The sequence below is a fragment of the Sebastes fasciatus genome, chromosome 7 (assembly GCF_043250625.1).
Source record: "Sebastes fasciatus isolate fSebFas1 chromosome 7, fSebFas1.pri, whole genome shotgun sequence".
Classification (NCBI taxonomy): Eukaryota; Metazoa; Chordata; class Actinopteri; order Perciformes; family Sebastidae; genus Sebastes; species Sebastes fasciatus.
Genome location: NC_133801.1, coordinates 8,264,758 through 8,536,379, shown reverse-complemented (window position 1 = coordinate 8,536,379; position 271,622 = coordinate 8,264,758). Strand labels below are relative to the sequence as shown.

Below are 271,622 nucleotides of genomic sequence, written 5' to 3'. Positions count from 1 at the left end.
CGACATGTGCAGCAATCTGTGAAGGAAAATCTTCATATTAACTCTGGAAATAAAGTCACTACCATATTAGCTGAAATGACACTGCTTGTTGTTTGGAGATGTGAGGAGCAGCTCCATCTGGTAAAACAACAGACATGAAAACAACCAACGTGTGTTCAGATTAATATTTGAATTCTCTCTGTTGGTTGTGAACGTTTGTCCCGCTGCATGTGACAGACTACATTCCCTGTTCAGCACAGAAGAAGAACCAGCAGAGAGCAAAGAGATGCTCCCACAACACAACTCTGCTTCCTGTTTGAATAAAAGCCACAACAACCTGTGACCTAGAGCTAACACCTGGCGCGCACACACACAAAGTCTAACATGCATTATTTGTCTCTTGCACCTGCTATTGTAAAAAAAAACAACAACACAAACTCATCACTAGTACCATGTCAAAAACACACATCACCGTCATTGAGTATACCAAACCCTCATTGAAAGTTTATTCAATGTTAACGTTGTGTCCTGGTTCGAGCACCTAAGAGTTAAAAGCAAGACAAAGCTTCCCAAAGTAGTCAAACTGGGCAGTACAATTACAGGCCGTAAACAGAGCCTCACTGTCCGATCACCATGGCAAAGCAGTCCAACGCTTAAGTGGCAAGATCTTAGATGACCACAGCCATCCCGTAAATCACCACTGTCAGCTACTGCCCTCAGGGCAAAGGTACAGAGTTCCCTGTGAAAAGAAAAACATCTATTACATTTTTTTTTACAGTTTCTCTCATGAGCCTCGACTCATTTTTTTAAACAGTCTTTCTCTAAACAGTAAGTGCAATAGTCACAACTGTTTTATGGGACATCACAACTCTATTGCATGTCTTCAAAAGGTCCTAACTCACCCAAAACACTTCATTCATGCTTCAAAACCTCATTATTGTGTCAGTAAACTGGCCACCAAAATTAAAAGTTGTTTTGTCACCGTGTGAGCCAGACTGGTCAAAATGTTTAGGTGTTTTCTCACCACGGCACTCAACCCTGGAAATGTTTCTAATATAAAAAATCTGTTCTACTTTTTTGTACACTGACGACTTACTCTACTATACAAGAGTGTCTGTTTTGTCCAGCTGAATGTTTATCGCACAGCTTTTTACATTCCCATTTCAACAAAGATTACTAGGAAAAGTCAATACTGTAGTAGCTACACAGAAAAAGGATATGCACATTTGTATGTATACAGTAAATGTATTCATGTAGCAATGTGTTACATGTAATATAAATAGAAAATTATCTTTTGATCTTTCATGTAAAGTCATAATACAGTGAACCATCCATCCATGGCCAAAAAACAACAACCCTGCAACAATTAAAAAAACCTGCAGTAGTTCAGTTCAAACACAACAAATCATACCTCCTCGACATAGATATTTATGAATATACATGCATGTCTAACAGATTTTGATAATTGAATGGATCATTTTTGCAAGTGACGGCTCAGACGATGAAAGATTGTTTAGAAGTTGTGAAGAGGAAAACAGTTTCACTGAGAATTAACTCATCAGTTTTGATCAGCAAGACGTGCGCAAGTGGTTATTGTACTTTTGTACTTGTGCCAAAACACGTGCTATTCAATTGAATGAATGAGAAATTCAACAAATGAATTGTTTAAAGATTTGAACTCATTGTTTTGAGCCAAAGCAAACAAGAAAACTGTAATCTGTTTGTGAAGCCAGCCTGCTACCTCAGTGTGCAGCATGTTTTAATCTAACCTTGATTCAGTCCTCACCATGCACGCTCCTTTTAATGTAGCTTCTATTGGTGTATTGTGCTTCTATGTAAATGTGTTGTAATGTGTCCTGTCTGAATGTAATATGTTAACAGCAGTTTTTCAACCAAAGACAAGTTTCTGTAAGCAAAAGCAGACAAAGTATCTTCTATTTCTATTCTGACTAATAAAGTCCTCCATGTTTTCCAGCTTATAAAGCACCTTACAGCACCCCCTGGTGGGCGCCAACACAAACCACAGCATTTACTTCATAACAATTTCAATATTATCTTTATTAGACGTCCTCTTTTATACACATATACATATGCATACAAATATACATATTACATGTCCATATACAAATACAAACTCCATAAATATGCACCATCTTATTTGGATATTATTGGTCAAAATCTCACGTACAGTAGAGTATCTTTCTGGTGTTAGCATAGAACAGGTAATGCATTCCAGTAATGCAACAGGGAGGAGGACATCATGAGCATGTGGTTACAGGAGGAGATCATGTCATCGAACATAGAGAATATGAGCATTTATATGTAGAGTTCAGACTTTGCATTGTTGAGACGACACATCAGGGGTGTATATAGACCAGAGCACTTGATTCAGAGAGACAGAAACATCCACAGTTTTGTTTTTTGTGAACAAGGAATTCAAGTTCATGGATGAACTTGAGGAACGGAGTGTGTTGATACTGTAATGTAGACATCCTCGTCATCCTGGTCCAGCTTTGAAGGTGACTGATGATTGGTTGAATGGCAGTTGCTCTGGGTTTGCACCGTTGGAAGTAGTTATGCATGCATGTAACAGTGTTTGTGCGTAACTTTGAGGTCAGTCAGAGCCAGATCTCCTCGCTGCTTGTGCTGTTCACCTTATAGATGTAGCCCACCATCGGATATCTGGCAAAACCTGGGAACCATCGCATTCAAAGGGAAGACAGAAAAAGTAAAACACTCGCTGCTGTTCCTCCACACGGAATATGAAGTATAAATAATGAAACAATGCAACCGTATCGGAGAGAGCATTTGCCTGACCTCTGGCGGCGTAGGCTACAGACAGATCTTCCTCCTCCTCTTCCTTCTTCTCTCCCACACTGTTCTGCAGGGCGGCCTCTCGGGCTACGAGGAGTGATGCAAGAAGGACGGAGGACACAGCGGAATACAAGAGAGATGTTGACTATGGATGTGCAGGGAGAGTTTTTGGGAAATACACTCCAAGGGGAGACACCCCAGGTGAATAGGGTAACATTTTGAATTAATAGATATCACCATGAAACTACCACCAGTTGATTATTTACATTAAGGCAATTAGTTTTCTAAAATTTGACTTTTAAATATGCAAATGAGGCATTATATGCATATATTTACAGAACAGAAATCTGAACATTGGACAAAACCAGGTTCAAAATTATTGTTTCATTTTGTTGACATATTAGATTCAAAGGTTTTTACACAGGGAATATTTGATATCTCTCCATATATCTGAAAATACTGTCAACAGCCATTAAAAAAAAATCCACTTTTGCCATGTTTTTAGGAAACATCTAATCCCCCAGTAGGGGGAGCATCTTCCCCCATGACCCGGGGTTACAAGATTTTGCATTTAGTATTAACAAAGCTGTTATGTTATGATTTAATTACCCTATAAATGTGTTTACTTGAGCATACTTCTTGTGTACATATTATATTGACTCAAATTATATGAATATACATTGTTCTTAAAGGACCAGTGTGTAAAGTATGAATGTTTAGGGGGATCTATTGGCAGAAATGTAATATAATATTAATAAGTATGTTTTCTTTAGTGTATAATCACCTGATAATAAGAGTTGCTGTGTTTTCGTTACCTTAGAATGAGCTGTTTATATCTACGTAGGGAGCGGGTCCTCTTCATGGATGCCATGTGTCTACAGTAGCCCAGAACGGCTTGGGCCGGAGTCAATAACGTCTCTCCGGACGCCGCCGCTCTCTATTTCTTGCTTCACCAGTCACTTCCCACGTATACACACACACTCTAAGCCTTGGCTCTGCTCCAGATGCCCTACACTACTCTTACAACAACAGGCTCTAGAGAGGGCCATTCGTGTTTTCGTGTCGGCCACCGTAGCTCTCCAACACGCTTGGCACACGGGAGAAGCTTCAGTTGGCTGAAATCTGCAACCTCACCGCTAGATATTGGCAGATCCTACACACTGTTCCTTTAAGGGGGTGTCTTACCCCAGTTTACCCCCATATGCAGACACTGAATTTCTCTTAGCATGTACTGTACTCGGCCAATGTCTGCCCTCCCTTACTGCACAGCTCTACACATCTGTACGGGTGTATGAGATGAGGGTGCTTCATAAATTGGTACCTTTTCTCAGAGTGTTGAGGTCGTTGAGCTGCATGTTGGACGGCACAGACATGTTGTCTCTGGGGATGTAGGTCTTATCAGCTTTCTCTGTCTTTAGATTGGCTGAGTCGCTGTAAAGGAAATTTACAGAGGAGAGATATCCAACTTGGATTAGACTTGCTATTGGTCAGCAGGATGGACATCAAATATTCATAAGAGCACAAAAACGCTTTCCTCAGTGTTTTGCTTCCAATCCACTAATGATGCTGAGATGGAAATTATCTGATAAGATGAACTTAAAATTTCACCCAACAGGTTCAGACCTGCACTTATTTCACCTTTTTCTTCTTGGAAGCAAGTCAAAATATGGCAGACAACATATCCGGTAACAAGACAATAACAGCTGACGTATAATGGAAGCTTTAGCCCACCTCAGGGATAAAGAGATACAGTCTCTAACATATCTATCTACTGTATTTCTATCCATCTTGTTGACTTGCTCTCCATTCTGATTCATACAAATATCCACTGACAGAAGTCTGATTACTTTATTTACCTTTTCTTGGTCATCAGAATCTCCACTGGCTCGTCTGAAACACAATACAAGGAGATATATTATCCTGCTGACTGAGTGTTATACAGTATATACTACAATGCTACAGTCACACATTTTCCAGCTGAGTTGCTCACCACACGCACAAACACACTTTAGTCTCACCAAAGGACTTGGTCTTGTTTTTTTGCATGAGGCAGAGGACTATCAGACTGAGGATGAGGAGGGCCATGAAGGCCATGGCTCCACCAGTCACTATTCCCAGCATGGGCACCTCCACACGAGACTGCAGGAACTCTGGAGAGAGAAGGAGAGGCAGAGAGTTAAAGGAATAGTTTGGCACTTTGGGAACTTTTCGCTTATCTCACGGACAGTTAGATGAGAACATTGATGTCGCTCTGTATGGTGCATATGAAGCTAGCCGGGACACCGTCACTGACCTGCCAGCGTGAGGTTGCTCTGCACCGTTCCCACACTGTTGCTGACGTTCATCGAGATGTTCCCTGATAGGCTCCCCAGCGTGACCTTCAGCGTGTGATTGGTCAACCAGGGGTGGCTCCGCTTGTCCAGGATGAGGAAGTCGGAAGTGTTAGCCACCTGCTGGCCTGACTGGTCCACGAAGGTGATGGTGGCAGGCGGGTTGGACCGTACCAAGGCGAAGAGGACCAGGGAGAGACCGGGGTGTGAGGTTTCACTGTAGTGGGCGTTCAGCTTGAGGATCTCTGGCTGAACTGGGAGGAGAGGAACGACTTTATTCACGGTACCAACAGGAAATAGCTCTTACAATCCTGAAATATGTCACACAGACTCACACTGGACGTTGAGTTTGACCGTGGCATTGTAGCTCTCTCCCGTCCTGGGGTTCGACGCGACACACACCAGCTCCCGGTCCCACTTCCTGGCCCGCAGGGAGAAGGTGCTGTTGTGATTGGGCCCCGGTCTGATGACCTCAAGGTCTTTCAAATGTCCATGTTTGGGCGGCGGCTCTCTCTGCTGCTCACCGTTCAGGTACCACGTCAGCAAGGGAGAAGCGCGGGGATCCCAGCCGTCTGATTGGCAGTTGAACCAGTGTGTAATGTTCTCCTGCAGCGTCACGGCCGCTCGGTGCCGTCCGTCAATTTTGGGAGCGGGCTCAGTTGCACCTGTGATTAGAGGATTAGTGTTGATGTGGATATAATTGAGAGGCGAGGCGCCATGGGAACTTATTTCGGAAAAATATGAACGGAAGTCAACGGCAAGAGACAAATATTTTTTTGATCCCGTTGGAATTGGACCAAGAATCACACATATGATGTTTGTCAATTTAAAAGATAATTTTGCAAGTCAAGAAAGTCACAATTTTTTATAAAACTGTTGAAGTCTGTGAAAATACATAATTAGAAAGAACACACACACACAAAAGTTACGTAAGAGACGTCTCTCTCTCTGAAGCTACGATTCCCGTGTGTTTCAAAAACATATTTGTCTCTCGCTGTTGACTGCAGTTCACATTTTTTCTGAAACGAGGTCCCATGAGGTCCACCGGAAGGGGCTGGACTTCACCTCTCTATACACTGACTATGGATGAGTACCTCATATAACCCCACTTCAAAACACTCAAACTATCCCTTTAAGATGAATGCTGTGCAATAACCTTGAGGTCATTTTTGGTTAAATTCCATCAAGCAAGAGGAACAGGTGACGTAGGTTACAGGTGCAGTGTGCCTTTCTTACCTGCCCAGGATAAGGCCAGTGTGTGAAGGAACACGACGGCAGAGCCCGACGCCCACCTTCTCAGACACGCACACTCCATACTGGCCCAACGGAGCAGCGCACACGCATACACATCTACCTGCTTTGAGGAGAAATGACATGTCCATAATGAGGTTCAATGGGTTATCCTGAGGGGGGAGCACCAGCAGAAATCTCAGAGACGGATATCTCAAAGGATAAAACTCTACATGGCTCAGTTCCACTGGGTGTACATGAGGATTTTTGGTTTGTGATTCTGGTGAATTCACCCTTTAAAAGACACACAGATTCATGTTGACTGAGACTGAGATGCGAGACAAAAACACAGCAACACAAGACATGCCTCACTTTTCGATAATTCACTGCCTGGTTAGCTCTGATTTTGCAGACTTACTGTACCCCGTCACTACAATACAAAAACACTCACAGGCCGGCTCGGATCGAAGGTGATTGTGCACATACACACAGTGAGTGCGGGGAATGAGTAATGCATAGTGCTTGCTTTCAATCTGGGTCATGTGATATGTGTGAGCACCTCGGACGAAAAGCAGGAACTGAGCCGTCAAGGAAAACACTCATAAATCCCACACATACGGAGACGATCAAGAACATTCTTGCACGCATGATAGAAGGTGTTAGAGCTCTTTGGGTGAGGATGCTGGGGGTTGCACTGACAAAACAAGGGGGCTATACATTACACTGTGGGTCTCCACTTTGTAAGGCTGCATGCAGGCATTTCAATGCAGATGTGTGCACTGAAATGCAGAAAGAAAGCCGTCTACAACACACACACACAGAGACACAGTATTACCTCAGCCCTTTCTGCAGACGCTGTTGTGATTCAGCCTGCTGGAGCTCCATGGCAGCGGAGGTGTAGAGGAGGGAGAGTGAAGGATGGTGATAACAGCGGAGAGGATGAGAGGCAGCCCTCCCTGACTCAGTTGCTTTCCCATCTGCGTAGACTCACACACACACACACACACACACACACACACTCTGCAGGGTACAGCAGCTCCAGTAGCAGCGTTTACTAGCTGGCTGACGCAGGCAGTCAGGAGGAGAGAGTGGGAAGGGAGGAGGGGATGAGAGAGGGAGAGAAGGAAGGCAGGGAGAAAGGGAAAGCAGCAGAGGATGCAGAGAGAGAGAGAGGAGAGTGGGCACAGAGTCGTGAGGGACAAAAGAGAGCCGATGTGGGAGAGGATACACAGGCTAGAAGACAAGAGTGTGCAAAACATCAATCTTTAACGATCCACTACATGGACTTGTGGTGGATGAAGGAGAGTAAACTGTCAGCTCAGAGGGGATAAACCGATCTCTTCCTGTCACCAGGCATGTTAAAGTAACCCTTGATACACAAACATGGCTCACAGTGTCTGAGCTCAATTACTTCAGACTGAAGAGCCTCTGCAGTGCAGCTCTGCAGACCTGAGCAGCGGCATGCAGAGCACTGCAGCCAAAAAAGGCAGACAAAAGAAACAAGCTCATGTAATAATATGTCCCGTGCTAATGTCAAAATTCAAGCTTAAATCACTCTCCAGGATATACTGTCACTTTTAGTTGAAAACTCTGTCCTGAAGTGCCTTGAAAACAAGCAAAAAAGCGATGTCTGGCAAATACTGTATTTCCTTGTTCCTGTTACTTCAATCAACTGTGGAACAAGGTCAGCAGAAGGTTAGGCTTCATGACTGATGACACAAGTTCAGACACTTTGAACCCATCCCTACATGTAAACAGATACTGGTAACATACTGCTGACAGGACTGGTTGATGATAGACACAAACAGGTAACTCCTGCTGCATTTAAGCAAAGAAAACCCACTCACCTTTCAGAGACACAATGGATGAAACTCCTGCAAAGAATGTGCAAACACTGAGGAGCAAAGCGTCCACGCAAACATTCAGGTTTAAAGGACAATTTTTCAGCCACTGGTTTCCTTTTACTTCTGTACTGCTATAAACACCAAGCTGCGGTGATGGGAAATGGGGAAATTATTTGCTTCTCCAAAGATTTAGCAGTCTATCAATTTTCCATCAGATGGAGGAATAAAAACATTCATCATCACATCGCAACTACAGCTGGACGATAAATCGTCCAGGCAGATATCAGCTTATTGCAGATATACTGATATCAGCATATTAGCCGATAAGTAATAGGAAGTTGCAGTACAAAAATGCCAAAGTTGGTTTGCGGTAATTCAGTATCTGTGTGGTCCAATACCTATATACTGCTATACTATTTCAGAAAAGATTTAGTATTTTCCAATATCACAATATGTCAAATGCAATATGCCTAAAATACCAGAATGTTCCACTACATCCGGTCGCATTTTTTAGTCTGCAAACCAGCACACTTTTCTGGCTATTCTGACCCACAATCCTCTGCGCAGCAGAAATATGAGCAAGAGGATCAAAGTTCAAGATGCAATGTTATGATAAAGAGGTTTGTCTCAAGTGTATGAATACTGCATGCAACAGTGCGTTCTTTGTAAGGGCAGCTGCAGTACGTATTAAAAGTAAAAAGAAAAAGGTATGCGATTTGGAACGTAACCGACATTAAGTGTAACCGTGACCATAAGATAGTTCGTCCACTAGAGAGCACTGTCAAATGTTCCACTTGTTTAAATAAACAAATATCAGGGATCTGTATCAGGATTGTTTATGTAATGCGCTGTATATAAATCATTTTCCCCATTAATATATTTATGGTATTGTGTCTATTTGAGTGTTAATTTTGCAAATCAATGTGCACTGACAACTACATCATCACGAAGTGACAAGTTGAGTAATCGATTAGTCAATCGACAGAAACCGTTTTGTTCATTAATCATTTTTCAAGCAAAAATCATTTCCCGGTTCCCGCTTCTCAACTGGGAGGATTTGCTGCATTTCTTTGTCTTATAAGATAGTAAACCGAGTATCTTTGGGTATTCGACAGTTGGAAAAAAACTAGCTCTTTGAAGATGCCTCCTTGGGCTATGGGAAATCATTTTTGTTTGAATTTTCAAACATTTTATAGAGCAAACAATGAATCATTATGATAATTGTGATAGCCTAACATGAACTAATTCAATGGCTTCCTGGAAGGAGGGAAAAACTGGTGTAAAATGTTAAAATCGAACATGACTTGTAGGCTAAACGTGGCATTATCCTTTAATATTGTGACGGTCTAATTATTTTGAAACTGGACTATAAGCGCTTACAATGCTCCATCATGACTCCTGCAGCAGGTAACACAAAGACACACAAGTCATGACCTTTTTAAATTATTTCTTTATTTATATATATTTATTTATTCATCTCAGTTTGGTTGATATTCTTTTTTTAATCATTGTTGTTGCACTTTAGTATTTTTGTACTCAACAGAAATGAACATAAAAACAAAAAAAAGGACAAAATGAACCGATAGAAAACAAAATGAACCTAAGAAACAGGAGTAGAGCAGAGCTGGCGCGCCGAGCAGGGAGGCTGGGATGGAGAGGGAAAAGACGGAGGGGAGGGGTGGAAGAGTTAAGATAGAAAGAAAAAGGAGAAGGGTCAGTTTGATCAAGCGGAAGACAATGTGTGTGCAGCGTTACCTCTCAGTCATCTGCAGTGCTTTCCATTAACTCCAGCTGTCCCTTCCTGTGTGCCTCTGCTCTTTCCCTCAACACAGATCTGAAACAACAGCTCTGGTCACAATGTGAGACAACGTGGAGCCTCTGGTCTTAATTTTAGAGTTTCTATCCTGCCGTGGGGACGAGAGACATGCAATGTCTTCCATTCCAGACGTTTCCTCTCCCAACACCCGCCATCCTTTCTCTTCCAGATCTCACCTTTGGCTTGGTGTAAACAATGAAAGAAAACAGGAGGGCAGATCTGAAAGAGGAACGAATGAGAGCTGGAGGGAGATGGAATGAAAACAAGCTTCTTCTGCCCATCGAGAGACATTGACTCAGTTCGGGAAGAAATTAGGGCTTTCAAAGTCAAAGTTAACACGACAATAACGCGTTAACGCAAATTTGTTTTAAAGCCACTAAATTCTTAAACGCATTAATGCAACTTTTGATTTTTAGGTTGTACTGGGCTCAGTTTTAAAGTTAAAGTGAACCAACCATGTCATACTAGCTTTTCGTGAAGGAGGCTAAAATTACGCTCCAAACTTGCACTAAATTTTGGCGAGGAAAAACTGGCATGGCCATTTTCAAAGGGGTCCCTTGACCTCTGACCTCAACATATGTGAATGAAAATGGGTTCTATGGGTACCCACGAGTCTCTCCTTTACAGACATGCCCACTCTATGATAATAACATGCAGTTTTGGGGCACGTCATAGTCAAGTCAGCACGCTGACAGCTGTTGTTGCCTGTTGGGCTGCAGTTTGCCATGTTATGATTTGAGCATATTTTTATGCTAAATGCAGTACCTGTGAGGGTTTCTGGACAATATTTGTCATTGTTTTGTGTTAATTAATTTCCAATAATAAATATATACATACATTTGCATAAAGCAAGCATATTTGTCCACTTATATGTTGATAAGAGTATTAAATACTTGACGAATCTCCCTTTAAGGTACATTTTGAACAGATAAAAAATGTGCAATTAAATATTGTAATCGATTGACAGCCCTAGATCCTAATCCATCCTTCTTCCCTGTTAACTCCTCTCATTTTAGGGATTATGATTTACCGCTGAAGCTAATCCACTGTTCTCCGAAGGAGAGCAAATGTTGGTAAACAGGAAGTGACACGGTGCGAATGGAGAGCAAAGGCGCTGCATGACATCATCTCCAGCTTTCATGATGTATATATAGCATATTAAAAGTCAACCGTGCAGCCAGGTATTGTGAAATCTGGCCAGTATGAATACATACAAGTGGAGCTTTATTCTTTTGCACCACAGTCTCTTGCTGGCCCGGGGGTATTGTATATGGGAGGATAAATAGAGGTCAAACAATAAAATAAAATTTAAAAAAACAAAGGGAGGTTCAATCTTCTGCTGTGGTCCCCAGTGTGCTGTAGCCTCCATCTGGCTGTGCTTGACTCAGCTTAGGGCACAGGCCTTGGTAGATATGTTTAAGGTGGGCACACCCTGCCCGCCGCTCTGGCCACAACCTTGTATTCCTCTGCTGTGAAAGTCCAATTCAAGCCGCTCCTTCCTACGGTCACCTCCTGAAATGTTTCCCTTTTATGGTTTGGAGGTGTGTCCAGGTGTATCCAACCACAACTAGGTCCATTAACTGTTCATGAAACGCCTCCTGCGATCTTCCCGTCCAGGCTTGAGAGGGGCAAAGCGAGGCCGAAACCAAAAAAGAGGGTAGACAGGGGTCGAGTAATAGTAGTTTCCTCCTTGGTCGCCACAGTAACAAGGTTAGCCTGGGAGGAAGGGGCCGCAAGGGTCCGTAAGGCGGCGTCCGATCAGAAGCCGATAAAAGATGGTGGGAGGATCACAGCAGAAAGAGAAGTGGGTTTGTCCGTCTCCACACTTGGGATGTTCAGGATGATATGTCAGCTATATTACAAGTTATTCCCTTGTTTTTTTTTATTTTGTTGTGTCTTTTTGTTTTTTAGAGCGTGAAGTCTCTGTAGCACCCGAACCAACCCGGACAAAGACCAAAGCCTGACCCTGTATAGCCTGCCACAACTACCCCATTAACAGAAAACAGGCCCAACATCAACAAGAATGACAGTCACAACAACATCGATTGAAATGATAACACAAAATAATTACTCTCCTCTTATTCAAGTGTCTCGATATAATAATAATATTAAAACAAATAAGAACAATCTTTTTTTCACGACACAGAAAGAGCACTGTCTCTCTTCTCTCTGTCCTCTTTTGGCTAGAAATCTCAAGATTCATAAAACAAAAAAAAACAAAAAAAGACATCCAAAAGTACAAATGATAAACAATACCGATATAAAAAAAAGCCTCCCCAACAACATCTAAAAACAAAAAAAAGGTGACAAAAAAGAAAGGATTTGATACAGAAATTGCAATAGCTTTCTATACATGGCATCACTGTACAAGGAAAGGAGCTGGTAAAACTACCCACAATGCAATACACTGTCACTGACATGGGAAAGGAGGAAGGAGCAAAGAGCTAATCCGAGGTGGGGGGAAGTTGGAGGAGGGGAGGGCGGGTTTGAAAAGCGGGTAACAGCATGACAGAGAGCGAGGAACTGCGAGGAGGAAACAGACAGAGAGAGGATAGCTTGAACCGAAAGTGCAGAATTACTTAAGTAATCAAAGAACAATGTTGTCTTCCTTGCAACACAGAACTGTTTTCCTTTAATAATAATAATAATATTCATTATAATAAAACCTCTTTTACGGAAAACAGTAACAACAATAAGAGTAACAATATTGACCATAATGTCTACATGGACATTAGCCGTAAAATTAAAAAAAAAAAAAAAAGGAAAATGAATGCTAGAACAAGAAAAAAAACAATGAGAGAGCTGGTTTGTCCTGTGCGATGTCACTGAGCTCCATCTTTGGAGAGAGCGGTTTTGTTGGAGCCTGACCCAAAACACCCGCCGCCCCGGCCGAAAAAAGGGGCCGCCGCCGCTGAGATTTCAGCCCGCTCCGGAATGATCTGCTGCAGGGGGACAGCAGGAGGGAGAGGGGTGGGGGAGGAGATGGAGGAGCAGACTGAACCTCGTAGACACCTTTCCCCTCCGCTCACCTCTTCTTCTCAGTCATGCACACACACACTCACTCACACCTAATGTGAATACTTTGGGTTTGTGGCAGCAGTGTGTATGTTTCTTTGTGTTATTGGACTCTTGCGACTATGACTGTATCAATGCGTTGGCCAATGAGGCACATAATGAAGTATGCCAACAGTTAACAGAAGACGAAGGGTGAAAGGGTTGAGGGGTGGGGTCGGGGGGGAATTAGGTCAGGGCAGCAGGTGAGGGGGGTCGAGTCGAAAGAGGGAGGAGTGGAACCCCAATCTACCCACGATGAGGGAGGTGAAAAGAGGAGACAACCGGCGGCGATGAATGCTGGATGTCTGTGCAGAAAAATGCTGGCACTTTGACCTTTGATTCCCGAGGCCCCGCCTGTGACCCCCACCCCTCTAATGTCTACACCCACCCACACTCCCCCTCTCTTTGCGCAGACTGCCCTCCCAAAGGGATAGTTGGAGACAGACAGATGGACGTAGAGCGCCCCCGTTTGGGCAGAGAACGGTGGTTTGGCGTGATGCTGCTCAACTCAAGTCAACACAACTCAGGATGGCTGATATGGACCGCTGTACACAGGATACTAAAGGGAGACAGAAGGAAAGAGCAAACAGTTCATATTTGGATCGCTATAAGCAGATGATTATTATCTAACTGACATCATTTTAGACCAAAGACTAAATGGAAAACAAAAACATTTACTATTATTTCACTGCAGGGTGTCTTTAAAGTGCACAGTATGAACAAGGATGTTTGCTAATCTGGATTGGACTGGACTATCCACCTTTAAAAGGGCCGCTCCACCGGCTTTACACCTGAATATCCGTTTACTTGTCAGAGGGAGTATTACTCTGCCTTTGAAAACAGCTTTCCAATGTTGGGGTAAAAACATGGAAATAAACCAGGCAGGGAGCGTCTAATGAAAAACGTAGTTGAGTTGCATAGTGGAAAATGCAGGATCAGGACCTTGACCCGTATCGGAGACTAATGTTCAGGAGCAACTTAGTCAAGTTCCTTTCAAAAACTACATCCCGAGGACAAAGAAACATTTAAAAATCATCAACTGGTTTAGTAAAAAGCTCCAAAATTTCACTCATGGTAAAGTCAATCATAAAGACTATGATAACACGATGAAAACACGATCTATCGGGCAGCATTAATAATAATAATAATAATAAATTCGACTTGTATAGCGCTTTTCAAGAGAGTACTAGTGCGTACCTGTGCTAGACCCCAGCCTGCTCCATGCTGTACTGCAGGTCGGGGGGCTTGTAGCTGAGGAGCATGTCACTGGTGCAGGAGGAGGGGTAGCAGGCTGCCGCATGGTGCTCCCCTTCCACATCACACTCTGCGTGAGGAAACACAAACATCTTTGACTGATATGGACAAAGAAAAAACCCCGCCCAATGTTTCAGGTGTATCTTAAAGTAGATGAATGCATTTTCTCCTACTGACCCGACTCTTCCCGCTGGTGCAGCTGCTGGCTTCCTGTCAGTGACGTCTGGCTGAGAATGTCCGACATGCGAGCGGAGCTTAATGCCTTCCCGGCCAACAGGCTCATCCCCGACATGGGCTCTGCCTGATCCTGGACAAGAGAGTGAACAACCGTTTTAGACACAGAAAAAAAACACTACTGATACTTAATGAGCAGCTTCTAGCAGCTACAATGAGTTTGTTTGGATGATTGAGTATGCGCCCAAAAAAACATCTAAATGAATATGACCTCTAGACTCATTCAGTCATGCATTGCTTTCTGCCTTCAGCTGTCATCCTACTAAACAGGCTCTCTCCAGCAAGATGAGCTGATGCATCATACTCTCCAATACAAACCCAGCCAATATTAACATGCCATACAAATGTGAGATTGTTCCTGCCATCCCTTTTGCACAGTATCACAGTGATAGTACATTTAAAATCACAGTTACATTAGTGAATGCTGCAGGCTTAACTACAGCTAATACCAAAATGTGATTGATCAGTTTCACTCACATAGGCATCGTCACAGGTCTGGATGGTGTGGTGGCGCTGTAGCTGTCCACGGGACCTATAGGCGTCACCCTGGGGACCTCGTGAATAGCCCACACCATTATGATCGGGCACCTCCATGGCCTGCCCTTGGGGCCTGCATTCCGCATGCTCAGATTCTGACGGAAAAGATGTCGACAATGAATATAGTGTGTTCGAATTTTTCCAAGAAAAGTAATAAACTCTGTTGACTCTGATGCTAATATTAATGTGAGATAAGAGATCTTTTAAAGTGTAACTTCACCCCCAGGTCTGAGTCTGAGTCCACCCACTGCATAAATTTGAAAAAAGTGGGCAAGGGGCTGAGCGATGAAACCACGCCTACTTCCGTATGACGAAAGCCTCAACAAATATGACACCGCTCGCTACAGTAGCTTAGAAAATAGAGTGCTGCAGGAATGAGTCTTAAAACCCTAAAATGAGTTAGCATTTTAGCACGATGATTCCTTTGTCTGGAAGTCAATGGCTTCTGTCTAGTTTGATAAATGATTAATCAGTTTGAGTAATTTTTTAAGAAAAAAAAAGTCTGAATTCTGATCTCAGCTTCTTAAATGTGAATATTTTCTGGTTTCTTTACTCCTCTTTGAAAGTAAACTGAATATCTTTGAGTTGTGGACAAAACAAGACATTTAAGGACGTCATCTTGAGCTTTGGGAAACACTGATTCAACCATTTCCTGGCATTTTATAGACCAAACAACTAATCGATTAATCGAGTAAATAATCAACAGATTAATCAACGATAAAATAATCATTAGTTGCAGCCCTAGAGCTTTATAACAGCTACGTAAACAGGTCTTACCTCTAGTTGCTGGAGCATTCCTTATGAAGCCACCATGCCTGTGTGTAGGGGAGTTATAGGGCGGGGTGCCTCCTCGGGGAGGCCCGAGGCAGTCATGACCTTCTCCTGCCTTGGCCAGCAGGCCCTCGTGTGGGTGGTGGTAGCCAGTCGGCGCCTCATCCTCCTCCATGCTCTCCGAGTGAGGTAAGCTGGGGCAAGTTGCCTGGGCCGGATGCTGCTGCTGCTGCGGTTGGACATCCGGGGGTCGAATCTGGAGGAGGTGGTGGTAGTGTTGGCCTCCGGCGGCACCCTGCGGCGCCGGCGGCTCCAAGTTCTCACCCTGGCTCAGCTGGCGAAGAAGCAGCATCTCTCCATACTCTTGGGGCGCACCACTGGGTTGTGCTGGGGTTGCTGGGCCCGGCCGGGGGCTCTGCCTCTTCAACAAGGCAGCCAGGTCTTGAACCGGCAGCCTGGGGTCGGTGTGGCCTGTTAAAGAGTGGCGGGGGGACAGGAGGCCCTGCAGGGTGGGAGTGACGTGCTGCTGTGGGCGGTAGTCCAAAGGAGTTGGGGAGAGCAGGGCCTGCTGTAGTGTAGAGGGGGTGCCGTAGCTGCTGGTCCCGACAGCCCCGCTCTGGTAATCCTCCAGGCCGGGGACTATGAGGGAGGTTCCTTGCAGGTAGTGGCTGTAGGCGGCGCCCCGGGCGGCGGCGTCGCCAGAGAAGAGGTGGGGATTGAACTGAGTCTGGTCATAGGCCGATGTGAAGCGGCCAAGGCTGCGACTGGATAAAAGGAAGGGAATGCAGACGATAATTAGCTGCCTGTTGTCACATCAACATGCTCCCAATCCTCTTCAAACACTGCAAATAGTGATGTATTTGCTTTTAGCTTTCAAGAAGGCCTTCATTAAATCACCACACAGACAGCCTAGCAAACACTCAAGTCCAGGTTCCAGTATTCACTGAGAGACATAAAAACATTTCCTAAGGATAAGTATGTATTTGAAGATTGATACACTTTCTCTCAGTGAAGGCCGTCCTGGTTACAGCTGGGGACAGTTTATGGGGTCACAGGATGACTGATCTCCTACATTAACTGTTCTTCTACATACTGTAAACTTCCAAAACACTCACATCCAATCACTCACCCAGCTACACTGAGGTGGAGAATTTGTTGAGGATGTCGTCTCAGCAAAGTCGACGGGGGATTTACATACATTTTCAATACTGGTAACAAATAATGTCCTCAAAGTCTGCCCTCTCACACATAAACATCTCTGGCCTGAGCAACAGTATTATTACCGTCTAAAGTTTCAAAATACAATTTGTAGAAAATCATGGCAGAAATGTAAAAAGACAAACAAAAACAGTGAGAAACATACAACGATAAATACAACAAATAGCATGAAGGTGTCCGTTCAGAGGTGAGGTCATGGAGTAAAAATAAAAATAAAAAACAGAAGAAGACAGAAAGCGGTCGACGTGGTGACAGGATGGGTGGAGTCACCTGTGCATCTCGGCGTTGTCTGCGCTCAGCTGCTTCCCGAGGACTCTGTGCCCTGGCGTGGACAAAAAGCCGCCCTGTCTCTGTGCTACACCTCCCAGCTCCAGGTCTTGAACCTGAATGGTCACCTGTACAGTCAATGTTAATTGTCATTATTATACAATAGATGTAACCATCAGCAGAGAGAAGATGTGATTGGCTCTCTGCAATCACCTGCTGTTGTTGAGGTACACCCTGTGCCAGTGGGACGGTGGGGCGAGCAGATGCTGCTTGTTGGTTGTTTGGTAGAGGGACTCGAGGAAGGCCTGTGGGAGGCGGGCTGCCACTCTGGCCCTGATACAGCGCTGGAGCACCGTGCTGGTACTGCACTTGTGACGGACCTCCTAGCAGAGGAGAGGAGAGGAGTCGTGAGAGCAAAATCTCCAAACTTACTGAAAGCTGGCATCATCATACACGTTTTCTTTTACCCACCAAAATCCCTCTGGCAATGAGAGTGAGCTTTTACAAGGAGGGGACAATTACAATTTCCCAAACAGAAAGTTCAACCTAGGGCTGCACAATTATGACCACTATTATTATGTCACCTATTAATAAAATCTGTCAGAAGATTATGATCAGAGGAAGATGGATCCATCCATTTCTAGCCTCCACATCTACATCAGTTACAAGGTAAAGAAGCATTCTAAACACTCTAGCAATAGTGTTACTAACCATGCCCTTGCATTATGCCTGCAGAGCCGGGCGGAGGGCTCTGGTCGGGCTGTCTGAAGAGGTGGTTGCTGGGATGTGTTGGCGGAGGGCTGGAGGGCTGGATACGCAACCTGAGGGAGGACGGGACAGAGTAGGAGAGGAGAAGAGAGAGATACAACCATGATGTAACACTTCAGTCGATAGCACTGCACCACAGTATCAAGTTCGTTGTTCACCGTTCAATAGCTGATGAGTAATACGTGTGCGTGTGTGTGTGTGTGTGTGCGTGCGTGCGTGTGTTTACCTCTGGAGCTGGTGGGTTAGGTGACTGGGCTGGCTCTCTCCATGGCCTAAAGACAGACCCTGCAGGTAAAGAGAAAATTAAATGTGACTCAAAGCTTCAATGTAACATGATTTGCTACGTGATTATGACCATGTGAGGCATGAAATGGTGTAAGTAATAAGGAGTGTGCGTGTCCCAAAAAAAAGGAATCAAGCTGAGGAGACAAATGAGGCCACAGTGCCGGATATCCAAGCCTCCGGTAAACCAAATCAATAGCACTTCCTGTGAAGCTTACATCTACGCTTTAAAGATAACGGCGTAGTTCAATATAATGCATGCATAATGTAAAAGTTGCCATAAGCTTTCACAATGCAATGCAAGTATGATCACAATGCTTTGCAAGGTCAAGTAACATAGCTGTAAATGTTGCAAACGTCACGGTGCCGTCTGTAACCGCTGTTCCCAAAGAGTGTCGTTTTGGCTGGTAATGACATCTTTATTCGTCAGCTTCAAATACCTGGATTTGCTGGTGGCCGATGTGTTGCTCTTGCTGGTAGAGGATATGCTGTTGCTGGGTGTGCTCCAGGAATCGCTCATCCTGCTGGGCAGCGTACATTTTCTGGAGCTGCTCACACTCCTGTTGGAAAGAGACACGGTCCCCAAATATGAAATTTCCATGTCAACAAGGGAAGTAATTTCAACGAAGGGTTAATGTGTTGGGTTTAGAAAAGTAGCCAAAAAAGTGATCCAACAATGGCTGCAATTTAGTTTTTCTGAGCTCACCAGGGAATTCTGATTTATAAATAACAGAAGAGTCTTTTCAACCACAGGAACTTTCCCCTGGAACTAGGAACCTTTTGAGGAACTCACTGTGTTTTGACTGCAGGGACCAGGGTCTAAATTAAGATCAGGGGGCATTTTCTGGGGATGTTTAACCTCCGAAAAAGGCCCTTGTTGGCAGGGGGGAATATGCTCTGAAAGTACAGGAACTTTCGCTGGGGAGTTTGCAGGGATGACTGTCTCTGATTGCTAAAACACACAGCAGCCCCGGACTAAAATTACCGGGAACTTCTTGGTAGAAACGTGGCTAAAACCGTGTCTTGCCAGAGTAAAAAATTATCAACAGTAATTTATCAATTCATCAACAGCAATTTGCAATATGTAACATTGGTACACTATAGCGTATTACTCCAGTAATACAACAGTATTTGTATATCTCAGCACTAACCATCATATCTGCAACAGTTTCAATGCAAATTCTGCTTTGTGATCAATTAATTCATGGTGTTTAGTGTTCAGAGGCAACACTTTCATCTACTTTACATCTCCCAGTGGAAGTTTAACACCGTGTGTCATCTGGCTGACTGTTATCCTAACGCTAGTTGAATGGCGTGAACACAGGTGCACTCCTACAATTAAGCTAATGCTTTGTTTAATGATACTAATCACATTTAGTTAGTAAAACTAACTGTGCTAAAAAATGCTAAAGGCATATTTTTTTCACAGAATGCACGTCCAAACCAATTTCCTGCTACATGCGAGTGAGATGTGAAAACCTAATGTCAACATGCATGACGTACTCTGAGGTCATATAATCGTCCCTCCACTGTAAAGTCTGCACACTGTTAGCAGTAGAAATTTCAATAAACATTTGATCTCATAAGGGGTCGTTTCCCTGCGTTAACCGCTCCTCTACCCATTTTAACTCCCTTAACGCTTGAGAGCGACGATAATCCCAGCACGTCAGTGCACGCCTAAAATGAAGCACCCACTGTGAACATGATGATTATCCTCCCTACCTACGCCTCCTACTGGGTGAGGTAATCCCATTGCAGTGTCACTGCGAATGATGTGATGTCTTGAGAAGCAGCTTGAGGTTTTCTCAGGTGAAAGACTCATTTAAACTCACTTTAGGAAACGCTGTATGCTGTGCGTCAAGATTACAGTAAGTCTAAACTGCGTCAGTGTTTAATAAGATTGGTTCAGCTAGTTTACACTTTGGACATCGCTTGATTACCAACAGCCAAAAAAAGGCAGGATAAAGATTAGTGAAGGGGAAACTATTTCATCTCCGTCATGTTCTGTTAGCACTTTCACTTCCATTTTTTGTCAAGATCCCCAGACTAATTGAAGGTAAAAACAAACACCATGGGAAAAACAGAACATCCTCTTCTGTGACCATTGCCTTATGGCCCTGTTTCACCTCACACTTTGTTAACTGCTGCTCTAATCTAAGCATATCATCACCATTTCGCTTACAGGATAAGACCTTATCCCTGATGCTAGGACCTTAGAGGATACTGAAGGCCTGATCTGAATTCCAGGGCTGTGGTCTAATAGTCTTTTTTACTTAGGAAGGTTCCTAACTGAGTGAAATGACTTGGAAGTATTAAGTGGCAGCCATGATAAGAGCTGGTCGAATTCTCTAAATGCTAAGGAAAGGTGCTTCAAAGCTTCCTTTATTATCTCCATTAGCATAGGGAACACTAGACTATTCTTTATGAAAGGAGATAATGTCGTCCCACAATTCCTTGAGGCAGCAACATTTAAAGCGACGCACCACTGCCGTCAATAACATCCGCTGACGCTGTTTAATTGTACATTACGGATACATTGAAAACATCCTTCTTCAGAGCGTGAAAAGGCTCCGTGCCGTATTTTGTCCTCCTTGATATTGAAATCTGGGATGTGCTACCCTATTAGATTTTTATGCTTATTGGACTTTGGATCTAGCACTCTACCGTGAATCCCATTGTTGAAGCGCAACCTCCTTTACCAAAACATAGGGTGTTATTTATTTAACAATTCGACCACAGCCCAGGAGCAGACACAGTTAGTGAAAGATGAATAACGGCACTAGGCTTACTCAGAGCAACACTGCAGTTCTTTTTTTAAATACTGCAACCAGAAATTAGCTGACGAAAAAATATTTTAAAACCATGATCATCAACTTCTTACACTTCTTCCTAACTGGACGCGATGCGAACGAGCGAACTTCAGACAATTTTTCAAATCATTCGCTAGGTTGCTCTGTGTTAGGAAGAGGTGTTACTGTAGCTTGGCTGTGTCTGTTTTGCACTGAAATGGTAGACGAGACCAGAGGAGGGAGCATGAGGGGGCAGAATGCAACAGTCAGCCAATGAGACCCTAGTGAGTGACTGCTCTTACACCGCCTGCTGCATCACTGAATTTACCGCCGCTCAAAAAAGCAGATCTGCTGTGCCAGGGAACTTATTCCCAAGAGAGTCAAAATTGCATCAGACTAGCTGCTATGATATCACTATTTCTGCACTTTTTTGCCTTGAGGGCCAAATGTGTTTGGAAGCACTGAGCAGTCCTCCTTCTATGAGCAGTTGAAAAGGCAAAGTGGAGTAAGACCAGAGGGGAATTTCAGTCATCTCAGCACCTGAAGTAGTAATTGTTGAGTCGCTGGTATGGATCAATAACCCTATCAACTATCCACAGAAATGTTTCCTTATTTCCTCCTACAGATCCTGAGAATAAATAACTCAATGCATCTTTTCATAAAGCTAAACTAGCAAGAAAAACAAGCAGATGATACTCCTGGATATTGAGCAGGGTGATGTACCTGTTTGAGTTGCTTAATGAGGCTGCTGTTCTCTAGATGAGCCTTGAAGGCCTGGATGGTGGCGGCGCCGTCTGAGAACCGTCTGACGGGTGAGAAGCGCTCCATGGGGAGATGAAGGGTATTACAGTCCTTATAGCTGGATCTGAGGAAAGGGGACCACAGGGAGCAGACACAAACATGTGTGTACACACACATACACACACATACATACACACACATACATACAACATAACAGATAACACACACACACACACACACACACACACACACATTCAGTCAGACAGACACAGAAACAGACACATGAGAAGCTTGAGCTTTTCAAAGCTGCACAAAATATTACAAGTTACAATATCTGACTGTGATATATTGAGTGTAAAAAACATTAGGACCCCCAAATTCACAAAACTGATATGTCAAATGAATCCATCCAGCTATCTTTTAGGGCGCTTTCACAAGCAAACATTTAGTCCATTATAATTGAACTCTGGTGCGGTTCGTTTGGGCAGTTCTCAATGCAGTAATCGTACCCCGGTGAGGACCAAAGCAACCGGACCGAGACCGCTTGTGAGAGGTGGTCTCGGATCAAAACGCAGGCTGCCTGTGCGGCCATTTGTTGAGATAGACACAGGTAAACGACAAGTTAACATGAGTGGGAGAGGACTGACTTGGACTTCTGCAGAAGTCCGATGTTTGCTTTACATCTGGGCCAAAGAGAACATACAGAATATGCTAAATAAAGTCCACAAATATAGTGACGTTTATAAAGTAAATTGAGGTAAACTGGAGAAGGGATTCATGCGCACAGTAGATGAGTGCTGAGTTAAAGTGAAAACACTTTGACAGCAATATTTCAAAGTCTGCAATTCCCTCCCCTTCGCTTCTTCGTACACGCCCCTCAGCAAATTACTGTTTTTTATTTGGTCCGCTTAGATTTGTGCACTGTGAAACCGAATCAGGCTAAATAGAAAACAAACCAAAAGTATAAATTTCACTCTGATTTGGACGAGCCAAACGGACTTGTGAAAGTGCCCTAAAATGATTTCATCCATCCTGTCGATCATGATAGAGGAGGAAAGAGGTTATGGAGGAAATTTAACTGTGCAAAATTGTCTACAAGTCAAGTGTTTGTTTGTTACATCACTTTTAATCCCTTGACACATTGTCTCAGAGGTCACTGCACCTTATTAACAGCTGAAGTCAATGAGACTTTCAGGATAATAAATGCCACAGTTGATCATCAGTTAAAAAGGTAAGTTAAATTATATACATACCATTGTTAACGGAAGTTCTTCTAAGGGCAACACTGCGAATATAGGACATTATAGGAGGATTTTCTTCTACAAATAAGCTCCTTCCTAAGTACTGCACTAAGAAACATCTGCCATCAAAGGTAAATTGAGGAGATAAACTACTACTACTGTCATTGCATAGTAAAGAACACAAACAACTACTATGCATACAGATGGCCAGCAGATCACAGCATCTGCATGCCAAAAAGAATTCCATAAACAAAGATACAGCCTGTAGCTTTACACATCGATCGTAGCTCAACAGAGCATTTCCCTATATCAAGCCACATTTTAGACAAACGGTTCTGCCTACCACTACATCCAAATACAAAGGTACACCTAAGATATCAAAGGACTTTCTAAACTGAGTTGGAGGAAGATGATGCTTAAAGGCCCAGACACACCAAAACCGACAGAACAAGCTGCGACAAAATCCACCTGACGTCGCCCGTGTCTTGGCCAAAAGGTTGCACTCAAACACTCCGACTATGACGTACGCTCTGCGCCTGTGAGATGAAACAACTCTCCATACCAGCAGGCGCCGGTAGTTTGTATTCGTCAATCATAAAGAGAAACTGGAAGGAATGCGGATACACAAGCCGTTGTCATGATACGTACATGAAACAAAGCGGTGTTTACCGACCATGTTCACACCACTCTCACTCAACACTGCCCTTGTGATTCTACTCGCTTGCTTGCTTTCCTCACGTCCATTTCTCAAAGTGATTTCTCTCACCGACGAGCTCCGCCGCCGATTCAACATACTAAATCGGCCTGAAAAAAATCAAACACGGGCAGACTAGAGCCAACAGTGCTTGACACACCACAAAAGCTAGGGTGACATACGCTCACCAAAAGCCCCAAACTGGCCGGCCGGCTTGGTGTGTCAGGGCCTTAAGGGGGACAACAGCTAGAAATGGACACAACACCAAAAAACACGAAATTTAACCGCTACTGGAGGGAAAATACAGAGTTACTGATGCTAAATGTGAGCCGGTCACATACCTGCTCTTTCCATGTTTACGGGGGGAAAAAAGTTATTTAGAATCGTGGTTTACAGGTGATGTGGAGATACAGTATGTCTGTCATGTGCCACACCCTCCACCTCAAACACCACTATTGACAACAACATCCTTCTTCTTTAGAAGGTGCACAACCTTCATCTGGTGAGAGTACATCCTCACCAATGTGTGTGTGAGATCAGCTGTGTGTGCAAGTGAGTGTGTGTGAGAGAGAGAAAAAGACAGAGTTAGGCTTAATATGCCCCTCATTTAATGTGTGTGTGTATGTGTGTATGTGTGTGTGTGTGTGTGTGTGTGTGTGTGTGTGTGTCTGTGCAGCTCGGAGCGGGTGTTTCCCCTCACCGATTGTGTGTGTCGAGGGCCCAGCCCCCCCTCTGGCGGGGGCCCTGGGACCGCTGTGACTCTGCCGAGGGCTCGCCATGCGATGTGCTCGTGAGCGCGTGCGTCGTGTGCCGCTTGGAGCGGTTCGCCAGGTACCTGGGCCGCAGGGAGGGGGGAGGACGGGGGTGAGGGTGGGAGACAGGAAGCAGCGCTGGTCAGCTCTCTGTCCTCATTGGCTAATGGAGACGGGGGGAAAGGCCCGCCCCTTCCCACCTCTGCCAATGGGTGCCATCATTCATATCATCTTAGCCAATCAGAAAAACATCAGATAAAATTACATAGATGGATGTTATAGCTTATGGGTATCCCACAACCCCCCAGCTTCCAATTTAAGGATTGGACTGGATGCCATTTTTTTAGATCATTGGTTTTGCAAGCTTCAGAGTTAGCAAAGCTGTGTGAGAAAGAGTGAGGAAAGTCCGGAGGACAATTTGGCACTTAACAGAAATGAAAGAGATAAAGAAGCTCTTGGCCAAAGAGTTTGAAAGATAGGAGGGCTGGATTTGGTGGCAGATTCAGTTTGGAACTGTGGCAGAAGGCACTTGCGCGATGGAGAAAGGAGGAGAGATGGGTGTAAGCACCACAGCAGAGTGGCCACCTCCCATGGGAAAAAGCAGAGCAGCCTAGAGGCACTCACTCCCAGCAACCCAGGACACCAGCGAAGTCTACAGGAGGTGCTGTCTGAGGAGGACCAGCTGGGAAACCCGAACCTGGACTTCTGAATCCAACATCACAACTCCATACACCAAATCTGTGCCTGTCCATCAACTGGCCTGATTTCAGCTTCTTCTATGTTAAAGCTCTTATTTTGGACAATTTTACTGACTTCTTGCATTAGTACATCTATTAACCTCCTCTGTGTTGTTCTAGTGTTTGTTGCCCAGTTTTGTTTTTTGTATTCAAAAAGTTATTCTGTTTACAGGATATAGCACATCTCTCCTACTCTAAACTTTGCTGACAAGAAACATAATAGAGTGCTACAGGAATGAGTCCTAAAACCCGGAAATGAGCTGGCAGTTTAGCACTTACGGTTCCCTCGTCTTGAAGTCAATGGGTTTCTTTAAATGGGTTTTAGTTAGATGCCTGAAATAAGGTCTGCGGTTAACACAAGCTGAAGACATTTTGACGTTTTATTCTACAATATAAAATACGTCAGTAAATATCCCACTTGTGAACTGAATGACTTAAAAAAGGCGGTTGTTAACAAGTGGCTAAATGAGACTACTAAACGTCATCACGCCGACTCGTCCGCCTTTACAGCCTCGTTGCTTATACTCACGTTCATGCGACCGTAGATTGTTTATAGTCTAACGTTTTTGTTAAGTGGTGTTCATTTGTGGAAATTATCTTACAGAATAAAACGTTTAAGTATCATAAACGTTTGTTTGCCACAGAGATTATTTCCTACATCAAAATCAAAATCATGAAACAAAATCCCATTAGCTTTTTGTCGAGGGAACCTGTGCGATTCTAACTTCCGGGTTGGCCTACAAAAAATGCGTCATCCCTGCACCACTCTATGTCCTGCATGTCACTAGCCTGATGTATTTTAGGCCAGTAAACTGTTTGTTTACATAGAAGGCAGTGATGCAAACCTGTATTTACTACAACTAGTAAATTATTCTTAATGATGAGAGATAAAACCTCAAGAGAATAAATGTAAACTAATAATACAAACTGTTTATAAAATTACTATTAAGCTTCATACAGAACCCACCGACCTGTTGTCACAGGTTACGGGCCCTCCAGAGTATCCAGTTTAGACAGCACCCCTGTACAGTATACCCCTTCACCAAAAGCCGTCATGGAGGGTTACCTCTGTACTGCCTCTTGGTCTGGCTCTCCATCTGAACCCTCCTCATCCACCGGAGCTACCGCAGGGATAGGGTGCTGAGAGAGGCAAAGAGTTTACCAGTCAACACTCCTACACGTCATACGAGGGGAGAATATAGAAATTGCACACATATAGAAATCCAGATCCTCACCGGGCTGGCGACAAGCGGCGAGGGCCCCCGGGGCCTCTTGAGGAGTTGAGCGTGTAGTTGAATGTTGGCCCCGCCGTCGGAAGCTCTTCGGCCAAGAGGCCCCATGCCGTTGAGCAGCTGCAGGGTAGGCGGCTGCAGCAACGACTGCTCCTGTAGGATCAGCAGACACACAGGAAGTCAGATTGGATGGAAAAAATCAATAAAGCTGATATTTAGACCCCCCACATGCATGTTTCTGCAAATAACTGATGACTTCCAGAAGCCTTCTGATGCAAACTGAAAGACCCCTCGTCTAATCCAACCCAGCTGACTGTACCTTGTACTCCAGCTGCTGTGTGGGCTGCAAGATCTGCGTGGGCATGAGAGTGTGCATTTGGCCCATATTGGGGGCCAGTGTGGGGAAGGGGGGCTGGGGCACTGCACCACGAGGGAAACCTGGAGGCAGTTTCTGGAGGTCCTCCTGCATCTCCGTCCTGTGGTGGGAGAAGAGACAACGACATGAAGGAGTCAATGGCTGCGTTAATGTGCTAGAAACTGGCTCATATACTACTTTTATATGGGATAGATTATTTAAATGCATTCTTAAATAACCCACACTTCACCATCCCTGCCCAGTGGATTATTTAATAGGCTAAAACGAGCTAGCAACTATTACTTTACATTGCATTAAAACTTGACTCAACTAGGGATGTCACAATACCAGATATTTAGTAGTCGATACCAATAACAGTGAAATCCCACTATTCTCTAGAAACTTCAATAAATACAGTTGTTAGAAGGAAATGTTTTTCACAGCATTATAAAATAGATTTTAAAGAGGGAATTATGACCTGTTTAACTTCCTAACGCTAGCTCGAAACAGCTTATAATACATTATTAAAACTAATAATGTCAGGCTTCTGTGGAAAGCAACCAGAGTTGGTGATTGTTGGAACAGTGGAAAGATATATTTTGTTTCTGTCGAGTTTGAATGAAGTGCGATTTACAATGATCAGCAATGTAAAATGACTAAGTCTGGTGGCTTTGAGGAGAGCATATTAATTATATGTTTTGTACGTTAATAAATTATAATAACTGTCCAAAAACCTGTTGATTTTAGTTACTGAATTTTCCATTTCAGAGATGTAAGTTTCGGGCAAGTGGCTGAAAAAGCTTAATGTCAGACCTTTATCGCTACTTGTGATACTGTAGCAATAACTGAAACATAACTGATAGTAGACTGGAGAGTTGAGTTTTACCTTTGGTCTGGTACTCCCACAGTGTGCCGCCTCATTGAAAGGTAGCGAGCCATGGCCTCGGGAGATGGTTCCTCCCCTTCGTCACTGTCCAGTGCCATGTTGCCATCCGGCTAAACAATAAATACACACACATATTTGGTCATTAGTAATGGTAGTGTGTGTTGCATGCTTGAGTGGCAATGTATCCAGAGATACTGTATATATGTTAAATGTGTTTAAATTCTAATATACATGCTTTAAAGTTCAGGTCTTCTATTAAAATCCCTGCTGCATTGCAGTAATCTGACGCATTCTTGTGTTTCACAGCATTTGTGAGTCAGCTTTGAGGCTGTGTGTGTTCTGTTTGAGTGTGTGTGCATGTATGTGTGATTATGTGTGTCTGATGGATCCTGGGTTACACTCACAGTAGTAAACTGTAGTAGCTAACCATAAAATACTGGACAGCCAGTTTATACAAACATGCAAATCATCAAAAATATAAATGTTTGTTGACTAAATGGTGCATCAATTCCATGCAAGGTTAAAGGACAACAATTTTTAACTGTTTAAGTTAGAAGCCGTTAGGGTTAGTTCCGTGGTTGGGATTTCAACAACGTGAACAAAGGTTGTGCCTGGTCTTAGCTTGTTTATCGTGCACACTCACTGCTGGCTACACACTGCCAGGGTGATGCAACCACATGGACGTTGACTCACCTCAACAATCTGGTTCTCTGGGTTGATGAGCTGGACATGAGGAACGGTCATGCTTACGGGATTACCCTGCGGATCCGTCTGCTGGGCACATACATGCACACACACAAACACGCACACACAGGTTGCGTGAGGATTGTACTAATTTTCTGGCAATCTTATTAGTGCAGTGGGTTTGGCTGATGTGGGTTAAAGCAATCAACTCTACTCAGTGGACAAAAACAGTGACTACTGTAAGTTAGACTGATGAAAACAGTCAAATCCAACAAAACCACTCTTCTTCAAACTCTCGCAATCAACTACTACTTTTATGACAATGAAGAAGCTCTTTATATAATGACATCATATCCACATAGAATTGATTTATACATATAATCATCGTATAGAAAGACACACATAGGGTTAATAAGATAACTGTAGGTTGTGTTAAGATCAAGTTGTGGCTCTAGAAACCTTGTTTACAACTATAAAAACTTGGCTTAGAAAACTTGACACATACAGGCTACAAATCTACCATCATATCATGCCAACAACAGTGGACAATGAGCTACCTGTACAGCGTTAAGGGGATAGCTAATGGAGCGCGGTGTGGGCGGGGCAACACGCAGGGTCTTGTGTTTCTTGAGGCGGTCAGCCAGCAAACTGTAGATGGCACTGTAGTGATCGTATGCATCTGTTTGTAGAGACTAGAGAGGAAAAGGAAGGATAAACATACGTTGCTGAGATATCTTTCAACTAGGGCTGTGTAGGAGCAGTACCTGCAGCTTGGTCCACGGTTCGGTGCACACAGAATACACAGTATGTAAATTGATGCACGACATGCGCAACCAAATTTCACAAGTGCAAGTACTACCCAGAAACTTTTAGCCGTAACAACATGTGCCGAGGTAAGCACAACAAGCTGATTGGCTTTCGAGTCAGTCACACTCTGGCGAGCGTAAATGAAACGTCGGAAATGGAAGACCAGCCTGTGGGTTCCCAGTCAGCTACAACAACAACATCGGAGAGAGAGTTGTGTGTAAGACAAGGACAGTGGTTTGTCTTTGCCACTTGCACAACTGTCTGTTCAAAATAAATGAAAAGAAATGGGTCCTTATGCATCTGGGGTTTTTCTTCCTGTTGTACTGAGCTCACACCGAACCGTGTCTCCTAAACCGGGGTATGAACCGAACCGTGACTTCTGTGTACCGTTACACTCCACACACTTATAACAAAAAGCAGAGCAGAAAATTTAAATATATCAGTGTAAGTCAACTACGCATTTGTGTCCAACCTGAAGTGTGCGTTCTCGATCCAGGCCCATCTCACACATGGCTATCAGCACCTGCTCGTTGATGAGCTCCAGCTCTCTCTCCGTCTTCACCTGCTCGCACTCCGCTATCAACTGAAAGGGAGAAAAGAGGTCATAGGTCAAACTTACATAGCCTTTACTCTCACAGTTAAGACATAGTCCGCCACATAACAGAAAATATAATATTTTGTTAATGTTACATATACAGTAGCCACCATCATCTTTGCAACAATGGCACACATTCAAACAGGACACTTAAGTTAGGGCTGCAACTAATGATTAGTTTCTCTATTAATCGATATGTTGTTTGGTTTATAAAATGTCAGAAAATGTTGAAAACGGTGGATCAGTGTTTTCGAAAGCTCAAGATGACGTCCTCAAATGTCTTGTTTTGTCAACAACTCAAAGATATTCAGTTTACTGTCATAGAGGAGTAAAGAAACCTGAAAATATTCACATTTAAGAAGCTGGAATCAGAGAATTTTTACTTTTTGGTATCTTAAAAAATTACTCAAACCGATTATCAAAATAGTTGGGGATTAATTTAGTAGTTGACAACTAATTGATTAATTGTTGCAGCTCTAACTTAAATCAGCAAACTCTACTAATAGTTGCAAAGAGAAGTACAATACACAACATGTTAGGAACACATTCACACTAATCCAAGGTGGAGAATTAGGCAAAAATTATTTTGTTTTAGGTAAATGATCATTACAGGACCCTGCATTCAGTGAAGACATCGACTGCTACTTCTAGAGGGGTCTCACCCTGTCGAATTCTGGATCTGGATCTCCTAGTCTCATCCACTTGTTCTTACAGATCTGTTCCATGCTCAACCGTCTGCTGGGCTCCAGTATTAACATGTGTCTGATCAAGTACTCACAGTCTGCAATAACACACAAACATACATGAGATCACACAACTCGTAACACAGTAGAAATTAAAGCAACTTGAATGTTTGGAAAATGTGCAGAATTACCAACAATAGTTTTTAGTAGCTTTTTTTTTTACCAGCCAGTTTGTATTATTCATATAGAAAGTTACTTTTCCACTTTTTCTAAAATGTGGTACTTCTGTTTTATGTTCAGGAAGTCCATTTATGTGGATCAATACTGAAAACATGCTGTACCTACTCTGCAGTTCTTTTGACATTTCAAAAGGTGGTTTGAAGTGATACCCCACTCAAAATCTTAAATTAAATACTCACTCCTTGTAGGCCTCAATTGTGTTTGTTAAATGTTGTTTTGTGGCAGAAATAAGTATCTCAAAATCCAATTCTCAACACACTCCGCTTTATATCAGTTTACTCAATGTGCCACAGGAGTGGTTTCAATTAACATTTTATACTTTTTTCCAACGTGAAAACTTGGCACAATTTGAGTCAAATGTAACCGACATAAATTCAAGCTGACCAAAGCCGCTGTTAAAGGTACCATGTGGATTTTTTTTTATCACTGGGGGCGCTATAGAGCGATGGTTTTGTGAGTGGGTCCTCGTTTTGTTTGTATCATGCACAAGGACGCACATCGCAGGGTTCGATGCAGCGCTTATTACTAATTACTTAACTTATGTCGGACGCCCTGTTTCTGTTTATTCCTGTCGCACACTTTGAAAGCCCCACAATGGACGAGTGACGGCTGATTTGTGAAGTTGAAATAAGGAGTCATCACTATCCCTGCATTATGCACACACACGAGAGGGCCAATTTACATCCTGCCATCTGAGTCACACTATTCCCCTGATCAACAGTTGGTGGCTGTAACGCACCAACTAACATAGTAATGCACTAACAAAGGCAGTGACGAAGAAGAAGACTGCCAGCAAGCAAACATGGATATAAATACTGTACGATAGATTGCACACACAAAAAAAAAAAAGGTTTAAAAATGTTTTGCAAGGAAGGAAAAATGCTCTCAAAGCATTTATTGTATCTCTTGTAAGTATCTTGTATCTTGGACCTCAAGGATAACACAGTGTGTTTTGGTGAGAAACACTGAAAACTTTCGTTTGTTTACAAGAAACCTCCACAGGGCACCTTTAACAGCCACCTCTCAAGCCAACAGTGGTAAGTGCTTGATACTAAAGAAATTGATTTTTGGTGAAGTACTGCTCCGGGATTCGCTTGGCCCTAAAGCTAAAGACATCTTGCACTGATTAAGGATTGGTCTGGAGGAGGATGTAAGGAGACATGGGAGAGAGTAAGAGCTGACTGGAGTCCTACCTGTGGACATGAAGAAGGGGATGCGGAACTTGCCACTGAGGACACGTGCCCGCAAATTTTGTAGAGTGCTGCCGTCGAAAGGCAGGGCGCCGCACACCAACACATATAACACCACACCTAAGCTCTGTAGAGAGAAAAGACAGCGGGAAACAAACCATGAGTACATCATTTTTAAATAGGACAACAAACAAATCCTTTATAATTATTAACAAATCCAGAGTGCTATAGACTATTGAAGAAATTAGGTACTATATTTTAAGACAAAAAACTTTCAGGTAAGGCTGGGCGATATGGCTTATAAATAATATCTCGAAATTTTTAGGCTATATCGCGATATACAATATATATCTCAATGTTTTCTTATTTTTTCTAAAGTAACATAACTGTTTGATTTGACCGTTTTTGATCTGAAAGTCGATGAGTCGAATCATCGTCAGTGAGCCCTCAGTCGACTTGAAATTCTTGAAGTTGAGCTGTCGTTTTAAGAGGCTAGAGCTCAAGAACTTTGTGCTCTGATAAATAACGTTGTGCTCTTGTAAACAAATTCATCATAAACACATTGGTTGTATAGATACGAATGGTGATGACACAGCAAAAAAGTCATACCCAAGCATGGTAAACGAGACAGGGTCCACGTTTCAACACAAGGGTGGTGGTTTGCCAAAATGACATTACTAGCGTGATCGTTCTAGCAAACTAATCTGAACATTGAGATGATATACTGTCATTTTGAAGTCAGATTGGTATCCTTATTAAGTTTGACTAATTATTCACACAATCGAAATTCAAATTTTCTCCGAAATACAGTTTGAAGGCGGTAGATTTTTAAATTAAGATTAATTTTATTTATTATTTAATATTTATTAATTTTGTTTTATTTCATTATTTATATTGACAGTCTGACTGACTTATTGAAATTAAGTGGGATTGCCTTTTACATTCACGGGAAAATCACTTATTTTGAAGTCAGTTCTTGGTCGCTTTTATTTTGAGGTCAGTTCGAACACGCTTTTACTGTAATGCCTAGTATATACACGTACCGCAAAACAGCGTGAGGGCTAGTTTGAGCATCTTTTTCAAAGAAGAGGCTGGTATCTTACATCAACTCTTCCGATCTAAACACGTATAAACTCGCTTTGGCCCTTCCCTTCTTTCGCTCTCTCCAGGCTCATTCCCGGTTCCCTCCAGATACAAAAACACACGCCCCATACACACATCTATGCTCATACGCCACACACACTCGCCCAGGAGAGTGCGCCTGTGACTGGGAGAGAGCCACAGAGGAAGCAAAACGCCAAAGCGAGTCTCATGCCGGCGGCTAAAAAAAATTACGTAACAAATTATATTTGTCCTTGATGTTCGCGATAGTCATTTACTACAACCCATTTAGAACAAGCCGCAATACACTGAGTATATTAATGAATATATCGCCCACAGATTCATTCAGGGTTTTTTTTTTTGTCTTCAAGCCAGTTAGCTACATCATGTGCTGCAGCCTAACAGGGCCTTGTGCATACCTAAAAGTCTACTCACCCATATATCTACTTTAGGTCCATCATACTCCTTGCCCTCAAAGAGTTCTGGTGCGGCGTAGGGAGGGCTGCCACACCATGTCTTCAACAGCTGTCCTCGAGAAAACAGGTTACTGAAGCCAAAATCTAACAGGGTGAGAGGAGAGGTTTATTCAATCTTATCACTTTACCTGACAGAGTAAATTCAATCAACCCAAGAAAATGCTCCAAAAGCACATGTTGACACTTGCCTACGCCCACTCACCAAGACACCTTCTAAATTAAGTTTCCCACCTTTACATTCTTAAGTGCAAACACACACACACACACACACCTGCGATTTTGATGTTGAGATTGTGGTCCAGCAGCAGATTCTCAGCCTTCAGGTCTCTGTGGACGATGTTGCGGCAGTGACAGAAATGGACTGCTGCCACAATCTGTTTGAACTTCTTCCTGGCGTCCTTTTCCGCCATACGCCCGTGAGCCACCAGGTGGTCTGCACACACACACAAAATGTACGGTTCAGAGATTTATGGTACTCAGTTGTGATTATGCAAGTGAAGACCATGATTCTGTTCTGATTTAGTCTAATAAATAACAACATTAAACCATCAAGGAGAAATGCAAAAGGGTTTGGGACATAGGAGACTTGACATGACTCGACAAATAAGTGGCATAAAAGGAAGTGAATAAATAAAATATGAAATCAAGAAATGTTTGTTAAAAAAAAAAAAAAAAAGCAATACAAGAATGAACATGCAGTGCAAACAAACCAATCATGATGGACAAAAATTTACAAAAAAAACCCCTCTCATAACCAAATTTTTGATTCGATATAGATTTTTACTTATTTTGAATACCAGGGGCCGGTTGTACAGAGCACCTTAAGTCTTCTCCTTAAGTATGATACTGAAAGCTGACGCTCTCCTTAGCTGAGGAACTTACTTAAGGGTGTATAAAAGGTTTCCTTAGTTAAGGAAACACGTTAAGGCTTTTTCGGGCCGGCTCTTGCCCTAAATGGCGGCATTTTGAGGCAAATGTCTTCACGCATTACGTACAGCCGGGCACTGTGAGCAATGAAGCTTCCAGTCAAATCTATAGTGTAAAATCAATTGCTCATTGTTAAGCGTATCCATGGGGTTCTCGGGATGCGTTCGTTTTCTTCATTCATTGCTACAAACTCTGCCATGTTGCAACTAAGAGAAAGAGCTAAGGTCTTTTGTGCAACAGTTTAAGGAATTCCTTAAGTATAAGGGCAAGATAAAGAAAAAAAACATATATACTTAAGTGAACATGTTAAGGAAACCTTAAGGAGAAGACTTAAGGAAAATCTTAACTTGAGGTGCTTTGAGCAACTGGTCCCAGTCTTGGTTGAAAATTAAACATAAACACAAACTGTAAAGCAGAGGAAGAGGGGATGAGGAAGACACTTTACTTCAAGGTAATAGTGGGTAACTCCCTTACCGAATATCTCTCCGCCGCTAGCGTACTCTGTTACCAGATAGATTATCCGCTCCGTCTCCATCACCTAAAGACATAAACACATAACAATCAGGACCTACAGACCCTCTGACAGGCCGACATCTAGTGATGGGCGGTTCACCCGTTACACAACAGAATGAGTAAGCAGTGTTTGGCAGGAAGATTTAAATAGAACAAAACCTGGCATTTACTCAGTGTAGTGTTCAATGTATGCATGTGTGAAGTTTTCAACATTACTTGTTGCGGCAAAGAGATTAGATTAACTGCCGGGAGGCCGTTTTAGACAAGATGCTGTAAAAGTTGGCTTGAAACCGGTTGGTTGGGTGTTACAATCCCCATACAGCTGGAGAAGTTTGGGTGACTCTCTCTTTTCTCTACTTCTACCACTGAGTCTCGCCAGAGCTAAGTTCTTAGGCAAAAGACTGTGGTTGTACTGGGCAGCCCCCCAGATGTATAACCATGAATGTGAAAAAGAACTGTCAACTTTCCCTGGATAAAAATAGAATCTAGGGGTGGGGGAAAATAATCAATACAGTATAGTATCACGATATTGTGTGTGGCAATATTGTTTCAATACACATACGTCAAGTATCGGTCTTTTATTATATAAATTATTAACCTCTTAAAAATCCGCCGGCCGCTATTCTGTCTTTCAGAGGCTGTAGCGAGCTCAGTCATTAAAGCTAAAGTGAAGATACTGGTATCATATGAAACTAGAAAAACCTAAGGAATCGATTGGTGTGGTATCATGACCAACCATGTCATGTTAGCTTGTCGGGAAGAACGCTAAATAATGCTGTAAAGTTGCGTTAAATGTGGCGAGGAAAAACTGGCATGGCCATTTTCAAAGGGGTCCCTTGACCTCTGACCTCAAGATATGTGAATGAAAACTCTGAGATGAACAGAGTGAAAACTGCATCTTGTTAGATAAAACAGATGTTGACAAACTGCATAATTTTCTGTTGAAAAAAGGTAATAAATCGCAATATATCTTATTGCAATACTCAGCATATCGCAAAATGTTTAAAATCGCATTAAGATTGTATCGTGACTAATGGATGGTTCAAACTACGCGATATTAGCCCGATTATAGCCCAATGCGGCCGCCGTAGGGTGTCGGCTCAGATCAGGAATGACAACGAGTGTCGTGCGCGTCAATCGATCGTTTTATCTAGCCTAGTGTGTCACAGTAGACATCAAACGACGCTGCGTCCCGACAGAAAGTCTAGCATGTTTGATTTTTTTTTCACAGCTGTGACTTGCAGGTATGCACTGCTGTAAACAATAGCGAAGCGAAAGAGAAAAGATGTTGGTGCTGCGAGGTGGAATTTCTGAAATGGAGGAAAGATTTGTGGAATTATGGCAACAACACCCCAGCCTTTTCAATGTTTCCTCAAGGGACTACCACACGACAGAGAGAAAAAAAAAAAAAATGGCGTGAAAGAGCAGAGGCACTTCAGCGACCCGGTACTGCCATTAGCATCAAGCTTCCTCCCTGATGACATCATGTGCGTGTGTAATCTGAACCAGGCATTAAGTATCGTGATAACATGGTACTGTGGAGCCTCTGGTGATTCCCACCCCTAATAGAAACAGCATTTTTTTACCACTTACATTTTATAAATTAATACTACCAACCATATCCCTGCAATTTAACATCTTGGTACAGTTAACCCCTAAATACATGGCAGGTAACATCAGATCCTTCTAAACCAAAACATCTTCTATTTGTCCCTTCCCTATTGGTCCATGGGTCTCAGGTATAAGATGTGAGCAGAGTGTGTTATCTGTCGGTGGGTGAGTGCGAATGTGTATACCTGGTAGAGGCGGATGATGTGGGGGTGCTTCAGCAACTTCATGATTTGCACCTCTCTGAAAATCTTTTTCAGGTTCTCTTCGTCCAGCTGGGTCTTATCCACTATTTTTATAGCCACCTGGAGACAGAGAGACAACAAAGGGATAGAGGGAGAGATAAGGATGAAGGATGAGAGGGGGTGAAGAGAGAGGGCGAGATTGAGGAGGAAACAGTGAGGGAAGGAGGAAGTATGGAAGACAGAAAAAGACAGAAACAGAGGAGACAAAACAAGAAAGAATTTATCTTAAATGATGCTTTTGTTTACCAGCTCTTGAATGTTCAAAATACAGACAATACATTCACATTAATGGTATTTAGCTGACACTTAAATTGCAGGCAACAATCCCAGAGCACGGTCCCAGTGCCCTTGCAATTTTGCTATGATGACACAATAATTATAGAAGAGCAAAGCGCCAGGGGAGGGTGTGAGTCACACAGAGTCAATTTAACATGACCTGGCACCGCTAATCCATTAACAAACACATATAAACACAAATAAGTATCTGCCACCGACTGAGTTAAAAACACAAGATGCTATGAGGAGATATCTCAAGATGATAAATAGCCAAACTGCGTGTTGTCAAACACAATGCTTTCCCTGGCTACCAGTTTGTTTGGGTAACCTGACCTGAGCCGTGACCTTCGACTGCGAGCACGACTCTTGCATAACGGCTGAGCCTTTGACAATAGCTCCGGCAGCGTGGACGGTGATGGTGTGTGGCAGGAGCTTTGCGCTGCCACTTAGGAATGGGCAGATGACTTTAATGACTTAATCAAGCGAAGCTGATGGGGCTTCCCCAAAACACAGCTTCTTGGAAAAATAGATGAGCGAGTACAGTCCGAGTGCGTGTGAAAAAATGAAAAGCATGCGTCCTGCATTAACACACACACACACACACAGACAGCACTTCATCCGTTAAATTCAGTGCCATCCTGAGCTCTCCCTTTCCTGATAACAGACGTGAAGAAGGCCATCTGAAGCCCGACAAGGGTGACTTCCTGTTGCAGACAGGAAGGGGAAGTGAGGGAGAGCGAAGAGAGGGCTCCTGGGAGAGGACATCTAACAGTGGCATTAATCCAGATCAGTGTGTAGCTTCCCTTCAAGGGCATTGGACAATTGTGGAAACGTGTATTGGTAGTCTTCCCTACTGTGTTTTCCAAACTTTATTTGATTGTTCAAATAGGAATTTTTTTGTGGATGAGCTCTTAATTTAAAAATATAGTGATGCATCCTGTAGGTTTCTTTATACTTAAAATAGTGGAGTGTCCATTATTTTGTTTTTCACACAATAACACAAACTAACAGATCGATGCAGCGGTAGAACAGCGACTCCTGTGTTCTACGAGGTAAAATGACAGTTAGTGTTAATGGAGTCTGGTCTGGTAGCTTTGAAGGCAGCAATATAACGGCTTCAGTACCCCGTTGCAAAGGGCTGTCTAATGGCGAGGTAAAGCAGTGCATACACTTAAAATTATATACTGTAGATTTTTATAGGTGGGTAAAATATATTTTTCTGCTGCTCCCATCACAGTCGCTTTACCCCGCCGTCAAACAGCCCTTTCCGAACTGAAGCCACTCTCTTCAAAGCCACCAGACTCCATTCACAAAAGCAGTAATTTTACCTCGCAGAATGCGGGAGTATACATACAACTTCAAAAAATCCAAACTAACCATTTCAGTTATTTCCAAACTTAGCATAGATAAGTTTGACTGAGCTAGTGCTAGCGTTCACATTATTCATAACCTTAATGATTACCGACGTAACGTTATTCACTGCTGAGTGGGCGTTTCCATTTGAAAAGAACGAAACAGAACGCAGATGGACCCGCCCTTTAAAGAAGCGTATAGCCCACCTAATGCAATTACACTTGTATGTTTTTTGTATTGGCAAAGTGCTGCTTAAAATCTTAAAAACACAAGTCAGCAAAACCAGAGATAAATTAAGTATTATTTAAACAACTCTTGCCATGTATGTGTCTGTTTGGAAAGCGTGTCTATGTGGTATTTTAAGCTCTAGAAATCTATTCTTGGCATTGGCAGTCATCCAGTTTTGTTGATGTAATCGTTCCCCTCTGCATCTTCTGGAGGGTAACAACAGGATATCTGGATCACACACACACACGTCCACACTCAGACGTATGGCAACATCTTGACGACACATGCTCATTTTAAGGACAGCGAGTCCTTCTGAAAATGGGGGAAAAGAGCTACAACCACAATTGTACAGAAGCTTAGTGGAACCTTGTGGCAGGGAGATTGTTCAATGGCTAGATGACGAGATAGACGTCACTGTGGGGTTGAAAACATTTCAAGTCTTAAATATTGGTCACTCAACTGCTGTGTTTCTATCAAAAGGACATTGTTTAAGATTTGCATCCCTCTTAAGAACTGACAACTTTGTCATGCTAACAAGCATAAACCTAGCGAGACGAGTGGTGATGCTAAGGGGTAAGCCGTACTCTGCAAACAACCATGTGACCAGTGTACCTCTCAAAGGTTGGGTTTCCAGCTTTAGCTTTAGTAAATATGTTGTGACTGAGAGCTTGTGCTTCAGCAGCCTCGGGGTGTTCAGTGTGCTTTGCACTAGCTTCCATGACTCTGGAATTTTCCATCAAAAGATCTGGTTGTACACACACACACACACACACACACACACACACACACACACACACACACACACACACACACACACACACACACACACACACACACTCATGAGAGGCCGGCTGCTAAGAGATGAAGTGTCACATAGCCCCTCCGATCACAAGACAGTGACCTCAACACAGCACCATCCCAGAGCAGCTGGTGCCCCGCGGAGGAGTCTGGACCATTTACTGTACATTACACAGCGCGCATACCGATTCTAGCGTCACAGTACACGAACAAATAACAGCAGCTGATTGCAACAAATCAACCGTTTAAAATATAATATCCATCTTAAACAAAACATTCAGGAATGTAATGGGAAATCAAAATGGTGAACAACAATCCACTAATGCTTCCTTTAAGGTTTGCATATTTGCTGGCGGTGTCACGACAGACTACATCTGAAGAAAACAGGGCGCATTTTTATTTTCTTGCTCTTTTTTTCCCCAAATTACTGCAGTTTCGACTCGGCTAACTCTAGCTTCCAACCGTCAGCTGTCTAAGCGCGGCATGTCTTTTTCCTCACACATCCACACCTGATTTGGACAGATTGGACAATTTGCCTCTACTCCACTCAACTTGTAAAAACTGAAAACATTAACTCCTTCTTTCCTGACATTGCAACACGCTGTTCTGATTAATTACTGCCATGCAAACGTACAATGTGATCAATCAATTATTGTCATCTGCTGAGCTGAATCGGGCAGATCCTGATACGTCTTGTCTCATTATCGACATAGCCACTAGATGAGAGTTTGAACAATTGAGCCACTCATTAAATATGTGGCCTTTGCTGTGTCATGTAGCGCCTCTGTGCATTTTCCTTATTATATTTGAGAAGAATCTAACAATTGCTTTTGACATTAGCGGTAGCACTCTTTATTTGAAGTGGCACACTTCCAATACACACTGTACACTCCGAGAAACCTGAAATCTGCTAATACAACATAAAATACATGCAAATTGCAGTATTTGGCCTATAGCTCTAAACATTTTTCATTGGATGGATCTTTACACATATCACAAGGTTTCAGGTGATTGCCAGCGTTAACACAAGTATACAACAACAACAACAATGCACCTGCCGTATAGAGGTTAGTAAGACTGGGATTACTGGGAGCTTGTTAGGAGCTTATACACAAGCTAATGACACAGCAACACACAAAGAGGGGGCAAATGTCCTCCTGTATAAACCTATACAGTAGGTGGACACAAGAAAGCCTTGGCTGGCCGAGGTGGACAGTGCTCTATCAACACACTACCATGTTACTACCACAACACATTTAGTACTGTCCACAGCAACATGTATCGTGGGACAAAATTTAATCGAGCTACACACCTGCCTTCAGGCAGACGTGTTGGTGACAGGGAAATTTCTTTTTCACTGGTTAGCACCAACACTGTGTAAAAAATACCAGCATTTTCAGCACGGTGATGTTTTGGGAAAACAACACACTGACTTATTAAATGTGTACTATTACAACTCAGATAAGGACATGACCGATGCCATGATGCTCATTTCCGAGAAACTGTTTACATAGTGAAGTCCCGAGTGGCTTTTTCAAATCACGACTGCACGTAGGCCATTTCTCAAGCACATAACAGTCCATGACTCTTGAGAATGTTAAGCTAATGTTAGTACATCTGCTAAAATAACTGTATTACGGTACAGTTCAAATTCACATGACAGCAAAGTTCCAATACATTTCTGACTGACTGGTTAAACAGGCCATAAAGAAAAAGCGTCAAAGTCTCTATTTTGAATTAATATTTATTTAGACTACCCCAACTGATAAACAGGATGGACAAATTATTAAAAGCACCTCTCTGTATAATGCAATACAATTCAACAGTACCGCAGGTACCGTCAGGGCTCGAGACTAACCGTGTCCCGTCATCTCAGGGACGATGGAAAATGTGTTTGGGACGCCGTAAACTCACTATCAACATGTCCAGGGGACACACCCTGTTTTTCCCCTGATAATGCTACATAACATTGTGAACAACAAATCTGTGTTGAAATCGGCAAGACGGCAGCTCAGTAACGTTAGCTGTTAGCTCTGTGCAGAACTGTGCTGCTTACCGGCTGCCAACATTAACTAGCTTTCGTCCTGCAGATTTCAACACGGGAGGTGCCACTGCTACATTATGATGCATTCAGGTTCTATACAGTAAAAATGAGTATTGGGCAAAGGTACATTCTAACGTTATCATGGTGTGGTCCAATGTAATCTTGTAAAATGTAGTTTTTGGCGAGAAACTTGAATAAATTCAGTGGTTTGAAGGAGATGTTTTCACAGCAATATAAAATAGATAATAGAGAGGGAATTATGACCTGTTTAACTTCCTCAAAAAACACAGAATGCAAACGGTGATAAAGGAGTGTCTGTTGAAGTACATGGGATTTATGGTTTTACTTTTGTTTTTCACCGTGGTATTAAATTGGGTACCGAGAATCATGGAATTTCACTGGTATCGGTATCGACTACACAAGGGGCTGTTCTATTAAACTACATTAGGTATAGCTACATATGCCCAATAAACCGCCAACTCAATGTAAACTAAAATCAAAATATCAGAAAAAGGACATTGACAAAATAATTGACGATGAAAAAATTACAGTTCTGGTTGATGTCTTTTTCCTCCCGATATTCTCTGGTGAAAAATATGTGTTGTGACGCCCTGATTCTTGTTGCGTGCATTGTTTTTCCTAGGTCGTTTATACTATTTATGCAAAATATATAAAGAATTAAAAAATGTGAACACAGAAGCTGTAAGGTCTAACATTTATACAGCATTAAAAGTTACATAAGATTTTATACATGATGTTCACATAGCCTTTCAGCATTCTTTAGGTATCTCCGATGTTCTTTTTAAAAACATCTATCCATGACTCAGCTATAATGAGGCTAATCCTACACAGAGAATTGGGTCTATGGTGTAACGTCTACAGTGAGAAGCCGGGGCATCTTGCATGCTCATCTGTGTTCACACACACACACGTATGAGGTTAACCTTCATCAACAGGTGACACAGATTACAACACCTGTTATGCTCAGGCTTAACCCATATCAGCATGGAGTTAGGAGTTCAACTTACACGTACGTACACACACACCTGTTCAGGTTGAAAACATAGGATCATCTGTAAACCTAGTCTTTACAATAGCTAACTAGAACACTGCTTGTTATGACGCTAAAATTGCAGCTTCTGTGTTTGTATAAAGTCACAAAGACATCACACAGTGTCGTACAAACAAGACAAAGCTCCGGCAGCTCAGCACTATGACTGTATTATGCGCGTGCAACACACACAGATGAAAGCGTACAGGCAGTATGAGTCAGCACAATGCTTTTGAGAGAGGCTGTGTGTTGTGCACTTGGAAGAGTTTATGTGTGGAAATGACTCAGTTGAGTGTGTCAGGCTGAAAGTACAAGACTGGGGACACACTACAGTGTGGAAACACTGGACATCGCACATTAATCTGCCATTTGCAGGTTTTTTTTTCTCTTCTTGCATAGCAGAGCCCACACTTTATGGCGAGGAAATTGTGAGGGAAGAGTGAAGACCTGAGCATAACCAGTATTTGCCAACTACTTACACTGTGCCATCAGACAACCAGGACTTAATTTCCATTTTATTGACAAAGCAAACCAACAAATACAATATGGTATTATAGATTACGAGCACTGTATATTTTTTAAATGTACATTTTTTAATTTTTCTATGACAATTACGGGGCAGAAGCAGGTATTGGAATTATAAAACCCCCAAAACTGCAGTAGCTGCATGACACACCATCCCCCTAACCTGGTTGACTCTGCACATTTCCATCTCGACAGTGATTGTTGATTGGGACTTACAAAGAAGAATCCAGCAGTTCCAGTTTGGCACTGGCACTGGCTTTACTTATCTATGTTCATTTAGAGCAATGAACATAGATAAGGATTGGTAAATATTCATACTCTTCTTTAAGAAATTCTGCTAGGTCTGAATGATTGAAAAAATATGTAATTGTGATAATTTTTTACTGATATAATTTGCGATATTAGAGGGAATGATAATTTTTACATCATTATTCTAATTTTCATTGAAAAACATTAAAATGATTATGGTGTGATTTTTCTAGGTTGTTGGAATATGATGTGTGGGCCGGGACATCTCTGCAGCAAGACAATATCTAATTTTTAAAAAATGGTATTTTGACACATATTTTGCACATAGCAAATATTGTGCCTCCTGCGATTTGAAAATTGCAATAGGCCATATTGCGACGACTAATTGTGCAGCCTCAAATGCTACAAAGACATGCCTTTGTATTGGTATCAAAGTCAGGATTCTGAAATCTTGACCACCTAAAGTAGGAATTGAGGAAGACCTGACATTTTATTTCATGCTACCTGCTACATGCTTCCTTTTTGTAAAATAATTAGTGAACTGTTTGTCATAACTTGTTTTATTCGTGAATGAATATAATAATGAAAGGTTATCTAAAAGTTTTCTGAATCTGGTCATTTGAGTTACAGAATGTGATTTTACAGGGGAACCACCACTGTCAGAAGAACTAATACGCATTCATACGAAGGCTGTGATATGTGTAAATAAAGAATAAAATAATTATTCAACTAGCAAGTTTTGTCTTTAAGCTTTAGTGGGGTTATCTACAGTAATCATAATTAGGGCTGTCCTCGACCAAATAAATTCTGAGTCAACTGACACTCATACGATTTTGTCGACTAATTGATTAAGATCGACAGATCTGTGAAAGTGAGTTTCTTCACCAAAAAATAAAATAAAAAAATAAAAAAATAACATAAGTACCAAATCTTGTATTTACCAGAGATGTGCGCATGATTTTCTTGGAATTAAGTCATTTAGCATGAAAAAAAGCATAAAAAATGACTAATCGACTAATGAAATCTTAGTCGACTAAAACCAAAACGACCAATTAGTCGACTTATCGATTAAGCGGGGGCAGCCCTAATAATAATGGTCCAAAATCATGTCAGATTATATAGTTTTAAGTCAAAAACCTGGCAAATGGCAAGTCAGTTCCATTTACAATTGGTGGTTGGGGGCTGGAACCTCCATCATTGCTATGGAAACCAGTAAGACTTCAATGGAGCGACCTTTCTCCAACTAGGAGCCTTGGCAACGCACAGTCGCCTCTGACAACAAGCAGCGCTGTGGATGATGATGATGGCACAGAGTTGTGATTTTTAAGTGACACAGTGTGTGCTGCCACAGTTACAGGAGGTGGGGGGGGGGTCACATGCACACAAACTGCGAGAAAACGTAGAAAACATGAGGTGAGGAACAGGATCATACTGATGACGCGTACACTGTCCTCCCTCATGTCACATGTAACAGAGACACACAGTCTGGGCTGTGTTCTTCTCTTTCTGGCTGCGCATTTACACGACTGAGAACGCAGCTGAAGATGACTACAGGGCAGGAAGATAAGTCAAGCAGAAACACAGCCTTTGTCACATTATTCACCCAAATGAAATCACATTTGAGTGTGCGTATGTGTGTTTCTGAGAAACAGAGAGGGGATGCTGTATGTTAGAGAGCTGTGTGTGTGAGCGTGACTGAGTGAAATTGTTACACAGAACATTAGGTCTGTTACCTAACGCTTGCCTTCCTGCCTGCCCTCTCTTCCTCCTGCTCATCCTTCTCCTGCCTAAAAAACGCACGAGAGGAAGACGGGAAAAAGGAGGAAAGAAGAGCGGCTTCCCCACAGACAGACAGACGGGTCAGGACATGCCGCACAGTGCCATCTTTTACCGATCTCGCTCACCTTGCTGTGGGCACAACAACACAGACGGGTTTTTAAAGTGTGTTTTTGCTTGATCCTTACTAGTCGGGTCATACAAGGGCACTGGCCATACCTCCATTGTCGAGCTATTACGCACAAGTACGCACACACGCAAACATACAATGGCGCTTTCAGTGGGCTTATCAAACATGACAAACACTCGCAAGGAAAAGATTGTGTTAAAATATCCACTCAAATATGAAACGTTGCTGGCATACAGGTACATTACTGACAACAAAAAAACTGCATGATTTGTGGCTGACAATTACATTAACATCCTGATAATCATGTTATTGATTTAGTCTAATATGACAGAAGAATGGCACCAAATATCTGGTTATTGCTTAAGATTAGGGGTCATAGACATGGCGCGTTTTTTACGCCCTCAAATCCGTGGTTTTCAGTGTAGTCACTCAATCCGTGTGCGACGCCATCACAATGCGCAAGCGTTCTCAAGCGCTTATTTTTCAGGGCGCAACGGCTGCTTCCCGATATGAACACAGTTCAACTTTTGAAACGCTGCAGCACACACCGCATGTCATGACACGAGGAATAACCAATCACAGAAAATATTCACAATTAAGAAGCTGGAATCAGAGAATTTTGGCTTTTTTATTTGAATTACTCAAACCGATTAATCAATTAGTTGGCTATTAATTTAATAGTCGACATCTAGTTGATTAATCGTTGCAGCTCATCATCACTGAATATTAGCACTGACCATTTAGCTAGAGGCCAGCCATGACCAAATAGGTTCTTTATACCTGACTAGTAACAATTTCTAAAATCTTCAGAGGCAGATTATTGATGAAACATTTAATTGACTTAAATCAATACATTTTGCTTTAATACATTTTTGCTCTTAATAAATTCCATTCAATGGCCGATAGTGGCCTTGAGAGGGTATGCCATCGGTTATGGAATGTGGCCAGGATGTGAAATATCATCTCAAGTAAAGTGCATTGAAACACAAGGCGACTACAGGCCTGATTAATAGCCTATGAAATTGCGGTGTGGGGCGATCAGCTGCACGACCTCGGTCAACAGGAAACTAATTCTTTCAACAGCTTGGCTATCTTTGTGTGACACCCAAGAAGCAACGTGTGTGTGTATACACTGAACATTTCTTTACAAGGGTCTGTGTAGGTCCTACATCACCTTTCAACATATTTCATAAAATGTGAGCATGTTTTCAAGGACATTTTATCATGAAGTTGTGCTGGAAACTCAGTAGACATCAATCAATATAATCTTAAAATTTTCATGTGCTGACATTTTACACACTGCTTGGCGGCAACAAAAATGACAGCTTCCCGTAAGTTGAGCTAAACTACTACCTCATTTTTGCAAAATCAAAAGTGAAAATCGGAAAGAACAAATTGGCTGATAGTGCTGCTGCAATAATTGAAAAAACATATAGCAAAAATAGCAAAAATAGCAAAAACAATGATGGTTTGGTGGTCATTCTTAGTCACTAACACGCGAACGATTTTGTCGACTAACTGATTAGTTGATTTAATCGACAGAACTGAGTTTCTCCACAAAGAATCACACAAAAGCACCACTTTAAATTGTGTTTACCAGAGATGTGCTCATAAGTTTTTTGGAAATAAGTCATTCAGCATGAAAAAAAGCATACAAAATTATTAATCGAATAAAGAAATCTTAGTCGACTAAAACCAAAACAACCGATTAGTCGACTAATACAAAAAGAGGGGGCAGCCCTAATAATAATGGTCCAAAATGATGTCAAATTGCATAGTTTTAAGTCAAAAACCTGGCAAATGGCAAGTCAGTTCCATTCACAATTGGTTGTTGGGGGCTGTAACCTCCATCATCTAGAGCTACACCGAAAACATGTGTCTATAGTTCATAGTGTAATTCAGAGCTAATAGAGAACTTGTGTCCCTTGTTGAAAGGTCATGACCAGCAATAAAGTTTATGGAGAGAGTGAACACTGATATCAACCTTTATCAAGACGGCAGCAAAGTGTGGCCCAACTGCCGCTAGCATAGCGTTTGTGTGAGTGTATCAAAACTCCTTTTTTGACTTCCACTTCACTAGTTGGCTTTTGTCTAGAGGAGATGAACTTTCACTATTACAACATCCAGGTGCACCACACTATTGCTGTCTGCCATAGAAGGTTTGTGTTGTGTGACTGCCTTTGTGTTAGCAAGTATACACCAACAACCTCCATTCCACAAGAATTTGCAAAATACACAATCGAAATGGTGGTGCGTATTGGGGGAAATAAAGTTTAAACAAATGCCTGTTGAATGTTTTAGGTTTAATAAAAACAACAGAGAGCAAATGAGGCATAGAAAGGGACCATCCCTTTCCCTTCTGAACTACCAAGTATAAATAACCAGGTCGGCTTCTGTGTGACTGCACTGCAGGATATCATCCAGCTCCATCCAACAACTGAGAGAGTTGTTAGGCTATTTTTGACTAGTCAGCATTTCTCATTGGATCGTTATAAAACCTAGGCCATAAAACAAGCCTCCAAAGCACATCTGATGACTGATCATCATATCCATATTCATGATGTCCACAGGCATGTAAATCTACACTCCTATTCTTCAGATATTCATGAGCAACTGGGGGTGCCGAAACCCCGGTGCTGGTTGGCGAAAATCATGAGCTGACTGGTTCGTCTGTGACCGCCATCAACAGACGACAAACAAGGCCTCTCTTTCATTCTGTCAGTCCGTGGTCCCCTGTCATTTTGTCCTCTGCCTGTCTCTCACACTCAGTCAGACAGCCAGACACACATCCAGGCAAGCATAAACAGACACAAGGAGTAAAGCTTCATAACCAGCTCATCAATCTCTCACTCCAACGTTGCTACTGTCTTTGTATTGCTCTCATAACAGATTGAACACACTGCTCCCACACCTACTAGTCTGGAAATTACATTATAGTCATATCAACACATTTAGAGTCCTTCAAGAAACGTCTCCTGCAGCATTGAAAAACACTACAAGGCACTCACTGACCTGAGTTTATTTTGGCCTCATGACACTAAATGGAAGGTTCTCTGGGCTATGTGGCGCAAAGCACCCAAATGACTCGTGTCTGCCAGTCTGTGTGTATGTCAACAAGGGCATAGAGGTAAAGCTGCACACTCAGCCGCCTTGACACACCTTTAGTTGTGCCATTAGAATTAAAGGCTCTTCATCAGGCGAAAAAAAATTAAATTGCAGGAGTTGTCTGTAAGGGGCTGCACGGTAGTGCAGTGGTTAGCACTGGCGCCTCACAGCTAGAGGGTTGCAGGTTCAAATCTGGCTTGGGGCCCTTCTGTGTGGAGTTTGCATGTTCGCCCCGTGTTAGTGTGGGTTTTCTCCGGGTACTCCGGTTTCCTCCCACAGTCCAAAGACATGCAGGTTAGGTTAATTGTTGACTCTAAATTGCCCGGTGTGAATGTGAGTGTGAATGGTTGTCTGTCTCTATGTGTCAGCCCTGTGATGGACTGGCGACCTGTCCAGGGTGTACCCCGCCTTCGCCCAATGTCGGCTGGGATCGGCTCCAGCCCCCCCGCGACCCCTAACGGGATAAGCGGTTGCAGATGGATGGAGTTGTCTGTAAGAGTAGGCTTCAGCTACCGCTATTTGTTGTGACTGTTCAACCAAGCATCCATTATAAGGGATGTGCATACAATGGTCATATCTTCAGAGAAAGGCTTCTTGTGTCATCATTACGGGTGTAACGATTCATCTACTACATTGATGTATCCATTTATATTCCTACGATCCAACTACATCGATAGTTGTCCTTCACAGGGGACGTATATCGATCTAAAATCGATTTGCAAGGTAAATAATCTATTGCATCGATACTAAGAATTGGCACCTTGTATTTAAGCACGACAAATGTTATATGGATGTATTTTTTAGCATTTTTAATAGCAAAGAACTGTTAAACATTACTCCGGTTCACTCTCCCTGTGTATGATGTCATCGACATGCGCCAGCAGCGCCAATCTCAGAAAGACAACAACAAAACAAAGCATGGCTGACGGCGAGGAAGAGTTAGACGAACGAGAGATTTTTCATTTGAGGTCCAGCGTAGGGAAACATTTTGGCTTTTGCAAAGAGATGTCCTTGATAAATCGCTCACTGTTCGCAAAATATACAAAGGCCAGATAAAATACAGCGGCAAAGCGACCAATCTTTCCATGCACCTACTGAGACGCCATGCACTTCATTTGTTGTTAAATACCATTTATATTGAAAATGAGAACAGAAGCAGGTGGTTAAACAACTGTTCATTTAACTTGAATAGAAGTTCATTTTATTTTTTGTTAAATATTGCACTTAGAAGAAAAACTTCTGACCTGCACTGTCCAGTATCCAGCTATTTATTTCACAGTCACACTGATTGAATTTTTGGCAACAAAAAAAAAGATACTGTTATCGATTTCAAGTCATTGAATATAATCGTATCGCTCTAGATAAGCCAAATATCATCCTTGAATCTTATCGAAACCATGGAAAGTGATCGTTACACCCCTAGTCACCATACTGCACATATGGTCTGGATGGAAATCAATGCATCTCTCAGCAGAAATCTTACTGATGCAGCTGTTGTCAAATGCACCAACTGGGGGCTCTCTGATTAGTTATTTGTTTTTGGCCAGCCATGAAGACATAGCCAACATATCTGGAGTGACAACAAACTGCTCACAGGCAAATAAAGCCGTGTGAAACATTGAGGCACCCGATTCAATTAGGTCAGCAGAAAAAGAAAAACCCTACTTGGAATATTTCCCTTCCACTTGTGATGACCCCAAAATTTCCCCTACCTACAATAAAACAGACCCTTTAGCTAAAAAGCCTGGGTAAAATGTTATGTGTCATGGCTGACAATGACGCCCACTCTATGCATTAACATTTATGTACACTGGTGGCAGTTTTGAAACCACTAATGTCAATGTTATCATAAAAAGTCATCATAAAAAGTCATCTTAGCTATCAACTGGGACATCTAAATACCACACAAAATAGTGCACAAAGCTGAAATAGTTTCCACGAATTAGTTCAGTTAGTCAAGTCAAGTCAAATGTATTTCTATAGCACATTTAAAACCACATGAGCTGACCAAAGTGCTTTACAGACATAGGCAGAATAAAAAAAGGTCAACAGAGCAGACAACAAAATCTCACACATCCACAGACAGAGACAGAAGATAAAATCCAAGAGTAAGAGACTGTTATAATGAGCATTATAAAAGGCCAATTAGTCATCAGTTACACAATATGGTTGTATTATAAAGACTCTTTCCAAAGTGTCAAACTAGCTTAAATTAAAGAAGCTACACTCTGTGTCTGCTTTAGTTGGCTTCAGACAGTTTTGAGTGGTTGAATTTCACAAAGAGTTATAATACTTGGACAACCTCCGCCTATCAACTTTGGAAGTTTGTTGTTAAATTAAAAGGCTCATAGTGGCTTACAATGATGCAATGAGGTTGTTGTTGGGTTCCCAGATGGCATAATGCCAGTCAACTGTTTGTGTCCTCTGGTTTTCCTACATGTGAGGCACTTTTAAGACATTTGATGTATAATTTTATTTGTCATTTGGATGAGTCAGAGAACAGCATCAGAGGCTTTAACCAGCCCGAGCAAGAGCTGCACTAGTCGGTACTCATCCAGGCTCAGAAAACACTGGCGAGATAGCCTATACATATGAATTGAATGATGAACTTCTGTGGTCTTATCTTGTATGTTTTTCTTTTCTTTTATTGCTATGGACCCTCCTGTGTGTCTGAAATAAAGTTGGAATTGATATCCAGCCAGCAGGAAACTTTTAACCTTGTGTTGTTGGCAGATATCCGCATCTAGCCAAAGCTAGCTAATTAGCTAGTAAGCTAAGCTTGTCTCCTTTCTCATCTTCGTCAGTACCCTTCTCTCCGTCCTCTGCCTCACATTAACCTCAGGCCTTTCTATCTGTCTTTAAAAATACACGACTAGCTAATATTAAAGAAGCTACAGTCTGTGTCTGCTATAGTTTGCTTCAGACAGTTTTGAGTTACGTTGAATTTCACAAAGAGTTATAATACTTGGACAACCTACGCCTATCAACTTTGGAAGTTTGTTATTATTATTTAAAAGATATCCAGCCAGCAGGGTAAACTTTTAACCTTGTGTTGTTGGCACGTGTTTCTAAATAATAATGAATGTGCTGCTAAAGACGTGTAAATCCAGAGGACAGATGGTCATTTTGTAATGGGTTATGTATGAATAACTGTGATGTGTTTTGTGTTTTTGTCTGATGTGTCCTACTTGTCTGTATGTCTATGGTAACAGTATGTCTATTTTATGTGTACTTTTTCTCAAACTGACCTGCCCATGGATGCAAAATGAATTTCAGTGCAAACCGACAATAAAGTTGTATCGTATCGTCTTATAAAAGATATCCGCATCTAGCCGAGGCTAGCTAACGTTACTAACAGTGTCTTCATCTTTCTCATCTTCGTCAGTACCCTTCTCCTCCGTCCTCTGCTTCACATTAACCTCAGGCCTTTTATATTGGTCTTTAAAAACACATGAATAGCTAATATGTGTGAAATCAGATGTATGTTATGTGTGTTTGTATCAAGTAGTTAAGAGGTGATGCCTCTCAGTGTTGAACAGACACCCTCAAACAACCGAGCAGCATGGTACAAGAGTTTATCCACTACTTTAAAGTCAAAACTGCTTCACCAAATGAAAATCTGCTCAAAGATTGTAGGTCAACCCCTAGAGAAATTATATGAATCAGCCTATCATAATAACATCTTAAGGCTGGCTAAAACACCATCGTCTCTGACCCCCAACAACGTTTTGAACAGTGAATATCAATTATTACCATCAAATCGGAGATAAAGGGTTCCACGATTTAATAAGGTTAGACTGAAGCACTCTTTTGTACACCAGTCAATCCTAAAAACTAAATATGGAGCCTAATCCCACATCAAATGTACATTGAAGGGCCCTGAATATCATCTTCTGTGATTGTAATGTTTAAATGTACTCTATGTAATGTATGTAAATTTCTCAGTAGTAGAGGTCAATTTTCGATAAGATTTAGGGAAACCAAATTATGGAGTAGCTGTTCACATCGATCAAAAAACTGTTCATCTGTCAAAAGTTTCAAAAGTCGCTTAAAGGGTAATTTAATTGCTGTTTTGTAATTGCTTTTCCCCATGTTGTCCATGTATCTGTTTTTATGTTTTTTATTTATTTTTTCCCACTCACAATGTTGTTTCATAAGAAAAATGCTCAGGAACCAAGCCAACTTTCCTGCACTTTATTAATGAATTCAAAGAATAAAGCACTATTTTACCTAATGTTAAAAACAAAAAAAGCTATTAAGACCTTTACGTAATAAATAGTCTGACAATTGTCTCTAGGTGGAGGCTTCAGATAAGCCCAGTGTTTTTTTTTGCCTCTTCCTGCACTGTATATTATTCATTTATTTGTTGTTATGTTGTATAGTCTTAAATTGTGCAAAACAAATAAACAAACAATTCTTGGCTGAGTGTAGGGACTTTTGAAGCAGCATAATTTTGAGAAATACAAATTTAAAAACATTATAAAAGAACGGTTAACTGAGTAAATAAAACGTTTAAAAATCAAAAATAGATGTTTAGGGCTTTATTTTAGATGTCTGCTAACATTTTTCTATGGTAGAGGGGACTTACATGACCTCTCTATTTTTTTATATATATATATATATATATATATATATCTTGTCCTAATTGTTTGTTATCACTATTATGTAGTCATATTATTTCTTTATATTAATCATGTCTCTAGGTGGAGGCTTCAGATAAGCCCAGTGGGTTTTTTGCCTCTTCCTGCACTTTATATTATTAATTTATTTTTTGTTATGTTGTATAGTCTTAAATTGTGCAAAATAAATAAATAAAAATATATTATATATATCTTGTTCTAATTGTTTGTTATCACTATTATGTAGTCATATTATTTCTTTATATTAATCTTGTCTCTAGGTGGAGGCTTCAGATAAGCCCAGTGAGGTGTTTTGCTTCTTCCTGCACTTTATATTATTCATGTATTTTTTTGTTACGTTGTATAGTCTTAAATTGTGCAAAATAAACAGATAAATACAGTATGATCGTATCGTAGCAGCAGCGGCGGTGGTGTCACCACAGCGAGGCTGCTGGCCGCTGAGAGTCTCCAGAGCCTGAAGGCCTCAGCGTCATCCACCGACTATAATGGTCGTAAAAGGGCTTGAAATAAAACAATGTCAGCTTGTAATTGTTCACCTGTAATGCTCCGACATGCCTGGTCTTACCTTTGCTTTGGTAATGACGTGCGTGGCTAGTTTAACAACCGCGAAATTCCCCTTGCCGATGGTCCGCTCGATCTCGTAGTGGCCCACTCGGGCTGGAGGGGGCCTGGTGGCCGAAGAAGAAGAAGGAGAAGGAGAAGAAGAAGAAGTGATGTTGTGTGTGGCCGTGCTGGTCCGACTGATCCCAGCAGACTGTGGCGGCGGCTGGGCTCGGTTCTGCGGGCCCATGCCTCCTGCGTGGGTCGGTCGTGCGGCAGAAGAGTGCGTAATCCCGGCCGCAGCGGACCCAGCAGCAGCAGCAGCACCTCCGCTTGACACGGCCGCCATCTTCTCTCAGCCTCTCTCTCTCTCTGCGGGAACAACAAGCAGCAGCAGCAGCAGAAGCTTGCGCAGCGCGGCGCAGCGCGTCAACTGGCACGCCCACCGCCCCGTCTGCGTCACTTTACGTGGTGGAAAAAACGCTTCCTCCGCAGCGCCCTCTTTAGGTTGTAACCATGGCGACGGGCGAGCGTAACAAATGACTTCATCATCACCGCTTGAAACGTATTGTGGTTGCCAAGGCGACGAAAAAGAAGTGCGCATTATCATCACCCTGGTTCCCCATGATTCAGTGGTTTTCTTTTTTGCAAAAAACTGCTGCACTGTCTGTGATCAGACGAGTTCGTGAGGTTCTTAAAGGTGTATATAATGCTCTAATATTGCAATGACACATTCAAATCATCGAGTTGAGGAAAACAAAGGAATATATAAAGGGATGGTCACACTTAAAGCGATTCTACCATGCAAATCATGACCACCGTGCACACCCTGCTATTATGAGGCAAAGCTGAATATTTCTAATGGATGAAATGCTATTTTTAATATACATATATATGTATATATATATATTTATATATATATACATATATATTATGAGGCAAAAAGCTGAATATTTCTAAGGGATGAAATGCTATTTTTAATATACATATATATGTATATATATATATACATATATATATATTATGAGGCAAAGCTGAATATTTCTGAATAAGCTGAATATTTCTAATGGATGAAATGCTATTTTTAATATACATATATATACATATGTATATATATACATATTATGAGGCAAAGCCGAATATTTCTGAATAAGCTGAATTTTCTAATGGATGAAATGCTATTTTTAGTATACATATATACATATATGTTCTGTTTTCAAAACCTTCATCCCACTTCTACCGCCGATTCACTGGATAGGTAAATATCACTATATATGTGTGCTGAAAAACCTCTGGGGGTTGACTTAGGGACCATCAATAAATTAGGCTACTGTTTAAATGACACAATACAAAATAAATGTCCAGGCTTACTTGCCCATATTACTGTAAAATATGATTTTTTAAAAATACTAAATTTGTCTCACATTGACTTATTTTGATTTAGTTTAATTCCTTTATTTTACATTCATATTTTTAATAGAAAATAATGGCATATAACTTGAATAGAAGGATATGTAGTACAATTTTGTACTACAATTTTGATATGTAGGGACAAAACAATTGTTCTCTTTTTTTTATTCTATTCTATTCTATTCTATTCTATTCTATTCTATTCTATTCTATTCTATAGCCCACTCACCAGGTTGTAGACAGCGCCACTCCATGGTAGAGAGGTGTTCTTGCATCCTGTTACTCAAAACTGGATTACCAACTGAGCAAAACAGGCAGTAGCTGCCCTGAGTCCCTGCACCCCAAAGCTCCAGAAAGAATCAGGTTCACTATATGTGAATTGGTTTGAGGTAATTTGATTAGCTTTGGTATAAGCACTGTTTAATCAGCTAAATTGTGTCCTTAACAGGCAGGCCCTGTTGGCATTACCTAAGGCCCTGGTTTGTAGATGTGTCAAAGTATATGTTGAGGAAACATGGGTCATATTTTTAAATCAATTTGACCCATTGACACACAAGACCTGGAGTGAGGAACTGCTTGAAGTAACAAGCAGCATAGGAATACTTGTTGGTTTCTGTGATTCTAAGCAAAATATAATATAGCTGCCAGTTGTTGTCTGATGTGTGTTCTCTGAAGACTAACTGGAGGCAACAGGGTATACACAACACACACACAAAAATATTTCACCTGCTGCAAGAGACCTCCACAGTCACCGCATCCTTTTCCTTGTTAAGAGGAAACAAAGTGCCAGGGAATTCATTATTATGACATTTAAAAAAAATAAAATAAAAAAATAAAATTTTGTGAAGGGATTGTGCAAGAATCTTTTTTTACATTCAATAAAAAAAATTTAAAAAATACATAGGATGAGGAAAAAATATACATTATAAATCAAGGAGCACAGATTATTAAGTAACATTAGTCAATACTTTTATATGTTTCAAATATTTTATTTTTTTATTGTTGTTGCTTTTCTATTTTCCAGCTTTACTAAAGAATTGTAATCGAGGTTAATATCCATTAGTAATGAGGTAAAATTTGGTTTTCTAGTAGTCCATTTCATCTCATGTATATGGAATTTGCCAAACATTATAAACAGTTGGATTAAAAAGCTAAAAAATTTTGTCCTCTGAGATATTTTCAAAATAAATTAAAATATTACTACCATAAAGCATGACCATTTACCTTTCTTTATAGATAGAAAGTTTCACAATCCAAAATATTTTGGACTACGCACAATGGAGAAATAAGTGAAAAATGTTCCCTTTGTTTAGAAAACACAAGAATAATTAATGTTCAGTTAAACCATTTCCAGAACATGCTTTACAGGACGTATTCTATGTTAAAAAAACAAAAAAAGAATACAAAACAAAAATAATTACATTTACAATTCATAATGCCAGAGTTTGAGTTATATGCATCATAATATGTTAATTTAATAACGTAAAGGTTTTAATTCATTAATGAAGAGCAGGAAAATTGGCTTAGTTCCGGACCATTTTTTCTTATGAATATGGAATTTCAAAAGAAAATGATAAATAATTGTATGATATATAACATGTCATTTTCAATCGTAATATAGAGTATTTGTAACTTTTAGAAATGAAATCCTGAAATGCTTGAAATCGGCTGATGTTGTCTTTTGGCCCTCTGACTGGTTTCAGAATGAATTAAAGGGACAGTTCACCCCAAAATCAAAAATACACATTTTCCATCTTACCTTGTAGTGCTATTTATCACTGTCTGAAAAATGTCTGGACACAAAAGTCTGAAAAATGTCTGAAAAGTCTGAAAAATATATAAGAAAAAAAAAGTCTGAAAAATGTCTGGACACAAAAGTCTGAAAAATGTCTGAAAAGTCTGAAAAATATATAAGAAAAAAAAGTCTGAAAAATGTCTGGACACAAATGTCTGAAAAATGTCTGAAAAGTCTGAAAAATATATAAAAAAAAAAAAGTCTGAAAAATATTCGAAAAAAAAAAGTCTTAAAAATATTCGAAAAAAAAAGTCTGAAAAATGTCTGGACACAAAAGTCTGAAAAATGTCTGAAAAATATTCGAAAAAAAAAGTCTGAAAAATATTCGGAGAAAAAAATCTGAAAAATATTCGGGAAAAAAAGTCTGAAAAATATTCGGAGAAAAAAGTCTGAAAAATATTCGAAAAAAACCAAATCTGAAATAAAAGTCTTAAAAATATTCGAGAAAAAAAAGTCTGAAAAAAAAGTCTGAAAAATGTCTGGACACAAAAGTCTGAAAAATGTCTGAAAAATATATATAAAAAAAAAAGTCTGAAAAATATTCGAAAAAAAACAAGTCTGAAAGAAAAGTCTGAAAAATATTCGAAAAAAAAAAGTCTGAAATATATTTGGAGAAAAAAGTCTGAAAAATATTCGGAGAAAAAAATCTGAAAAATATTCGGAAAAAAAAGTCGGAAAAATATTCGAAAAAAAAGTCTGAAAAATGTCCAGAAGCAGAAGTCCGAAAAATGTCTGAAAAGTCTGAAAAATATATAAGAAAAAAAAAGTCTGAAAAATGTCTGGACACAAAAGTCTGAAAAATGTCTGAAAAGTCTGAAAAATATATATAAAAAAAAAAGTCTGAAAAATATTCGGAGAAAAAAATCTGAAAAATATTCGAAAAAAAAAGTCTGAAAAATATTCGGAAAAAAAAGTCTGAAAAATATTCGAAAAAAAACAAGTCTGAAAAATATTTGGAAAAAAAAGTCTGAAAAATGTCTGGACACAAAAGTCTGAAAAATGTCTGAAAAGTCTGAAAAATATATATAAAAAAAAAAATCTGAAAAATATTCGGAAAAAAAAGTCTGAAAAATATTCGGAGAAAAAAGTCTGAAAAATATTCGAAAAAAACCAAATCTGAAATAAAAGTCTTAAAAATATTCGAGAAAAAAAAGTCTGAAAAAAAAGTCTGAAAAATATTTGGAGAAAAAAGTCGGAAAAATATTCGGAAAAAAAAGTCTGAAAAAAAAGTCTGAAAAATATTCGGAGAAAAACATCTGAAAAATATTCGGAAAAAAAAGTCGGAAAAATATTCGAAAAAAAAGTCTGAAAAATGTCCAGAAGCAGAAGTCCGAAAAATGTCTGAAAAGTCTGAAAAATATATAAGAAAAAAAAAGTCTGAAAAATGTCTGGACACAAAAGTCTGAAAAATGTCTGAAAAGTCTGAAAAATATATAAGAAAAAAAAGTCTGAAAAATGTCTGGACACAAATGTCTGAAAAATGTCTGAAAAGTCTGAAAAATATATTAAAAAAAAAAAGTCTGAAAAATATTCGAAAAAAAAAAGTCTTAAAAATATTTGAAAAAAAAAGTCTGAAAAATGTCTGGACACAAAAGTCTGAAAAATGTCTGAAAAGTCTGAAAAATATATTTTAAAAAAAAGTCTGAAAAATGTCTGGACACAACGTCCTCACACGTACGTGACTGTGAGCGAGCATCTGTCAAGACAGTCAGGCGACGCACATCAGCTAAAACCACAATATCACTCTATATTTCACCTGCTTGGCAGTAATGTTAACTGATCAGACGAAGGTCTCTCCATGAATCACTGCTGATCCTAGTGTTGGCTTTTCCTGCCTCAGCTTCCCGACCGCGTTTCTCAGAGCTACTAACTCCTCTGCAGTGTGTAGTGTGCGCGCATCAATGTGAGAGTGGAGCGAAATAGCGATGACGAGCGCGGCGTGTGAGTGAAGGCAGGCAGGCAGAGGAGCAGAGGAGCAGAGTACAGCAGAGACTCCGGCCCTGGAGACCAAAGCTATGGTCTCCACCGTGTCCTCTGACCGCAGCCAACACTGTTTAACAGACGGGCTTCACTAGATATAACTTTGCAGTTTTGGTGCTTCCGTGTAGTTTGTGTTGGAGTCTGAGTCTGAACGTAGCCACACATACGAGCACGTATGGGACACCGACCTGGGTGATTTATACGTGTAAGAAGTTACAAACAGTCCCTTTAAGCCTGCTTTATAATAAAAATAAAAAAACATGAAAATCTCACTTTTTTTTATAATATGGGACCTTTAAGTTTGTTATTGATACAGTAATTGATTGACAATAACCTGATATTTTACGGTGGAATTTCAATCATTCATTCATTCATTCTCACTATGCAACATCATTTTACACTTGTGCAATTTTGTTAATAGTCTGTTTATTGTCAATACTGTATATACTGCTCCTATTTTTATACTTCCTTCTATTTAAATGGTTCATATTGTGTTACACTTTGTTTAGCTCTTTTTTACTGTGTTAGCTGATGCATCTTGTTTTTTGCACTATCCCCTTTGCTGCTGTACACTGCAAATTTCCCCACTGTATAACTTAATATCTTATCTTATCTTATCTTATCTTATCTCATAATACAGTGAAAAAAATAGATGGGAAATACTCTCTTTTTCAAGTCCACAGAAATCACACTTATAATCAATATCCAGCTTGAATCTTTCCAACACAGGTTTTACTGGATGAATTCTATGCAATATCTTGAAAGACACTTCCATAACCCTCCTGTTACCTTCAAATGTACTAACATCTTTTATCCTTGGGGTCAATTTGACCCCAGCAATTTAAACCTCCAGAAAATGATTATAATTAAAATTGTTACCCAAGTTTATGTGTCAGGTACTTTATGTTTGTTTGTTGGCTACCTAAATAGCCCTTTAAATAAAATCAATGTCATAAAATCATATTTTGCCGCCCCCAAAGCGTGGGGAAATATCAAAGTTCTCGCAAGAATGATGTTTCCCCTCCCCCATGTCGTGTGAACTATCAGTGGTTCTCGCACTACTACAGTTATGGTTACGTTAGGTTAGGGCCCTAAAGCTTTTTGAAGATTATAAAGTTGCATGTTATAGTGACCTCAATATCATCCAAAACAAATGTGTGTAAAATGTTGATATTTCTTATATGTTTTATACAGCTAAAACAGCCTGGGGTCAAATTGACCCCAAAGAACACCGATGCGTACAGCATGTGTACAGGACATTGAAAACATATCATCATTTTAATTTTATGTTTACCCAGTTGTCCCCATTAAATTAGGAAAAGTCATTAAATATGAAGCAAAAGAAATGATGTAGAGACGTTAAACATTGAATGGGGTCAAATTGACCCCAAAGATAATAGGAGGGTTAAGTTTGAAATTGATACAGTATTTATCACAAATTTTTCCAAGCTTTTCTCCCACTGTATTATCCTCAAATAAATGAGGGACCTGTACTGACCTTTCTGGGCATAGACATGACGTCATGACGTCGCACGCAGTGTGTTTACTGTCTGCGCGTGGAGGGAGGGGGGCGCTAATGTCACAGATTTTTCACTGTAAACAATCTCTTCTTCACCTCCTCCTCCTCCGGGACGAGAAATACTGGGGCCGCGAATACACACCGTGACATCGCTCACACTGGACTAGACTTGAGAAAACACTTCATTTTATCATCTTGACACAATCTGCGACGCTTTGAACACGAATATCCGTTATCAAAACAAGATGCTAACCAACGGTGCTAACCTTAGCACCGCAAGCTAACAGCGCTCAGGTGAAGAGGAATTGAGGATCGCTGTCATCTTGTTGTCCTGAATCGTGTGTGTGTGTGTTGTTGGACAGCTTTTAGGTAGTTACAGGTGTCAATAGGACAAGGAACAGTTAATCTAGCTCTGAGTAATAGTTGAATGGGGTGGAGTTGTCTTTAATATTGCCACGGAGGCTGTAACAACGTTAGCTCCAGTTTGGGAAGACGGTGTCAGACAAGATGGTGTTGAGAAGTTGCTGGAAGTCTCGACATAAAAACAGCTCTCCTTGTTGGATCCGACCCGGATCTGCAGCCCTGCTGGTCCTGTTCTGTGTGACCCAGTTCTTCTGCGGCAGTGTTGCGGAGTCAAAGAGTGTGGTCCAGAAAGACGCAGAGTTTGATGTCACCTATAATGACTCAGTTACAAGTGAGAACCAGACCATCTATGCTTTCAATCACACTGTCTCCAGGAATAAGGTGAGTTGTACATTGTCAGACTGTTTTTCTTTCACTTTTGTTTATTTGTTTATTTGTTTTGCAAAATGTAAGAGCATACAACATAATAAAAAAATTAATGAATGGGTAATATACAGTGCAGGAAGAGGCAAAAAAACAACCCACTGGGCTTATCTGAAGCCTCCACCTAGAGACAAGATTAATAATATATATGAAATATGAGATGAAGTTTATTGTTTATTTATTTTGCACAATTTAAGACTATACAACATAACAAAAAATAAATAAATGGATAATATAAACTGCAGGAAGAGGCAAAAAAACACACTGGGCTTATCTGAAGCCTCCACCTAGAGACAAGATTAATATAAAGAAATAATATGACTACATAATAGTGATAATAAACAATTAGGACAAGATATATATAATAACAACAATAACAATACAGTGAATATATGAAAAAAGACAAATTAATGTGTGTGTGTGTTGCGTGGACGTATCAAAATTGAAGAAACACTGAAATGTGTCCTATATGTCTCCAGTCAGTGTAGTAATCATTTCTGGTATTGAGTTTGAGTCACTGGGTCACATTATATGCCATTATTTTCTATTAAAAATATTTATGTAAAATAAAGGAATTAAACTAAATCAAAATAAGTCTATGTGAGACAAATTTTGTATTTTTTTAAATCATATTTCACACTAATATGGGCAAGTAAGCCTGGAAAAATGTTGTTCCCCCAGAGACAAGATTAATATAAAGAAATAATATGAATACATAATAGTGATAACAAACAATTAGGACAAGATATATATAATAACAACAATAACGATATAGTAAATATATAAAAAAAAGACAAGTGTTTGTGAGGAGGATATTGATTTTAAATATCTATAATGACTTCTGGGCAATCGTAACCAAACAACATTGTGAGTGGGAAAAAATAAAAAACATAAAAACAGATACATGGACAACATGGGGAAAAGCAATTACAAGACAGCAATTAAATGACCCTTTAAGCGACTTTTGAAACATTTGACAGAAGAACAGTTTATTGATAGATGTGAAAAGCTACTCCATAAATTTGGTTCCCCTAAACCTTATCGAAAACTGACCTCTACTAGTGAGGAATCTAGGAGGATGAAGATCTAGAGATCGACAGGTTGAGTAAGAATGGACCTGAGAATTTGTTTTAAAATAGGTCTTGAACTGCTCACGAATATTCCCACCAGAAAGTATCTTATAAATAAAAACACATATTTGAGAAATATTGATATCATAAATAGTAAGAATGTGGAGTTTCTGAAATAGAGGAGCAGAGGAGATGTGTGACTCTGATCGAGTTGCAATCCTCACAAAACGTTTTTGGAGAACTAAAATTTTATGAAGGTTTGAAGGAAAAGTACTCGCCCAAACTATATTACAATATGAAAGATAGGGATAAATTAGACTATAATAAAGAGTATTTTTTTACACTTAATATGTAATATTGAGTGTTTTATGATCTTTTCTTTCTTTCTTTCTGTGGGTGCCAGTCGGAGGGAGTGCGTGTGACTGTGGATGTGTTGTCACAGGGGTTTGAGAGTCCCATCCTGTTTGTGGTCAGACAGAAGCAAGCCGTGCTGTCTTTTCAAATCCCTCTCATTTTAAGAGGCCTGTGAGTATCCACACTTTATGTACACTATTTGCATATTAGACTCATCTAGAAGCATGAAAAAAATTAGCTGATAACAAACCAAACTCCCATAGACTGTCTTTTGTTCGTTCATTCTTTTAAACCCACCATTATTTATCTTTTTTAAACTTTTTATTTATTGACTCACTCAGGCCAAACACATACTCTGTTCTCCAATATACACAATATTTTCGTCATACAGTATCAGTGAGTAAGCCTGAGAACATCCCATAACATAGTCATAGATCCAAAAGCGATATTTTTTATGAGGGGAAAAAAAAGGAGAAGATGAATAAATAAGAGGAAGAAAAGAAAGAAAAAATGTAGAGAATCTCCGTAGAGAATTAGAAAGAAAAGGTAACACGTTAGCCGTAGGTACAGATTAAGCTGTATGTCATGACATTTTGTCACAATGTCTGAACTGACCAAAGTCTCCCGTCTCTATACTCAGTTTCTATACGAGGCCTTTATGTATGTTCTTGTAACTAACTGTACACATGCAGATGGTACAGAAAGTAATAATCCAAGGTTCCTCTGAGGGAGTGTCTGGCTGTTGCTGCTGTTTTTCCCCGACAGTAGATAGTAGTTATGACCTCATGTCTTGCGATTAAGCTAATGTTCTTGTTCGGTGTAGAGAGCTGCGTGTGTACTTAATAAGAGAAGGAAGATCTGTAAATGCTAGCTGAGATCTGAGATCCAGTGTCAGGATTATTCCAGGAGGTGCTGCATTTTAGGAATGTCTCTTTTTTGGAGATGTAATAGTTGTATGTGAACATTTGCTAGAGTAGCAGTCATTATTTATCTTTGATGGAGTAATCACTAAGGCCAGTTGTTGATGTACGTTGTGGGGAGGAAACAACAAAATCTACAGCCTGTGATACGCTCTGGATTAAGTCTGCCCCCTCTTAGTCGATTAGTCAATTTATCTGTAGTTTTGGTCTCAGTTGACTAAGATTTTTTTAGTCGATGAGTCATTTTTATGCTTTTTTCCTGCTAAATGACTTATTTCCAAGAAAAGTATGAGCACATCTCTGGTAAATGCAAGATTTAAAGTTGATTTTTATGTGGAGAAACTCAGTTTTACGGTTGTTTGGCAACCATGGTAATTAGGGTTAGGACCTGATTTAGGAAAAAAGCCATTACAGATGAACAGCTCCTAAATCAATGTTTCTATCCTAACTAAACTTAAGATAGGAAGTTTCTGTAATATGGCCCCTGTCAATTAAATCAACTAATCGTATGAGTATTAGTCGACTAAGACTTTCTTTGGTCTACTACAGCTCTACTCTGGATTTATGTCAGTGTTTATAGGTCGCACGCCTTTTGTAACTTGACTTAATCAGGTGGGGTTTCATAACAGGTCAGAAGTTCAGCTGTTTATTAGCGATTGGCTAACAGCCCATCTGTGATATGATCTGTGTCTCCCACACTCCAAGGTCCTCTCTGTGGTTGTGTAACATCCGAATTACCTCGCCCAAGGTTTTCTTGCCCGTGCAGTTTCGTGGTCAGCCATGTTTTAGCAGATCAATGAACCTTGGACTTTCACTTCCTCCTCTGAGATGCATCAGTGCTGATCTGAGGAGCTCAGTTTACTGTAAATGAGCTGAAGAAGGAGGTTACTTCTGTTTCATGTAGCTTCTGTCACATGCTCTCCTTAAAAGAATACACTTCACTTTTAATGTAGTAAACTCCTATTTAGGGTTGACCCCCTAATGCTTAAAATTTTCGACCGCCATAGTAATCGACCTCCAAATCAGTATTCGAATGCCTAATGTTTTGTTTTGAAGCCCAAAAAATAGTATTCGGACCAGGCCTACTTCTACTATTATATTAAAGAATCGAATATGATCATTTCCCTCATCATTACGTAACAAATCCATCTTTTTGCTTAGATTTTTCTTACTACAATCATCCATCGTGTCTCATCTATTCTGTGCAACGGAAAAGAGCTTTAACTTAATAAAAACAAAGGAAAATGTAGTTAATTGTGAAACTCTGTGTGTCTGTCTCCAGCTACCAGAGGAAGTACCCTTACAATCATGTGGGCCGGACTTTGTGCCAGCCTCCGACCCGGGCCGCCTCGGAGACGCAGTACTTCTTCGTGGACGTGTCTACCCTGTCCACCCAGGGTACAAACTACCAGCTCCGGGTCAGCCGCGTTGAAAGCTTCACCCTACAGTGAGTGACATGTGATGTGATCACACAAATAGTTGCCTGAATTCTCAGCTTAATGCATTTGCCATCAGGCTGCAGTGACCAACTATGAAGTATGTCTGACATGTTTTATTCATCTTTGATTACAGTACGGACAAGAAATTCAGTTTCACCGCGTCGCCATCCCAACCTCAGGTATTAAAGCTCGATACCTAAGCTTTGTGTGCTACTTTACAACAAAGAACTTTAGTTAGAGACAGTAGGTAGCGGACCGGATGTGAGTGGGGTTGGAGGACACACATGACGAGAAACATGAGAGAAGTTGAGGAAAGTACAAGAAACAATGGAGGGAATTTCACATTTTACACAATTATTCATCCATGACATTTTGTTCTCCCTTTTGCCTGACAAGTTCTGCTTTTCAACACATAAAAAAAGGGAACAAACTTGTTTTCCTTTTTCCATCAGGTTCTCCATCATTGTTGTCACCCAGTACTTCAGTTTTATCTACTTTTCTGTCATCACGTTGTGTTTTTTGTTGTGGAAGTTGTCACCGCTTCCTACAAGCAGTATACTAGATAGTAGCGGTGGGGACTCGAGTCACAAATTGAATGACTTTAGACTCAAACAAAGATCCTTTATTTGTTTGGGAAGAGGATTTACTTGTGGGGGAAGAAACTGAACTGAACTGAACAAACTATCTTCTTTCTATTTTTTGTTGTTTATTGTTGAAAAACCCAGAAAAAAGTTTTTTTTTTTTTTTTATTGAAATCTGGACTCTTTATTTTAGGTATTATTGGGACTGGCATTTGATTATCTTACACTTAATTCCCAAGATCCACTTAGTTTGAATCAATCCAATAGCATCCAATCAAGTTGCAGTGAAAACCATGAAGAACTAATGTTACGTTACTGAGTGCCAGTTGCTCTGTTGTTAAAATGGCATTACATTTGGTGAAGAGTGCATTATGACTTGTTTAGGACTTGAAACTCAAAGTTTAGGACTTGGGACTTGATTTGGGACTTGAGTGCAAAAAGACTTACTTGGGGACTAGCAAAGCAATGAATTAGTCCTACGTCTGCTAGATAGCGAAGAAAGACAGGAAACAGAAACATGGGTTGATCTTGTCTGAATCTGTGTTTTCTTATCCTAATCCCACTAATTACTCCCTTTCCTGAATCCTTATATTTTTTCCCTCATCTTTCTCTCAGTACTTCAAGTATGACTTCCCGGACGGGGTGGACACTGTGATCGTCAAGGTCAACTCAGACATGACCTTTCCCTGCTCCGTTATGTCCATCCAGGACATCCAGGTACTTCCCCTCCCCCTCCCCCTCCTCTCAAACCAGACAGCTGCTGTCCTCAAGTGGCGTGGCTTCGTGCTCAGCATGCAGTAACACCATTGGGCCACATGAGGGCTTGATGGAGTTCATTGCAACTGTGCAAACATTGTCAATTCTAGGATGGTGGTTCTGAGGATTTTATTCCTTTTTACTCTTTATTTTTTTCATCACTGTGTTCTTTTTGATGCGATCCTGTTCATCTCTTATTCCCTCTTGCCTTAAATATTTGAATGCCTCATGTTTCTCATTTATTTTTTTCTTCCTGCCTCTCTCTTTCTTTTCAGTGCCCTGTCTATGACCTTGACAACAACGTGGCCTTCATTGGGATGTACCAGACTATGACCAAAAAAGGAGCGATCACTGTGCAGGTATTGTCTGACACACGGTCACGTACATGATGCAAACCTTTGTGACAAAGCATACAATATAGGCTTCACAGCAGACATTTTGACTTGTCATAGTAGGAAAAGCACAAGTGTTACTAATAACACTAACAATGGCTCTGTAAATGGGGACCCGCAAGTTTGGGGAAACTCTCACGAGATGGTTAAGGTTAGGCATTGATCTGTGATAGTTACGGTTAGGATAGGTCGTCAGGCAGCGAGTCTCGCGAGAGTTTTTGCAAGTTTTTGCAGATCTCAGATTAGATTTCGCAATTTGCGGGTTACCTTCTAGACACGACCATTTAAGTGTCCCAGTGAGAGTGAGCAGACTAGAACTTTTTGTAGGTTATGTTATACTTATACTGATATTAGTGTCTTGATTATAATTACTATTTTACATTTTTACTATTTTTATTTTATTATGTATTATTTATTAATTATGTTACTATTCTTTTAATTAGTTATCATTATAACTATTGTTTTATTATTTAATAATATTTATTTATTTGTAATATGTAGGTATATGGACAATAAATAAATACAGAATTATTTATTTGTATTCCTTTTTTTAATTATGTATTATTTATTTTCTTATTTTTCACTGTTCTTTTGTTTTTTGACATTATGCTTGTTTATATATATATATAATTTATTTTCCTTTTCTAAATTATGTATTTATTTTATTATTTTATTATTTTTGAAGAGTGTTTTTCTTGTGTCTTTTGACATTATGTTTGTTTATATGTTTATATGGAAAAGAATCATGGTAATACTGTACTATGTTTTGCTATCTTGGAAAAATGATGCTTCACAATAAAAAAAACAAAGCAGCTAAATGGAAATTCAGCCATCATTAATTTAATTATTTACAGCCGTGCTTTTCCTACTGGGACATGTCAAAATGTCCCTTTCTGTCATTTAGAGAAAAGATTTCCCCAGCAACAGTTTCTATGTGGTGGTCGTGGTAAAAACAGAGGACGAGGCGTGCGGCGGTCCGCTGCGCTTCTACCCGCTCCGTCCTGATGAGCTCATCGACGCCGGCAACCGCAGCAAAGTCATTGATGTGATCGTCACCCCTGCTATCAAATGTAAGTCACATGTCTATACATATGAACTGTTCTAATCCACATGGATTTATTGTACACCATAGAGCTCCTTCTAAATTGGAGTAAAAGGCATTCTTAAAATGTCTACAGTTAAAAAAAACTAACATACCTCTTAAAGTATCGTCTGGTTTGTGATTGCGTCATTGCAGTAGAAGCTTCTTTGGGGTATGTCAGCAAAATATACCATGCAACTGTGGGAAAACAAGCAGAGCAACATTTTGATTAAAGCCAGGGCTCCCAAAAGTAATGATAAAAGTTAAAGTTGGAGAAATAAATAATGCATAACTAAAAGTTTTGCTTGTATCTAAGGTTCATGCTGCATATTATTTATGTAAGCTGTTGGTAATGATGCTATATAATTTCATTATGCAGTGCAGACAAGGTCACACAGTATTAGCATGTGAATAGGCTTACAGTGTCTCTCTGTCTTCACACTCCACAGCGGAGGTTTATGTGATGGGCATGATGTTCTGTCTGGGCATCTTCCTCTCCTTCTATCTGCTCACCTTGCTCATGGCCTGTCTGGAGAACAAGCGGTAAGTAAACAACAGTTACTAACAGCATCATCCACTTCATACACATACAGGCTTGTTTCACTGCTGAGATGTTTTGCATCTGTGAATCTGAAAAGTTGAACCCCTTGTAGTGACGCACATATCTTCCTCTGTATCTCCCCTGTAGCCACAGACAATCCCCATTACAGCAGAGACAGTTTTATTAACCTTAATTGGGTTTTGTTTGGTTAAATGTTGGTTAAACTTTCATTTCTTTGATCCCAGTTCAGCCCAGGGGTGTAGATTCATGCAGCTGCACTACAAGAAGAACACTATACAGACTACAAATGATTTTAATTTGCGTGTTTCTGCAGATTGAAGAAGAGCGACGTGTTTCCGATTCCTGCTGACATGTCGCCTGCTGAGACAGGTAACCCAGCAACTAGCTAATGATGGACTGCCCCATTAGGGGCTCGTTAGAGGGTGTGTGGAGCGTACCAAGTCCTGAACCTGTACTGTAGAGTAGATGCCTTACTCAATGTTAAACTCCACTTAACATGCAGTACAATAATAATTTAACTCTTAAGCTTTTTTATGTAGAATTTAACATGTCTGTGTGTCTTTCCCTCTCTCCCTCATGCTAATGTGTGGTTCAGCCTCTCTGCTCGGGAAGAATGGAGACGGTATAACGACACTGTTACTCCTACCTTTGCACTAATTTCACTCTCACCCTGTGTTACTGGTCTGCAGATGCTCTGCTCTGCTTGCATTAGCTCACATGCTATTACTCTCTTGCCATATAAACAGCGTTCATAGAGGGGACGAGGAAGAGATGTGATTGACTTTAGTGCTTAATGGACTGTGCATTAACATAAACACGGCACTGTTCCAAGACTTAAAGAGGATCTATTATGCTTTTGTGCTTTTCCCCTTTCCTTTAGTGTGTTATACAGTTTTTTGTGCATGTAAAAGGTCTGCAAAGTTACAAAGCCCAACGTCCTGAAGTCCCGCCTTTTCTTCCGTAACGTGGTGATGTCACCAAGTAACATTTTTCTGTAATGGCTAGTTTGGCATGCCCTCAAACAAAGCTAGTTAGAGCGGAGCTGGAGCAGAGTCCAAAGAGTTTGGTTCGGTTGACCAATCACAGCAGAGTGGGCAAGCTGACCAATCAGTGCAGACTGGGCTTTTCGGCAGGGCGGAGCAGGAGCTCAAATAGAGCGTTTCAGACAGAGAGGTGCTGCAGCACAGCCGGTATAAGAAAAAAAAAAAGCATTTTTTGAACATTAAAGCATGTAAACATGTTCTAGTAGAAATCCAAAATACAAGTATGCACCTGAAAATAAGCATAGTAGGTCCTCTTTAAGCTTTTATGGCTTACGTCACAGAGATACACATGACTCACCTGGGTCATTAGGTACAGCTAAACACAAAGCACCGCTACCATCCTGTTATCTGGCCTGTATTTGTCACAGTGATAGCCTTCTATTTCTCCTCACAGCTATACTTTCTGTTGGCTGAAGAAACACAGAGAGTATAGTCAACAATCTTAATGACACAATAGACAAACAAAAGCATAAAATAGAAGTTGTTCATAAAGAAATACTGGAGCTAATCATTGAGATAAATGTGGTTCTTCAGTTCGAGACTACCTCTCAGTGTGTATCTGTCTGTTCTCTGCAGGGTGATGCTGACATGATTTGATTTTAAAACCGCAGGACGCGTACCGTTTTTTCAAACAGTTCACTCTCACTGCAGCAGTCACCTCTCTTCAATAACAACCAGCCTCTGCTGCACCATCCTGAACTCACATTTCTCACTAAAACTGTTTATTCAAATGTGTTTTTGAGCCTGAAAAAAAGCCTGGATCCCTGCATGTGTTGTTGCCTTCCTTCACCCCTCTGTGTTCATGTACTAACAGTTCAGCTGCAGTGGTGCTTTAGTGTGCAGCGTAAGATACTAATAGGGATGGGACGATATAGGATTTTATCACGGATCACAATTAAAAAACACAAAAAGTTGATCGTGGTGAATTTCCATTATCGGGATAATCATGAATATTGTCACGAGTGACTTGAAAAAGCTGTCTAGCTCTCTATCATGGTAGAGAAGTGAAAATTAATTTAAAAAATATCATGTAAGACAGCTCAGACTCACACAATGTTGCTGTTTTTTTTATTTATTTATCCTTTATTTATGCAGGGGGACCTTATGATTTATGATTACCTTTTTTAAGATTGTTTGTTTTTCACTAAAAAAAGTATAACATTTTTTTTTTCTTAACAAAGCGTAAGGTAAAGTGTTTCCAGTATGCTTTAGTGCCATTTTAAGAGTTTTAAGCATATTTTGATGATTACCGGGATCGTGAATCTCAATTACTTTAGGCAGGATAATCGTGATATGAGATTTTCATATCGTCCCATGCTTATAGATACTAACGAGTGTTGGTTGTAGTGGTGCTCGTCTCTGTATGTGCATTTTGTTAGTCATTTGGGGGTTTTAAATTGTGTGTGTGTGTGTGTGTGTCTCCACAGGCAAAACTCCAGCCTCACCATATGAATACGGCTCCTTTGGTGAGTTTTGGACGCTTCTGGTTCTGGTCGTGTCTTTGTTTGTGTGGAGATCGAGATAAACAACTCTTTGTTTTTTTTCTCCAGCTGACAACGGCAGCACGCTCAGCTCAGAGGCCGTCACTGACAGCGCCACTTCAACTGACAACAACTATGGATACATGGGTATGGACACAAACACACTCCACTGGTTCACCTCTGTCATGTTGCAGTATGTTTCCACAGGCCGGCCTGCAGTTCACTTCCTGCGAGCAGCTCTGTTTCCCTCACTGGTTTCCTGTGTGTCTTTTCTGTTCATCAGGACAGGAGCCTTTCAAACGTCGCCCAATCCTCAATCACCTTCACCAGATAGCCATCCGCATTGGTGACACACTGCCGCAAAAATTGGTTGAATCAGAGTTAAACCAAACCAATCAGCACTGTGTGAATCATTCATCAATGAGACTTAGACCATCTTTACACCTGGCATTAACCTGGCGTCACACCTAGCGTCTCGTATCCAGATTGTACATTTACACCTGGTATTAATGTGTGTCTCCAGTGTCCACATTGAGATCCGATTGCTCTGTCCAGCTCAAACAACCGATCCGATCACAACCTGTCCTCAGTGCGTTTTGGGCGCATTTACACCTGTACTTTCATGTGGTCGAGCACTATCCGATCACCTTAAACACATTTTAATGCCAGGTGTAAAGGGGGTATGAGATGTTGATGCCAGGAAGTGGTCAGAGTCTAATTCTAATCTGATTAAATTGAAATGAACAGCAACAATACTGATAGTCCGAAAATCAACAATCATTTTAATATTTCTGCTTAATACGTTTGGAAATTGCAAATACATTTGAAAAGGTGTGATGTGTTTGAACACCTTTTTATCATTGGAAAAAAAAATCCTTTAAATCCAGACGTCCGTCTAATTGACCAGATTGTCCAAACCAATGAATTGAAAAGCTCTTTTCTTTATTCTGCCGTGACCTCCTCCCTCCTCTCTCTCTCCTCCCTCCTCCCTCCTCTCTCCTCTCTCCTCTCTCCATCAGATCGATCGTTGGACAGCGTCGGGCGAAGCAGGCATGAGTCTCTGAGCTCTGTGGAGGAGGACGACTACGACACGTTGGACGACATCAACTCAGACAAAAACATCGTCCGCACCAAAGTACGCCTCGTGTCTCCGTCTCAACACACAGTCACAGTCACGATGTTTAAATGTCACCTCTCCTCGTTGTTTTTCCATCTTAGTTGATGACAAGTAATAATGTCTTTTCCTTATTACAGAAATATCTATGTGTGTCTGACCTGTCCCGCAAAGACAAGAGGATCCTCAGCAAAAAATACCAAATCTACTTCTGGTGAGGACGCCGGTTAGACAAAGAAAAACACGTAAAATCAACTACAACGATTCAATAACAAAAACTTCTCTATCATCCTAATTAATGGTGATCTTCTCTCCAGGAACATCGCTACCATCGCTGTGTTCTACGCGCTGCCAGTCGTCCAGCTGGTCATCACCTATCAGACGGTACGCTGACGAGACATAAAACTGTGATATATATAAGATATGATAACAACATGGATGTTAAACTGACTCTCTGCTCTTCAGGTGGTGAATGTTACAGGAAACCAGGACATCTGCTATTACAACTTCCTGTGTGCCCACCCTCTGGGAGATCTGAGGTTAGCACGTGTCTAAATGTATTATTATTACAACTGCAGTATGGTTACTAGATTATATACCTGTGTTTACAGTGTTGTCACACGCTGTTTGTCACACACAGTGCGTTCAACAACATCCTCAGTAACCTCGGTTACGTGCTGCTGGGACTCCTCTTCCTCCTTATCATCCTCAAAAGAGACATCGTCCACAGTCGAGCCCTGTTCCGCAACGACCTCAACGCGCATGTAAGACACACAGACGGATAAATTAGCTCACGATGTCACCCAGCAGAGATGGTTTCTCTATTCCTACAGTAAATAATGACTGTTAGTGTTTGAAAACTTAGCGTCAGCATGTTGCTGTTTAGACACTCTTCTCTTTGCTCTTTTAACATCTTGGTGAACCACAGCCTCACGTTATTGCTTTAATAAGTCAGAAATAGGACGTATTGAAGGGAGGATACTGTCACACCCAGAGACATTTGGAATATAGAGTCAAATTGAACTTCATTGTTTAATTATTCATTCATTTTTCCTCTCTCCGACCATACAGGAGTGTGGTATCCCAAAGCACTTTGGTCTGTATTATGCGATGGGAACAGCTCTGATGATGGAGGGCTTGCTCAGCGCCTGCTACCACGTCTGTCCAAACTACACCAACTTCCAGTTTGGTAAGTCTGCTGCTTGTGTTCGTACCAGGACGGCATGTGTCCTCCTTAATGTTCAGAATCACTAGCTTGACTATATGATGTAAAATGTGCACCCTCCACACAGCTTTATGTTGTTTCTTTGAACCTGTTTGGTTGCCCAGTAAGTACGGTTCATTTGGGCTGGTGTTAAAGCGGTCAATCAAACCCTGGTCTTGACCAGACAACCGCTTCAGAGTGGATTCTGGTGCGGTCCATTTGTGGTGTGAAAGCAAACGAACAAACCAATATGTGATTTTAGCATGATTTCAAAAGCTAAACTACCAATAAATCCATCTGCTGATTGTGAAATCAGTTCAGGAAGCGATTTTATAACGTCAGCACATGTATTTTCCCTGGTCAAAAGCCGTTAAAACTGCTGTGCTTGTATCCGACTCCGTGTACTTTGTCAGTTCATTAACTCCATTAAAAAGTGAGTGACAGCGATCCCACAGTGATACGCCTCATGCGAGTGTCCGTGCATTCTCTGACGTTCACGGCAGTCATCTGGGAGCGTGCAAAGGGGCTTTAGTGCAGTCCTGTCTCTACCATCATAACATGCAGCCAATTAGCAGTCTAATAATACTAATAATGCTTATAATCAGTTATTAATCAAAGAACAGAAATATATGCATCAGATTTCCCCACGTGGATCCTGATGATGCAGGATGACAACGGCTAAAACAATCCAATCAACGAGTTATAACGTCATGTTTACTTCAGTGTGAACAGGAACCGGACCAGGACTAAAATTCAACAATGTATAATTTTGTTCTCCTCGGTCCGGACCAAATGAACCCAACTAGAGTTGTGAAAGCACCCTGAGATGATGAACAACACTGTTTAATACAGTGGGATTAGAGGTTTGACAGCTTTATCCTCTATATTGTTGATGTTTTGATGATTAAGCGGTAGCACTTTGAAGCAAAGTGGAAGGAACTGGGTTCAGTTTCCTGTCTTGTGTAGCCACATTTACTCTGTTCTGGCTGTTCAGGCTGGTATGCAGAGCTCCCTCTAGTGATGAAATCTATCTTTCTTTGCAGACACCTCCTTCATGTACATGATTGCTGGACTGTGCATGTTGAAGTTGTATCAGAAGAGACACCCAGATATCAACGCAAGTGCTTACACCGCCTACGCCTGCCTGGCCGGCGTCATCTTCTTCTCTGTGCTGGGAGTGGTACGTAAACACACACATACAATCAGACAACAAGGAAGACGAGGCCTGGGTGATGGGTGGGGATGTCTAACACATACGCAAAAACACATTTCCTAAAGCCTGTGACGGTGTGTTTGCAGGTATTTGGGAAAGGAAACATGGTCTTCTGGATCGTTTTCTCCGTGATCCACATTCTGGCCACTATGCTGCTCAGCACACAGCTCTACTACATGGGCCGATGGAGGCTAGGTATGATCAGAACTCCTCTCTCACAAAGTGCATGCATCTCTTTATAGAAATCATATGATCACTTTTACAGAAAATTATCTATTTAGCTAAAAACTTACAGAAGAAATGTGTGCTGTAATGCTGCGTAGCAACGCAATTAAACTGCAAACTTTACAGTCAGAATACTATTTGCTATGTTTTACTGTATAATAATAACTGCTAATAGGAATAAGGCCATTTTAAAGTGTCAACCTTGCCATTAACTGTGTGGGTGCTGTGGATTTGAACCTCTAGTGGACTAGTGTTTGACTGCAGTTAATATTTGTCTGCATATATTTGTGTTAGACTCCGGGATCATGCGCAGGATCGTGAACGTCATCTACACAGACTGCATCAGACAGTGCAGTGGACCGATGTACATTGTGAGTAATGACCGGAAAACGGCTGCATCAACATGAGTTTACGAGGAATCATAGTATTTAAGTTACCTGCTTCTTGTAAATCCTCTCTCCCCCTCCAACAGGACCGAATGGTTCTGCTCGTAATGGGGAACATAATCAACTGGTCTCTGTAAGTAAACAGTGTCTTCTTTTACTTAACGCTAAGTAGAGACAATAGAAATAAAAAGGACTACATGATGACATCATCTTTGTGTCTGTAGAGCTGCCTACGGCCTCATAGAGAGACCCAACGACTTTGCCTCCTACCTGCTGGCCATCGCCATCTGCAACCTGCTGCTCTACTTTGCCTTTTACATCATCATGAAGGTGTGTGTTTTGTGTGTTTCCACATTTTTAAGTAGCATTTAGATTTATAAAAGAGTAGAAATGCTTTGTATATCTAAAGCTCTTTTTTGTGTGTGTGTGTTTTAGCTGCGGAGCGGTGAGAGAATCCAGTGTCTGGCGCTGGTGTGTATTCTGTTCACGGCCGTGGTGTGGGGCTTTGCACTGTATTTCTTCTTCCAGGGTCTCAGCACCTGGCAGGTCAGTAACTCACACACATATACTTAAAAGATCATTTCGGTAGTTTTCAACCTAGACCTTATTTTCCCATGTTTTTGTGTCTAACTGACAAATGGGGACAATTGAAATTAGTCCAGTATTGAGGGAGAACGCTGTAACCAGCAGCAGCAAAACAACCTGCGAGGGCAAGTGAGCAGCGTTGTAACGTTACGTCCACTAAAAGTGCAGGCTCAGATTGTTCTTATAAGTGTCTGACAACATTATGGAAAGGACCCTACAGAGAAATAAAACCTTTTTCCTACCTTTCTCTTGATCCAGTCTGTTTGTTATTGTGTCCAAGTCCCGGTCAAGGAGAAGTCTCGTTGTGAAATGTGAATATCCAATAGACTCTGGCTCAAATAAATCAAATTCAAAGACCTCATCCACATTGTCGAAATCATCTAAATATTCAGCCATGACATTGAAAATCTTTTAGATAACACTAATCTACGCTTTCTCTACTCCACCATGGATGTATTCCACTATTCCATCGTTGTCTTCCGGCAACACGCCACCTCGTCAGATTTCAGAATGAGACTTCTCCTTGAACTAGACTCTTTCCATAATGTTGTCAGACACTTATAATAACAATCAGAGTTTGTCATGGCAAAAACAGAAAGCACTTTTAGTGGACGTAAATGACGGTGCCAGCTTGCCCAAATAGCACCATATTGCAGCCCGTGAGCAGCTGCTGTCTACAGCGCTCTCCCTCAATTCTGGACCAGTTTCAGATATTGTTGTTGCTATTACTCAGTTAGATACAAAAACATGGGAAACTAGAGTCCAGGTTGAAAAATTCCTAAGTTACCCTTTAAGAGTCACACAGATTCGCAGAGTCTCGCTGTATTCCTACATAATGTGGCATTAGTTTACTCACAGTGTGTGTTTCTCTCTCCTGGCACAGAAAACTCCAGCGGAGTCTCGGGAGCACAACAGAGACTGTATCCTGCTTTCATTCTTTGATGACCACGACATTTGGCACTTTCTCTCCTCCATCGCCATGTTTGGATCCTTCCTGGTATGATTATGTTTCTTGCGTGTGTTGTTTTAGTTCATTCAGTTATGCGGCATTGAAACAAAAGATAAAACCTTAACGTGAATAAATACTTGACAGGGCTAGCTGATCAAATATATGTGTGATATTTTAAACATAAATTAAAATATATTGTTGCAATGGGAACTGGCAAACTGTGTACTCACCCCTCATCTCTTTTTGTTCCCTCCAGGTCCTCCTGTACATGGACGACGACCTCGACACCGTCCAGAGAGACAAGATCTTCGCCTTCTAGATACGTCAGATCTTCTGTGATGAGCTCAGCTCTTCCTCTCTGCCTTATCGTCGCTCTCCGTTTGCATCTCCTTCGTGTCCTGAACAAGCACAGCCAGTAGCCTGTTTTTCCCCAGGCTGTACAGCGGGCACCAGCGAATCAGCCAGTCAGGGAAGGGCAGCAGCCCCTTCCCTCCACCTGTATGGACACTAATGTGCCAATGAAGAGCCTGAGTCTGACGTTGAGTGACGCTGAAGTGTTTTTGTCCTCTCGCTGCCATCATCAATGTAACTGTTGTAATCGATGTTTACTTCCTGCTGACGAAGATGATAACAATGTACACACTTGCTAAGAGAAAACTATCCAAATTAACTTATTTTATACTGTCCGCATTATATTTGACCTTCGCGTCAGCAATGCATTTTGAAATGACTGTTTGTATGCTGTTTATATGCTGTGTGTGTGTGTGTGTTTGTACAGGTGTGCGTGTGTTTACATAAATGTGAGAACATGTCCAGTCTGTCGGTGGCCTTTTAATGTTCTAATCATGTTCGTCACATACTGTGCTCTGATTGGTCAGATCTTGAAGCTAGCCGTCCTTCTCATTGGAGAATATTAATAATACTAATAATGATGATGATGATGATTGTATTTACTTCTCGACTGCCCTCAAGTCTGAATGCGAAGGTATTTTTTGCACTGTACTGTATGACAAAAAAACAGATTTTAATGTTAAACATTGCAATGAGCGGTTACTGAATAAAGGTCTCATTTCCAGATACTTTATTTGGCTGTTCTCTCTGTATGTTCTGATGTAATGGGGACTCCCGTCTTTAAACCTGATCTTCTGTAATCTGAACATCCTGATAAGAACAAGAAATCGAAGTCTGATGCATGTGAGGTTCTCTGTGAACATAATGCAGTATAATATTCAGGTAGGGCTGTCACAATATCAGATTTTCACTGCACGATTATCATGGCCAAAAGAATTCAGGATAACAATAATATTGTGATATCTAGAAAGTTTGAAAATAATAATAATGCTATCAGTCAGATTCATCTTTATCTTTGTTAATTGTGTATTTTGTCTCTTTTCATGACTTGTCAGAGATCGCCGTGATGTTTCCTGTTCTTTCACTAAATGTTTCACCTTTGTGTCGATATGGTTTAGCTTCCTGTTAGACCTCCTCTCACATAACATTTAGTAAAAGTCCTCATATATATTTATCAATTTAAACATTGATAATAATTAATAATTTACATTTTGGGATTCAGGGACAAATCAGAGACTGTACCTTTAAATGCTAAAATTGTAAGACATTTTCATTGAGTTTTTCGTCGAGAATACCAAAATCGAGAGATACTAAAAGAGTCACACCCCTAAAGCATGAATATATATATATAAAATTATATTTATTAAAATATTTTATAGAAAAATACAGTATTTATTTACACAGATATCTATGCACAAAAGACATGTTTTTCTCTCCCTGCTTGCACACATATGTTAACGTTTAAAACTAATCAACAGCTCACCACTACTGCTCTGCCAACATCTGAGGCATATGGAAAAGTAATTTATGTAAAATAAAAGTGGATTGGCTTCATCTTTATGAAAAACGGATTCTAACTGATTTCTGACTAAAACAAACAAATCTGAAGAAATAAGTTCAAAACATTTCACACACTAGTCACAAGTCACAAAACTAGTGTCATAAATACAAAATGTAGTGGTTAAAGTACAAAATAGAAATACATAATAACACATGTAACCTGTCATGAAATGAAACGTGACCTCTGTGCAGCTGTAAAGCACTACTTTGTAGTGTTACGTCCTGCCTGCAGCAGCAAATGGGTTCACAACATGATAAGTTGGAAGATGTCTGGGACGTTTTCAGTAAAAGAAGTATAATAAGTACAGTAAATACTTCTCTTTGATTGTCTTGACTTTCCCTTCTGACATCAAAGTAAACCATTTTTAAAACAGTTTGGCCAAAGTCTGGCACGGAGCTCTAATCTGTAAACTTTAAGTGCTTTAAACAAGTCTCACAGCCATATCTAATGTTGGAGGATAAAAGCCCTCAGCCCTCAAACAGACGTGTTGCTCCCTGAATTGCCATCTCTTCCTCCAATCACAGCAGAGGAGGTCGGACTTTCCCTGAAAACCTTTGCACTGAAAGTTTTTTTTTTGAAAAGGAATGCATCCAAGAGGGCACGGGGACGCTCACGTGTAAACGTCACAACGCTGACGTGTCACAGTCATTAATGCTCCAAAGTCCTCAGTGACAGTCACAGTTCAGACAGGACTGAACTGTGTGCCATGTCCTCAGTAATGATAGACTCTGATCTGGTTGTTATCGTCCAGGCCCAGCTGGACCAGGCTGCTCTTGGTTGGAGGAGCTTGATAGCGAGTGAACAGAGGTCTGGAAGGCGGGAGTTAAAGACAACGACGGGCACAACACTGTGTTCATAAAACTGTCTGACAAGTAATGGTCTATAACAGGTGCATTGAGATGAGGTTGAAATCTAAACACTGGGTTGTGTGTTCTTTAAGTAGATTCAACCCAAGACTGATATGTATGTATGTGTGTGTGTGTGGATGAGTACGTGTGATAGAAGGATACATGCTGGTGTCTTTCTTGCGCATTTCCAGCCACCTCTTGTTGACGTCAATCAGCCCCTGCAGCCTCTGGCCATCAACCTCCACCGACTTCTGCATGTACTGCAGGCTACGACCATGTTCACTGAGATACACACAGACACACACATTAGTACATTTAAGACGGCGAGGATGTGTGTGTAATCTATAATAATAGCATGATTAAAGGTGCAGGTTACCTAGCAGGAGTATATGATGGGTATGCGGAGGTCGTCCCCATGGGGCTGGAGGCGATCGGGTCCATAGCTGCTCCTGGAGAACAGAACAACAGCTCAGGACCAACAAACAACTGATAAAAATCATTTTTTAACAAGTCACATTAATGGTGCTTCACTCAGTCTAAAGCTAAACGAGGCGTCTGTTGGCATACTGGGGAATATCTGGCTCCATCGGCTGTTGATGAGATCGTCGGAAGCCCTCAGCCCGCTGCTGATGGGGGTACTGAAGAGAGGGGCGGCTGCGGAGGTGCTTTGGGGCACCCAGTGCCAGGACGGCTCTGAGAGCCTCATTGGGGGATGCGGAGCAGAGGTGAAGGTGGCGGTTGGGGTGGAGTGTGGTTGAGACAGAGGCAGAGGGAAGGCTGTGTAGGGTGTGGGGCTCTGCCTCTGGGCCAGTGAACCCAACGCACTCAGGACAGTGTTGAGCTGCCTTGAGATATGCTGCAGGGACTCTGCTAACTCCTGGACTTTGTCCGGGACAGTGAGATTACCTCCTGATGAGAGAGTGAGGGAGGAATGGAGATAAAGAGAGGAACAAACCATCAGTATGGCAGGGCATATCCGCAATATAGCAATAATAACTGTTGGTAAAACTATGAATGTGTGTTACCTGTCCCATCTGGTGGGTCCACAGTGCTGCTGAGGTCAGATTCAGTCACATCAAAGGTCACCTTCCTCTCTCCTGCCAGCCGAGACAGATCCTCAAACGGCGGCTGAATGGAGAGAGCAGAACTACAGATGTATTATATTTGTATAATTTTTGTTTATAGATTTGTTTTAAGCATCGATTTTTCACCATCAGCTACGACTAAAGGTGCTGGTTGACTTCATGAAGTCCCTGAAAATATAAAAACACTTAACCAAAGTGAAGTATCACTTTAACTGAGTGTACTGTGATAGATGTTTTCTCCTGACCTCTTCAGCTATGGAGCTCTCTAGCTGCTGGAGTTGCTCCTCTTTCCTCCGCAGGAGAGTGTTTCCTCTCTGAACCGTCCGCTGCAGCTCCACCACGTTTCTGGCCTCCTGAAAGAAAACGAAGGAAATAAACCACCACTCAAAATCAACCCCGTCTCACCAACTATTATTGAGCAGGAGGTGGGGTCACGCTCCTCCCTACCTGCTGGAGGTTTCTTATCATCTCCTCAGTCACCCCTCCACCCTGGTTGGGGTCCTGGGAGGAGCTGCTCTGGGCCGCCCGCAGAGCTGCCTGTCTCTCCATCAGCCGGCCGCTCTCCCTCTCCAAGAATTGTTTGGTTTTTTGGATGGATGCGCCATGCGAAGAGATGTAGCGTCGGAATCTGGACACACAAGAGGTGTGGGGATGAGGACCATGAATACCAAGTATGCAAGAAAATAACAGAAAAGGTAAACAGCATAAATCCAACAGAAAAAAACAATTCAAGAATATGGTACAAGAACCCCAAAAATGAATGGTTTAACAGTTGAAATAGTTCTTTAAGTATATTGATATATAAATAAAATGTATCATAGTATTACTATTGGTAGTCGTAGCATCATTCACAGTGCCATTTCAGGTTTTTTTTCATTCTGATTACAGTTTCAGGGGAAGCACTACTTGTTATTGAGGCACTAAAATCACATATAGGAAGAAATATTAAATATGCTAGGGCAACCACAACAACTTTGCATTGCTCAGAGGCCTAAAACAGACTTATAGTGTATCTGTACTCTGTAAATGCCAAATAGCCATAATTGTGCTTTCACAACCACAAATGTATTCTGTTTCCTCTCCTTACTCGTCCATGCTGCTGTGGCTGTCAGGTACAGGGGAGCATGGCGGCTCGTCCAGGTCTTCTACATGTAGCGATGAGTCTCTAATGTCACCGGGGGGCGCCGTCGCCTCTGCTTTCTCTGCCTTCTTTTTGTCATGTTTCGGTTCTGGTCTGGGGGAGGCGCTCACTCCTTCACTTTGCTCCAGCTCACTGATAAAGACCATCATAATAATCGTTTTAAAAACAGGAACACTGGAAATAATTACATTCTCCTCAGTTAAATAATGGCTGAAACTAAAGTAAACGCATAGGATGTCTTGTGTAGGAAACTATACCTGACTGTTCGAGTTAGACGATCGCATCTGTCCTGCAGCAGCGCCACCTTACTCTCCAGTCGCTCCTTGTCCTCATTAGTCCTCCTGCTCTCTTCCCTGTCTCTGTGTCTCTCCAACCTCAGCCTCTCCTCCCCCTCCTTGGCCTCACTCCTCTCCTCCCTCGCTCTCTGGAGGAGTTCTCTGGCTTGATGTTTCTCCTCTCTCATCCTCTCCAGCTCCTCCGTCAGCTGGTCTCTCTCCTGGATCAGCCGGGGTAAGGCCTGGACACACACAGGTGGGGAAATAGAGGGTTGATAGATGGACTAGTTGGTGAATAAAATCTCTATTTCATGAGGAAAAAGCAGGATGTCCCACCTCTATCTGTCTGTCCACTTCCTCCTCTTCCTCCCCAAGCTTCTTCCTCCTCCTCTTCAGATCTGCTGCCTGATAAGAGACAGAAACCATTAGTCCATGTTGTTTAGGTTAGTGTATTAATAGTACATACAGTATGGGATAGAAGACCTTGGTGTGCAGCATGGCCTCCTGGCTCTTCAGCTCTTTGGCTCTCAGCTCCATCTGATCTGCCAGATCCTCCAGTTCTGACTCCTAGTAGAAGAAATACCACAGACTCATTCTCTGGAATAAAGGCTTCACTTTATTCTACCTCAATTTGGTGAGCAAAATATAATTTATATATATATGTATAACCTAAAATGATTGAGATCAGCCCTACTTGAAAGGCAGTGTCATGGCACCACAAGTTCAGCACTGCACTGTTAAGTAAATGTGTGTGTCTGTCTGGTCTCACCTTGCGTGAGTGCGTCAGCTGTGTCTTTTGTATCTGTGTGTTGAGCTGCAAGCGGAGTTTCTCCAGTTCGATGGCGTGCGAGGCCTGAAGATGCTCTCTGTCGTCCTGCAGACTAGAAAGCAAGCGCGCCCTCTGACCAGTCTCCTGCAACACAAAAACGCACAAACACAACATTTATCATCAATTTTAATTTTCAAGCAGTAGTACTTTGTTGGTGCCTGCTGGAAACAAAAAAATGGCACATTCATTTAAACTAGGGCTGTCAAAGTTAACACGATAATAACGCGTTAACGCAAATTCGTTTTAACGCCACTAATTTCTTTAACGCATGAACGCAACTTGCGTTCTTTAGATTGTAGCGGGCTCAGTTTTAATGCTGGAGTGAAGATACTGGCATCATATGAAACTAGAAAACCTAAAGAATTCATTGGTACCAAGCATGTCTACTAGCTTGTCGCAAAGGAGGCTAAATAACGCTCCAAAGTTGCACTAAATTTTAGCAAGGAAAAACTGTCAAGGATCCCTTGACCTCTGACCTCAAGATATGTGAATGAAAATGGGTTCTGTGGGTACCCACGAGTCTCCCCTTTACAGACATGCCCACTTTATGATAATCACATGCAGTTTGGGACAAGTCATAGTCAAGTCAGCTCACTGACAGCTGATCTTGCCTGTTGGGCTGCAGTTTGCCATGTTATGATTTGAGCTTATTTTTTTATGTTAAATGCAGTACCTGTGAGGGTTTCTGGATCAATATTTATCGTTGTTTTGTGTTGTTAATTGATTTCCAGTAATAAATATATACATACATTTGCATAAAGCAGCATATTTTCCCACTCACATGTTGATAAGAGTATTAAATACTTGACAAATCTCCCTTTAAGGTACATTTTGAACAGATAAAAAAATGTGCGATTAAATATTTGTATCTATTGACAGCCGTTGACATATTCTATTGTTTCCACTAATACAAGAACAGGGTGAGGGCATGTAAATGCTAAACCCTCTGACCTCGTCCAGGTATTTCTCTCTGATGCTGTTTATCTCTCTCCTGTGGTCCTCTCTCAGCTGCTCCAGCTTCCTCTCGTGATCACGCTGCACTTCATCCCGCACTTCCTTAAGAACATCAGCCAGCTGACAACAGTGACAGTGAAGGTCAGTTTACAGCACAACAAGTTATATTCCAGTGAAAATGTTCTACATATGATGATGTAATTTTATGTGTCCTGTAGTCTAATAACCTCTCGGTGGTACTCCGACAGCTGCTGTTCAGGACGTGGACTCATGAGCTCCCTCCTCCTCTCTGGGATTTTGACCTTTAAACAGATAAAATAGTGCAAACAGAGACAGACACACATAAGGACAGATCATTAATCTGTGTTCCTCAGGTCCAATGACACCATGTACCACAAACAGAGACGTCTGGTTCTCGTGGTGTCCTATCATACTCAACTATACAGTAGCACCAACAATTTATTTCCAAAATGGGTGTTAAATGCAGATTTTCATGGATTGTAACAGAACATATGTTGGTAAGACACCATCAGAACCAAGAATTCTTGCACTTGCTGAACTGTACTGAAGAGTGTGACAGGAGGGTGAGTCAATAGATTTTGTGTAACACAACATGTTGCGTCCTGCAAAGTTGGCTTCATGATGTGTTTTTACATATGGAAGCTGTCATCCAGGTTAATATGCCAACCTGCAAACATCACGTGGGTCAAGAACTCTATGAGTCATTTGTTTTTCACTTCAGATTGCTTAATAACAGTGACACTATTTGAATTTTGCTATTTGTTCAACAGATGTTTGTCGAGCTATTTGTTGTTCCTAGTGTTTGTGTATTTGTGCTAGGCATTCATTTATATTTTCATGCGTTTTGCAACCAAAATCGAAAGTGTTTCACAATCCAGTCACTCTGTTTCCCTGGTAACTCTGAATGTTTGCTAATACCTGGAAAAATCATTAACATCCCACAAGTTTCTTATGCAATGGAAACGTTGTTCACTGCTCAAGTGAATAGGACGGAGCTTAGCTACGACTAGGCAACGGGAGATATTTCTAGTTTGCTCAGCTCATAGAACCCTTCGGCCAAAGAACGTATGTTACCAAGAACTGGAAGTCAATTGTTGGTTCCAGTGCAACATCAGCGCCCAGCAGCAAAGCTACGCTTCCACCATTTTGGACTGAAAGCGACTACCGGACGGCAGTAAAACTACAAATGTAAAAACTAAATTATTTATATTTTATTGTCATATCCTACCGAATGGCCTTTGTTGAACAATAAAATATTATAAATATAATAAGCGTTTTCAGTCCAAAATGGCGGCAGCGGCTGTGTAAATAAAACACCAAAGTTTCATCTACTATTGTTCAACACACTTATGGTGCCTTATGGCGCCTCCAAATGAAACTCGTGAGCTCGTGTTTACAACATGGGAAGTCGTGTACACGATATGCTCGGTGTTCAAGTGGTTAAGTCGTGAAGAACACTGCTGCTAAGCAACGGCAATATCAACGTTACTGTCGGTGTCTAGAAGCCACAGAGGTTAACAATTTAGCAAGCTAACAAGTGGGTAACATAATGTGGTAAATGAAATAGAAAAATATAAGGCCGTTGGGAATATCAACATTTTCCTCAGACATATAAAATTACGAAGAAAAACAATATACGACTAAAATTAAAATATATTCACTTATTATGTACCGAAAAATGAACTTCCATGGCCTCCGCCATTTCTGACAACGTCAACAAACATGACAGAAGTCGTGAACTCTGAGCTTTCAGAAACTTTCTACTTACGAGGTTGTGAACACCACAAGAGGGGGGCGTTCATATGGACTCATCTCGTGAACACGATAAACGTCGTGTTTACCGTGTTCACGGGTATGGAATTTGTAGGGTTGACAAACAGTACACATGATTTGACAGTATGTTTAACAACAAGACTAGCTTTAGCTAGACTAAATAAAATGAGCCCGGCACAAGCAGGCCAGCATCACCTCGTGTTTCAGAGAGTTCAGCTTCTCCTCCCTCTCTCCCTGGATTCTCCTCCTCTCCGCCTGCAGCTCCTCTTCCGACTCCGCCCTCAGACGCTCGGTGTCCTTCCTCTTCTGGGCCTCCAGTCTGTCGCGCTCCGCTGCTCGCTCTTCCTCTAGAGTGATGCGTAACTCCTTCAACATGACCTCGCTCTCCTCCCTGAGCACAGGACGAACATATCAGTGTTATGCGTAATTAAATACAAAGTGATTTCAGTTGATTTGCAAGGCTCATATTCCATAAAGCAGGAGCTCTCAATTGTTTTAATGTCTAATACTGTGTGTCTGACCTGAGTTGGTGTTGCTGCCTCTCCCTCTTCCCGTGGGCAGACTCTCTGAGCTCCTCCAGCGTCCTATCTGACTCCTCATTCAGCCTGGCCTCCTCCTCTCTCCTCTTGGACAGGAGACGCTGCTGCAGAGCCCTGGGGAGACACGTATACATTTATGGATGAAGAAATTGTTCTAAAAGTGAAATGTAGGTGTGTTTAGGTGGTATAAGGTGTAATACTCTCCATGCCTACCTCAGTCTTTCCTCGCTCTCCTCCTTCAGCTTCCTCTCCTCCTCCTCCTCCTCTCTCCTCAGCTCCTCCTGGAGGAGACGCATTCTCTTCTCCTTCTCCTTCATCATATCCTCCCTCTCGTCCTCCACATCTCGATCAGTCTTCCTTTCCTCCCTCACCTCCTTCCTCTCTCTCAGACTCCTCTCCTCTCGTTCTGCCCTCTTCCTCTCCTCCTCCTCCTCCTCCTCTTTCTTCCTCCCTTTCTGGATTCTCCAGCTTGGCTCTTCTTCCAGTGGGCTCTCATGGTTTTGTAAGGGGAGTTCAGCGTCTTCGTGTTGAGTGTTGGAGGTGCGGACCAGCCGACCTCTGGAGGTCTCAGGCCTTTGTAGCCCCGGAGACGTGCCGAGGTTTTCAGTTTTTAGACGGAGCCCGACACCTTGCTCTGAGTGGGACGGGCTGGAGAGGGAGGGCGAAGGGCTGGACTGATGGAGGACGAGTCGGTCAACTTTCGGAGCTGGAGGTTTGTCTTTGCCAGCAGCCTGCAAATGCCTGAAGAGGGAGAAAGGTGTTAAACATATGCTGCGTTCCATTTACACCAGAAATCGGAAGTTGGAGATAGGAATGACGTCACACCTGAGTTGACCGCATTCCAGTACAACAATCGGAAAACTTTATGGGGTTTGCTAAAGCCAGGTTAGCCATTGTTAGCCATACCAGTTGATAACAACGCATTACTCTAGTATTTTGCTCATACAAACACTGAAGCAACATGTCCACAGATAGAAGTTGGACAGTACTGTGTGTACGACTGATTTAGAGACACAAATAAGACAGAAGTGATAATAAACGGTATATTACTACAGCTTTTTTATTGCTGATGCACAGAGCATCTTGGATTTTGACGTCGAGGTTGGTGAAGTTCCTCTGACTTTCCAAGTCAGAAATCCGACTTAAGGGGGCGTTCCAGTTGAATCTGGAAATTTCCGACTTCCCTGTTCAAATGAAACTCAGCATATTTTATTAATGGACAAGTTGTGTATATTTCCTGAATGTCCATGTCCTTATTTTGACGCAGTAGCTGCATGTTTCACCAACATAAATTTGATAGTTGGGACTTTTACAAAGTTAATGTTTGGCACCTGATTTTTACAATTTCACAGCTGAAATCACTGTGAAAATGATAACTGATGAATTTTTGGGTTATGATGGAATAAATGGATCAAAAATTAACTTCCAATTCCTTGTGAGACACTTTTCAAGACCTGACGAGGACACACTTCTTCAAGAGATGATGCAACTGAGCACAGCAGCTGTTTTCCAGGAACAATATCAAAACAACAACAAACCTCTTGGCAGCCTCTGCCTTCTTTGTCTTTGCCTCCCCTCCATTCTCCTCTTCCTCTTTTGTTTCCTCTTTGCCGTCTCTCTCCAGTGGACTGACGGCGGCGGACAGGTCGTTGATGTCCAGAACCTTCTCCGACAGCTTTAGGATACAAAACCAGAACCATTACAAAAACAGGTTGACAATAAGCAGTTGAACGAATGACTGGGTGCCGCACTGCGTGATCAGAGTACCTTGACATCTATGGAGGATGAAGCCTCCTCAATGTTCTCACTGGCCTCAGACTCCTGCAATAACAAACAAACACCCTCAACGAATGAACTCACGTAAACAAAATTGCACATGCGACACTAAACATCCAAGCATGCTGTGTTTTCTAAAGACACACACACACACACACAGCATATGGCAAAAGCAGAGCCTACATGCAAACACAAGCGTGGCCGGAGAGCTGGCAAGGCAAACTGTAAAATCAGTCTGTAATCGAAGCAAGCAGACTCTGTAAAGTGGGGGAAGCGATGGCGGGAGATGAGAGTCCTGTGTCTGGTCAAATTGCTCGAAATCACCCGCCAATCTAAAAGCAGACAGACTACCAAAAGCCTGCACTGTTGATGTGGAAAAAGGGGATCAGAAGTTTCCAATCCAGTCCTCAGGGGCTCAAATGGATTGTCCTTTCACCAAATGATAGTCCAGTGTGTGCGAGTGATGACGTTCAGGCTGGGAGCCCCTAAGGCAGTGGATTCTGGGAGCTACATGCACCTGCTTGCAGCATACTTGCCAACCCTCCCGATTTTCCCAGGAGACTCATGTCTTTTCTTGCCGTCCCCCGGTTTCCTCCCGGGGTCACCATTCTCCCGCATTTCTCCCGATTTATGGCAATTTTTCACACCTTTTTCTCCTTTTCGTTATCTCAACATGTTTCTGGCACTGTCAGATCTGGCAATATCAGAGAAAAGTTGTTGTGGCGTGGCGCAAGCCATTGGAAATACCAGGTTTCAGAGCGCAGTGGTGCCGTTGTCGCATCGTGTCTAAAAGGGCCTTCAGTGAGTGAGAGTAGGAGAGGGAAATGGAGAGTACTGAGAGAAAAAAATACTCACGCAGGAGCAGAAAATGAATGAATGAAAACTGATGAATATATAGCCTAGTTTATACCAGAAATTCAGTTTCAAGTTCACGCCAAATTATTCAGTTTTCTTTCCTGACAATTAAAAGTAAAATCAAAAGTTGGTCTATTTAACATTAAATGCTGTTGCAGTGTACTTATTATTTTGCTATTTTCATTCTTTAAAAGTCACCAGAATGCAGGAAACAGTCTTTGAAACTCAGATTTTTCTGGGGGAGGACACCCAAACCTCCCGTTTTGGTTTTGAAATCCTCCCTACTTTTGAGGTCTCAAGATTGGCAAGTATGGCTTGCAGAGATCAGGCAGGATCAGGGTCGGGGTCGGGTAGTGAATGGGGGGAGAGGGGGGGTGTAAGCACACAGAGGCAACACCGAACCCTACCTCTGCAGGAAGGGGGGATTTTTTTGTCACATTCTCCATCTTGCCAGTTTTTCTCTTTTGGTCAAGCGTTTTAAGGTCACTCGGCATCGTCTCCTTGCTTTGCTTTGCTGGTTGGTCCCGAGACGTTCCAGTCTCAAAGACCTCCACGACTTCCTCCTCATCCTCCGATGCAGTTTGGGGCTTTGAGGTATCTGATTCGTCGTCTCCTTCCAGTCTCTCTAACACCTCCTCGTCACTCTCTGACAGCTTCCTCTGACTCAGGGAGCATCTTTCCAAAGCGTCATCGTTCTCCTCCTCTTCCTCCTCCTCCTCCTCTTCCTCCTCCTCCTCTTTTTCCTTCTCTTGCTCTCTTTCGCTATTTACCTCCTGCTCCTCTTCCTCGCTCTCATCCCGCCCTTCTTCGTCATCTACGCTTCCCTCAAGCTCATCCCTCTCTTTGTCACCTTTCTCACTCCCTCCACCTCGATCACTTTTGAAGCATTTCTCCACAACTTCCTCGCTACCTTCCTCAAATTTCTGTTTTTCTTCTTCCGCTTGCATCTCCTCCTTCTCCTCCGTTAAACTCTCCACTGCCTCGTCACTCTCCACGTTCTCTTCTTTGTCTTTGGTCTTAACGCAATTTTCCTCACCTATGTCTTCATCAACGCCTTCACAGCATTCCTCCTCTACCTCATCGCTCTCTAATTCCTCCTCTTCTTTCTTGCTCTCTATAGACTTTTTACTTCCTCCCTGCTCCTCCTCCATCTCTTCTTTGCTTTTTCTCTCATCTGCTTCCTCGTCCTGTGCCTCTCCATCTTCCAGCTCATTTCCTACCTCTCTTTTCTCCTCCGTCCCTCCCTCCTCTGCTTCCCCTCCTCCTTCATCCTCTCCCTTCTCTCTCTGAACATCCTCCTCCTGCACCTCTTCCTTCTCCTCCGTTAAACTCTCCACTGCCTCGTCACTCTCTACGTTCTCTTCTTTGTCTTTGGTCTTAACGCAATTTTCCTCATCTATGTCTTCATCACCGCCTTCGCAGCATTCCTCTTCTACCTCATCACTCTCTAATTCCTCCTCTTCTTTATTGCTTCCTATAGACTTTTTACTTCCTCCCTGCTCCTCCTCCATCTCTTCTTTGCTTTTTCTCTCATCTGCTTCCTCGTCCTGTGCCTCTCCATCTTCCAGCTCATTTCCTACCTCTCCTTTCTCCTCCGTCCCTCCCTCCTCTGCTTCCCCTCCTCCTTCATCCTCTCCCTTCTCTCTCTGAACATCCTCCTCCTGCTCCTCCTCCACCACCTCATTTAACTCTTGTTCAGGACGTGCCCCCTCCTTACTGACATGGTTTCTGCGGCCCGCAAGTGAGGTCAGGCGGAGGTGGCGGCCCCTCACAGAGTCCTAGGTGAAGGCGGGGAATAGGAAGAAGAGTTCATCCGTCCCAGACAGAGGCACAGTGGAAGGCGTGCAGAGACAAAAGGGAGAGAAAGGACGGAGGAAGGCAGGTGAGGGAAGGAGGCAGACAAAAAGATTGTGACCTCCACTGAAAGACGGTTGGGGGGGGGGGGGGGGGGGGGGGGGGGGTGATGATCTTGACATGCAAAACCGACGGATCGGGCATTTCACTGGGACAAAATGAGTAAAATAAATAAATAAAAACATGCATATTTGCATAGAAAAACATACACATTGACTTGTTTTGGGTCTCTCTCACACTCAAACACAGTCACACACACAGGAGCAGGAGCAGTTTGATAAATGTGATTTCCTTGTTTCAGCGTTTCTCCTTCAAAAAAGCCAAAATGTATAGAAGAAATCACTGAATCGATATGCATTAGTTCTACTAAATCATTGGGACATTGTGTAATTGTGCATTACCAACTTTCATTAGTAGGTAATGTAAGAAATTCATAAATTAGGACAGACTTTTCTCAGAATCTAACGGCAGTCGTGAGGAGTTGTACTGGTCTATCCCAATGGGGATGAATATATAAGAGGGAAATTATAGTTTTGACAGTGATGACACATGCTCCTGATATCTAGTTTCAGACAGCAAAGCAGTAACAGTGACAGTAGGAGGACAGCAGGACAAAGAGGAAGACACAGTGACAGCCGTGCCCGTAGGACAGATCCCAGCAGCACCGCAGCTACACGAACACGTCCCGGGTCACGGCGCAAAAGGTGAGAGGTTTAAAGGTCAAAGAGGTCACACGAGACAAAGAGAAGGAATAACAGATGGTTTAGAATCACAGTTACATGAGACAACAAGAGAAAGTCCACTATCCGTGATAGAAACAAGTAGGCCTGCCCCAAACTACAAAATATATGTAGCATCTATATCACACATTATAAAGTTCTTATTATTAATTCAGGGGAGATACAGCAGGCAAAACATTGTTTTTCATGCATTAATCTATTTTGAGATTGTGGGCTATTTTGCATCTTCTTTCAGACTAGTGGAAAAAAAACATTCAAAATACACATTTAGGTGTTTATTTTACTACTTTGTCTATTTGTGTCTGTAGATTTCTCCTAAATTAACAAAAAGTTAACATTAGATAATGCCTCATTTGCATATTTAAACATAACGTTTCAGAAAACTTGTAATACAAAAAATAATTGTCTTAATGTAAGTAATCAACTGGGGAAATTTCATCGTGATATCTATTAGTTTATTTTTTACCCTATTCACCTGTAGTGTCTTGTAAATGTATGTTATTTTTACAATACATATCTTTAAAGACAGTTTTCTTAAAATGAGTTTTTCTCAGACTCTGAGCCAGAAGTCTCCACTTCAGTAGCACTTACATACACCAAACTTTCCAGTTTCATTCCTATCTATATTCTGAAGGTTTCTACTGAGGGGTTTGTTCATACATCATTCATAGCCTGATTTATAGAACATTTAAATCCTAAAAACGTGGCAATTTTTTTTTTTTTTTATGGCTTTTGACAGTATTTCATGATTTATGGAGTGATAAAAACAGATATTCAAAATCCCCCTCTGTAAAAACATTTCACTCTAATATGTCAACAAAATAAAACAAGAATTTTGAACCTGGCTTCATCTAATGTTCAGATTTCTGTTCTGGAAATGTATGCACATTAGCACATATTTAATAAAATAATGCCTCATTTCAATATTTAAACTTGAAAAATTTCTGAAAAGGGCATGGTGTTACATACAGTACATGGTACACAGAAATGGCAGAGAGAGCAAGAAAGACAAAAACAAAGGTGACAGCCACTGTGGCCTTGGCCGTGTGTGTGTGTGTGTGTGTGTGTGTGTGTGTGTGTTTTACCTGTTGGGATGGAGGTTCGGGGCTGTGGTCTCCAGATAGAGCCAAGTCCTGCAACTCTGGCTCTGTTCTCTCCTCAGCTGGAGCTCCACCACTGGCTTCACTGTCCTAAAGCACACACACACACACACACACACACATAAACGTTAAAACCTTCCACTGGAACTTATAAACCATTAAATATCTAACACATTTATTTCTTAGGGAATTATCGTCCTGAAATATATCAGTATCAGTATAAGCCTGCAACAGCTGGTCTCATTTTCTCTTATTAGAAGATTTATTTTACGAAGACGTGGAATAGAATCAGTGCTGTCTACCTCATACTGTAGGCCTCCTCCAAGGGCATCCAGGTCGAGATGAAGGTTCTTCAATAACCGGTCTGAACCACGAGGACTTGACTGTAAAAGTGACAACATCTGGTTTGATAGGGACATAAAGTATACATCATCTTGCACTTGTTTTTAGGGTTGTACTGTACCTCATTATCTGAGATTTTATCATCATCGTCATCATCATCAAAGCCAGGCAGAGCGAGAGACACCCTCTCCTCCTGCCTGCCGCCCAGAACACTCGATGTTCCACTGCTCCGAGGGGCCTGACAGAGAAAGAGATTACATATAGTATTGTGTACAGTGGAATGGTTTGAGAGAGGCTACAAATGCAGTAGTGTATCATCAATGCACCCCAAGGGATTTCTTTAGGGGCTCCAGTCCTCCGGAGCTGCCGAGGGACCGCCGGAGAGGAGGGGCAGAACCAGGCAGTGGACCGGGGACATCCAGACCTCTCAGAGGAGCCAGGCTGCCCAGCGGGGATGGTAGCGGTCCCAGGGATGAACTCAGTGCCTGTAGGAATACAGAAACAGTAGGAGAAGTAAGCATCTAGACTGAGAAACATCAAAAACACTTAAATAATTAACTACATTTACAATCCCCACTAGGGCTACTTTTTCGGTATAGGTGATTTTTCAATAAAGAAAACATACTTATTAATATTTTATTCCATTTCTGCCAATAAATCCCCCTAAATGTTACACACTGGTCCTTTAAAGTGAAGCATTTCTCCCACAAAACAAAAAAAACTAAAATATAACAACCACTCACTCCAGGAGTCTTGAGTGGCTCCTTCTTCTTTTTCTCTTTCTTCTCCTTCTTTTCTTTCTTCTTCTTCTTGTCCTTGTCCTTCTTCGCCCCCGTGCCTCCTGCGACGGCGGCCGTGAGCTGGGCGCGCTCACGCTCCTGGGCCACCAGGCCCCGGTAGTGCTCGTCGCAGGGGTGATCCCAGGTGGACTGGCCCGAGGAGAAGTTGAAATAGTAGATGTCCCCCGTCACATCCTGGCTGTGGGGGAGGAGGGGGGAGAGGAGGGGAGTCACTTCGGCACCTCCAAAAAAGGCCCAGGAAAGGGAAGGACAGATGATGGGAGGATGGGTAGGTGAACAGAGAGATGTCACCTGAAATTGAATGCTGCACCAAATGAACTATATCATTTTATATAACCATATCTCAGAGATTTGTTGGGCCATGAAAAATTAAAGCTGCTTCCTAAGTTTTCATAGTGGTGATGACTGTGTATTTTAGTTGAGTTAAATGTGCTCTGTACAATATTCAGAGCATTAATATAGCAGTAAACAACTATTTGCTATGTAAAGATATAGAGGAGTAATGTCTACCTGAGCAGAGAACGAAGTCGCTCTCCCTCTGTGCTTTTAGTGCATGTTTGTGTATGTGAGCGTGCCCGACTGGCATTATTTCACTGCAGCTGACATGATGTTGGAGCAAGAGAAGGTTGCTATGCATCTCCACCCTCAGGTGTCAAGAACAGACCTTCATCCTTGATTAGCTCCAAGGACACAAACACTCCTACATTACTGTCCAATACACTATAGGGCTGCAACTAACGATTATTTTCATTGTCGATTAATTATTTTCTCAATTAATCAATTAGTTGTTTGGTCTATAAAATGTCAGAAAATGGTGAAAAATGTCCATCAGTGTTTACCAAAGCTCAAGAGGACGTCCTCAAATGACTTGTTTTGTCCACAACTCAAAGATATTCAGTTTACTGTCATAGAGGAGTAAAGAAACAAGAAAAAAATCACATTTATGAAGCTGGAATTTTGACTTTATTTTCTTTAAAGAATTATCAAAATAGATGGCGATTAATTTGATAGTTTACAACTAATTGATTAATCGTTGCAGCTCTAAATTAGACTCAGTAAATCGCACTTGCTGCGGGGAGTGCTGTGCTTGTATCTCTGGTGCCTCACTAAGGATCACCAAGACTGTTAACAGAAACTTTCAACTCTAATCAAGAGTAATAGAAACCAACTGTGACACCACAGCCTCCACACCAAATATGATTTCATAATAATACATCCATTGCTACAAAACCGCAGCAAATCTTCTCTAGCCAGCCTGTCTCCCCTCACTTACCAAGGTTTCCACTCGGGAGGCAGAGGGGCAACGATGCCTTCCCTGGCCAGCCACAGGAGCTCCGGCTCACCGTCGGGATCAATGCCAATCTCTCTTGCGTACTCTTGGATCTCTGATGAGAGAGAGAGAGAGAAAAGTAGTAGTAGTAAATTATACAAGTAGGTTTAACAGCTCATTAAGGCAAAGTGAGGCCCCCCAAAACAACACATGAGATAATAGAAGGATATAAGAGTTGAGGAGGGAATGAAAACTCAATGAATAAAACTATATTAACGCTGCAGGTTTTCCATACTACTGCTGCTACCAGGAGGAAACATGAAAACAATATTGATAAGAAGGAGATGGAGATGGCTTGGACATGTATTAAGGAAACCGTCTGATGATATGATAAAAGTGGCATTGCGTTGGACACCAGAGGGAAAACGCAAAAGAGGGAGGCCCAAAACAACCTGGAGGAAAACCATCGAATGAGAGATGAAGACGAGAGGATACAGCTGGAACAGCATTGAGAAGAAAGCCAAACAACAGAGATGAGTGGAGATCCTTAGTCCTTGCCCTATGTGCCACCAGGCGCAACAAGGACTAAGTAAAGTAAGTAAGCTGCTGCCAGGAATGATCCTCCATTATCTGTCATCAGTAATCATCATATCTGTGTAAACCATGAGGTGCTAGTAAATATTATCTGTGGTGTATAGGTAATCTATAGGTACAGTAAGGCAATCATATCCATATGAGCAGCCATACCCAGGTTACAGCCCTCACCCACTGTGTACCTTGTTCAGAGGGTGTATAGCTCTCATCATAGTCCTCTTCAAGGATCAGCTGGTCTCCTATGAGAGCAGCTGCAGTCATGGTTACTGCAAGAGAAATGCAAAACAGGGTGAATGGCACAAGAAAGAGAGAGAAGACAGGCTGTGTCAGCTCTGTCCACAGAGACAGGTGGAGACAGAGCAACATTTCCTGCTACTATGCAGCACATATGAAGAAATTAAGAAAAAATTCTTTACAAAAATGAAATGTAAACTCCAAGATTTTGATTCCCTCTCTGACCAAACTAAAATACAATATCTACTTAGAGAAAATAGTGTCATCGCCATAGAAGCTGCAGGAAATGTCAGTGCATGTCACAGCCTAAGAGACAACCACAACAACAACAACACATAATAGATGTAACTCACACTCTGCCTTTTATATACTCCTCTACTTCATGTTTTTTTTTTGTGTTTTTATTTGTTGTTTTTTACATTTATTCTTTGATATTGCAATATATTGTTATTAATTGTTTTTGTTTTTTTTGTTTGTTTTATTGACACAACAATCTTTATTGTTGTCTTCCACTTACATGCATGTTCTTTTTAAATATCCATATATTGTAATGTGCTTAATGAATTGTATATATATATATATATATATATGTTTTTATTTTTCTTTTGTTCTTTTTTTTCTTTTCATTTATTATTGAATTGACGCTTTGGCAATATTGTTCACCTGACAGTCATGATCAATAAAGAAAATTGAATTGAATTGAATTGAAAATTGAGAGAGGTGCATGTCACAGCCTAAGAGACAACAACAACAACAACACATAATAGATGTAACTCACAATCTGCCTTTTATTTACTCCTCTACTTCATGTTTGTTTTATTGACACAACAATCTTTATTGTTGTCTTCCACTTACATGCATGTTCTTTTTAAATATCTATATATTGTAATGTGCTTAATGAATTGTATATATATATATATATATATGTTTTTATTTTTATTTTGTTCTTTTTATTTATTATTGAATTGACGCTTTGGCAATATTGTTCACCTGACAGTCATGATCAATAAAGAAAATTTAATTGAGTTGAATTGAAAATTGAGAGAGGTGCATGTCACAGCCTAAGAGACAACAACAACAACACATAATAGATGTAACTCACAATCTGCCTTTTATTTACTCCTCTACTTCATGTTTTTTTTTTTTTATTTATCCTTTGATATTGCAATATATTGTTATTCATTGTTTTTTATTTGTTTGTTTGTTTTATTGACACAACAAACATTAATTACTTCTTTATTGTTTTCTTCCATTTACATGCATGTTCTTTCTAAATATCTATATATTGTAATTTCCTTAATGAATTGTATATATGTATATTGCAATATATTGTTATTAATTGTTTTTTATTTGTTTTATTGAGACAACAAACATGAATTACTTCTTTATTGTTTTCTTCCATTTACATGCATGTTTTTTTAAATATATATATATATATTGTAATTTGCTTATGAATTGCATATATATATATATATATATATATATATATATATATATATATATATATATACACACAGTATATATATATATATATATATATATACACAGTATATATATGTTTTTGTCTTTATTTTGTTTCCTTTTTTATTTTTTATTTATTATTGAATTGGCAATATTGCTCACCTGACAGTCATGCCAATAAAGCAAATTGAACAGAATATAGGATACTGTATATGCAGACAACTACAACAAGTTGACAACAAAAGACTTCTTGATTTGTGAGAGATTTTAACTTGCTATAATGCTCAGCTAATAATATTAACACTTCTTGAATGTAGCTTGATTGTAGTACAAAGAACAGCTAGGGCTAATTAAACATTTCTGAAGCCTTTGATAAACAGTTAGGCCACATTAGCATCTCTATAAACACACAAATATCGACGTGAAATCATTTTAAAGACAGAAATGTGTGGGACAGCTAAGCTAATTAAGCTAGCATCTCAGCTAACTGAACGTTAGCTCAGCCAGATAAGTAGTTAGAGAACAGCTTATTGGTGAGGAGTTATTTACCTTACAGACTTTTAATCGTTCTCTCATTAGCCTCTGTGGCGATACCGACTAGTTGTCAGTAGTTTAACGCAGACATTGTGAACGCAGAAGAGGAGAAAGACACGAAAGTTACAGCTAACAACGACTTCTCCATCTCCAAGGACGCTTCAACCGCTTCCTGTTGACGATGGAGACGTGGCTCTGATTGGCTGAGCCACATGAGGCGTTCAGGTGTCCTCGTAATCTCCTAATTAATTTTTTATTTATTTGCACATAATATGTGCAAATAAATAAAATGAATTATACTTCTACTCCTCTACATCTCAGAGGGAAATATTGTACTTTTCACTGCACTACATTTGTGTGACAGCTTTAATTACTTTACAGATTTATAGTTTGTATTAATAATCTGAATCAATTAATAAATTATGATATATTATTGTAGATTAAGCTGCCCAGCAGTTATTTAAAATTTCCCTTGCCATAACCAGCTGCAATATTAATGTGATGTATACAGTAATGCATCAACACTTATAATCATATATATATATATATATATTATTCTGACATTGGCCATTCTGCATAATAATAAGTGCTTTTACTTGTGATGCTTTTACTCAAGTAAGGTTTTGAATGCAGGACTTTTACTTGCAACAGAGTATTTCGACACTGTGGCATTACTACTTTTACTTAAGTAAAGGTTCTGAGTACTTCTTCCACAACTGGCAACACATAAACATATTTCTCTTCACGAGTAGAGTAACATCACACAGCTGCTCAGCATCAAGGTACTATTTCAGTCCTAAACCACACAAGAGGAAGAAAAAAGAGTGAGAGGAGGATGAATGCATGACTATGTAAGGATTACTGACAAAATGTAAACCTGGTCCTGGATCTCTGAAGTGCCTCGTATGGTTAGGAGCTCATTCCCTACAACATACTCCTACACTTGTTAGCCTAGTCCTGGATCTCTGAAGTGCCCCAGAGGAGAAAAAGAACTATAACAAAAAAGAAAGAAAGATCTAAGCTAACATCATTTTAAAAATACAACAAAGGTTAAACAACAACAAAAAGTACACAAAATGTGCAAAAAAAACTAACCAAACAGTGGAAAACAATCCAATAAAAACATTGAAATACATACAAAAAAAACAGTACAGAAGAAAAAGAAAATATATCTAAACATATCAAAAGATAATTAGACATCATGAATTAAATGTGATAATAATTCCCTTTTAAAATGTTAAAAGGATAACGAGCTCTTAATGTATTTTGGTGTTCTATATTGGTTCACTTGGTTCAATTCATCCGCTTCGTAGCGAAATGGAACTTTTAACAAAATTGACTTTAGTGTCTTTTGTTTTGATTTTAAAATGTCAGAGAACTGTTTTTTGATTCAGCAGGACTAGAGAGAAAAGACATTATTACAGACACATTTATTTGATTTTTATTAATTTACCAATATTAATCCATTCAATATAGAGAAGCTATATGCATAATATTTCACACTGCACTTGAAAGCATCATTCACTGTATTAAATATCACTTTCCATCTATGTTGTTGCTTTCCTCAAGAGCAAAACAAGTGTATGAGTATGTTGTAGGGAATGAGCTCCTAACCATACGAGGCACTTCAGAGATCCAGGACCAGGTTTACATTTTGTCAGTAATCCTCACACAGACATGTATCCATCCTCCTCTCACTCTTTTTTCTTCCTCTTGTGTGGTTTAGGACTGAAATAGCACCTTGATGCTGAGCAGCTGTGTGATGTTACTCTACTTGTGAAGGGAAATATGTTTATGTGTTTCCAGTTGTAGAAGAAATACTCAGAACCTTTACTTAAGTAAAAGTAGTAATGCCACAGTGTAGAAATACTCTGTTGCAAGTAAAAGTCCTGCATTCAAAACCTTACTTGAGTAAAAGCATCACAAGTAAAAGTACTTATTAGTATGCAGAATGGCCAATGTCAGAATAATATATATATATATATATGATTATAGTTGTTGATGCATTACTGTATACATCACATTAATATTGCAGCTGGTTATCGCAAAGGAAATTTTAAATAACTGCTGGGCAGCTCAATCTACAATAATATATCATAATTTATCAGTTGATTCAGATTATTAATACAAAATACAAATCTGTAAAGTGACTAAAGCTGTCAAATAAATGTAGTGCAGTAAAAAATACAATATTTCCCTCTGAGATGGAGTGGTGTAGAAGTATAAATAAAGTACAAGTACCTCAAAATTGCATTTAAGTACAGTACATGAGTAGATTTACTTAGTTACATTACATCACTGTGTATCGCAGTTATTTCTGCCATCGTTTCTTAAAAGGAGCATTGAGTAGTTAGTTTGGAATCCCTTCTAAATAACTCAAAAATCCTCATATTCCTCTTTTCACCATGTCTTTTCTGTAGATCAGAGTTCAGCTGGTCCTGTTGTAAAGTCTCCCTCACTGGGCACATTATGTTAAAGATAAAGCATTTACTCTGTTGAGTAGAAACCACAGCCATTTTCTTAGAAACATCAGAGCTTAGTGGAGGATTTGAGCTCCACGGGGATGTTGCTAATCTGTTTGAAGATAGTTATTCTTTAAATTTTACATATAAAAACACATTTTAACACTACAATGTCTTTAATGTGACTTCAAATACTCTTTTTAAAATGTGTCGTAAAGTAGCTTAGTAGGAGTGAGTTGTTTTTTTCACAAAGGGGAATGGTGATGTGTTTTGCATGTGTCTAAGGATCCCCTGTAGTGTTGCAAATGGCACTTTTCTGTCCCAAAGCCTCTCATTCACAGCCAGGAGCTGCATTAACACCGTGTTGCTAAATGGTGTCTTTGTCCCGTCTCGGAGCCACGGCGTGATATCAGATTGTCGTCACTCCTCTCATGCAGTCCATTGTTGATTGTTGCCTACAACAGAGTGCATTAGAGCAAGTTTCCTGTCCGCAATCTTGCAGAAGAGTTTCAGAATTGTATCTGGTGTAGAAGAGTATGATTAAAGCTTCAAACATATAACACAATTTGCTTTGACTTATGTCCCGATCTCTCTGCTCAGGGCTTTAACCACAAGAGGGCAGACGAGGGGAGGACTGATGCAACATGACTGGTCTTTAGTCCACCTCTCTGGCGTAGAAGCGGTGGTGATGTGACTGAACTCAGTAAATTACTCCAACTCTCTGCTGTGGTGCCATGAATACAGTCATTTTTCAAATATCCCCTTCTGTTCAATATATATTTCCAAATTGTGGTCCTTGACATCGAGTGTTCCGGTAAAAATGACTGTCCTCCCAGCCTGTGTTTGTCCATAGTGTGGGCGGTTTGGGTGAATGGCCTCTACATCATGGGCAAAGGTAGCTTTCGCATTACAAACAGGCCTTGAAACTCAGATGTTCAACATGACACCCACGCACCAAACAACATATCCCACAGTGCTAATGTGGATTTCTCTCTCAGCACACCCAAACATGCATCATGCAGTTTGTGAATGAGCTACAATATGGAAGCTGTGAAGTTCATCTTGTTTAATGTTAAAATATGAGTTAACTCATCCTTTTTTTTCATTTAAGATGGTGGTAGATGTTACATCTCTGTTGTCCATTTCATGAAATTTTATTTGAAGTTGAGAAAAGTGATGTGTTCAGGTTCTTTCACCACCAACTGATAGGTTCAATTCCTTGTTTGGTCACTACGTAAAACCAGTGGTGGATAAAGCATTAAAATAATTAATGTAATAGTCCCAATACATTTAAATAAAACTTTTTTAGACAAATATGTTTATTGACATTTTTCACATAACATTGCACATAAAAGATGCATAAAAAAGGCAAACCTTGACACATTAAGTACTAAGATCACATCTTGGTGGGAAAAAAAAATCTGACTCTTAATAATAAAACCGCTCAGAATTAAAAAATAGAAAAAAAATAATAATATATATATATATTAATATATATATATAATTATATAATATTATATACTTTAAAAAAAAAAAAAAGATGAACAGTAGATCACTACCAGGTCTTAGTCCCAAATCTTATAAAAAGTGTTGTATTTCCCTTTTACTATATACTGTATGTCATTTTCTCCATAGCTAGACAATGCAACAATCCATCAACCCAACTTTGTACATTTAATATATATATATATATATGTATGTATATATACATACATATATATATATATGTATGTATATATACATATATATAGTCAAACTAATGCTTTCAGAATTTTATACTTGTAAAGTAAAGAAAGCATTTAGCAGATATCAGCTGACAGGAAGTAAACATGAACCCAAGCTGTTGCCTAGCAATGCAATTCCATTGAAATGTGCTAAAACAGAGCGTTTCAGACAGAGGGTAAATACAAGCATATTCAAGCAGACAGTATGAGGAAAACTAATTTTCTTTTTTTAATATTACAGCATGTGAACATGTTCCAGTAGAAACACAAGTACAGTCCCAGTACCTTAAAACTGTCTTTCAACTCCTCTTAACAAATAAAATTGTGCATGTGCAATATGTACTGTTACCTGTACTGTACGGTGTGTTCGCGTTTTTAAATAAGGTCTTTTTTTTATAACATTTAAAGACTCTGCAGCAACAACAGTTTACTGTCGCATTTGCTGTTGCATCATCTTTCAGTGTGCAGCTCTTCACTGGGGCACATGGCAGGCCCTAACATTTAATTGTGCACTTCATTATCTTTGGAACAGTCTTAAGAGCAGTGAATGGCCACAGAGGCTCATTAAAGGAGAAGATAATGTTCCCTATCACCGGTCAGAGCAACTGAACTCACTGCGTGGCGGTTGGCGGAGACGTTGCTCAAGTGTGTCCTCGTTATTCTCTGATTACGTGAGCGTTCGTCAGTACTTGTGGGAGTGTGCTTTTGAGAGTTTGTGGAATATTTTATGATTAAACAACTGTATGTCACCTTCATTTTGCTCCGATTTAGGTCCGTGATTCTCAAAGTGGTGATTCTATATATTGTATATTTGCGACATCACTAAATTTCTCAGTAAATTGAGTGTTTCAATACTTTCATATGGTATTTATTCAAACCTGCTTTCAAAAGAAAGAATGAAAATCTCACTTTTTACAATGTGAGACTTTTAAATTGAAGCACTGAAAGTCAGCTTTAGTATGGTATAAGTCTGAATGTCTGGATTTATTAAGACTATGCCAGTCTTTATTACTGGTAATTTTCTGAAAGCTTTTAAGATAAATTACCTGAAATGTAGGCACATTTCCCCACTGAGGGACTAAAAATGATAATCTCATCTTATTTTATCTTAACATGATTAATTTTTTTCTGTTCATCACTATGAAACTGAATTATTTAAGTTGAAAAGTCTTTGGAAAATGTTCTCTCCTGTATGGGGTCCCTGTCCCTAAAAAGTCTGAGTACCCCTGATTTAGGTTATCTGAGTTCAGGGTGGATTTTCAAGCTGTACAACCCACAGGGCGATGCATCCTACAGTGACGCTCTGCGACCAGGGCTCCGGTCCAAATATCTGTATTAAAGCAGAAGCGACCTCAACAGATGTGACATTGCAAAACCACAACACAACAGTTACTTGGGTATAGCGATCTGAAGTGGCTGGAGAAAATAAGAGAGAGAGCTCCACACTGTTGCTTACAGCTGAGATAACCTCCCCTGCTGGTTTGAGAACAGTGCTCCATCACGGAGGCAGCTGGAACAATGACGTGACCTTTGAACCTCAGCCAGCGCCTGATCAAATGGTGGATTCGCTGATTAAATATTTATCAGCTCCAGGCAATTACCCCACATCTGTCTGGCTGTTTGATGGTCACTGTAAAACTGGTTGTTGATCATCAACAAAGAAGTTCCTTTTCTTAGAACGAGACTCTAGAAACCAGTTGGCTTTATGTAACCATTAAAATCTTCTGTGATTTAGCCCCAAATAGTTATCAGTCAAGAAGTCCCTCAATTTAAGCATTTTGAAAATATCCCTAATTTTTAGATTCTCCAAATTTTTTCGCACGTTTTAAATGCTTTTGTCGCTCGTCGTAATAATTGAGTTGCCTTGAATATCAGGAAACATGCAACCTTAGCAACTGTCTTGCCATCTAGGTGGTTTGTATTGATAACAATTACAACGGCAGTAATCTATAGACGGCCCCGTGTGGATGCTGAATCAACATGGTGACATGCAAAGCAGTCTCAAAGGTTGATGTTCCAGATAAGTGTAATTTATCTGACAAGGCCTGTTTCACTCCTACAGTCAGCAACTCTGAGCTCAGAGCAGTGAGTGGTTCAGACTGTGTAAACCACATACCCATGGTGCGTCAGAGGCTGTTTGATTTAAGTATGATTTTGATTTTACTGACAAATGGCCACTATATGTGTTTTGCTAATTGGTGTCAGACAAATGGCTAGAGTTGATAACGTCAGCCCGAACCCAGAAGCAGGAATAGACGTAGGTGACAGCTCCGTCACCCCTCTGTCTTCACGGCCTCATCAAGCTCAGCTTGGCTCCCGCCCATAAAAATGTAAAGTGAGTGAGTTTGTAGGCAGGGGTTGAGAGTGCAGAGAGACACCACGGTGGCAAATGATAAATAACAAAGGCAAATGGAAGTAGAGAAATACAAAGAAGGGTCAAAGGGAATGCTGCAGACCATCACAAAGGGAAATTTGTTTTATGGTTTACACTCCTGAAAAATTTAAATTCACAAATGTTATAAAATCCAACAAAACAGTCCTGCAGTAAATGCAGGAAAGGAATGTTGAGCTTTTGTTGAGACTCACTGAAAAATACAAGCTCACTTGTACCATAAACAGGCACATAATGAGACCAGATGCGGCTCATTTGATCCACCATGTAGGTGTACTTTCTGATAGTCTGAGGTACAAATTTGGCCTGAACTCAAAACGTACAACTGTGTTCTTCCAGCATGCTGTAGGTACTGTAGTGAGCAGAAGGGTTTTTCCGAGATCAAAAGCATTATTGGAGAGAGGTTCATTAATTTCCACCCAATTCGGTAGTCTATAGAAAAAGCATTATCTTGGATAATGTTCTTATATTGCTAATTCGCTGTGCTGAACTTGTTTTAACTGAGAGTAAAGTCCTTTTGTGGTGTCAGTTGCCTTGAATGTCATATAATGTGTGTGACTGTATATGATTTGGGTTCTCGCTGCCGTATCTTGCTGCTTTCTGTTGCACAAGATATGAACTGGACATGTTGCAATCGCTCAGAGCTCAAAGTATTGACAGTGCAAGATTGTGAGAGTGATGGTATTCAGAGAAAAGTGCATTGACTGTATCGGCTACTGTAACTACTATGCTGTATATGCAAGAAACACAGAGGCCAGTCTCTTGGTTACAGTTGATTGCCACTGACCACTGAGGACAATGATTAACCTTGCTCCTAATAACCCGAGACTACTTCACTCTGCAACATTTTCTTTCTGCAGACTTATTTCTACAGCACATTAATGCACAAGTATGACTGAAAATGTGTCACCTACTCTGTTTTAAAGGGAGACTACGCTTATTTTCAAAATTCATACATGTTAATCTTATGGTTTAAGACAGTCCAAAAATATCAGTAAACATGAACAACTCTCTCCAAAATCCAAAAACTAGAGTGATAAAACTCAACCTTGTCATGTCATAGAGTCCATAGACAACAGGTGTGTTCCAATCACCTAGAAGTTCACCGCAATAGAGAGCCGAAGTCCCTCTCCTTCCGGTGGACCACCATGGGACCTTATTTCAGAAAACATATGAACGGTAGTCAATGGCGAGTAACAAATATTTTTTTGATCCCGTTTTAATTGCGCCCTGAATCACACATATGATGTTTGTCAATTTAAAACGTAATTTTGCAAGTCAAGAAAGTCACAGTTTGTTGTAAAGCTGATGAAATATAAAACTGTGAATTCATGGCGCAATTCAAACGGGATCAAAAAACTGATTTATCTCTCTCCATTGACTACCTTACATATTTTTTCTGAAATAATGTCCCATGGGGTTCACAGGAAAGGGCGCGACTTTGCCTGTATATGGCATCACGTGACGGACACAGGAGTTGTAATTCCACGGTTTTGCCACAATGTAAAATTTATAAAGGCCTTTACTTCTCTGGTTTCTAGCTTTGAGAGTGATGTTCACAAATATTGATTGAAATTTCCGATAGAAATAACACATTGAAATTCTTAATTTAGGTGGTGTTCCCCTTTAAGTAAAACCTTTAGTTACTGAACTGACTTTATATCATTCTTTTTTCTAATAAGGGAAATTAATTATATCTTATTGGAAATCTCAAAAGAATAGAAATGAACCTTTTGATTGACATTATATGCGGGTGTGACAGAAGACATCATAGTACCTATATGATATACGCATATATCTGTATAATTAGAGATAACTTTGATCATTCCTATTCCTCAAATTACATAAAGCCATGGTGGCAAAGTCCACTAGTGCTAGGACAACAAACAACAGCATGGCACACACACACCACTCTTTGACCTACAAATCATCATCACCATCCCACACACACACACACACACCAGCCGCAAACTTTGTTATCTGAGATAAGTCTGTCTTGATACACTGTTCTCCACTGATTACTGCTTACAGTACTTACGTGGTATTGTGTGGGTCTGTGTGCATGTGAGCACATGATATTCACAATTTAGTTACGGCAGATTGAATGAGATTACATTTGAGAGAGTCGATCGATCGCAACAAGTCACTGTCTTGTTTGTTCTTGTTTGTTTCTCTTGGCAGCGCTGGGACTGTCAATAATGTGGCTTTCCTGTCCCACGCACTCTTCTGTAACAAATGGTAGGCCTATGCAAGAAAATGACTGGGAGGGGGGGTCAACCTAAACTGTTATTTGAAATGTATGCTGCAAAAAATGTAGAAAATAAAACAGTACCCAGTACAGACCCCTGCGAGATACCTTTGTGCAAGGAAATTTGAACTTTTTTCTATATAGCCTATTTACTTTTCTTCCAGTTTATTCCCATTCTTTCCACCAATGTTCCCAGCTCTCCTGTCTCTCTACTTTTTGTTTGATATCATAAAAAAAAGAAAATGTTCTGTCTTGTCACCCCCTCACCTTTTTGTCTTCTTTTGACTTCCCCAGTTTAGTTTTTTAGAAAATGTATGTTTAAATATGCAAATTAGGTATTAACTTATCAAATATGTGCTAATTTTCATACATTTCCCGAACAGAAATCTGAACATTGGATGAACATTGCATGTTGACATATTAGAGTCAAAGGTTTTTACAGTGGATATCTCTTTGTATCACTCCATAAATCAGAAAATATTGTCAAAAGCCATTAAAAAAACATTTCCGCCCTGTTTTTAGGAATAAAGTGTTGTATAAATCAGGCTATGAATGATATATGAACAAACCGCTCTGTAAAATCCTTCAGAATATAGATAGGAATGAAACTGGAAGGTTTGGTGTATGTAAGTGCTACTGAAGTGGAGACTTCTGGCTCAGAGTGAGAAAGAACATTATTTTGAGAAAATACATAAAGATGTATAGTAAAATTCCATACATTTTAGACACTACAGGTGAATAGGTTAAACATTTTTAACTAAAAGACATCACCATGAAACTTCCCCCGTTAATAACTTACATTAAGACAATAATTTTCTGAAGTTTTCTGAAATGTTATGTTTAAATATGCAAATGAGGCATTATCTAAAGCTAACCTTTGGTGGATTTAGGAAAAATCTACAGACACAAATAGACAAAGTAGTAAAATAAACACCTAAATGTGTAGTTTGGATGTTTTCTTTCCACTAGTCTGAAAGAAGACAAGCAAAATTCTAAATCTCAAAATTAACCATTGCATGAAAAATTGTTTTTTTAACCATCTTCAAGGCTCCGTCTTCACACCGAATTGTTTATGAGCAGCTTGGCTAAAGGACAAATGAGAAACACTTTTATCAAGCTGAAAAGAAAATGCTAATAGCTATCCCAGAAGTACCACCATGTCCTAAAATAATGTGGTGAATTTGCTGCTAAGAAATGTTGGGTACTTAAACTAAAGTTACAGTGCATTTATGATACTGATAATGTAAAGCAAATATGTGTGTGAGTGTGTGCTGAGCCATGTCCTCCCAGCAGGTGACCATTGAACTCTCAACCCAGTCATCCTGCTGAGGGAGATGGCAGGGGGCTGAGGTCCACCTCCACGGAGACACACAACCCTCACACCTCCACCCCCCCGCCCCTCCTCCACACATCACCCGAGCACTATAAAAAGTCAGCTCTGCCTGAAGTTGTTCAGTCTCGTCACGAACTCCACTAGGTAAGACAAGAAGCTGCTGTGGCTCTTTACTGGGACGTAGAATAGGTAGTCAGACAAGAGCTGGACGACTTTTTCTATCTGTAAACTTTGATAAAGTTGTGTCAAAAAATAAGTTTCTCTGTCAGGAAGGGACGTTTTGGTGTTAACTTGTAATTGTGATTTATTTCATTTAAATGAATTGTATGCTGTTTAGCCTGTGGTGATATTTTAGCAGTTATCTTCACTTCAAGAAGGTAAAGACAACCGCAAATTTAAGGATTGAGATGGTCTTTGAGCTCAGAGAGACGACTTGGTATTTCTACGACATGTGTTTTACTGTAAAGACATGGGATTACGTAGCAATCCAGAGCTAATCAGTTTGAGCTGTCTCCTTTATCCCTAATCTACCCAGATTACAGGTTATTTTTCAGCCATATGTTTAGTGTCAACTCATTTGGACCAATTCAGGGATGTGTGTTAAAGCGTTCTTACTTTTAAACCTGCTCATCTGACCTGAGATTAAAGACTTACTGGATTAATGGGTTTCCATGTTTAAATTGTTCATTCCTTTGTGCAATTTAAACAAATTCCTTTAACCGTGAGTGCCTCTTTTTCCACTCTAGACCACCATCATGAAGGTTTTGGCTCTCGCTTTCGTTCTGCTGGCTGTCGGTGAGTACCGTTGGCGCCGTTAAGGGAAATGCTTAACCCTGCATGTACAGCTTTGTTTAGCCAGTATATGAATTTTACATCTAAAATGTTTTTTATATATTTTCTTTTTCCTTTCCTCCTCAGGCGCTCATGCCGCTTCCATACAGGCTGATGCACCTGACCAGTTGGCCCATGTGCGGTCTGTTATGGATGTGTATTTGACTCAGGTGAAGGACGGCGCCAAAAGGTCCCTGGGCCAGCTCGATGATGCTGAGTACGGGGAGCTCAAGTAAGGCCATCTCCTCAGTCAGTCCCACTTTCTGTAATTGATACTTGCTCTGTCACTGATGTGTTTATTTAACCTAAACTCTGTTCCCTCCCAGGAATAGAGTGATTCAGCGCATTGATGACCTGTACAACCAGCTCAAGGCTCTGCAGGCCTCCGTTGCCCCCGTCACTGACAGCGTTGTGAGCACCATCGCCGATGCCACCCTTGATTTCCGTACCGCTGTCCAGGCCGATATTGACGCACTGAGGGTCGATCTCGAGCCCAAACGTGCTGCGCTGCAGGAGGTCATCGACAGGCACATCGCAGATTACCGCACTAGGATCGAGCCCATCGTCACAGAGTATTCTGCCAAGCACAACGCAGAGATGGAGGTCCTGAAGACCAAGCTGGACCCCATTCTGGCAGATCTGCAGGTCAAGTTGGCCACCAATGTGGAGGAGACCAAGGCCGCCCTGATGCCCATCGTTGAGGCTGTGCGTACCAAGCTGTCTGAGCGTCTGGAGCAGCTGAAGGAGATGGCTTCTCCCTACGTCGAGGAATACAAGGAGCAAGTAAAGAATGCCTACAGCCAGGCTCAGAGCATCAACACCGGTGACATCGATGCCCTGAAGGACAAGATTCAACCTTTAGCCGAAGAGATCAAGGTTAAGATGCAAGCTATCTATGAGGCAGTCTACGCAACCATCACTAAGAGTAACTAACCTCGCCTACCGGCCAGTCCTAGATCCAGTTCACCCTTCTCTCCATTCCGTCTTTCCTCACATACGCAGCCATACCACCTCCCAAAATTACTGCTGCACTTCTTCTTTGCAACAAAGTGGCAGGACTCTTGCTCTCTCTCTCCCATGCATACACCTTGCTTCGTGGGCACATGCTCAAGCACATGCAAGCGAAGACGTACACAGACACACACACGCTCAGCACACACATGCTTTACTCTTCGCATGCCACGGCCAGTTGCTTACATTTGGTGCAGAACTTGTATGTGAATTACCACGAGAGCCTGAAACTCTGTGTAATGATGCTTGTTTGGTGAAAACTGTGCTTTGACGAAATACAGCTCAATAAACATCTGACTGTTTATACTACTTTGCTCTCTGACTCTTAAATGATCATGTAATAAAGCAAAATATTGTCTAGAACACACTGCAATTCACCACATCTGAAGCCAACATCAGAAATAGCCAACTTTATCTAAACTATTAAAATATATAATGCAGTCTAATAACAAAAATCGCCCTCTCAGGAATTTAACAGTACTTTATTTGAGTGGTTTTGACCTAAGGTCATAGCGCTGCTCGATTATGGCAAAAATCATAATCACGGTTATTTTTGTCAATATTGAGATCATGATTATTTAACATAATAACTCTTTGGAAACAACATGCACTTATTAAACTTAATTTTTTTTCTTCTTAAACCTAAGATATAATTCAACTGAAAAACAAAAAAAATAAATGTAAAAATTTAAATAAATAATATAAATACTATATATAAATATACATTTAAATAAATTATATATAAAAATAAATTTGATCAAATCAATCAACTATATTGTAATGTTCCACAACCTACTGAAAACTACTAAACATAAATATTCAATATATAAATAATATAATATGAAATATATAATATAATAATAATATATAATATAATAATATAAAAAATATACAATATAATAATAGAAAATCAAAGATGTTGTAGTTCACTGCCACAGCTTACTGAAAACTCCATAACATAAATATTCAATATATAAAATAATATAATATAAAAATAAATTAGATCAATAATTAGATCATATATGTTTTAGTTCACTGCCACAACCTACTGAAAAAGACTAACGATAAAATAATATAACATAAAATAAAAAAATTAAAATGTATATATAAATATATATATTATATAATATAATGATATAAAAATAAACTATATCAATAATTAGATATATTGCAGTTCACTGCTACAACCTACTGAAAACTCCTCAACATGCATTCAACATTTTGGTGAACTCTATTTAATATATTCCAGTCAGTGGAAACGAGTGACAGAACATCGCAATAAAGGAAAGTTGGACAAAACAAGAGTATCGTTGCGAAATGAAATGCGACACAATAATCGATTTATCTCGATTATCTTGTTTTCATAATCGTTGGAGCCCAAAATCGTAATTGAAAATAAAATTTGATTAATCACCCGGCCCTATAAGGTCATATCACGCAGACAGCATTTTGAGGGGTCATCATTGATCACAAGGCCCATTGGAAAATAATATTAATACAATCAGTTCTACTTAAGAGAGGCTTCCAATAACATATGAGATATTTCTGCCTGTGGTCCTGAAAGCTGTGATTAATGAGCTGATCGGGGGGGTGAATTGGTCATGTTGTGCTTTATTAGGGAACAGCCCGCTTTCCTGCTTTGGATCCCTCAGGCTGGATCCCTTCAACACGGTCCCATCATAGAGCCACATGAGGCTACACACACACACACACACACACACACACACACACACACACACACACACGCACACACACACACACACACACACCACTAAACACTTCCACTCCCATTTGTAATCAGACAACTTTGCCTTATCAAGATCCTTTGTGTCTTACTTTGAGTATCATGGTCACGTCTTCATGTGACACAAAGCCTTGCATGACACACTAGGGCTGGGTGATTCATGAATTTTAATTACAATTTTGGCGTCCAACAACATATTTGATCAAATTATTGATCTAAATCATTTGATATTACATTAATATATTATATTATTTTATATATTGAATATTTATGTTTAGTCATTTTCAGTAGGTTATGGCAGTGAACTACAAGATATTTGTTGTAATTATTAATCTAGATTATATTATATTATATTATATTATATTTTAAATTTTTATGTTTAGTCATTTTCAGTAGGTTATGGCAGTGAACTACAATATATTTTATCTAATTATTGATCTAAATTCTATTCTGTTCTATTCTATTTCATTCTATTCTATTCTATATTTATGTTCAGGAGTTTTCAGTAGGTTGTGGCAGTGAACTACAACATATTTGCTGTAATTATTGATCTAATTTATTTATATTGTATTATATTATTATGCTATATTGAATATTTATGTTGTCTATTTATTTTTATCTAATGTACTTTTAAATATTATTTTATTTATTATTTATTTAAATGTATATATATAGCATATAGTATAGCATTATAGCATAGCATATAGCATTATAGATTTTATTTATTTCAATTTTTACATTTATTTGTTGTTAGTTTTTCACATGAATTATATTTAAAGTTCAAGAAAATGTCAATAAGACAATAAAAAAGTTAAATAAATACATGATGTTTCCAAAGTCAAGTCAGTTATTGTTTTAAATAATCGTGACCTCAATATTAATTAATAATAGTAATAATAATCGAGCAGCCCTATGACAACACACTGTGAGACGAAGACACTTTCAAACACCTAATGACATTAACAGCAAGGACAACAATAGAAAGAAGTTCTATATTATATATTATTCATTTGATCTATTTCAATTTTTATTTTGTGTTGCTTTTTCAGTTGAATTATATTTAAGAAAATGTTAAAAAGACAATTAAAAAATAAAGTTTAATAAATGCATGGTGACGCATTTTATAAATACGTTAGAATTACCATAAAACCAAACCAGAAATGTCCACTTAATTCAGTTTTAGGGAATAACTGACTCTCTAATTAGTACGGTGTTGAAACTCTGCTCCAAGAAAATAGGCTATGAATAATAAAAGCAGTTTGTTTGCTGTCTTCGTCTGTCCACACTCAGTAACACCGGTCTGATTAGGATGTTATTAATGTCCCACTGGTCGGTCAAGACGAGCTCCACTTAAGGCTTTAGGCTATTTGAAACAATAAAGGATTTAGGGATTTCTAGATGCTCCAAAAAGGTTTTGTGTGTGTGTGTGCACATTTTCACAATTCTTGGGGCAGCATGCATGCATGCGCGTGCAGCTGTGATTAGTGCATGTCATTGGCACTATGAGTATTGTAATGGATGAGGTAGGCATGAGGTCCCCAGTGAGAGTCTCATGGTGTATAAAACCAGCTTGTTCCCGGACACAAACAGCTACTCCGAACACTTGGATGTACATCTAGGCTAACACAGCACCTGGCACGACCGGGAGGAAGATTTTTGTCTTCAGTTCTATGTTGCATAGCAAAAAGTTGTAAAGACAGGAGTTGCTGCTTTTGGTCGGAAGTGGAAGAACGGACTGCAGTGAACAGAAATACAACGAAACGGCAAATTCATTCATATTATTTATCTTGTAAACCTTCAAATTATGGATGGTAAGTGTTTGTTTTATGATCAAAGTCACTTGAGCTCAATGGAGAACATTAATGTGACAAAGTCTGTGATCCAATCCCCACATCTCTCCTCTCCTTAGGTCCTCATCTGCCTCGGAGCTGTGAACTATCTCTGCCCTGCTGTGCAGACGGGGGGTCACTGTCGAGCGCCAAGGCCCCCCAAGTCAGCGGGGTCAGAGTTCAGCTGGAGATGCATGCACTTTGGCAGCAGTTTGACCAGCTGGGCACAGAGATGATTGTTACCAAAGCTGGAAGGTAACAATAACACTCGTATTTATATTCCTCGTTACCTTATCATGCACTTCTCCATTTTTCTCTGATGTCTTGGTGTCTCTAACTACATTATGTTCATTTACGTGTTCATAAACTGCAGGAGGATGTTTCCAACATTCCAGGTGCAAATCTCCGGGATGGATCCTACTGCTGAATACGTCCTGCTCATGGACTTTATCATTGTTGACGATAAAAGATACAGGTCAGTAGGGCTGAAACGATTCCTCGAGTAGCTTGAGTGATTCAATTACAATTAATTTTGAATACGAACAGATCATCACAGTTCGATCAGTTAAAGGCCATAAGATGTGTACCTTAAAGTAATTTGAAATTATTTTTTAAATCTATTTGTTTGCATTTCAGAATGTTTTATTTATCAAAATGTAAAATGGCACTTAAATGGGTTTAGTTTTGAAAGATAATATAAGTGTTTGCAATTTAAGCAATAAACATGTGGATTTTTCTAAAAAGAGAAACCAGTTGGGTGTTCATTTTGTTTTCTCGTTTGTATATTTACAGTTTCTCCTTAAAAAAGCAAAAGTATTTTATCCGATTAGTCGATGGAATAATCGGTAGAATATTTGATAACTAGAATAATCGCTGCAGCCCTACAGGTCAGACACACACAGAGTGAGGTGTGCAGTGCTTAGTGTGTAACAGAGAGTTTTCTAACATACAGTAAATGTTCAGTAATGTAGTATTTCCATCACTTTATCCAAGACCATCATTGTCCACGTTTAACCTAGATCTGTGCCCCTCTGCAAGCTTCATCTGACTTTACTGGTCCTATTTTACTCATATGAAACATGTGTGGATCAGATATGCGTTCCGCAGCTCATCCTGGTTGATGGCAGGGCGAGCGGACGTCGTGGCCCCAAGCAGGATGCATTTCCACCCGGACTCACCAGCCTGCGGAGCCCAGTGGATGAAGCAGACTGTATCCTTCGACACGCTCAAGCTCACCAACAACCTGCTGGATGACAACGGACATGTCAGTCTTTAATGTGACTCCTACATGCTTTTACTTTTGAGAGCAGAAAAAAAGAGCATAGCACCTAAGAAACAAAGTACATTACATATAGAAATATCTCTCTTTTGACTTGTTTGTTGTGTCTTGCCAGATGATATTGAACTCCATGCATCGCTATCAGCCGCGCTTCCATGTGGTGTATGTGGATCCAGCTCCCAACAGTCACTTAAATGCATACAGGAACTTCTGCTCTTTTTCCTTCCCTGAAACACGCTTCATGGCCGTCACTGCCTATCAGAACCACCGGGTAGGAAAACCCAGGATCAGTGGGCTTTTCATTGTAACTGATATAACTAGTATAGCAGATCTATTCAATTGGAGGCCCATTTCAGGACCTCAACCCGGCCCTTTGATCATTTATAAATATGAAAAAAGTATTTAACCCTCTGAGACCCACAGAATCGCTGGTGATCCCGGCCAGCATTGCTGTCTTTAAGAGGCTGTAGACTGTTCAGTCTTAAAGGTAGCAACCATGTCATGTTAAGCTCCAAAGTTAGGCTAAATTTTGGCGAGGAAAAACTGGCATGGTCATATTCAAAAGCGCCCCTTGACCTCTGACCTCAAGATATGTGAATTAAAATGGGTTCTATGGGTACCCACGAGTCTCCCCTTTACAGACATGCCGACTTTATGATAATAAATTGCAGTTTTGGGCAAAAACCATGCAATTTTGTTTGCGTGCAGTATAAATGTGTTTAATTAATTAACTACTGACCTGCTATCTACCCCTAAAAAAACCCTCTCCCCCACTAAAAAAGGAAAAAAACAGGTCTAAGTGGGTTCCAATAAAAGAGTTTCCCACTCATCAATGTTACCACTCATGCTGATTATGCTGTTACGGACTGTTAAAAGCAATATCATTGTGTTGTTATTTAAATACCTTGCTTTCATTCTATGTTTATGGGTGTTTACATAGATAATCAGAAGATCACAATTTTATTTGTAGGCTAATTAGACATTATGTCTTGTTAAGCAAGAAATACTTATTTTGTTAAAAAAGTTTTCAGTCTTTGCTTTTTATGTTATTTATTTTCTTTCTCAGATCACCCAGCTAAAAATCGCTAGCAACCCGTTTGCTAAAGGCTTCAGGACTACAGACACCCAGGACCGGTGAGTGTCTATGTATAAGGACTGAATACAGTTTGCCGAAACACATGTGAACCGCTTTCCATGAAAAGGACAGCTGACTAGATCATAGTGTATCTTTATCGTTGTTATCAGCTGGTACATAGCGATAAGGCAGCAGCCTCCATGATAGCTAATCTCTGACCTTTGTTTTCAAAGGGGGCTCACACATGGCAGGCTGTTGGCCATGTATGGTAAAACTGTTTTTGGGGATTATATACGGGCATATACGCGCATGTACGGGCATGTATACCTCTATGTACTATGCTTGTGTGACTATATACAGTATCTGTGTGTGTTAATGTGTGCAGGGTGGGTTACTTCGGACCCTTGGCCGTGTGGTGTCCACCAGAGGGCAGAGCGGAGCCCCTCACCACCAAACCTGGAGAGCAGAGAAGCTGGTGCTCAAAGGCCTCAACTAGTGAGTATCTCTCTCTGTATGTTACAGTGCAGTATATGTTGGGTGCAACGACTCAGCATAACTAATCTTGTTCAGTACATAGTGTTTCATTGTAGTTTTCACTCTTTTAAATATGATAACACATCCACAATTTCAACACGGGTTGTTTAAGGTCCCTTGAAATTTTAATTTGCTTTTAGAATAAAATTCTTCCTCTGGTGCATCATTTTTAGAGCTGCCCCCTCTTAGTCGATTAGTCAACTGATCGGTCGTTTTGGTCTTAGTCGACTAAGATTTCTCTCGTAGATTAGTCGTTCAGTTTTATGCTTTTTTCATGCTGTTTCCCAGAAACTTATAAGCACATCTCTGGTAAACACAAGATTTAAAGAAACAGTGTGTAGCAGAAATGGAATACAATATTCATAACTATGTTTTCATTAGTGTATAATCACCTGAAACTAAGAATCGTTGTGTTTTTGTCAGCTTAGAATGAGTCCTTAATATCTACGTAGGGAGCGGGTCCTCTTCAGTCCGCCATGTTGCTCCGCCATGTTTCTACAGTAGCCCAGAACGGACAAACCAAACACTGGCTCTAGCTAGAGCCTTTGGTGTTTTTACGTTACCTCAAGGCCACGACAAGCTTGTGAACCACAGAGTGCAAAACCGTGGTACCGCCAGCCGCCGTCTGACTGCCGTTGCTCCTAAAGTAGTGTTATTATGGTAAGGACGGTCTCTGAGCGAGGTGAACGGCGTTACCACAATTTTGCACTCGGCGCCTCACGTTACCGCAGTCTTGGAAAGGGAGGAGTGAGCGAAGGGGTTTTCAGTTGGTTGCAATCTGCAACCGCACCACTAGATGCCACTAAATCCTACACACTGTACCTTTAAAGTGGTGCTTTACTCAGTTTTACAGATCTGACGATTAAATCAACTAATAAATTAGTCAACAAAATCGTATGAGTGTTAGTAGACTAAGAATTTCTTTGGTCGAGGACAGTCCTAAACATTTTTTAGCATTTGTTGGATCTGTTTGCTGTGTAGATGCTTCCTTCAAGAGGCACTCAATCTTACTGCTCCAGTGTTATGAAGCTGGATGGGTTAATGAGCAGAATCTGATTATTTGAATAAGCAGAGGGGAAATTATTTAGATTTGATAGATAGATGATATAAAATGTTAGTCTAAATGCTGATCAAACTGTATTCTCCTGCATCCTTTAGGACTGGAGGACCCAGACCTGTTGCTGGTGGAGCAATGTGGACTGTTTCACCACTCCAAAGACTCTGTGGGACTCACCATGGAGAGGAAAGACGGGGACAGTGTATTAGCAGCTGCTTCCTTCCTCCCTATTCCCTCCTTCTGGGACTGTCCAGGATCATCTCAAGAGAGAGGCAGTCTGTCGTAGGGAAAGAGAAGCTTTGAATTAAATTTGACCCACTGCTTGCTTACTTGTTTGATATCATACAACTTTAATTTGAGTTTTATAATAAATGTATATAAGTTTGTGGTCTCCCTTGCAAAATAATTTATAGGGATACTATACATTATGCAAGTGTTCCATCAAAACCATCATGTCTTTAGCCATATGCTAGATGTACTGCAATGACGCCATATGCTTACACAACAAGAGCACTACAGTCACAGTAAACTATATTATAGCAACAATACGGTGATGACTCACAGCTAAGAACAAACACACTATAGTAAATCTCACTATTAAAATCATATGGTCATTTCTCATTAGAACATGTGTGCAATCAAACTCTGTTGTTTGTGATAATAAATGGATGAAAAATTATGAAATTAAATATTGGTCTCTGATTTTTAGACAAGAATAACTGTTAAGAAAAATGCAAATAATGTGGACTTCTCTGTAGATGTTCTGAATGAGAGCAATGCCCCAATAGCAATCACGGTGAAAACTTCATCACCCAGAATGCTGAGAGTGTCCCAGGGTTATTTCCTGAAGAGCCATGACGTAACAGTGACTTTGCCTTCAAAATAAAAGACGTTATGAGAAACAAACAATACGCTATATGGTGTGCATATGCAGCCAAAATCTATCTTAAATTAATCAAAATGAAAAGAAGGTTCTACACAGTAGTTTGCTAAGTACATGCTATGGATGGAAAATAAAGTCTAAACAATGTCTGAAAAAGGTAAAAAAAAAAAAGTTTGAAAAATGTTGGAAAAAAAGACTCTGAAAAATGTCTGAAAAAAAAGTTTGAAAAATGTTGGAAAAAAAAAGTCTGAAAAAATGTCCGTAAAAATAAAGTCTAAACAATGTCTGAATAGGGTAAAAATAAATAAATAAATAAAAAAGTCTGAAAAAAGTCTGAAAAATAAAGTTTGAAAAATGTTGGAGGAAAAAAGTCTGAAAAAATGTCGGTAAAAATAAAAGTCTGAAAAATGTCTGAAACAAATGTCTAAGAAAAAGTCTGAAAAATGTTGGAAAAAAAGTCTAAACAATGTCTGAAAAAGATTAAAAAAAAAAAAAAGTCGGAAAAATGTCCCAAAAAAAAGTCTGAAAAAATTCTGGAAAAAATATCTAATTTCCCGGTTTTAAGACTCATTCCTGTGGTAGCACTATATTTCAGTTGGGTGTTTATTATTATTACTAACAGACACATTAGAGATGTTTTGAACTGTGTTACACCTACTGCAGCGAAATTCTTTTGGTTGTCTATTATGGGTGATTTACAGTTGAAAAAGGCTTGTTGTATTCTAAACAAATATTGTATCCATAAGATATCTTCAAGATTTTACATAGAATTTACCCTGTTAAAGAAGTATTAGAAAGATTTAAAATAAATATAGACTCTACATGTGTTTTCTGTGATTCAGATCGAGAAACCATATTTCATTTGTTTTTTCACTGTAATCATTCGATTTTATTTTGGACTGATATGCAAAATTTCATAAATAGAAAAATGAGTGCTAATGTACAGGTATTTGATCTGATGTTATATTTTGTGTTTTATGGGATGGATAGCAACATTACCTATATAATTCAGCTTCTGATTATTCTTGGTAAATTCCATATCCACAAATTGAAATGGTTTGACTTTAAACCCTGCTTTCGTCAGTTTCTTGTTGAACTCAAGCAGTAAGGTACCTTACTTGAAAATGTCGAAAACCAAAAAGCTGTAGAGTATCTCAATATTTTAAAGGATGGACATTTTCTTGAACTCTGAAAAGACTTAAAGGGACTTTTTGTAACTTTTTACAAGTATAAATCTACCGGGTCGGGATCCCATGCGCGCTCGCATATGCGCGCTCGCGTGTGGCCGGAGCCTCTGCTCTTCTGCCTGCTTGTCTTCACTCACGCTTTGCGCGTTCTCGCTGTCTTGCTCCACCTCTAGACGTGCATGCGCGCTACACACTGCAGGAGACTTTGTAGCTCTGAGAATATCTAGTGAATGTACAGTGGACGTTTGTGCAGAAATAAATGCTTCAGCTCCTCCAGACCAACAGAGGTTTCCCGTGTCTTGTGAAGTGACGGAGCTCCGCAACGAGTTACATTATCGTCTCCGACCAAAACTCCGGTGTCTCCCTGCGGGCGCAGTCAGGAGGCGATAACGTTTCTCTTCCTGCTTAAGCCCCGGCACCGACCCGCTTTTCCTGCTTCAGCCGAAAAGCCAACACTAGGATCAGCAGTGATTCATGGAGAGACCTCCGTCTGGTCAGCTAACATTACTGCCAAGCAGCTGAAATATAGAGTGATATTGTGGTTTTAGCTGACGTGTGTCACCTCACTATTTTGAGTGAGCAATTGCGAGCCCGATGCTGACTTTCGTTGACTTAACGGCCACAGGTGTCACTGTTAACAAGCAATTCTGATTCTTACAAACAGTCAGTTTAAAATGAATGGACATTGAGATCCTCTGGCTTTAAGTTTTTTTTGTTTTGTTTTTGTGCTGTTTCTTTGTATTCCATATATATGTCTTTTGCCGAAATAAAATTCTGAAAAAAGTTGGGGGTTCATTGGTCTTATTTTGAAAATACTCACAGGAAGTCGTGTGGTGTTACATCTTAACTTGACCGTTGGTGATGCTCGCTCTCTCGCCTCTCTGAAGGATGCAGCAGCGGGCTGGATGGTGGATGGAGGAGGAGGAGGAGGAGGTGAAAGACTGGAAGGCAGAGAAGCGAACTGAATGAACGGGGGTCTGGATAGCTGGATAAGGAGGAGAAGGGATGCGGATTCCGGTAGCCCGCCGGCCAGCCTGCCTACTGACGATGGTTCCGGTCGTTTTGACGAGAGGATGAGCGGGAGAACACCGACAAACTGCCATCATGGTCTTAGCCGTTATACTTTAGAATCATCACCAACTGATCTCTTCGCCTGTGCCGCGTGAGCGTCAAACTGAACGAAGCGTCGTGAAGTCAAAACATACCAAAAATATAATTTCAACATGGATGCGTCGACGTTACAGACAGGTCTGTTTGTATGGACGACGTTGTGTCTGCTCGGCAGCAGCAGCAGCAGCAGCGGTCAATCCTCGGGCCTGCCTCTCGCCATCCGCGTCCCACTGCGGCAAGGCGCTCTAGCCGAACAGCCGACGCTGCCGCTCCTGCTGCCACCTGCCGCCGAACGCGGCAACGCGGCGAAGCACGGTGCGCGCAGGCGGAGAGGAGCGGCAGCAGGAGCGGCAGCGGGCGGCATCAGCTTCGTGGACATGATTGACAACCTGCGTGGGAAGTCCGGTCAGGGATACTACGTGGAGATGTCCGTGGGCTCTCCTCCGCAGAAGGTAAGAAAGGTTTTATTTTGCATGATTAATATGTTGTCAAAGCACTCCTGTGCAGCCAATATCATCATGCATCTTTGGCCTACACAACCAGCTCCCAGTAGACCACTTACACACCACAAAACTGACAATAACCTGATATTATCAGGTGAAATTTCATTCATTCATTCATTAAGTCATTCATTCATTCATGCATTCATTCATTCTCACTGTGCAATATCATTTTCCACTTGTGCAATTTTTGTTAATAGTCTGTTTATTGTCAATACTGTATATACTGCTCCTATTTTTATACTTTTATTTGCATGATTAATATGTTGTCAAAGCACTCCTGTACAGCCTATATCATCATGCATCCCAGTAGACCACTTACACACCAATAAACTGACAATAACCTGATATTTTCAGGTCGAATTTCATTCATTCATTCATTCATTCATTCATTCATTCATTCTCACTGTGCAATATCATTTTCCACTTGTGCAACTTTTGTTAATAGTCTGTTTATTGTCAATACTGTATATACTGCTCCTATTTTTATACTTTTATTTGCATGATTAATATGTTGTCAAAGCACTCCTGTGCAGCCTTTATCATCATGCATCTTTGGCCTACACAACCAGCACTGCTCCCAGTAGACCACTTGCACACCAAAAACTGACAATAACCTGATATTTTCAGGTGGAATTTCATTCATTAATTCATTTTCACTGTGCAATATCATTTTCCACTTGTGCAATTTTGTTAATAATCTGTTTATTGTCAATACTGTATATACTGCTCCTATTTTTATACTTCCTTCTATTTAAATGGTTCATATTTTTGTTACACTTTGTTTAGCTCTTTTTTTTACTGTGTTAGCTGATGCATCTTGTTTTTTGCACTATCCCCTTTGCTGCTGTACACTGCAAATTTCCCCACTGCAGGACTAATAAAGGAATATCTTATCTTATCTTATCTTACACACTATCATCACAAAAACTAATGAATTGAGACGAAGTACACACACAAAAAACACACATATGGAATGCAAAATTAAAGAAAGTTGATGGAAAAGTACTTCAAATATAGGCTACTGTCCAATACTGTTGATGGCCCTGCAATGACAGATGGCCCGTGTGTGTGTGTGTGTGTGTGTGATGTGAGAGAAGGGACCGAATGATACAGACAGATAATGGAACCATTAATTCTGCAGAGTGAGGAGTGCCAGCTGGGTGCAGCTGCGGTGTACAGGCTGGCACGCATAGGGCGATGGATAGAGGAAGGGAGAGAAAGTGATGAGGTGGTAGAAGAGGAGAAGAAGAAGAAGAAGATGAGAGCGGGAGGGAGTGAAAAAAAAGAAATGAATCAAACGACAAGAGAGAGAGAGATGGAGACGAGGGACAAGGATTGAATGAAAGAAGGAGAGAGAGAGAAAGTGTGTGAGAGAGAATGAGTTTAAGAGAAAAGGAGGGAAACAAATGGAAAGAGGGAGATAAGAGTGAGATGATGAGGGATAGATGGAGGGTGCTAAGTAGGGCTGCGGTCAAAAAGTATTTTTTTGCTGAGGAAGGTTCCTAACTGAGTGAAATGACCCGGAAGTATCTGGTAGCAGCCATGATAAGAGCTGGTTGAATTCTCTAAAGGCTAAGGATAAGTGCTTCAATGCTTCCTTTCTTATCTCTTTTAGCATAGGATACACTGGACCATCCATTATGAAGAGAAAGGAGATAATGGTATAGGCAGTATATTTTTGGCATCATTGGCAAAAATTCCATAATAACCTTTCAGCATATTGTAATTCAAATGTTCTGAGAGATAACTAGACTTCTGCTCCTCCTCATGGCTCTTTTTTCAGGCTTTAGAAAATCTAGCCCGTGGCGGGAGACTTTGACCAATCACAGGTCATTTCAGAGAGAGCGCGTTCCTATTGGCTGTGCTCAAACAGTACACTACAAGACGTTTCTGAAAACATTTTAGGCGAGAAATAGGCATTGACGTAACATAATATTGATTCATATTTGATCAGCGCTGTCTAGTTTGACCGTTTGGTCGGAGTTCGCAAGTGATTGACAGCCGGCTCTCATAGACAGTAGATGGACAGCAGACCTCAGATTAGCTCTTACTGCTTGTTTTCCTCCGGTCTGTGAAATCTTGCAGATGCCGTTAGGAGCACCGGAGGACACAAAGGCACATGATTTCTTTCAGGTTACCTGTTTCATGAACTACTGTCACGATATAGCAACTGTTTTATAAAAATAACCTTTTCTAATCATATTTGCTCCTATTGCGCCTACTTCAGCTTTAATGTTTTTCTTTTTTTTTTACTTGCCCCTATACAAATTGTTTTATTTATTAGTGGTTATCAAATAACAACAGTGAACTTATTATTTTGTTATTTTATTTTTAATTCTTTAAAAGTTACCAGAATGCAGAAAACAAAGTCAGTGAAACTCTATTTTTGATCCCTCTCTTTGGTTTTGAAATCCTCCCTTTTCGGTCTCAAGGTTGTCGAGTACGCCTTTAGCACAGTGAAAAACAGCAGTTCACAGACTTGTGTATTATATAACCAGCAGAAAAGTGCTGCTCAAGGGTCTTTGACCATCTCATTCATTAAAATGACCAGTCAGGATATCCATGTCCATAACAACACACTGATAGGCCGTTTGCAGGCCTTTAATAAGTCTTAAGATATCTTGAATCAAATTATCTGAATGTATTTCTTTCTTTAAAAGCCCCATGCATCTAGATAAATAAAGCTTTATGTAAAATGATTTATCAGTCGCTGCGTAAATAGTCTTTAAATCAAATTATCATAATAGCAAAAGTAATAAAAGGCCTTGAATTTAACTTTGAGATACTTGGTAGATGCAAAGTGTTTTAAATTACATCAAGTAATTACAGTAACTTTCAGATACGGTGTGTTCTGGTAACCACTAGGTGATTTCTCCTCTATAGTGGAGGGGGAAGGGCAAATATAATGGCTGGAATAGACAGGCACTCTGCCAGGGAGGACAGGAAGACAGAGCGACAGAGCAGGGAAAGACATGAAGTCTCAGTCAGTGTCAGGATGCAGCCTTTAGTGTGTATGAAAGAAACAGATCCGTCCTGAGCAGTCAGCAAAATGATGCCCTAGAGAGGAAGATGTGTACAGCGTTATTACACTATGACAGTAGTGGTGTATGTAGGGACAGCATATGCAGGCACGTGTGTGTGTGTGTATCATTGACATTGATGTATGTGTGTTAGAAACAAAGTGAGGTAGAGAGAGTCCGTATTTATTCTGGGCTTTCAGGCCCAGCCCCAGAGACAGTAGCACTTCCCTGGATACTTAAAGAGCCAATCCATTATTGAACAGCTTGCTGTGGCTGTATGGCTGCCTGTCTGTTCAACTGTTTGGGTGTTTCTGTACCACATATTCTCTTTGATTTGTCAATCAGTAAAATAGTACAGTATGTGTCTCTCGCCAAAGCCACCAGACTCCATTGAATAAAACTGTAATTTTACCTCGCAGAACACGCAGGTTGCTGGTCTACTGCTGCCTCGATCGGTTCGTTTGTTTGGGCTATTGTGTGACTTTGGTGAATCCGAACTAACCAAAGTCCCACAATAACACTAACAAACTAATTGACCGATGCAGTGGTAGAACAGCAACTCCTGTGATCTGTGAGGTAAAATTACTGTTTTTTTCAATGGAGTCTGGTTGCTTTGGCTGGAGCATAGATAACGGCTTCAGTTCCCCGTCTGAAACGCAGACTGTATAGCTGTCTGATGGCAAAGTAAACTGGCAAAAATATTCTAAATATAGCGTACACTTACACTGATATTGATTTATTTAGGTAGGCCTTTCTTTTAGGTGGCTAAAATAAGTTTTGCTGCCGTCCACAGCAGTACATTACTTTGGTTCCGTAGTACATAACTCCTGTCTGCTTCTCCAAACTGGGGGTGTGGCAACCGTCATCTCCTGTAGGCAATACACTGACTATGGATAAGCACCTCATACAACCCCACTTCTAAACACCTGAACTATCCCTTAAACTAGAACCATATGAATGAAAATGTATTAAGTGCATTAAAATGTATGACTCACAACATAATGTACATAGACTAGTATGTATTAAAGCAGCAGTACAAAGAAAGAAAATGAAAACATAAATGTTACCTGTGATATATGGCATACAGCAGTGTATAGACGTGTAAAATGTAATTAATATGATGCATATACTGTCGGTATTGTATATTTCTGTCTTCATCGCCACCTGCCATTGTGTTCCATTCACACATTCACTAACTGTTTTGACTGATTGTGCAAAATATGATACTCACATAGAAATGCAGACAGAAGAGGAGGAGATGGGAGAGGGAGGGAGTAGAATGGGCAACCTGAGAGGAGTGGAGGGTTGGAGTGGAGACAGAGAGGGGACGGAGAAGGACATTTAGGGCAACAGGAAACAGCACAGGACACTACAAGGGAAGAGAAATGGATACAGAGAATGACGGGAGGTGAGGCTGACTACTTGTTGTAATATAGGGAAAATCAGCCAAAGAATCGCCTGTAAGAACACCAGTATAAAAAAATAAAGATATCAATAGCACACATTCAAAATCCAACACAGAAAATTGTTTTCCAAGTCTGTCTCCAAGGTAGTAAAGCTACAGATTAAAGTTGCCCTTCAGAGATTGAACATAATCAATTTCACAGTGTAACCCAAGCGTCTGTTTTACAAACCTATTGATTTTTGCACACAGCATATATTTAATAAATCTCTCTCTCTCTCTTCCATTGTCTCTCTGTGTCATCAGTTGAACATCCTGGTGGATACAGGAAGCAGTAACTTTGCTGTCGGAGCAGCTGCTCATCCCTTCCTGCGCAGATACTACCATCGTTCACTGTGAGTAGAGACACTACAAAAGGAGCCATGTTTCAGCTTCTTTCTTTCCTCATTGAGGTCTTACGTGATAAATGAATTTTCCATATCTTATTACTGTATCAAACTGGATAAAATTATGTGACAATGCTTTTACACATAAAAAGATTGAAATATATGAATGATATAATAATGTCTCTGTCTCACCATTCGTTCACAGCTCTGGTTCGTACCGTGACCAGGGCAGGAGTGTGTATGTTCCCTACACCCAGGGTCGCTGGGAGGGGGAGCTGGGCACCGACCTGGTCTCTGTCCCACACGGCCCCAACGCCACGCTGCGCGCCAACATTGCTGCAATCACCCAGTCGGATCGCTTCTTCATCAATGGATCCAACTGGGAGGGAATCCTGGGACTGGCCTACGCCGATATAGCCCGGGTAAGAGCAGCGTATCGCTTGGTCCCTCCAAATCTCTCCTGTGTATCATCAGTAAAGCCAAATAGGGGTATTCTTGTGAGAATTGAGGTAGTTTAAAGACTGGTGAGAATACTGTACCGTAGAGCTGCATCGATTAATCGATTAGTTGTCAACTATTAAGATAATCGCCAACTATTGATAATCGATTAATCGGTTTGAGTATTTTTTAAAGAAAAAAAGTCAAAATTTTCTGATTCCAGCTTCTTAAATGTGAATATCTTCTGGTTTCTTTACTCCTCTATGACAGTAAACTGAATATCTTTGAGTTGTGGACAAAACAAGACATTCGAGGACGTCTTCTTGGGCTTTGGGAAACACTGATCGACATTTTACAACATTTTCTGACATTTTAATCCATAGTGAAAATAATCGTTAGTTGCAGCCCTACTGTACTTCACTTCCTTTTTTGTCCTTTTCTGAATTCCTATTCTGGTGTAAGATGGTGATTACTATGATGATATTAGATGAGGGATATCGTTTTTTGATAATTCAAATTCAACTTCACATTTGGAGGATGTGATAAGAAAAGCAACACCCAATTTTTGGATATATAACTAAAAAATATTTTAAATATATATATTTTTTTAATATTGTTGAAATTGTAATAGCTTATTACTATAGTATTTACTTCTGAGAAAAGTAATAATACCACTGTTTTCACTGGGAATGTGAGATGGCAGGATGAAACCTGATTTGACAAAAGGTATGCTGATACGTCAGGAGAAGGATGAGGTTTGTTTAATCTTAAGCTTAGTTTGGCCAGTAGAGCTATCCTACTTCTCTCTCTTTCTTTCCAGCCTGACGAGACATTGGAGCCTTTCTTTGACTCTCTGGTTCGCCAGACTCCCGTCCCCAACCTCTTCTCCCTCCAGCTGTGTGGAGCCGGCTTCACCCAGAACAACTCCCTGGGTAGCGCTACTGTTGGCGGCAGCATGGTGAGACATACACACACACACACACACACACACAAATCATGTATTGTCATATTTGGAGCCAGTTCTGGATTATATCTTTCCCCGTGCTCTTAGATCATCGGAGGAGTGGACCCATCGCTCTACGTGGGAGAGCTCTGGTACACTCCCATCCGTAGGGAGTGGTACTATGAGGTCATCATCGTACGTATTGAGGTGAATGGACAGGACCTCAACATGGACTGTAAAGAGGTAAGATCAGATAGATAAACAAAGAAAGAATGATTTCATGGTTAATCACTGATGCTAAAAGCAATGGAAGAGATTTATAACAGGCGACTGTTTGTCTGTCTTTTACAGTACAACTATGATAAGAGCATCGTGGACAGTGGCACCACCAACCTTCGACTGCCTAGAAAAGTCTTCCAGGCTGCAGTCAAGGCTATTGAAGCAGCCTCTGCGGTCAGTCCTTACCTTATAGATCCCCTTATATCTGTATAATTATCTCTAATTTTCTTCCTCTGTTGCTGCCCCAGTCATTACGTTCTTATAACAAAATGCTATTAACACACACAGACACCTACTGGATAAACTCCAGTCTCATGACCACATGACCCTAATTTGTAGTGAGCGGGTATGAGGAAAGGAAAGAATGAATGTCCTCCTGACCTTGTTTTTCAGACCGAACAGTTTCCTTCTGGGTTCTGGCTGGGGGAGCAGCTGGTATGTTGGCAGACAGGCACTACACCCTGGCATATCTTCCCACTCATCTCCCTCTATCTGATGAGTGAGAACCACAACCAGTCCTTCAGAATCTCCATCCTACCGCAGGTAACGCACAGTCGGCCTCATGGAGCAACATTCTCTTAAAGTTCTCTTATATTTTCTCTTAATTTGGTAGTCAACTCCAGATGCACCAAACATTCTTAACCATCCAGATCTGCTCTTACCCAGATGTGCTGAATGATGAATCCCACTTGATCATAAATTGGAGGAGTGTGGCCGATTGTTTATTATTAGCATAGGTAACACCGCTTAAACATTTATAGGAGAGGTGTTGTGCCGTGTGCAAATACTCTGGCACATGCCCAAGAATGGGAGAGTTGCCACCAAAAAAATGCACTTGCACAAGGAACTATAGATAGACAGATGGATAGAGAGAGAGAGAGAGAGAGAGAGACTTTATTGGTCCCAAATTGGGAAATTCTAGAAAAGCAGTAGCGGAATCGAGGTACTGTTAAATAATCTTAAACAAAGTAGATGTGATTTTGTGGACTGTGAAAACAAGATGTTTTTTTTTCTCTAGGTAAGAGTGCTCTTGACCACTTGTAAAATGTTCTCTCACCTAAGAGAAGAGCAAAAATAAGAAAACATTAATGAATCCCAGAAATCAACAGGTACTAAAAGAATAAGAACAAATCGTGGATACGAACAAAAATAAAATCTGTTCATGTGGCGCTTCCTGCTTGAGGCCCAGTATGTCGCACTGGAACTGAATGTGGTTGCATAAAGTTCACTCATGTTTCAGGTCACGGATCGACTTTGTGATAACATTTGTTCCAAATCAACATCAACATAACATTTCCAAATCATCAGCAGCTACTATGTTTTACTTTACCTGGATTCATGATGGGAAAATTACATTTTTGTCCAGTGCTATAAAATGTAACTGGTTTAAATAGTGTTTGGAGAGAGGTGTTTGATTTACCCTCTCAGCCTATAGACCTTGTCATTGCCATTCTGTTGCTAGGGCAACAGCTTTGGTCCAAATTTACTTCCTGTCAGCTACTGCATTAACAACTATTGCTACAGGAAATACAAAGGGATCCATTTAGAGTGTTTATTTTGCCAAGTTTCTGTAAGAACTTTTGATATTTATTTACTGGCAATGAAAATAACTCATTACTGTGAGTCATGTAAATCCTCCGCAACTCTGAGGTCTTAATTGATTTCAATGCCTGCCTGTAATCCTGAATAAATGCAGTTTTCATCACCCTCTGCCCTCCTACAGGAAGTCTGTTTACATTAAGTCACCCTATCCTTCAGCCATACTCTTTTATGTAGTCTCAATAGATGAAAGGCTGGTGAGGTACCATGAGGAGAAAAAAATAATGACCACATTTCAGAGAGAATTTCCTTTGAATATATTTTCTAAAGTTTTTCATAAAGCTCTGAAAAGTAATTAAGCGGTTTTTATTCAAAGCCACTCAGAAAGGCCTTGATGGTGGAGGAATGAAGGATATTTGACAGTGAGATTTAGAAGCGAGGTTCAGAGCTGTAAATCTGTGGGAGGACCGGTGACCTTGATGCTGACAGCAGAATGAAACACTTGAGAAAAGTTTTCACTTTCATTGCCTTCTGCTGTAACTTGTATAGCAGGTAGAACAGCAAATCACCATGTAAAGAATATACACCGACTCTACCTATGTACAGGAAAACGTCAAAGATGAAGTAGGAGGGTTAGGGTTAACATGATAATCACTGAGAGCTGATATTCACATTTTTTAAATAAACATATCAAACACATACACATATTATGTGTTGTGTTATAAAGGATTGTTTGTGACCAAGATATGTATTGAGTGGGGCCTTTTACAGATGCAAAACAAACATGTCAGTGCTCTCTGGTGGACAAACTATGTAATGACAGCTCTTTTTCTATAACACCTTTGATATAACACCTTTGATATTTATATTCGTATCGTGGACAAGGACCACACCGGACATGACAATGTCATAATCAAGCTATATATATATATATATAAAAGCGCACAATCACCCAACCACACTTGAATAGGATGCACAAAAACACTCTTCCACTCTGGTAAACATAAACAGGAAGTAAGCACAGAGACACAGCCTTTTATTCTAATATGTTCCTAGTTTTTCTCAGGCATTGATGAAGAGTGTATTTATATCTCTCTTGCATAAATGTGCTCAGTGCGTTACCAGGCAAAGGTCCAGGATGAAAAGAGGGGAAGGAAGAGAGCATTATAAATCAAACCTAAATCAAAGGGCCATTGATTTACCATATACACAGGCAAAAGAGTACATTATCCATGCAAAGTTTCTTTGTTTCTTTTGATTTATTTCTCCAAAAAACAAGCAAACGAAAGAACAAAGAAATCATGGCTATCGCTGCCTCTCTTGCTCTGGCAAAAAAAACATAGGCCCACCCAGGTGCATGCTGGTCCTATACCTGCCTACCTACATATATAACTGCAAATGCCCACAGCGTTACCCAATTCACAAACAAAACAAAACAAAAACTAAATATACTAATCAAGAAAATAATTGAACTAACTAGCAAAAGAAAATAACATCAAAAATCTAATTGAAATAAAGCAAACATCTAAAATAATCAATCAAAAAATATTACTTATTATTAGTAAAACAACAACTAAATACTAACAACAAAAATATATCAAGACATTTCTAAAAAGAAACACAGTTTGGTTCGTAAAATGAAACAAATTCCCTACGAATTCTACATTACAACATATCTAATCACATGATTAGACTCTGATTAGACATGAGAGGGCTATACATTAAAAGAGCTGAGCGCTTCGGTAGGGTTGTGTGTTTGCCCCCTTCTTGTTTTGTGATGTTTTGTGTCTGTGACTCTGCTCCTTTGATTTTTGATTTTTGATTTTTATTTATGCAGCAATACCTGCGGCCAGTAGAGGACGTGGCCTCAGCCCAGGAGGACTGCTACAAGTTTGCCGTGTCCCAGTCAAGCACCGGTACAGTGATGGGGGCCGTCATAATGGAGGGCTTCTATGTGGTCTTCGACCGAGAAAAGAAACGCATCGGCTTTGCTGTCAGCACCTGCCATGGTGAGGAGGAGGAGAGGGTGGAGGGGTGTGCAGGGAAAGAGGGAGATGGAGAATCAGTACGGTTTGTAGTGTGAAATGAAAATATGGATGCTCATAGAAAGAAGTATTGGGATTGAGGCACTACCTAAATGGAAGAAAATATGAGCAGGATAGATAAAAAGGGATAGTTCAGGTGTTTTGAAGTGGGGTTGTATGAGTTACTTATCCATAGTGTATTCCCTACAGTAGATGACGATCAGCACGCCCCCAGCTTGGAGAAGCAAACAGGAGTAACTGTACGGTAGAAAAAGCAATGTACGGCTGTGGACGGGGCCGGCAGCAAAACGTATTTTAGTCACCTAAAAGAAAGGCCCACCTAAAAAAATCAATATCAGTTTAAGTGTACGCTATATTAAGAATATTTTCACCAGTTTACCTTGCCGTCAGACAGCTATACAGTCCATGTAGCCGAAGCCGTTATCTATGCTCTTGTCAATGCAACCAGACTTCATTGAAAAAAAACTAATTTTACCTTGCAGAACATGAGAGCTGCTGTTCTACCACTGCCTCGACTGGTTGGTTTGGAGTTAATGATCTAGAACAGCAACCCCCGTGTTCTGCGAAGTAAAATTACAGTTTTTTTCAATGAAGTCTGGTGGCTAGGTAATACACTGACTATGGATAAGTGCCTCACACAATCCCACTTCAACCCGAACTATCCCTTTAAGGATATCTCATTTAAGAACCTAACATATTTACAGCAGGCTAATAGTAACATGCTATCTGTGATCATGATCTTTGTGTCTCGCAAATACCCACAATCCTTTTCTCCCATTTGTAGTGCATGATGAGTATCGCACAGCCTCTGTGGAAGGCCCGTTCCATGGCGTCGACCTGGAAGACTGTGGCTACAACATCCCTCAGACGGACGAGTCCACTCTCATGACCATCGCCTACATCATGGCGGGAATCTGCGCTCTCTTCATGCTGCCGCTGTGTCTCATGGTGTGCCAGTGGCGCTTCGCCCGCTGCATCCACCCACACGGGGACTTTGCTGACGACATATCGCTCCTTAAGTGAAGGGGGAGAAGAAAGGGGACAAAAGGAGTCGTGGAGACCTACACTTGAAACGCAGGGCAGGGATGGATTATGTTAAAAGGGAAGTACGTTGTTACAAAATGCTGGTGCTTTTGAAAGAGAGGGTTTTTCTGGAATATAATAGAGTGCAGAAAACGCGGAATACACAGTGAACAGAGCATTTGAGGATAACTAGAGCCATTACTAACTTGAAGGACAGACAAGAGAAAGTTGGCGTCATCCGCGTCAACTTTGCCTGTTTGAACTACCTATGCAGAACAGCATGGCGAGAGGTGGGAAAATGCAAAAAAAAAAAAATCTGCTCTTTGTTATAAATAGTGTATAAATAGACTACAGAGGTGGATTGGATGCAGAGCTCTGCACGGAGGGGTTTGGTAAAAATTAAAGAGATCATTTACAAACATGGCTAAATGAAGCAACTCACAACCTGGATGTGAATACAAGATGGAAATGCATCATGTAGACGGACGTGGTTTGCTATGGTATGATATGAACATATGAGGTTACATGTGTGTGTTTATAGATCTGCTGTTTGTGGCTTATGAGTGAATGAAACAAGGTTGATATGTGTGAGCATGCCTGTTTGTGTGCACAGCTGTACTGTTAAGTGAAGAGTATACCGAAAGATTTAATGAAGATGATACTTATGAAAACTAAAAAGATACTACTGAGTATGAATAGCATCTATGAAATTACACTATTTTGCCAGCAAAGCTTTCTGCAAATTAAGTACGCATAAAGAGGTACGTTTGATGAAATATCAGATTGTAACAGCATTTATTGCATAAAATCAGTTTTGCTTCGTGTGAAACTGAGACTACTGAACACAGTCAGTATCAGATGTCACTTTTACTTCCTATATTGATAGCTTAAATGTATCTATTGTAAATAAAATTTGTGCATTCCAGATCTTCTATTTGCGCAGACACATACACACATTGCTTATCCTACTGCTGCACTATCTGATGATTTGCACATGTAACAACACATTACATGTTAACAAACCAAGACTTAATAGGGCTTCTTTCACAGACACAGAAACAGCCTAACTCACCACATCTTTCAATGGGGACCATATATGCTTGGACAAGGAAACCAGCCCAATGTATGTTCTACACTAAAGAACGTTATGTATGTCTACAAGGGACAGTTTGTATTGTCTCTCAGCAAGCTGTAAATAGATAAACTCAGAACTGTATATTTATCTGTCAGGCGCTGGCAGCACTGTGGAATCAATAAAGTACTTATTGTAACTAACATGTGGCGTCATTTTGATTTCTTCACACAAAACAAAACATTAACCACGAAAACTAACTTATAGACTGACATTCATTGTTGAATTTTACCATTTCAGTGTTAAAAAAGTTATGAAAAATGAACAAGGATTTAGCGTCTTCCCCCGTAAATGTAATGTTGGGAAATAATTTAGAAAAAGCAAATGCATAGTCTGGGCACCAAAGGCAGAAACTCCACAATAAAACACTTTCAAATGTAATTCTTGGTGATATTTAGGCCATTGCAGAGCTGTTTCTAATAAATGTTTTACGAACTAAGATCCCAGAAGAATAAACTTTAAGAAATGTGCATACTCTGCAGCTTAGACCACTCATGTTCATGTCTAGACCATGGTTTAGACCAGGGGTCGGCAACCTTTACTATCAAAAGAGCCATTTTAGGCAAAAAAATAAAAAATCTGTCTGGAGCCGCAATACATTTGCAGTTAGGTAGGGGCCACGTTGAAGGGGGAAAAAATAAGAGATTACGAGAATAAAGTCATAACTTTGCGAGAAAAAAAAGTCATAATATTACGAGAATAAAGTCATAACTTTACGATAAAAAAAGTCGTAATATAACCAGAATAAAGTCATAACTTTATGAGAAAAAAGTCATATTATTACCAGAATAAAGTAAAAACTTGAAGAGAAAAAAAGAAAATAACTTGTAAAATTACTACTACTATACTACTACACATATATATATATACTAATATTATGACTTTATTCTCATAATACTACGACTTTTTTTCTCGTAAACTTCTGACTTTTTTCTAATAATATTATGAATTTATTCTCGAAATCTCAGATTTATTTTTTTTCTTCAATGTGGCACTAATATTCTGTCGTACCGTCGTACCATAGACCTACAACAATGATGAATACAAATTTAAATGTAAAAATCTAAAAACAGTTATTCATTTCCACTAATTTTTAAAAAATCCACAGGGAGCCACTGGAGACGAGCTAAAGAGCCGCATGTGGCTCCAGAGCCGCAGGTTGCAGACCCCTGGTTTAGACTGACTAAGTGCAGTATGGTAGTACTGGCTAGAGGGGAGCCAGAAAAACTGGGTAAACTCTCGCGAGATTGTGAAAATTAAGCATTGCTCTCGAATAGTTAGGGTCAGGCATTGACCTTGAATGGTTAAAATTAAACATTAACCTCGAATAGTTAAGGTTTAGGCATTGACCTCGAATAGCTAAGGTTAGGATAGCGCGTCTATCCTAAATCTCGCGGGATCAGATCACAATATACGGGCTCCCTTGTAGACACAACCGCAGTATAGCAGTGTATTCCGCTATGATTCTGAACCAATCAGGCACGACGTTTTGCGCAACAACTCTATGACGTAGCACGTTTTGTTTTGTGTGACCTGTGTGTTCCGGAAATGGGATGACAAGCTTATTAGTGCTTTAGTGTTACTCATTAAATTACACCAGAAACAGATGAAAAACGGATTCAGGGGGAAGGTAAGACATTATTGTATAATCGTAATGAATTACTAGAGCTACTGAGTCGAACTTATTGTTGTTATTTCACTAGAGAGCAGAGCTATATTAAGAGATAGCGTCACTAACGTTAGCTAGCTAGCTAACTGACAACAACAGAAACTCGAGTCTCACTTTAATCAGCTGTTTTTATGTTATACTGGTTTATTAATTCATCACAGCTGTAATGTTAGAGTGTCACTCCATTAAATGACTATCACCCCAGCTAGCTGCCCAACTAACTAGCTTACCTATTGGCTTAATAAAGAAACTAAACAATCAGCAAAATTGAAAGCCAGCTTAGTTTAGTCACTTCTGTTAATAGGTTTGAATAGACAGCAAACTCGAGCACATATCAGCTGGTTTCACCTCATGTTACATGTTTAAAAGACGCTGAATTCAAGCAGCTGAATGTCATTAAAATCTGAGGTACTGTTGTCAAGGGTATCTGTTGATATTATATAGTATTAGTAGTATTATATATCCTTTATTATGTGGTCAGAGATGGTTAGCAGGAGGCAGGGATCCTGTGTTTTGCTGGAGGACAAAATAGACAAGTTGGATGTGTTTTGTTTTTTATAATACAATCCACAACGTTACTGGGGAAAAACAAGATTCAAGATTCAAGCCCTTTTATTGTCATTGTGTAGTACAACGAAATTAGATTGTGACAATCCCATAGGTGCTAAAAAAGATAATACAATAAAAAAGAGAGATAGTGCAATATAAATATAAAAGATAATAAAATACAAAATGTATATTGATGAGACAGCTTTGCCAGATTATTGCACAAAGTGTCTGTCAGATAATTATATATAATTATAAATATAATTAAGTATTGCACAGCATCATATAATTATTGCACAGAGTGATCAGCATGCTATTGCACATACCCGTAACAGTAGATTTACAGTATTTACATTGTAAAAGTGATACAAAAGTGACCAACGTGTTATTGCACATTTACATTGCACGTTTTCAACTCAGACAGAGGAGAAGTCAGAGCTCAGGAGGTTTTAAATGATGATGTAATATGATATACTATATGTACTATACTATACTATAACTTAGATATAATAAATATGATTTAAATAGGTCAGTTGTCTTGTAAGCTATGGGTTAATAATAATAATAATAATCTTTATTTGTATAGCACCTTTCTAAACCTTTCTAGTTTCAAAGTGCTTACACAGATACAATGAAATACAGACAAAATAAAAACAACAATAAAAGAACAAAACATAAAGACCAAATAATGAGAAAACTAAAACCCGTAACCAGTGGTATCAAAACAATAAGTTACAACACATATGCCAAAAGAGGACAATATAAGGTGTGGGAAAAGGTGCACCAAGATGTTGCCTTACGGAGTTAAAAAAAAAAAGAAGCCTTTTTATAAAAATGGGGTTTTAAAAGAGATTTAACATTGGATGTAGAGCTAGTTAACATGATGTCCCGAGGTAGGCTGTTCCACAGTCTAGGGGCATTGATGGCAAAGGCCCTGTCACCCGTAGTCACCAACCTAGACCTGGGTATAGCCAGTAGAGCCAAGTCAAAACAAGATGATTTAAACAGGTCACTTGTCTTGTAAGCTATGGTTTGATTATAGAGTAGCTAGGGTGTGGCAGTTATGGCATTTAGCTAGATGACTCTACTGCACTGTATTGTAATATAGTAAGTGTCAGAGTCAGGTTCATGTTATTATATACATTTGAACTCCAGGCAAAATAGTTGAAAGAGTATTTAATACCTGTAGTCCAGGCTGGATTACCAACCGGACAAAGCAGGCAACTGCCTTGGGGCATCAGGTGTTACACAACAGGTGTACTGATTGTTTCTGTATGTCTGGACAAATTAATCTTCCATGTAGAATTTGTAGGGATGCACCGATTGCAAAAGTATGGGCCGATACCAATACTAATGTTTTAAATAAAGATTTGGCTGATAATTGATACCGATATCAATGTTTTGATGTTGTTTATTTTGTTATTTATTCCCCCTTTGGTGCCATGGAAACAAAGACATCTTCACAAATTAAATTGTACAAATATATGAAACAAGCTTTAAAATAACTTTTTCACATGAGAAATAACAGTTGTAGCCTGCCCTGTATACAACTGCCTACTCAATTGAGAGGAATTTATTACCCAACAAAAACATTGTGTGAAAAATTATTTATATTATTATTATATCATTATTATCACTTGCACACTTTGCTAATGTATATAGTATGTCATGTATATATTGTATATATTACATTATTGTTATTCTGTGTTCATATTTTATATTTTCAATGCTATTTGTAGTATATTTATAGTGTATTCTAATATATTCTTTATATTGTGTATACTATAGATATTATCTCTAGGGTTGATGTGTATTTTTACTGTGTATTTACTGTACCTGTACATTGCCTGGATAAGCTGCTGCTGTAACACAGGAATTTCCAAATTTGGGATCAATAAAGTACATCTATCTATCTATCTATCTATGAAATGTAATTAAATCAGTAGCTAACAACACAACATTTAGCCAGCACAAAACTGTGCCTTGTGTGAACTGTGCGTGGGAGTGACCGATTACATACACCCCCCTAACAGGTTAATCCAGCCGCTCATTTAGTTCCAGCTAGGCTTCGTGTTATTCATTGGGTGCTGTCATGCTGCTATCATAGCTGAAGTGTACTTCATGTACATGCATTAATTCTCCACTGTTGACGTTGAACTCAGAGGTATTTGTTTGCGTTCTATCTTTTAATTTTCTAGCCTAGCAGTGCTAATAGAATAGCATTCATCTGTAAAAGCCTCTTCGCAGTAGTCTGTACAGGAACACTGATGTAACCGCAGAGTGTTAATCAAATGTACCGCGGCCACAGCTCTGTGAATTGGCTTCCAGTTAGTGGGATGCTGTGAATTTAGTAAGTGGCCTCTGAATGCAGCACACAGATGATAAGCAACCAGCCGCTCATTCTTCATCGCCTGCTCACAACTAACCAGATCTTCTTTTCTCCCCGTCTGTCTTTGTCTCATATCCAGGTTGCTGTTCAGATGAGGAGGGCTTGCCTGGTTGACCCTGTGTGTCACCCTACGTTGCCATGGCAACGCCCTATTTCCCCACATTCCTGCTCCTTATTTTTCTGTCCCTCTTCGCCCTCTTGCTTCTGACTTTCCTGCCCCCCATTGCCCCATCGATTCCCTTTTCTTCCTCCTCTCATCCCTCACCTTGGCCGTCACTCTCCTGCGGCCTGGGTCAGCCCTGGGCCGTCCGGCTCCACACTGGCCCACATCACGAGGAAGAAGATGGTGAACACAGCTCTGTGCACCTGGATGTGATAGCCGACAGGGTACAGTACTTCATGAACACTGAACACAGACGATATATTTTAATCTATACATAGGACAGGCCTATTCAATTACTTTTTTAGAAGAGTACGGGAATAAACTCTTTTTATTGGAAGAAATTATTTTTAAAAAAAATACTTTTTTCATATTTATAAATGATCAAAGAGCTGGATTGAGGTCGTTAAAGGGCCGGATTCGGCCGTGCTGTCAATTGAATAGGCCTGATGTAGGGTGTCATTCTGTGAATTTCCCAAGGCTCAGGGACTCATTTCTCTTTTGTGACATTTTCAAAATAAAACATAATTTAGGAGGGCTACAATATTTATTTACTTGGTACTGACTGTCTATGATTTGTGGGAATGATACATTTGGTATTACTGTGTTCCTTACTACAAAATTTTACTTTTACAGATATTTTTATACACATCTTTTTAAATTCAGTTTTTCTTTATCCCAGTATGCCACTTTCATTTATCTTTTTTAAATTTAATATACTGTATGTTTCAGTTTTTGTGCTTTATGTTTAATGCTCCCCATTTGTCCCCTATTTTCTGCAACAACCCCATTTCTCATCTCATCTGTTTTAAAATTGCCTAGGTCAGGGACAAAACACAAGTTGCCCACTTTAAGAAGTATTGTCCCAGTTTCATTTATCATCAGTATTCTCTCCATCACAGGTAGCAGAGCAGGCTGGGCTGCAGAACCAGGGCCAGATCGGACAACTAGAAGGACATTACTTGCTGTGTTCTGTCAAGCCTGGATCTGTGGCCGATATCTGGAGCAAGAGTGTCCGGCCTGGTGACGTCCTGGCAGCCGACCCTCATGTCCTGTGGTACTCCCAGGACAGAGTGCTGAGCCGTTCTAAGAGATCGATGGCCTTCAACGATCCCAACTACCCTAAACAGTGGCACCTGGTGAGAATCTACACTATTGTGTATCTTTGTTACCATCTTGCTCACTCACTAGTTGTCTAGTAGTCAGGGTTACCTTCACACTACATCCACACTAATACGTTTTTGTTTTAAAACACATAACTTTTGCTACGTTTATGCCTAGCTTCCACACTACTCCAAAAAGCAGACCTTTGAAAACACTGCCGACTCCGTTTTAGTTTGAAAACTCTAGGGTTGCGTTTTAGTCTGGACAGGCAGAAACGCAGACCTTTGAAAACGATGACGCAGACACCCACGTTCGCTTCTTGATCGGGTCTTATCAGTTATGACGTGTCCTTCCCTGATTTGTCACGCCCCATTACGTGAACCTTTTCCGGAAGAAAACATCAGCTGACTAGCCAGTTCCTGTTTGAAATACACACAGACAAGTATCACTGGATTTCTTTGATACTGAAGGAAATGAAACGCCAAATTCTGAAGCGTCGTTTTTGTATAATTTATGGATGTTTATTCATGGAAATCAGAGATAATTATGTCGTCTGGAGGTGTAAGTCACACTGAATGATATCAATTTATTTCATGTCTGTGTGTTAAGATTTTACTGAGTAATGACTCTTGAGAGGGAGTACGATTTTGGACTCAAATTGACTTCAAACAGAATCTCTGGCCTCATGTAATGCTGACTCTGTTGTAACACCTCAATCAGGATGCAGTGTACTAGGTCAACACGTGTGCAAGGATGAGTACATCCAGTCACACCTGCTATTGACATTTCTTCACAAACAGCATCCTGTATGCATAAAGGGCTGGGTGAAGTGGAATATACACGTGAGAGTTGTGGTACTTAATCGTTATCTTTTCAGTCAGTCACATTACTCCTCTTATACCTTTTAAACAGCCATGCTAAATCCACATGTTTTCCACACATAACAGTTTTACTCAAGTAATTAATGAAATCTTTTCAATTAGATTTGGCTGTATACATTTACATGTGACTTTAATGCTGCCAAAACGGTGCTTGCATGACTGCAAGAAATTATTCAGTTCCCCATTATAATCCTGTTAATCTATCCTGTTTACATGATTCGAATAGGTTGTCACATTTCCTACATGCAATGGTTCGGAACAAATAAAGTGGGAGAATTGGTTAGTTGTGCATGTTTGCAGAATCAAAGACATGGTTGCATTGCCTAGCCCCTTACCCTAACCTTAACCGTGTCTAATCCCAACCCTTACCTAAACCTAATTCTAATCTGAACCTTAAAACCGAATCTGAACCCTCAAACAGGCTTTTGAAGAAGTGAAGCCCGACCAAAACATATTTTGTCCTTTTTCTACGTTCCCATCTTTATTTATGACATATGAGGCCCAGTTACAGTCTTAACTAATAATGCTCATAACAAGTTATTTCTGTGTGAAGAAGAGAGAAGATAAATAAACACATAAAGGCACAGTAAAGTGCTGCATGACTTCAGTCAGTCACAGGAATTTAATGTCCCCGCTTCAGTCCACCAAGGCAGCTGCAGTGAAACCGCAAGCGGAAATGACCTGATATAGTTGTTTATTTAATACTTCTGTTACAACGCTGGTTGTGCGTGATGGTTAGGATTAGGGTTAGGTTAAAATAGAGGCGAAACTGGGCTAGCACATGAATTACAATATGCTGAAAGGTTGTTCTGTATTTTTTGCCCAATAATGTCAAAAATAAACTGCCTCCCCCAGCTTTAATGTGTCACCTGGTTGCACAGTGTGTGTCCTGTGGGTACAAAATTATCAGACAACCATCATCATTTCAAGGTAAAATACTCCATAGTGATGATTAGGCTAGTCTATGCTCTCTCCTGTACTTTCCCTCTTTACATGACCTCAACCTCCCCTTATTGTTCTTGTTCTTGCAGCACAATTCCATCAGTAAGGGTATGGACATCAACGTAACAGGGGTGTGGGAGCGCAACATCACTGGCCGAGGAGTCACGGTGGTGGTGGTAGATGACGGCGTGGAGCACACCCACCAGGACATCCAGCCCAACTATGTAAGTCAAAACTAATAGTTGTTCTGTTCGATTGTAAATATTTCCTGTTACTTATGAACTGCTGCCATGGCTGAACATTTTGAGAACAATAAAGGAAAGAAGCCGCTTGGAAGTTTACCAGCAGTTCCTTTTCCAACAATCCTTTTTCAACCCTCTCAGAGTCCAGAGGGCAGTTATGACCTGAACTCCAACGACCCGGACCCCATGCCTCACCCAGACTTCCACAGCGACAACCACCACGGGACGCGATGTGCCGGAGAGATCGCAGCCGTTCCCAACAACAGCTTCTGTGCTGTGGGGGTGGCCTACGGCAGCAAGGTGGCAGGTACAGACCATTTTGAATTTTAAACTTGCATTTTCAAGTGTTAAGAACCACCGAGAAACCTCTCAATTGTTGTTTTCTGTTCAGGTATCAGAGTCCTGGACGGCCCGCTGACAGACAGCCTGGAGGCCATAGCCTTCAACAAGCACTATCAGGTCAACGACATCTACAGCTGCAGGTAACAAACATGTCTCTCTCTGGTCCTCTTCGTGGCTAAAGTGGCTTTTATAAACAGTAAAATATCACATGTTTGCAAGTGTCTCCTGATTCCACAAACCTTTGACAGCCTTTGTTTGTGTACTTGTAATTTAATGTAAGTCTTGCTTGGATTCTTCTCCTCTAGTTGGGGTCCAGATGATGATGGACACACTGTGGATGGACCCCATCCTCTGGGCAAGGTATGAGGACGACAGTTTGTGTGGTGGTGGAGTGATTTTGTCCTGCAGGGGGCAGCACACTGCAACAGATCAATTACAGAGGAGTCGGCATGTAGAAAATCTTTAAGCACATAAAGTATAATCTTCCCTTTTAATCACAACATGGATTTTTTTTTTTCCCTCCACAGGCGGCGCTGCAGCACGGGGTGATTGCAGGCAGACAAGGCTTCGGCAGTATCTTCGTAGTTGCCAGTGGCAACGGAGGTCAATACAACGACAACTGCAACTATGACGGCTACGCCAACTCCATCTATACCATCACAATCGGTAAGACACGGAGGCTCTCAGGCTTGTGAGTGTTCACTTGTGTTTGGGGTGTGGACATGTGTGCATCCGGGGCCATAAATAATCATTGTGTATGTGCGTGTGTTGCAGGAGCGGTCGATGAGAAAGGCAGGATGCCGTTCTACGCCGAAGAGTGTGCATCAATGTTGGCTGTCACTTTCAGCAGCGGGGGGAGCAAGCTGAGGAGCATTGTAGGTCTTACTGTAACACACACACATACCTGTACTTCTATCTTTGTGAGGACACTAATAGACATGATGCATTGCCTAGCCCCTTACCCTAACCTTAACCGTGTCTAATCCCAACCCTTACCTAAACCTAATTCTAATCTGAACCTTAAAACCGAATCTGAACCCTCAAACAGGCTTTTGAAGAAGTGAAGCCCGACCAAAACATATTGTGTCCTTTTTCTACGTTCCCATCTTTATTTATGACATATGAGGCCCAGTTACAGTCTTAACTAATAATGCTCATAACAAGTTATTTCTGTGTGAAGAAGAGAGAAGATAAATAAACACATAAAGGCACAGTAAAGTGCTGCATGGCTTCAGTCAGTCACAGGAATTTAATGTCCCCGCTTCAGTCCACCGAGGCAGCTGCAGTGAAACCGCAAGCGGAAATGACCTGATATAGTTGTTTATTTAATACTTCTGTTTTTTTAGCGGCTCTAACAAACTTCTTCTAACATTATTTCCTATAAGGCTTTTATTAAAATCACAAAGGCTTCAAGTGCTGTAACAGGTGCTGATTTGTCTAATATGAAGCCCAGGAACATGCTTAATTTTTTTCAGAAAGACCGATGAAAGAAATGCAGAATGAGAGTTTGCATTGCATGGGACAGAAGCTGGTGGAACGGAGGCTAGCCCGGTCAAAACTGTCCAAATGTGCTCTATCTGAATTTATAGTGGTGGTTTTGCGAATGTTCCAGTAACGTCAACATTGTGTCCTAGGATATGATATTGTAGTTGTTCCCATTTTCACAGTGGAGCAATTGGTTGGATTTTTCTCCTGAAGTCTACAGATAATATATTCCACAACATGGCGTGTAAAATCTAAATTTTGTTGTGGTCTATAAAGTTTTCTCTAGTGATTGTGACAAATGTTTAAAAGAAGCTGCTCCACATCAGGAGGAGCAGAGAGACTATTTTCATCAGACGGATGATGACAGGAGTAAGGGCCCATCGAAGCCGCTGACCTCTATTTGCCACTGTTTGCGGGTGTCACCATGGCAACGCAGTTTAGCCCAGGGATGTCAGTGCCTTGGGGGAAAGAGCTTAGCCACGATTGGCTGGCTCTCCGGAGAAGACTGGTCCACCACTGACCGCAGTATTACTCACAGGCCAAGTGCTGCTGACCACACACTGCCCACTAGTGTATCACTCGAAAGAACCCGTTGGAGTCTTCCAAGAACAGCTGCAAGAACGAATGCATTTTATATCTATATTAAGTTTATATCTTAAATAATAATCCAAACTCTAAAAATGAGAAAATTCATTTAGTTTTCTTCACAGAAATGAATAATATAGGTCAACTGAATATTAAGCCGAGTTTCCACCAAGACGTTCCTGGCAATTTTAGTCCTAGAACTACTTTTCAAGGAAAATCAAGGCCTCGCCTGTGGAGCTTTGCTGACCCCTAGTGGGGGTCGGGACACCTAGGTTGGGTACCAGTGGTCTCGATTCAGCCATTTACCTAAAGAGATTCAGTGTGACACGTGGAATTGATAAACACAATTGTGCAGCATGTTGAGGTACAGAACTTGTCTCCCGATGATGCTTGTATACTCTCACCACATAGACAGCTGCTCTGGATGAACATGCACATCACTGACTGACATAGTAGGTTGAAACGTTCTACGCGGCTGGAACAGCTGGTGGAAAAGACCCACATGTCGTCCGCATGTAAACACAGAGAGCTGGGAATTCCTCAGCCCACATCGCTGTGGTCCATCTGTCAGACAGGCTGTCACTTAACGTGTGTACCAGCGGGTGGTGTACATGCACATGTGCGCCTTGCATATGGGTGGATTTTACTGTCCACGACTATAGATCTCACACACAGACAAACCTGTCAAACAATATTATATTGGTCCTTTTTTTGCTTGCTCATTAGGTTAATCTTCTCTGTAAATCTTTCCTCTCTTACATTCGTTTAGGTCAACCACTATCTGTCAGGATACATTTCCAATCTGTGTATATACATTGACTTTACTGCTCTTCAGTTTAATTGTACAATGTGTTATTTTTCTCTTTACATCCTTTCATGTCTTTAAAAGCTGGACCTCTCCCCGGCTTTAAACCCCTGTCATACCGTCCTCGTGTATACCATTAACTCTACACAAACGGCATTGAACTCTGGCCTCCTGCAGTAAATATGTCGTTTTGTCAGGATGGCTCTGGCGCCTGATGAAGTGTCCTTTAGTTGTTAGTTTAGCTGGAGAGCCGTCATGCTGAAGGATAGTTTGTGTTGGATGTACGCTGTGAAGGGTTCTGTTAATGTATACTTGCAATTGTGAGTGCCAGTTTGTGTTTGGCCTCCTGCCAGAGCTGTGTCCGCCCTTGCACTGTTTGTACCGTGCATGAATCTCCTGTCTCTGTCTCTGCAGGTGACGTCAGACTGGTCCATGCAGCAGGGGACCGGCTGTACGGAGGGACACACCGGCACGTCTGCAGCGGCCCCCCTGGCGGCAGGAATGGTGGCCCTCATGCTGCAGGTCCGTCCCTGTCTCACCTGGAGGGACGTACAACACATCATCACCTTCACCGCCACAAAGGTACAGTAGGCCTGGGGAAATGTCTTCCTGCATCAGTTATTACTTTACACAGGCCTGTGTTTAGATACTTAGTTCACCTGGATACTTGTGTTGGAAAACCTCACTCCTGGGTACTCTTACACTGTTAAAGGTGTCCTGTGGAGCTTTCTTTTTAAACAAACAAAAATGATGTTTCTCACCAAAATGCATTTTGTGTATCCCTGAGGTTTAACAAACACGTTGAATGAATTTCCTTCCTCCATAAAACATTTACAAAGCCAGTTATTAAAAATATTGTCTCTGTCTTAAGGAGGTAATCCCACTTTTTATTTGTTCTAACAGTGTGACAACAGTGCAGACTGGAGGGTGAACGGAGCTGGTTTCCACCACAGCCACCAGCACGGCTTCGGCGTGCTCAATGCATGGAGACTCGTCAATGCTGCCAAGGTACAGAATCACAATCAGAAATACTTTGTTGATCCCCGGGGGGAATTGGGACGTTACAGTTACTCTTTTATAAAAGCATTAAGGAATAGAAGAAAAATAGAAATAACAGTGTGTAACATGTAAATGATGTACATAATGCTACAATATATGTAGCTTTACCTCTGTGTACATATATTACTTCTCATCAGGCATTTACATACTACATCCTGTTTACATTCAATTTTCCCATCTGAAATACTGTCTGAAATACTAAATTACAAATTTACATTATTATTTTATATTTACTTGTGTTTATCTTTATTTTAACTGCACCATTTTATGACTTAGATTATCATTTTGCTTTTACTTGTGTGATTTCCCCTTTTTACATATACGTATTTTATGAGCATTGTTGAAGGAACCTGAGACCACAGATTTTCATTGCCAGTGACTGCTTTACTGGAATTGACATATGACAAATAAATAACCTTGAGCCTTTAGAAATAGAAATAAATAATGAAAATAAAATTGAGAAATATAAGAAATATGTACAAACTCATACAATATATAAACATGGTGTAATAAATAAATAAATAAAAAAGATTAAAAAAAATAAATAATTAAAAAATGTATACTGTATATTGATTTTTTTTTATTATTAATCATTTAGTCAAATAAATTAATTTTATAATTCCCACCACCAGAGCCCTAAGTTTTCTCTCTCCTCTCTCAGGTTTGGGAGTCGGTGCCGTTTCTTGTGTCCTATCAGAGCTCAGTAATAAAGGAGGAAGCGCCCATCCCAAATTATTTTGATGAGCTGATCCGCACCTGGAAAGGTAACTGCGCCTGCTAGTTAATCCTCTCTCAGCTCTGTATTGAACAGCTGCTTGTTGAGTTTACACACTGAACTACGTAGCTGCCTCCCTCCCTCCCTCCCTCCCTGCTCCTCGGTCAGTCTGCCTCTCCATATTAGGTAATGTTCTCATGTTTTTGAGTTCCTGCGTCCACATTGAAATACTGGGTGAGATTTTTTCCAGATTCCTCCTTTTTTCTTCATTTTTTCCCCCAATCTGTCTCTATTTTACAATTCCTCTCAGTAGTTTTGTTCCTTCTTGCACTGCGACTATCTGAGTATGTGATCTGTCTCTATTTCTCCCTCACTAACGTTTTCACACATGGTCATGGTGACCTCATTCTAGCAGGAACTTTTCCTTCTCCCTCCTCTCTTTTCCTCTCCTCCCTCGATCTATATCTTGCCTCTTTTATGGCCTCGTTGTGGTCAGGAACACAGCCAGAGACAAGTGTGTGTGTGTGTTGTCTCATGCAACAGGACTTTCTTAAGGACAAAGCAAAGAGTTGCTGACAGTTGTAGAGCAGACTCACAAAGTGTGCCTGGGCTTAATTTAGAAAAGAAATTGAATCAAATCAAACTACTATAAAACACATTTTTCAGTCTTGGGCAAATCCCTGACAGGCTTTTTGTCACTGACTGAGTTCAGGCCTTCCTGTCAGACTACTCAGCAGTGTTTGTTGTTGTAGTTTCTATGTGTTTTGGCTGCCTTATTGGCAAATGCACTGCCCAAAAGCTCTGGTCTCCCATGTGAACAGAGTCAGTCTACGAATGTGTGTTTATGCACATGCACGCAGTGACTGGCTTTGTCCTGATGATAAAACCAGTCACATTCCCATGGTACTGTGTGTTCAGTTATTTTATGAAAAGATGCAGCAGTTGTGTGTGTGTATGTGTGTCTGTGTGTGTCTGTGTGTGTCTGTGTGTGTGTGTGTGTGTGTGTGTGTGTGTACACACAGATGCTCATGCCAGTGAAGCTTTGGGTTATTCTGACATGCAGGAAAGGGAAAGATTGTGATTAAAGAGAAAAGTTCATGTTGAGCGCTCAGCTGGAATTTGTTCTTTTCAAGTAGAAAACGTACGTGAGAGAGGACTAAATGTACAGCTACAGTCAGAGAGCACTAAATCTCTCCTTTTATCACAGTTCATGATCACACATAGAACTTATTGGAGCTGCCCAACCTCATAAATTTGCTCCCCACCCAAAGTCTACCACAGACTGTAAATAAGAAGTGGACAAAGTCACCGTAACGTCACTCATCGGTTTGTGGACTGCCGTTTTGAAGCTCGAGTTCGGCATTTTGGCCGTCGCCGTCTTATTTTTTTGCAACCAAAAGTGACATGAGAGGGTGGAGCTAAGTACAACCGGACACTGAATAAGACATTTTTAGGCAACCAGAAAGGTTATAATTAACTTTCATGAGCTGAAAACACACTGTGAAAGAGTTAAACTTGTAAGACGAAAACACGGACAACTCCCAGACTGGACAACGCCGTGGTAGCGACCTGTCAATCACAAGGTAGCCCCGCCCTAAAGCATCCCCTGCTTTATGGTCTATTTGACTCTAAATGGGACCATTATTTACTAAATGAACATCATGCTGAGTTGAAGAAGGATTGAAACTAGAGATTGAGACCATAAACTCGTGTTTACAATGTTTACTGCAGCAGTGTTAGAAATACATCCCCACCAAATTTCTTTCCACTTCTCTACTTCTGTCTTTTATTTCCTCTCTCCCTACAGTTTTCCAATACCTGCCCTCTTTCCTTTTTACTTTCTTTTGCCCCGCCACCCCAGTGTTATAATAGTTTTGTATCTTCAATTTCATTTGAGTTTAGTTTTAGTTAGTTTTCTCAGTGTGTTTTCTAGTTTTAGTTTAGTTTCAAAAGGTTTAGTTTTAGTTATTATATACTTAGTTTTACAGTAGTTTTAGTTTGTTTTTGTTAGGGCCAGGTATAATGTCTCAGAAGTATGTAGCTACATATACAAAATACCTGGTTGGAGAACTGTATAGGAAGGGCCATAATGTTTAATGTTTAATCTTTGCTCTACTTTAGTGAAGCAATTGCAGCAAAGCGTCGTCTCCTGGAATATCAAGTCTGTTCAGTTTCTGTTCAACATCAAGAGAGTTGACAGAAATTCATGCTGTCTTCTTTTTTCGGTAGTGATTTATTATAGCTAACTGAAATTATTTTACGTACATTTTTATTTTATTTTTCTTAGTTTTTTAACCACGCAATATGGTTTTCATTTTATTGATCATTTTTATCAATTCTCAGTTTACTAAAAATATTTTTCACTGCTCATTTTTCTCAGTTTCCATTTTAGTTTACTTTAATAACCCTGCTCCATACTCTCAGCCTCCACTTTAGTAGCTTCACATCCACTGTACTCGCCCTCTCAGTGCCTCTCCTCCACTTGTCTCCATCTCCCCTCCCTCTCTCTCTCCACATCTGTCCCCTGACTCTCCGTCTTTCATTCCACACCTCTGTTTACACTCCTCGCTCCCTCGTCCCTTTGCGTCCCTCCCTGCCCCGAGGATGTGTGCAGCCCTACATGGTCAGAGAGCACCACGGCTCATTAGTAGTCAGAGCCCAGGAAATACCGAGAAATTACCAGACACTTACGGTGGGAGGGCGGGAGGTGGTGAGGAAGACCGACTGATATTTCAAGGAGATAAAGTGAAGAAGAAAAATCCAGAGTCTGGTGGAAGATTTTTTTTAATCGCCATTTCTCCCAGTATGCAACTATCTCAGGCTCACCCTCATGTGTTTCTAGGCTAGCAGCTTGTTTTCTCTCCCTGTCACATTATTTGCAATAATCATCAGCTTTTTAAATGTAAATTGAATTTAAAATTTGTTATTAAAGTGGTCGATAACATATTAATACTATCACATTTGTACACTAACCTGCTAACATTACTTTACAAGGGGTGTAACATGTAAAAATAAGATGTAATAACAAATTAAGTTCTTCTATTACCATATTTTAAGTGTAAACGGTTTTAAATATTTATGAGCTTATGTGTATAATCTAACAATTGTTGTTCCATGATCAATACAGTTTTATTTTATTACAAAAAGTCTTAGATTGCAACAGAAACCCTGTTAAATTATTCAAAGTGATTGCATAAGTATGTTTTCACATTCTTGATTATGTTAACAGTTTTATTTGTTATAATGGGGGGTCAAATGTTTCCATATAAATGCCCTTATCAATCCAGGAAATGGTCAAACACACACTTATATTCACACTCACACACTACGCTGCTCCTTCTCTTAGTCTCTGCTGCTGACCTGAGCCTGTCTGGAATGGAGACACTGGAGCACGTGGCCGTTACCGTGACGATAGCCCATCCTTGCCGTGGCAACGTGGAGGTTGTGCTGGTCTGCCCCAGCGGTATGACATCAATCATCGGGGCGCGCCGCGCCATCGACAGGTACAAACCCACACAATGGTATTATTTTTGGAAACAGTAAAACTTGATTAAAACAGCTAAATGAAATCAGTGTTTTAATTTACGAAGGAGAGAAAAATAAGATGCTATTATAGCTCCAAAAGAACATCCGTAATAATCATATATAACAGTACCTCATATGAAAATAAAATGTTTTGACTGCAGTCTAATGAAGTAGTGTGTTTGTGTTGTGCACATAGAGACCCTGCAGGCTACCAGGACTGGACTTTCTCCACTGTGCGCTGCTGGGGAGAGAGAGCTGAAGGCCAGTACACCCTCAAGATATCTGACCACAGTAAGACACACGGCTCACACACGGACACAAGTGACAGATATTTATGGGAGTGTCTTTTCAGGAGGTCTCTCGTATGGTAGTCATGTTGTTTCTTTCTCTCTGCTCCTGTAGAAGAGCCAACACTTGCGCAGTGTGCCACTGCAGGAGTGTTGAAGCAGTGGCAGTTGACCCTGTATGGTTCCTCTATGACCAACAGCGACGTCCAGGAGAGACAGAGGTGAGAGCTCGCTGCCATCTGGACAGTTTTGAGATCATCAGCATTGTTGAATGATTGTGGTTTCCATCTTGGTCTTCTGTTTTCATTCCCATTTGTTTGTTGCAATTTCACGATACAACAGCCTCTACAACAATTCTCGTACTGATTTCACCCTTCGCTAAGCCCCTCCCGTTTAGCGAAGAGTCAAATACTTGTTGTGTTGTAAGTGTTTAGACTGAAATGAAAGCTAGCCAGATGTTCTGCATGTTCATGTTCGCTACGCATTGATTGACAGGCTGGTGGAGGAGGCCATGAGTGGGAAGTATCTGGACAGTAGCTTCTCTCTGCCCTGCCCTCCAGGCCTGGACATCCCTCCAGAGATTGTCAGCCCCTTCACCTCCAACAGCCTCAAGGTAAACTGTACACTGTTTACCACATCTCTCTGTCTCTCTTTAACCTTTCTATCTTCTCTTATATATTGTACATTGAAAAAAATCAGACAAAAGGGATAGTTTCATTACTAGATAGTACCTATTTACTCAGAGTAAACAAGCTAAAGGAGGTGGAAGTGATGAGCCTACTTTAGCTCAATTTCAGAATACTTTGGACTTGTTTAGGGCTGCGTATAATGATTATTTTCATTGTTGATTAATCTGTTGATTATTTGATTAATGTGATTGGTTGATTTGTGGTGCGAAAGCTCTGAAAAATCAACCTTGTTCTGAAAAAATATATATATATATATATATATATATGATATTCTGTGTGAGAGTACTCATAAAATGCCCCCGGTGTGTAAAGGCCTTAAGTCCTCAATTTTACTTCCACTTCCTCTCCTTTTGCCCTCTCTGTAGCCATTCTTGCTTTTTGTCTTCCACCTCATCCACACATGCATCCATCAGTGATTTATCGAACCCAGTGGCTCTGCTGTTGTGATTTACCTCCTCTTGCTCTCTGCTTTGTCCTCCCCTCCAGTTCCTGCTGTTGCTGGGCTGCTTTGCTCTCTTCTGGTCTCTCTACTACACACTGGAAGTCACACTGGCCCACCTGGACCTCAGGGGCCTCCTCTGCCTGCGCAGGAGACGAGGAGGTCACCGGGCCAGGGGAGGGCGCCGAGGGAGAGGAGTGGAGGAGGCGGTGGTAGAGGAGGAGGAGGATGCGGAGGAAGAGGAGCGGGACTCAGGGGTGGAGTTGCACGCAGTTTTGGACTTTGAGTCCAAAGCGCCGCTTTTAAATGGGGAGGCAACATAGCACTGAGCCAGATGATGGACCGTCTATGCTCATGGGACGTCTCAGGCTTTCACCCTCTCCTCCCTCCCCACCCACCCACCCACCCATCCTCCAGTCAACCTTATCCGTGGTGGTGGGGGGTCACAGTGTAGACTGCAGATGGACTTGACTGAAGAGTGGACTTGTCTGCATTCCCCCAAACACGTGGCCTTTTATGAAAATCTGTGTTTGTACGAGTGTGAGTGTGTCCTCATAAGGAAAGATGAGGACAATCCTCCAAAGTGAGGATATTTTGGTTAGAGTAAGGGTCAGGCATTAACCTGAGGGACCTAATAGGGTTTAATGCCCCAGTATAACTGCATGTTTGCATGCGTGAAAGTGTGTATACAAGCTTGTCTGCGTGTAAATTCGTGCCCACAGAAGAACTGAGCTTAAACATTGCTGGGATATACTTTACGAACACCTGTGTGGGGTCATTAAACCAAGAGAAAGATTTTTTCTTTTTAAATGTGATGTGCACTATAGGAAAGTACGAATCTGCGTGTGTGTGAGTGTTGTGACATGAGTGGGTGTGCTTGTAATATGTAAGGTCTTCCATAAAAGAATGTCCTCAAATATGAGGCTCCAAGAAAATACTGATATTTTTTTTTTTTTATAAATTAGATTTATTTTCTGAGGTGTCGTTGGATGTATTTGATTTTTAAGTCTGGGGTCATTTTCTGCGGGTTATCAACCAACTACTGATGAAAAACTTGAAGTGGGATTTTCAAGTGTGGGATTTGTAGATGTATATTTTTATGAAGTGTAATATATACACAATGTGTGCCTGCTGTACAGATATATATATTAAGTGTGTTAAATGATTTATACAAAAGTGTTTTGTAAGAATGTATTAAAGAGTTCTAATTTTTTATTGGAAAGGAGAGTTTGGAGTGAAGCTGGAAGCTGTGTTTTGCTGTGCAAGTCACAGGTGATCTGAATGATAATAAAATACTTGACGGAATATCCTCTGAGATTGTTCACATGGTTTTTGAAACACACAAAATAAATTTGTGTAATCAGAAATTCATCTAAGATGATACTATAGCTACTATCTAATGACTTTATGATTTTCGCCTGATGATGTTAAAGCATGGATAAAGCAGGTAAGCTGTTAATGTTTACTATGTCCACCATCTTAGTTTAGCCAGTTAGCATGCTAACATTTGATTATTAACACTTAGCACAAAGTACAGCTGAAATATATGGGAATGTAGATTTGCAGGTATTTTGATCATAAACCAAAGTATTGGCAATAAAGTATCAACATTGCCATCCCAAAAATTGTGCAGCCAGCATGGCAAAAAAACTAAAAATAACTAAAATTAATTTAAAGGTCCCATAATGTAAAAAGTAAGATTGTCAAGTATAAAGCAGGTTTAAGTGCTATATAAATAATGTGAAAGTATTGAAACGTTCAATAAAAGGAGAAATACACACAGCCCGTATTCAGAAATTGTACGTTTGAAACAAGCCGTCAGGATTTCTGTCCATTTGTGATGTCACAAATATACAATATTTAGACTATTTCACGGCTTTAAACGTAAACATCCTTAATGTGTCCCAGTTTATTTCCGGTTGCATTGTATGTAAATAACATCAGCTGACAGGAAGTAAACATTGACCCAAACTGTTGCCTAGCAACGCAGTTCCGTTGCAATTCTGTTGCAATTCTGTTGCAATTCCGTTGAAATGCACTAAAACGGAGCGTTTCAGACAGAGGGTAAGTACAGGTATATTCAGGCAGACAGGATGAGGAAAATAACGGGTTTTTTTTTACATTAAAGCATGTAAACATGTTCTAGTAGAAACACAAAATACAAATATGAACCTGAAAATGAACATAATATGGGACCTTTAAAACAACAAAAGAGCACTAAGGCTAGCTATAACCTTTTTTTTTTAGAACACATAGCTCACCCAGTCAAGTTAAATCAAAATAAATGTTGTTATAAAATTATAAAAATGTATTTAAGAAAAGAAATATAAAAAAACTTCATTTATTGTTGACTTGTGTGTGTTTAATATTCTTCTGATTAAAATGGAACTATTTAAACGAGTTGTAGGCAGCCGGCAGGAACTAATTGGTTGCCATGGTTCCGACCGTTCATACAGGAACACAACATGACTGCCGCTGCCTTTAGCTAGCCAGTTAACTAACTGCCAAAATAATGGCTAAACAAGTTCTTTCATGTGTTATTTAAAAAAAACAAGAGTTGAGGAAGAAGACACGCCGCTGCCTCCCTCAACTGAGTCCACCCAGCCCTGTTCTTCAGACTAATCAGCCCACAAGAAGGTTAGCCCGGGCCCGCCGGCGGCCGCTTGCTCCCAGTGCTCTATTCAGGGTCAACCTGACGCGGGTTTTACCCGCCAATTTATCTGCAGTTGATGACTTTCACACCCAATTTGGAGGTATTTCCCTGCACTGTCAAGAATGGAAAATCAAGGTACTTCTCAACCGCGGTATGGACAGTTTTCTTGGTTAAATCACAGTGTAAAGGATGAGCGTTTTTGTAAAATGTGCAGACATTTTCTGAGCGGAGCGGAAGCACCTGCAAAAAACACCAGACCAGCAAGCACCGCTCAATTTCACTGGACCAGTTTCAAAGCTACAGGGCAAATAACAAAACTGCAGGCCAGGGGAATGTGTGAAGTCAAATGAACCGTGATGCCATGGACTATTCATTTATGGAGAGGAATCGGGACCATCTAAAAGTTGTTTTGCATGTTGTACTTTTTTGTGTAGAGCAGGACATCACCCCTTCGTGGACACAGGAAATACAGATGCTCTCAATTAAAGAACGATTCAAGTTCATGTGAAAATATGTGCTGACCCTGTTGTCCTTTGAAAAGGAACTCACTGACTCGCTGAACCATGATGAGCTCATTTCTGTGGCATTTTGTGGGCCATTAAGACAACAATGGTAAGCCTGTTTTACTATTTTTTCCACTACTTCAGCCCATGAAGAGATTTCACGTTAGTAATGGTATGTTCTGTATAGGCCTACTGTTAATAGGCTACATCATTTTAAATTAGTTGCTCATTTTTCATGCAGAAGCTCAGCCAGATTTCTATGTATGTGGTGGTTGATTTAATATAAATGAAGGAGTGTTTTGTTCTTTCTTAAAGGTCCCTTATTAATCTCATTTTCAGGTTCATACTTGTATTTTGTGTTTCTATTAGAACATGTTTACATGCAGTAATGTTCAAAAAACACATTATTTTCCTCATACTGTCAGCCTGAATATGCTTGTATTTACCCTCTGTCTGAAATGCTCCGTTTTAGCGCATTTTGCATTTTAACAGAATTGCGTTGCTAGGCAACAGCTTGGGTCCATGTTTACTTCCTTTCAGCTGATGACATTCACATACACTGCAACCAGGAAATAAACTGGGACACATTTAGAATGTTTACGTTTAAAATTGTGTAAAGGGTCTAAATATTGTATATTCGTGACATCACAAATGGGCAGAAATCCTGACAGCTTGTTTCAAATGCAGAGTTTCTGAATACGGGCTGTGTGTATTACCCTGTGGATTGAGTGTTTCGATACTTTCAAAGTATTTATATAGGACTTAAGCCTGTTTTATAATAAAAAAAACATGAAAATCTCACTTTTTTATGATATGGGACCTTTAACACCTGCTTAGCATTTGATGTTATATGTGAGCTGACCATGGTACTAAAGGAACAATAATTGTAATGAATGCAAGAGGAATATATGTGTGATTTATGTCTGATCTATACTATGTCATACAGTAGTTTACACATATGCTTAGTTGCCACTTTGTGCAATACAATGGTTACTTAACGGTGCCTGTAGAGCCCATGCGCTGACGGTTCTGCAATCTGCAAGTGTATTTTAGCCTGAATTGGATATCATGGACGAGTTTTTGTCTATACTGTTGGTTGAGCATGTTGTATATGCAGTGTTTAGCTGTTATTGCCTTTGTAATGCAGAATGCATGCAGAAAAGTAAAGTAAAGTAAGTTTTTAGAAGTCCTTTCTGGGAATAGATGGCCCACCCACTTTTGTATTGGCCCATCCTACGCCACTGATTTGCCACTTTTCAGATATAAAATCCCCAAACTGGCATAACGCTAAACTGCCAGGAGGAGCTAAAGGATAGTTCACATTTTGTCAAATCTGTGTTAAAACTATGGTTACATGCTTGTATCGAGAGTTACTGGTTGCTGCAGTTACTCCTGTCTGTGAAAAGATTCTTTCTTAGCAGAACTCCACTGAAAGAAATGCATTTTTGCACCTAGACACAAGACTTTGGATTTTGTCCACCATTTTTCTTGCGAGTATTGTTTTAAGACACGCCTAAAAAAAGTGAGCCTATCCTTTGAAATATTGGTAGTAAAAGAAAGATGCAGTGAATGGTGATAGTTTTTTTCCCCCCATTTCCCAGAATGGTCAAACTGAATTACCCAGAATCACAAAGTCAATTCAGAAAATGTATTTCAAAGTCATTATTTAATAAGACAATGTACAAAAATATTGGCGCTGATACAGCAGGCGTAGCATTGTGGGAAGTGGTAGGTAGGAACAATGAACAAGGAACAATATTGGGGTGTACTGGTACGCCATGGGTTGTGACACCACTCAATTTGGAAAGAATATCCCTTGCGTACGTTACGTAAACACAGATTGATATTTGTGTCGGAATCCAGAATCAATATTTCTAAAATCTAGGAAACAAATGACATAATTCAGACATTTTTTATGTATCAGAGATGAAACAGTGGTCAGTTTTCTGTAATATCAGTTCTGTTTCATATTAGGAAGTAACAGCTCAACTTTTGGCACATTGTCATCTTGTTGTTTTTACCTCCAAGGCAATGCATTGGTCACTTTTATGGTTACTTTTTCCCACTTGAGACTACCAACTTTGTTCTGGTCCTAACAGCAGTGGGAAGGACAAAGCATGGTGAGCTCTGTGATCATCACCAGTGCAAGCGCACACATAAGGGGCTCAGCGCAAGTGTCAAGACCAGGAAGTAGGGGGTACTTGTTAGAAATAAAGCAGAAAAGGTTTTACGATGACGTTAGACGCTTACAGGCTGTAAGGGGCTGAAGAGGTTTTGGGTATCTGTGGCTCAGTGATTTTACAGGATCTGTCGGGATCTTCCATAGCTCATGCCCTCCTGACTGGCGCCCTTGTTGGACCCCATCTGTAGACCAATCACACTTTTGCCCGCCTTCATCTGGTCATCGCTGAAGTCTCGCTTGTTCTCCTGGGCTTTCCTGCAACATTGAAAATATCATTGCATTAATAGAACTAAACTGCAGTGTTTGTTCACTTATTCTACTTGGAGATAAAGCAGTTGACATTTCATGTGTTGTACTCACTTGAAGAACCAGCTAGGGTCTCCCTTGTATGTGCCTTCATCCTTAGTGAGGGCCAAGCTGCCCAGAGCTGACAGGGTCCTCTGCACCGCCGCCAGGTCCTTACCTGTCCCCACACACACATACAGCAAGGATTATTAACTCGAGCATCAGTCGCATTATGATGTAAATGTACGTATATCGTCGTATCCAAGCATAGAGTGCTCCAGGGATGACGTATTTTTGTAGGCCAACCAGGAAGTTAACAATGCCCTGAATTCCCTCGACAAAAAGCCAATGGGATTTTCCCATTCCATTGGGTCATCCAAAAAACTGACCCACTGACTTCCAGATGAGCGAATCGGAAGTACGAAAAGTTTTAGGACTCATTCCTGTAGCATTAAACCCAAGCCAAGTCCAGCATTAAATGTTTGCAGTAACCGAGGAATGGAGACCATGAGACCCCTCTCACCTTCCCAAAGGTCCACGGTCTGGAACATGTCGGTCTTGGTGACTCCATACTTCTCGGAAGCGTTGAGGAACTGGGAGATCTGCTCCATCTGTTTGAAAGCTGCGGGTGAGCTCTGGATCTTCTTCACGGGTTTGTCTCCGGAGAACAGACTGTTGATCAGTTCGCTCAGAACCTGCGGAGACCAGATGGAGTGACAGAGGGTAGAAGAAGAGAAGGGGAAGAAAGGAAGAAGATTAACAAAAAACATCACAACATCTAGACAAAACAAGTGACCAAACAGGCATGTTGCACTCACACATCCGTCTTTCAGCCAGGCCTGGAAGCCGATTTTGCCTTCCTCTGGCTTTCCCACACCGGAACCACACTGACGGCTGATCCACTCCACCAGGATCTGCTCCAGCTCGGCGTCGTACTTGCTGTCGATCTTATCCTGAACATGCCGGCTCAGGCCGAAGCTTGGACCTTTGTTAGCCATGCCGACTCCCTGGGAGAATGTGAAGAAGGAGAGGTGGATGGAGAAGATGGACAATACAGTGGGGGGGAGATGGGTACAAATTAGTGAAAAATGTCATGAAAAATGATCTCTGGGGAAAGTATGAAATCGTTTCTTGATCTTCACCGGTACCATCCTTATCTCCCATCTTGACAACTTAGAGCAGAGTATATATTCATGACATCATGACAACATACAGACTTTATAAACTTACTGTTTTCTTGTCCCAGTATTACCTTTTACTCCAAAATAGTTGTTTTTAGGCAATACAAACAACAGCTAACACTCACATTGCAGTGAAACTTGGATTTAGCCTGTATGCACAAACATGCATCAATGCAAATAATGTAGATGAAGGCATATTTACTTTCAAACACACACACAGATACTCCTTCCATATACTGTACTGCATACACCAATACAATTGAGGACATGCAAGTCAAAAGCGTGTATTTAAGCGTAAATGCACCTCTCCCAGAACAGTGGCATTAACAGCGTTATGTCTCCTAATACACACCATTTAGCCCTATCAGGACCTGTGTCTGAGGCAAAGTGGTGTACAATGGGAGCTCTATACCAGCCAGCTGATTTTTGCATATTTTCCCTTTTAACACACCCACACACTCTCCTGAGCTCTGTCAACACATATATCATTCCCAGCACTGTTTTTGTATTATGCTTCTTTATTGCCGTTGGGCCGACAGCCAAGTGCAAAACTCATATCAAAGTGCTGTCTGCACCATCCAACCTTTGTTGCCATCTTTGATGTCAGGTCACTTCAACTTCCTGTTCCTGGGGAAGTTCAAATGTTAAAGGTTAAACCCAGGAGTTGACTGGAGGAGGCTCATCTCTGACATAGGATGGGGGATGTTGTAACCAAGGGCGACAATACACTTCAGTTTAGGAACGATGTGCAAAATGTACCTTAGAGGGGGATTTAATACTCTATATAAATATTGTCCAGAAACCCTCACAGGTACTGCATTTAGCATAAAGAAATATGCTCAAATCATAACATGGCAATCTCAAGCCCAACAGGCAACAACAGCTGTCAGTGTGTCAGTGTGCTGACTTGACTATGACTTGCCCAAAAACTGCATGTGATTATTATAAAGTGGGCATGTCTGTAAAGGGGAGACTTGTGGGTACCCATAGAAACCATTTTCATTCACATATCTGGAGGTCAGAGGTCAAGTGACCCCTTTGAAAATGGCCACGACAGTTTTTGCCTGCCAAAATTTAGCGCAAGGGAGCAACATCATCATTCATTTGAAGTTGTGGTTGTGTCCACCTGGTGAATATAAGTCAGGAAATAACTCTCTTTAGCTGCTAAATGCTCCGTTTTGTTCATAAGTCTCGAACTTTGTCTGCTGTTTGGTGCCGAGCAGGAAGTGCGCAGTGAGTTTATCAAGCATTTTCACTAAAAATAGCTGACTGTTGCAGCTGGAAATGAATCTGATAAGAGTCTGATTTACGTTTACTTATACAGTAAGTAAAGTAACATTTTTAATGCAGGACTTAACCATAGTGGAGAATGTTTTACTTTCTGGTAATGCTAAATAAAGCATACTTGTTCCACCACTGCTAATAGATATACTGCATGTGTGCATATTGGTGTCTGCATGCCAGCGGCATTAACGGATTCCTGCCCAGAGCGTCCGCAGCGTGTTACCACCGACCCTGATTAATATTCTTTGCATTCCTTGTGGGGCTTTTCCAGGCCGCAAGAAACCAAACACACATGCCGGGCAACATGCTCACTTATATACAACCACAAGATCAGATAATAGATTTTATCATCTGTCTGCCTTTCAGTCTTATTGGCACACACACACTCATACCCCTTGTGTTATGCGTCATTTATATAATCATTATCACAGAGTAATATTTGTCTGCTATGCCGTTAACTTGTCTTTTTTTCCATTGGCCTCTCGTTCTTAGCCTCATAAACTAATCATGGACCACAATTGCAAATCAAACACACACACTACACTCTTTGTAGGGAAAGAAACAGAAGTTATGTCCACCACATTGTGCACTCGATGCCTTCTCATGTCTTGTGAAGAGAAGAGAAGTACTATTTCTCCCATAAGGCCTCTGTCTGTTTGTGTGCATTGCATGACAACCATGTAAACATCACATAATATTTTAAGAGGTCAAACAAGTCCGTTAGGAGCCTGGTCCTCTATTTCTGGTATTTATGTGCATCTAGGGACTTGTTGTTATCCTTGGGAGCCGGCCAAGGTCCAATAACTCAGGGTGATCTGCTAAACAAGCTTCTGTGCTGTCAGGCTGCTTCTCCTTCTTATTTACGACAGTGTTCATTTTATATTTGTAACAAACTCTCTATAAAACTGCCTTTTCAGTAAAGCATGAGCTATCTACTGCAATATCAAGCAAGGTTAATGCCGACTTTAAATTCTGACACTTCATACCATTACTAAAGCTATTTCTACAAGTACTACTGCTGCTGCTAGTACAATTACTACGGGTATTATAGTACAAAAGCTTCCTCTGTTACTGCTGATCCAACTTGCTGATGCATCAACAATATTACAATACTACTACCATAGAATCAAACTATCCATGCATAAAATTAGGGCTTGGCAATATGACGATATAGATGGTCAAAATTATATAAAAATGTCTATGATATATATTTTTTCTATATCGTTTCTATCACTATCTAGTCTAGGATATATTTATTTATTTTTTCTCTATAATTTCACTTAAAACTGTTATGGTCATTTTGCACTGAAGTTCTTAAAATGAGAAAATACTTTTCATTTGTCAAGTATTTAATTTGGACAGGAGTATACAAAAATAGCCTTTACCATGTGGTCATTTCATATAGACTATTTATTTATTGAATTACCAGTAAAAATTGGGATATATATCATTATCAAGATGTGAAATGATCTATATTGTGATAGAAGATTTTGGCCAAATCGCCCAAACCTACATAAGATCTGTCTCTTCAACTATAATATGACTAGTGTAGCGCTATGTACTGCCATGTGCCATGTACTAGTACCGCTATTTGCAGCTTTAATTCATTACTACGGATAATTATAACGCTATGCAGGAGAGAAGGATTATTACTGTAAGTAATCAAATGTTTCCAAGGAATGTTTCTAAGATTCAATTAAAAGAGTGAGCAATAAAATAAAAGTAATGACTTTGAGCATGGCTAATAAATAAAGAGAAAAGACTACAATACAGAAAGGAAACTATGGAGATAAAGTAAAAGTAAGCCTTAAAATGCCTCTATTCAAAAGTCCCAAAGTGCTGTATCCCACAAACATGACTTCATCACCTCGGTCCCTCCGTTCATCCATCTCTCTGAGTTGTGTTTTTCCTGCTATGTTTCTCTATTACCATGGTAAATCCGCCTAATGCCAGAGCAGGAAACCAGTGTGAGGGCTGCGGCAACTGTGGCAGCCCGAGAGGACATGGCGTCATGCGGCCTCGCCTCCTCCACAGTTAACTAGCTAACCGCCATATAATGATTTGTTACGTACAAACGGCCCTGGACTTGTTCACAGTCACTGTAATCATTTTATCCTATCAAGGTCAGGGTTAGATATAAAGCAGATGAAAGCTTGGCTTGATCAAGCATCTTACTTAAAGGAACAGTGTGTGGCATTTAGGGGGATCTATTGGCAGGAATGGAATTAATACGTTTTTTTCTTTAGTGCATAACCACATAAAAGTAATAAATAAATCACTGTTGACGTCATTGGAGTCCTCTGGCTGATGTGCTGCACAGTAGGTCAACTCCATCCTCCGCCTCAGAGCTCTTTTGTTACATGACTCTGTGGTTTATGCCAGCTGCACAGAGTCTGCTGCTCCGCTTAGACGTGCCAGACTTTTATGAGCACTGACAGCATTTTCTGAAATGGCCGCCAAGACCTTCATGGTTCTGATTATTCTTCTGACAAACTTTATAGCTGCTGTGTGTCTGAGCCGCTGTACTCCTACTGACTCTGAAGTGCAGATAGCTTTGTCCGATTCAGGTCGGTGCCAGAGCCCCTGCACTGTTACACGGATGTGGTTAGTTCCTGGCCTTATAAACCGCTGTGCCTCTGTGTTTATGCTGCTACAGGATTGGCAGTGGAGATTAGAGTGTTATCTGCTCCTGGTGCTGCTGCCCACTGGTACAACTCCCTTATGTTATTACTGCTGGCCTGGTTTTACTGGAATCACTGGGTGTGCTGCCATCACAGAAAGCTTTAGATACTAGGGCTGTCAGTCGATTAAAATATTGCATTCTTTAATACTCTTATCAACATGGGAGTGGGAAAATATGTTTGCTTTATCCAAATGTATAAAATATATTACAAATATTGTCCAGAAACCATCACAGGTAATGCATTTAGCATAAAAAAATATACTCAAATCATAACATGGCAAACTCAAGCCCAACAGGCAACATCATCTGTCAGTGTACTGACTTGACTATGGCTTGCCTCAAAACTGCACGTGATTATCATAAAGTGGGCATGTCTGTAAAGGGGAGACTCGTGGGTACCCATAGAACCCATTTTCATTCACATATCTTGAGGTCAGAGGTCAAGGGACCCCTTTGAAAATGGCCATGCCAGTTTTTCCTCACTAAAATTTTGTGTAAGTTCGGAGCAAAGTTATTTAGCCTCCTTCATGACAAGCTAGTACGACATGTTTTCTAGTTTCATTTGATGCCAGTATATTCACTCTAGCTTTAAAACTGAGCCCTACAACCTAAAAATCGCAAGTTGCATTAATGCATTAAAGAAATTAGAGGCGTTAAAACGAATTTGCGTTAACTTGTTATTATCGCGTTAACTTTGACAGCACTAGTGATTACCTTTCATGCCTTGTGAATTCACAAGGCTCCTAAAAGCCCATGTATGGCAGTGGATCATTTGCTTGTGCAAATAAAAAGTATGTACACTGACAGAGATATGCAACGCTGTCTGGCTCTTCTTCACCCTCTCCTCGCTTCACATGGAAAATATATTAACCCTCAAATAACATCTGTATATCTGTGTACTTGCAATGAGACCATCATCTGTCACAATAAGGGTTATTGTGGAAATAGGAAAAAGCAATCGGATTGTGTTCAACCAGACTCCATGTTAAAACAGCAGTTTTTACCAGATGATTATTATAAACACTTGATCGATCACATGAAACTAATAGCATTCTTACACCCACACAGGATTGAATGCAACAGTGACTCAAACAAAAGGCATGACAGTCATATAATCTACTAAAGACTTTAGGAAACGTCAAACTTAGGCATGTTAAACAACCTTAAATATTATATACATATGTGATAGCTACTCTTTAACTCATGGTCAAGTGCAGATGCATCGCAAAGTCTATATATTTGCATACCAAACTCTCCTTGAACATTTGAATGAGTACAGTGCTCTTATTTTAAAATGACTTGAACTTTGGATGTTATCACCTTATATTCAAACACAGAAGATGAAGGACACACATGCATATTTTTTTTTATAAGAAGCTATAGGAAGGCCTCAAAACTACTGACTGAGTGGTCTATAAAGCCTCACGCATCTGCCACTTTGTCCTACTAACTGTCCCAAATCCAGCTTCAGGAGCTTTTTTATCCTAGATGGAGGAATAAAAGAAAAGTATACTCACTGTGTGAAGGAATAGGTCAGTTCTCTGCTGGCTACTACTGCAGCTACTAGTGGGGTTGAGTGAGAATGCTTGACTGAGTGTTTGTATATGCTTCGCAGGGACCTCCCTCTCAAAAATGCCGGCTTAAAAGGAGCAGATGAGGAAAGATGACTTCACTAGTCTACCAAGAGAGAGAGGGAGGGAGGGAGGAGGAAGGAGGGATCGAAAAGGAGAAATAGGAGGGAGAAAGGGGAAGGAAAAAAGGAAACTTCATCCTTAAAAGGGCATGGCCTTTCAGCAGCTCTCCCTCTCCCTGTCTGTGCGTCTCTTCCCCTCACGTCTAGTTAAAAAGCCCAGCCTTATTTGGGTAGACTGTTCCATGTAGAGCAGAGACAGCAGCCAGGCAGCGTTGGTTTGGTCAGCACAGCAGGAATTCTTCTAATACTTTCACCACATCCCTCCTTGCTCAAAGTGGCAGCAAGGTGGCGAGGAAGAGGATGGGGGCTGATGGGAAGGGGGGGGAGAGAGGGAGGAGGAGAGATGGAAAGAGAGGAGATGGGGCTTAAGGAAAATAGAGAAAGAAGAACTGGATCTGGTGTTGGTCCGATCCCATTGTAGGGAAGGAACTATGTCAAAATTACTCTTTGTTTCCACAGTTTTAAGGAGGGAAGGAAGAGGAGAGGAAAGGAAGAAATAGATTAGAAGAAGAGGAGGGGAGAGGAGTCGAAGAAAGAGAGGACAGGAGAGGAAGAAGGATGAGAGGAGAGGAAGAAGGAAGAGAGGAGAGGAAGATAAAGAGGGTGGAGAAAGAGGAGAGGAGACAAAGAAAGAGAGGACAGGAGAGGAAAGGAAGAAAAAGAGGAGAGGAAGAAGGAGAGGAAAGGAAGAAAGAGAGTAGAAGAAGAGGAGAGGAGAGGAGACGAAGAAAGAGAGGACAGGAGAGGAAGAAGGATGAGAGGAGAGGAAGAAGGAAGAGAGGGGAGGAAGAGAGGAGGAGAGGAGATGAAGAAAGAGGACAGGAGAGGAAGTAGGATGAGTGGAGAGGAAGAAGGAAGAGAGGAGAGGAAGAAGGAAGAGGGTGGAGGAAAAGGAGAGGAGACAAAGAAAGAGAGGACAGGAGAGGAAAGGAAGAAAAAGAGGAGAGGAGAGGAGAGGAGAGGCGAGGAGAGGAGAGGAGAGGAGAGGAGAGAAGAGGAAGAGGAGAGGAGACGAAGAAAGAGAGAACAGGAGACGAAGAAGGAGGAGAGGAAGAAAATGAGGAGAAGAGGTGAAGAAAGAGAGGACATGAGAGGAGAAAGGAAGAGAGGGGAGGAAGAGGGAGGAGAGGAGAGGAGAGGAGACGAAGAAAGAGGAAAGGAGAGGAAAGGAAGAAAAAGAGGAGGAGAGGAAAGGATAGGAGAGGAAGAGGAGAGGAGACAAAGAAAGAGAGGACAGGAGATTAAGAAAGAGAGGACAGGAGAGGAAGAAGGAGGAGAGAAGAGGAGAGGAAGAAGGAGGAGAGGAAGAAAATGAGGAGAAGAGGTGAAGAAAGAGAGGACAGTAGAGGAAGAAAAAGAGGAGAAAAGAGGAGAAGAGATGAAGAAAGAGAGGAGAGGAAGCGAGAGTAGAAGAAGAAAGAGAGGACAGGAGAGGAAGATGGAGGAGAGGAAGAAAGAGAGGAGAGGATGAAGGAGAGACAGAGATGGGAGTCATCATAATTCAGACAGAGAAGTCCATGTAAGTCCTGGGTCTTCAGCTACGCCCAGTGTGTGGTGTGCACGTGTGTGTGTGTGTGCACGTGTGTGTGGTGTGCATGTGTGTGCGTGCGTGTGCGTGTGCATGTGTGTGTGTGTGTGTGCATATACCACGCCACCACCACTCATGACATTTCCATCACTTCCAGTCACTCTTTGGCAGCACTCCTGTTTGAATATAAGACGTGTTGAACATATGCTCATAACTGAAGTTGGCTTCACTCCCTCAGTGGAAAGTCAGATAGATCACACTCGGTATGGAACCACTCTTACTTAAACACACATGTAGGGTTCATAGACAAAGCTGCAACTAATCTGATCGCAATGTTGATTGTTGTCTCTTGACCACAAAATCGAAACAAAAACAAGTCTGTATCATTGGCCTTTTGCCTCATAATAACAGCGTAATTCATTAAGAAAAAAATCTTTCCGATATCACAAAATATTTCTCTCATGATCACAAGAAAACAACATTTTTAAAATCTATTTTGTCTCTTTTTGTATTTACGTTTTGGTTCCTATAACATTCAGTGCCATATGGCTGTGGGCATCTCATTAAATCCTGCTTCCATCAGCTGTAACTAGACCAGAGCCAGATGTTGTCTTTAACGTCTTTATTTGTCATGAACAATTACAGTAGAGCAGGCGTTGACAATGACATTTTTGTATGTGTTTTATTGGGTATTCAATGTGAGTAGTTGACTTTGAGGAAAACTATGGAAGATTTAAAACCCCTATCTCACTTGATTTATTACCTCGATTTAAACATTGTAAACATGAGTTTATGGTCTCGATCGCTAGTTTCAAGTCTTCTTCAATACAGCATGATGTTCATTTAGTAAATTATGGTCCCATTTAGAGTCAAATAGACCATAAAGCAGGGGATGCTTTAGGGCGTGGCTACCTTGTGATTGACAGGTCGCTACCACAGCGTTGTGTTTTTGTCTGATAACTTTAACCCTTTCACAGTGTGTTTTCACTTCATGAACGTTAATTATAACCTTTTTGGACGCCTGAAAATGTCTTATTCATTGTTTGGTTGTACTTAGCTCCACCCTCTCGTGTCACTTCGAGTCGTGAGAACGTCGCTGCTAGGAAACAGCAACATTAACGTTACTGTCGGCGTCTAATAGCCACAGAGGCTAACAATTTGGCAAGTTAGCAAGTGGGTAACATAATGCAGTTGAATTCAAAGGCATAATGACAGAGGAAAAAGATGAGGCCGTTGGGAATATCAACATTTTCCTCAGACATATTATAAAATTACGAAGAAAAACAATGAAATTACGATATATTCACTTATTATGCACCGAAAAAAGTTAACTTCCATGGCCTCCGCCCTTTCTGACAACGTCAACAAACACGTCACAACTCGTGAACTCTGAGCTTTCAGACACATTCCATTTAAAAGGTTGTGAATACCACAAGAGGGGGCGTTCATATGGACTCCTCTCGTGAACACGGTAAACACGACCCCATTTGAAGGAAGCATTATAGACAGTCTATTCATGGACCCACAAGTCAGAGCTTCCTGCTACCTCATAGAAGCTTCCTACAGAATGACTGGTATGTCTCAACTCTCATTGTGTGTGTGTGCGTGTGTGTGTGTGCAGCATGAAGCTGCTCCTACATCATGTGTTTATTCAACTGAAGGAATTTACCTTCCATGAAAGGCACTCGTTTACAGTGTTATACCATATTGTCATAGGCCAAACGTCATCGTTGTTATCATTCCCAAATTATTATCAATGCCTCTGACTGCTACCTTTTTCCATTCATGGTCTACATGTATGTCTCTCTGTGTGTGTGTGTGTGTGTGTGCTAAAAAGCATAACAAATATAAAAATACACTTTTATTATCTCCAAATCAAAACAATGTCACACGTCATTGCAGTTAGTTGCAGGTAGTTTATTCACATGCATTTTCATATATTTTCGAATGATTCCAAACTTGCAAATGCAAAAGTATAAGCGTGCGCCTCTTTGTGACTGATCATAAATGCCTGCATACACATGCACCAGTCTATGTGTGTACGACTTATCTTGTTTATCTCTACTGTGGTTAAACTATGTAACTACGTAGTACTATGTACTATCTGTACAATGGTTAAACTACGGGGGGCTCGTCCCACGATGGGTCACAAACCTACTTCTGGTGGGTCAACATGTGGCAAAGAACACTAGATTGTTTTCATGAATCAGGATCTCAGTTGAGCGCGGATAAATTGTGAAAGTTTAATAATCATCGTCATCATGATCATCGTAGGTGTGGGGGTACAGTACGTAACCAGTAAGGATATTGTTCTTTATTGAGTGTGGTGTTTGACTGGATGTACAGAGCTTCCTCCCGGCCATCAGCTCAACGTAGACCTGATCGCCTCTCTGCATTTCCAGAACCACCACCTGGAAGTATACACAGTAAACGCTGTCATGTTTCATGTACAAAAATCCTGTTAAAATCACAGGGAAAATGATTTATTTCCCACAATTTACGATTTTTAAATTGTAATATTTGATCACCATTTGTGCAATTGTGTTACAATCAGATTTTTTTTTTCACCTGATTGGCATTGTCTTCATAATCTTCTCGATTTTGCTCCCAGACACCGACCACCGCTTCCCCGTTCTTTATCAGCTGGACCTACACATAGAACAAAACACAAAATTAAGCCGATATTGACTCAAATATCTGGATCGGTTATCAGTGACAATGGGGACAATCTGTTAAATTCAATTCTATGATTAGATACTATATACATTAAATACTGGAATTTTAATTCCTGTTTAAGTTTTGACCAATACGTTGTTGCATTAACAAGATTTACACTTGACTTGTAATTCCTGTTAATTTCAAAGATTTTTTTTTGCCAAATTGCGATTGTATTTTACAAAGGTAGGAAAGCAATGCTTAAGTCAAGCCTGATGTTGCCTTACACATGAAAGAATGATCCCAGTCACTTCCACACAGTGAGGCATACAGCTTATTAATTAAACACTAGTATCGCTATCGGTATCTGGACTGAAAAAGTCAGATTGGTGCAACCCTAAAATTAAGTTACAAATGACTTTGCTGTTGCTAATGCGGGTAAACCAGCAGAATGTGTTCTGAAATAAGATATATGTTAAGTCTATCTGGTTGGTTTACTTTGTGGTAGAGGCTCCCATCTTCCTGCACAGATGAGTAGACTGTCATGGAAAAGACAAAAACGCCATCACAAGGTGCGGTGAAGACACCTGGAGAGGGAGGTGAAGAGTTAGTGGAACCGCAGTGATGCATGTTTTACATAAGGCTTTAATTTAAAATGGTGGGTAAAGCTTTCATAAGTCATGTTTCATACCTATGGACGGTTTATATCCATTGCCATCGTTAAGAGTGATGTTGGAGTAGGGGACTGTCACTTTATAATTGAAAGGACCAAAGCACAGAGTATTGGGATCAACAACGCTGTCCTCCATGCTGGCTGTGAAGGCAATCTGTCTGTATTCTGAGAGTAAGAGAGAGAGACATTTATTGTGTTGTACAGCAAAGTGTCCACAAAAATCATTTTTTAACATACTTTCTGTGTGTGTATTGCCAGTAATGTTGGTCCAAATCTAACATCCATCAGGGTTATGGGTGTTCACCTGTGAGCTCGTGTACTCTGTATTTCAGTTTGGCAATATTCATCCACAACTCTGAAATCCTAGTGAAGGTTTGCTCTTCCAAATCGAACATTTCATTGGCTGCACAGCAGCAGCCGCGCTGGCGATAGAAGGTACAATTGCAGTCCCACTTGGTACACTCCAGCGGTCCTTCCCATTTGACTGGAACAGAATGGAGGGATGTTGAGAAAGGAGAAGAGAGACAAGTGAGAAACAAGTTCATCATGGAGGGCAGTTTCAAGCAGGACTTTGCTGCAAATAAACATGCTTGCTCTGTCGACTTTATCTGAGTAAATTAAAGTAAAAAAAAAAAATAGGACTGTCAAAGTTAACACGATAATAACACGCTAATGCAAATTCGTTTTAACGGCACTAATTTCTTTAACACATTAACGCAACTTGCGATTTTTAGGTTGTAACGGGCGCAGTTTTAAAGCTACAGTGAAGATACTGGTATCATATGAAACTAGAAAGCCTAAAGAATCAATCAGTACCAACCATGTCATACTAGCTTGTTGCAAACGAGGCTAATTACCCATGAGTCTCCCCTTTACAGACATGCCCACTTTATGATAATCACATGCAGTTTAGGGCAATTCATAGTCAAGTCAGTACACTGACACACTGACAGCTGTTGTTGCCTGCTGGGCTGCAGTTTGCCATGTTATGATTTGAGCATATTTTGTATGCTAAATGCAGTACCTGTGAGGGTTTCTTGACAATATTTATAATTTCTGTGTTGGTAATTTATTTCTAATAATACATATATACATACATTGGCATAAAGCCGCATATTTGCCCACTCCCATGTTGATAAGAGTATTAAATACTTGACAAATCTCCCTTTAAGGTACATTTTGAACAAAAAACGTGAGCTTAATTTGCGATTAATCGCGACAAATATTGTACGGACAATCATGCAATTAATTGCGATTAAATATTTTAATCGATTTACAGCCCTAAAAAAACAAAACACATTTGAGTTACAAAGCATTCATAAAAGACATACAGCTTACAGATGAACCATGCACAGGGTTGGAAATTAGCACCAGCCACCAGCCAAATGCTGGTAAAATATGCAAGTAGCTGCTGGATTTGCTTCACTCACCACCAGCCAAAGAAATCAATGGTAATCTATTGAGTGGCTGGTAGGTTTTGGAATCCACCAGCCACAGTGGCAAGTGGACAAAAAGTTAATTTCCAACCATGAATATGACATGTGTTTACTATGTGGATGAGTGCTAGATGAATAAGGAATAAAATGAGGCAGTATGTGTGGCTTACGTGCAGCCATTTTCAGCACTTCAATGTTGGTGGAGTGGGTGTCCCCATGACCACAGAGAAACAGCGAACCCAACAGGAACAAAACTGGTAATACAACCATCTGAAAAGAAAAAGCAGTCAATCATGGGTTAATACGAGAGGCTAAATGCTCAGAGCAGTGTCACAAGGTGATTTACACGTAATACATTTTACATTTGACTTAAAATATTCAATGTCTTACAGTTTCTGAATTCAAATCAGTAATTGTATTTCTGTGCTGCTTGTATTCAGAGTTCAATCTGTTTAAATCTGCATTAAGCAATATTTTTGACATTTATATTGACTCAAGTGTTTCTGTGTTTTGTATCAACCAAACTCTCCTCAGACTTTATCCACTTTTACACTCTATGATTGTGTGTTACTGCTGTTATTACCTGTCCAATATGCAAATAATTAAGAGCAGCAATTTGTACGAAACAACACTGTACGCGTTTAATGTTCTGCAGGTCATAATGTCATATGGCCGCTGGTTTAACAGCATTTCAATGATTTCAATGTGTAACTAGTCAGCACCTTCTTCACATTGAAATAATGTTATATTCATCTAAATGCTGATGGAACAATCATTTATGCTACCGAGACGTCTACAAAACTTTCACTTTCAAATCAAACTTAGCCTGGTTTTATCTATATGAAGAGTAAGTTTGACCTGCAAATCACCAAATCAATGCTGCTCTGAATCAAAAAGGCAACGTTAGCTATCTGTCCAACATTAAACAACAAAGCATCAAGTTAACTATTGGCTGTTAAAGAAATTCAAACATCCAGCAGCTATCATATTCGTTTTTGTTTTTGACTCTTTCTGAAATTTCTTCATGTGAGCTTAAATTATTACATAGAATAATAATACTTTTTAAAAAGGTAAAATAATCCAAAAGTGACAGGAAGTATAGATATCACAACTGACTTTAATTAACCCTCCATTATTTCATCTAACAATAATTCCATTTCGAAAATGACCTTCAAATTCCAGATGTGTTACGATACCTGTCAAACCAAACCTGTTTTTGTGTCACTCAATCATTTTACCCAATAATTAGCGAAACTATTTTAGCTATAATGATTGATGGTTGACAACCAGAGATTGATGTTGACATTGTTTTTTTAAAAATATATAATTGGAAACATAAACTTACTGTTTTTCTTTTGTTCCTCCCTCTCCTTGGTCTGAAAGACTATGTCAAGGTCTTGTGAGTTTGTCAAACTGAGAGTAAGAGTTTTAAGCAAGAGGGTGGTTTAGCTTCTTATTGATGCACTTCAGGGGATCCTCCCCTTGATTAGGTAAATGACACCTCCTCACACACACACACACACACACATAGGTTTCAGCCAAACACTAACAATTCCTTCTACAAACTGGGCCACGTACGGTTCATCCCTGGAAATACAGTACTCTAAAAGGGTTTTCCTTCGGTGTGAAAGAAAAAGAATTGATCTTGTTGCACCTTTCAGCACCTTATTGTTGGGGACCATAATAGCCCTTATCGGGACAGCAGTGTCTGATTGCCGCCCTCCCAGAGGACAGAAATGCTGATATGGAGAACATTGTTGGCAGGTCCCTGAGGGTATAATGGCCTACAGACAAGAAGACAAAAGAAGCTGATAGGAAGGTGTTATCGGCCCATCGATAATGGCCTAGATCTGAGAACAATACACAGCGTCACCTGGTTCTCATGCCGAGATACTTTGTGTTCCCATCATTGCTTTCCATTTGGATATTGTCAGAAACCCAGATGTATTGATTGTGGTTTGTTGTGTGTTGAGATATGTGATAGTTACTTGGCTAAAGTAGATTAAATGATCCTCTGTTTAATTGCCAATATTCATTCAATAATAAGTCACTAACAGGAAGGGATAGGTGTTGCCTCCTTTCATCGTGTTTTTGACGGATACAAAAAAATTCGGAAAGACATCCAAGCTGTTTGTGCAAAATGTGCTGTCCAGACAAACAAAGAAGCTGGAAACCGCCTTAATCCTGATATAGAGATTTGGGCTAATGGGTCTCTGGTTGTTCTACATGCATTTGATAGCTGACTGTAGAGCTGTCGGTAAATATTGGGTAACATTTTATAATAACCATCGTTTATTAATGGTAAATTGATAGTTAATTAAACTTATTTAATAGTCAACAAACAATGAAATGATAATTCATGTTTACTAATTTACAATAACAGTTTATTGTTGCACAGATTATGACATTTACTATCTACATATAAGTATTTGTTAATTAAGATATTATTTATGAACCTTAAAGAAATTGTTTGTAAAACATTTATATAAACACTTCATTTTACAGGTTCACAAATGTCATGGTAATTAGGTCATAATTACCAAGTAACCTATTTAAAATTTGTTTGTAATAACTGCCAAATTACCCCAATATTTACCTCAAAATTTATCGAAAATTACTTTATTATAAACATTATTTAATAATTATATTCCACTATTTCCCAATAGCTGATCATTTATTTAATACATTTAATAATATAATAATACATTTAATTTATTAGCAAATAACTTGTTTGAAATTTCTTAAAAAACTCCCTGAATCATTACATCAGCTACCAGGTTACATTTGTGGAGACAATAAGTCACACAATGGTGAGATTTGTGCCTGATCAGAAGTGTCTTCTATTAGTTTTGGTTTTCCACCTCAAGCCTAAGGGCCCTATTTTAACGATTCTATGTTATTTTAGCATGTAATTATTAAATAAAGTTTATAATAAAGTAATTTTCGATACATTTTGAGGTAAATATTGGGGTAACTTGGCAGTAATTCCAAAGAAATTTCAAATAGGTTACTTGCTAATTATCACCTAATTACCATGAAATTCGCAGACCTGTAAATGCCTAAAAAAATAGTTTATAAACCATCTATAAACATTATTTCGATGGCTATTATAAAGTTTCCACTGATGATTATCATACATTGTTAAATGGTTAATAAATACTTTGTACAGTGTCTATAAACAATATTTAGATAGGTATTTAATACTTAAACTATGGTTAATAATTGGTTTCTGGCCCATCTATCTATGCAAAGTTTATATAGATAGATAGACAAACGATTTATTTAAGGTTTCCAACTCATTTAGTAATCCATTAACAAATACTTAATATAATATTTAAAATGTTCGTGCAACAATAAACTGAAAATAAATATTTTACCAATGTGATCAGAATGTAATTGTTATCGTCTGTTATCAGCTATGATACAACTAAAACTGTTATTCATCCCTACTGGTTGTTTGTAACCTTGTTTGTTTCTCTCCTTGTTGTTCCTGTAGTCCTATTAGATAACAGGGTGTTTCCTGTGTTGACCGTTACCTTTAAAGCTGTCGTGGCTCCAGGAACAGCCGTGCATTGTCTGTGTTTTTGTGATAGCCACCTACGTTTGTGCGTGGAGTCCCAAGTTAACTGACCTGGTTCTTCACATAGTCTTATCTGCTAAATGGAGGCCATGGTGTATCAGGTATTTTATATCTGCTTTGCGCAAATCTCTTCAAAAACAGACCTCCAGTCCTTTAGAGGATTCACACAACAGCATGGGATAAAAATGACATGCTCTATGCCCTGACCGCAGATGTGATTTCAAACCAGAGCTTTGAATTGCTGCATAATGGAGAAAATAAAAGCGTGGTCGTCTTTCTGAGATTGTTTGATATGGAGGTGAACAGGAGTTATTTTCCCTGTGATGAAGCCAGTCATCAGCAAGTGTCTTGATAAGGAGTCGGGAACTTACCCAACTACTTAAAGAGCTTTAATTTCTTTCTGACCTTATTAAAACTCAAAACGTATCGAAGTATAACCGTTCCCTTTGCCACAAACTGGGCTGGCACATTAAGATATAAAGCTGACAAAATACAGAAATGACCATAAAGCATTGTGGTTATACCAAATGAGGAAATATTGTTCTATATGTCATATGAGCTGTGCATAAGGAAATATGCATTCCTTGTGTTCACCAAAAAGTCATTGACAGATAAAGAAATTAATGTAGAGTATGTTATCCTACATAGTGATATTACTTACGTTTGTTTCTAGCTCCCTGATCTTCTGAACAAATTGTAATAAAACTCCAGTTTACAGAAATCCAAATAGACATAACGTTATTTGGGAGGGCAGTGCTATTAATAACAGGTATAGAGCAGATGAAAATCTATTGTATTCAATATTTAATCACATGATTGTCCATAGTTAATCGTGATTAATCACATATTTTTTATCTGCTCAAAATGTACCTTAAAGGGAGATTTGTCAGTTTTTTAATACTCAACATGGGAGTGGGCAAATATGCCTGCTTTATGCAAATATATGTATGTATTTATTATTGGAAATCAATTAACAACACAAAACAATGACAAATATTGTCCAGAAACCATCACAGGTACTGCATTTAGCCCAAAACTGTATGTGATTATCATAAAGTGGGCATGTCTGTAAAGGGGAGACTCGTGGGTACCCATAGAACCCATTTTCATTCACATATCTTGAGGTTAGAGGTCAAGGCACCCCTTTGAAAATGGCCATGCCAGTTTTTCCTCGCCAATATTTAGTGCAAGTTTGGAGCGTTATTTAGCCTCCTTCGTGACAAGCTAGTATGACATGGTTGGTACCAATGGATTCCTTAGGCCCGTCGAATTTTTAAGAGGTTAATTAAAAATCACAAGTTGTGTAAAAGAAAATAGTGGCGTTAAAACGAATTTGCGTCAACACGTTATTATCGCTTTAACTTTGACAGCCCTAATTCAATCATGTTTTATATCTATGGTCCTGGCAGAAAATTGGGGTTAAAGCCTCTGTACACCCGCATAGGTGTTTTCAGTTATTCTGGTTGAAGGTGAGCCGGATCTTTGATGGGAATTTATTTGGTCATAAATCCTCATCTACCAATAAGATTGATAAAGGTGTGATTTGTCCCGTCCTAACAGGTGCAACAAAGCTAACAAGAGACTCAGGAAGATGTCACTCAATTACAGTCTATACACACGCCTACACAGTCCTGCAAAAGCTCTAAAAATCGACCACCAAACAGCAGATAGACACAGTTGGTGATTAGCTGGTGAACACAGCAGAGTCATGTGTTTCCTTCAGGAGTTGGTGGAGACCAAAAACAGAGTTAGAAGGGAGTGACTATTGCCGGCCATATTATCTCACCAGTGTTCTTGCTGTTGCTGTTAACATTTCTCCTGATGCAAAGGAAAATGTAAATGAAGGCTACTGCAGGAATGCCCCACTGTTTTTGTTTTTCTTGTGTAGCATAAAGGCACTACAATTACATTTCATTGTGTAACCTTGTGTTGTACAATGACTATAGATGAACCTTGAATATTGGACTTGAGCCCAGATACACCAACCAAACATCAAAACCAGCGGCGACGAAGGCCACCAGTTGCGACGCCTCACGTCTCCTTTGTCTTAGCCAAAAGGTTGCACTGGAACACACCGCAAAGACGACAGCCGACGGCGAACTAACACGTACGTTCAGCGCCTGTATGAGATGAAATAACTCTCCACACCAGCAGGTCGTGGTAGTCTGTATTCGTCATTAAAAAAGGGAAACCGGAAGACCGAGGACAGCGGATATACAAGCCGTTGTTATGATACGAATATGAAACAAAGCTGCGTTTGTCGACCATTTTCACACCACTCTCACTCACCACTTCATTCCAGATGGCTATGTCCATATCCGTGTATTTGAATGATCGGATGAGATGAAGATGAAAAATAAGAAGAGCCTTATGTGTTTTTCCTCTTAACTTTACTTGTACTCACATCCGTTTCTCTTCTCATGCGCTGATTCGTTTAAGTTGACCGTCTGTCACCGACGGTAGCCGCCGCCGCCGCCGCCGCCGCCGCCGCCGCCGCCGCCGCCGCCGCCGCCGCCACCGCCGCCGCCGCCGCCGATTCAACATGTTGAATCCGCTGAAAGCCTCCGACATGGGCAGACTAGGCCGACAGATGCTCACCGACGGCCCCAAACTGTCTGACGGCCGACCGTCGGCTTGGCGTTTCAGGGCCTTTACATTCACCAGAGGGCCAGAAACACGACTCCAACTAAATGAGAATTTTGCTCACCCACTACTACAGCTTGTTTCTAGTTGATGATGAACAATTTGCAAAATGTAATTAAAACTTTTCCCAAGAACACAGTTAAAAAAACACTTATTAAATGCATTTCTTTCCCATTAAACTCAACCTATTTAGAGTTGCGCTCTTACTGTACAACACGTTTTTACTCCACATGCTTAAGGTCCTTGCACACCAAGTCCGTCATTTTCGTATGCGTTGTTTTTTTTATCCGTCATCAAATAAAAAACATTATGCACAGAAATTTTGCACACTGAGTCTGATGTGTTTTATTATTCTATTCATTGTGAAAATTCACAATATGAGACAAAACTGAATTTATTACGTGGGTGCAATGGATAGCACTAGTCCAAAACGGGGCTAATGAATGAATGACATTAGCGAGAATCATCCCCGATTCCAAACTGTTCTGCAATCACCTGCCATAATCTATCTTTAAATTGCACATCTCTGTGGACGGTGGCTCTACAAAGCTCTTTTGCCTTTTGACGGATGTGAAAAACGCAGAAAATCAAACCTGTTACGACAACTTTAATGACGGACGAAAGTTTCGGAGTCGGTGTGCGAACGTGATTGGCATGAGGTCGTATTTATTTTTAAACATGCGACAATTTCAAAATGAAAAATACGGACTAGGTGTGCAAAGGCCTTTACATTGCCCACAATGCCACCGACAGTTCGGATTTTAGCTCTCTTCTTTCTAACTCCACACCCCCACGTTATTTTAATTTCAAGCTGGTAGTCTACAGCCCCAACCGTGAAGTGAAGCACAGCTGTGTACCCACACAAAGAAAAATAAGGAACTGGATTGGATAGAAAATTAGACAATGATGACCAAAGAAAGAGCGTTGTGATATTTAAGGTTATCATCACTTGAAGCAATTAATCAAATACCACGCAGTTACGGCTTTATACAACTTTTTTCACATGTAATTATTTTTTGGATAAACAAATGCTGTTGCTGTATTATTCAACATTTTATCTCCAAAAGAACCTAAATGTAATTTTGGTTAATTAAAATTTTAAATATATCAGCTATACCTCATTCACTTACTCAAGTGTCTCATAAGTTCTGTATGTTGTCTACAGTGTTTTTATTGTGGTGAACATGTTGCATACAAGGCCTTAAAATTACTATCTAACTAAATGTCAACACACATATCTAATATGCATTGTATTGTAATGTACACTTTATTACGGATTCTACTTCACCTGGCTGGTGACATGGCTTTCATTTTCATTTCACCTCATTACATTCTGTAAGCAAAGTTCACACACGGAGAACCCAAAAACTGTGAATAAATTGCTTTATTTAAATGTGTTTATATATGTCTTCAGATGAAACAAAATCAACTATAATGACAACTGCTTTGTTTAAAATACAAATTTATTTTTCTTTTACAGGTGCATAGGGGTTTAGTGAATTTCTCCAAATCATTACAAGACATAATTTCAACAAGAATAAGATAAGCTATTGCAGAACATAGATACTCAGATTGCATAGGTTGAATCCAGATGTGACAGATTTAAAAACTGGCTTCCTTTAAAAAGAGCAGATTGCACCACAGAAAGATTTCTTCTAGCAGACTCTAATCTTGTAGTTGGGCAAGAGGTGGTACAAAAAAACATGCACTACATCTTTATCATGTATGGAGTAGGATAGAGCAGAAAGACACTGAAAGTGTTGTAGTGGTTTTTGTCATCACAGAGGAAACATCCAACAGACAGCCTGACAGCCACCTCTTCCCCAGTATTCAGTTGGAGGGCCACAACTATCGTGGCACTGTCCTCTTGGTCTTGCTTATTTCTTTCACTGGAACCGACCAACACCGTGCCGTTCACCTGCAGACTGGCGCAGGCGGCCAAGGTGTTACCAGGAGAACCAGCGTCACTGTAGATGGTGAGGGCGATGCTGTAGACACCACAGTGCGGAGCAGTGAAAATATTGGTCGACGCATTGTAGCCATCACCCAGGTTGATGAAGACAAAATCGTAGGGGACGAGCCTGTCGTCTGAGAAGGGGCCAAAGCAGGTCATTCTGTCGGCATTGTTCATAGATGAAGAGAAGGCAGTGCGGCTGGCTGGAGATGCAAAGGGGAGCCAACAGGTTGGAAGTTAAAAACAGTAGATCATTATCGTCTCATTAACATTAAGAAAAGTCCAACGTGTGTGTGTGTGTGTGTGTGTGTGTGTGTTTGTGTGCGAGTGTTTTGTTCTTTAAGATGCTTCTATAATCTGCACTCTTTCCTGCTTCGTGTAACTCACCTTCGATGTTGTTGAGACGTTGCGCTGTTTGCATTGTCTCCATCTCCAACGTATTCAGGCTCGTCTCAAAGTACGTCGTCAGCCTGTTCACCTCTTGCACCATCACACAGCAGCCACAAGCACCCTGATCCGTGGTACACTCTAAACACAAACGCGCCAATAAATACACTTGCAGATAAGAATATAATGCAGACACACTGATTATGCACCCAGAATTCCTCACCTCTGCCTTCTTTGGGCGGTGGACTCGGTGTTGGATCGCCCAAATGATTCCAATCATAATGAGCAAGGGCTGCATGCAGCAGGCACATCAGTACAATAGCTGGGGGGAAAAGAGCAAAGGCATGTGATTAGTTGCCTGTTCCTGTATTGTTGTATATCTGAACCATTCTGTAAATGTCTCACCTCTCATGTTGACGGCTTCCGAAGGATGGACTGATGGACTGATCACTAGAGGAAGTGTCCTGGATATATATTTTTTCTCAGAGCCCCTCCCTGGTTACCTCTAAAGTTTATTCCTCCTCTTCTATCATCGCTCCTCCTTGTTTTTGTTTATTTTAATCGTCCGCCCTGTATTCTTTTATAACTGTATAACTGGGGATGTTTTATCGCCATCACCAGGTGCTCTCACTTTCTAAAATCTCACACCCTCCAGGGCTTTGTGTGCTTGGTCACAGGCCAGGTATCACCTATCGTCTGGAACAAGGTGTCAGTCTCATCAGCAGACAGTTTGAAGAGCTGCATGAAAGTTTAAATGCTTCATATGCTGTGCTGATCATTTTTTCTTATCATTTAGAAAGCAGTGCTGTCAATCGATTGAAATATTTAATCACGATTAATTTTTCATCTGTTCTAAATGTACCTTAAAGGGAGATTTGTCAAGTATTTAATACTCTTATTAACATGGGAGTTGACAAATATGCTTTCTTATTGCAAATGCATTTATATATTTATTATTGGGAATCATTAACAACATAAAACAATGACAAATATTGTCTAGATACTGCAGATAATGCAGTACGAATGTCCAGATACTGCCTTTAGCATAAAAAATATGCTCAAATCATAACATGGCAAACTGCAGCCCAACAAGCAACAACAGCTGTCAGTGTGTCAGTGTGCTGACTTGACTATGACTTGCCCCAAACTGCATGTGATTATCACAAAGTGGGCATGTCTGTAAAGGGGAGACTCGTGGGTACCCATAGAACCCATTTTCATTCACATATCTTGAGGTCAGAGGTCAAGGGACCCCTTTGAATACGGCCATGCCAGTTTTTTCCTCGCCAAAATGTAGCCTAACTCTAGAGCGTTATTTAGCCTCCTTGGCGACAAGCTAGTATGACATGGTTGGTATCAATGGGTTCCTTAGGTTTTGTAGTTTCATATGATGCCAGATTGGATTTTTAAGGTTAATTAAAAATCGCAATTGCGTAAGAAATTAGTGGCGTTAAAACGAATTAACGCGTTATTATCACGTTAACTTTGACAGGCCTAGGAGAAAGCCACAAATTAGCACAGCAGCCATATTGATATGTCATTGCAGGGTAAACACAGGTGTAATAAATAACATTCATTATGACCCTGTTCTACCTGTGCTACTCCATCATCCAATGTGACATGCTGGTTGAAGAAGAAGAATTGTTTTATGAAGTAATGAGTGCACTGATCTGCTCATGATTGTCTTTCAGGGATACCGGATCATGTTACTGTGTTAAATAGATAGATATAGATAGATAGATACTTTAGTGATCCAAAATTGGGAAATTATTAAAATAGAAATATAATATAATATATAAAAACAAATAATGAAAAGAGTGATGTTCAAAATGGCTCTATAAAAGGTAGAAATACATAGATGTGTTATAGGTCACATCTCAGTGTCATCTTCACTGCTTTCATTACAGATATGGTGTATATATATATATATATATATATATATATATATAGTATATAGAGATTATAGTCCAACTTTAACTCAAATATATAAATAATAAATAAATTATTTATATATTTGATTTATATAATTTGATACATGATATTTTATTTGTTTAATAAATATATATCTTACTATAGTCACACTCAATTCATTATGGCATGTATTTCATCTCTCTGGATGATCCATTTATCTTCAGTTTCTATGAGTAAGGGTGATTAAAACTGAAATAAAATGTTCAATCAAATGTTTCATAGTGTGTTTGAGAATGATCCCAATCCTGAAAAACATCCTAAAAAGTTACAGTTTTATTATTGTTAATCCAGCATCTCTAATTTATACCTTTTGTATCTTCAGATTCTTTTAGTGGAGATTGAAACGTGACTCACAACGCCAACTAGTTTGTTTGGAAGTCTGGTTTATTTCACTGGTAGGTTTCAGGTACACCAATTTTTTTTTAAATTCTTATATCTATCACAATTTACATCACATCATTTCAGCAAAGGTCAACAGCTGTTACAATGAAAAAGACACCAAAGTTGGATTAAAATTCCCTCAAAAAGCTAATGTGATGATCTCAGGAAGAATAGTGAACCATAGTGATTGTCGGGATGGGCGATAGTACAAAAGATCAGATAGAGATTACAAATCAAGACAGTCACCACGGAAATATTTCATCTAACAGACTCAGAGTTACACAGCCCACAACAGCTACATTTTTCTATATTCCACATCACTGTACAACAGGAAGCCAGTGAAAGTGTTAAAGTTGTTGTGGTCATCGCAGATGGCGCAACCTTCGGGCAGGTTGACCTTCACCTCGTCCCCGGTCTTCAGTTTCACAGACACAACAACAGTGGCACTGTCTTCATCGTCCTGGCCCTTGCGTTCGATGACGCTAGCCACCACTTGGTCGTTTACCAGCAGATTGCCGCAGGCCATCAAGGAGGTTATAGATGAGGAGTAGACGGTGATGGCGAGGCTGTAGACCCCACAGCGGGGAACGGTGAAGATACCGGTGTCCGTATTGTAGCCATCACCCAGGTTAAGGAAGACATTATTGTATTTGATGACGGGGAAGGGGCCAAAGCAGCTCATAATTTCGGTATGGTTTAAACCGACAGAGAAGGCACTGCGGTTGGCTGTAAATGCAGAGAAAGAAGAAATAATCAGGCAAAAGGAATAAAAAAAAGTGGATCAGTTTTGTTCTTTAAGATATTTTGATGATGTTTGTGTGACTTGCGGATGCGTTGCTCACTCATCATATCGTCGAGGGCCATCTTTGGTTTTGCCAGATACTTGGTCATTGCTTCATAGGTTTGGTTAAAGAAACTCTCCATCCTCATCATCTTCTTCTGCATCAGACAGCAGCCACACGACGGCTGATCCTTAAGACACGCTGCACACATACATGAATACATTAGATGGCAGATGAGAGTACATGCAGACACATTGACTATGTATTGACAGAACTTATTTCCATAACAATCTCTCACCGTAGTCTGGGTAGTCATGCTTTCCAGGCCATGTAAACGTATGCTTACTAAAAGCTGCATGCAGCAGACACAGCAACACAATAGCTGGGGGAAAAGAGCAAAAGCACACACCCATAAAACGCTTTGCATTACCATTGCTTTTCTCAGGCGATGAGCCTCTGAACTGCTGTTTCTGCCCTTTTTCTTATGTTGAGGTGCAGAAGCTTCAATAAAAGACCATCCATTAAACAAGTGGCACAATGCTTTGCCAATACACCTTTTTCTCTTTTTTGTTGTTTAATTCTATTTATTAGAAATGTAAACATACAGGTTATCTTACCACATTATGAAAGATTTTGACACTAATAATCAGGATATTTCTAACCCGCACTACTTCCATTGAAAAGACACTGTGGAGTTCATGTTTCCTGTGAAGCTCCAACCATCTCCGTCCTAAATATTATGCCACCGTAGTTGCAACTCGTATCTAGTCTCACCTCTCATGTCGATGCTGGTAAATGACGACGGCTTCAAAAGGATGGCAGATGTGTAGACTGATCATGAGGCAAAAGTCGTTGATATATATTTTTCTGAGAGCCCCTCCCTTGTTACCTTTCATTTTTATTCCTCCCTTTTTGGCATCGCTCCTTCTTGTTTTGTTTTTTTATTGTCCGCCTTATTTGCCCATATAACTTTATAACTGGAGATGTGTTTCTTCATCACTAGGGGCTCTCGTTTTCTAAAAATCTCACACAAGCAGACACACACCCTCCAGGGCTTTGTTGTTGATGCCAACCAGGTATCACCTATCGCCTGAGATGAGGTGCTCTGCATGTGGAGTTCAGTTTTCTCAGTTTTGCAGGGATGTAATTCAGCCCTAATGAAATGATTGAACGACCTACCTACCTGTCTACCTACCTATCTACCTGCCTGCAAGCACATTATGATATGTTTACACTCATAATGGTAATTGTGGGGGCGTGGCTTTAGAGGGAGACCTGAACGGTCAGTGTTGTTGACTTGCCGACTTTCTCGCTAGATTTAGGGACTTTTGGAGCTTGTGCTGCTACTTTCATTGGAAAAGAGTTGGCAACACTGGACTCAGCTTTTTGGTTGGTTAAAATCTAGTGTACTCTTGCTAGTTTCTCAGTATCGACCCTACTTTTAAATAGCCCATGTAAGGGATGCACCAATCTGACTTTTTCAGTCCAGATACCAATCCGATACCAGTGTTTAATTAATAAACTGTCTGGAAGTGACTGGGATCATTCTTTTATATGTAAGGCAATATCAGGCTCGACTTAAACATTGCTTTCCTAACTTTGTAAAACAAAATATAACAAATAAATACATGGATATAACTTTACTGAATTCTTACTTATTATTGAAATAATAAATCGTACACCAGCAACTTGGCAAAAAATCTTTAAAATTAACAGGATTTTAATTCAAGTGTTTAAATGCAGCAAGAAATTGGTCAAAACTTAAACAGGAATTTAAATTCCAGTATTTAAGGTGTATAGTATATAAACGTAGAATTGAATTGAATAAATCAGCCCCATTGTCACCGATACCCGATCCAGCTATTTAAGTCAGTATCGGCCCGATATCCGATCCGGTATCGGTGCATCCCTAGCCCACGCTCATGAGTCAGAGTAGCCTAGGAATGCAAGCCACCAGCCTGCGGATGCAAGTGAGGCCTTGTTCAGACCTGGCATTAACATGCGTCTTGGATGATCCGATCACAAGTGGACAGCTCTAAGTACGCCTGTTCACACCTGGTATTAGAGTGCAGCAGACAATGTGACGTAATATCACCTGTTGAAAGTCAGCGTCGGGCTCGAGCTTGCTCGCTCTAAATAGACATGAACGAGTATCGCTCAAAACAGTGAGGCGACACACGTCAGCTAAAAGCACAATATCACTCTATATTTCATCTGCTTGGCAGTAATGTTAGCTGACCAGACGAAGGTCTCTCCATGAATCACTGCTGATCATAGTGTTGGCTTTTCATGCTTCAGCGCAGGCTGAGGCAGCGGGACTCCGCAGCGAGAAACGTTATCGTCTCCACCCGCAGCCTGAGTGAACAGGGGCGACACCGACACCCAGTCGGTAACGAAACGATAACGTTTCTCTCTGAAGAGCTCCGTCACTTCACAAGACACATGAAACCTCTGTTGGTCTGGAGGAGCTGCAGCAGTTATTTCTGCACAAACGTCCACTGAACATTCACTAGATATTCTCAGAGCTAAACTAACTCTTCTGCATTGTGGAGTGAGCGCACGTTCACGTCTAGAGGTGGAGCGAGCTGAGCGAGAACGCGCGCTGTCTGAGTGAAGGCAGGCAGGCAGAGGAGCAGTGACTCCGGACACATGCGAGCGCGCATGTGTCCCGACCCGATACATTTTTACGCTTAAAAAGTTACAAACAGTCCCTTTAACTAACCAAAAAGCCGAGTCCAGTATTGCCAACTCTTTTCCAATGAAAGTAGCAGCACAAGCTCCAAAAGTCAATAAATCTAGCGAGAAAGTCGGCAAGTCGACAACACTGACAGTCCGTTCAGGTCTGGTAAACTCAAGTAACTCAACACTATTCACTGGAGGACAATGAAACTCTCATTTTACATGTGGCGTAAAACAACTTGTTTGGTCATGCCCTGATTGAAAAAGGCCGACAGATTAGAACGATGTAAACACTGATGGCATGGCTTCTGGGTGCAAAATATCTATCTTGAATTGGGGTTTAAATAATCTGCTGGTATAGAAAACAATTATGCAATGTCAGTGTTCAACGTGTAGTGGACTGCTCAATCTGAGCTCATATCAATGATAACTCTACTGTTATGCCTCTTTTTTTCTATCACATATCTTTAGCGATTTTTAACATAATACATCACTTTTCCAAAATGGGTTGGTTACATCTTTGAAGTCTCCCTCGAGACATCTTCCCCCCCATTCACCCATTTACCCACGTATGAACTGAGTCCTCGGTGTAGATAACAACAAAAATGATAACTTACAAAATGATAATAACAATAACGAAAATAATTTTAAATACTTGTATACATATATACAAATCTCCACTTGCAGAAATGCATACATACTTGCCTGTTTGATTCCAAAACGTAAGGTATAAATCCCATATTTTATGAAAGATATGACTTGTTTGTTTGATCGTGTGTGAGGTGTCTAGCAATAAGACGCTTCACTTGTATTAGGCAAAGGTTAATCAACTTGCGTTCATGAGTTCTCAGGGCCAACGCTTCTGGAATAAGACTAAGGATACAAATCTCTGGGCTTACAGGGATTTTTTTTTTGCGGATGATGTTGGAAATTGTGTTGATTATTCCTTTCCAAAAGTCTTGTATGTGATTACACTTAGGGTTCCTGCTATGCCGCTTTTAAACAAGTTTATCTGAACAAAACGTATTATATTTTCAGTGCTGCCAACTCACAGGTCACAATATAGCGTCGCAAACACAAAAGAAATACAATATCTTTGTGTGTTGATGGGAACACTGAACCGAGTGACCAACTTTCCTCAGGATAGATGATACCTGATCTACATCTACAACAGGAAGCCCTGGAGGGTGTGTGTGTCTGTGAAGCCCCCACTCAAACAGAAATAAGATACGGTATAGAGGTGTATACGTATACAGGTATGAAGGCCCAAAAGGTGGACTATAGGTTTAAAGGGGAGGAGCTATAGAATAGAATTGATGGGAAACATATATAGGTGTGACTCCTGCATCAGTCCATCACACCTTCTGCCTTCCTGAAGCCAATATCTGTTGCCAGCATCAACATGCGAGGTGAGACTAGATATAATAAGAAAAAACTTGTAAAATGTTCTTAATGTCATGACTGTTTCTGGGTTTCATGGTACTTACTTTTTGCTCTTCTTCTCCCAGCTATTGTATTGCTGTGTCTGTTGGAAGTAGCCTTCGGCCAGGATGCTCAGTACGACTGGGGCGGACCTGCAGATGTCGACCCCAACGTGGCTAATGGTGAGCGTTTTTTCACAAAATAAATGAAGCCATGGGACATAGTCAATAGCTGTGTTTCCATTCACATTAGAAAAGCTGAATGGAAATGGCAAAAAATTACGCTCGCTTGAGGGTGATGCGCTTGATGGTAGGTTTATAGGTTTTAGAAACGCATTTGCCGAATAAATTCTGACATAGTGAACATTTAAATCACATGACTGATCAGCTGATCGGTGTTTTCCTGGATATTCCCATAATGTGCGAATGCTTGTCTTCGTCTCTGGACAACATGAAACATGGCCAATAGAGTGCTGCAGGAATGAAAACCCAGAAATGAGTTAGCATTTTAGCACTTCCGGTTCCTTTGTTCGGTAGTCAATGGGATTTAGTTAGATGCCTGAAATAAGGTCTGTTGTTAACACAAGCTTGAGAGATTTTAACGTTTTGTTCTACAATATAAAATACGTCAGTAAATATACCATTCGTGAATTTTGAAGCCTTGCTAACAAGTGGCTAAATGAGATTACTAAACGTCATCACGCCGACTCGTCCGCCTCTACAACCTTGTTGTGTATACTCGCACTCATGCGACCATGGTGTAGTTAATTTATAGCCTAATGGAACGTGTAAGTATCATAAACCCAGGGCGATGCTAACTTCCTGGTTGGCCTACAGAAATACGTCATCCCTGGAGCACTCTATACCAGCTGACATGAAAGATCAATTCAAACTTGCCCAATTGAAACAAAATCCTGAAGACCCTTATATTATATTGATTCCTTGGACAACGATACGATATTTGCTGATACCGTGAAGTCTGCCACGATATGAGTTCTATTCGATTCAATTCAGGGGCGATCAATATGAGGCGATATCAAACGTCCATTTAACATAATCAGTTACATTTATATCAACTCACAAAAAACAACTAAAAAATTATTTGACAATTTTATTATTGGGCTTTGTAGGAAGGAGGTGCACTTGGATGGAAATTCTGACAGATGTGCCATGGGAATTTCAAAATAAAGGCGTATCTTAAAGATATGTATCGATGTTCTCACTTTGCATCGATGATATTGGATCGTTGTCGATCATTGAATCGATATATCGATCTAGAACTACACCCCTAGTAGATGGGTTAGATGGCCAAGCTGACTTGTTTTGTTTCCGGTTCGCAACCTCTTCTAGCAACTACTAGCTATGCGTAGCCCATAGCACCAACTTCTGAGTTTATTCGCTCCAAACCAGTTAATGGAAACGTGCCTAATTCGCATTTTCTTTTTTTGCGGCATTTAAAAAGTTTGCTTAAAATTTGCTTGACAATTGAATGGAAACACGGCTAATGTGTCTGCACGCACTCTCATCTGCAACCTATACTGTGTTTCTGTGTCCTCAGCGTGTCTTACTGACCAGGGGTCGTGCGGCTGCTGTCTGATGCAGCAGCAGATGCACAGGATGACGACGTTCTTTAACACGAGCCTCAAGGCGCTTGAGAAGGAACTGATGGAAACACAGTCCGTCCTCAACAATGTCAGAGGTGAGGCATGAGTTATACAAATCAGAGAGTGAAGGTCATCAAACTAAAGAATAAAATTGTTCTCCACACGTTCTGTCACCCAATTAGGGTTTTTTCCAAATGTAACTTCATGTTTTTCTCTGCATCTCCAGCCAGCCGTAGTGCCTTCTCTGTCGCTCTAAACAATGCCGACAGAATTACCTGCTTTGGCCCCTTCCGCGACGACAGGCTCATCGCCTACAAAAATGTCTTCATCAACCTGGGTAATAACTACAATGCGGACACCGGTATCTTCACTGCCCCGCGCTCTGGTGTCTACAGCCTCGCCCTCACCGTCTACAGCGACGCTGGCTCTCCTGGTAACAGCTTGGCCGCCTGCGCCAATCTGCAGGTGAACGGCCAAGTGATGGCAGGACCCAGAGATAAAAATATGCAAGACCAAGAGGACAGTGCCACTATTGTTGTGGCCGTCCAACTGATGGCTGGGGACAGAGTGTCTGTCAACCTGCCCATTGGATGTTTCCTCTGCGATGACAGCAACCACTATAACACTTTCACTGGTTTCCTGCTGTATGCTACTGACTAAGTTAGAGAAATGTAGCTGCTCTGGGATTTGTACCAACTGAGTCTGATATATGAAATATTTCTGTGGTTGTGCTCTGTAGCCCTTAATGTATCTGCTCTTTTGTACTGTCGTCCATCCCAACACAATGCTCTTATCTTAGTCTTATTTCATCATGTTCCACTATCCTAACTCATTATTATCTTCTTGACAGAAGCAAGTACATTTTCTAATGTTTGAAGCCTTTTCAAAACATAAGAAATAACATTTCAAAATGTTACTATTGTCCATGTTCTGACCTTCCTCACAACTGATTAATGTCATACAGCCTGTGTATCTTTGTTCTTGTAACTGAAAATATGTCACTTACTGATTTTATGTGACATAAATCGTGATTGAAATATGTGATATACCTGTAAAATCGCAAAAAAATAAATCAGGATTCAAAACAAAATAGTAGCGTTATGAAGTATTTTGTTTTAATCTTAATAATTAAAAAAGTCAAAAGATTTAGCACTGCACCCTTAAGACATTGTTGGACTCTTGGTGGACAGATATCAACTTTTTTATTCCACACATTTGTCTTCTTTGTCAAAACCTGGCTCCCAACATTACCCACGATGCAACTCAACAGTTCATTCAGAGATTCGGGGGTGTTATGCCATGGTTGCCAACTTTGGTTACCTGGCTGGAGTGAGATTTTGATGACTTGGCTAAATCGCACGGGTGCTGCGCCACGCCGCACCGCACAATATAACACAAATCATGACAATCACACTGTACATTGTCCGATACGGTACACACAGTGCATATGTTCTAGAAAAAAGTTCTTCTAAAGTTTAAAAAAATATCAACAATAGCTTTTTATTGTAGATTACGGTCATTCTTAAAGTGATTTAAAAGTCAGTGGTGAGTTATTTTTGTTCTTTGTGAACCACATGGCTAAGTTGTGTTGTGGTCTCATCATATTTTAAGTCGTATACTTATTGTTGTTTTGTTTATCTGTTCAAAATGTACCTTAATGGGAGATTTGTCAAGTATTTAATATACTTACCAACATGAGAGTGGGCAAATATGCTTGTTTAATGCAAATGTATGTGTATATTTATTATTGGAAACCAATTAACAACACAAAACAATGACAGATATTGTCCAGAAACCCTCACAGGTAGCTACTGGAGGTACAAGAAAGATATTTTGCACCCAGAAGCCATGCCATCAGTGTTTATATCGTTCTAATCTGTCCACCTTTTTCAATCAGGGCATGACAAAACAAGTTGTTTTGCACCACATGTAAAATGAGAGTTTCATTGTCCTCCTGTGAATAGTGTTGAGTTACTTGAGTTTACTAGCACAAAGCAATGCTACTGCTTATGAGTGTTTGGATCAAGAGAGAAACGGCAAACAAATTGTTTCCTCCCCGAGAGCAACGAGTGAGGTGGAGGTGAGAATTTGAGTCTTAATCAATCTTTGATTGAATGCAAATCAGGACTCAATGAATAATACCCTTAGCTGTGTCAAGAGATAGAAATGGGTGGACAAAACACCAATGAAGGTCAATTTTGCAAATCCATGTGGGAATGCTAAAGATACTACAGATAACTTAAGAATGGAAGGGGAGCTTAAAAGCATCCAGGTCACCGAAGTGTCGGGATCAAAGATAAGATCAGCAGTACTCTGGTTATTGCTTTTAGTCACATAAGAAGGAATCTGTATTATACAATTCACACTAATACTGAGGGCTACTCAAACCGTCAACAACGCTTTAGGTTAACCTTCATCTCAAAAGAGTATGTTTAAAAAAAGAAGAATAAAAGAAATATGTGTTTTCTGCTCTTTTATTCACTTATAAAGTCATTTTTTGAAAATATACATCACACCAATAAAAGCTGGTGCAAAAAGAATATTTTGAGAACCAGACATTCCTGAACATTTATCTCATTTAGCTCATTTACTTCCTTATTTAAACTGTCACATGCTTCCAACCAGACAATCAGGTTATATAACAAAAAAACAACAACCCATCCTTCATATACATCTCAATCCAATTGACAAACAGCCACTGTAGCTCCTACTCCTGCCCAGAACCTGAACCCTGGGTGCAGTGGGCCTGTGAACTGGCTCTGGTGCTGGTGGATCAGATCAGCCTGGTTGTGGGTGATGCGGTAAAAGGCCAGAACCCCCGCATGCTGGTCCAGATAGACGCCGATCCGCCGGGCCTTAGTCGAGCCCAGCAGTTTTTCCTGGCCGTCGTGCCAGAAGGAGAAGCCGGTCCCCGACCAGTACAGACTCCAAGACAAAGTATTGTGGCCCAAACGGCTGTTGTCATCAGAACCCTTACGCTCTATCTCATTGTAGGCCACGCCGATGGTGATCTGCATGGGGGAGGCAGGAAAAAACTTGATTAGGAGGCTGCAAATGGCTGCAACGGGTAACAGTTTGTCTTCAGGGTGGTGCTTTGGGCCAATGTCAGCACGCTAACATGCTCACAGTAACAATGTTAACATGCTGATGTTTAGCAGGTGGTGTTTTTAGTGTGTCAGCACGCTAACATGGACACAATACCAATGCTAACATGCTGATGTTTAGCAGGTAGTGTTTTTAGTATGTTTGCTTGCTAACAGAGCACTAAACGCAGTACACAGTACAACTGAGGCTGATGGAAAAGTCATTCGTTTTGCAGTTATTTAGTCAAATAGTACTTTTAGTGTTGGACAAATTCAAATTTTGAAAGGATGATGAAAAGTTAAGGGATCTCTAAATTTGTCACTATTCATCCTGACACTCAAAACCACAAATGTGAGCCTATGGAGGAAAAGTCAGGGGATCGCCAAAGTCATTAGGATTCATCGTTTGGTGACCGTGAATGTCTGTACCAGATTTCATGACCGTCCATGCAGTAGTTGAGATATAAAACCAAGTTGCTAGTAATCAGGGAATGCATATCAGTAGTTATTTTGAATTATAAACGGGTAAAATATATATATATTATCAGTACCCTGAAGTTTAATGGTTTGGTTAGAGGGAATGTGGGTCATAATCAGTGCTCATCACATTAAACTACGATGATCTTGCAGCATGAAATGCAACATTTTGGGATGTGTGAGGACATAAGTATAATAAAATACAGATTCAAATCAGTTTAAACTGATCTGCTTCTTTTAAAATCGGGGTATATTTAGGAGCAAATCTGTAAAAAAAAAAACTAAAACAATGAGCATTTTGATATTAACGTTTAGCAAGGGGATGTGAGATATAATATTGAGTCCAGCTTTCATTGTTCTATTTGCCTCTCACATTTGAATTTGTCACCTTCTGTTACTGGATATGTGTTTAAATTGTTATTCGGGCTAACAGGACTCAAAAATCAACAGACCCTGAATCCACAGGTCTCAGTTGTGGTCCGATTTAGTGCTCTAAGTTAATATAAAAGTCTTGCAAACTTAGCAATGATCTCCAATTATATATTGTATGAAGCATAGCTGAAACCATGCATTCCCCCGCTGATATACCTTCTTGCCAGTCCACTCCACCTCCCAGTAGTAGGGGCTTCCTCCCAGGGCCTCTCTGCAGAGAACCTGTCTCCAGAAGTGGAAGCGCTCAGGATGGTCCGGTAGGTTCAGGTTCTCAGCCCGCATCGTGGCCTTATGACCTCCCTCCGACAGCTGCACGTGGCGATACACCGTGTTGGCGTCCATCGTGGGTTCGAAGCGAACTGAAGGAAGAGGATGCGTTTTAGTAAAGACACACCCAAAGGTTTTGAACCTGTGTTCTGTTTCATATAGTGGAGTATGATGGACTCACACTTCAGCATTTCTTCTCTTGTCTTTGGTTCTGGATTAACAAGTCCCACGGTTGTTACAGGAGGTGCTAAGAGGGGAAAAAACAAATATATCAAATCATGAGTCGTCTACACTTTGTACTTCTCCAAGGGGAAGTAGTTGATTGAGCTTTTGATGCTTTTTTTTTTACCTTGAGATTGAGGAGGAGGTAAGGGTGGAGGGGGGGCTGAAGCTTCATGTTCAGAGAGATGGGGGGGGACATAGAAAAAGGTAAACCAAATGAAATCTCAACTCTATGACATCTAACATCACTGAAATGTTTTTCATGTACTGTAGCAGGCTTTCTTATTCTTACCTTGACGACTCACAGGACGTTTTAATGAATCGTCATGCCCTGAGGAGGAAAAGGAATGAATAGATGAAGCAAAATAAGGGCTGTCAATATATTAAAATATTTTATCGCGATTAATCGCATAACTGTCCATCGCAAATTAATCACACAGTTTTGTTCAAAATGTACCTTAAAGGGAGATTCGTCAAGTATTTAAAACTCTTATCAACATGGGAGTGGGCAAATATGCTGCTTTATGCAAATGTATGTATATATTTATTATTGGAAATCAATTAACAACACAAAACAATGACAATTATTGTCCAGAAACCCTCACAGGTACTGCTTTTAGCATAACAAATATGCTCAAATCATAACATGGCAAACTCAAACTCAACAGGCAACAACAGCTGTCAGTGTGTCAGTGTGCTGACTTGACTATGACTTGCCACAAACTGCATGTGATTATCATAAAGTGGGCATGTCTGTAAAGGGGAGACTCGTGGGTACCCATAGAACCATTTTCATTCACATATCTTGAAGTCAGAGGTCAAGGGACCCCTTTGTAAATGGCCATGACAGTTTTTCCTCGCCACAATTTAGCATACGTTTGGAGCGTTATTTAACCTCCTTAACGACGTTAGTATGACATGCGTTAAAGAAATTAGTTGCGTTAAAACAAATTTGTGCTAACGTGTTATTCTCACGTTAACTTTGACAGCCCTAAGCAAAATATAACGAGCCACAGACATACAGTATGTGAAGTTTCTATGGTAACTTACATTGAGGTCGTGGAGGTGGCAAAGGTGGAGATTCTGTCTTCATCTCATTCACTACAGGAAAGAGCAGATGAGTTGTGAGAAACACATCTGAAGGCGTCCTTTTCATTAGTTTAAACAAACTTGTCCTCAGCTTGAACGTGTTTTGTGCTTGTGCCCCACTGGGTGATTTTAAGTTAACGTACCTGTGTTTTGTGTGGTGGCCTGACCACTGTTATCAGCTGCTGTCATTTCTGCTGCTGCTGCTGCTTCATCATTGGGTGTTGAAGCCGCATTATCAGGATTCACTACAAAGAAAAGGAACGTTTTGACTGACTGAAGAAGAGAAGAGAAGAGAGGCGAGGAGGAAAGAAGACTGACCTATTGTGACGATCTTGGCCAAACTGGTTTTGCAGAGTTCCTGTATTGACTCTTGCAGTTCTTTCATGGCCGAGCGGACGGAGGCCACCACCGCTTCCTCCTGACTCAGTATTGACTCTTCTCTGGCACCGGTCTGACCCGGCGGCACCATGGAGAGGAAATTCTTCAGAATAAATCACACAAAGAATTGCAATTAAAAGCAGCAGCTCTCATTTTATAGACGATGTTATTCTTTATTTATCCAAATTAAATCCATCTCCCTCACACTAATTACCTTCAAGAAGTAGATGTGGTCCTGCGTGTCGGCCAGCCGGCTCAGCTCCTCGCTCTTCCAGCGCAGCGGTGCCACCTCCTGCTCCAGTCTGTGGATCTGCCCCTCCACCCGGCTGCCTAAGGAGGTCTTGTGTGCGTCGAGGGCCTCGCCGACCTGGATGCCTGTTAGGTTCACGCTCTTGACGAGGTCAGAGAACAAATCTGTGCTCTCTTGCTCCAGAGCCTGCACCAAGGCCTGGGAGTGCACAGGGAGGACAAAGACGTCAGAAATGGTGACTCAGTACAAAGGTTTCTCCACCAAACAATCATAACTTTTACCTTACCTTGTGTTGGCGGGCAACATGTGGGAGCTCCACAAGCCTCCTCTCAGTTTCCTGGATTCTCTTCTGTATGTCTACCTGCATCTGAACCAGCTCTTTCTAGACACACACAGACCACACATATCATCATACATGGCTTAGGATAGAAGTGATGGACCTAGGCTGCGGTCAAAAAGTATTTTTTGTTTAGGAAGGTTCCTAACAAAGTGAAATGACCTGCAAGTATCTGGTAGCAGCCATGATAAGAGCTGTTTGAATTCTCTAAAAATGCTAAGGAAAGGTGCTTCAAAGCTTCCTTTCTTGTCTCCTTTAGCATAGTATACACTGGACCATCCTGAAAAGAAAGAAGATAATGCCGCTCTACAATTGCTTGTGGCCGCAACATTTGCCCATCTTGCATAGATTTAACAATTATTTTCATACAGTCATACTAATACTAATTGGGATTATTGTTGATAAATATGAGTGGAGAGTAACAACCATTTTGTTTCACTATATTTCTATTTATTTATTTAGAAAAAGTAACACATAACTAAAAAATAGAAGAACTAGAAGTGCACTCAGAGAGCGCATACCTCCGCCAAGGCAGGTTTCATGTACGTCGTGCCGAGCAAAAGGTCAATAAACAAATAATCTACATAAATATATTACGTCCGAAAAGGAGTTGGAAGAAGTATACATTTAAAGGTTCTACTCCTTTTCCATAACTCAAAAATTAGCTTTATCCTATAGACTTCTGTGACTGGTAACCTGTATTCCTTTTTTCATTTCAATTCCAACCTTAGTAATGAAGTAATATTTTTCAACGGCTGCCCACGTTAGATAGGTTAATCCTTTATTATATGTTGATGTAAAGTGTTACAGCAGCAGAAAGACCTGCGGTATCTCACTTTCACACCGCGGGTGAACTGAAAGAGCTATTTAAGAACAAACTGGGCGAACATGCGCCTTTTGTAGTCCATCTTTGGAACATTGTAGTTTCACCACAGCAGACCTGCGTCAATAACATCCGCCGCCGTCGCATCATAATTACGGATCCTAGTGTGAGTGCTGTTGGATTCTCTTGTCTTTTCCTAAGTCCTTATGAATTCTCCTTCACATCTTTCCTTGACCTCATGACCTTTTCCAATCGAGGTCAAGGAAAAGACACCTTTTTTTTTTTTTTTTTTACTTTTCAACCGCAGCCCTAGATTGTAATTTGAGATGAGTCATTTGTGATGTTACAAAATCTTTTGGCCTTAAAGACGAGGAAGAACACTTCCACACAGGAATGCACATTAAAAACAATTTGACAAGTACTTCAAGTTCAGCCACATTTTGGAAAGAGTACACTTGTGAGAACACAGTTGTTGATTCACCTCCACCTCATCTTACACACCCAGACAAAACTACAAAATAGCATTGATTATATACATCACCCTGGTGATATTTGCCTTGTCGATTAGGCTACGTACCTGTCTTTCCTTCCTCTCTTCCTGTGGTTTGAGCACACGGTGTCCCTGGTGTCCATGCTGGCAACACACCTCACAGATGCACTCCTTGTCTTCATGGCAAAACAGCTCCAGGGGTCGGTTGTGTTGAGGGCAGGTCATGGGGTCGACCGTGGGAAGCTGAGGGTATATGCTGCCCTGTCGCGGCCCTATAGCTGGTAGGATCTCCAGGTAGATAGGAATCGACGGCGGGGCAGAGGAGACAGCTGCGGAGGAGCTTTGCTTGAGGCTGTTGGTTCTAAGTTTCTCCATCGCCTCCACTAGCAGGGTGCTCTTGGCCAGGGAGGGTCGAGGTTTGAAGACCTGCCTGCACTGGGGACAGCTGTACTCACACTTGCTGTCTTTCTTATCCCAGTGGCTCTGGATACAGGCCAAGCAGTATGAATGTCCACAAGGTAGAGTGGCCGGGTCCTTCAGGGTGACCAGGCATACTGAGCAGACAAAGGTCTCCTCTTCAGACCAGGCTGAGGCCATGTGGTACCGGCTGGAACGGAGGAGGATGAGCTGGAGTTCGTGGAGGTCAAACCTGGAGGTTCCCTGTTTGAATTCAGAACTAGAAAATAATACAAGTCTTTTAAATGAAAGCAAAGACAAGCAAGCAAGGCTGAAATGTCACCTCACATGAAACTTGTGCTGCTTAAAACCTGAGACAGCGTGGACTCAGGGTGGAGCAGGTAAAACAGGTGGGGTGAGGAGTTTCTCGCTGATGTCATAGGTGCTTCCCAGGTTGCCAAATGATGTTAGGCCTCATTACTATCAACGTTATGTCACTGTGAAAATTAACTAATGACCTGGCAATAACAATGGAACCATAATATTAAGAGTTCAGAAGAGAGTGATGTAAGGGGATCCTTAGATTTTAAAACCATATTGAACATGTGTTTTAGTCTATAGGCCTGGTTAATGTGCAGTGCAATGAGGACAGACTGGTTTTTCACCTGCTCTGAAGGCTTGACTAGTGATGCAAATGTGCAAACAATGAAGGGTTTTCCCCATGATTTCATCAGTAAATAACGTAAATATTCTGTCTCACCCTCATCCTCTGTTTATTAAGTAAACACAAGCTGAGGAATTGTGAAATAAGTTTGGTTTGACGAACTGCAACTTTTGTGAGACTGAGATTGAAACTACTGATCATCTGTTATTCCACTGTATATATATTCTGCAGCATTCTGGGAAGATTTGCAGGACTGGCTGTCAACCAAAATCCAACTACTCGCTCCTCTCACAAGAGAAAATATTGTGTTTGGTATTAACATGAAGGACATTAAGAGTGACTTGATATTGAACAATCTGATACTGCTTGCAAATGTTTTCATCCATGTATAGGGACCTTGTGGACAATCATCTCAGTGCTTTAAGACTAATGCAAGGACAACATGCAAAGTCTCTCCTCAGAGCTTATGAAGAACTGAACATATATGATGATGACCCCTATAGAGCTACTACGGAAGAGTGCAGTCTTATTATTATTTAATTATTTATGCATTTATTTTTTTGTTCCTTTAATTATTTTCTACCCTCTTTTATTGTTATTATATTATTTTTTATAATTTAAGTTATCTTTCCTATCCAATTGTGCCTTGTATGTTAGAAGTATTGAGTTCAGATTACAATGCCTTAATATTTGTAAATTAATTATATTCAATCAAAAGAAATAAAAAAAAAGTTTGGTGTGACGTCACCACAGCGCAGTGAGGGCAACAGTGACGCGCATGAAGCCACTGAGCGCCATCTTGACTAGTGGCAGCCGGCTAGCTAGCTGGGCTGCTGTTGATTCAACTCTCAAGGTGAGTGTTTTCAGCTTTCTAATTACATTCAAATGGGGTCATTGGCGTGTTATCATTGGCATCATGTCGTATCTTCCCTTTGACCACTTTTAAAGTTTAACTTTGGGACCTTGCTTTGTGTTTTTGACAGTTTCATGCTAATGGTTTAGCAGGCTAATGCTAGTTAGCATACACTTCATCTGTTATTAGAGCCAAAGAAGAGCAGACAGCTACTAAACCAGCTTTATGTAGTTCTAGTTTGCAGAAGAGAAGCGAACTAACCCAGTACTTTAACGTGATTTGACTTTTAAAATGTTCTTAACAACGCTAACAAAACGCAGCTAAGCTAACTAGCTAGCTTTATAGCTTCTGAGATGCATGACTGGCTTTTATTTGCACAAATCCAAGTATATAAAAGTGAAACCTTTAGGTTTAATGTGTTTCATTCTGAGTTTCTTTCTTACATAAAAGCCCTTAAAGTCATGAAAAACAAAAATGCATTGAAACGTCTTAGTATAACAGAAGGATATGAATTACAGGTACAGCCCTTCATTTAATGTATTATTATCTTTTACTCTAATGCAATGATCTATGAGCCATGTTGTTTGTAAATTTGAATGTGTTTAATAAAATTAAATAAAAAATTTTTTTGCAACTGTAGTTTGTCAAAGTTTGACAGTTTGAACTGATAAACTAAAGGTCGAGCAAACTTAGTCACTAACAGCTGAACTTTGGGGGTTTGGAGAATTGAAGTTAAGATGAAATAAGTTCACTGGATCTGCACAGCTTTAAGCTGATGGTAAGACTAAAGTATCACAGTGGTGATTGTTAAATGTGGGTAAACTTCTGCTCTCAGATCAGCCTGGTTTTTGACCTCACATTAATCATCACTCTGCAGGTGGAGCCATTTATGCTTCATTTATGCTGCCAAACAATCACTTGCTAGTGTAATTTGCTGATGAGCCTCATTGACTAACTGTCTTTGTATGTTTCTGTTTCTTTTTCTAGGATGTTTAGAGGCCACCAGGTCCTGGTTGGGTCTTGTCCCTTAAGGCCATTGCTGCTATTGAGAGAATCCCACCTCTCTGCTTTCTCTGAGCGCACTGCTGCTGGATGGCAGGCTGCAAGAGATGTGAAGAGAAGGAGATATGAAGGGATCCGTGGAAGTAAAGAGGGGTCATCATACTCCGGAGAGACTGAATCCCGTTCAACACAGCTGTCTCTGTTTAAATGTGTTAATCAGAAGCTGAGAGAGGCTTCATTTCAAAACCTCTCATCCAAAAAGGACATTTTGTCCAGCCATCGTCACCTCCCTCAGGTTTCTGCCTCTGCAAAAGCCAGACAAGCATCTGACTCTTGGAAATGTGCTGTAGTCAAGGATGCAGGTCAAAACCTCAAAGCTGTGAGCACTTACCGGGAATGTTTAATCAACACAACTTGCCTTCAACCCTGGAGAAGAAGGCCTTGGGACACTTGCCAACCTTCACTCACCTATAAGACTCAGTGTAACCTCCTTCAAAGCCATTCATATTGCAGACAGCACTTTGTTCGACCTTTCAGCTCAACGACACATACGCCATGGATTTTGAACCACTTAAGACAACGACCCTGCAGCCTCTCTTCTCACAAAACCAGAGCCGTTCATCAGGCTGCCCCGCGTGTGGCAGACGGTTGGAGAGACTGTCTATCGCTGGAGAATGAAAACAGGTGTCGACAGAGCCTGGGGCCCAACTTGAAGCTGTACGAGGTGGACAAGGCGAGAAGGGGGGCAAGTCAGAGCCAGGGAAAGAACCAGGGGAGATGGGCGTCAGTCCTGGTCTCTCTGTGCTCTGTTGAGGGGGAGCCGGCGTTTCTCTTCACTCTGCGTTCCAGCACACTGAAGGGCAGGCACAAGGGAGATGTCAGGTAAGTGGCAGGCTAGAAACGACATTGTTTTAAAACTCCAGTAGAGAAGATATTATATGTATCTGTTCTCATTTCCACTCATTTGTAGCTTTGCAGGAGGAAAGAGTGATCCATCAGATAGAGACGTGGTGGCCACGGCGTTGAGGGAAGCCAGGGAGGAGCTGGGTGTTCCTGTGGCAACAGAAAAGGTCTGGGGCATCCTGAAACCTCTCAGGGACATGGTGAGTGCAAGTGCTGTCATGTCTTTCAAGAGTAGAAGCACACTTTGCACATCTTAATGAGACAGGTGCGTAGGAGAGGGACGAGTAGATAAAAAAGTTGCTAAAGAAACTCCTGCACAATGTCTAACTTCCAATCATACATTTATTTGCAATGTTTCGGTGCTAGACCTTTTGCCCGATGAAGGTCTAGCACCAAAACGTCGCAAATACAAGTATGATTGTAACAGTTTATGGTTTTGTGTCACTTACACAGATACTAATCATTATTTCAAAACGTTTCTCATGTTGAATACAAAATCTATCTGCTTCTGATGCTGTTTGTGTCTTTGGTCTCTCTCATCAGTCAGGTATGGTGATCGCCCCGGTGCTGGCTAACCTCGGCCCCTTAGAGGAGTTGTCCTTCAAACCAAACCCTGGAGAGGTACAGTCGTCCTATTTTTAGCACTACCTTTATTTTATATCTGCTTGAGAGGGGCAGGTTTTGTTTCTGAACATGATGAAGATGATGGTTATGTATTTAGTAAGTCATGTTTTATCCAGTTTGTCAGGGAATTTTTCCATAACATACTAGTAAAAAGCAGATTTAAAAAAAAGTGTCTGCCTTTTGTAGGTGTATGTCACACCACAGTCTAATGAAAGCTAGAGGTATATTATAGTCAGTTTATTTGCAGTATTGTTCCAATGATCTCCAGGGGTGATTTGGGTTCATATCATCTACCCAAACACTCAGAATACAATCCAGCCTGCAGCTTTTATCATCCGTCCATTTCTTGCCAGTTAGTTTGGATTTGTTGAAGTGGGGTAGTATGTATATTCCTGCATTCTGTGAGGTAAAATTACTGCTTTTGTGAGTGGAGTCTGGTGACTTTGAAGATCACAATATAAGGGCTGTCTGACGGCGAGGTAAATCGGCTGTGGATGGGAGCAGCAGAAAAACATATTTTAGCATCAGTTTAAGTGTACGCTATATTTAGAATATCTTCACAGCTTTACCTCGCCATCAGAAAGCTCTTTCCGACGGGGGACTGAAGCCGTTATATTGTGGTTTTCAAAGCTACCAGACCAGACTCCATTCACAAAAACAGTCTTTTTACACAGCAGTTGCTGGTCTACCCCTGCATCGATCGGTAAGTTTGTTTGACTGTAAGGATGTATATATATACTGTACTTGTAGCAACGTCATCATGCAGAAACCTACATCCTAAAAAAACAAGACCCGCCCTTTAAATATAAAATACACCTCTTTTCTGGTTGGTTTCAATTTGAACCAAAGTTGTAAACTGTGCTTCCTTTGCCTGTATTTGTCCCAGGTGGAGGAGATTTTTACCCTGTCTTTGTCCCACTTGTGCAAACCTCAGAACTGCGGCTACACACACTTCCGCACCGGCAACAAGTACGGATACACCCTCCCAGTGTTTCGTAACGGGAAGCATCGGGTGTGGGGTCTGACGGCCGTCGCCCTAGACCACACCCTGAAACTCATTGTCCCTCCTTAGCAGCTCAAAGCCATTTCTTTACAGCAATAAAGCACATCTATAATGTGACTCAAAGATTTGATTATGACAAAATGTGCAATCAAGCTTTGTGTAGCAAAATCATCTCAGTAATCAGTGTGAATACAGAATATTTTCATTTATGAAGTTAAATTCCTTTCTAGTCAGGAGAAGGGTTTTTCCACTTGTGCACTCTCTGAGCCTCGGGTGTATGATGAATGGAGAGGTGCATAAAGGTGGTGGCCAGCTGTGATGATGTCACAGATAAAGAAGTAACAACATGCCAATACTTTATTGCACCTGATTGATTCTTACCTGAACACTATCAGTATTTCTATATTATGGACTGCTTTAATTTTCAAATGATTACAAATCCTTATTTAATTCAACTTGAAATCTTCTGTTACCAATTCATTTAATTTTAACAAGTTAAATCAACCGAGATAACTTTTATCATTTGAGTTTCCCATGAGGCTTGTGTTTGTTGCATTTTATCACGTGGACTCAGTGAGGCACAGAGATCAGGTTTCCAGTGTGATTCAGCTCATACCCATTTTATCTCACACTAGATCAAATCTGGACTGAAATGACAAAAGCACACATCATGTGGTGAACAATGCAATAAAAGTTGTTTTAAAGGTATTCTCTGTATTGTCTATTCTTTCTTAAAGGTACAGTGTGTAGGATTTGGCAGCATCTAGTGGTGTTATTGCAGATTGCAATCAACTGAGTACCCATCCGCTCACTCCTCCCTTTCCTAGGCTGCGGTAACGTGTGCCATCCTTACCACAAAAACACCTTTTTAGGAGCAACAGATGGCGGCTGGCGATACCACGGTTTTGCACTCTGCGGCTCACATTACTGCAGTTTCATATGCCTGTCGGTGTGTCCTTCACATAACGTAAAAACTGGTAATTCTCTCTCTGGAGCCAGTGTTTGGTTTGTTGATGCGGCTGTAGCTCAGTGGGTAGAGTGGTTCTATAACCGCAAGGTTGGCGGATCGACCCCTGGTTCCTACTGTCTCCATGTTGTCCTTGACTTAGACACTTAACCCCAAGTTCCTCCCCAGGTGCTTTACAGCAGCTCATTGCTCCTTAGGATGGGTTAAATGCAGAGGTCAAATTTCATGTATGTACAGTATGTGACGAATCTAATAAACATTTAAGTTTATTGTCTGTTCTGGGTTAGTGTAGAAACATGATGGAGCAACATGGCGGACTCTGTGAAGAGGACCCGCTCCCTCTGTAGATATGAAGGACTCATTCTAAGCTAACGAAAACAACGATTCTTAGTTTCAGGTGATTATTCACTAATGAATATTATATTCCATTTCTGCTAATAGATCCCCTGAAATGTTACACACTGTTCCTGTAATAGGTGAGATGTGTTTTCATTTTGCTTAATTGGTGTCGGAATCACACAAAAACATTAAACTTCTTTTTATTTACGTAGCTTTCCTTTTAAAATAGTTACTGTGCCGTAATTTTCTGCATGCACCACAAGCTTTACAGGTAGTAAGTAGTGTGTAATGAGGGTTGCAGTCATGCTACAACTCAAAATGCTTTCTACAACACAACTCTTGAATGCTGTGGACCTGCTGGTCTGAGTCCAGAAAATGAGTCAGTTCTGTAAAATGCAGGCCTTTCAGTCCTCTCAAACGCTGCAAATCTGTGTGTGATCATCTCTTCTTACTAGCACAAACTACAAACTCTTGAAGCGTCAAGGCAGCGAGCACTCCATGGGGTCCTGTGAGTCCGGCAGGAGGTGGCAGTTGAAGGGCCAACTGAAGGAGAAGAGATCCAGTGTATGGCTGCATTGCTGCTCGGCGGAGGAGCAGACCGAGCGGCAGGGCTGGAGGACGCCACCCTGAGGGCTGCACTGGGGCAGGAACATCCCGCACACCAGCCTCCGCAAGGGCTCGAAGCACGCCAGCTCCATCAGCACCTGGACGACAAAACAGAGAACAGGAGGAGTGGGCAATTTTAAATGCACAGTTGTGTAGTTGTTAAAAGAAGCTATAGCTGTCAGTTCATGCATTGTTTGTGTGTGTTTGTGCATTTTTGAGGATTCATAAAGCAGCAACAAGAAAATATAGGTAATTCAGGTGAGTTATGAAGGTAGCTGTTACCCGGTACTGTCGCAGGAGGGTGGCAGCTTCTCTCTGATCAGCAATGGACAGCCAGATGTTTGGGAATGAGGTGAGGTTGTAGCTGAGGCCTTGACACATCTCTACCTCTATGGACTCACACGATGAAGCTGAGGGCATGGAGAAAATAAATCTTATTTTACATTTATGTTGTCTAATAGGGCTGACCCGAATGCTTCGAAGCCTCGACCGTTGCCATGGTACTCGACCTCAAAATCAGTATTCAAATGCTTTGTTTTTCTTGTTTTGTTTTTGTTTATATACTAATATGTAATAATAATGTATAAATCCCATAATAGCTCATGAAATAAGGAATGATCCCACAACATTATTCATTATTTATATTTAACATTAATTATTATAAGTCATTCTCAGACAGATATCGCTGTTTGTTTTGTGTGAAATGGGGCAGATGGAAACATAAGACACAAAAACATGTCAGCCTGCCGCGCCGCGAAGTCCAAAAAATTATAATCGGGACATCATATCCAGAACTTCCTGTCTCTAATAGACAAAGGAAATGATGATATAATTGAATTTCAATGCAGAGTTTGCTGGTGACAAACCGTTATTCTGGTAGGGTTTTTTTTTTTTCTTCTAAGTGATTTCAACAGCAAAACTCTGGAAACAAAAACTATTGTATCGGTGACTCTGATCGGGGTCAGAGATAACAGCGACTCACTGAATGGAGGATAGGTGGAGTTGCCACAGCTCTGCTCATCTGCTCCGTCAGGGCAGTCGTTCCATCCGTCACACATCCACTGCTGCTGAAGACACTCCCCTGTACTGCAGGCAAACTGGCTGGGACCACATGTCCCTTTAAATCAAGACAAACACACATGAGAGGGTTATAGAAAGCAGAAATTGGCCACGTAAAGAAGAGCAAACGCAGAGGTATGGGGACAGGAAGAAAGTACTGTAATAGGAAAGACTAAATGACAAAATGAGTCATATAGAAAGAAGGAAGCAAGGAGAAAAGGAAGGAAAGATGGTCTAAAAGAGGTACGATCTGAAGGAAGGAGAGAAACAAAAGAGACAGGAAGTAAAACAAAGGAGAAAATATGGAAAGAAAGAAAAGGATCAGAGGCAAGGGAAATAATCAGTGGTGGAATGTAACTAAGTACATTTACTCAAGTACTTCTACTTTCAGGTGCTTGTACTTTGAGTATTTCCATTTCATGCTACTTTATACTTCTACATTTTGGGAGGAAAATATTTTACTTTTTACTGCACTTCATGTATTTGACAGCTTTAGTAACTTTGCAGATTCAGGTTATCAATACAACATATAAAGCACAATCAACAAATAAATTATGATGTAATATTATGGATTAAGGTACCCAGTAGTATATAACGTAGTTCAAATCAGCCCCATCTTTACCAGTTAAATTGATGTACACATTTAATGCATCACTAATTATAATCTAGTGATATAGTGTATATATATATATGATTCTGAAATGTATCTACACAATGAGTACTTTTACTTTTGGTACTTTAAGTATATTTTAATGCAAATTCTTTTGTACTTTAACCTAAGTAAGATTTTGAATGCTGGACTTTTACTTGTCACAGAGTATTTTTACTCTGTAGTATTGCTACTTTTACTCAAATCAACAATCTCAGTACTTCTTCCACCACTGGAAATAATAAAGGCATTAGTACGTTTGTTTTCTTTATAAAAGCAAGAACTCACTGCCCAGGACAGACACGGCCTGGTAGGTGGCGTTGAAGCCGCTGTCGGCCACTCCCTCATCGGCCACAAACACCACCGTCATGTGGGGGCTGAAGGAGGTCAGGTCCGGAGGGAAGGTGGTGCCACAAAACCTGAGACAAAGGTAGAGGAAACAAAGAGCTGAACACTGCGGTTATATAACCGATATAAAGGAGGACACATATTTGTCCTTATTTACCCTCAACACACGGGATTTAAGGGGAGATTAGATTTTGTCTTTTCAACACATCCTCACTCCCGACTCGTCAAATACCAACGCACGGGGTACCCCTCTTGTGTTACTTTTGGACGGACCAGGGACGGCGTGTCAATATATGCATATACATGCAAATACATGCATAGTGTCCTTTCAAAATAAACTTCTGTTTTCACAGAAGGTTAGGTTTAGGCAACACAACCACTTAGTTAAGGTTAGGAAACGATGTGGTTGACGCTAACTTCACTGACTAGCGACTGACGCGACTCACGTCCACCACCCTTGCCGCCATCCTTTAGCAGACTCTCACGCTATTAATACTGCGTCACTTGTCCCGACCGTCAAATAACATTGCAAACAGTACATTGGAGTTAGTTGAAAGCCCAGTTCGTCACATATAGCCGCTAAAGGCTGTCTCCGTGCTCCATTCTCCCTACCAAATGGCGGTATTTGACAAGTTAGGTGTGAAAATGAGTTGCTTCTTTCAGACTAGTTGAAAGAAAACATCCAAAATACACATTTCTATTTGTATCTGTAGATTTCTCCTAAATTCACCAAAAGTTAGCAATAGATAATGCTTCATTTGCATATTAAACATAACCTTTCAGAAAACTTCTAATACAAAAAGTAATTGTTGTAATGTAGGTAATCAACTGGGGAAGTTTCATGGTGATACCTATTAGTTTACTATTCATCTGTAGTGTCTTGCCAAATGTATGTAATTTTACAATTCTCAAAATGAGTTTTTTCTCAGACTCTGAGCCAGAAATCTCGACTTCAGTAGCACTTACATACACCAAACTTTCCAGTTTCATTCCTATCTATATTCTGAAGGTATTTACATAGGGGTTTGTTCATATATCATTCATAGCCTGATTTATACAACATTTTATTCCTAAAAGCATAGCAAAAATTGTTTTTTTTATGGCTGTTGACAGTATTTTCAGATTTATGGAGTGATAAAAAGACATATCCAAAATCCCCCTCTGTTAAACCTTTGATTCTAATATGTCAACAACATGAAACAGGTACTGGTACTGTCCAGGTGGCTGAACATATCAGAGCTGGGTAGGGTCCCCCCCTGGTGGTGCGTCTCACCTTCCCAGCACTCTTCCAGCTCCAATACTGACACCGTCGTGCACCTCCACGTAGTCAAACTCGCACACATCCTGAGTCTCCAGGCTGAAGTTCCTGAAGCTCAGCGTGACGACGTGACCCTCTTCAACAGATATATACCATATGCACAACTGACGGGAAACAGAAGAACACCAGATTAGTGACGTATAAGCCTTTGGAGTGTGTTGGTCAGTCCAAAGTGGTTCAAAATGTACCTGCTGGTGAGGGTACGGTTTGGGGTGGTTTGGACTTGACAGGTATCCATACGGCCCAGTCTTCTGCCCACCACAGTCTTTGAACAAAACAGAGTGGAAACAGTGTCCATGAGTTCACTCTTGTGTCCTTTTCAAGTGTGTTTAACTTCTGTTTCTGCTCTCACCTTTGTGTTTATGGCTGCAGTTTGCCTCGTCTGTTTGGTCATGGCAGTTTGGATGACCGTCACACACAGACACAGGCAGCAGACAGCGACCACTGTCACACATAAACTCTTCTCTGGAGCAGCTCTCTGAGAAAACACACAGTAGATACATGCACATGAATGCAAATGAGAGAAAGAGTGTGAGTATTTGCAGATGCACACACGCAAACTCTGCTGACTGTGTCCAGGCAGTATGGCCCTGTACTGTGCAGTGAAGCCGCTGCCTGCGATGCTGGCATCAGAGCGGAAGGTGACCCACACCGTGCTGCTGTTTGTGTTGATGGTTGGTGGTGCTACGTTGCCACAGAACCTGCAGGAGAGAAGAACAGACCTTTTAATATTTTAATAATCTGTTTTTCTCTCTCCATATTACAGCTTTGGAGTCGCCATTGGAGTCTGAACTTCGCTCTGTAAATTCCTAAAAGGATTTGTGAGCCAGTTTAGAATTTCATGAATCGCGTTACGACACTTTCCAAGAATTGAAGTAACCTAAAGGTCAAAGTTTCAACATGTGTTGAAACTTTTCCAAGAAGCCTTCAGTACCTGGAAGCACACTACTGTTATACACGGACCTTTAGCACCATCTACCAACAATTTAAGGTAATGACATGAACCAGAGAATGTAACTTTCGGACTTAAAATTACTTATTAATCTGGGAGAACCATAATGTCTTAGCCCCTATTACTGAAAGTGTGGTCTTATTTTTTAATTTAGATTCAAGGAAGTTGATAACTTGATAAAATGGTTGTCTTATGGGTGAATATCATATTCACAAAGCCAGATTTCTTCAGCTTCTTCCCCAAATTTTTTTTTTATTTTGTCATTGTATGATTCTGTCTGTAAATTATTTTAAAACAAAAAATCTTTAAAGATATCGTAACATCTTGAAAGCCATTATGGACAACAGTGCCAGATGATTTTTTTTCTTCTCTTTTTTGCAATATGGACTATTAACTTTTTAAGATGTTTTTTTGTTTTGTCTTTTGTGTGTAATGTGTATATTTGATTTATATTATTAATATTATTTATTATTAAATAATTTAATATTTTTATTTATTGTTTTGCAATATGGATTATTCAATTTTTAAGATGTGTTTGTGGAGTTTTTCTTTTCTTTTTTCTTTTTAAAATCTTTACATTTAATTTATGTCAATATTATTAAATTATTTATTTATTTTCCCCCCAATACTTCCTGTACTATTGCATTATATTGTATAATGCAGTGGTTCCCAACCCCTTTTTCTATCATTGAGTAAACTGACGACCCCTGGCTAAGTGACATATTTCATGGGTATTTCATATTATATTAAATGCATAACAATAACATTACAGAAACACTGATAAACTGTACAGTTTACAATAATGAACACAATAACTGCAGGAAGTTTATTTAAAATGAGTGATGTGGATGAATTTTGATTATTTCCTGTGATTATTGCAGCATTAGAGATGAGTTTCCTGTTATTTTTAGGAACTTTAAATTCAATTCTCTGTCTGTATTATGTATTTTTTTATTTTTGTTTATAGCAATCATTCTTACTTAGTAGGATTCTTTTTTCTACAAATTCAGTATTTTTTTTTCTCCCTGATGCTTGGCCATTGTTCTATCAGCTCTTTGGTTGTTTTAACTGTGCACTTTTCTAATGCAAGACGAGGCTGTTTAGCAGAGAGGGAAGGCTCTGTAAATATAACTTGTGTTCAGGTCTTCATCGTGCCCTTATCCTCTTAAATAATAATCCAAACTTTAAAAATAACAATTTCATTTGGTTTTCTTCACAGAAATTAATGAAATGCTGAGACATAGGCCAACTGTATATTTTTAAAAAACACCTGGCATCCCTCTGTGAAGCTTTGGCGATCTCTAGTGGGGGTCGGGGACCACCAACTTGGTAACCAGTGGTCTAGTGTGCTGTAATATTACTGTGTTGGTAATAAAGTATGGGAAAAAAAGTTGGATAATTGAAATAAACTAGAATGTTCCTTTAGGGATAGCATAGACTGAATAGTTTTGCATAAATGAGACAAGCATATTGGTCAATTTGAGCTTTGAATTTCAGGTTTGTGCCATTTTCATACACTCAAATGTGTATTTGCCAGAACAAACATCCAAACTTTGCCTCTGCGTCAATAGTTAAGTCCACAAAACGCTTGTACAACTTGGGTTAGGTATTTTTTGTATAAATAGGGAGTGCAAAGTTCCAGGTATTCTTACAACATAAGCTTTTAAAAGAGAGCACAAGGTATTAAAATAACATCTGATTAGAAACTACGCTCTTGTGTCTGGGGTGTAAACTGAGATAGCAGTGGGGGACCAACCTGGTGGCCACAGAGCTCTGCTCTATCTGCTCCCGCACCTCCAGCCAGTCAAACAGACAGGGAGACGGGCCCTCTACGGCCAGAGAGGAGACGTGGATCTGGACCAGGGAGGGGGGCGGGACTCGGATGACCCACACACACAGCAAGTTGGGGGGGTAGGAGCCGGGGTGGTTTGGAGAGCTGAAACTGCCCTCTGAGTCAGTCAACACCCCTCCACAACCTGAGAGACAGAAATGAAAGAGCTTCTAGAAAAAGATATCATGACATATTGGGTTAGGATGGACATAAATTGCACATTTTGCATATTAAATTACAATATAAAAGTCCACTTTGCTTGAATCTCTTACGTGTTTCAGATGGTTGGATCCTAGCGGGCTGTGGTGTGGATGTACTTTCCTGTTGACTTCTGTTGGCAGAGATTGTGGGTACAGTATGGGACGCTCCATCTCCTGCATTCAGCTGGTCTGGAGAGCTGGTGGGCAGCAACTGATCCTCCACTGCCTGGCCCTTTATCTCTGGAAACATGACAGGGAGACTAATCAGAGAAGAGGCTTATTCTAGATAGGAAAACAGGCCAGTATTGGTAAAATCATAATACTTAAGAGCACATATAGAAACAGCTGTAAGTATGCAATCTGCATTTATAAAATCACTTGATCTGTAACAAGGCCTTTAAATTGATTTATTTTTCATAGTGATGACTGATCTGAGGTGCAGCAGCGACTCACGTGTGAGGATGAGGGCCAGCGCCAGTCCGAGGGCCGTTAACAGGAGCAGGGCAGCAGCAGAGATCACCACAACCCCCCAGCCGCAACCTGGACCCCGAAGACGCATCACGCACACCCCAAACAGACCCAACCCTAGACCTGAAAAACAGAGCACACGTACACATGTGAGTTTGTGACAGGTCAAAGGAGATCTTGATTGCTACCAAAGTTCAAATACTATACATGATTTTATCTTTGTGGTTTATTTAAATTTGTTTGCATGTTATTCTTCTTCCCCCCTTTTGTTTAACACCTAATAGGTATTAACTGAAAACAGTACCATATATTTATGGGTGTACATACTGTATTTTAGTAAACTAAAGCGAAAACACGATCAAATCAAATTATACAATGGTCGTATTTTGTCCGGTTGCAAAGTCCAGTAGTTTATTTAATAGTTTGGTATTATTATGTATGTGACAGATGAGCGTTGCTGGCATGGTGGAAAGTTTTCTCTAAGCAGTCTTCTTTAATTTTAGATTTTATACTAGACGAGGATGAAAAACTTATTTATTCCTTTAATGCATCTCTATTGTAATCTCCATGGTAATATAGTTTATTTTACTTACAAAGGATTCATATTCCCTAGTTTCTTACCTTTCAAAGAAGACCAGATATGTGCATATAAGCCTCATGGTTGAGGAGCTAGTCCTGATTCATTTTGGTTATTTATTTATTTTTTTCCAAGGGAAAGGGCTCCCAGGGCTTAATAGGTTAAAGATGTTTTATTGCCCTTCCAAAAATTTGATCAAAATCAAAACAGCAGAAGCCAAAAGAGCCAAAGACTTTTAGTCCCTAGTATGGATGAAACTACATTTCCCATAATGCAACGTTGTAGTGTCTTTCATAGGCTCTCCCTGCCTGCCATGTCTTTCAGATTATACACCTCCATTTTTTAATACAGGCTTTCTTTTATGCATTTAGTATCCAAGCCCAAGGTGAGATAACCCTGATGACATCACTGTGACATCATCAGGGTTATTTTCTCTTAACATTGGTGCATTGTGACTAATCCTTGGTTACCATAACAACCATGTTTTACACACACATCTTTACTAGGGCTATTCTTCAAGAGAATTAAAGCCAGCAGAGTCTAAGTGATGCAACCATGTTACTAATCCAATGCACACATACACAGTCTAATACAGTTCAGATTTAGTCACAGAATGCAGCATGCTGATTGGCCGACTCACCAGCTGCTGGCGGTTTGATTGGTTCGGGGGTGGACGAGGACGTCCTGAATCCCTCCACCCGCTCCTCTCGCTCCCCCTCCAGCTCAAAGGCAGGGTTGCAGAACACATTCTGCAGAGAGCAGGACAGAAAGATATGGAAATTAAACTAGGCCAATCAATTAAAAATAACTTCGTACAATTACAGACAAAAGATTTATACAAGTTCATACAAAGTGAGACTTTAAGATATCGTATTCTTACTATTTCAGTTTAATTCATAAGCAATGAAACACCTTTACTTATTTGAACAAGCTCAGGGGTTTTGCTGCCACAGCTTTGCTTGGTCTGGTATGACCAGTAGTTTGGGGTTAGCAAACTTTAGATAGATATTAATCACTGTATAACGGACATTACTTGGTCAGTTTGCTAACTTAGCTTTCTGTTTATGGTCCCATTCCACTCGCTCTCTCGGTCACCTAAAGATGTATAGACCTGCAACAGCTGAGTTTTTTGGCCACTTGAGGCATCGGAAACTTATGGACTCATTGGGAGCCTTTCTATCAAAGAATGTATATTGCCAAGAAGTGAAAGTGAATTGTTCGTTCCATTGCAACATCAGCACCCAGCAGCAAACCTACGCTAACGCTTTTTTGGACTGAAAGCGACTACCGGACGGCAGTGAAACGTTCGCCTAAAAAGTGCTGTACAAAAGTAAAACCAAATTACTTCTATTTGATTGTCATATTCTATCAAAATGGCCTGTGTTGAACAATGAAATATATAAATATAATAAGCGTATTTGGTTAAAAATTGCGGCAGCGGCTGTTGTCAAAAAAACACAGGAGTTTTGTCTCTTTGCTTCCATACTCTGGGTTTCTATTGCCTCCACGTGACTCTCATGGCGACAGCTGAGCCGGCGGCTCGTAGCTGTAGCTAACGGTGCTAACGGTGTTAACCTGAGGGGGATCGGAGGGTAGGTGCTACGCTTCCACAACGGTTATCAGCTGTAACCGCTGTATGAGAGCAGTACAGGTGGCTGTGAGCTAGCCAGCGGCCAGCCCTGCTATGTAAACAAAGCATGGAGTAGCTCGGATTACAACACACACAGAGGGAGAGTGACTTCATTCTCTGCTCAGGTAGACATTACTCCACTATAGCTTTATATAGCAAGTATTTGTTTGCTGCCATATTAATGGTCTGAATGTCGTATAGAGAGACTGTAGGCTATGAGTTGATATGGCGAACTTGGTAGCAAACCGTTGCTTAGTTATGCATCAAGAAGTTGCAGAGCTAGTTGCTCACTGAGTCATGTCTGCTGTTTAGTGCTGAGCAAGTTGTGTACAGCGGGTTTTTACAGCTTTTTCTCTGAAAACAGTTGACTGCTGCAGCCGAAAACTACACCAGTGAACCTAAACAAGTTGTGGTGGGCCGATATGAGCAGAAACTCACTACACAGTAAAGCCAAGCGAGCTGCAGATTCAGGTAATAATTCTGACATCTTTCACATTGTGGTTTGATAAATTGTTATTGTACAAACATTGATTAGCTGCTGCAAGACAATAACTGTGAATTGTACACAAATAGAACTGACATAGCAGGGTTTCATGTCCACAAGGCTTGAAATTATTTATTAAGTAATTAAAAATGTCTGAAAAAAAGCGAAAGGGATGAAGAATAGTCCAAAAAATGTCAGAAAAAAGTCTGAAAAATTTCCAAAAAATAGTCTGGATAATATACAAAAAATGTTCAAAATATGTCTAAAAAATGTCTAAAAAAAGTCTGAAAATTGTCCAAAAAAAGTGCAAAAGAACACTGCCCACTCAAAATAAAGCCAGTTATTAAAAAAAAAAAAAGTCAGTTTATTAGATGAACACAATGGGTTATAAATAGGGTCCAGTTTGCAATACAAGTTGACCAAACTGACCTTTCTTTCCTACAACACACCACTTTAATTAACCACCATCATCGATCTCATCATCATCACTCACCTTATAAATATCTGAGGAGTCTGAGTACACTGCAACTTGGCTGAGGTCAGACATCTTTAGTCCGCTGTCACTCTTTCAGTGCTCCTCTTCTTGTGGTAAATACGTCAGTGGTGACATCTTGAAGAGGATTGTTTCTACATGAGGAGAATGTTAAAGATGTTTTCCTGGGTTTTCTTAACATTGTGTTGGTCCTACATTAAACTTCCACTGAGGTGCAGTAAGTTTACGGCCTTCAGTCCTCCAGCGTTGCAGAGCTCTTTGTTAGACATCCATCAACGTAATCCAGATAAAAATAATAAAATTTCCAAACGCCAGTATTAAAAAATATCCATGTTTGCTGCAATTTTTCGGCCTTTTGTCTGTGTATGCAGCATCAACCTGTATTTCTCTTGTTTTTTTGATGGTGTGTGAGTAGTTACAAAAGAGTTTTAGAAACTCCTTCACAGTGTTGAACAAAGCCGAGTCAGCTGAGAGGACTGAGCTCCTCCTCGGAGGAGGAGGGAGGATGGAGAAGGGGTGAGGGTGGAGGTGGAGGTGGGGGTCCCTGTTAAATCTCTATAATCCCCATAATGATCTTTTAAGCTCCTAAAATGTTTTATTCACACGCACGTTTGCATGCCTAAACCTGAGCAAGCAGGTGCACAAATACAAATACACATGAGCTCTACACAGCTTTTTAAACCCCAAAACATTGGCACAGAGACAGTCTGAGTCTTTTAGTAATACTTCTGGGTAATTAAGCATCTAAACAACAACAGTGCTGGTGTGGATGGTGGCTAGTAGCAACAAGTGCTAAAGAGATTGTGAGATTTGAAATTGCATTTGCTGCCCAAAGCTGGGTCGTGGCATTGCAGTTGAGTGTCCTAATAGATTTTAATTTAAAAGCTTTGGAGGAGCTTTAATGAGGCTTTAAATGTAAAAATGTCACCAAAGACTTTACAGAATAATAAAACAAGAGAAGCTAGTGCAACTAAAAACGAAAGTAACAGCTCAAATCTGTTCTTCCCTAAATTGCTCAATCCCTCCTTCCCTGTTTGGTGCTGCTGTGTTAATGGGTAATCGGTCATCAAATAAAGCATCTGGCTGCAGGTCGATACGGACACTCTCGCTGTGGTTTCTGTCACTCAAAGACACAAATACCACTGATACAGAGTCTAATCATGTATGTCAAGCCCATACTATGGATCCTACTCGTCACCTCTGTCCAGGAGGGTGAGCATTTCAGTTTTGTGTTGCATTTACTGTACATTTAAGTATGATTTATGACGTATTTGTATGGATCCAATGTCTGTGTTGACACATGTTTATCACCAACACTTTAACCGTTTGTGCTCCAGTGTCCCTGCAGGAGTCAGAGTTTAATTATGGAGAAGAAGAAACGTACGAGGATCCACAACCTCTGAACTGCTCAACCACAGAGAGCATCAAAGGTGGACATGTCACCTACTCACAGGTACAAATAATGAAGTGAATTGTCAATTGATCATTTTTTAAAAAAAGCACTAAACATTCTGTGGTCCCAGCTTCTCCAAAATGAGTATTTGCTGCTTTGCTCTCTTTTATTATTTTAAATTGAATATCTTTTTGTTTTTGGTCAAACAAAACAAATATTTGACGACATCACCATTTTTGACTTTTGCAATCAATCAAACTTTATTTATATAGCAAAAGTTACACATCATATGCAACTCCAAGTGCTGAACATTAAGAGTTAAAAAGAACACAAGTTTAATAAATAAGTAAAAACATTTAAAATGAATATAGACATTTAAATTAGTAAAATAAAGTATCGAATAATAAAACTAGTAACTCATTGCATGGGTGGAATGAGTATAAAATGCAAGTCTCCTTCAAAAATAATCCAAGGCACACTGTAGGGTTTGTGCAAAATTAAAATGCCTTTATTTTACATGGCAATAATTATTTAAAATGACCAACGTGTTGCGACTTAAGACTAAAAAAGGCTAAAATAATTAGGCATTTTAATTTTGCACAAACCCTACAGTGTGTCTTGGATTGTTTTTGAAGGAGACTTGCATTTTGTAATTTTTTTAGACCATATTCCACCCATGCAATAAGCCGTTCAAAAAAAGATTGAACTGCAAAAAAAGAGGTGACTATAGGTGCTCAACCGGCCAGGAGTACAGGCAGGGACAGAAAACAGGAAAAATGGAGTTAAAAAAATAATAATAATATGTTAGAAACAATGACTAAATGTATTTCATGCAAGTAAAAGTGAGGCACAACACTGAATTAGGAGGCTCATTTTCTGATCGTGATAAAAAAAGGAACTAGAAGGTCTGGAAAGTGAAACAAATCTCTTTACTGGAAAAGTTCATGTTACTTAATTTATCTCACAAAGTAAACATGTGTTTCCTGCACAGGGAGGGCTGGAGGGCAGCATGCTGACCTATCACTGCGGCCCGGGCCGATACCCGTCCCCGGTCAGCTACAGGCTCTGCAGCGCTGATGGGGAGTGGTCGCTCATGAGACTAAGCAGTGGCAGACAGGTGTCACGTGCCACATGCAAAGGTGATGATGCAATCAAGCTCATACTGTAGTACACAAAAGGAGTTTTCTCTCATCCTTCCCTCCTCTTCTCTGTCTACCCACCTCTCTCCCGCTCCCAGATGTGTTGTGTCCGGCTCAGCTCCAGCTAGACCACGGTGACTACTGGCCCAGGGACCAGTGGTTCCGTGATGGGACGACGCAGAGCTTCTCCTGCCAGGAAGGGTTCACCCTGTACGGGTCAGCCCAGAGGAACTGCACCCTCTCTGGGGAGTGGACAGGAACCACTCCCGTCTGTGACAACCATGGTGAGGATGGATGACATTACTAACCTTGATCATGATAAAGCATAAACCATGTGTATGACTAGATTAAGTACGATACATGGCTATATTTCCCCCTCTTCCATCGGTGCAATAGAGAATATCCACTTACATGAGGCCCTGAGTCCAGTTCATCAGGTATATTAGAGCCTATGGTACAGTGAGCGAGCACTGACTAAGCTCATACTTACTGAGGTTTACATTGTAAAGCAGCTTTTGATGAATGCATATAAATGATCCCTGTAAACAGATTTCATAGAGTAGTTTACTGACACAAAACAGGTCAATAACCAAATTTTGCTTTTACTCTTCTTAACCCTTAAGGATTAGACAATTGAAAAATAAATATATATTTAATTTAATTAACCCTAAGAGACCCACATAGACCCATTTTTGTCTTTTTTGGGGGGTATAGCAGGGGGAGATAGCAGGTCAACAGTAGATGTCACATAGAGGTGGTGTACATCATCTGAAAGCTGGGAACCTGAAGATTAATTTGAGATGCAGCTCAGCACTGTGTTCAACTTGTTGTTCTAGTCAGAATTCAGAATTCAGAATAAAAAAATAATAATAAATTGTGAATGTGTAAAAGGGTTTAGAACATTATGATGGAAGTATATGATGGTCATTCCCATGCTCTACTATGTATCATAAGTTGTTGCAGCAATTTTGGGTTGATACCATTTGTTACAGATTTGGTGCTAAATTTAACCATTTTTTACCACTCGAGAATTGATAAAAAATATCAATAATCCCTCCAAAATACCACATTAAGACACCAAGACCTTGAGGAACACCCTAGAAAAAGCCATGCTGTGATTTGGTATCAAAAACTTTTGATATTTGGAGATTTCTGCAAGAATTGCAATTTTCGAGGATTGGATGGCGAGCACCTCTGTTCTGGAAACTGCTCAGAAACCCCCTTATTGTCAATCTACATAGGAAAGCCATCCATCCTCTGAATGCCCTAGGTCTCTAGTTTGTGGTTATAAAGTTTCATGAGGCTGTGATTATCCTAGAGGTCACAACAGGTCATTCTATACAGTGAGGTCAAGTTTCAAAAAGTGGTCTCACTATATGAAATGGCTACTATCGGGACCAACAAGTGAATACAGAACCCGCTGCAGCCTCTTAAAAGCAATAATGTCGGCCGGCGATCCCGCGGGTCTCACAGTATTAACTTTACAATTCAGTGTTTTAAGACCTATGCTTACGTTTTTGATGTCTTAGTACTAGCATACAGTACATAATCTTTCACAAATAAAGTAATAAAGTTATATCCTGCTCATTTACATGTATATGCACCAACACTTTTACCCTTTTAAATTTTTTTTGTAAATCTCAAAAATAAAACTATTGCCCCTCTGCAGCTGACGACTGTAGTGACCCCGGGATCCCAGCGGGGGCCCAGAGGACTGCAGGCCGGTTTCACACAGGGGAGAAGGTGATCTACCGGTGCCAGGCTGGTCTGAATCTACTTGGGTCGGCTGAAAGGGTTTGCCTGGAGAACAGGGAGTGGAGCGGTACAACACCACGGTGCCAAGGTGCAGCAGAGTGGCGGTTTTTATACATACAATAAGTGCACAGTTGTATGTACAGTTTTAGATTTAGGTGTTTTCATGATAAAACTTGCATGATATCTTTGCGCTCTACTGCAGGCCCGCATACCTTTGACTCCCCCGACGTTGTGGCAACAGCCATGGCGGGGTCACTTGCAGGAGTCATGGATGTACTCTCACCAGACTCCAAAAAGAAAGGTGGGTATAACTTTCTAGCTGTGCCTTCAAGATTTTGACATTTTAACAGTGCATAGACAATGTGACATTTTAAGTGCATGTGCATAAATTTAAAGTGGAGACTCGCTGAATTCAACTGCAATTAAACAAAAGTACTTTGTGTGTGTGTGTGTGTGTGTGTAAGATGCCAGAAAGTCCTTTGGCCGAACCTTCCGTGTGGCTGAAGGCAGTCGTATGAATGTCTACATTTTACTGGACACATCAGGAAGCATCAAAAAGAAGGACTTTGATTTATCCAGAAAAGCCACCATTGCTCTTATCAGAAAGGTCTGTGCCAAATGAGCTTACTTGATTTAACAGGAGACATTGGTGTATTAGTTTGTCTTCCTATCTCAGTGGGTGTGAAACATACATGTCTTCCTTATTTTCCTTCTAGCTGGACAGCTACGAGGTTCAGCTGAAGTTCCACGTGTTGTCATTTGCCAGCAAGGCTATAGACATCTTGGACATCAGAGACTCGGATAGAAGTAGTAGCATCGACGACATCATCCACAATCTGGAGGAGTTCAACTGCAGCAGTAGGGCTGGGCTTGTTATCACTTCATTCACTCACAGCATTCATTTATGTAATGATCTTTTTATCTCCTGCAGTGTGATATTCTCAAGTAGGCCTGAATAAGTACAATAGTCTACAACCATGATGCACCAATGTGTTGTTTAATAGTTAAAAGGGTCCATTATTACGTTTTATTTCGGTTTTCACATCATTCTGTAGATTCCCAGTGGTGTTCCTTATGTATTCAAAGCCGAGTATTCATACAACCCCACTTCAAAAAATCCAAACTAACCCTCTGTTATTACTTAGCACAGCTAACTGTGACTCAGCTAACTCATATTATTCATATCCTTATTGATTAGCTTCAATTAGCTACACTTTGGTAACCTACGTCACTGCTTATTGCCATGGCTGAGTGGGAGTTTCCATTTGAAAAAAATGGAACAGAACGCAGATGGACCTGCCCTTTAATTAAATTATTTATCAATTTATTTATTTCAGTTGTCTAATCTTTTGCATCTGTTCATCTGCAGGCCACGGGAGTAAGACGGGCACCAACCTCCACGCTGCCCTGTACCGTGTCAGCGAGATGATCAACTTCTTTAAGCAACACAGCGTCAGGAACCATTTTAATGAGACTCAGAACATCATCATCATAGAAACAGACGGTAAAGACACACACACATCTCACAAACTCATGCTGATACTCATGCCTTACCGGGCTACACCAAAACCTTAATATTAATTGACTCATTTACTTATTTATTTTTACATTATTATTATCATTATTATTATTATTATTATTAATATTAATAATTTGTTTTTTTTATATTATTACTATTTTTTTTTAAAATCTTTTCCTTACTATTATTATTATTATTATTATTATTATTATTATTATTATTAATAATAATAATAATACAACATTTTATATCATTACTATTTCTTTTTTATCTTTTCCTTACTATTATTATTATATTATTATTATTATTCTTATTATTAATAATAAGAATAATAAGAATAAGAATAATAAGAATAAGAATAATAAGAATAAGAATAATAATTTGTTTTTTATATTAATACTATTTCTTTTTTTTATCTTTTCTTTACTATTATTATTATAATTTTGATTATTATTATTATTATTATTATTATTAATAATAATAATAATTAATATTAATATTATTATTATTATATTATTATTTATGTAGTTATTGAACTTACTTAGCAACGTTTTCAACAATTATCAACATTTCCATTTATTTATTTATTTCTCCTCCTCCTCTTTCTCTTCCTTCTTCTCGAACATACCTGCACAATCCTCTGATCACAGTTGTACACATAATAGTACATGACACACTTACACAACACATTTTCATACATGCACACAAACACTTACTCACTAAAAAAAAAAAAAATCAGAAATCCGTACCATATTCAAATCATAACATCTGTTTCATACGTCTTATATTAATGTCTGTATATTTCGTGTTACACCTCTGTCTGTGTAATTTGTCACCTCTTTGTACTATGTCATACTGAATTAAAAAAAAAAAAAACTCATGCTGAAAAAACATGATAAGAAGAGCCTCATGCTGCAGGGTGTACTGTACTGTAGACGTTCATTCCCTCTTCATGTCTTTCTGCCTGCAGGTTACTCCAACGTAGGCATAAAGCCTGAGATTGCCCTCAATCAGATCCGCAATCTGCTGGGCTACCACGACACACGGACACAAGATCACACAGATGAAACAATGCTGGGTATCAAGATACAAAAAAGATTTAATTAAATGTTTTAATACACCATGTACCGTATATATTCAGCTACTCTACTTGCACTTGAGAATTACTTTCACTAAGTGCAATAGTAAATTAGGCGTGCAGAGTTATGTATGTATACAGTATGAGTATATTTGTGTGTGTTTGCAGATGTCTATGTGTTTGGTATTGGCGACCAAGTGAACAAAGATCAGTTGAACTTGTTGGCCTCAAAGAAACGTGGTGAGCACCATGTTTTCATTGTGGAAAACTACGAAACACTGGGCAAGGTGTTCAACAGCATCATTAGTAAGTAGGAGATCTCTCTTGGCTCTGAGGCATAAAACCACGCGTGTTTTCTGATTTCAGCTGTCAATACGTCTGCAGAAGATTTAATTTTGAGAGCACAAAATACTTGGAAAAAGATTCATTAAAATGTTCATGATGCAGGTGACAAGAGTGTGACGATGTGTGGGGTCGCTCAGGAATGGGAGGAGGGTAAGACGGCTTACACCCGCCCTTGGCACGTCACTGTGGAAGCAAAGGTCCCAAAGGTCAGTCACTAAAATCATAATGGAGATTTCTTTTTCTCAATCTTTTTGATATTTTAGAATAGAGGTGGGCCATTTATTGATATCATATTGATATTGTGATACGAGACTAGACATTGTCTTAGATATTTGATATCATAATATGGCTTAAGTGTTGTCTTCTCCTGGTTTTAAAGGCTGCGTTACAGTAAAGTGATGTCATTTTCTGAACTTACCAGACTGTTCTAGCTGTTCTATTATTTGCCTTTACCAACTTAGTCATTTTATCCACATTACCAAAATCTCATTATGTAGAGGTTTTGTAAAAACACCAATAGTCAACCCTACAATATCATCATCGAGGTATTTGGTCAAAAAATATTTTATTTTATTTTCTTCATATCTCCCAGCCCTATTTTCGAGTGATTTTTTTTCTCCATACATTAATACTCTCCTCCCTTATAGCCTGACCCGTGTGTTGGATCCATTGTGAGCCAGAACTGGGTGCTGACAGCTGCTCACTGCTTTACCAGAGCAAGCACAGAGGTCCCGCCCGAGACTTACATAGGTCACGGTAAGTGTGAACTCAGGAAAATGTTTTGGAGATTCATGTGAGAGAAAAATCCAAAATCCAAAATACACATTTAGGTGTTCATTTTACTACTTTGTCTATTTGCGTCTGTAGATTTTTCCTGAATTCACCAAAAGTTTGCATTAAATAACGCCTCATTTGCATATTTAAATAATACAAAATACAGTAATACAAAAAATAATTGTCTTAATGTAGGTAATCAACTGGGGAAGTTTCACGTGATATCTATTTTTACCCTATTTACCTGTAGTGTCTAAATGTATGTAATCTTACAATACATATCTCTAAATGTCGTTTTCTCAAAATTACTTTTTTCTCAGACTCTGAGCCAGAAATCTCCATTTCAGTTGCACTTACATCCACCAAACTTCCCAGTTTCATTCCTATCTATATTCTGAAGGTTTTTACAGAGGGGTTTTGTTCATATATCATTCATAGCCTGATTTAAAGAACATTTTATGCCTAAATAACATGGCAACATTTTTTTTTTTTTATGGCTGTTGACAGTATTTTTCTGATTATAAAGTGATAAAAAGAGATTCCCTCTGTAAAAACCTTTGACTCTAATATGTCAACAAAATAAAACAAGAATTTTTAACCTTAATACAATGTTCAGATTTCCGTTTTGGAAATTCATGCAAATTAGCACATATTTAATAAGATAATGCCTCATCTCCATATTTAAACATACATCTTCAGAAAACTTGTAATACAAAAAAAATATTTGTCTTAATGTAAGTAATCAACTGGGGATGTTTCATCGTGATATCTATTAGTTAAATTTTTTTACCATAATCACCTGGGTGTCTCCCCTTAACCATGTCGTTGACTTCACACCCTTTTATGTTGAAGTAACCAGCAGCTTCTTTGGTTCCCAGGTGAGGGCAAGGTGGTTTCCAAGACTGTGATCATACACCCAGAGTACAACACCAGGGCACTTAAACACAGAAACGTATCGGAGTTCTATGACTACGATGTAGCTCTGGTACAGGTGAACAACAGTATCCCGCTCTCCTGGAAAGCCAGGTAAGACAAGCTGCTTAACTGTCATCCACCAGGGATACACCTCACCTATAAGAGCTAAACTCAAAGGCACTGATTTTAAAGTAGAAGCCTGTTAATACTGAGTTTTGTTTTGTCATGAAAAGGGTGTGTAGTGTCTTATATTTACACTCTTGTGTAGCTTAGAAAAGGGATAAATCTTATGCAACTAACATAAATGTTCCTGAGTCAGTGTTAAGTGTGTGTCCTGTGTGTCATCCAATAGACCTATCTGCTTGCCGTGTACCGTACCAGCCAGCCGAGCCATGAAGAAGGTCAACTCCACCTGTCAGCAGCACAGTATGACCTTTTGACCTTTATTTTCCACAAAAGGCATTTATATTATTAAAGGGATAGTTCGGGTGTTTTGAAGTGGGGTTGTTTGAGGTACTTATCCATAGTCAGTGTATTACCTACAGTAGATGACGGTCGGCACGCCCCCAGTTTGGAAAAGCACTCAGGAGTTACCACACGGGAGCAAAGCAATGTACTGCTGTGGACGGCGCCGGCAGCAAAACGTATTTTAGTCACCTAAGAGAATCAATATCAGTTTAAATGTACACTATATTTAGAATATTTTCCCCGGTTAACTTGCCGTGAGACAGCTATACGATCTATGTTTCTGATGGGGAACTGAAGTCGTCTTCAATGCTCTCGGCAAAGCAACCAGACTCCATTTAAAAAACCTGTGATTTTACCTCGCAGAACATGGGAGTTTCTAGTCTACCGCTGCCTTGATCGGTTAGTTTGTTTGTGCTATTGTGTGACTTAGGTGAATCCGAAATAACCAAAGTCCCACAATAGCACAAACAATCGAACCGATCAAGGCAGCAGTAGACCAGCAACCTCCATGTTCTGCGAGGTAAAATCACAGGTTTTTTAAATAGAGTCTGGTGACTTTGGCGAGACGGCTTCAGTTCCATGTCAGAAAGGGCTGTCTGACGGCAAGGTAAAGCATTGAAAATATTCCAAATATAGCGTACATTTAAACAGAATTTTTTTAGGTGGGCCTTTCTTTTAGGTGTCTAAACTACTGCCGGCCTCGCCACAGCAGTACATTACTTTGTTTCCGTGCGGTAACTCCTGTCTGCTTCTCCAAACTGGAGGCGTGCCGACCGTCATCTACTGTAGGTAATACACTGACTATGGATAAGTACCTCACACAACCCCACTTCTAAACACCAGAACTGTCCTTTTAATATATATATTAATAACTCAGACAAAATATCCTGAATACATTCTCATGTATTCTCAGTAAAATGAATGTGTGTATATACAGGGAAGGAGCTACTACCGCACGAGGACACTGCTGCCTTTTTCATCCATAAGAGCTCCGAACGCAAACAAACACATATTCACATAGGGAGTCAGGTGAGTGACAGCTGACAGACTGTGGGCTGCTTTCATGCTGACGCTCAATAACGTGGAGGGGATAGGTCTTTATTATGAAAGTGTGTCTGTCTGCAGAGGCGTAGCTGTGTGGAGAAGGCGAGGCAAACACTGAAAGAGCCCACCGATGTGACTTTGGATGAGTATGTACCTGACAGACTCCTCTGTTCTGGGGGATCCTCCGGATACCAGGACGCCATCACCTGTAAAGGTTTGGACTCTGTACTTACATACTGTACGTATCATAGCCGCCAAAGTTTGACCTACACGGGATTCACATTCACATTTTGTACAGGTGACTCTGGTGGATCCTTGTTTCTGCAAAAAAGAAAGCGCTACTTTCAGGTCAGCAAAGTTTCTCACTTTAAAAAAAGCCTCATTATTACACAAATCAGCATCATATGGACATTTTCTCCTGCTTTCCTCTCCAGGTGGGAGTCGTGAGCTGGGGCACCACCAACGTATGCGACCCAAGTATGAGAAGGTCCAGCAGAGACAGGCCGCCTCCCGATGCTCGCGACTTTCACATCGACCTGTTCAAGATAATGCCGTGGCTGAAACAGTATCTGGGCGAGGAGATACAGTTCCTGCCAGAGGTCAACTGAGAACATCTATCAGCTGAGAACTGCTAGATTAAAGAGAGACGCCCCAGGTGAATAGGGTAAAAAAAATGATATTACCATGAAATTTCCCCAGTTTATTACTCACATTAAGACGATTATTTTTTGTGTTACAAGTTGTTATGTTTAAATATGCAAATGAGGCATTATTTAATGCTAACTTTTGGTGAATTTAGGAGAAATCTACAGACACAAATAGAGAAAGTAGTAACACAAACACCTAAATGTGTATTTGGGGTGTTTTCTTTCCACTAGTCTGAAAGAAGACTTGTTAAGGAATCAAAATAGCCCAAAATCTCAACATTTTCACCTGGGGTGTCTCCCATAAGGTAATGCAGAATACAATAGAGCTCATGGGAATAATCATAACCAATCACAGACAGTCAAGTGTTTTCCAAAGCTTTATTGTCAAATGGCATACCATTGATTTTTCTACCTGTGGTGCAGTAAACTCACTTGTAAAGGAAGACGTTTTGTCATACGCAACATAAAAATGTAATCCTTCTTGTTTTCATACTTTGTTCTCTCAAAACTCAACGTGTATAACACACATGCATAATCTGAGTTGTTTGATAAAACACTGCTTTAAACTCAACTCTAGTTCACATCACTGGTCTTACTTTGCAGCCATACAGTATGCATATAAGCGAGGACACACAAGCACCGCACAGAAGTGAGTGGGAAGCCCAGTCTACTGTCGCTCTACTGACTAACTTGGTGTGTTTTTCTATGATCGTTGCTTGTTGTTTGTATCTCACACCTGAGCTGCTTCACTGGCTGTTATTATATGGTTTTTTTCTGTGTCAGTGAGAATGTGAAAGTCAAAGGTGTTAGAAAAGCCAGCCGTCCAATCAGCCCTCAGAATACTGCCGGAACAGGGTCTCTGATTGGGTGTCTTTGAAGTTCGGCACAAAGTGGATCTGGAGGATCTCGGAGAATCCCTCAGCGACAGCAGGAGCCACAAAGTGTTTCCTGTGCAGACACAGAGAGACACATCAGAGCGGTCAGTACCAGAGCTGTTACTAGTAAGTGTTTTTATTACCAGAATTCAAAACTCACCGTGTTAAGGCCTTTACACACCGTGAGCACGACGAATAAATAACACAAAAATGCGAAATACTCGTCTGTGAATATTATATGTCTAATGCTTTTATTGTGAAAGGTAAGAACGGAAGGAGTGGATCTGGTCTGCACTGCCTTTGGCCAGGTTGAAAGGAATAATAGAGTTTGCCGCCTGGTCCAGACTACGGGAACTATGTGTTGTTGTTTCATAAATATAGGTGCAACTCAACTGGTTCCGCATAACTTGACGCGTTGAGAAAGTATTTGTGACAAAAACAACAGTTAAAAAAAAAATGATCGCATGAAAAAAAGGCACCGGTGTGTAAAGACCTGAAGACTTTCATTTTAACAAGGAAAAAATAAAACAAAGCTTCTGAAAATGTATTAAAATAGAAAACTAAAGCACCTTTGTGGCAGGTATTTAGCTCGGGCTTCTTGGCACAAGAAACAAACATGTTTTCTAACAGGTGAGAGTGTGAGAAGAGAGGTAAAAGTGTCACTCACTTGTAGCTGTGGAAAATCATGTCATTGACCTTGGCGTGTTTGGTGTCTGATGGAGCCATCTCACGGAACTAGGAACAACAATAATAATGCATTAAAAAAGAAAACACATGGCAACACCAGCCAGCCAGGATTAAACAAACAAAGAGTGGAGAGGAGAGTCATACTCTGTTGTTGTGTTTGGCTTCCTCCAGAGAGGCTGAGAAGTGGAAACAGCGACACGGCACTCCTGCTGCCTTGGCCACATCCACATATCTGGAAAACACACACAAACAGAGAAATAAGGGCACATACAAGCAGCAGTAGGAATATATATTTATACCACGAAATACAGCAACAGCAGCATACAATAAATACCAACATTATCAAATGGCTAAGACAGTGGCAATGAAGGTAACATAATCACTTGCAATGTTTCTGAGCAGTATACTTGTGTGTTTGAATCAGGTAAACCATTTAATGTCCTCACTAACAAAAAAGCAATGGGAAAACTTTCTATTAGCATTTGTTTTATTACCTTGGGGCAATTATAAATCAATGTTTTTTTTAAAACAGACCCCACATTTTTCTTTTAATATAGGCCTCTACCAAACAGTTGAGAAGTCGCATCATGTTAAAAGAAAAATACAAACCATGTACAGTTATTAGGCAGTAATGGGTAAGTATATTTGTTATCATAGAATTAGTAGTATTATCAGTACTATTATGTATTTATTCTAGATATTTACCATATTTAGTTTTTACAGTACCGACTTTTTTCCCCAACATTTTTCAGTCTTTTTTTGTTCAGACATTTTTCAGACTTTTTTTTTTTTTTTTTACCTTTTTCAGACATTGTTTAGAATATTGAAAATGTCTGAAAAAAATGTCAAAAAAAAAAGTTTGAAAAATGTTGGAAAAAAAAGAGTCTGGAAATGTCTGGAAACGGTAAAAAAAAATTCAAAATTCAATTCTTTTCATCAAACATTTAATGGAATAACATTAAATATATTATTAACAAATGATATTAACAGTGAATTTCATGTTTTTTTAATTTATAAAAATGTGACATTTATTATCTTAAAATCCCTACTTTTACCAGTAAAGGACAATTCAACTGTTTGATTGAGAATGCTTTTAGACAGTAAAAAAGTTTTTTGTTTTTTTTATTTTGTAGCAAACAGTACATTTTAACGACATTATTAGCTTTACTACCTTTATCATGAAAGGACAATTGAACCGTTTGGTAGAGCACGTTTTTAGAAAATTATTTTACCCATATTAGACTTTTGAGTAACATAATTCTGTTTCAGTAAGACCTCTAACACAATACCAAAGCGTATCAACCCTTGGACAAGTGGCTTAATTCAGAGCTTAGTGTAAATGCCCTGCCTGCAAATATACTCATTTGTCTGTGTAACATTATTCTTAATTTATGGATGACTGTCTATTGATGCTTTTTGAAGCCTGTGAGCATAAATATACTGAGTATATATGCACACTGAAACACACACACAGAGAAATGCATCTACACAGCGCGTGCTGATACAGTTGTGCTTTACCGTTTGCGAGACTCTGGGTCTGGGTTGGTGTTGTCCACGGCGACGCTGCTGCCCTCTTTCAGAGCGCGCTGACATGCCGACACACAGTTCTGCCATGAACCAAGTGTGTCCTGACGCGAAACAAAACACAAAAGGTCGGTCAGGGAAGACTTTAAGGAAAGGGCCAAATAATAATAATAATATATATGTACTAGTAATAATAATAACAACATCTTGTTTTATATAAAACCAAATGTTCTGGGTGCATTTAGAGCTGTTTGTTAAAATCCGCTCACCCTGTTGATGTACACGTAGCCTTTTGGAATGACATGGGTGTGGAAGAAGGTGGATTTACCAGCTGTGCAGAAAGAGAGGAGGGAACAAGATCAGACTGTTGTTGGTGGGAGGTGAGAACAGAAAAGGTGATATATATATATATAAAACATCCTTTTTCTCTTACATGCAGGGAAACCCACGGCAACAATGACTTCTGTCCCGCTGGAGGTGAGAGAGGCAGACGGTGGGTCGTACAGCCTCGCAGTGGAGTCAACCTTCCTCTAGAAGTTAAGATAAAAGAAATACATAATACAGACCAAACCGACAAATGTATTCTCATAAAACACAAGTATGTTCACTGTACTCACAGGGTCAAATTCAGGCATCCTGTGGGGGGCGCTCTTCCATCCCAGGAAGAACTCCTCTGGGGTGTGGAACTGCAACCCGATGTTCAGAGCAAACTACAAAAACAAGAAGACAGTGACTGGTAAACAATGCTCACCTTTTACCCATTAAGGTATCATGCAGAAACATTGAGACATATTTAATTACCTGACCTTTTTTTATTGACATTTACGATGAAACACACAACAAGTCAAGGCACAAAGTCGTAAAAAAAATAAATGAACCAAGTACAAGTAAATACTGGTCTTACCAATCGATCACTGCTGGAGAAATCCTTCTTCTTCCTGCCTGGAGCCCAGTTCTCAGGCCTACCTGCAGCATCTGTGCACAAAGGTAAAGTCAGAAGCTGTTTGTGCATGTTCGTTTGTGCTCTTCAAATTATCTTAAAGGTTCTATATACAACATTCAGAGCATTAAAAAAGCAGTAAACAATTACTGTCTAAGTAAAGATATAGAGGAGTAATGTCAACCTGACTCTCCCTCTGTGTGTGTTGTAATCTGACCCGCCCCTTGCTTTGTTTACATACAGTAGCTGGGTCAGTCATGCGTGTCTTTTAGTGCATGTGAGCGTGCCCCACTGGCTCGCTCATGTCCGCTGCCCTGCACTGCTCTCGTACAGCGGTTACAGCTGATAACGCCGTCGTGGAAGTGTAGCGCCCACCCTCCGATTCCCACTCAGGTAAACACTGTTGCCGTTGTTTGCACTGTTAGCACCGTTAGCTGCAAGCCGCCGGCTCAGCCGTCACCATGTTGAGAGCCGTGTGGAGGCAATAGATATGCTCTGAATTTTGTTGCGTTTGGCACCTTTAAAGCAATAGTGAGATGGCTTCCAACTGTGGTGATTTTTGTTGCATTTCTGCACTTTGAAGCAGTGAATGATAGATCATTTTCTCTTGGAGTAAAGTGTCAGACCTGTGAATCCTATTGGGTTTATAGTTCTAGCGTTAAGCATTAGGATTTGGGGTTTAGGGAAATAGGATTGAACTGGTGCATCTCTGTGACACCATATTAGAAAACTGAGAACACATAGCCACATGTAAAGCATGGGATGTTTATCACTATGGCGACACCACTTCACACCTAACCTCACTCACCTCCGACATAAAAAGTTTGCGTCTTGTCAACGATCACACCATCATTTGCCTGATCAGGAAAAACACATGCAAAGACACTCGCAGTTAGGACTTGACTGTTTAACGTCAAACATGCAAACATACTGTGAGAAGAGACTAAAAAGGGCAGCTGCTATGACTCAGCCTAATCGGTGTGCAGAAATGAAGACTGTGTACTGTCTGCCTTTGGGCAAATACTGTATATGAGGCGTGGTTCTTACATAATACGGGTGTGTGTTTGTGTGACTCTACTGACATTTACCTTTTCACACAAGTGATTCCACATTCCCATCACGGGTTTCCTGTAGATACCAGGACCGGATGCCACAAACACCTGAGACGCAGACAAGGAGAGGAAACAAAAATCTGTATTTTTGTACAATAATTAGGAGAAAGATGAGAGTTAATGCCTAGTTCACACTACACGACGTAAGTCCTGATTTTCCACTGCCTGACAGTTTTTTGGAGCTCCCCGACAAAAGCCCCAGTTTTGTGATAAAACGTAGTTTGGAGACCTCATTGGGGATTCTTCCCGGTGAAGACCTTGTAGTGTGTGACCTCCTGTCGCCGGTCAGTCATGTAGTGTGAAAACCACGACGACTACAAAACTCCAGATTACAGGACAGCAAGTTGTTTAGTGTGAACAGTACAGCAATCTGACAACTTTGAAAGTTGTGTAGTGTGAATTTAGCTTAAGCCACAACATGACCAACCTGCACAGGTAGCTGCAGCGTGGCGAGGATGTCCTCCACTTTAGACTTAAAGACTTCTGGTCTCAGTTTGCCTTTAGCAATCCCCATCTGGTTGGTGAAGAACACCACCTGTAGGAAGAGAGCCAGGGTAGACTAGGAAATCCAGTGTCTAAACTTCACTAAATATCATTAGCATCGTTTGCGTTTTGCTCCTCCTCACCTTGTATCCTTTCTTGAGCAAGCTGGCCAGCTTGGGCTGAATCTCAGGATACAGAATCCTGTTAGTTGAACACACAAACAGATAAATATTACGACGAACCGTGACATGAGATAAACCGTTTAAAAAGGGAAAGTTCAGGAGTGCAGACATACTTCCAGTCATCCGGCGTAACGGGAAATACCTTCCCAGACTTGGTAGTGATGATGCAGCCGTCTATGTCAAACCCAGCAATCTGGAGAACGACAACAAGAGGAAATGTTTTACATGCTGCTTTTTTTTTTTTTTTAAAACCTGTACCTTTAAATATTTATGCAATTATTCATGTTTTATTGTGAGGCCTAAATTTCAACAATACAATTCTGTGTAATTCTCTGACCGCAGACACTGAAACTCTAATATAATAAATAAATAAAGTAGGGATGCAACTAACAATGCCAAAAAACAAATGCCGGAAAATAGTAAAAAAATGTCCATCCCAGTTTCTCAAAGTCCAAGGTGATGTCGTTAAATGTCTTGTTTTGTTAGTCCAAAACAACAAAGATATTCAGTTTAATATGAATTTTCTGCCATTTTTGCATGAAAAATCATTTTAACAATTAATCAGTTATCAAAATAGTTGATTCTTTTTCTGTCAACCGACCGATCGATTAGTCGACTAATCATTCCAGCTCTAAAATGAGGCCGTTCTATTGAAAACAGTTCCCACCTTGTCACTCCCTTTGACACCAGCAGCAGTGTAAAGCATCAGGGTGCCGATCTGCTGCCAGTTGCTCTTTAGACAGCCCTTTGAAGAGGATGAAGATGATGAAGGCTGGGCACTCTTCTCTGTCATAGACTTCTCTGCCAACTCCTGCAGCTGCTTAAGCTTTTCCTCCGCCATTCTCTCCTCCTTCTCCTCATCCTCATCCTCTTCCTTCAGTCGTCGATCTGAGGCCTTCTCGTTTCTTCTTTGGCGCTTCACCTCAGGGTTTCCCTTCTCTGGGCTCAGCTGCCTTTTAGAGGACTATAAACAAGACAAAAAATTACATTTTCAGTTCAACTTCTCTTGATAAATATTATCTTTGCTGGAATAAGCGAATAAGATACATGTAATAATACAGTAAATATGCTTCAACACAATGACCAAACAAATGTGATACCTTCATGGGAGAGGTAGAAAAGAAATCCTTTATACTGCGCTTGGGATTTGGACTCGACTGCGCCTCTTTTTCTTTGCCGTTTCTTCCTCCTTTTGTCTTATCTGTGGCTTTCAGTCCTTTCTGTGCCGTTCCGTTTGAGCTCAGGGAGTAGTGCAGTATAAAAGGGTGCTCCTGGTTGACCAGGAAGAGGGTGCCTCCGTGGGTGAGTCTACCAGACTGGCTCCGGCCCAGCTTCTCACCGCCCAGGAAGCTGGGATTGGGACCCAGCTGTGGAAGAAAATTAAATATGAATGGACATTGGACTGTGATTTTTATAGGATGTTACATAACCAGGGTGCGTCTATGCAGTAAAGTGAAAGGGGTGATGTCATCAGGTTTTCAGACAAACTGTGGTGCCAAACTCTCTCTAGTGCTTTTTTTGTTGGGTGTGTCTGACTAGTGGTTTCTCGACTGATGGCTTTACAGGGAGACTAACTGAACCAGGAAATGTGTCACGGGGCTGGGCTTATGTGTTTGTTGTCATACCTGAGTAACAACCACATCCTGGTCTGCATAGCATGCCACCACCTTCACTGAAAGAAACACACAAGGATTATTACCATCATATATACTCACAGACACATGCACACACACACACACACACACATTTAGAGCTGAAACCATTAGTCGACTAACTTTAATAGTTTAAGTCATTTTTTAATGCAAAAAAAAAAAAAAAAACATTTTGCGTGTTCTTAAAGGTCCCATATTGTGAAATGTGATATTTTCATTGCTTTTATATTATAAAGCAGGTTTAAGTTCTGTATAAATACTGTGAAAGTATCTAAACACTTAATCCACAGAGAAATACACAAGGCCCTGTTTCAGAAACTGAGCTTTTGAAACAAGCCGTCGGGATTTCTGTCCATTTGTGATGTCACAAATCTACAATATTTAGACCATTTCAAAGTTTTAAATGTAAACATTCTAAATGTGACCCAGTTTATTTCCTGTTGCAATGCAAGGCCTATGGAAAGGAGGCTGGGTCACGGGCGGACATGGGTCTTGGGGTACGGGGTATAACACATGCGCAGTGTAACTGAAGCTGCAGTCGTGCGTTGCGATTGGCTCATCTTTGGCGAGTGCAGGCAGGATTTTAGTGCGCATGTGTTATACCCCCGAGATATGACGCGTTGATGACGCGTGACCCAGTGTCCTTTCATAGGCCTTGGTTGCAGTGTATGTGAATGACATCAGCTGACAGGAAGTAAAAATGGACCCAAGCTGTTGCCTAGCAACGCAATTCCATTGCAATTCCATTGTGATGTACTAAAAACACAGTGCACTTTCATAGACTAAGCTACTGGAGTTACCCTGCACTATACTCATTTTTATCAGTCTCTTCTGCACTTTATTCACTTTTCTAATAGTCCTGTATCACAGCTGTTACCCTGCACTATATTCAGTTTTAACAGTTTTCTTCATCTCCTTGTTTTTTCTGGTATATTTTTTTTATACTTTGCACTACTAACTTTGTTACTGCCTTTTTACTAACATGTTTTGCACTATGGAACTGTGATGCTGGAAACTTGAATTTCCCTCGGGATCAATAAAGTTACTATAAATCTATCTATCTATCTATCTATCTAACTAACTAAAACGGAGCGTTTCAGACAGAGGGTGAATACAGGTATATTCCAGCAGACAGTATGAGGAAAATAAAGTTTTTTTTTAAACATTAAAGCATGTAAACATGCTCTAGTAGAAACACAAAATACAAGTATGAACCTGAAAATGAGCATGATATGGGACCTTTAAATGTCCCCCTGCTCTCTGACATAAACACAGCAGTATTTATACACTCACCCTGGTGTCTGGAGCATCTCTTATCGGTGACCCCGGTGTCCGGCCCCCGGCCCAGAACCACAGCTCGACCGTCCGCCAGAGAGACCCGAGCACCGGAGAGGCTGACCAGCGAGCACGACATGTGAGCTTTAATCTGAGACTTAAATCAGAATCATAATGGTGTTTATTGCCACGTGTATAAGAGGTAAACACTAGGAATCTGCTTTGGTTTTGTTGGTGCAAGTTAAACAGTATAATAACAAAATAGATAAAAACGTTAGAATAAAATAAGAATAAAAAAATTTAATGTAATTTCTACCAATATACAATATACAAAATAAGATATAAACAAAAATAAACATGATATTAACAGAAATATAGCAAATATATACAAGAATTAGTGCGACTCGTTTCATAAAATCATTTACCTGGAAACCGGGAATAAAATATTCATCACATGAAAGTGGCAGCGTTTATTATAAGTAGGTAAAGTTACTACTTATTTTATGCCACAACTTCTTTTGTATCTGAGTTGAACAGAACCGGAAACGGGACTAGTTTTGCAGGCGTACATAAAAATACGCTCGATTGGAAACGTGATCCCGTCGAAGGTTCCGCTTATGACAAGCACACATGTCATATTAAATCACTGTATTTCCTCATTCACAACATCTGTTACTAAAAGGCAGGAAAAGAGTATTCAATATAGGCTCTATAAACCTACACAAATATACTATGAACTGTGCTTATTACTGTTAAAATCTATTATTGCTTGGTCCTTTTCCTCATTTTCCCTCAGGGTTCCGCTTATGACGCGACTTTTCCGTGATTCCAAAAACATTTATGTTATGATTCTTAATATTCGTTGACTAATAATGTCACGGAAGGCCACGCCCGCATGGTAAGGTCGAAATGAAAAATAATGAAAAATGTTATTTCTTTTACATTTTAAGGAGTTTCGGTTTTGCATGTTGTGCAGAACAACAAACCTGAGTGACTCCCTTTACAGGCTGTTTACTCCTCCACCTCCTCCAGTTCATCAGACACGAGTCAAAGAAGGAAAACAAAGATTAGAACAACACGGAGAAAATAGGACAAGACTCGCTTTATAGCCATGTAAGTTACCTACTTCCTGGTTTGCTTCTTTGCACATACATTTGTCTATTATACCTGTTCATCGTCTTTCCCTATTGCCTATTTGCCTATTTTCTCCATAATAGGGTGGTTATGTTTTGTAACTCATTTTAACAGATTGGTTGGAGGAAATATTTTTTTTTTATCTTTGATTTTATTTTAGAGGCATCATAAAATATGTTTAAAATATATATTCCAGTTGGCTGCATGTTATATTCACATTGTTTTATTACTTTTTATTAATAATTTACATGTTTTAATGTGTTAATTGTCTAAAAAAAAAGATGTAGGATATAGGCTTAGGGTGACCAGATCCCAACAAACCAAATGTAGGACAAAGAATATGTTAGTGTGTATGTTAGTGTGGGACAAAGAGTATGTTAGTGTGGGACAAAGAGTATGTTAGTGTGGGACAAAGAGTATGTTAATATGGGACAAAGAGTATGTCAGTGTGGGACAAAAAGTATATTAGTGTGGGACAAAGAGTATGTTAATGTGGGACAAAGAGTATGTTAGTGTGGGACAAGGAGTATGTTAGTGTGGGACAAGGAGTATGTTAATATGGGACAAAGACTATGTTAGTGTGGGACAAAGAGTATGTTAATATGGGACAAAGAGTATGTTAGTGTGGGACAAAGAGTATGTTAGTGTGTATGTTAATGTGGGACAAAGAGTGTGTTAATGTGGGACAAAGAGTATGTTAGTGTGGGACAAAGAGTATGTTAGTGTGGGACAAATAGTATGTTAATTTGGGACAAAGAGTATGTTAGTGTGGGACAAATAGTATGTTAGTGTGGGACAAAAAGTATGTTAAAGTGGGACAAAGAGTATGTTAATATGGGACAAAGAGTATGTTAGTGTGGCACAAAGAGTATGTTAATTTGGGACAAAGAGTATGTTAATCTTGGACAACGAGTATATTAGTGTGGGACAAAGAGTATGTTAGTGTGGGACAAATAGTATGTTAGTGTGGGACAAATAGTATGTTAGTGTGGGACAAAGAGTATGTTATTGTGGGACAAATAGTATGTTAGTTAGGGACAAAGAGAATGTTAATATAGGACAAAAAGTATGTTAGTGTGAGACAACGAGTATGTTAATGTGGGAAAACAAGAAGGATTACTGTGGGACAAAGAGTCCCAGTGTGGGACAATGTGGGACACGTTACCAAGGCTGATAGGTAGTCTACAATTTTGATATGTCTATCAAACATAAGTAATAAACATTTCTATTCAGCTCCTCATCTTGTAACATCTCTATGCTTTGCCTGAATACATCCATAGATCGACACATCTCTTTTTGAGCCACACGTTTCTTGTGAGACTCACATGAACTGTGTCGCTTTGTCATGTCATATTCCCCCTGTGTGAAATTGAAAAATAAATTTCACAAAAAACTCTGAGAATCGCCTTCCACCGGCTTATAAATACTTATAAGTAGTTTCACAGTCTTTGTTTTAGCTGCTCTTCCTTTTCTTTGTGGTAGTTTCCATCATATTCCACCTAAATCTGCATAGCTTGTGACTTTGTGGTGACTCGCAATTTGTGTAACATAGCAAAGACGGGGAAGTTTTAACCTGCACTTGACCCACGTGTGCTCAGTTTGACAGCAAACCCGGCCCCGTGATGGCAGCCTTCCTTGCTTTCTTCACAGCCACTGGATAAAAGCCAGATTTTTTAAAAAACGTCTGTCCTGCAGTGGTTTGATTTTTTAAAACTAGAGAAAATTCAAATGTGGGACATTGTCTCAATATGTGGGACGTGGTACAAGAGATAAGAATGCTGTGCAGTCCCTTGTAAAGTGGGACACCTGGTCACCCTAGATAGGCTTCCACAACACAGACACAGGCACTTAAAGACAGGATGCTGGTGTTTACAGAAACAAAAGATTGATACACTTGAACTATCATCGTTTTAATATTTATTTTCTTTAAGAAACAAAACATGGATGTCAACATCTACATACTGACTTACACAGACAGGATTAGCAGGTATAACAGTCTCATGCAGGGCGTGTCTCCGTCCAAAACCACATGTGTAAGCGGTGAAATATTTACACACTGACAATTTTGACAGACAGGTATTGTCATCCATTGTATCCACTGATGTTCGATCTTCGGATAAGATAATCCTTTGTTGGTCCAGCACCATTTATAGCCTGCCACTGGGTTGTGCCACCGAAGTCCCTCCTCCTGTTGTCATTTCCCCTGAAATACTCAATCCTGCTCTCGCTCTCATTTATATTCCCTCTTCTCTCCTGTCAGATAGTGTCTTTGGTGGATTGCCTGTTGGGAAAACTGATAATACAAGCAGAGAGACAACTTGACTTTCAGGTAAAACAAAATCACTTTGTGCTTTTATGTAGTGTTTGGTTGTAATGAAAAACTGTGAGCTTTTGGGCCTCAGTGGCACCAGGTGGAGAGCAGCTGATTGACATTTGGTCTCTGAACGAATTGTAGATGGACATTTTGTTGTTTTAATTTGATTGGTAGACATATGTGCATATGGTATACTGTATATGATAAGTGTAACACATTAGCCATCAGTGGTACATTGTTTTTATCTCTGTCAGCTCTTTTCCCTCAGTACAACCAACTGACACAACATACATCTAGGTGCATCTTACATCTGACTTAACACATCTTTTTTAGCTATTCTGCTCTCCCCCCTCTTCATTCAACCTTCAGAGCATCGATCCCTTTCACCATGGCCAACCAGCCGATCCATAACCACCATGAAGAGGCCTACGTATCCCTGATGAGAGGCTTGAAAGAGCTGGACTTCCGTAGCCCCTGTGTTCCCAGTGACCTGGTGCTGATTGGAGACCATGCCTTTCCTTTAGCAATGAACAGCCGAGGCCAGGTCCTGATGGCAGCTTCTCTGTACGGCCGTGGAAGGATCGTGGTCCTGGGTCATGAGGGCTACCTGACCGCCTTTCCTGCTCTGGTAGATAATGCTCTGACCTGGCTGAGAGGAGATGGATCTGACAACCTGTCTGTGGGGATCCACAATGACGTCAAGGCAGTTGCTGACAACCTCAGCAAATCCAGCTTCCAGGTAACAGTTGTGGGGGGCTTTAGTCACAATCAGAGTGTTGGTGTGTATGTGACAAATGCCTACAGCGTGGGTCCAGACGTGAAGGACCTGGTGGCGTTTCTGAAAGCTGGAGGAGGAGTGCTGATAGCGGGGCAGGCGTGGAGCTGGGCTGGATCGAACCCTAAGGTCAACACGCTGCTTCACTTTGTAGGGAACAAGGTGTCTGGTGTGGCAGGGATCTACTTCTCTGACCATCACGGTGAGAAAGAGTGCGTGCCGGTCTACCCACAGATCCCATCCTCCTGGATGGCTGTAGTGTAAGTGTATACTCTACTTCTCTTTTATTGCAAAGTTTAATCTGAAACACCATCTAGTATATAATATGTAAGGACTAATGTACAGCGAGCCGGTCATTGTTGTGAAAGAAAGCCCAACAGGGTGATGCCGCACCCCGACGCGACGCGGCTGAGATTGACATCAAGTCAATCTTATCCGTTTTTTTCCACAGTAACTGACGACCCAGAGATAACACGTGATACCAACGTTGTTTTACTATCAGCTCACAAGCTTTGTTAGAAGTGGGAATCCAATGTCAGATATCTTCCATAGAGATAAACAAAACATTTTTGAAATGATTAATCACAATCATTTTTTCTTTTATTCGGCACCTTTCTAAAGGCTCAGTGGATATATTATTTTTAAAAAGATATTTGTCTACATAAAAATGTTATCAATAACTTTAAGAGGTTAAGAAAAGAAAAAGATTTTAAAAATGTGGTTGATACTCTTAATTGACAGACTTACCTACATAGTTGGCATCTCTCTCTCTCTCTCTCCTCTTCTCCCTTTCAAATACAGAATCGGAAAGGATTTTGAGGACGACTTGGAGTTCTTACTCCAGGGGGTTTCGGACTTTGACCTCCAGGGTGGGACAGTAGCTTCTGAGGTTCTGGTCCACGGCCCACTAGCCTTTCCCATCGGGACCACGAGCACTGGACAGGCATTCCTGGCAGGAGCCTACTATGGGCAGGGACGAGTCATTGTGATCTCACATGAAGGACTTCTGGGACGAGAGGTAGAGTTCACAGTAAACTCACTCCTTTTTTAATTTCTGCCTTCATAAGTCAAATTGAGCACATGATGAGAATCAGCTCATATAGTCTACATTTAAAAGGTATTAGAGCTGCAACGATGATTGCTCGACTAATTAGTCTATTGACAGAAAAATAATAATTGCAAACTATTTTGATAATCTTTAAATTTAATTTGGGTAACACCTCATTTTACAGGTTCCGCAAATTTCATGGTAATTAGGTGATAATTAGCAAGTAACCTATTTAAAATTACCCCAATATTTACCTCAAAATGTATCAAAAATTACTTTATTATAAACATTATTTAATAATTATATTCCACTCTTTCCCAATAGCTTAATTAGCTGTTCATTTATTTAATACATTTCCCAGAAAAGAATACAAAGTTAATTGAAATGCTGTATTTCCATGTCTGATGATAAATAGATAATAATTAACAGATAACTTCTTTGAAATTTCTTAAAAAACTCCCTGAATCATTGCATTAGCTACCAGGTAACATTTGTGTAGACAATAAGTGAGATTTTCGCCTGATCAGAAGAGTCTTCTATTAGTTTTGGTTTTCCACCTCCGCCTCTCAAGCCTACTTACTAATTATCACCTAATTTCCATGAAATTTGCGAACCTGTAAATTGAAGTGTTACCGTAATTTGTCATGCAAAAATCACAGCTATTTTCAGCCTCTCAAATATATCATATTAGATTATTAAAGCGAATATTCAAATTCAAATATATATACAATAATTCAAATATATATAAATGTACATTGTCAATGTTTTTCTAAGTTTACTATCAGTCACGGTGGCAGAGTACCTGACCACCGTGTACTCTCTGTTTAGGGTCAAATAGAATTCTAATTTACTTTGTGATTTGATGGTTTCGTTCCAATATTTGATATCATTTTCTTTTTGTTTTGAAATGATTTGGTTTGGATTGTTTGAGATAGTTTAAAGCGAATATCTTTGGGTTTTAGACTGAAAAAACAAGACATTTAAAGACATCACCATGGACTTTAAGAAACTGGGATGGACATTTTTCACTATTTTCTGACATTTTATAGACTAAACCAATTAATCGATTAATCTAGAAAATAATCGCCATATTAATCGATAATGAAAATTAGCGGCTGCCTTAAAAAGTAGTAAAGATAGATAGTATATGACCTCATTTAGACAGTAAATCTGATTACTTTGCCTATTTATTTTGTTTAGATATTAACTTCTCGCCACTAACAGTTGGATGTCTTCAGTTTGCTAAATAATGAGATGAAGAAATCTTTTTATGTGATTAACAAACCTCTGCCTTTCTTGTAATATCTTCCTTTACCACAGACACTGGCTCCGTTTTGGAAGAATGCCATTCACTGGCTGGATGAAGGTCGGCAGGGGGTCGTTGGTGTAGCGCCAAATGTTAAAATCAACGTTCTCAGCAACTGCGGGTTATGGTGTGAGAAGACAGACTTCAGGGAAGACCTGAGTGTGCACGTGTGTAACGCGTACAGCGATAAACATGCGGAGAAAATCCTAGAGTTTGTGGCAGAGGGAGGAGGCCTGCTGATTGGTGGACACGCCTGGTACTGGAAACAGACACACAAAGGGCAAAACGAATTAACAGATTTTGCAGGTATGATAATACACCACCAGTGCCCTGTTTATCCCGTGATAATATATGTGCATGTGAAGCGTATTTCAAGTACCACAGGTACATCTCCACACAATGAATTCCACATTGTTAAGTGAGAAACACATTTGCAGTCATAAACGCAGTATTTAGTACAGGATGATACACAGAAATAAAGGAAGAGGTATAGTATGGGGTTCAAAATATAGCTTATAAAATGGGCTGCTGCACAGACATGTTCAAGACAAACAGACCCTGGTAAACATGTAACTCAGGCTCAGGAACAATCAGGAAACGGAGGATTTTCCAGGCTCTACAGAATCACTACATGGATGTACATACAAATAAAGCACAGGGAAACCAAGTAGGGGACTAAAGTTGGATAAATTCAACTGCAGATGACCAGCAGAGAGACTGAACTGGGCTGGCTGAGATAACCATGGACATATGCTTCTAAGAAAACAATGGACTGAATTAGTGCAGGGGTGTCAGGCTAAATGACTATAAACACATTTTTTTATCTGTTGCAAATGTACCTTTAAGGGAGATTTGTCAAGTGTGTCTCATCCATCGTCCCTGACTTCCCATCCTTATGGTGTTTCACGCTATCTATACTACAGCGCCTGACTTCCACTTCTGCTCCTGTCATAATTACTACGGCCGCTAGAGGTCGCTGTCGTGTTCTTTTATTCCTTCTTTCGGTGATCTACCATGTGAATAGATGATACAACCTACTAGTGGGCGTAGTAGCCCCCCTATTGACCCATATCTATGGGGCTTATAGCGACTGATAACGCCTATTTAACAACAACAGTCTAATTGGCTGGTAAAGAAAGAGGAGAGTGGTCTGCAAAAGGCCCAGGAACTAGTGATGTTTTTGGGTTCAGGCTGTTTATGTGAAAATTGTTCTGTCTTTCAGGGAATAAGATCCTGAACCCGATGGGCTTGAGCCTGTTGGGGACAACAGTCAGTGCGGGTTTACACAAGGCCCCTGTGCCCAGCCAGGCCGTCAAAGACACCTACCACTTCCGCCACCTTCTGCACCGCTTCGCCGGTCATGTCACCCATGGGGAGAAACTTAGCAAGCATGAGGAGGAAGGCCTTAAAAAGCTGGGCCACGACTGTGCCACCTACTTGCACATGGAGGCTTATGACTGCCCCTCCTATACACAGGTGGTGTCCACTCTCACTGACATCATGATGAAGTCAGACATGCCTCAGGTGAGACGAAAATAACATGAAAGCTCATTCCAATATAACACTACAAAGCTGACATCCAGTCAGACGTGTTACAGGAACGTCTTTGATCATTCACTTTCTCTCAAGGTGTGTGACAGCTGTCCTGTGAAGAGTCCCAAAGACCACCTACTTCTCAATGTGGGGCCCGAGGTGTATAAGGTTTGCCCAAATCCTGATGCCCTCCTGCCCTACCTCATCAAGGATAACCCCTTGATGCCAGTCGTCTATAACCACAAGATCAACATTAATGTTGACACAGCAGGTCAGACCTCACTCTTGTGAACTGCTTCAAGTTAGACCTACAGAATGTGCACACTTGTGATTCATTGTTTTTTATTGACATAATTTGTGTGCACAACTGAATTCAATATGTTGCAGTAATGTTTGTATCATTACATTGCATTAATCTACAGAACTCACTGTTAAGACGGTGAAATGTAAATGTAAATGTAAAATATTATACATGTAAATGAGTATGAGTATAATCTTTGCTGCTGCTGTGTGTGTGTGTGTCAGGAGGGGATGAGTGGATCAGTACAGGTCTCTATCTCTCTCCTGGAATGAAGACCTACGTTGCCATGCCAGCAGCGACTGTCAACAAGGGATGGAAGGTGCAAAATGGAGTTTATTGTGATTCTGTTAATGTTGTGCCCCCCGGGCGGAGTTTCAGCCCATCCCAGGCATAGATCAGACCGGCGTCGTGTCATTACCAAAGCCGCGCCCCCTCCTTGGGGTAAGAAACGCTCTGTCACATATGGAGAGAAACAGGAAAATGCAGAAAAGCTGGTGTATAGCGGATTAACTGAGGCTTTCACAGCTAAATTGAAGCACATACGATACATGAATATTCACTGTCAGTGTGGTAAATCGCTGAATGATGCTTTGACAGTTACTACTGAAATGGTTAAATGCAGAGGTCAAATTTCATGTGTGTACCTGTATGTGTATGACGATCTAATACGTTAATAAGTTGAAGGGTTAAACAACACAATCAGTACATAAAATGAAAAGGACTACCGGTATATGTTGGGTTCCAGTCATTTTTATCGCTTTGTTTTCATCCCAAGGGGAGCGTGGGCCAAACGTAGACCTTTGTTACAAGACTATCGACAGTGGTGGGATGTAACAACGTACATGTACTCAAGTACTAGCTCTTTAGTACAAATTTAAGGTACTTGTACTTTACTTGAGTATTTCCATTTTATGCTACTTTATAGTTCTACTCCACTGCATTCAGAAGGAAATATTGTACTTTTATACCCCTCTGCATTTATCTGACAGCTTTAGTTATACTTCACAGATTACAATGTTTACCCTTTCAGTCCAGTGGAAACTAGACAGTGCTGTGTAGTTGTTTGTAGGTCTAGTTTTACCAGATGAAGTTTCCATATATCCACCCAAACTCAAATACATTTTAATTTGTGAAACTTTATTAGATAGTGTTCATGGGGTTGAACTCAGTTTATCCCCTGCAGAGGCATCAGGCCCAACCCCCAACATCTAAGCTAACCTTACCCCGTGGCTGCAGCAAAATTAAGAGAAGGAAACTGCTTTGTGGCAGATAGTACAAGTCATTCAGTCTTTGAATGTACTGCGGTCATTATCATAAACACCCACTTATTTATAGTACAAACTAAACTTACAATCAATATGTCTTCCTCAGGTCCAGATAGGTTGTCAAACAGACTACCTGAAGGCTGGAGAGTTGAAGAGAGCGCCGTGTGTTCATGAGCGATATCCTGTAACCTCAGAGATGATGCAGGTGTCGTATCTGTGGGGGGGACTCATCTACCTGGTGGCTCCACCCAACACACAACTGGAGGGGGTGGAGGCCACGGTGCAGATGGCTGTACCTGCACCTTACTATAAATCTGGTGAGTCAGTGGTGGGTGAAACTGTGGTATCTATGTCTGCTGATGTGTGGGGGTAAATGGTGCAGTATATAGGGTGTGTAACGATGAATATTGTTTTGGGATCCATGTATGTATTTTGAATACATTCATCCCTTTTCTTCTCTTCAGGTGTGACAACAGCAGCTGAGTGGTCGATGCTGCGCACAGCTCCTTCACCCTGGGCAGAGCTGGAGTTTGACAACATCATCCTCACTGTACCGTCAGTCGCTGTTCGAGACCTGGATCGCCCCGATCTGTTGGCAGCGCTTTGGGATGAGCTGATGAGGGGCATCGCTGATCTGGCTGTCAAACCACATAAATTTCCTCGCAAAGAACGCTTTGTAGCAGATGTGCAGATTTCCCATGGTACGTGTGTTTGGCTTGGACACTGTACGCCTGTTTACATTTTTTTAAACTTGGTACACTTGAACAGTTTGGGGCCCTGAACATTTTCAGATATGGAGCCATCGCAAAAACGCCTCGTGGCAGCCATGGCGGACATTTTACTCCCCACCATAACCACATTATGTATTTTGCATCATATCTCCTTAACCAAACATGATGACACAGAAAAGGTGATGTCTACCGCTATGTTTTGATGGCCAATGTTTACAATGATACCATTCACAACATCATAAACTGTTAAGGTGAATAGTTTATCGTGAATTTAGTGATGTTGTATTGAGCAAATCACAGTATCTGAGAACCTATGCTAGACTTTATAACTTCATGTCTGTTGCATGTAAAAGCTTAACCCTTTTATTCACTATCCCCCGACAATACAGTGACTGTGAAGAGTTTAACAATGTTCAATATGACCATAACCATAATATATAATGTTTCTCTACCATAGATATGAAACCCTAAAGATTTGTTGCTATAACACCGTTTGTTTTTCTGATTTTGGCTCCATCCAGGTTGGATGCATGCAGGTTATCCTATCATGGCACACAAAGCCGCAGCAGCTGACCTGGTCAATGCTGAAGGTGCTAGGAAAAAAGGCATATGGGGGTTCATCCATGAACTGGGACACAACCAACAGAGAGGCTGCTGGGAGTTCCCACCACACACCACAGAGTGTACCTGCAACCTGTGGTCGGTGTATGTGCATGAAGAGGTGCTGGGGATCGACAGAGCAAAGGTGGAGTAAAGTCTTAAGATGTGACACGTTTTCATATCAATAGACGTCACAAACGTCTTTGTTGAGAAAAGTATTTGGCTTTTCACTTGGATCACATTGTTTAACAATGCTATCATTTCATCTTGTTCAATGCAGGCTCATCCAGCTATGGCTTCAGAAAAGCGAAAAGGTCGAGCTCAGGAGTATGTTAAGGGGGGCAGGAAACTCAGCGACTGGAGCATGTGGGTGGCCCTGGAGACATACATGCAGGTGAGAGAGAATCACTAGCTTCCCTAGGTACGTTGACAATAAGGGGGTTTCTGAGCCGTTTTCAAAACAGAAGTGCTCGCCATCCAATCATTGAAAAATGCAATTCTTGCAGAAATCTCCAAATGTCAAAGCTGTTTGAAACCTTTTCTATGGTGTTCCTCAAGGTCTTTGTGTCTTGATGTGATGTTTTGGAGGAATCTTTGATTATTTTTATCAATTCTCGAGTGGTAAAAAACGGGTTAAATTTAGCAACAAATCTGTGTAACAAATGGTATCAACCCAAAAATTGCTGCAACAACTTATGAGACATAATAGAGCATGGGGATGACCATCATATACCTCCATCATAATGTTCTATACACTTTTACAACTTATTTTATGTTTTTCATGTTCATTGCACATTTATGACGAGAAATTTTACACACAGTGCTGAGCTGCATCTCAAATTAATCTTCAGGTTCTCAGCTTTCAGATGATGTACACCACTTCTATGTGACATCTACTGTTGACCTGCTATCTCCCCCTAAAGACCCCCTGTACCCCCCAAAAAAGATAAAAAAAAAAAGAAAAGAAAAGTCTATTGTGGGTCTCAGATGTTTAAAGCCCCATTTTGATGTTATTAATATTCCTGTTCACATTTTCCTCGACCTCTGTCTCCTTCCATGCAGCTCCAGGAGAAGTTTGGCTGGGATGCCTTTAAGAAGGTGTTTGGTGCCTACCACAAGATGACCAACTTTCCAAAAAACAACGACGGAAAGATGAACCTGTATGCTGAGACTTTCTCCCAGACTGTGGGGATGAACCTGGCTGGGTTCTTTAAGGCCTGGGGCTGGCCCATAGAAACAGCCACTGAGGAGAAACTCTCCAACCTGCCTGCCTGGAGTGACCACCCCATGGTCCAGTATGGCTGAACTTCTACTGATTTAAAAAATGCGGAGTGATGGGTTCAATGAGTACCATATTCCTGACATTGAGTATTTATTGGGTAATTCAATTAACTGACTTTCTTTCCTTTGTTGTTGTGTTTTTACCATATTTATTTAAATATTTTTAAAAAGAGACAGGAGTTACATAGTTGACCATATACTATATACAGTTAGAAAAATCTCTCCTCCCTTACTGCTATCTCCGCTAGCTGTTTTGCACGGACTCGGCCGCTGCATCCTGGACTTAGTGCCGTCTAAGAGGATTGAGTTTGTAGCATATACATTGAATAAAAAACGAAGTTTTAACATTTCAGTCAACTAAACTGTGTGTCATAGCCTACGTACGTCTACGGCCCGTCACCTTATCCTCTAATTTTTCCAATCCTCCATAGCGTGGGCTTGTCTTGAGTTTCCCTAGATACAGTAGGCTTCCAAATTCAAAAAAAAGAAAAGTCTCAGAGGAAAATAGAGAATTTAATAGTGCGTGGACAGATTTGTTTGCTTTCTGTGGCGAGAAATTGGCAAACAACAAAAAAAGTAATTGAAAGACATTTCTAGAACAAGCACGCTGCATTTGCTGAAAAGACAGCAGGAGCTCAGGGCTATTCTTCAATGTCCTGCCATTCATTTGCACTTGGGTCCTCACTGCATTCATGACAAGCTCAAATATGTTTTGCTGCTCCAGACAGATTTTTTTATTTATTTTTTTGGCCAAAAATGTCTCTTTTGATAGTAAAGGTTGCCGACCTCTGATTTAAAGAAATACAAACAAGCGAGAGTGTTGAAATGCAGCATTAATGCCTCCGCTGCAGTCAGCTCTCACATGTAGCTGTTTCATATCTGCCTCATTCCTCCTGTCTCTAGTACTTAACACTAGCACTGTTACCTGTGCTGTACACATTAGGAAGTTATCTGATTTCACAGTATTAGTTAAAATGCTTTATAGGGAGAAAAATGGATTATCTTTAAGGCTTATAATAACACTATTTCTCTTATGGATGTGTGAATGTTTATTGTGTGAATTAGTAAGCTGCATCTTTCCCTGGTACATCATTTGCTCTAATGCTCCATCTTAATATTATTCAGTAACGATAGTCATGCTTTATAAGATGTCACATGTCTTTAACTTCACTACAATATTTGCCTTTATTGTCAATGGAAAAGACTCTAATAAACATTTAATTCTCCTCTCTGCGAACTTATTTGTATTCATTTGTTTGTTCTTGAATGAGGAGGGAAGTAAGGGATGCACTTGTGTAAAATACATGGTCAAATACACCATATGGCAGTGTTGTAGTACTCGAGATTGTGAATTTGTGAGTACACAGCAATATGATGGTTGGTGTTAAACAGTGTAGGAAGAGTTGTAGTACATAGACTACTATAGTACTACCACTGTGCTCCAAGACAGGAAGAGCAAGTTGTTATCAGCCGCCTCAGCGACGCTGGTGTTGTTTTCACCGTGTGAACCTGTGTGTGTGTGTGTGGGAGAGTCATCATGGGAAAATGTGGTCCTGGAGACACTGACTGGAACTACCACACAGACGGTTTTGAGTACTTTGCCGGGTGTTTATATGTCTTTATTACACAGCTGTGTTGAATACTCGATTCTGATTGGTCAGTCACGGCGTTCTGCTGTCTGTAATTTCTCTATAACAGACCGTTGCTATGGGCGCAGCTCCTATGTCGGACTCTGGCGGACCGTTTCTGTGTGAAAATATTGGTTTCTTCAGTAAATAGCCGTGTAATTAGCGGGATAATGTACAGCTAGCGGGTCATTGCTGTGAAGGAATCCCCTTCAGGGCGATGCCGCACCCTAATGCGGAGCGGAGGGGTTGACCCCGATACGAAGCCTGGGGTCCACCCTCGGGCATTCTTTCACAACAATGAACAGTAGCACTGTACATTATCCCCTTACGTGGACACTGATGCAAGATGCAGTCATGCAACTTTACAGATGTGTAGTTGAGGTCAAATGAAGGTCGAGTTCAAAGATGGACGTGGTCCGAGCAAGGGTTGTGGAAGAAGGAGTGTCGTTGTTTGGTGTCGTGGTTGGTGTGATATTCCATCACAAGATTGGTCTCTAGTTCTTCTTGTTTTGAGTGTTTTATGCGCTTCGTTTCCCTGTTTTTTTCCTTTGTATTTGTTTATAGTGCATTACAAATAGTGCAATATAAGTGATCAATGTGAAGACAAACATAAAACATACGACACTGCAAAAGACAAGCCGGAGAAGTAGACTCAAACTAACCGAAACAAGAGACTCTAACATTGAGCTTTAGAATTTGGGTTCATTCTTTAAAATCTTTTTAATTATAATTCACAAGATGAATTTACATATAATAAGGCAATCCTTACAATTACAAAGTTGTCCTCAAAAATGAGCAGATATCACATCAGACATAAAACATTTACACAGACAATAAAAAAGTCAATAAATCAAAAGTAAGCAGAATAAATCATTAAATCATAACATAACTCTTCATGTAGAGTTGAGTTTCATTATAGTAGCACATGAAGATGGGCGGGGTCTTTAAGAATTTGCCTTATGAATAAAGAATTTGGCTAAAATTAGTAAAACATTCATCATTAGGTCCAGTTTTTTGTCTTCAAATAAAACACCAAAAATAATACTATTATGCTCAATAGTAGGCATTGCTGTGGATTTGCTCTTGGGAGTTAGAAAAACTATCTCCTCCCATACTGCTATCTCTGCTAGCTGTTTTGCAAGGGCACAGTCACTACATCCTGGACTTAGCGCCGTCTAAGAGGATTGAGATTGGTTTAAAGAAATGCAAACAAGCCGAGTGTTGAAATGCAGCATTCATACCTCCGCTGCGTTCAACTCTCACATGTAACTGCTTCATATCTGCCTCAATCCACCATCTCAGTCCTTAGCACTTAGCACTAGCTCTGTAACAGTCTTGACCAGTCTCAAGACCGCGTTTTGAAGGTATCGGTCTCGGAATTGACCGTATTTTTACTCGGTCTTGGACAAAGAGGGTTTTATTTCAAGACTGGTCAAGACCACAACTGTGGGGATATCACTAAATTGTCTGCGCAATGTTATCATCATTACTGTGGTTTGTTACTGTTAACGGCCGTCAAGCCTCCCCGCCACCCTTCACACACACTCTAAGAAAATGAACGCAGGAGACAGGAGAAGAAGCTGTGGCTGTCTGGGAGGAGATGTCGGCTAAATCTTCGGTAATAAAATGTGGCTACCTAAAATAACAGCAGTACTGGCACTGGTCCGGTCTTGGTCTTGACTTGGTCTCAGTTTAGGTGGTCTTGACTACAACACTGTCATATGGAACTAAATACATGTTAAATCAAAATGAATTTGTGAGTACACAGACAGCAATATGATGGTTGGTTTTAAACAGTGTAGGAAGACTTGTAGTACATAGACTACTGTAGTACTACTACTATGCTTCAAGACAGGAACAGCAGGTTTTTGTGTGTTTGGACAGGAAGAGCAGGTTTTTTTTGTCATCATGGCAAAATATGTTCCTGGAGACACTGACTGTAGCAGGAACTACCGCACAGGTGGTTTTGATTACTTTGCCAGTTGTTTATATGTCTGTGGACAGATTGTGTTACCACCAACAGTCCACCTGATTCGTGCAAAATGCAGTCACGAAACTTTTACAAGTGTGTAGTTGAGATCGAAATGAAGGTTGAGTTCAAAGATGGGCATGGCCCGAGCAAGAGCGCCGGAAGAAGGGGTATAGGAGGTTCTTCTTCTTTTGAGTGTTTTTTGCACTAAAAATAATACTATTATGATCAATCGTAGGCATTGCTGTGGATTTGCTTAGTTAATTAGTTTAGTTTGTGTAGTTGATATGTGACCTTTATAAGTTGGACTTCATAAACTAAATCATGGGGACTTGATGCTTTGAGTGCTGGGTTGATATCTGACTTGATGCCATGGATTTGGGGATTCTTCTGTGGCGATATCACATTAGAAATGTGTAATGATGTAAGTTTTGTGGGAGATACATAACTGCGACACACCCAACATGTTATCGTTAAAGTGTCAGTAACTACTAATACTGACTGACTGGATGAACAAGATTCATCCTTTGAAGATGCTGTTCTTTGAAGAGTGACCTTTTTGTTAATCCCCTTGTAACTGCAGGCGTTGGGTTGTTCTCGCTGAAGTCCCTCCTCTTATGCCTTTACACTTTCACTTAAATAGTCCCTCCTGCTCTTCTTCTTATTTATATCGACTCGTCGCTACTGAATTCACTTTTTGTTTCTGAAATTGAATTTGAGATTTTGTTGTTAGATGATGTGAAAAATTTACTTTTAGTCTCTTTCAGCTCTCTTTCTTTTCCCACAGTACAGACACAACATCCATCCTTGTAATTGTTAAACCTGTGCTAACGCAATTTACATTTGAGCACAGCTTTCTTTTCCCATCCACAGTTCTCTTTATCCCATCTTCAGAGCATCGATCCATCTCATCATGTCGAACCAGCCCATCCAAAACCACTATGAAGAGGCCTACACGTCCCTGATGGAAGGCTTGAAAGACCTGGACATCTGTGGCCCCCATATTCCCAGTTACCTGGTGCTGAATGGCGACAACGCCTTTCCTTTAGTAATGAACAGCCGAGGCCAGGTCCTGATGGCAGCCTCTCTGTACGGCCGTGGAAGGATCGTGGTCCTGGGTCATGAGGGCTACCTGACCGCCTTTCCTGCTCTGATAGAGAATGCTCTGACCTGGCTGAGAGGAGATGGATCTGACAACCTGTCTGTGGGGATCCACAATGACGTCAAGGCAGTCGCTGATAACCTCAGCCAATCCAGCTTCCAGGTCACAGTTGTGGGGTCCTTTAGTGAGAATCAGGGGGTTGGTGTCTATGTGACAGATGCCTACAGCGTGGGTCCAGACGTTAAGGACCTGGTGGCGTTTCTGAAAGCTGGAGGAGGAGTGCTGATAGCGGGGCAGGCGTGCACCTGGGCTGCAGAGCACCCTGAGGTGTGCGCGCTGCTTCAGTTTGAAGGGAACAAGGTCTCTGGTGTGGCAGGGATCTACTTCTCTGAGCATCAGGGTGAGGTAGAGTGCCTGCCTGTCCAACCTCAGATCCCAGCCTCCTGGATGGCTGTAGAGTAAGTGTATATTTTTTATATAATAATCATAATAATTAGCCATGTGCTTCTGTTTGTTGCACGGAGAGTAGTATTGTCACGATAGTAGAATTTATAACTTCGATACAATACCTTGATAAATATCAGTATTTAAAACCATTTTCGATACCACAGGGAAACATTGACACATGATTGAGGGCATACAATTTTAAATGTTTATTAAAAGATAAATAGCGGTGTGTGTGTCCCTTCGGAGCACTGCGTTGAGACGCCCTCCATCACCGGATCTGGTGGAAATGCGCTGTAAAAGTACATGTCCACAGCCTCCATCCTTTTCACGCTTCCCATTCATTGTCTATGAAAGCAGCTGTCCAATGCATTCTGGTAGCGTGGCAGCGCGATTCAAGAGACGGGGTGTCACGTTGGCCGCTCCTCATTTGCATAAAGTTGACGTTAATGTTAATGTTACGTAAATGAAAGAAGGCAGTCCTTGAGGTTTGTGTTATGTGGGAATTAAAGGACATATCCTGATCAAAGATAACTCCCAGATTCCTTACGGTGGTGCTGGAGGCCAGGGCAATGCCATCTAGAGTAACAATATCATTAGATAATTTGTTTCTGAGGTGCTCAGGGCCAAGTACAATAACTTCGGTTTTGTCTGAGTTTAACATCAGGAAATTGCAGGTCATCCAGGCTTTTATGTCCTTAAGGCATGCTTGAAGTTTAGTTAACTGGTTTGTTTCTTCTGGCTTGATCGATAGATATAATTGGGTATCATCTGCATAACAATGAAAGTTTATGGAGTGTTTTCTAATAACATTGCCTAAGGGAAGCATATATAAGGTAAATAGAATTGGTCCAAGTACAGAACCCTGTGGAACTCCGTGACTAACTTTGGCGTGCATGGAGGACTCATCGTTAACATGTACAAACTGAGATCGATCTGATAAATAGGACTTAAACAAACTTAGTGCAGTTCCTTTAATGCCAATTAAATGTTCCAGTCTTTGTAATAGGATGTGATGGTCAATGGTATCGAAAGCAGCACTAAGATCTAACAAGACAAGTACAGAGACAAGTCCTTTGTCCGATGCCATTAGAAGTTCATTTGTAATTTTCACTAGTGCTGTCTCTGTGCTATGGTGCACTCTAAATCCTGACTGATAATCCTCGAATAAGAGTTTAAGAGTTTGAGTCATGAAGAAGTAATACGCCCACGGCATTTTCACTGAATTCTTTGTATACATTAAGTCTTTGTTTCCATTTGTAAACAAGTCTGTGCATTGAGATTATTATAATATTATACAGTATTTATACTGTTTATACTTCTTTTTATTTGCACATTTGGCTATTGCTAATTTTCAACTCGTGTCGCTATATTGGGGTAATTTGGCAGTAATTCCAAAGGAATTTCAAATAGGTTACTTGCTAATTATCACCTAATCACCGTGAAATTTGCGGACCTGTAAAATAAAGTTTTACCGTAATATCCTACATATTCGTGAATTTCGGTACATTTTATTAACATAAAAATATAAGGTTATTGCACCGGCGGACCCCACGGATCCAAGCAGGACATCAGTTGAGTAGGCGGTCCTTAATGTGGCCCAGGACACATTCGTGTTCACACTGCGAAAAGAATGTGGTCATATGCGGCCCAGGCCACCTCTGAATGTGTTCTGAGCGATCGGATCTCAAGCGTCCTCAGTGCGTCTTGTGTTCACACCTGTACTTGGAATTGTCCAGGCAGCGTCGGTGTTAGGGGCGGGCCTTGGGGGTCCAGGCCCGTCCAAAAAGGTCACTGTGCCCCCTCAGCTGAATTCTCTCCGGACAAAAAACTAAACTGAAATAACAGCTAGGCTATTAGTAAAATTAAGTCATTCAGTTTGGTAATGGAAGGACTTAACACTGCAATGCAAAATAAAGCACAAAACAGTGATAGTTTTGCATTTAGGAAACAACTAGGACATGTACTTGGGCTTGATTACATTGTTTTCTATTGGAGTGTCCTAACTGGCTGCAAGCAACATGGTGCTGCACAGCGCGGCGTGACGTTTTGTCTGAACTTCTATCGGATACACGGTTCCTATTTTTGTCACTCATATTGAGAGGAACATATCTGGAGGTCAGAGGTCAAGGGACCCCTTTGAAAATGTCCATGACAGTTTTTCCTCGCCAGAATTTAGCGTAACTTTGGAGTGTTATTTAACCTCCTTCATGACAAGCTAGTATGTCATGGCTGGTACCGACGGATGATTTAAAGATAAAGCTGAGATCTCTCCATTCCTACACCACCATGTTCTTGTTTGGTTGGCTTCGGCTGTGTTACTAGATCAGGTTTTACACCTTTCATTCACCACACATCCACTCATCCATCTGCTGACACGCTGATCACAGATTCACACACCTCATCACCTCACTGTGGGTTTTTTGGGGTTATTTTATGTTTAATAATAAACTTGTATACCTCTCGTCATGGCTCATGAGACAGGTCCTGACACTCATAAACACATCACATTAAAAAGCACACACACACACACACACACACACACACACACACACACACACACACAGTCCCATATGAACTCAGCTGATTTCCTGTAAATGGAGAGAAGAGGAGCCACACTGACGGTGTGATCCAGGCTCATGATAACAGAGGGAGGTAACCCTGAAAGTGAAAGTGTTCACTCTGTCAGCACCAGACTCCATTTTGAGATAACAGAGCAGAAGGAGGAGGACTGAAGGCTGAAGCAGGGTGAGTGTTAATCCAACATTTTATTACTTTACTCTCTGAGAGAATGTCTCTGAGTCAGTTTCCTCCCTGTGGACTGTAGAGGAGAGAAATGTTAGAATGATCTCAACAGTTTGATTCTTCTGTGAACACAAAGTCATGACTGGCTGAATAATCCTCATTAAACCTGCTGTAACCCAAGAAAACAAGCAGAGAGTTAAAGAGAACTGACCAGGTGGAGTGCTGGCTGCAGCGTCGGCGTCAGGGGCAGGCCATGCGGGTCCAGGCCCGTCCAAAAAGGTCACTGTGCCCCCTCAGCTGAATTCTCTCCTGACAAAAAACTAAATTGAAATAACAGCTAGGCTATTAGTAAAATTAAGTCATTCAGTTTGGTAATGGAAGGACTTAACACTGCAACGCAAAATAAAGCACAAAACAGTGATAGTTTTGCATTTAGGAAACAACTAGGACATGTACTTGGGCTTGATTACATTGTTTTCTATTGGAGTGTCCTAACTTGCTGCAAGCAACATGGTGCTGCACAGCACGGCGTGACGTTTTGTCTGGACTTCTATCGGATACACGGTTCCTATTTTTTCCTGTCACTCATATTGAGAGGAACGGCTGATTAGTTTAGATAAAATGAGCCGAGAAAACCGGGTCAGTTGTCCTGGATGTAAATGAAAATATTAACTTGATTGACACTTTCAGCACAGGCATTGACGCTCGCAGTTATATGTAATAAAGTTCACTAGTGAAACTTTATTACGAGCTACCTGTCAAAAAATATAACAGCCACCTCACTAATGGTTCAAATAAAACACGAACACACAGCGCAAAGATACAACTATGGAAACTCTGGGAATATGAGCCGTCACTACAATATTTCAGTAAGAAGCCTCGTTTTGATCCGCTCCGTTTGCGTGTTTTTTTGTTGTTGTTTTTTTCAATCTAGCTCAATAGAAAAAAATTAGAGAAAGTAGACCTACAAACCTGGTGCATTAAAGCACAATTAGGACCAAGAGAGTAAAAAGCCTACCAATGTACCAACCCTGACCACTGCGCTACAAGAAAGAGGAAGAAGGTGTTGGCTAATCTCACTCTGCACCATCTTCCTCTGGGGCCTAGTCTGTGGTGGATAGGCCAATTTGATCAATTTATCGGGGTGCAATTTATGCAAAGAGAAACTGCAACCAGCCCGGGGGGAACACCGCCAGATGCTCTGTAATCCCTCTGGCTGGCATTGTTGGTCCAGAGACGCTCCAGAAACAGAAGCTGAAAACCTGAAAAGCTGTTAGGTCTCTGCTTGCTTGCTTGATGAACTCAAGATGAACTGCATAATGACAAATTTCATGACTGGATGAAATGTAGACATTATTGCATACGCAAGAGTTGTTGGGCAAGATTGTTCCTTGTTCTTTGGAAGAGAGAAAGGGCGGAGAAGTGTGGAAGTAAAACTTTTAGAACTTATAGAAATATGTTAACCATTGATAAAGAATATTGATCACAAATGTATAAAATCATTGTTAAACGTCATGTTGTAATCCCCATCCAACATACTGTTCACCTTGTGTGTGTGTGTCTCCAACTTGACCTCACCCTGCCCATTTGCATGGCCACAGCAAAAGTTAAAATAAGACTGTATGCTTCTCTCAGCCAGACTATGGACTGAAAAAGGGACCTTGTTTAAAACCCAGCTGATCAAATGTGCCAGACGTCAGGTCCAGAGATCAGAAACAGGTTAAGTCAGAGAACAGAGACACCAGGAAACAGGTCTTATCAAAAAACAAACACTTTCTTATCTCAAACATACCAGAGGCAAATTAGGATGACGTAATTCATTTGAATATGACAAGTATGACTTCATATACCTGAAACCAATAAAAACGACACCACTGGTAATTCACGCCCAAAAGGAGGAGCCCGTTTCTCAATTCTCCCCGAAATTGTATATAAGACTGTGTTTGCTAAACTTCTTTTTCAGTCTGTTTCTGGATCAGGCTCAGGTTTTTTGTTGTGTTGCTGTCTTGATAGGACACAATAAAAAGTCTGCTGCTTGCAACTCACTTGAACATCTCCAGAGAGTTATTTGAGTGTTGACTTTTTTGACATGCTGAACATTGATTTTTGTAGAAAGTTGATCGAGGTTTTCAAACATCATTTGGCCCAAGGCCTGAAATATTTTGCTTCGACAGAAGTGTGACGGGTGTCAGGTACACACATTTTGAGCAAAGTATAAAATAGAGAAAATCTGAATATTCTTGGTTCTTCCTTCTTGGACAAAAAAAAGATTTTATGCATTTTACTGTGATTCCTAACAAAACATTACTGTTTTTGCTCTTCTGTTGTATTTGGATGAAATTAGAACCTGCAAACTCTTAGACTTTGATGGATGAACTGCTGATTTTTCTTTCATCTCTGAAACAATTGTAGATTAATATTTTAATGTTATAACTTTATTGTTGTAGATGTATAAAACATTTTATTTTAAGCTCTGTCAATCAATACTGTATCTATTCCCACAGGACAGCCTGACTGACTCAACACACCTTTTCTTCTGCCATCCTGCCATCCACAATCCTCTTCATTCAACCTTCAGAGCATCGATCCTTCTCACCATGTCCAACCAGCCCATCCAAAACAACCACGAAGGGGCCTACATGTCCCTGATGAGAGGCTTGAAAGAGCTGGACCTCCGTGGCCCCTGTGTTCCCAGTGTCCTGGTGCTGAATGGCGACCACGCCTTTCCTTTAGCAATGGACAGCCGAGGCCAGGTCCTGATGGCAGCCTCTCTGTACGGCCGTGGAAGGATCGTGGTCCTGGGTCATGAGGGCTACCTGACCGCCTTTCCTGCTCTGGTAGAGAATGCTCTGACCTGGCTGAGAGGAGATGGATCTGACAACCTGTCTGTGGGGGTCCATAGATACGACAAGGGAGTCGCTGATAACCTCAGCAAATCCAGCTTCCAAGTCACAGTTGTGGGGGCCTTTAGTGAAAAGCGGGGGGTTGGTGTGTATGTGACAGATGCCTACAGCGTGGGTCCAGACGTGAAGGACCTGGTGGCATTTCTGAAAGCTGGAGGAGGAGTGCTGATAGCGGGGCAGGCATGGAGCTGGGCTGGAAAGCATCCTAAGGACAACGTGCTGCTTCAGTTTGAAGGGAACAAGGTCTCTGGTGTGGCAGGGATCTACTTCTCTGAGCATTACGGTGAGGTAGAGTGCCTGCCTGTCTACCCACAGATCTCATCCTCCTGGAAGGCTTTACGGTAAGTGTATCTTTCATTTCAAATGTGTCTTTCCTTTTAATCTAAAAAACTGCTCCATACTATGTGTGGCCCTCCTCCTGTTAAGAGTATCTTTAATACCAAAATGTGCAGCTTTATCACTGAACCAAGTGACTTCAACATTCAACTGTCATTTAGTATATAGGAAAAATAAAGTATACTATGTCGAAATAAAAGTCATAGTATGTCGGAAAAAAGTCAAAGTATAGTATGTCGAAGAAAATCAACGTGGGTCCAGACGTGAAGGACCTGGTGGTGTTTCTGAAAGTTGGAGGAGGAGTGCTGATAGCGGGGCAGGCATGGAGCTGGGCTGAAAGTCGTCCTAAGGACAACGTGCTGCTTCAGTTTGAAGGAAATAAGGTTTCTAGTGTGGCAGGGATCTACTTCTCTGAGCATCAGGGTGAGGTAGAGTGCCTGCCTGTCTACCCACAGATCCCATCCCCCTGGATGGCTGTAGTGTGACTGTATACTTCTTTTACGTTGCACATTTGAACAGGTTTCAGTGGCAGCTTTTCTGTGAATCACAAAACTTCTCCACACATTTCTATCTTACATTCAAGTTAAATGAAGAATTGTAACGCAAAATAACAAAACACAGAGCCGGCAACCATGCTAACAGCTCCTTGAGGAAGTATTTAGGCTTTGAGCTAAATCTTACATCAATATGATAACATGCTAACGAGTTTAGCATTTTAGAATGCTAACATTTTGCGTATTAGCACTAAACACAAAGCACAGCTGAGCCTGATAGGAATGTCTTTAATTTTGCATTTGGACGTAAACTAAAGCATTAGACAAATTTGAATTTTCTCTGCGGTTCTGCGGAAATTCTGCATAAGCATTTTCGCAGAAGTATAAATTAGGCATTAGATTCATCCTCTGGTCACCATGAATACCTGTACAAGATTCCATGGAAACAAATCCAATACTTCAGTCTGGATGTGTCATCCCTAGAGCAACAACACTAGTGTGGCTAAAAAGATACAGATTCCAATGAGGTTCAGGTACAGGTAGGTTTTCACTTTTTGAATACAGTGTATCTCACATATTTGGCATCTCTCTCTCCTCTTCCCCCTTTCAAATTCAGAATCGGTAAGGATTTTGAGGACGACTTGGACTTCTTACTCCAGGGGGTGTCCGAGTTTGACATCCAAAATGGGTTAGCAGCTTCCGAGGTTCTGGTCCACGGCCCACTAGCCTTCCCCATTTGTACCACCGAGGATGGACGAGCGTTCTTTGCAGGAGCCTACTATGGGAAGGGACGGGTTATTGTGATCTCACATGAAGGACTTCTGGGACACGAGGTGGGGTCTGAATTAGTAAAGTGTTTTCTTTTAAATTTAAACAAAAAAGTGGGGGTCACTGAATGGTTTGATTAGTGTGAATCAGTTGACTATCTTAGCTCATCTTCTTTAGTGTGCTAAATAATAAGACATGTTTAATTTGCCAAATGTGTTTTCTGTGATTAACAAACTACTGTCTTTCTTTGATAAACCTTCACAACAGACACTGGCTCCGATTTGGAACAATGCCATTCGTTGGTTGGCCGAAGGCCGGAATGGGGTCGTTGGCGTCGTTCCAGATCTTGATCAAGCCTTTAACCTCTTCAGCAAGTCAGAGTTTAATTGTGAGAAGACAAACTTCAGGGAAGACCTGAGTGTATTTGTGTGTAACGCGTACAGCGATAAACATGTGGAGGAAATCCAAGACTTTGTGGCAGAGGGAGGAGGCCTGCTGATTGGTGGACACGCCTGGTACTGGGCACAGACACACCAAGGGCAAAACCCAATGACCGATTTCTCAGGTATGATAATGTGCCGCTGCCAGTGTCAATCCATGATAATATAACATATTGATTTATTTGTTTAATTTGTATGGGACCTTGTATGATATTAAACATAAATGTTACCATTGGATGTATTGTACCAGAGTTAGCTTAAATCACATTTTCACCTGCACAATCACTACATGGAGGTACATAGAGGTACATCCTGCACAGGGAAATCATGTACAAGGGCACACTTAACGCCTCAGTAATTTTCAAATGAAGTTCTTTTCAGATTGTGTGCAACATCTGAAACCCCCTTTCCAACGACAGTCAGCGCCAGTTGGGTCAGGGAAATGTCACCTCCATCTACTTTTGTTTCAATCTCGGAACCCATCGGCTATCGGTCTGACGATGAATAACCCTCTGGGGGCAAGGGGCTATATTCCTGGTGTTCTGGTGTAGCCAGCAGATATCTGGGTCAAGACTTCCTTTTCCGTGCGCTGCTCATTGTTTAACGTCCGATTAGCAACTCGAGATGCGAGACTGGAGTTGGAGTTCTGAGACGACGTGTACGGCCAGATTGTTTCACAAGTAGCCAGTTTATAAGCTAAATTTTAAACCAGTAAAAAGCTAAATCATTGTCAGACGATAGCCAGTGGGTTCAGAGATTGCATTTTGGCCCATGCCTCTTTTGATCTCCACACGGACTGTTTACCTGCATTTAACCAAAGCCTGACATAACACACCTGCGCAAACATGACAGTCAAACCCTATCCATAATACTTAAACCATGCCACACATAGATCATGTCAGGTGTCTTGTCTTTCAGGAAACAAGATCCTCAACAAAATGGGCTTGAGCCTATTGGATAAGATAATTGGGGAAGGTTCCTACAAGACCCCTGTGCCCAGCCAGGCCATCAAAGACACCTACCACTTCCGCCGCCTTCTACATCGCTTTGGGGGTCACGTCACCCAGGGGGAGGAACTTACAGAGCATGAGGAGGAATGCCTTAAAAAACTTGGTGGGGACTGTACCAGGTACTTGAGCATGAAGGCTCATGACCGTCACTCCTACACACAGGTGGTGTCCATCCTCACCGACATCATAAAGAAGTCGGACATGCCACAGGTGAGCAGTGAATGACTGTGATTGTTATTAGTTTGTGAGAAAGGAGAAAGGTCCTTTTTGTTTCTAACTTTTCAGTTTGGTTTCACGCATTCACTGTGTTGAGAGTCAATTGTACATACTGTATAAGTTGAAGGGCCAACAATTGCCAGACTCTATAGTACAAATATTTGTACAATAGGAACAATACCGCCAATAGGACCATAATACAGTATGTGTGCATGGGGTCTGATGTTGTTTCCTTAGCTACATATACTCTGATACTGTGAGCAACCTCTTTTATAACATTCACCATTCATTTTCAAGGTGTGTGACAGTTGTCCTGTGAAGAGTCCCAAAGACCACCTACTCCTCAGTGTGGGGGCCGAGGTATATAAGGTTTGCTCGAATCCTGATGCCCTCTTTCCCCACCTCATCAAGCATAACCCCGTGATGCCAGTCGTCTATAACCACAAGATCAAGATTAATGCTGACACGGCAGGTCAGACCTCACTCTTGTGGACATATGCATGACAGAATTATATTTATAAGTAACACAGAACTGTGATTGTTCCATTGACATAGTTTGTGTGCACAACTGCATATATATATGTATATATGTGTAGGATGGTTCTGGCCTCCATGTGGTCCATTAAGTCCTGATTACGTACACCTTGAAGGGCATTATCCCGCTTATACCATGGTCACTTGCAAAAGACCATTAATTTATATTTTCATGCGTTTTTCAACCAAAATTTAAAGTTTTTCACAATCTTTTCACTCTGTTTCCCTGGTAACCCTGTGGGTTTGTATGGTATACATTGCAGTAATCTTTGTGCTGTGCATTGTATTAATATACAGATATTGTCTGTATGTGTGTGTGTGTGTGTGTCAGGAGGGGATGAGTGGATCAGTACAGGTCTCTACCTCTCACATGGTATGAAGACCTACATGGCCATGCCAGCAGAGATTGTCAACAAGGGATGGAAGGTACTGTTCACAAAATCAAATCGAGAGTTATTAAGGTCAAATTTTTCTATCTATCTATGTAGCCAGACATCGTTTGACTCATACATGTAGCTATATAACAAAGTATACTGTACTTTTCACACAGTCATTCATAAAGCAGTAACACATATTCCGTGTCTTCCTCAGATCCAGATAGGCTGTCAAACAGACTACTTGAATGCCGGAGAGCTGAAGAGAGCGCCGTCTGTTCATGAGCGATTTCCTGTAACCTCAGAGATGATGCAGGTGTCGAACCTGTGGGGGGGACTCGTCTACCTGGTGGCTCCACCCAACACACAAGTGGAGGGGGTGAAGGTCACGGTGCAGATGGCTGTACGGGCGCCTTACTATAAATCTGGTGAGTCTGTGGTGGGTGACACTGGTATATGTGTTTAAGAGTTCTGATACAATGCGATGGTGAAGACTTAAAAACACAGAGGCAAGACAGGTAAGGCAGGAAAGGAAGTTAATTTGGTATCTAGAAAATGCATTTCCTGCTGAAAATGCGTGGGAATGCTGACAGCTGAAATTTATTGCAAAGCATTGCTGAAAATGCAGAAATGGGAAATTACTTGCCTAAAATTGTTAAAGCTCAAATGCATTGCACTGCACTGCTGAAAACCCTAGAATATGAAATGTACAACTGGCAGAGTTGGAAGCTGAACTGCATTAGCTAAAGAAGCTAAGAGCTGAAATACATTGCTATAAAAGCTGGAAGCTAAACTGTAATACTGTCAAAAGTGGTAAATCAGAATTTTCCTGAATAGGCGGAAAGAACAAAATGCTTTGTATGTATATCAGAGGGATGAACTGCATTGCTAAACACAAACAGAGACAGAGAGAGAAGTGCTTGGACAGAAATAGTAATTTGACTGACTGACTCTTTAAAATCTATAAGTCGTTACACAGAAAGTGGTATTTGGGTGGAAAGTAGCAGTAGGAGTTGTAGTAATAGTAGTAGTAGTAGTAGTAGTAGTAGAAGTAGTAGTAGTTGAGGCAGTAGGAACAGCTGCAGGAGCAGTAGTAGCAGTAGTGGTAGCAGTAACATCACTGGTAGTAGTAGTAGCAGTAACAGTAGTAGTAGTAGTAGTAGTAGTATTATTAGTAGTAGTAGTAGCAGAAGGAGCAGCAGCTGTAGTAGTAGTAGCAGAATCAGTAGGAACAGAAGGAGCAGCAGCTGTAGTAGTAGTAGTAGTAGTAGTAGCAGTTGTAGTAGCAGCAGCAGCAGCAACAGTAGTAGTATAAGTAATAGTTGTAGTAGTAGTAGCAGCTAGAACTTTTAAAACTGTAAGTCGTTAGACAAAATATAGTAGATAGAGTAACTCTATAGAAATTTTATTTTGAAAAAAAAACTTGTCCTGCGTTCCCTGTTAAGATACAGTTACCTTCTCTGTGTGTGTGTGTGTGTGTGTGTGTGTTAGTCAGCCTGCTCTGATTGGCTAATGTGAATCACCTGTCTAGCAGCAATTAAACGTTGCCGTGGCGATGGCCACTGCACCCTCAGATAGACAGAGAAGCGTCTCTGCCGAACGCATTGATGTCTTTCTTTTTGTGTGTGGAGTCAAAAATGGGATCATGGGAGCAGATTAGAAAAGTGCCATTGTCAACTTTCTGTCAGACATTTCCCGTCTGATTTAACATTGCTCTCTATGGAGCGGCTTGTTGGACTTACTCTCACTTTAGGGACCCTAGAGACAAATGTGTATGTCCGACTGCTTCCATAGCTACATGACTGCGACCGGCACAACATTTCCCACAATTTGATGAAAAAATTATCTATGAAGAGTGAAAATTGTGGGCTACGGAGCAATTTGTTCGGAAAATTTTCAAAAGATTTCAAAGCTTTCCTGCACTCTAACGATGATGTCAGACACTCTAGCCCTTAACGACCCACGCAATACACACCCATTATAAAATCTGAAATGGTCTGAAAATTTCATAAAACGTAAACTGCGATAAATGAAAAACTGTAAAAGTTATCAAGAAGCTGAATCATAGCTTAATAGTTCAAAGACTTGTAACCCGTTTAAAGTTTAAATGAAGTCTGTAGCTGAAAATATGCAGAAGCAGTAGCATTTCAAAGTGAGATTTTCTCCATTGAGTTACATTGTAAAAAAAATGTGGAAAAAGCTTAATATTTTAAAAAGTATTAATAGTTGAAACAAGCCAAGTCATAGCACTAATGTCCTTAAAGAGCTGAATATTTTGATAGTTGAACGGTTTCTGTAGCTGAAAGTATGCAGGACTAGTTAAAGGCCAAAAAACCTACGGAAGAAATAGTTGAAGAAGTTGAATAAACCTTAGAAGAACAATACTGGGAATGCTGAATCAGCCTTCCCACAATTATACAAAAACCTGTTCTGCAGCAGGTAGACAAGCAAACAAATCCAGAGAGATGGCAAAAGACAAAGCGGGTGTGGGCGAGGGTATAAACAGGCAGGCAGAGCAAGGAGCTTGAATACAAAGGTGAAACTCATGTTTACAATGTTTACTGAGGTAATAAATCAAGTGAGGAGTAGAGTCATTTTCTCATAGAGTTCTTTACAATCAGACTTCTTTCTGCAACCAGAGGAGTCGCCCCCTGCTGGCTATTAGAAAGAATGACAGTTTAAGGCACTTCAGCATTGGCTTCCCTTTTCAGACCCGGAGGTTGCCGCCTGATAGTGGCCAAAGGTACATATACGGACATTCACTTATGCAGAATGTACTAGCAAACAATTACTCTGCACTATATTCATTTTTAACAGTTTCTTCATCTCCTGTTATTTTTATGCCTTTCTGCCTTTCTGCAATTCTTTGAAAACAAAACCAACACCATCCACCAACAGCTGGCCTCATCCTGCACCTCCCCATGTGACCCACCCTGGATGGCAACCTCCTGCCAACCACTCATCAGCACCCTCTTTAAATTCACACCAACAACAGAATCTACCATCTCTGAGCTCATCCATAAAGCCAAACCCACTACCTGTCAGCTCGATCCCCTCCCCACAATCCTCGTCAAAGCCTGTCTGCCCTCCATCTCCCCCATGATCACAAGAATCATTAACTCCTCCCTCTCCACTGGTATTGTACCCCCCCACTCTCAAAACTGCTGCAATTACACCAACCCTCAAAAAACCCGGTGCTGACCCAGCTGATCTGAACAACTACAGGCCCATCTCCAACCTCACCTTCATCTCCAAAACCCTTGAGAGAGTGGTCGCCGCCCAACTTCAGTCCCACCTCAACTCAAACAACCTCCATGAACCCTTCCAATCTGGTTTCCGCCCCAAACACAGTACTGAAACAGCCCTGGTCAAAATCACCAACGACCTCCTCCGTGCAGCTGACTCTGGACTGCTTACCATCCTCATCCTCCTCGATCTCACTGCTGCCTTTGACACCATCTCCCACCCACTACTCATCACACGTCTGACTGATATTGGTATCACTGGTGTTGAACTCACATGGTTCTCCTCATACCTCACCGACAGACAACAATTTGTAAAACTGGGCAATCACAGGTCAAGGTGTTCCGCTGTTTCACTGGGTGTCCCCCAGGGGTCAGTATTGGGTCCACTCCTGTTTATCATTTAATTCCTTCCCCTTGGCACTATCCTCCGTCATCACAATGTCCTATTCCACTGTTATGCCGACGACACACAGGTCTACATTTCAACTACACCCACTGCTGTCCTGCCATCCGCCTCCCTCACCACCTGCCTACAACACATCAGGAGCTGGATGAGCAGGAACTTTTTAAAACTCAACAGCAATAAAACCGAGGCCCTGCTCATCGGCTCCAAAAACAACATCTCCAAATCTCAACACACCACTGCTCCAAACCTCACCATTGATGGCTTCTCAGTACCGCTCTCCACCCATGTCAAGAGTCTTGGGGTCACCCTGGACAGCACACTCTCTTTTTCATCCCACATAAAAAATGGCACCCGGACTGCCTTCTTCCACCTCCGCAACATCTCTAGACTCCGCCCATCCCTGTCCAACTCCAGCACTGAAATCCTGGTTCACGCTTTTGTTACATCCCGGATCAACTATTGCAACGCTGTCCTCTTTGGCATTCCCATCAAACTACTCAACAGACTCCAAATCATTCAGAACTCTGCCGCCCGGATCATCACCCGCACCAAATCCTCCGACCACATCACCCCCATCCTCATCCAGCTGCACTGGCTCCCTGTTAAATCCCGGATCGACTACAAAAACCTTCTGCTTACCTACAAAGCCCTCCATAACCTCGCCTCCACCTACCTCACAGACCTCCTCCAGGAGTACACTCCCTCCCGTTCCCTCCGCTCATCATCAGCCGGACTTCTGATTACCCCCACCAATATCACATCATTCAAATCCCTCCTCAAAACCCACCTGTTTAAACTGGCCTACTCTCTCTAGTACTCATCATCACCCATCCTATGGGTCTATACAATTATGTCTCTGTCATGTCCTGTTGTTTTTATATTGTTTTATCTGTCAATGTTTTAATTGATTCTTGTAAGGTGTCCTTGGGTGTCCAGAAAGGCGCCACTAAATAAAATGTATTATTATTATTATTATTATTATTATATCTGGTATATTTTTTATAATACTCTGTATTACTTACTTGTGTCCTTTTACTAAAATCTGTACTACTTACTTACTTGTGCCGTTTTTACTAATGTGTTTGCACTATGGAACTGTGATGCTGGAAACTTGAATTTCCCTCGGGATCAATAAAGTTACTATCTATCTATCTATCTATCTATCTATCCATCTATCCATCTATCTATCTATCTATCTATCTATCTATCTATCTATCTATCTATCTATCTATCTCATCAGCTGTGTGCAGTATATTTACCTATTACCTACATACATAAGTAGTTTCTATTCATGAAACTTACTGTAGTCATTGAAAAGACATTTTTTTTTTATTCTTTGCCAACCATGGTGAATTTTGTAAAAGATCAAAACAACACAAATGTGAATAAACATATATTTCTTTCTTCTCTTCAGGTGTAACAACAGCTGCTGATTGGTCGATGCTGCGCACAGCTCCTTCACCCTGGGCAGAGTTGGAGTTTGAAAACATCATCCTTACTGTGCCATCAGACGTTGTTCGAGACCTGGATCGCCCCGATCTGTTGGCGGCACTCTGGGATAACATAATGAGGGGAGTCGCCGATCTTGCTGTGAAACCACGGAAATTTCCTCGCAAAGAACGTTTTGTAACTGATGTGCAGATTTCTGCTGGTAAGTGTGCTTGGCTGTGGTGCTGTATGTGAATGTTTGCTCAGCATGGTGAGCAGCGTCGTCTTTGTGAAAATTATGTATTGAATGAGAACCTTTACAACAGCACAAGACAAAGTGAGGCACGTGTTCTTGACTTTGCTAACTATGAATGCACTTGTACGATGGCGAACTCATCCCAGTGTCACCTGCTCCATCCAGGTTGGATGCATGCTGGTTATCCCATCATGGCACACAAAGCATCAGCAGCTGAGCTGGTCAGCATTGAGCATGCTCGGAGTAAAGACCTCTGGGGGCCCATTCATGAACTGGGACACAACCAACAGAGAGGCTGCTGGGAGTTCCCACCACACACCACAGAGTGCACCTGCAACCTGTGGTCAGTGTATGTGCATGAAGAGGTGCTGGGGATCGACAGAGCAAAGGTGGAGTAAAGTCTTAAGATGTGACACGTTTTCATATTAATAGATGTCACAAACTCCTTTGTTGAGAAAAATGTGGCTTTTCACTTGGATCACATTGTTTAACAATTATATAATTTAATCTTGTTCAATGCAGGCTCATCCAGATATGACTTTAGCAAATCGAAACAGTCGAGCAAAGAAGTATGTTAAGGGGGGCAGGAAACTCAGCGACTGGACCGTGTGGGTGGCCCTGGAGACATACATGCAGGTGAGAGAGAATCACTATATATCACATCCTAAAGAGAAACTCCTTCAAAGGCAACTGAACTCTCTATGTTCTCAGAATTGCCTCAATTTATTTTTCAGAGGCTGTAGCAGGTTCGGTTTTAGAGCTTGATTGAAGGTACAGGTATCCTATGAAACTAGAACATCTAAATCCATTGGTAACAACCATGTCATACGAGCTTGACAGGAAGGAGGCTAAATAACGCTCCAAAGTTAGGCTAAATTTTGTCAAGGAAAAACTGGTATGGCAATTTCAAAGGGGTCCCTTGACCTCTGACCTCAAGATATGTGAATGAAAATGGGTTCTATGGGTACCCACGAGTATCCCCTTTACAGACATGCCCACTTTCTGATAATCACATGCAGTTTGGGGCAAAAAACATGCAGTTTTTTTGCATGCACTATAAATGTGTTATTTTCTCCTATTCTAAAAATGATGTATTTGAATATTTCTGGGGGTTCCTAAACAGTCTCATGGTAAGTGTCTACAGGGTCGTTTTTTATCACGAGGGGATGCGACGCTTCCCAACATCGGACGCTTGATGGGCGTGTTGCTAGACTCGGCTGTCCCCACCTGATTGGACGAGCGCTTTCCCGCCGTTGGCTGCTGCTCCCAGCTTTCAAACCGGAACCAGTATGGAGACTCGTTTGGAAACTTTCCTCTGTTATTTCACGAAAATAGTTCACTGAAATGTGTTTCTGAAAACATTTGAGGCGAGAAATAAACCATGCAGTTGATGAATCTGTCTTTATTTTGGATTAACAACGTTTATTTCAAAAGATTCTCGGAAGTTTCGAGAGGCGGCGAGTCGCGTCGGACGCCTGTGATTTGCATAAAGTAGACGAGCCCTCAACTTTATGCAAATGAGGAGCGGGCGTCGTGACGCCCCGTTTCTCGAATCGCGACGCCACGCTACCAGAATGCATTGCGCGGCTGCTTACATAGACAATGAATGGGGAGCGTGGAAAGCACGGAGGCTGTGGACACATACCATTAGAATTACATAAATTGGGTTTTACTGCAAAGCTGAGACTCTTGTGGATCCAATGAGCCCAACTGTATTCATGTGTGATGATGTTAGTCCCCATAGTAGCCATTTCATCGTAGTGAGACCATGTTTTGAAACTTGACCTCACTGTATAAAATGACCTGTGGTGACCTCTAGGATAATCACAGCCCGATGAAACTTTACAACCAAAAACTAAAGACCTCGAACATTCAGAGGATGGATGGCTTCCCTAGGTACATTGACAATAAGGGGGTTTCTGAGCCGTTTCCAAAACAGAAGTGCTCGCCATCCAATCATTGAAAAATGCAATTCTTGCAGAAATCTCCAAATGTCAAAACTTTTTGAAACTTTTTCTATGGTGTTCCTCAAGGTCTTGGTGTCTTAATGTGGTATTTTGGAGGAATCTTTGATTATTTTTATCAATTCTCGAGTGGTAAAAAACTGATTAAATTTAGCAACAAATCTGTGTAACAAATGGTATCAACCCAAAAATTGCTGCAACAACTTATGAGACATAATAGAGCAAAGGGATGACCATCATATACCTCCATCATAATGTTCTATACACTTTTACAACTTATTTTATGTTTATTACATATTTATGACAAGAACAATTTTACACACAGTGCTGAGCTGCATCTCAAATTAATCTTCAGGTTCTCAGCTTTCAGATGATGTACACCATTTCTATGTGACATCTACTGTTGACCTGCGATCTCCCCCTAAAGACCCCCCGTACCCCCCCAAAAAAGATTAAAAAAATACAAGTCTATTGTGGGTCTCACAGGGTTAAAGCCCCATTCTGATGTTATTAATATTCCTGTTCACATTTTCCTCGACCTCTGTCTCCTTCCATGTAGCTCCAGGATAAGTTTGGCTGGGATGCCTTTAAGAAGGTGTTTGCTGCCTACCACGAGATAAACAACTTTCCCAGTGACAACGACGGAAAGATGAACCTGTATGCTGAGACTTTCTCCCAGACTGTGGGGATGAACCTGGCTGGGTTCTTTAAGGCCTGGGGCTGGCCCATAGAAACAGCCACTGAGGAGAAACTCTGCAACCTGCCTCCCTGGAGTGACCACCCCATGGTCCAGTATGACTGAGTTTCTACTGAAGTTTAGAGGGATGAAATGCAGAGAGTCTTGTAGGGCTGTCCTTAATACTATTTTGGGGTTTCGAAGCTTCAGTGAGACTTATTCGACTATATTTGAAGCATCGAAGGAGAGGGTGGTGGTGGTGGTGGTGGTGGTGATGGTGCACTATAGGCTATACGTTACAGAAATTGCGTCACCAAAACTTTAATCCACGCATATGTGCGCTTACAAACACACACACACACAGAGAAAGGGAGAGAACCTCGTTCTCTTTATGAGTGTCAGTCTCCTCTCATCCTTCACTCTGACAGTAAGAACAACAGATCTCAGCCAGAGACCAAGAATCAAACTTCATTGATTTTCCATTTTATGTAATTGGGGCGGCTGTGGCTCAGAGATGGAGCAGGTCGTCCACCAATCGAAAAGTCGGCGGTTCGATCCCCCAGCTCCTCCAGTCCACATGTCGAAGTGTCCTTGGGCAAGATACTTAAAACCTAATTGCTCCTGAAGGCTGTGCCAATGGTGTGTGAATGCGTGTTGGGCAGGTTCGCACCTTGCACGGCAGCCTGTGTATGAATATGTGTGAATGGGTGAATGCTGACATGTATTGTAAAGCGCTTTGAGTGGTCGGAAGACTAGAAAGGCGCTTTATAAATGCAAGTCCATTTACCATTTGAAACGAAAACGGCTAAAAAATATGCAATAATCACATCAAATAAACTATAGAGATGGCTCATATGTAGACCTATAAACAAATGATTAAATAAATATACTGTAGCCTGTACCAACATATAAAATATAAGACCTGGCTTTGTTGAGACCGTCTGTCGATCTCCTCCGTTGCGTTTCAGTACCCGGGACCGCACCGAACACACACACACACACTTGCACCTTCGACACACACAACAAGCAGCGCTATCCGCCTGAGAATAACTCATAATAATTAATATTGATGCATAATGAATAATGTGGAATTACTATTCCTTAGTTGGTGTGCTGTTTGGGATTTTTGGGGTGATGCATATAAAAAAAAAAAAATTTGGATGGGGATTACCATAGCAACGGTGGAAGCTTCGAAGCATTTGGGTCGACCTTAGAGTTTTGTTTCAAGGTCATAATAACACAGATTCTCTTCAGGATGTGTGGGTGTTTCCTGTGTGAATTAGTAAACTGCATCTTTCCCTGGAACATCATTTACTTTATTGCAGCATCTTAAAGGCAGGGTTGATAAAGATTTTAGAAACATTTTTTGTTTGATTAGTTGAAATTCTCATTGCATCCTGAAAGCAATCAATAAATCAAATGTTCTGATAAGAAAAAAAAAATCTGGTATCTGTGGCTGTCCCAGGACTGTAATGAACCTGTACAATCATTTCATTTGGTCTGAATGTAATGATAGGACGGGCTGCCTGTCTACCTGCCTGTCAATGGAAAAGAAACTAATAAACATTTACTTCATTTGACTGTTCTCTCTGCCAGTCTTTAATGCTTTGCATTTGTTGTAAACAGCTCCCCTACTGGTTGATTGGAGAACTGCTGGGGGAATTATCTCAGTTCATCCAGAGAGAGCTGCTCCACCCAAATGAAAAGAGAGAAATAATCTGGTAGAGAGTTTGTCTAGTAGTGGTTTTGCTATTCTGACTATATGGTTTAATAGATTTACCAACATTTCTCTCTGAAATGGTTAAGTTATTAGCTGGAGGTAGAATTAATAGCCACAATGGTCAAAAACTATTACAACAGCTGGATTTCATTTTGATATTCAAAATCTTGAATATAGTTTCTGCTCACACAGAAGTGCTTATCCTTAACGTTAAGCAGATATCTTACATTAGCATACAGTTTTAGCAACATGATCTAATCTTGTAATGACAAATTTGTGAGATTAAATGATTATATTGGTTTAAAAAAAACAAAAAACTGTTTCCCCACAACCATTCTAACACTGAGTTTAATTCAATTCAATTCAATTTATTTTTGTATAGCGTCAAATCACAACAGAAGTTATCTCAAGACGCTTTATATATAGAGCAGGTTTTAGACCATACACCATAGTTTAGAGACCCAACAAGATCCACCAAGCGCACTGTGGCCAGGAAAAACTCCCCGATTACTGGGAAGAAACCTGGAGCAGAACCGGGCTCAGGGTGGGCGGCCATCTGCCGAGACCGACTGGGGGGGATAGATAGATAGATAGAGAGAGAGAGAGAGAGAGAGAGAGAGAGAGAGAGAGAGAGAGAGAGAGAGAGAGAGAGAGAGAGGGAAGCAGCCACAATAATAGCCTAGCAGCTGTAATAACTAATACAAGTAGGACTAATAACACAAAACCAATAGTAGTGGATGTAAAAGAGTGATAATACTATCGGAATTGATATCATTGGGTCGTCCTCAGACAGGCTTTCAAGCGGTGTGACCGAGAAGTCTCATTTTTCCAGGCTGCCGCTTTGTCACTAAGTGTTGGTAGTCCCTCGTACAAAACGTAGTTAATTAATGATGGTAGCATTTGGTGTCAAGCAGGCCCCGGACGCTGTAGCAGATGCAGCCACAATACCGGAGACATCCAGATCCTGGTGAAACCCCGCTCCAAGTGTGCCCCTCCTCCAGGTATAACCTCGCTCCAGGTGTGACCTCGCTCCAGGTATAACCCCGCTCCAGGTGTGACCCCGCTCCACGGTTACCTGCGAGACAGGGAGGCACAAGGACTCCCGGGAAGGAATGAAGTTAGTAACAATGAATGGGACATGAGTATATACAGAAGGAGAGAGGAGCTCAGTGTGTCATAGGAAGTCCCCCGGCAGTCTAGGCTTATAGCAGCTTAACTATAAGCATTATCAAAGAGGAAAGTCTTTAGCCTACTCTTAAATGTAGAGACGGTGTCTGCCTCCCGGACTGGAACTGGGAGCTGGTTCCACAGAAGAGGAGCTTGATAGCTGAAGGCTCTTGCTCCCATTCTACTTTTGGAGACTCTAGGAACCTCAAGTAACCCTGCTGCATTCTGTGAGCGCAGTGCTCTAGTGGGGTAGTAGGGTACTATGAGCTCTTTAAGATATGATGGGGCCTGACCGTTTAGCGCTTTGTAGGTGAGGAAGACGATTTTAAATTCTATTCTGGATTTTACAGGCAGCCAGTGCAGAGAAGCTAATACAGGAGTAATATGATCTCTTTTTCTAGTTCCTGTCAGTACACGTGCTGCAGCATTCTGGATCAACTGGAGAGTCTTAAGAGACTTATTGGAGCAGCCTGATAATAAGGAATTGCAGTAATCGAGTCTAGAGGTAACAAATGCATGGACTAATTTTTCTGCATCATTTTGAGACAGGATGTGCCTGATCTTCGCAATGTTACGTAGATGAAAGAAGGCAGTCCTTGAGGTTTGTTTTATGTGGGAATTAAAGGACATATCCTGATCAATTTACTCCCAGATTCCTTACGGTGGTACTGGAGGCCAGGGCAATGCCATCTAGAGTAACAATATCATTAGATAATTTTTTTCTGAGGCGCTCAGGGCAAAGTACAATAACTTCAGTTTTGTCTGAGTTTAACATCAGGAAATTGCAGGTCATCCAGGCTTTTATGTCCTTAAGGCATGCTTGAAGTTTAGTTAACTGGTTTGTTTCTTCTGGCTTGATCGATAGATATAATTGGGTATCATCTGCATAACAATGAAAGTTTATGGAGTGTTTTCTAATAACATTGCCTCAGGGAAGCATATATAAGGTGAATAGAATCGGTCCAAGCACAGAACCCTGTGGAACTCCGTGACTAACTTTGGCGTGCATGGAGGACTCATCGTTAACATGTACAAACTGAGATCGATCTGATAAATAGGACTTAAACCAACTTAGTGCAGTTCCTTTAATGCCAATTAAATGTTCCAGTCTTTGTAATAGGATGTCATGGTCAATGGTATCGAAAGCAGCACTAAGATCTAACAAGACAAGTACAGAGACAAGTCCTTTGTCCGATGCCATTAGAAGTTCATTTGTAATTTTCACTAGTGCTGTCTCTGTGCTATGGTGCACTCTAAATCCTGACTGATAATCCTCAAATAAGAGTTTAAGAGTTTGAGTCATAAAGAAGTAATACGCCCACGGCATTTTCACTGAATTCTTTGTATACATTAAGTCTTTGTTTCCATTTGTAAACAAGTCTGTGCATTGAGATTATTATAATATTATACAGTATTTATACTGTTTATACTTCTTTTTATTTGCACATTTGGCTATTGCTAATTTTCAACTCATGTCGCTATATTGGGGTAATTTGGCAGTAATTCCAAAGAAATTTCAAATAGGTTACTTGCTAATTATCACCTAATCACCGTGAAATTTGCGGACCTGTAAAATAAAGTTTTACCGTAATATCCTACATATTCGTGAATTTCGGTACATTTATTAACATAAAAATATGAGGTTATTGCTCCGGCGGACCCCACG

At 40.6% G+C, this 271,622-nt stretch overlaps 20 protein-coding genes across 51 annotated transcripts; 10 read left to right on the top strand and 10 right to left on the bottom strand.

The window, feature by feature from the left end:
- Nucleotides 1-2,019: 2,019 nt before the first annotated feature.
- Nucleotides 2,020-7,725, bottom strand: tmem25 (transmembrane protein 25). Of its 2 annotated transcripts, none has more exons than XM_074641422.1 (9): nt 7,189-7,725; nt 6,360-6,477; nt 5,459-5,788; nt 5,087-5,377; nt 4,812-4,943; nt 4,650-4,683; nt 4,115-4,224; nt 2,797-2,880; nt 2,020-2,671 (listed from the first exon to the last, which is right to left on the bottom strand). In XM_074641422.1, the coding sequence occupies exons 2-9, from the start codon at nt 6,436-6,438 to the stop codon at nt 2,598-2,600; spliced, it is 1,134 nt and encodes a 377-aa protein (XP_074497523.1). In that variant the 5' UTR covers nt 6,439-6,477; nt 7,189-7,725; the 3' UTR covers nt 2,020-2,597. The 2 variants fall into 2 exon arrangements, with proteins under 2 accessions (XP_074497523.1, XP_074497522.1); XM_074641421.1 differs by having other exon boundaries at nt 6,360-6,480; nt 7,189-7,724.
- Nucleotides 7,726-9,629: 1,904 nt separating this feature from the next.
- On the bottom strand, nt 9,630-54,049 carry sik3 (SIK family kinase 3). Of its 5 annotated transcripts, none has more exons than XM_074641392.1 (26): nt 53,635-54,049; nt 36,838-36,954; nt 35,003-35,066; nt 33,873-34,034; nt 33,561-33,685; nt 32,028-32,151; nt 30,574-30,692; nt 29,789-29,899; nt 29,067-29,201; nt 28,519-28,599; nt 27,826-27,935; nt 26,904-27,060; nt 26,588-26,737; nt 26,419-26,492; nt 24,564-24,698; nt 21,911-22,052; nt 18,839-18,958; nt 18,343-18,401; nt 18,060-18,169; nt 17,562-17,731; nt 17,352-17,476; nt 15,870-16,627; nt 15,033-15,187; nt 14,499-14,628; nt 14,265-14,391; nt 9,630-13,626 (listed from the first exon to the last, which is right to left on the bottom strand). In XM_074641392.1, the coding sequence occupies exons 1-25, from the start codon at nt 53,956-53,958 to the stop codon at nt 14,270-14,272; spliced, it is 3,879 nt and encodes a 1,292-aa protein (XP_074497493.1). In that variant the 5' UTR covers nt 53,959-54,049; the 3' UTR covers nt 9,630-13,626; nt 14,265-14,269. The 5 variants fall into 5 exon arrangements, with proteins under 5 accessions (XP_074497493.1, XP_074497494.1, XP_074497495.1 ...); XM_074641393.1 differs by having other exon boundaries at nt 28,519-28,596; nt 53,635-54,048; XM_074641394.1 differs by lacking the exon at nt 24,564-24,698.
- Nucleotides 54,050-60,368: 6,319 nt separating this feature from the next.
- On the top strand, nt 60,369-77,533 carry sidt2 (SID1 transmembrane family, member 2). Of its 4 annotated transcripts, XM_074641388.1 has the most exons (27): nt 60,370-61,057; nt 62,573-62,694; nt 64,726-64,890; nt 65,016-65,061; nt 66,079-66,180; nt 66,495-66,578; nt 67,516-67,681; nt 68,142-68,235; nt 68,568-68,623; nt 68,850-68,876; nt 70,725-70,763; nt 70,848-70,925; nt 71,062-71,124; nt 71,798-71,913; nt 72,033-72,106; nt 72,210-72,276; nt 72,358-72,431; nt 72,533-72,656; nt 72,964-73,081; nt 74,140-74,276; nt 74,396-74,504; nt 74,829-74,905; nt 75,007-75,053; nt 75,145-75,250; nt 75,356-75,466; nt 76,389-76,502; nt 76,711-77,533. In XM_074641388.1, exons 1-27 carry the CDS (start codon nt 60,821-60,823, stop codon nt 76,771-76,773), a joined length of 2,616 nt encoding a protein of 871 aa, XP_074497489.1. In that variant the 5' UTR covers nt 60,370-60,820; the 3' UTR covers nt 76,774-77,533. The 4 variants fall into 4 exon arrangements, with proteins under 4 accessions (XP_074497491.1, XP_074497489.1, XP_074497490.1 ...); XM_074641390.1 differs by lacking the exon at nt 71,062-71,124 and having other exon boundaries at nt 60,369-61,057; XM_074641389.1 differs by lacking the exon at nt 68,850-68,876.
- A 611-nt stretch (nt 77,534-78,144) lies between these two features.
- cep164 (centrosomal protein 164) lies at nt 78,145-97,588 on the bottom strand. Of its 5 annotated transcripts, none has more exons than XM_074641382.1 (28): nt 97,407-97,588; nt 95,345-95,428; nt 94,572-94,683; nt 93,242-93,476; nt 92,825-92,983; nt 92,620-92,736; nt 92,459-92,539; nt 92,142-92,246; nt 88,870-90,240; nt 87,599-87,652; nt 87,370-87,506; nt 86,045-86,572; nt 85,814-85,945; nt 85,488-85,683; nt 83,726-83,800; nt 83,496-83,618; nt 82,485-82,628; nt 82,199-82,282; nt 82,052-82,120; nt 81,698-81,957; nt 81,387-81,572; nt 80,747-80,927; nt 80,545-80,652; nt 80,240-80,342; nt 79,782-80,123; nt 79,591-79,663; nt 79,377-79,496; nt 78,145-79,175 (listed from the first exon to the last, which is right to left on the bottom strand). In XM_074641382.1, exons 2-28 carry the CDS (start codon nt 95,421-95,423, stop codon nt 79,079-79,081), a joined length of 5,271 nt encoding a protein of 1,756 aa, XP_074497483.1. In that variant the 5' UTR covers nt 95,424-95,428; nt 97,407-97,588; the 3' UTR covers nt 78,145-79,078. The 5 variants fall into 5 exon arrangements, with proteins under 5 accessions (XP_074497483.1, XP_074497484.1, XP_074497485.1 ...); XM_074641383.1 differs by having other exon boundaries at nt 80,545-80,649; XM_074641384.1 differs by having other exon boundaries at nt 93,242-93,519; nt 97,407-97,563.
- A 10,014-nt stretch (nt 97,589-107,602) lies between these two features.
- Nucleotides 107,603-109,701, top strand: LOC141771291 (apolipoprotein A-I-like). Its single transcript, XM_074641378.1, has 4 exons — nt 107,603-107,694; nt 108,297-108,345; nt 108,469-108,613; nt 108,708-109,701. The coding sequence occupies exons 2-4, from the start codon at nt 108,306-108,308 to the stop codon at nt 109,312-109,314; spliced, it is 792 nt and encodes a 263-aa protein (XP_074497479.1). The 5' UTR covers nt 107,603-107,694; nt 108,297-108,305; the 3' UTR covers nt 109,315-109,701.
- Nucleotides 109,702-112,940: 3,239 nt separating this feature from the next.
- LOC141770926 (T-box transcription factor TBX1-B) lies at nt 112,941-117,599 on the top strand. Its single transcript, XM_074640777.1, has 8 exons — nt 112,941-112,947; nt 113,046-113,220; nt 113,339-113,440; nt 114,058-114,229; nt 114,360-114,515; nt 115,311-115,378; nt 115,705-115,814; nt 117,012-117,599. Exons 1-8 carry the CDS (start codon nt 112,941-112,943, stop codon nt 117,194-117,196), a joined length of 975 nt encoding a protein of 324 aa, XP_074496878.1. The 3' UTR covers nt 117,197-117,599.
- Nucleotides 117,600-119,811: 2,212 nt separating this feature from the next.
- On the top strand, nt 119,812-132,941 carry bace1 (beta-secretase 1). Its single transcript, XM_074641375.1, has 9 exons — nt 119,812-120,542; nt 125,322-125,410; nt 125,607-125,823; nt 126,660-126,797; nt 126,891-127,025; nt 127,134-127,235; nt 127,455-127,604; nt 130,438-130,609; nt 131,430-132,941. The coding sequence occupies exons 1-9, from the start codon at nt 120,204-120,206 to the stop codon at nt 131,666-131,668; spliced, it is 1,581 nt and encodes a 526-aa protein (XP_074497476.1). The 5' UTR covers nt 119,812-120,203; the 3' UTR covers nt 131,669-132,941.
- A 1,351-nt stretch (nt 132,942-134,292) lies between these two features.
- pcsk7 (proprotein convertase subtilisin/kexin type 7) lies at nt 134,293-151,969 on the top strand. Its single transcript, XM_074641364.1, has 17 exons — nt 134,293-134,430; nt 137,484-137,791; nt 138,467-138,703; nt 140,581-140,715; nt 140,875-141,040; nt 141,125-141,215; nt 141,381-141,435; nt 141,603-141,741; nt 141,850-141,950; nt 144,365-144,532; nt 144,854-144,958; nt 145,671-145,773; nt 149,071-149,227; nt 149,446-149,540; nt 149,652-149,757; nt 150,032-150,149; nt 150,712-151,969. The coding sequence occupies exons 2-17, from the start codon at nt 137,543-137,545 to the stop codon at nt 150,985-150,987; spliced, it is 2,301 nt and encodes a 766-aa protein (XP_074497465.1). The 5' UTR covers nt 134,293-134,430; nt 137,484-137,542; the 3' UTR covers nt 150,988-151,969.
- A 3,498-nt stretch (nt 151,970-155,467) lies between these two features.
- Nucleotides 155,468-163,245, bottom strand: tagln (transgelin). 2 transcript variants are annotated; one of them, XM_074641379.1, is made up of 6 exons: nt 162,953-163,245; nt 158,052-158,095; nt 157,106-157,294; nt 156,811-156,982; nt 156,363-156,465; nt 155,468-156,257 (listed from the first exon to the last, which is right to left on the bottom strand). In XM_074641379.1, exons 2-6 carry the CDS (start codon nt 158,061-158,063, stop codon nt 156,119-156,121), a joined length of 615 nt encoding a protein of 204 aa, XP_074497480.1. In that variant the 5' UTR covers nt 158,064-158,095; nt 162,953-163,245; the 3' UTR covers nt 155,468-156,118. The 2 variants fall into 2 exon arrangements, with proteins under 2 accessions (XP_074497480.1, XP_074497481.1); XM_074641380.1 differs by lacking the exon at nt 158,052-158,095 and having other exon boundaries at nt 162,953-163,136.
- A 3,268-nt stretch (nt 163,246-166,513) lies between these two features.
- Nucleotides 166,514-171,073, bottom strand: cbln18 (cerebellin 18). Its single transcript, XM_074641344.1, has 7 exons — nt 170,766-171,073; nt 169,591-169,690; nt 168,289-168,468; nt 168,003-168,149; nt 167,810-167,898; nt 167,225-167,305; nt 166,514-167,067 (listed from the first exon to the last, which is right to left on the bottom strand). Exons 2-7 carry the CDS (start codon nt 169,688-169,690, stop codon nt 166,900-166,902), a joined length of 765 nt encoding a protein of 254 aa, XP_074497445.1. The 5' UTR covers nt 170,766-171,073; the 3' UTR covers nt 166,514-166,899.
- Nucleotides 171,074-175,570: 4,497 nt separating this feature from the next.
- Nucleotides 175,571-178,531, bottom strand: LOC141771274 (complement C1q-like protein 4). The gene is made up of 4 exons (XM_074641340.1): nt 178,390-178,531; nt 178,208-178,306; nt 177,985-178,125; nt 175,571-177,800 (listed from the first exon to the last, which is right to left on the bottom strand). The coding sequence occupies exons 1-4, from the start codon at nt 178,394-178,396 to the stop codon at nt 177,352-177,354; spliced, it is 696 nt and encodes a 231-aa protein (XP_074497441.1). The 5' UTR covers nt 178,397-178,531; the 3' UTR covers nt 175,571-177,351.
- On the top strand, nt 177,694-187,885 carry cbln20 (cerebellin 20). Its single transcript, XM_074641343.1, has 5 exons — nt 177,694-177,826; nt 180,278-180,350; nt 185,306-185,401; nt 186,777-186,917; nt 187,049-187,885. Exons 4-5 carry the CDS (start codon nt 186,815-186,817, stop codon nt 187,480-187,482), a joined length of 537 nt encoding a protein of 178 aa, XP_074497444.1. The 5' UTR covers nt 177,694-177,826; nt 180,278-180,350; nt 185,306-185,401; nt 186,777-186,814; the 3' UTR covers nt 187,483-187,885.
- On the bottom strand, nt 180,330-182,791 carry LOC141771275 (complement C1q-like protein 3). Its single transcript, XM_074641341.1, has 4 exons — nt 181,893-182,791; nt 181,417-181,500; nt 181,179-181,319; nt 180,330-181,062 (listed from the first exon to the last, which is right to left on the bottom strand). Exons 1-4 carry the CDS (start codon nt 181,897-181,899, stop codon nt 180,632-180,634), a joined length of 663 nt encoding a protein of 220 aa, XP_074497442.1. The 5' UTR covers nt 181,900-182,791; the 3' UTR covers nt 180,330-180,631.
- Nucleotides 187,886-189,280: 1,395 nt separating the features above from the next.
- ftr86 (finTRIM family, member 86) lies at nt 189,281-195,824 on the bottom strand. 4 transcript variants are annotated; one of them, XM_074641371.1, is made up of 12 exons: nt 195,415-195,824; nt 194,758-195,330; nt 193,307-193,402; nt 192,985-193,218; nt 192,711-192,873; nt 192,536-192,637; nt 192,354-192,404; nt 191,596-191,634; nt 191,431-191,472; nt 191,263-191,328; nt 190,971-191,173; nt 189,281-189,833 (listed from the first exon to the last, which is right to left on the bottom strand). In XM_074641371.1, exons 2-12 carry the CDS (start codon nt 195,265-195,267, stop codon nt 189,498-189,500), a joined length of 1,842 nt encoding a protein of 613 aa, XP_074497472.1. In that variant the 5' UTR covers nt 195,268-195,330; nt 195,415-195,824; the 3' UTR covers nt 189,281-189,497. The 4 variants fall into 4 exon arrangements, with proteins under 4 accessions (XP_074497472.1, XP_074497471.1, XP_074497473.1 ...); XM_074641370.1 differs by having other exon boundaries at nt 194,758-195,823; XM_074641372.1 differs by lacking the exon at nt 191,431-191,472 and having other exon boundaries at nt 194,758-195,823.
- A 609-nt stretch (nt 195,825-196,433) lies between these two features.
- On the top strand, nt 196,434-200,823 carry nudt8 (nudix hydrolase 8). Of its 3 annotated transcripts, none has more exons than XR_012594703.1 (5): nt 196,434-196,583; nt 197,571-198,467; nt 198,556-198,688; nt 199,032-199,674; nt 199,755-200,823. XR_012594703.1 is itself a non-coding variant. In XM_074641377.1 (5 exons), the coding sequence occupies exons 2-5, from the start codon at nt 197,572-197,574 to the stop codon at nt 200,182-200,184; spliced, it is 1,245 nt and encodes a 414-aa protein (XP_074497478.1). In that variant the 5' UTR covers nt 196,434-196,583; nt 197,571; the 3' UTR covers nt 200,185-200,823. The 3 variants fall into 3 exon arrangements, 2 of the variants coding, with proteins under 2 accessions (XP_074497478.1, XP_074497477.1); XM_074641377.1 differs by having other exon boundaries at nt 199,032-199,109; nt 200,047-200,823; XM_074641376.1 differs by having other exon boundaries at nt 199,032-199,109; nt 199,999-200,823.
- Nucleotides 200,824-201,605: 782 nt separating this feature from the next.
- Nucleotides 201,606-212,105, bottom strand: mfrp (membrane frizzled-related protein). Its single transcript, XM_074641381.1, has 13 exons — nt 212,037-212,105; nt 210,070-210,178; nt 208,838-208,975; nt 208,457-208,624; nt 208,110-208,329; nt 205,972-206,102; nt 205,754-205,879; nt 205,590-205,666; nt 205,357-205,505; nt 204,024-204,154; nt 203,010-203,144; nt 202,310-202,437; nt 201,606-202,125 (listed from the first exon to the last, which is right to left on the bottom strand). Exons 1-13 carry the CDS (start codon nt 212,088-212,090, stop codon nt 201,901-201,903), a joined length of 1,791 nt encoding a protein of 596 aa, XP_074497482.1. The 5' UTR covers nt 212,091-212,105; the 3' UTR covers nt 201,606-201,900.
- Nucleotides 212,106-213,088: 983 nt separating this feature from the next.
- LOC141771284 (complement C2) lies at nt 213,089-223,684 on the top strand. Its single transcript, XM_074641363.1, has 19 exons — nt 213,089-213,248; nt 213,374-213,489; nt 214,421-214,568; nt 214,667-214,852; nt 216,238-216,411; nt 216,526-216,624; nt 216,788-216,930; nt 217,040-217,181; nt 217,693-217,827; nt 218,813-218,920; nt 219,089-219,226; nt 219,368-219,471; nt 219,913-220,021; nt 220,918-221,065; nt 221,307-221,380; nt 222,360-222,451; nt 222,548-222,680; nt 222,765-222,814; nt 222,901-223,684. Exons 1-19 carry the CDS (start codon nt 213,197-213,199, stop codon nt 223,072-223,074), a joined length of 2,325 nt encoding a protein of 774 aa, XP_074497464.1. The 5' UTR covers nt 213,089-213,196; the 3' UTR covers nt 223,075-223,684.
- On the bottom strand, nt 223,478-236,943 carry pnkp (polynucleotide kinase 3'-phosphatase). 5 transcript variants are annotated; one of them, XM_074641368.1, is made up of 18 exons: nt 236,814-236,943; nt 231,862-232,000; nt 230,542-230,588; nt 230,017-230,283; nt 229,584-229,880; nt 229,030-229,109; nt 228,878-228,935; nt 228,679-228,786; nt 228,228-228,299; nt 227,948-227,996; nt 227,104-227,174; nt 226,817-226,909; nt 226,633-226,729; nt 226,469-226,530; nt 226,194-226,303; nt 224,820-224,907; nt 224,656-224,723; nt 223,478-224,061 (listed from the first exon to the last, which is right to left on the bottom strand). In XM_074641368.1, the coding sequence occupies exons 2-18, from the start codon at nt 231,980-231,982 to the stop codon at nt 223,941-223,943; spliced, it is 1,809 nt and encodes a 602-aa protein (XP_074497469.1). In that variant the 5' UTR covers nt 231,983-232,000; nt 236,814-236,943; the 3' UTR covers nt 223,478-223,940. The 5 variants fall into 5 exon arrangements, with proteins under 5 accessions (XP_074497469.1, XP_074497467.1, XP_074497468.1 ...); XM_074641366.1 differs by lacking the exon at nt 236,814-236,943 and adding an exon at nt 232,269-232,412 and having other exon boundaries at nt 230,542-230,583; nt 231,862-231,994; XM_074641367.1 differs by lacking the exon at nt 236,814-236,943 and adding an exon at nt 232,269-232,408.
- Nucleotides 227,392-245,357, top strand: LOC141771283 (TRPM8 channel-associated factor homolog). Of its 9 annotated transcripts, none has more exons than XM_074641355.1 (14): nt 227,392-227,532; nt 232,850-232,956; nt 235,238-235,306; nt 235,661-236,326; nt 236,868-237,084; nt 238,435-238,726; nt 239,643-239,944; nt 240,050-240,224; nt 240,479-240,573; nt 241,626-241,836; nt 241,984-242,220; nt 242,772-242,995; nt 243,131-243,244; nt 243,913-245,357. In XM_074641355.1, the coding sequence occupies exons 4-14, from the start codon at nt 235,680-235,682 to the stop codon at nt 244,153-244,155; spliced, it is 2,757 nt and encodes a 918-aa protein (XP_074497456.1). In that variant the 5' UTR covers nt 227,392-227,532; nt 232,850-232,956; nt 235,238-235,306; nt 235,661-235,679; the 3' UTR covers nt 244,156-245,357. The 9 variants fall into 9 exon arrangements, with proteins under 9 accessions (XP_074497456.1, XP_074497463.1, XP_074497459.1 ...); XM_074641362.1 differs by having other exon boundaries at nt 227,400-227,532; nt 232,876-232,956; nt 235,242-235,306; XM_074641358.1 differs by having other exon boundaries at nt 227,400-227,532; nt 232,876-232,956.
- Nucleotides 245,358-253,980: 8,623 nt separating this feature from the next.
- LOC141771271 (TRPM8 channel-associated factor homolog) lies at nt 253,981-267,440 on the top strand. Of its 2 annotated transcripts, XM_074641337.1 has the most exons (12): nt 253,981-254,211; nt 254,524-255,263; nt 256,369-256,585; nt 256,788-257,085; nt 257,879-258,180; nt 258,484-258,658; nt 259,052-259,146; nt 259,312-259,522; nt 264,160-264,396; nt 264,595-264,818; nt 264,952-265,065; nt 266,953-267,440. In XM_074641337.1, the coding sequence occupies exons 2-12, from the start codon at nt 254,617-254,619 to the stop codon at nt 267,193-267,195; spliced, it is 2,763 nt and encodes a 920-aa protein (XP_074497438.1). In that variant the 5' UTR covers nt 253,981-254,211; nt 254,524-254,616; the 3' UTR covers nt 267,196-267,440. The 2 variants fall into 2 exon arrangements, with proteins under 2 accessions (XP_074497438.1, XP_074497439.1); XM_074641338.1 differs by lacking the exons at nt 253,981-254,211; nt 254,524-255,263 and adding an exon at nt 255,313-255,739.
- Nucleotides 267,441-271,622: the final 4,182 nt, after the last annotated feature.

Excerpts from the sequence above, each read along its gene's own strand:
- tmem25 (XM_074641422.1), bottom strand. The coding sequence starts at position 6,438 with ATGGAGTGTGCGTGTCTGAGAAGGTGGGCGTCGGGCTCTGCCGTCGTG. Across the intron at positions 4,225-4,649 it reads ATTCTGATGACCAAGAAAAG|CGACTCAGCCAATCTAAAGA; the intron begins GTAAATAAAGTA and ends TTTCCTTTACAG. Across the intron at positions 2,881-4,114 it reads CCTCAACACTCTGAGAAAAG|CCCGAGAGGCCGCCCTGCAG; the intron begins GTACCAATTTAT and ends CACTCCTCGTAG.
- sik3 (XM_074641392.1), bottom strand. The coding sequence starts at position 53,958 with ATGGCGGCCGTGTCAAGCGGAGGTGCTGCTGCTGCTGCTGGGTCCGCT. Across the intron at positions 28,600-29,066 it reads ATCCCCTTAACGCTGTACAG|CAGACGGATCCGCAGGGTAA; the intron begins GTAGCTCATTGT and ends GTATGTGCCCAG. Across the intron at positions 27,936-28,518 it reads CAGAGAACCAGATTGTTGAG|CCGGATGGCAACATGGCACT; the intron begins GTGAGTCAACGT and ends TTTATTGTTTAG.
- sidt2 (XM_074641388.1), top strand. The coding sequence starts at position 60,821 with ATGGTGTTGAGAAGTTGCTGGAAGTCTCGACATAAAAACAGCTCTCCT. Across the intron at positions 72,432-72,532 it reads CACCCTCTGGGAGATCTGAG|TGCGTTCAACAACATCCTCA; the intron begins GTTAGCACGTGT and ends TGTCACACACAG. Across the intron at positions 73,082-74,139 it reads CTACACCAACTTCCAGTTTG|ACACCTCCTTCATGTACATG; the intron begins GTAAGTCTGCTG and ends CTTTCTTTGCAG.
- cep164 (XM_074641382.1), bottom strand. The coding sequence starts at position 95,423 with ATGACTGCAGCTGCTCTCATAGGAGACCAGCTGATCCTTGAAGAGGAC. Across the intron at positions 82,629-83,495 it reads GAGAGAAATACCTGGACGAG|GAGACTGGTCAGAGGGCGCG; the intron begins GTCAGAGGGTTT and ends TTTGTGTTGCAG. Across the intron at positions 79,497-79,590 it reads CCATCATATACTCCTGCTAG|TGAACATGGTCGTAGCCTGC; the intron begins GTAACCTGCACC and ends TGTGTATCTCAG.
- LOC141771291 (XM_074641378.1), top strand. The coding sequence starts at position 108,306 with ATGAAGGTTTTGGCTCTCGCTTTCGTTCTGCTGGCTGTCG. Across the intron at positions 108,346-108,468 it reads TTTCGTTCTGCTGGCTGTCG|GCGCTCATGCCGCTTCCATA; the intron begins GTGAGTACCGTT and ends TTTCCTCCTCAG. Across the intron at positions 108,614-108,707 it reads GCTGAGTACGGGGAGCTCAA|GAATAGAGTGATTCAGCGCA; the intron begins GTAAGGCCATCT and ends GTTCCCTCCCAG.
- LOC141770926 (XM_074640777.1), top strand. Across the intron at positions 114,516-115,310 it reads CTGCCTATCAGAACCACCGG|ATCACCCAGCTAAAAATCGC; the intron begins GTAGGAAAACCC and ends TTTCTTTCTCAG. Across the intron at positions 115,379-115,704 it reads ACTACAGACACCCAGGACCG|GGTGGGTTACTTCGGACCCT; the intron begins GTGAGTGTCTAT and ends TAATGTGTGCAG.
- bace1 (XM_074641375.1), top strand. The coding sequence starts at position 120,204 with ATGGATGCGTCGACGTTACAGACAGGTCTGTTTGTATGGACGACGTTG. Across the intron at positions 127,026-127,133 it reads TCAACATGGACTGTAAAGAG|TACAACTATGATAAGAGCAT; the intron begins GTAAGATCAGAT and ends TGTCTTTTACAG. Across the intron at positions 127,605-130,437 it reads GAATCTCCATCCTACCGCAG|CAATACCTGCGGCCAGTAGA; the intron begins GTAACGCACAGT and ends TTATTTATGCAG.
- pcsk7 (XM_074641364.1), top strand. The coding sequence starts at position 137,543 with ATGGCAACGCCCTATTTCCCCACATTCCTGCTCCTTATTTTTCTGTCC. Across the intron at positions 141,436-141,602 it reads GACCCCATCCTCTGGGCAAG|GCGGCGCTGCAGCACGGGGT; the intron begins GTATGAGGACGA and ends TTCCCTCCACAG. Across the intron at positions 149,228-149,445 it reads GCGCGCCGCGCCATCGACAG|AGACCCTGCAGGCTACCAGG; the intron begins GTACAAACCCAC and ends TTGTGCACATAG.
- tagln (XM_074641379.1), bottom strand. Across the intron at positions 156,466-156,810 it reads GACCGTGGACCTTTGGGAAG|GTAAGGACCTGGCGGCGGTG; the intron begins GTGAGAGGGGTC and ends GTGTGGGGACAG. Across the intron at positions 156,258-156,362 it reads GACCCTAGCTGGTTCTTCAA|GAAAGCCCAGGAGAACAAGC; the intron begins GTGAGTACAACA and ends TCAATGTTGCAG.
- cbln18 (XM_074641344.1), bottom strand. The coding sequence starts at position 169,690 with ATGGTTGTATTACCAGTTTTGTTCCTGTTGGGTTCGCTGTTTCTCTGT. Across the intron at positions 168,150-168,288 it reads CAGAGTACACGAGCTCACAG|AATACAGACAGATTGCCTTC; the intron begins GTGAACACCCAT and ends TCTTACTCTCAG. Across the intron at positions 167,068-167,224 it reads ATGAAGACAATGCCAATCAG|GTGGTGGTTCTGGAAATGCA; the intron begins GTGAAAAAAAAA and ends GTATACTTCCAG.
- LOC141771274 (XM_074641340.1), bottom strand. Across the intron at positions 178,126-178,207 it reads ACCGCCCAAAGAAGGCAGAG|AGTGTACCACGGATCAGGGT; the intron begins GTGAGGAATTCT and ends GTTTGTGTTTAG. Across the intron at positions 177,801-177,984 it reads ACGTCTCAACAACATCGAAG|CCAGCCGCACTGCCTTCTCT; the intron begins GTGAGTTACACG and ends TTGCATCTCCAG.
- LOC141771275 (XM_074641341.1), bottom strand. Across the intron at positions 181,320-181,416 it reads GCATGACTACCCAGACTACG|CGTGTCTTAAGGATCAGCCG; the intron begins GTGAGAGATTGT and ends GTATGTGTGCAG. Across the intron at positions 181,063-181,178 it reads GGCCCTCGACGATATGATGA|CCAACCGCAGTGCCTTCTCT; the intron begins GTGAGCAACGCA and ends CTGCATTTACAG.
- cbln20 (XM_074641343.1), top strand. The coding sequence starts at position 186,815 with ATGCAGCAGCAGATGCACAGGATGACGACGTTCTTTAACACGAGCCTC. Across the intron at positions 186,918-187,048 it reads CGTCCTCAACAATGTCAGAG|CCAGCCGTAGTGCCTTCTCT; the intron begins GTGAGGCATGAG and ends CTGCATCTCCAG.
- ftr86 (XM_074641371.1), bottom strand. The coding sequence starts at position 195,267 with ATGGCCTCAGCCTGGTCTGAAGAGGAGACCTTTGTCTGCTCAGTATGC. Across the intron at positions 193,403-194,757 it reads AAGAGAGGAAGGAAAGACAG|AAAGAGCTGGTTCAGATGCA; the intron begins GTACGTAGCCTA and ends GTGTGTGTCTAG. Across the intron at positions 189,834-190,970 it reads TGGAGTGGACTGGCAAGAAG|ATCACCATCGGCGTGGCCTA; the intron begins GTATATCAGCGG and ends TCCCCCATGCAG.
- nudt8 (XM_074641376.1), top strand. The coding sequence starts at position 197,572 with ATGTTTAGAGGCCACCAGGTCCTGGTTGGGTCTTGTCCCTTAAGGCCA. Across the intron at positions 198,468-198,555 it reads AGGCACAAGGGAGATGTCAG|CTTTGCAGGAGGAAAGAGTG; the intron begins GTAAGTGGCAGG and ends ACTCATTTGTAG. Across the intron at positions 198,689-199,031 it reads TGAAACCTCTCAGGGACATG|TCAGGTATGGTGATCGCCCC; the intron begins GTGAGTGCAAGT and ends CTCTCTCATCAG.
- mfrp (XM_074641381.1), bottom strand. The coding sequence starts at position 212,090 with ATGTCTGACCTCAGCCAAGTTGCAGTGTACTCAGACTCCTCAGATATT. Across the intron at positions 208,625-208,837 it reads GCTGGCCCTCATCCTCACAC|AGATAAAGGGCCAGGCAGTG; the intron begins GTGAGTCGCTGC and ends TCATGTTTCCAG. Across the intron at positions 205,880-205,971 it reads GGCCATACTGCCTGGACACA|AGAGCTGCTCCAGAGAAGAG; the intron begins GTCAGCAGAGTT and ends GTGTTTTCTCAG.
- LOC141771284 (XM_074641363.1), top strand. The coding sequence starts at position 213,197 with ATGTATGTCAAGCCCATACTATGGATCCTACTCGTCACCTCTGTCCAG. Across the intron at positions 213,249-213,373 it reads CGTCACCTCTGTCCAGGAGG|TGTCCCTGCAGGAGTCAGAG; the intron begins GTGAGCATTTCA and ends TTTGTGCTCCAG. Across the intron at positions 216,412-216,525 it reads TACAACACCACGGTGCCAAG|GCCCGCATACCTTTGACTCC; the intron begins GTGCAGCAGAGT and ends GCTCTACTGCAG.
- pnkp (XM_074641365.1), bottom strand. The coding sequence starts at position 232,294 with ATGAATATTTTATTCCCGGTTTCCAG. Across the intron at positions 227,175-227,947 it reads GCAAACTTTTTATGTCGGAG|ATGCTGCAGGTAGGCCTGAG; the intron begins GTGAGTGAGGTT and ends CTTTGTGCACAG. Across the intron at positions 226,531-226,632 it reads TGCCGTGGGTTTCCCTGCAT|CTGGTAAATCCACCTTCTTC; the intron begins GTAAGAGAAAAA and ends CTTTCTGCACAG.
- LOC141771283 (XM_074641355.1), top strand. The coding sequence starts at position 235,680 with ATGGCCAACCAGCCGATCCATAACCACCATGAAGAGGCCTACGTATCC. Across the intron at positions 241,837-241,983 it reads TGCACCTTACTATAAATCTG|GTGTGACAACAGCAGCTGAG; the intron begins GTGAGTCAGTGG and ends TCTTCTCTTCAG. Across the intron at positions 242,221-242,771 it reads AGATGTGCAGATTTCCCATG|GTTGGATGCATGCAGGTTAT; the intron begins GTACGTGTGTTT and ends GGCTCCATCCAG.
- LOC141771271 (XM_074641337.1), top strand. The coding sequence starts at position 254,617 with ATGTCCAACCAGCCCATCCAAAACAACCACGAAGGGGCCTACATGTCC. Across the intron at positions 255,264-256,368 it reads TCCTCCTGGAAGGCTTTACG|AATCGGTAAGGATTTTGAGG; the intron begins GTAAGTGTATCT and ends TTTCAAATTCAG. Across the intron at positions 258,181-258,483 it reads AGAAGTCGGACATGCCACAG|GTGTGTGACAGTTGTCCTGT; the intron begins GTGAGCAGTGAA and ends TTCATTTTCAAG.